Source organism: Mastigoproctus giganteus, chromosome 6 (genome assembly GCF_048544385.1).
Source record: "Mastigoproctus giganteus isolate SK-2022 chromosome 6, ASM4854438v1, whole genome shotgun sequence".
In the NCBI taxonomy this organism is placed as follows: Eukaryota; Metazoa; Arthropoda; class Arachnida; order Uropygi; family Thelyphonidae; genus Mastigoproctus; species Mastigoproctus giganteus.
The window spans coordinates 33,214,041-33,460,168 of NC_143580.1; the positions used below are offsets into that span (position 1 = coordinate 33,214,041).

The 246,128-nt window shown below is 36.1% G+C and overlaps 1 protein-coding gene across 1 annotated transcript; it reads left to right on the plus strand.

The window, feature by feature from the left end:
* The first annotated feature begins 4,469 nt into the window (after window positions 1–4,469).
* Window positions 4,470–233,589, plus strand: LOC150084144 (small subunit processome component 20 homolog). The gene is made up of 24 exons (XM_090376132.1): window positions 4,470–4,536; window positions 24,467–24,655; window positions 26,969–27,053; window positions 49,430–49,489; window positions 52,041–52,118; window positions 55,729–55,884; window positions 61,538–61,693; window positions 71,836–71,967; window positions 78,000–78,077; window positions 85,330–85,508; window positions 90,406–90,555; window positions 104,967–105,179; window positions 117,976–118,126; window positions 125,766–125,831; window positions 132,637–132,786; window positions 135,296–135,449; window positions 156,272–156,503; window positions 156,985–157,236; window positions 170,469–170,559; window positions 182,811–182,896; window positions 205,711–205,836; window positions 211,017–211,183; window positions 225,035–225,113; window positions 233,349–233,589. The coding sequence occupies exons 2-24, from the start codon at window positions 24,627–24,629 to the stop codon at window positions 233,587–233,589; spliced, it is 3,111 nt and encodes a 1,036-aa protein (XP_090232258.1). The 5' UTR covers window positions 4,470–4,536; window positions 24,467–24,626.
* Window positions 233,590–246,128: the final 12,539 nt, after the last annotated feature.

A 246,128-nucleotide genomic window follows, 5' to 3' on the forward strand; every position in this document is an offset into this window, starting at 1 on the left:
AAACTGAATTTATGTAATTTAGTAAGTGAATGCACAGATGGTGCAACTTCCACGAGAGGAAAACATGAAGGATTTGTTGCGTTACCGCAGAAAAAATTGCCAGATCCAGATACTTTGATTTCCTTTCACTGTATTCTTTATCAGCAGAATCTGTATGCCAAATCTACTGTTTTAAGTGACACATTAAATAAAGTTATAGGTATTGTAAACTACATTCGAGGAAATACATCACATCATCAATTTCGCAACATGCTTCAGCTTTGATGATGAACATTCAGCATGGATCTGCCATATCATTCTAAAGTGTGCTGGTTCTAAAGTTTGACAAATATTTGTCCTTGTCCCAAGGACAAATATTTGTCAAACTTTTATCTTTGCGAAAACAAATCGCAAGCTTTTTTGAAGAACTGAATTAATAGTGTGAATTGTCAAGAGTGGAATTCTGCAGAGATATTGCATTTTTGTGTGATATAATGTCAAAGCAAAATGATCTGAATATTTTTTTGCAAGGTAAAACCAAATCTATATATGATATTTGGCCTAAAATTCAGGCATTTCGGAAAAAGCTGACCTTTTTCAAAACCTTGCTTACCCGAACGGGACTTTCGGCTGAACACTTTCCTGAACTAGTAAAAGTAATTAATGAACAGAATACAAACAAATCATTAAGGAAATCTGACATAAAAGAATACACAGCTGTTCTAGACTCCCTGATTTAAAAATACAATGAAAGGTTTGCTGATTTTGAGAAACATGATCTCACACTGAAACTAGCTTTTCAACCACACCTGATTGATGTCCCCAGAACACCTGATGACTTACAAATGGAATTAATTGAGCTCTCAGAAGATAATATTCTGAAGTTGCTGTTTGTTGTGAGAAGGATCCTCTTCAAATATGGAAAAATGCTGTTGAATACCCATGTCTACGTCAACATGCTTGTCGAATGCTATCTTGTTTTGGCACAACCTACTGTTGTGAATCAACATTTTCATATATGACACAAATTAAAACAAGCTTGAGATCTCAGATGATGGATATTCACTTGGAGGACCAATTAAAACTACGCTCACCGATGTTGGAACCAAATATCAGATTACTATCGGGCATTAAGTAGTTGTAAAAAAGTCATTAAATGGTTTGTTGTCTAAGTCTGTCCTTTTTCAGGTTTGTTATCATCTTTGCTAAACAAATAAATGTCTTCGCTAATTTATTTTGTTTAAATTCCTCATACAATAACAGGCTGTAATTAAAATTGTAAATATGCCTACAAAAATATAATTTTTTTGTATATATTTAATTCTCAGCATGCGGCCTAATAGTATTTTGGTTAAATAAAATATGGCCTTCCAGTGTAAAAAGGTTCTCCACCCCTGATCCAGGACTATTAAATAAATGTTTTTTTTTTTTGATTATGAGTTTCAAACTTTTATTCTACAACCACTATTTTTTTTATTTTTTTAGCATTAGTATTAGTAGTGGGAAATTACGCAAGAAAGCAAGCTTTATACACCTTCAGCAAAAAAAAAAAAAAAAATGCACACACAGTGATATCTTCCATTTCACCTATTCATTTCCTCCAATAGTTTGTTTAATGTTCCTTCAATTGATTTAACCTATCAGCTTCCACAACAACAGATGGAAATTTGTTCCATCAATAAATCACCTGTTGGCTAAAGGCAAACTTCCACATATCTATTCTGCAATTGTCCTTCCTCAGTTTAAATTTGTGTCCACCCCTTGTGTGTGTAGTCTGAGCAAGAAGAATCCCCTCAGGTATATAAGGCTCTAAATGGATTGAGCTTGCTCAATCCATTCATGACCTTGCCTTATACAATGGGATAATCATCTCCTTATCTCTGCTAGAAAATTCCTGTATATCATTGACAAAACCCCATGAGCTGTCCTGGCAGCCTGTCTGCATTGCCTGGTTAAGTAACTTCATATCAAACTATATAATTACCCCCAGGTCTTTTTCATTTTCAACTACCCTGAGTTGTTACTTACACAGCTGGTATTTTACTTTGGGGTTACTGCTACCCAGTGGTGTGCTGGTAAATTTTTAACAACTGGCCCACCCTCTTTGGAAACTACGCAGCTGTTTCTCTCTTTGAGAATTACAACCTCCTGAAAGTATAAGTGAAATTCCATTACAGCAGACATCTGCTTAATTTTGCCTGGCCACTTTTTCTTAGGGCAATGACCTTATCAGGTTTACAACAATTCTAGAAATGTGAAATCATTGACAGGTGTCGAGCACGGGAATGTTATTACCTTAAGAAGAAGTGGCTCAGGGAAAATTAAGTGGATATTTGTTGGAAATAATATTCCTGTAAAATTGCTAGTGGAGATAATCCTTACACAGGCTATTATATAAAGAAGGGGGCAGGGGAAAGGAAGCACAAAGAGTGCTGAAATAAATGCACCCTGGCTGAATTTTCAACTATCTCCTGTAGGACCAGCACATTCTGCCTTAGGGGTTGCTGCTGTGTTGCCTGACAATCAAGTGCAAAATATGGTGTTAATGTGGGCAGTTGAGAGTGAGAGCCAGATATTTAGGCAGATAGTAAAGGAATTTCTCCTCAACATTCCAAAAATTATGGAATATTAAATTATATGCCACTCAAATATATGCCACAGCAAACATCTTAATAACCCCCTGCTGTGTTTCTTATATAATTCCATATCTATCCACATGATCCTGCATTATATCCTTAATCATCGATTCCATAATTTTTGCTGCCAGAGATTAAACATACAGGGCTGTAATTTCCCATTTCACCCTTGGAACCACCTTTGTAAATTGAAGTGATATTTATACATATCCAGTGTACCAGGACTTCACCTGAGTTCACAGACATGTTTTAATAGAATAATAAATATGCATCTGAAAATCTGTCTTGCTGCTTCCTTTAATATAACTGGGTAAGTCCTGTCAGTTCATTTGCAGTTTTTGCATTCAAACATTATGCAGTTTCTATTCCAGTCTATTTTTAGTGATCATTATAATTAAACTGAATTTTCTTAGACAAGAATAATTTATTTCTCCTGTATAATGGTAGCAAAAAAAAAATAAATAAATAAAATAAATCCCGTACTAGGTACATAATGTGTCCTGACACTAGCATATTTAATTTGTTTTACATTTAAGTGTCATCAGCAGACATTAAAAACTTTTTAATTTTCAGATATTAATAAAATTCATGGATAATAATATAACAGTGTGTTTTTATTTTATTAATAATAATTACATATCGGTTACTGATAGTATTGTTCTGACTAAATGATGACTAAAGTAGGATATATAATTTTTACATTGAAGAGATTTATTTTAGTTCATGACTAAATACATCATCTATAGTTGTTCCGTTACGTGTAGTATTTATTGAAAGATCTGATGACATGTCCAAGTTGAAGAATGTTTTCATAAATGTGCAGAACTCTTTTCCAGCCTCAGAGTTTAATTGTAAAGAAAAAAATTACATTCAATCTGAAAACACCAGGTGACTTGAAACCAGATGCGTTTTCGAATTAATGCATTTCCCAGTTTTCTGAAAGTTTTTGTATCTTAAAATCTTAATATTTCTGTTTCTAAATTCTTTAGCTTTCCTACGATATGCTGTACATCCACATTGTCCCGTTTATTACGTGAGAAAATTTCCTTGGTTACATGTTCATATAGGTGCCTCTGTAGCCAGGTTGGCAGGAGCAGCAGTGCGTAGCACACGCTTCTTGATTAGACCGGGTTCGAGCCCGTGACTACCAAATACGGAGGATGCAGAAAGGTCAGGGAATAACCACCACATATATCTGGAGCAATATGGCCTTAGTTGCTAATGTTCTTAAAAACTAAATAACAAACAAACATATTTTCAAACATGTGTTCATATTTTACACTGTCCTGGAAAAAAAAAAAACTACTGCAATTTTCAGAGGTTTGAAAGTTTTTACCCTAGTAAAATTTACTCTGTTTTTAACTTCAAAAAAATTGGATTTTAAGCTCTAAATTCACTTTAACTTGTGACAGATAAGTGACATGTGCTCAATAAAGGAGACATGTCTGTTGCTTTCTGAAGTTTCTCACTTCTGAAATTTCTTTGTCATTTTGCGTACTTCACTTGTGATAATCTTATGCATGAAAGGGGACCTGTGGTCTCACTGGCAATTTGGAGTTGAATCTTTTTTTTAAATTACTCTAATCTCTATATGGGTATACTTTATTTATTTATTTCTTAATATTTAGTATGGTTGGTGTTAAAATTTAAGTAAACATTAGTGACATTCTTTCTTGGTTGACTTTTTTTTTTTAGCTTTATTTTCCATTTGGTCAGCAATAGAAAGAATGTCACGTTTAGCATTTTATTTATTTGATTTTTGAAAAAAAATGTTTATTTGTTTTGAGAAAAAATGGATATGAATTATGTTGTCTTGTAATTCTTAATATGTCTCCCCCACCACTTTATAGGAAGAAATTGTTGAGATTCTTCAAAATCAGTTACAGAAACCTAACAATTTGGCCTTAGATGCAACCCTTGAGTGAGTATAATTTTTTTAAAAATTACCCTAAATAAAAATAACAAAACAAACAAGATTTATTTAGTAAATTTTATTGGTATCATGAAGAAATTAAAAAAAAAATAATAATAATTTTATTATAGTTAGGGAAGAATGTTAAATTACATGGTTGCTTACCATTTAAGATTATTACTATATGTAATACCACTGTTATACCATGTGAAATTAATAATATAGTTTATTATGCTAATCGCCTAAACCACTATATATAAGGTGACATTCAGGCATCTTGCCAATACCCATCATAAGACCATGCTGTTGGGGGATAGAACAATAGAAAGGGTTACAAATTTGACTTATGTTACAATAACAATTACAAATATCACAGGCGCCTACGTAGCCAGGTGGGCAGGAGCAGCAGTGCGTAGCTTACGCTTCTTGATTAGACCGGGGTTCGAGCCCATGACCGCCAAATATGGAGGATGTGGAAAGGTCAGCAAATGACCACCGCATATCCCTGGAGCAATATGACCCTAGTTGCTAATGCTCCTAAAAAAAAATCAAATCAATAACAAATATTACAATTCCAAAAATTATTGATTAATTGTGAATTTTAAGTCTAAAGTATTAAGTTTGAATTACCATTACAGTAGAAAACAGATATTTAAGTAAATTCAAATATATAAAAATTAAGTTCTTATATGCTGACAGAAACCTGATGTGCATCCAGCGAAGAGGTGCTGCCAGCACTTAATTTATAGGTGAGGGATTAAGACCATTAACCAATAGAATGGTGCCAAGCAGTGATGTATTCGGGCCGTAACGCTCCAGTACTTTTTCTGAATGTCATAATAGAAAATCATTAAATTTATACACCTAATATTATGAAACTATGGCATAATCAAAGGGGAGGGAGAAATATCTATTTTACCCATTGCTACTAAAAATATATATTAATAGTAATCTTTAAAATTAATATATTTCTTTAAAATTTATTTAAAAACAAATATAAATTTCGCAATGAAACTTGAACATTTCTTACTAAAGTACAATATGTTAGATAAAGAGATCCAACGAATGAGATATACTGTGATGTGTGCAAACGCTGCATTTTGATTCGCCATGAGCTGAACTCTAGAACTGGTTGTTCTATGAACCGTGAGTCTGAAGTCTGATTCGGTTACTGTACAGTCTATGTGACATTATCATATAGTCTTTTGGAGAACGAGCATTCTGGTACTATTTTTTTTAGCAATACACCTCTGGTGCCAAGTTTTGTATTCTGGATCTGGTGGTTCTTGTGTAGTGGAAACCTGGGGTGACCTTTTCTCTCCTATCAGTGTGCAGGCTGGTTCTGAAGGTCTAGAGGGGGGGGGTTGTATGTGAGCCGCTCTTCTGGATGTCTGGATTATTATGTTAATTTCCTGGTTTTTCATTTCCTCTTATTGAAAAGGTGTAAATATTGTGGGTTGAATTCGACCCTCTGTTTTCTGTTGATTGCTGAGACTCCGAACATTTTATGAAGACGGCTTCGTTAAATTTCCTTCTGTTGTGTTGGCTGTCTGTAGAGAGGATGCTAGTGTTGTTGAACTCCCATTTGTCACCATATTGGAATGCATGCAGGGCCTTTGTTGGACTTTAGTACTTTTCCACGTTGTACATCTTTTTTATGTTCTCTGATTCTGAAGTTGAATCTTTTCTATGATTCTCCCATATAAGTACCCCCACACCTACAGTCAATTTTGTAGATAGAACCTCTAGGGTTGTAGGGGTTATTGGGTTGTTGTTTTAAGGTCTGCTTAATGGAGGCTGAACTCGAACTGGGTGGAGATACTAAAGTTCCTAGCTTCTTTTGCTATTTTGTTGGTATGTAAAGTATGCATATGGAGGTGTTTTTCTGTCCCTGCTAGGTTGGGGTTGTGTGACAGTCTTGAAGATGTGTTTTTTGACTCTGTTAATAACATGGTTTTTTTTTTTTTTTTTTTTTTTTTTTTTTATGAAAACCCCAAACACGAGAGGTATTAGAACCTGTAGTACTTAGTACCGTGCTTGGGTTGGAAGTTGAGAAGTTGAAAAAAGATATTTGTTGACATTAGACTTGAACTTCGGTAGGCTACAATTATCAGGAAATACATGTAAAGGAAGGCTGTTCCAGAAAACAGCAGTTGAATGAATAAACGAGGAAGATGAAAAGTTGATTCTGTGAGTTTTGAAGTTGGACAGTAAATGGATGTTGGCTGGTGGTGTGCTTGGACTGTTTTGAAAGAGTGAGTAGGAATTAAAGAAGCCAATTCAGAAGAACAGTGCCCATGGAAGTATCTGTAGAAAAGGCATGCAGCAGAAACAGTACGTCTGTGAGACAGCGAGTGGAGAGACTCTGTTAAACATGAGTCATTAATTAACCTAACTACCTAGAAGCCTGAGAGAGGTTTTGGGGGTACCACTCCAGATGTGGGAACAATATTCCATGGCAGGGCAGATTTGCGATTTATACAGAGTGAGCAGCTGTTTGGAAGAAAAGTAACGCCGAGAGCGAAAGAGAAAACCAAGTTTTTTAGATGCAGAGGAAGCAATATTTGTAATCTCCTTGTGCCAAGAGAGATTGACAGTCAGGGTAATCCCCAAAAGAGATATATCATTTTGCATAGAAATTGGAGTGTCACCAAAGATAAGCATAGGAGCAGAAGAATCCTTTTTGCGAGATATAAGACAAGACTGAGTTTTAGAAGGATTGAAATCAACTAAGTTGTCTTTGCCCCACTGGAGAATTACCTGGAGATCGGCATTTAAGGAATTGTTAGTGGATATTCGAGAAGTTGAAGCTGATTGAGCAGGGCAAGGTGCTATCATCGGCAAAACTATGGATCGGAGGGAAAGAACCGGACCTTGGGGGACACCAGCATTAGTGGAGAAGTTAGAAGACAGAGAGCCATCTACCATCACACTAAGTGAGAGAAAACTGGATAACCAATTACAAAAACAGTTGGCAAACCATAAGATGGAATCTTGTTTTGAAGACTTTTATGCCAAACACGATCTAAAGCCTTTGAGATGTCGAGCAACTGCTTGTGTTTCACGGAACTTTTCCATTGAACTTGTCCATAAATGGGTAACATAAGCCAGAATATCACCAGTGAATCAACACTGATGGAATCCATACTGGCGATCATTGATCAGATGGAAGGTTTCTAGGTAGTTTAAGAGTTGGAGGTTAATTGATTTCTCCACTACTTTAGTTAGAGTAGAAGTAATTGCAATGGCACATTAATTAGATGGGAGGGATTTGTCACCCTTTTTTAGGAACTGGTTGGATATGAGCAAATTTCCAAGGAGAAGGAAAAACTCGTTTGGAATAAGAAAGTGAAAAAAGCCAGCAAAGAACAGGAGTAAGTTCAGGAGCACAGGTTTTGAGAACAAGTAGAGAAATACCATCAGAACCTGGAGCTTTCTTAGCATTAAGATTCGTCAAAATCCTTCTGACATTCTTTTGACGGAAGACCACAGGAGGCATTGAATGGAGCAAGTTGGAAATGATGGAAGGTGTTGTACCAAGATCATTAATGTTGTTGTTGTTTGGTTTTTAGGAGCATTAGCAACTAAGGCCATATTGCTCCGGGAATATGCAGTGGTCATTCCCTGACCTTTCCTCATCATCCGTATTTGGTGGTCACGGGCTCGAACTCCGGTCTAATCAAGAAATGTGTGCTACGCACTGCTGCTCCTCTACCTGGCTATGGAGGTTCCGAAGATCATTAATACACGAGTTGGACCTGCCTCCGTAGCCAGGTGGGAAGGAGCAGCAGTGCATAGCATACACTTCTTGATTAGACCGGGGTTCGAGCCCGTCACCACCAAATACGGAGGATGCGGAAAGGTCAGGGAATGACCACCGCATATTCCCGGAGCAATATGGCCTTAGTTGCTAATGCTCCTAAAACCAAATAACAAAAATAACATGAGTTGGAAGGAAAATGGGATTCTAGCAGGTCAGCTTTATCTTTGGCTGAAGTGACAACAGAACCATCTGGTTTTGACAGAGGTGGGAGCAGAGATGGGCAAAAGTTGCAGCTAATAGCTTTGGCAAGAGACCAGAATGCTCGGCTACCATTAGGGCAAGAAGCAAGCCTGTTCAAAATCTAGTTTGGACTGATTAATAACTGCTTTACAATTGTTGCGAGCTTTGGTGTAGGCAGAAAATGAAACTGAAGAATTGGAAACAAGCCAATTATGATATGCAACATTCTTGTCTTGAACAGCCTTAGCACATTTATTGGAAAACCAAGGTTTAGATAAAGGACAAGATTTTAAAGTGGAGTGTGGAATAAAGGATTCCATTCCTACAAGAATAATTTCACTGATACGATCTGAGCAAACGTTGACATTAGACGTTTTGAAATAGTAATCCGACCAAGGAAATGAAGAAAAAAATCTTGCAGGTCATTACATTTTGCATTCTTGTAATGCCAAACAATACAAGGTTGGGAATAGCCATGAGATAAAGGCTCCATTGGAGCAGAGACAATCACCAAATTGTGGTCTGATGTGCCTACAGGACCACTCACTTCGACTGTGTACTTAGAAGGGTTGTTTGTGAGAAAAAGATCAAGTGTGTTGGCTCTATGGTTAGGATAGTCCTGGATTCGTGTAGGTAAATGAACAATCTGTGCAAGGTCATTAGTAATTGCAAAAGCCTCAGCATCTCGACCAGCTTAGTCGGTGTGCATAGAAAACGGAAGCCAGCTGGAGTTGTGAATATTAAAATCACCAAGGAAAATTATCTCACTGTTAGGAAAGTTGGACTGGAGAAAGTCGAGTTGCAAAGAGAGGAAGTCAAAGAGCGCCAAGTGATTAGTGGAGTTGGGAGAACAGTAGAGACAACAGATGAATTTGACACAATGAGTTAGAGAGATTTTAAGCCAGAGAAGATCAAAAAGAGGAGATTCCAAATTTCCAAGTCTCTGACAGGGAATATCGGATTGAACATATGCACAAGTACCACCTTTTAGGCGAAAGGAATCATACAGCGAATAATTTGGGCAACTGAGATGAGCAGTAGTTGAATCAACTGATAACTGAGATTCTGTCAGAAAAAGTACATGGGGTTTGGCAGACTGCAAGTGGAAATGGACATCGTTGAAATTAGAATTGAGACCACTTATATTTGTGAAATGAACTAGGAAGTGTTTGGGAGGTTTAGATATTTTCGTAGATAAGCTTACTCTATTGGTTTGACAATTCATGGTTTATTCAATAGTAAGAAAAAGTGGGAGGGACACGCTGTATGAAGTAATGAAATTTTTGGATATTGCGTACACATGGTAAGAATATACCCAGATCCTTGATCCGTGGCCTCGACAATGCCTCCCGCATACACACTACTCGGACTCCCTCCAGTCACTATCTGGCAGAGTAGAGGTAGCAAGATCCAAAACACTAGCTGATCCAAAAGCCTCCTAAAGAGTTACCAATAGGTTCGGTTCAGTATAATAACTAGCGGCCTGCCTGTGAACACCGTTTTAAAGCTGTGCCCTCAAAATGTATGGAATATTGGATCGTGCCATGATGTTCATCATAACCTCAAAAGTCATCAGTCATACTGCATGAAGGAAGAGATGTGGAAGGGTTGACCGGAACTTGGCTCTGGGGACTAAACGTGGGTTCCACCACTTCAAGCTTCCAGTAAGCAAAGTAGTGGTATTGCACTGGTTGATGAGAGTCATCTTCCACCTAGTATTGCCTGGTAACACAGAGGGGCGGTATTCCTCCATGTTGTTTTTTTTTTTTTTTTTTTTTGATTTGGTAGTTGTTGGCGCATCGGCTTCTGTGGCCATATTGCACCTCTCAAGGTTTTTGCAGTACTTTGATCCAAGCCCGAGGTGGGAATCGAACCCGCGACCTTTGGGTTGCCGGGCAGGTACTTTACCCACTCGGCTAGCCCGGTCGGCCTCCATGTTGTGTGGGCAGCTCATCTCGACCCCTGCTTACGTTGGTTCACACCAACAGTGTGCTTGTGCATGGAGGTTATACCCATGATTACTAACAGTCCCACCATCGTGAAGGTGCAAGCAGAGGATTTGGCTCTCACAGACCGTCCGGACTTCGCCGAAATTGGGTCCACTGGACTTGAATGTCACCTAAATATCAGTTCCATCGGTGTTTTAGACTCCCAGGTAGCAAGTACAGCTTGTCTGGCCTATCTGAGAGAATGTCTATGACAACCTCAAGGATTTCCTATGTTGAGGAAATTCGGTCTTCGTGGCAAGCCTGGTTATTGTTTGTAATTTCTGTTGGAGATTTTCTTCTGTACAGATTCTGTGAACTCTGATAATGAAGGACTTGAGAACACCGATTTTTGTTGAGAAAGGATGGCATGATTTGTAGTGTAGGATGATCCCAGTGTCAGTAGGTTTTTGGTAAACTTCCATAAGTAGCCTTGGGGGTTTTCTTGTGAACAGGATGTCTAGGAAAGGAAGGCTGCTATTGTAGTCTATCTCCATTTTGAATTTGATTTTTTGGTTGTGGCTGGTGAGAACTTCAAAGAATTGTTGTAGGTTTTCTGTTCTATGGTTCCAGATAACTATTATATCATTGATGTACCTGCTCCAGAATTTTAGTTTTTTTTTCTGTTGGTTTTCCAGGAATTCTAATTTTGTCATAAATATTTCTGCCACAAGTGGAAAGAGGAGAGGGTGTTTCCCATGCTGAGACTACAAATCTGTGTGTGGAATCCTCTGTTGAATGTGAAGTATGACTTTCCTGTGTAAAGATCAACGAGATCTAATATTTCTGAGGTTGGTAGAGGCTTTGGCTATCCTAGAAGGATGTGGCTGTCTATTTCTTCAAGGAGACATGTTTTGGCTTCTTCTAGGGGTATGGTAGTGAACATGGAATCTAAGTTGAACAATACCAAGATATTGTCATTGTTCCACATTTTTAAGCCTGGAAATTAAATCTTGGCTGTTTTTCAACGATCTCTGGTTCTTTGGTCCTATTCGGGAGGGGAGTTGTGTTAACCATTTTGATATCTTTTGATAAATAAACATTGAATGATTTGTTACCATTTTGGGAAGGTATATATCTGCTTTCTGATAGTTAAATCTCTGAATTATTAAAGTTAAATCTATTTCTATACCCCTTCTTTATGAAAAGTTATAATTAATATGCTTGTTGATTGGATTTTTATAAATTATAAATTTTAATCCCATTTGTGAGTGTTGGGAAAGTTTTGCTTCCCTTGGATTTCCATGTTTAGATTATTGTATATCAAACCATGTCCTAAATGCCATTATATCATTTATATGTTATCAGAATTCTGCATTTCTGATAATAACAAAACTATGTATTTTGTTGTGCAGCAGGTAGAATTTTATAAGTACAGGAATACCTCGCATAGCGTGGTTTCGAACAGCATGGGTTTCACTATAGCGCAGTTTACAAATTGAAAAAAAAAAAAACTGTATTACGCACCAATATATTTGATATGTATGTATATATATAATGCCAGCACGTAGGCCAATGCATTATGGATTCAAGGCCATTCTGATTGTTGTCGAAACTCCCATTATATACGGACTCTGCTAACATTCATACATTAGTAAACACTCTAGATTCCTCGCGGTGAAGTCGTTGATTGTGCATAAGCTGTACAAATGGTTTTCGCTGTGTAATTTTATTAAAGATTATTTTTTAAAAATGTTACGCCATTATATATGCAAATATGAGTGGAAAGAAGAAATGTAATGGCGCTGAGTGTTCTTCTAGATCCAAACATTGAATGAGGTATGAAAGTAAGGCAGGCGTTGCAAAATGACATTCGATGTTATAAAGAGATGTATGCAGATAAAAAGAAAAAACTGTGCAAACTAAGCTTATCAGTTATTTTTCAAAATAAAAATACAGTACATACTTCACTTATATTTTTTTGGTATGTACATACTGCAATAAAAATCATTTCTACTGTACTTACTAGTATTTTTCATTTTTATCATTTTAGTTTCTTTTTTTGCAAGAACTTTGTGTGCATCAATTTATAGTAAACAAACACCCATATATTTTTGCAACTCGACCGATATAATCAAATTATCGGAACGCATTGCATTAAAATACATACTAATAATACCTTGATCAGCACGGTTTTGCATAGCGTGGTATATTTTTGGCACGAATTAACTGCGCTATGCGAGGTATTCCTGCAATATGGTTTTTAGAAGTTATTCTCTATATATGTATACAATTTTATATATAAATTTTTTTATTGCCTAGAATCGAAAAAAGAAAAAAGAGGCAGTGACACAGAACAGGTCTTATATGGAAAGGTTTATAAATGTCCTAAAATTATATTATACATCAAGCACACCACTTCATAAAAAAGGACATGCATCACAAAATTCAAACCAAATAGTCGTCGTCTTGTAACCAGTGGAGAGGATCTAAGGTTAAGTTTACAAGTTGCTCTTGATGATCACAGCATTAACCTAAAATTTATCTGTAGTCAAGACCCTTCATAAAAGTGGTGTAAGAGCAGGAACAGTTCTTGAGTTGGGACAAAGAAATCTCTGTGCCACAAATTTCTTCCATACAGGGATAGCAATAAGATCACTGACAAGGTGTCATTTAAACCAATGAATATATTTCAAGCACAGTTTTCTCTATTTACTGTACATTTAGACTGGCAAAGCTGATGTCAGGCAATATATTCCTATGAAGCTACTTAAAAATGAAAAAATTTAAAGGCAGAAGAGGTTGAAGAGTTGAATATGATACTGACAATTGGATAAGTGAGGTATACAACATAATAAGTAAATATAAAGAAAAATACTTGAGTGTAATGGGTGAGAATCATAGGCAAATCAACCTTGAGAGACACCCTAAGTAGAAAAAGTCACATTTTCACTGTGATAATTAAAAGGCAGACAATTTGGAACAAGGTAGATCCCCAAAAGCTGAATTGTATAAACTGATAGCCTGTGCCATGCTGTCAATAAAAAACTTAATATACTTGGTTTTGATAGGATTTATTACCAAATCAAAAAATGAATATATTGTAAAAATTCAACCGAAGCTTGATTGTATTGAAGTGGCAGTTGTGAAATATTCAAACCATGAGATTTTGAAGTAAAGGAAAACAGATTGTTAGCATGGGTAAAAAACAATCTAAACTTAACTGAAGATCTTCAAAAAAATATATATCAGTTTTAAGATAGATTTTGTTACTTCATTCTCAGAATCTGAGATAACAACAAATATTATTCGACTTTGCAGATTGTTTTAGAACATCTTTGTATTTACTGAGATATAACTACCAAAGAACAGTCATGATTGTGTACAATACCTAACAGTTCCCTAGCTGATTTTTTCCTCTGCTAATTGTAACCACCTCCCTCCATAACAATATGTAGAATTTGTTTGCCAGGGTTTAGATTCAGCTACCACAGAGATGATAGGAATTCTTAAACCTCTTCAGTGCGATATAGTTAATTGGTCTTAAATGCAGGGAGTGGGGCTTTTCAGCCTACAAAACATGCAAATTGGCCCATGAACACACACTCGTACAGACATAATATGCACTGTTGCAGTATTGCCTAAGGTGCTGATGTGCCATAAAACTGATAGGGACAGTTGCAACAAAGTAACCACCTGCTGCCAAGGCAACTGTTCTTTCTAGTCTTACTGTAAATAAAACTGATGCAATCAAACAGTGTTTTGCACTGTTTTATATATATGTGCTTCAGTTGTGTGTGTTTGCAGATAAGACCCAGATCATTGGCTCCAATTCCAAAGAAAGATAATCATAATGGATCAGTATTCCTGCAACTTTACTTAGATATTGTTCATCCAGTCTTATATTTATTTGGCATAATATAAGTGCTTTTCTAAGCTGGCTGTTATAATCTTCTGTAGTTCTCTACTCAGTGAAGGGAATTTCTGAGAAGCATCAATCACTGTTTGGAAATGGAAAGATCCATCATTAAGATTTTTGCTGATACTATTATGATATTAAGCTGGCTGGGTTCTTGACAGTTTGGTAAGCTTTGGACCTGCTTTAATCTTAATGCTCCTCTCCATTCAGATGTTATTTTATTTATTTTTTTTTTTTAGGAGCATTAGCAACTAAGGCCATATTTCTCCAGGGATATGCGGTGGTCATTCTCTGACCTTTCCGCATCCTCCGTATTTAGTGGTCACGGGCTCGAACCCCAGTCTAATCAAGAAGCATGTGCTACGCACTGCTGCTCCTACCCACCTGGCTACAGAGGCGCCTCCATTCAGATGTGCATGAAAAGCAATGAACATCTGCATCAACAGCTTAGCAACAAAATAGGCACAGTTAAATTGTGGTCATGTGGAAAATAGAAACTGATATGTTCATTCTGAACCCATTCTCTGTAGTTGCCCAAGTGAGCCCTACATCCTTGATCTCTGGAGAATATATTGCCCCCCTCTGCCCCAAAGCAGGCCTTCTGCTTAGGGGCTTCAAAGTGCTAAATAAGTGCAGAATACTTTTTGGGATCCATTTGGTGTAAAACTGCATTTTATATTTGTTTTCTCCAGGAAAGTTAAGTTCATAAGTTTTTCTTTAAGATTTTAATGATTTTTCTGAGTTACATTTTAAAATCTATTTCATGACATGTTTTATGCACCTCAACACACACGACAATCTCATAAGCCAAATAGTTTTTGCAAAGTTAAAAATTTGACAGTTTTTGGAACATTGTCTTGAAAAAACGTTAATTATTAAGTGGTTATTGTGAAAAATTGAATTAGCATTAGATCAGCTCTATTCAACTTTTTAGCTTATGTTTCCTAGCTCAATTTCATGGGAGTGTTTTGTAATAAATTATTTAAATATAAAATATTTTCTGGATTATAAGATGCACTTTTTACCTGGAAAATGTTGCCTAAAATTCCCCTGCATCTTATTGTCTGAAGGTATACTAGGTGCATGCAGTGGTGTCTAGACACAGTATGGATGGTCAGAATGTGAAGGTGGCCTTCCAAAAAAAAAGCTAGCTCATTTATTGTGTGACCATTTCAGATCATGCATAACAGGTTGTTGCTGAATTAAATAGAGAGCAGTAATTCTAGGAGGCCTTTGCTGACTGCAGTCATTTGACATTTCAATTAATAAACCCATCAATTAATAAAAGTATTTATGTGAGCAATGGACGAAATGGGAGGAGACACGAAATCATGATTTGACATTAACAGAATGAATGAAGCAACAAACCATTTCCCAGATGTACAGTTGGGTGAAAAATTAATATGAGTTAGTGAAACACGAGACAGTTGTCATCACTTTCAAGAATTGTGGAATCAGTAATGGCCTTGATATGGTATACTCTTTGAAGAAAGTGAAAGTTCAGACCATAACATCAGTAATGATGCATGATTGACATTATATAATACGCAAAATCTTCATTTTACACTGATATTTTGTTCCTTAAGCAGTTTTAAATTTGTTTCAAAAATATGCAATAAAATATTTTTTCTCAAAAATTTTTCTTAAAAAATATGAGTTGCTTCTCATAATGTGATGCATATTATCATCCAGAAAATATGATACATTGCAAGTAAATGGATCAGTGCCAAGAATATCAGCCCTTGGCATTCATCGAAATGCTGATTTAGGGATTATATTTATTGTACAAATATACTGGTATTTGAGTTGATGTATTTGTACTGGAGAGGATTAGAAACAGGTATTGGGTTCTGACAGAAATTGATTTACACTATCGATTTACAGTGATTTACAGTTTGCACACAATGCACTAGGTGGCAAGACTAGTGCATTGTGTGTTTATGTACTTGTCACCCTTTCTGCTCGAGCTGGAAGAGGTAGACCAATTGTTTGAAATTTAGTAAGGATGGTTTGAAAAAATAATGCTACTATGCATTATGTTTTGTCTTTCTTGTCTGAGGACACTTTTGTCCCTCTAGTGAAGGTGACCTCAGGCTTGTGCTGTTTAGAAGTGACTACATTTATCCATGAGACAACCTAATGTTACTACTATTACTAATATCATTTTTAATCAAATAACATCACATATGTGGTAATGGCTGCTTTCAAGATAACAATATGGCTGTCAAAAACACTAAATCTGTTTATGGGTGGTTTAAGGAAAGTGATGGTAAATTCAGCTTTTCTGCAACATTCCCCACCCACCTTTCATCTCCGGTTAAGAACTCCATTGAAAATCTATGAACATATTAAGATGCAGTATACAGGGCGACTTAAAGGATGCATCAAACATATAGATGAAAAACCCATCATAATGAGGAATAGCTGATTGAGGCTGAGCAGTATGAAATTAGCTCTATGAAACATATTAAGATGCAGTATACAGGGTGACTTAAAGGGTGCATCAAACATATAGATGAAAAACCCATTATAATGAGGAATAGCTGAGTGAGGCTGAGCAGTATGAAATTAGTTCTATATTCTGTGTTATTTCGTTTTTAGGAGCATTAGCAACTAAGGCCATATTGCTCCTGGGATATGCCGTGGTCATTTCCTGACCTTTCCGCATCCTCCGTATTTGGTGGTCACGGGCTCGAACCCCGGTCTAATCAAGAAGTGATTAGACCGGGGTGTGCTACGCACTGCTGCTCCTGCCCACCTGGCTACGGAGGTGCCAATGAAATTAGAAATATTGAAATTTCAGAAGATTGTTTATTAGAAAAACTTTTCAGCCTGATGGGAAGTAAGACTCTTGGAGGGCCCAGTAATTATGAAGAAGGTGGCAAAAGAGTGCATTGAATCATTGAAGTTAATTATGAGAGCATCATTGGACAAACAGAGAGAGAGAGAGAGAGAGAGAGAGAGAGATAGAGATAGAGATTCTCTGGATTGGAAAAGTGCTAATGTGTCACCCGTACATAAAGCTGGTTTTAATAGGAAAGTGGGCAACTACAGACAGTCAGTCTGATTTCAGTGGTAGGGAAAATTGTGATGTCATTGAAAAAGAATGCAATACAGGAACATTTAGATAGAAATGGAATTCTAAAGAATACAGAATAAAGAATACACTGTGGTCTTGTTAAGGGAAAATCATGTTTAACTGACCTGTTAAACAAGACCTAGTTAGCTATTTTGATACAGTTACTCATAAGTTGGATATAGAAAATAATTTTAACATTGTTTATTTTGGTTTTTGCAAAGCATTTGACTCAGTTCCTCATGGAAGGTTGTTGTGCAAGCTGGAACATGTTAGGATTAATGGTAAGATTCTAAGATGGATCACAGGGTAGTTGCAGGTCAGGAGGCAGAGGGTTGTGATTAATGGATATTCCTCATGGTGTAACGTCAGAAGTCACCCCAGTGATCAGCTCTTGGACCACTTTCTGATTTTCATAAATGACATTGATGAGGGGATAAATGCATGATGTCAAAAATTGCAGATGATGTAATGATAGGGAGAGTCATTAATGATCAGTGCCAAACAGCACTCCTTCTGACCATCCTTGGATAGGCTCCAAGGATGGTCAGAAAAATAGCAGCTACGCTTTTATGCTGCAAAAACTAAGGCCTTACGCATGGTGAATAGCAACCCAAACATTTGGAGGGGTTTGAATTAAAAACAGTGCAGGAAGGAAGGGATTTGGGAGTTACAATACAGTAAGACATGAAGTTTTCCAAGCAGTTAGACAGATGACAAGGAATGCCCATGTTGTCATACCAGTGATTTATTGTATGTTTCCGTAGAGAGAGAGAGAGAGGAATTTTTTTTATTTTTATATTTTGACTGTTTCAGCAAACTCCTAGGGCTTCCTTATGTTATGTGACTAATGCTAATTTTGGGAATGCGTTCTGCTGGGTTTGATAAAAGTTGATTATAATAGCCTTATACAGTGCCCTGTGAAGCACTGTATAAGGCAATTGTAAGTTCACACCAAGTATGGAGATTGAACCTAAAAAAAAAAGACATTGAGCTTCTTGAATGGGTCCAAAGGTAGGCAACCTGCTTGGTGAGATCTGCAAAAGGGTACCCTCATGAGGATAGACCTTGAATATGTGAAAGGTAGGCAACCTGCTTGGTGAGATCTGCAAAAGGGTACCCTCATGAGGATAGACCTTGAATATGTGAAAGGTAGGCAACCTGCTTGGTGAGATCTGCAAAAGGGTACCCTCATGAGGATAGACCTTGAATATGTGGGCTACAGAGCTCAGGAACCTGTCATCTTAGAGGGGACTTGATTGAGGTCTATAAGGCTCTAAAAGAAGATAGTAAGATGAATGAAGGTGAAATTTTTGCTATTATAAATGATTCCAGAACTGTAGTCCATAAATGCAAATTACAGGAAATAAGATTTAGACTGGATTGTAGGATGTTTTCTTTTAGCCAGCAAGTTGTTAATTGCTATAATAAGTTATCTCTGTGGGTGGTTTAGCTTGTGGAAATTCAAAGGTCAGCTGGATAGTTAAAAATTAAAATTTCCTATATGAGGAGGGAAACAAGTTGGAAGTTTGTTTTTATTTTAATTATTTATTATTAATTTATTAATTTTATTATATATTTATTTTATTATTTATTTTTATATTTTGGCTATTAAAGCAAAAACCTAGGGCTTCCTTACATTATATGACTAATCCTAACTTTGGGACTGTGTTCTACTGGACATAAGGATAAAAAAAAAAAAAATTGATATGGACATTGATCCAGAAATGCTTTCCTTCAGAGTTATCACCTGTTTTCTTTTTTTGCATACAGTGAAGGTAGGTACACCTGTCTATAACTAAGATGATAGTTATTTGAATCATTTGCATATCTGATGTCACTACATTTTTGGAACAAATCCATCTACTTCTGGATGGAACAACTGTTCTTATAGGTCCAATCTAGCTGAGTGGTCATGCGAGGGTGTAGAAGGACATGTACTTTGAGTGGACTGTGGTTCAAGTCCAAGATATTAAATATGGTTAATTATTGTATTAATTGTCAAAAAAGTTAATGTAAACCCCTCTGACCTAGTGGTCATGCTGGAGTATAAATAAGAAATTTTTTTTAAAAGCAAATTGTCATTTATCAGTTACCTTACAGTCACCTACTATAAGTGATTCAGTATTTGTGCTGTTATTTTCAATTCATATGTTATTTTTTACCTTGATCATGAATAATCAGCATTCTAATGGCAGATATTCATTCCGTTTATGAATGAGTGAATGAGGACAGCAGTAAAGCTCAGTGTTCTCTATGGGAAACTTTTTCACAGTGATGATGTCTAGCCAAAGATATTTTTGCAGGCATCCATCAGTGTCTTCGAGTCACTGATGGATGGCTGTCTGGTTGTTCCCCAGTCACTGACTGGGGAACAACCAGAAGTGTCTAAACACCTCCTTTAGAGGAACAGGGGGAGGACATGATTGAGAAGGAGCCTGGAACTAGCATAACAAACATAGCAGTAGTGTTAGATGTTTCCACAGAGTTGCACATTCAACTCTGTGGAAAGTTCATAAGCAGCACCTTTACCCATATCACATGCAGTTAATGCAGTCCCTCTCACAAGATGATTTTTATCCACAAGGCGTGTTTTATCAATTGCTTTTGCAGCAGTATAGTGAAGCTTCTTTTCTCCATCATCTATTTATCACAGATGAATCATAATCACAAGGGATGTCATGAACTTTTTGCAATAGACACCAGTGGGCATGGGAAAATCTTTATGTTACCCATCTTGGCATCATTGTTAGCAGTTTTGTTGGAACATTTGGACTGGTATCATTGCTGGTTATGATTTGTCCATTTTTCCTGCTATGTATATCAGTGGTTAAAATTATAAATACTTGGAGGAACTATCTGCATTATACATACAACGTTATCAAATGTGGCTTTCACTTTGATGGGGCTGCAGCACATTTTTGCCTTGCTGCTTGAGAATTTCTTGATATTAAGTATCCTGGCCATTGGATGGTGGAAATGTACCATTTTTATGGCCTGCACGCCCTCTAAATTTAAATACACTGGTTTTTCTTTTTCTTATAGAGATACTTTAAGGCCCTTGTTTATGCTATCCCTTTTTTGTAATGCACAAATTCTCTAAGACTGGATCATGGATAGTTGTCATACAATTGAAAACGCTCTGGGAAATTTCAAGAATGTTTGTCAATCAACACGGAGACATTTTGAGATGTGTATTGCTGCTCAAAGAGGTCATTTTAAAAATGCGTGCTCTGATGTCTACATAAAGGAAAGTACTTATCGGTCACCTATGGTGTGCATTAATTACTTTAATAAAAATATAATGATAGACTTCACTCTATGAAAAGAGAAAATGTTCTATAACTTGGAAGAGAAGCATTTCCCCATATGGAGTTTTTTGTATCTGTATGCTCATGTAGAACCAATCCCCAAAGTTTGACAAGACCTTTCAAAAACACGTGTATAGCATACACTCTGCTGCCCTTATCACTGAATTAGGATTATTGCTACAGCAATAATTCTAATTGCTTAAAATTACACTAGATACCTTTCAACAACTGTTTGAAACCATGCCACATTGATTTCAAGCAGTAATTTTGGCATATGGCAATCTTGCAAGATACAAAAAATCTAATACAGCAGGCCCCCCGTTATAACACGGTTCGCTTTACGCCGATTCGCTATAACGCTGTTCTTACATTATAACCCATATCTGACTATAATGCTGTCAAAACTCGCCGTAACGCTATTTTACTAGCATACAGATTGAATTTTTGGCAAATCCGTCTTCAGTCCAGTCTGTTTTGAGCCCTTTTTTTTTTTTTTTTTTTTTTTTGGCAAAAGGAGAAAATAGCCACCATGAAATTAACTACAGTAATTATTTTTATAATTTCTACTCTATGTACAAAATTGAAACTTTCAATATGCTCTTATTTTCTTGGTTTGGATAGTTTCAAGGGAGAAATTCTTTTTTAGTACACAAGTTGAAAAAATTTACCATCCAGTGTCATATGTTGTTACGAAGTCTGCATTTTCTGTTCTGACCTGTAATAGAAAGATACTAAAAATAGATTTACTCCCTATCTCTTCTTTTGTTTTACTGTGGGAACTATAACTTGCGAAATGTTTTTCACACAATCAATTCCATGAGTGCTAAATGCGGTGCTGTTTCTTGTACAGTATTCTCTTGTCTTCTGAACTCCTCTGACCTTGTGGTCACCCGAAGTACATAAAATTTGTTTGTTTTACTGTTTTGGAAATTCCATAAACATTCTCCATGAGTCACACCATAATTGATTTACAGTACTTTTCCTGCTATAAACAACCATTTGATTTTACTGCACGGTAAAATCGAACTTTTCAGATAAATAAAACATTTGTCACCGTCTTCAGCTCACTTGCCAGAGGAATTCTAGATATCATTCAGTGCATACAGTGTTAGACATACAGACAGTTTACTGTACTCGAACATCGTATCATAATCAGTGCAACGCAGTTACATTTGCAGAGAGTTATGGCAGATAAGAATGAAAAAGCAACAATGTCTGGACACTGTGCAAAGATTGGAAAGGTAAGAAAAACATTTGAGTTTGAAAATTAAATTAGACGGTTTTGAAGAGAATTGATTCTGGTCAAAGACAAGTGGATGTGTGCAATAATTTAGGACTGGCAGGTTCAACTGTAAGAACAATGATAAAAAATAAAGAATCAATTTTAGCAGCTGGAAAAACAGCTGTTCCCCTGCAGGCAACTAAATTGACCAGGGCTAGGCCGGCTATTATGATTGAAATGGAGAAACTTCTACATAATTTTATTGAAGACAACATTCAACATAGAATTCCGTTAAGTTCAATTATTATTAAAGAAAAAGCGAAGAGCCTATATGAAGATTTAAAGGAAGCTCACCCCGAAAAAAATGTGGAACCATTTAACGCTAGTAAGGGCTGGTTTGATAGATTTAGAAAGCGCTATAACCTGCACAACATAGCAATACAGGGAGAAGCTGCAAGTGCAGATCAACAAGGAGCCGAAACTTTCAAAAAAGAATTAGTTAAAATTATTGAAGAGGGATGTTATACTGCTCAACAAGTTTTTAACATAGATGAAACAGGTCTTTTTTGGAAACGAATGCCTAAAAGAAGTTTCATATCGAAAGAAGAAAAAAACATGCCAGGCTTCAAAGCGGCGAAGGATCGGTTAACTTTGTTGTTGGGTGGTAACGCTGTGGGGGATTTTAAATTAAAACCCCCTTTTAGTTTACCATTCCGAAAATCCAAGAGCTCTTAAAGGTTTAGCTAAATCAAACCTACCTGTAATCTGGAAGGCTAATAAAAAAGCTTGGGTAATCAGGCCGCTTTTCATTGATTGGTATGCTGAGTTCTTCTGTCCTGCAGTGGAAAAATATTGTGCAAAAAATAACATTGGTTATAAAGCTATTCTAATCATGGACAATGCTCCAGGACATCCAAGCAAAGAGAGCTTAGAAGACTTGAACAATCACATAAAAGTTTTTTACATGCCTCCAAACACTACGTCTCTGATCCAACCAATGGACCAAGGAGTAATTGCAACCTTTAAAGCGTACTACATAAGGAACGCCTTTTCCCAAGCTATTAAAGCCATCAGCACTGGAAATGTACCGAGCTTAAAGGAGTTTTGGAAATCCTATAACATTAAAACCGCCATCTACAACATTTCAAGTGCCTGGGATGAAGTGACTCAGAAAACCATGAATGGAGTGTGGAGGAAAGTTTGGAAAAATTGCATAAAGCATTCCCAGGAACCTGATGATTCCGTTGAAAATGTTAAAACACAAATTGTTGAGCTCGGAAAAGAAGCAGGATTACACGAAATTAACGAAGACATCGTACAAGGGATGATCGACAATGACAGGGATGGCCTCTCTAATGAAGAACTAATGGAAATTATAAAAGAACAAGAGCTTTCTATTGAGGGAGATGATGATCAAGATACTATAGATGAAGAACCGATGAAGTCGCTGACTGCAAAAGGACTTAGTGAAGCTTTTGAACACTTCGAAAAAATGTGTGATTATTTCCGGGAGAACGACCCTGACATGGAACGAAGTGCCAAGGTAATAAGAAATTTGAAGAAAGAAATGAATCCCTACATGATGTTGTACAATGAGAGGAAGAGGGCCAAAGCACAACCCAAAATTGACACATTTTTCAGTCCAAAGATACGAAAACTTGAGAGCACAGGACCATCGAATTAATAAATTCATGATTTTCCTTAGTTAATTACCTCATAATTATATATGTATATAATGTAGAATATTTTATATGTACAAAATTTTGAATATTAAATATTTTTAGTCGACATTGGTGCATATTTTCACTACCATTTATTATTGATTAGAAAATATCCTATGGAATAGACCGCAGCTCACAAAAGCATATGTTACCTTATGGGAATATGGCGCTTGCTTAGCGCGGATTCACTTAGCGGCGCCTCCGTAGCCAGGTGGGTAGGAGCAGCAGTGCGTAGCACATGCTTCTTGATTAGACCGGGGTTCGAGCCCGTGACCACCAAATACAGAGGATGAGGAAAGGTTAGGGAATGACCACCGCATATCTCCGGAGCAATTTGGCCTTAGTTGCTAATGCTCCTAAAAACAAAACAAAGCAAAGCAAAGCATTCACTTAGCGCTCTGTTTTCCCGGAACAAACTATCAGCGTTAAGTGGGGGTCACCTGTATTGTGTTTTGTACATCCATCATTTGTTGGCTAAATTTTATCAATAGATGATGGATGTAAAAATTGTCTGTCATCTGTTTTATGTTATGTATATTATCTGTTTGGTCACACTGCTTGTTACCTATTGACAGGCAGTGTGCCAAAGCAATCTTTTAAAACAAGGATTGCACTTGAAAAAGAAACATATTAGCTATTATCTCTATATTATATTTAAGTTTCATTTCCCAATTATTGCTTATCATTTATAATTATGAACATAAGTAATAAATTTGGTGCATAGATGGTACTCGTTTTTACAAATTTTTTATTTTGTTTCAGATTAGTCATAGCCCTTGCTCGTGACCTCCAGTATGAATTTTATCCTCACTTCTCAGATTTTTTTTCCTCCATATGTGGACTTTTGGATACCAAGGAGACAGAGTTACTGGAATGGTTATTTAGTTGTTTAGCATATTTATTCAAATTTTTATGGCGTTACATGATAAAAGATATATATAATGTTTACAGGTAAGTTTTTTAATATGTAATTTTCTTAGTTACATTTAAAAATAAAAAAGTAATTAATACATAACACAGATTGTCTGTATGACTACAATCACAGAGGGCTAACTAAATAAAAACTTTGAGGTCAGAAACTGGATACATGAATAATTCTTGTCTGTGCCAACCAGACTTTAAAATACACTTATTGTACAAATATACCATTGAAACCAATATATTTGGTTTCAATGGTATTTCTGATAATATAGATAACTAAAAAAGTAAAAACATAGTTTTTACTTTTTTAGTTATCTATATTATCAGAAATTGATTATCTTGTCAGGATTCTAGTGTCCTTCACTTTTGTAACAAACAGAAGTTGCATTGTGATCCAGTGCTACATTTAAAAAATCACCTTATCTCAATTGTGAACAGCATTCATCTCCTTGGTCTGAATTTTAGTAGTAAATTGAACTTCTTAGAATACGTTAAACATCTACAGACGACTTGACAAAAAAAAAAAAAAAAAAAAATGTGCATATTCAGGGTTATTTCTTCTACATCGTGAGGGTGCAGATCGTTACACCTTACTTCACTTGTATAGAGCCCTAATCAGATCTCGCCTTGATTATGGTGCCACGATGAATGAGTCTGCTAGGCAGAGCACGATGAATGAGTCTGCTAGGCATGTTAGCACAGCTTACTACCCCTATTCAACATTCTATCTTCGGAATTGCTATAGGTGCTTATAAAATGCTGCCAGTACAAAGCCTTTATATTGAAGCCCATGAACTTCCCTTCAGCCTCAGGAGAAATTTTTTGACAGATGCTAAACTTCCTTTCAGCATCAGTCAAAAAAAAAAAAAAAAAAAAAAACCCCATCCGCACCCTCCAAGAATTTGTCTAGTTCTTCCGTGAATTTATTCAACCCATCCACTTCTACCACAACAGATCCAACAATCAACCACCTCTTGGCTGAAGCCAACCTTCCGCACATCTGTCCTGCAACCTTCCTTTCTCAACTTGAATTTATGCCCCCTCATGTGTGTAGTCTCAGCATGTATAAGAATGCCATTAACATTCAGTTTACTCAATCCATTCGAGGCTTTACTCAGATCTCCCCACAGGTGCTAGTCTCAAGATGCTGCAATTTGCAGAACTGAAGCCTGTCTAGGTAAGAGCACCCTTTTGTTTCCTTCCCCAGTTTGGTTTGGCCTTCTCTGCACCCATTTCAGGAGATCCACATCCTTCCTAAAGTGAGGCCTCCAGACCTGTATATATAGTATTCAAGATGCAGCCTATGGCCAGGGATAATCACCTCCTCATCCCCGCTAGCAAAGTTTCTGATATCATTGACAAAATTATCTGCATTTTACAAAAATATATACTGTTGAGTCAAAATCAAGGTTACCATCTCTGTATCACTTCCCACCGAATGTAGCAGATGTATGGTTGAATTATGCACTATCAGGCTTGTTCTAGAAAAAATTCTCCATTTGCCCATCCAAAAAAAAAAGCATAATATACATGGACTTGCAGAGTGCTCTTATTTCCTTGCAGAATACCTCCTTTCTTACACATCCTTTCATAAAGCACATAAAATCCAAACTGATGCATATCTAGGAACACCAGCAAGTGGTCATCTTTTGCTGGATCCCACACCATGCTGGGATATCAGGAAATGAAAGTGCAGACTATGCTGTTAATCATCCATCCAACATAGACTTGTCACATTATTATGTTCCATATCTTCACTACAAATCTAATATACAAAGAATACGCATGGAACAATGGACATCCCAATGGCAAGCTTAAATGCATAATAAACTCTGTCAAATAAAACTTGAAATGAAAGGAAGTAATCCTAGTCAGAGCGGATTGGTTATAGTCAGCTTACTCACCTTTATATCCTCACAGGTAATGATCCTTCGCAATATGTGCAATGCAACTCTCCTCTTACAATGAAGCATATTTTTGTTGAATGTGCCTTGTACACTGATGCCCAGCAAGTCTATTCAGTTTTCTGCCAAACCTTAAAGAACCCCTGATGCTCCACCATATCATAGGTAGTGATACTAATCTGTTGGAGTTTTTCTACTTTCTTAAACAGATAAAATTATATGATCATTTTTGATTTCATAACAGTCAACTATGTCACACTTCATACCATTGATAGGTGCAGTGTGGCCTAAGTAGCCCTTGTGTCAAAAATAACAATACCTACCATTATACAGTAATCTTTTTCTTTTTTTTTTTCCATAGAACTTAATTTTCTGTGTTTATGTATTCTTAAGCAAGAAAATTGCTAACCAGTTCATTATTTGAATTTTTTATTTTTAGTCTTTTTGTACCATTACTAAGCAGTGAAAATAAAGAATATATAAGGAATTTTGCTGCTGAGAGTTTTGCATTCCTGATGAGAAAGGTAAAATTTTTCTGTTCTTTGTTATAATTTTTATTTATTTTAGTTTTGTTGTGAAATCAAAAAAGTGTTTCATCTTTAAATTTTATCTTTTGAATTGGTTATCAGTGGCCAACAAAAATAAATTCCTGTAAAATGCTTGAATCTCTGTTTTTCCAAAATTATGCTTGAAATTCAGTAGCATTAAGTGGTAACAACAGTTGTGCACAAAATAAGACTCTTACTTGACACTCACGTAGAAAAGCAAAGTGAGGAGATGTGCATTAACATTCACAATAATTTTTAAAAAGTGTATGCCAACCACTGACCCTACTGTGTGAAATGTGTAGAGAAGAAACAGGAGCAACATCACGTGACACAAGTAATTGTGGGCTTATTCAGTGATTGCTGCATTGCACCAAAGAATGTCAATCAGATAGAAAAACATCAATGAAGTGACTAGCCATAATAAATTCAGAGCTGAGTATTATATTTTTTTTTTTTTTTTTATGTAAACCCCAAACACGAGAGGTATTAGAACCTATAGTACTTAGTACCGTGCTTGGGTTGGAGGTTGAGAGGATGAAAGAAGATATTTGTTGACATTGGATTTGGACTTCTGTAGACTGTAATTTTCAGGAAATACGTATGAAGGAAGGTTGTTCCAGAAAACGGCAGTTGAATGAATAAATGAGGAAGATGAAAAGTTGGTTCTGTGAGTTTGAAGTTGGACAGTAAATGGATGTTGGCTGGTGGCGGCACGTGTTCGGACTGTTTTGAAAGAGAGAGCGGGAATTATAGAAGCCAATTCAGAAGAACAGTGCCCATGGAAGTATCTGTAGAAGAGGCATGCAGCAGAAACAGTACGTCTATGAGACAGCGAGTGAAGAGACTTTGTTAAAGATGAATCATTAATTAACCTAATTGCCCTCTTCTGAATGGAATCGAGAAGCCTGAGAGAGGTTTCGGGCGCACCACCCCAGATGTGGGAACAATATTCCATGGCAGGGCAGATTTGCGATTTATACAGAGTGAGCAGCTGTTTGGAAGAAAAGTAACGCCGAGAGTGAAAGAGAAAACCCAAGTTTTTTAGATGCAGAGGAAGCAATATTTGTAATGTGCTTGTGCCAAGAGAGATTAGAAGTCAGGGTAATCCCCAAAAGAGATATATCATTTTGCCTAGAAATCGGAGTGTCACTTAAGATAAGCATAGGAGCAGAAGAATCCTTTTTGCGAGATATAAGACAAGACTGAGTTTTAGAAGGGTTGAAATCAACTAAGTTGTCTTTGCCCCACTGCAGAATTACCTGAAGATCAGCATTTAAGGAATTGGTAGCAGATTTTCGAGAAGTTGAAGCTGATTGAGCAGGACAAGGTTTCTCAAAATGGAAAGTGGAATGCAATGTGCTATCATCGGCAAAACTATGGATAGGATTTCCAGTCAATGGAAGAAGGTCATTAATATACAAGAGGAAAAGAGCTGAACCTTGGGGGACACCGGCATTAGTGGAGAAGTTAGAAGACAGCCATCTACCATCACCCTCAGTGAGTGATCAGAGAGAAAACTGGATAACCAATTACTAAAAACAGTTGGCAAACCATAAGATGGAAGCTTGTTTAGAAGACCTTTATGCCAACACGATCGAAAGCCTTTGAGATGTCAAGCGCAATTGCTTGTTTAACCAAACTTTTCCATTGAATTTATCCATAAATGAGTAACATAAGCCAGAATATCATCAGTGGATCGACACTGACAGAATCCATACTGGCGATCGTTGATCAGACCGAAGGTTTCTCGGTAGTTTAAGAGTTGGCGGTTAATTGATTTCTCCATTACTTTAGAAAGAGTAGAAGTAATTGCAGTGGGACGATAATTGGATGGGAAGGATTTGTCACCCTTTTTTAGGAACTGGCTGGATATGAGCAAATTTCCAATCAGAAGGAAAACCACCTTTGGAATAAGAAAGTGAAAAAAGGCGGCAAAGAATAGGAGTAAGTTCAGGAGCACAGGTTTTGAGAACAAGTGGAGAAATACCATCGGGACCTGGAGCTTTCTTAGCATCAAGATTCGTCAAAATCCTTCTGACATCCTTTTGACGGAAGACCACAGGGGGTCATTGAATGGAGCATGTTGGGAATGGTGGGAATTGTTTTACCAAGATCATTAATACATGAGTTGGAAGAAAAATGGGATGCTAGCAGGTCAGCTTTATCCTTGGCTGAAGTGACAACAGAACCATCTGGTTTGGACAGAGGTGGGAGTAGAGATGGGCAAAAGTTGCGGCCAATAGCTTTGGCAAGAGACAAGAATGCTCGGCTACCATTAGGGCAAGAAGCAAGTTTTCTACTCTTAGCCTATTCAAACTCTAGTTTTGATTGATTAATAACTGTTTTACAATTGTTGCGAGCTTTGGTGTATGCAGAAAATGAAACTGGAGAATTAGAAACAAGCCAGTTATGATATGCAATATTCTTCTCTTGAACAGCCTTAGCATATTTATTGGAAAACCAAGGTTTAGATAAAGGACGAGATTTTAAAGTGGTGTGTGGGATATCCATTCCTGCAAGAATAATTTCACTGACACGATCTGAGCAAGTGTTGACATCAGAAGTTTTGAAACAGTAATCCGACCAAGGAAAAGAAGAAAAGAAATCTCGCAGGCCATCTCATTTTGCATTCTTGTAATGCCAAACAACACGAGGTTGGGAATAGCCAAGAAATAAAGGTTCCATTGGAGAAGAGACAATCACCAAGTTGTGATCTGAAGTGCCTAAAGGACCTCTCACTTCGACCGCGTATTTAGAAGGGTTGTTTGTGAGAAAAAGATCAAGGGTATTGGCTTTAAGATTAGGATTGTCCGGTATTCTTGTAGGTAAATGAACAATCTGTGCAAGGTCATTAGTAATTGGAAAAGCCTCAGCATCACGACCAGCTGGATCGGTGTGACTAGAAAACGGAAGCCAGCTGGAGTTGTGAACATTAAAATCACCAAGGAAAATTACCTCACTGTTAGGAAAGTTGGACTGGAGAAAGTCAAGTTGCAAAGAGAGGAAGTCAAGTTGCAAAGAGCTCCAAGTGATTAGTGGAGTTGGGAGAACGGTAGAGACAACAGATGAATTTGACACAATGAGGTAGAGAGATTTTAAGCCAGAGAAGATCAAAGAGAGGAGATTCCATATTGCCAAGTCTCTGACAGGGAATATTAGAACGGACATATGCACAAGTACATATGTCCATTCTGATATTCCCTGAACGGACATATGCACAAGTACAAGCTTTGATAATTTGATAATTTGATAATTTATTTATCCCTATTTTGTGTTACAATTGTTGGGAGATAACAGCAAGAAGGGAGGGAGAACACATAAGCCAGAGGCTTTTTAGGGGGTGTTCCCTTTGAAAAAGATAACAATAAAAACAGATACATCATGAATCGGACATGTTTCTACATTCCATTACCGAGACTACGTAAACCAACCACACATGTCGCGTGGTTAACAACAGTACTTATAATTACATTGTGAGTACTTTTACAATAGCAAGTATGAAAGAAAAATTATGAAATAATTGCATAGAATGTTACAATTTATGACAGCTATTCCTTCAACTTGTTTACACAATTTCTAAACTGGTATGCATTGTGGAAAGTTCAGGACTTGAGTGGAAGGTGATTTAGATCAGACCCCCCTGGTGATGTGTTCAGTCAGGAGCTTCTTGAACTTGTTTAGTGAAATGGCATTTTTGATGTTTTCAGGAAGATTATTCCAGGTTTTTGCGCCTCTGTATTTTATATTTTTCTGGCCTATGGCTTTTCTGAAAAGCGGAACCTTCAGGTTCGCTTCATTTCTTAAATTATATCTTATTCCTTCTTCTTCTATTGTTATAAAAAAGGATCTGAAGAGAGGAGGAAAGTTTGGTGTTTTCAAAGCATTGTAGACAAAGACCGCTTCAGCTTTTTGTATCAGTTGGTAGATGCTTAAGAGTCTCGCTTCCTTATATGTCGAAGTCACCGATGCATTCCAGGGAAGGCCCAAAATTGAACGAACACATCGATTGACAATTGAATTGATTCTCATAAGGTTATATTGACTGGTCGTGCCCCATGAGATGATTCCATATGTGAAGTGAGGCTGTATTAAGGAAAGGAATACTAGTCTGAGAAGGGAAGGAGGTACCCAGGCAGAGGCTCGGGCGAGTATTCCTGCTAGTGACGAAGTTTTCTTTCGTAAGGTGATCATTTGTTTATCCCAACTCAGTTTGTCATCTAGCCAGATTCCTAGAAACTTGGTATCATTCACCCTTTCCAGTTGTTTTCCTTTGTATGTTATTTCGAAATCAATATTCAATGGTTTATTTTTCGTCCTAAACACCATATATTTGGATTTTTCTGGGTTTAGTATCAGCTGATTCTTTTGAAGCCAACTATGCATTTCAGAGAGCAGGGCAGAGATCTTGCATTGAAGTTGGGTAGGGTCTTTATCAGTGATTAGAATGGAAATGTCATCGGCATACGCTACTAGGTGGGAAGATGGAAGATGAGAGAGAAATTCATTAATGTAAAGAACAAATAGGATCGGTCCGAGAAGTGAGCCTTGAGGTACTCCCCTAGAGAAATAAGAAATGTCTGAAAAAGACTGGTTTGTTTTAACGACAAATGGCCTATCACTAAGGTAGTCTTCAAGAAGAAGGTTAATTTTTCCTCTCAAGCCAAGATTGTTGAGCTTGTTGAGTAGGATATTATGATTTATGCAGTCAAAAGTTTTTGATAGGTCTAGAAACAGTGCTATTGCATAGTGACCCTTTTCAAGACAATCCGTGATCCTGGAGCAGAAGTCAACAATTGCCAGGTCAGTGGATCTTTTTGAACGATAAGCGTACTGTTGTTGATGGATAAGCTGATTGACTGCCAGGAAGCTCATGAGTCTGCCGTGAAGAATTTTTTCGAATAATTTTGCAAAAACTGAGAGTAGAGCTATTGGACGAAAATTGTTGATAGAGTTATAATTTTTCCCCTTAGGAACAGGAACAATGACTGCTTTTTTGAATTGAGACGGGAATTTACCAGATTGAACGGAAAGATTGTAAATATACTTCAGTGGTGTTAGAATTGAGTTAAGGACCTTTTTCAGCAGAGCAGGAGATATTTCATCAAAGCCAAGGGCTCCCTTTTCTTTTAATTGATGTCCGGCTTCTAAAATCTGTTGATCTGAGAGCGGAGCGAGGAAAAAAGAGCTCCTCATTGAGTGCTTGACAGATTCTTTCGTTGCATTATCTCTAGAGTCAACTTCGTCTTTAAAAAGGTTATTCACGCTTGAGATAAAGTGATTACGGAATGCTGCGGCTTTTTACTGGTCATCCGAAATGAGTACCTCGTTCTCAACTACATCTCCAACGTAGCTCTGTGGTTTCGTTTTTCTTCCAGGTAGTAGCTTGTCCAAGACTGCCCACTTTTCCTTGCTTGTAATGACGCCTTTAAGTTGGGAACTATAATATTTCCTTTTCTCCGACCTAATACTGTCGGTGACTTTGTTTCTGTACGTTGTGTATTTGTTTTTATCCTCCTCCTTTCCTGTTTCTCTAGCAATTCTTGCAAGTTTGTCCCTTTTCTTTAGCATGTTACAAATTTTGTTTGACATAAATGGGCATAATTTCCATCTTGGCCTAGTGGTCTTTTTATTCCCTGGGATCCTGATGTATGACGCGCATTTTTCGTAACTATTTAGGATATGCTCAAAGAAGAAGTTCGTCGCAATTTCAGGATCATCTGTAGCAGCCACTCCATCCCACGAAGACTGCTGGAGATCATAACAGAGCTGATTGAGAGAGCCTGGAGTCACAGATCTATGAGTGTGCATGATCTCTTCCACAATTTCTTCATTTTCAATTACCATTAAGATGGGACGATGATCAGAAATGGTTGCATCCAGTACTGCATAGGTTAGTGAGCATTCCCCAATTGCGAAGTCAAGAAGGGAATTGTGGGACTCTCCCATTCTAGTCGGGATAATTCCGTCAGTCAGAAGAGAAAAACCATTGGAAGAAATGACATCTAGGAGGTCTTGCACTTGAGAGGAAGAGCTTTGAAGTATGTTAATATTAAAGTCTCCCATCAGCAGAAGACTAAGGGATTTGCTTGTGAAGTGAGATAGAATATTGTCAAGAGTTACAAGGAAACTGTTGACTGAAGCTGAGGGAGGTCGGTATAGACACCCAATCACCAGAGAAGCAATGCGGATAAAAGTGATTTCACGAGCTTGATCAGGCAGATTTGTGATAGGAAAGGCAGAGCATCGCAGATGATTGTGAACGTAAATAGCAACTCCACCCCCTTTAGAATCACATCTGCAACTGTGAAAGAGAGCATAGTCTTGAAATCGGACTGAAACTTCAGGGGAGAACCAGGTCTCAGTAAAAACCATCAGGTCTGGATGGAGATTCCATGATGTCAGTTGCGCGAGGATTTCATCATTATGTTTTACAAGACTGCGTGCGTTCATATAGAATACAGTAATTGCATCTTTTGATGCTGTAGTAAGGCATAAGTTATTTGGTTTAATTGTTGGCAAGTGACATGGCAGAAAGGTATTTTCACAAGAGTTAGAGTCATTGAAATTCTGGTAAGATGAAGAGATAGATGAATCGTTTATAGAAGTTCTTCCCAGTTGAGATTCCAGAATATCTGAAAAATGCTCGATTTTCATTCCCATTGACTAGTTTCAATTGCCGAATAATGGCTCCCTCAGTAATCCTTTAGTAATAGATCAAAATCCGTTTGTTGACACTGAATATAGAAAGAGCTGTACGAATCGTGTTTGGAATTCATTTTTATTACGTTTACTTCTATCTGCAGTTGAGTTCTGATATGCTGCTCTACTTCTGTACCGCACAGTTGGGGTTCGAGTCGCGAGACGAAAATACTCTTGGTTGAACTTTTAGTTCTTGGGACTGCTCTGATTGAAGAGTTGGTAGCTGTCCCCACAACAGCAGGGGTGTGTCGATGTCTTCCTGCCTGATTATAGGCAGATTGATTCCGTTGTCCTCTGATGTTATCTGCCTGCCTCCTGGAGAAAATGACATCTTCTAGGAGTGGATTGACAGATCTATTGCCATATTTACACGCTTTCTGAGATTGACTAGTAACTGGGCCATATACTGGAGTATGTGGAGGTTCCTTTACAATAGATGCATAAGTGGCTTCTGCTATAGGAGTCGGTTGAAATGTGGGATTTGCCATAGATTTCGCCAAGTTTCTTGTAGGACTGGAGTTTTGAATAAGTTTACTGGAGTTTTGGATAAGATTTGTTAAATCCAAAATTTTTTGTAGTAAGATATAATTTATTTCGCGAAGTTGGGCGTTTTCTGACCTGATTTTTTTAGTTTCGTCAAGAAGAGAAGCCATCATGGATTTTTGAGTGTCCAGGATTTGAAAAATCATTTTCGTGGTCATCTCATTTGGCTTTTCAACTTGTGAGACTTCGTGGTTAAGAAGGTGAGAGAAGGAGCAATTTGTCTGCTCTGATATAACGTCATGAGGTATGTCCTCGGATGGCCCACTCTGTTGAGTGCCATTTGACGATGAGGTGAAACACTGAGATTCGCCATCGGAAAGACTTAAAAGATCCGTTGGGGTTGATCCTGAGTTATTTTCATTTTTCGTCTGTTTTTTCTTCGTCTGCCTGTAATTTATGCAACAGGGACCTTTCCACGAGTCGATAGCTGCCTGTGACATCTTTTTCCAGTTTACGGTTGACAAATCTATGCATTTTATACAGTACACAAGACCGCATTCCGCATTGCACTGGAGGAAGTCTTTGCATTTCTTTTTACACATATGGCAAATAATTTGCACTTGCGGAGCCATTGTAATTAACAGTAAAACAATAAATTTCTTTTTTATATTAAAATGAAAATTAAATATGCAAGGTAAGATGAAACATTAAATGCAAAATATAAAATATGCAATATTCGAAACAATATTATTGCTATTTGAACTAATTTTACAGTAAACTAATCAGAGAATTAGTTGAAATACTTTAGAATTCTTTAAAATACATTCAAAGATTTGAGTGCGATTTCTGAGATAAGCTTAGAACAGTCCTAATTTGAACTACACGTAGTACTTAAGGTCACACCACTGCAGATTAGTCAGTAGTCTTTTGAAAGGCACGGTCCTCTTTGTAGGAACAATGACAGGTGACCTTGCGGGCTATAACCAGACAAAAACAGTAAAGTGACTGACCTTGGTTAACCTGTGAGACAGTAATCCTTACGCTGAAAACTTCCCAGCTTCGTGACTGCCTATAGAAACTATATGAGATACCTTGTTGAAGAGGAACATAAATTTCGTTTACTATCGCTTGAAAACTATCTTTCGAGTACTTCTTTCTTCAGAGTTGTGAAGAGCAACGCTCGCTGACCCGTAGTGTATCAAAATGTTGGAACAGATTCATCTTGAATCATCAATTCTAGCATACATTTGCAGGAGAACAAACACAACACCACAGTAACCATTCGCGCACGCGTACTAAGCCTTTGAGGCGAAAGGAATCATACAGCGAATAATTTGGGCATCTGAGATGAGCAGTAGTTGAATCAACCGATAACTGAGATTCTGTCAGAAAAAGTACACGGGGTTTGGCAGACTGCAAGTGGAAATGGACATCGTTGAGATTAGAATTAAGACCACGTATATTTGTGTTAGCATCGTAAATGGCTTAAGAGTTATCTTCAAAAACTCGTCTTCATTGGGACACATCTGAGGTGGAATTTTTATCACATGTTCACATCACTTTGTATATCAGAGATGCAGTCCCAACATTTGGTTTTGGTTTGACTGTGTTGCTCTATCATTCATATAGTACATACTTGGCACCCTCTGTTTATCCTCTTTTTGTTGCTTTGAATATTGTATTATAGGTGAAAAAATTTTAAAGATGAAAATGTAGTGATAAAAGCTGTGACAGTAGTTTCTTTATAAAGATGTACACTATATGGAAAAATTTATCTTCCTTCAGCAGTGAATTTTAAATAATACACTGTGTTGCTTAATTAGCCCATTGTTAATTAGAATTAATTTTCTAAAGACGAAAACAAAAATTCTAGCAAATGCATTAAAATTTCATCTTATATTGCACTTAAATTTTTGTATTTTGTTATGCGATCAAAGCTGCAATTGAGTAAGAATGTTTTTTGACAATTCCACTTTTGGAAAAAAACTGTTTATATGCTGACATTTATAATAATGAGTCAAACAAGGTAGAGGGAAAACCACATACCTGTCCCCATCAGGGCCGTTTTAAGAACTCTCGGGCCCCCAATGAATTTCCAAATGTGGCTCCTATTCAGTTTAAATTTTGTTTTAATTTTTTTCTGGATCTCTCTTAGTCGCATTCCTAACACCCTATGTATTAAAAGATCTACTGGAAACTATGCTACATAATTATGTTATATAATTATAATTACATAATATATATATATATATACAGTCGATTCCGGTTATTTGGGACACATCGGGACTAGTGCATTTCGGCCCGATTAAGCAGCTGCCCCAATTATCTGATGTTTCACATAAATAGTTAAAAATACAATGTATCCCCCTTTACAATTAGTTCACTGTACAATCAAATCACGTTACGATGAACTCATCATAGTAAAGTACCGTCCACTATACGATGTGTAGTAAGCGCCGGTCATTTTGATCACGTTTGAGAATTGAATTTTAATTCTGTTAAACAGCAATTCTAATTAGCGAAAATAGGAGGAATATTATAAGTAAAGTAAAGATATATTAAGCAGAAATTTACCCTTTATTTACCAATTAAAAAATTAAATGATACGTGAAATTCGGAAGAATATACGTGATAATTGGAATAATTAATAAGTACTGTAATATGTACATACTAACTAAACTAGTTGACATTCCTGTTCACTGACATTTGTGGGTTGAGTTAAAATTTAAAACAGTAAAAAGATAAGCAATCAATAACAAAAAACACAGCACACACAAATTGCAGGTAACATGATACACGCAAGTGAGAACGGAGTAACAAATTGCGAAGCTTTAAAAATAGGAATGAAGAGAAGATTCTGAAAATTATTTTTTCTATATGATTGAAGATTCCATGGAAATTAAACACATTTTGCCATAATAATCCACAGAATTCCAGCTGTCGGTATTATCGAAAATTCAGTAAGTTCGAGTTTACTATCTGTTTATGATAGATTGCACTAACAGAAAAGCCCAATAAACAGGTGGCTCTAATTGTTTTTATTGTTTTATGGTTGTGACCTCTAGAAATCCGACCGAACTGCGTGGTACGGTCGGAGACAATCGTAGGGTAATCTCCAGTGCTGCGGTCTCCTGCCCCGATTAAACAGCATTTTGTCCCAATTAAACGAAGTAAACCCTGGCTATTTTCTCGATTGGGTTCTGTTTTTTAAGATTTGTCCCAGATAAACAGCTGCCCCGATTAACCGGCAGCCCAAATAACCGGAATCCACTGTATATATATATATATATATATATATATATATATAATTTGTATTAATATTAAATTAAATTGAGTAAGTATAAATGGATGTGAAAGTTACACAAGGTGCCAGTATCTATAAGGGAAAGTAGAAAAAGAAGAGCAGTAGATTAGTGAAAGATGAAAGAATGTTAATGTCCCAGAGGTTATGATGAATTAAGTAAATTATGGGTTGAATTGCCAAGCCAATATAAAGTGGGGGAACTGTAAAGTAAAATTAGTATAACAAAATATTAATAAAATAAAATGAAAATGGTGTAAAAATGAAAATGGCAATAAAAATGAAAATAAAATGAAAATGATAATAAAAAGAAAATAAAAACAAAATGAAAATGGTATAGCTGTCATCAGATATGGGGGAAGCAGTTTTAGTAAAAGGTCTAACATAGGTGATGTAAAAATTGCTTGATCTGATGTCGGTAGAAATAAATATTGATACATGATCAGGTATTTCATCAGGGTATTTCATTAATATATATATATTAATAATATATATAATACATAATTATATATATTATTAATTTATAATCATAAGCAAGAATTAAATTTGTTAATTATTTTACTAAATATTAATATTTTCGGCACTTTAAACTATTTAAAGAAAGCCAAAAACATTATTCATATATCATGATTTTCCGTGTTTGTGGTGCTTTCGACTGCAACGTAACATATGGGACAGAGGGGCTTTTAAAAAAATTATTTAAGATCAACAACTGAGGCCCCCAGTAGTCCAAGGTCCCTGGCATCTCCTGGGTGCACCCATGCATTAAAACGGCCCAGGTCCCCATTTGAACAGTATGAATGCTTGCATGATTATACACTGGTGTGCAAAACTTAAGTACCAGCACTATTTCTAAAGGTTACAACCACAAAATCTTTGCTTAAGGTACTCTTTACTGATGAGAGTAGATTCAGTCTCAGCAGCAATTCTGGACGTCAGCTAATCTGGCAAGAGGTTGGCACACAGTATCACCCTGCAAACATCACTGAAAGGGATCTATATGGTGGTCGAGGTTTTCTCGTCTTGGGAGGCGTTATCTTGGATGGATGTACACAACTCCAGATACTGGAAGGTGGTACTGTAACCATTGCATGCTATTGTACTAAAGTAATCCTTTCTCGTGTGTCTGTTTCGAGGTACCATTGGCCTCGAGTTTGTGTTTAGGGATGATAACACCACACCCCATCGCACTGCAGCTGTTGATATGCTTTTGGAAAGTGAGGACATTGTTTGTATGGATTGGCCTGCCCATTCAGTCGATCTAAATCCCATCGAACACATATGGGATGCTCTGGGGAAACGTCTAGCAGCACATCCACACCCACCAGAAAATGTTCACCAGCTGAAGATGGCACTTACAGAGAAATGGAAAATGCCTTAATTACTTATCAACAATATTGTTCTAACTATGGACAGGTGGTGCAAAGCCTGCATCGACATTAGGGGTCGCCATATCTCCTACTGAGGACCACCTCTTCCCTTTGTTCCATCTTCGGCAGTGATGCATCTGTATCATGGCAGCCAGTGCTATGTTGCCATTTTTGAATAAAGTCCCTCTGTATCGTTTTGTTTCTGTTGTTGTGTCAGTGTTGTTTCTTTCATCATTTCTATACCTCATGAGGTTCATTTGGTATGCTTTTCCCATATCCAGGTCACTCCTGTAAGAAGCTACAGGTCCTGACTGGTCCTTAAATTTTGCACATCAGTGTACCAATTTTTCAGGCTTTCTGCTTTGTTGAAGGAATAATTCCTTCAACATTGAAATAATTCAATTCCTTGATTAGAAAATTATAAAATCCCTCGTGGTATGAAGCAGAGACCTAATCTATAAGTGATAGATTAGAAATTGCTAAAAAATCAATTTTAGCTCACCTTCATGTGATAGTTGGAACTAAGGTGCTAAGGTTCTAAGCTTGGAACTAAGGGACTGATTTTGCATTAGCACTGCTTCAGAATATTTTTAGTAATCCACAGAGGTTTCAAGAACCAGTCCTAGTGACCTTACCTGTTGAAATGACCAACAGAAATTTCTTTGATTAAGTGGATATTGACAAGGAATTAGAAGTGAGTATAACTTGAAATGACCAAGTTGTTGAATAATTTCAGAACAGTTATTTGTAAATTGATGAAAGGAAAGAAGAGTCTAAGAACCTGTGCATTGGATCAAGAATTCATTTTTAAATTGAGGATGATATTAGACAGAAGATGCACCACAGAGAGAAATTAAGTTTGTTAATACTCATTAACAAAACTGTGAGAATACTGATTAACAACTCAAAACAAATGAAAATACCTATATATTTTAATAAAGTATAGACTCTTTTAAAATATGTATACATAATAGAATGCACAGGAATATTTGATATGATGTTTCATATGAAGATATTTGTGAACTGGTTTTTGTCAATTTTATGTTATATATAATCATTTCATTACAAAAATGTATATAAAATTGATATGATATAAATTTTATTAAGTTATTGCATTCATTGCATGCTTTGTTTTGAATAATATATATGTATGTATGTATGTATTTTTCACTTATTTCTCCTCCAAAACACCATCCTCACAATGTAATTTTTACAATTGCTGGTTAATAGAATTTATGAAAGGAATTCAATTATGTCATTGAGTAAAATTTAAAATCTATTTGGTTGAGTAAAAAAAAAAAAAAAAAAAAAAAAAGTATTACTTGTGAATCAATTACTATCTTATATTAAATACTGTTCACTCATTCCTTCACTGTTTTCATTATCTTCTTTTTCTTTTCTTTTTTTCTTTAATTTGGTTAATGCATATCAGAATCTGTAATTACCAGCATCTATAATTACTGTCATTCCTTATGAGAATTACTAATGTATAAGTAGGGTTCATTAAATAATATGGAAAATTTTTAAAGTGCTCAGAGACTTTTATTGGCTCCTGTTTTAAAAATACTGATAAGTTCCTTGCCAAAAATAAATAAATAGGCTGACTTTTATAGTTACCTGTCTTCCTACAAAACCAAAAAAATAAAATATCTTTATTACTGAAATTATTTTTCCTCCAAAACACACTATCCTCACAGTGTAATTTATACAATTGCTGGTTAATAGAATTTATGAAAGGAATTCAATAATGTGGTGGCTGATCTGTTTGGTTGAGTAAAAAAAAAAAAGGCATTACTTGTGAAGTTCCTTGCCAAAAATAAATACAGTAGAGCATCACTTATCCAAAATAATTGATGTCAGTCCTCTTCCAGATAGCCAAATTTTCTGGTAAGATTAAATAAATTTAATCTTACACGAAAATTAAATTAAATTAAATAAGATTAAATTAAACAAAAAAAACTGATACTAAATTAATTTGGAGGAAAATCCAACAACTAAATGGCAAATATCCATTATCATCCTCTCCTATATTGATCTGTAATGGACAGGAACTGTCTTCCCCTCAAAGATATAGCAAACGCTTTTGCTGAAGCTTTTGCTAAAACTTCAGCAGCACATTCATGTGATGTCCATTCCAGAAAATTAAAGAGGCAGCAGAAAAATGCAAGGTAAATTTCAACACTGGTCTCTTTCTTCCATATAATCAACCTTTTACAATATCCGAGTTAAAAGGAAGCTCTTAACAGAGCACCCAATAGTGTGACTGGCCTGGATGGTATATTTTATATTATGCTGAAACACTTGAATGACATAGCTTTACAAACTACTAATATTTTTTAACAGAATTTTTCAGGAAAACATTCATTTGTATTAGCCATACCTAAACCAGAAAAAGATCTCTCTAATCCGATTAGCTATCATCCAGTTTCCTTAACTAGTTGTTTAGGGAAAACACTGGAAAAATTGGTTCTCAAACGTCTCACCTGGTTTTTAGAGTCATGCAACATCCTGCATAAAAATCAGTGTGGTTTTTGGCAAAACAGATCTGCTTTTGATATGATGACTAAAGCAGAATCAAACATCAGAAATGACCACCTAGTTATGATAAGTTTGGACTTAGAAAAGGATACAACATGGCGTTTTGGTATTCTACAGGATCTTCACACCTTTGGACTACGAGGCAGGCTTCCCTTGTTTATTCAAAGCTTTCTCCAGGGCAGAACCTTTCAGGTTCGTTATCAAAATGTTCTTTCTAAAATCGATATACAGGAGGAAGGCGTTCCTCAGGGATCTGTTTTGAGTCCTACTCTATTTTTAATTAAAATAAACATCATCATCCATGATATTCCAAGCACAGTTGAATTATATCACTATGCAGACGACCTCATGATCTCGTGCCAAGGGAAAAATATGAATTCTATCGAGAGACAGCTTCAGATCTCAATTAACAAAATAGAGCTGTGGATGTCTCGCAATGGCTACTGCTTATCAGCACAAAAATCAAGCTGTTCATTTCTGTAAAAAGCATAAGATTCCACCCCGAGCCTGAATTACAACTTAAAAATTTTACCATATCTGTTTCCAATAGTATCAGAATTCTTGGTCTAATCCTGGACAATAAATTAAACTTCATACAGCACATCTCATATCTGAGAACCATTTGCTTAAAAAAATTGAATATCCTCAATTGAACAACTTCATCCCCGTGGGGTGCTGACCGCATTCTGTGCATTCTGCTTCAATTATACCGGGTTTTTATTAGATTTCGCTTGGATTACGGAGCTCCAATCTATGACTCGGCCAGGGGAAAGTGCACTACTATCCATCACAGTGCTCTAAGGATTGCTTTAGGAGCATTCAGAACATCCCAGAGCATTCAGAACTTACATATAGATAATATCTTTCAGGACAAAAACACTTACGAACCTCCATGGTCTAGTTATATACTGGTCTGTGATCTCTCGCTTTCCAACAGTGGGGGAAAAAACAGGCTGCAGATCCCACCATCAGGAAACTCCATGCTGCTCATATAGCTAAATATTTTCAGTATTTTCATATATATATATATACACCGATGGCTCAAAAACAAGTACAACAGTAGGTGCAGCGGCAGTTTCTACTCTGTCGTTTCTAGTTCTGTGTCCCTTCCTAAGGAATGCAGTGTCTATACTGCCGAACCTTTTGCTATAAAGATTGCTCTAGATCATGTAACTGATCTGTCCTATAAGCAAACAATGATCTATTCTGACTCTTTGAGTGCAATAACAGCATTAAAAAATTCATCCAACCCAGTCCACCCTGTCTTGAAGCAAATCAGATCACAGATAATTGTGTTACATTCTGCCAACCAATCAGTTACTTTCTGTTGGATACCAGGTCATGTAGGCATCAAAGGAAATGAACATGCAGATCAAGCTGCTAAACATCTGACCACTGCGTGCTCTCCTAACTACCAAGTGCCGTATACAGACTACAAATCAGTCATAAAAAACGTCTGTGAAGAACTGTGGTTGCAGATCTGGCAGGCTCAGGGCAGTAATAAGCTGCTGCAATTCAGATGGGAACCTCAGTTGTGGGCATCAAGCATGAGATCAAATAGGCAAGAGGAGTTAATCCTGGCTAGGATGCGTATTGGGCACACGCATCCAACCCATATTTATCTGCTCGTGGGGGAAGATCCACCTATTTGTACGTATTGTTAGACTGCACTTATAGTGAAGCATATCGTACTAAATTGTAACCATTACATTAATGCTCGAAACACAATTTTCATGTCACTTTCACATCTGCAAGGACCTTTAACATTATCTCATCTGATTGGAGACAATGCAAATCCAACTGAGTTTTTTTGCATTCTTGAAGCAGACACGATTATTAAACAGATTTTTAACATTTAAACTGCAGTATTAAATAGAATCAGGCACAATATGGCCTTAGCAACTCTTGTGCCATTAAGCAACAAACCAACAACAACAACTTTAAACTCTTTGGAGAGATTTCTGAAATTATCATCCTTTCTAATTCTGTTAATAATTTCTGTTTTTTGTTGCAATATTGAACCTATGCGTTTTCTTTTCATTCACATTTTACCTTAAAAAATTGAGAAAAATAATGAAATGCACAGTTTCGGGCCGATATTATTCTTACCGAATTTGGAGCTAAACTAATCTGAAATTCACTCATGGTGTCCAAGAAAATCAAGTAGTCTCTGTGATATTTTTCTACAGCACATTTCTGAAGGTCCCATTGAATTCTAGCAGTCACAACCATAAAACAATAAACAGTAAACTGAAAACAGTTTTCAGTTTATTGGGCTTTTTGTTTGAACAATCTGTTATAAAGAGGTAGTAAACTCGATCTTTTGCTTATTATAATCAAAATTCAGTTAGCAATCATGATCACTATAACTGGAACTTACTGTACTACTGTTATTAAAAAAAAAAAAAAAAAAAGAAGAAAGATAGGCCAACTTTTATAGTTACCTGTCTTCCTACAAAACCAAAAGAGTAAAATATCTTTATTGATGACGCAGCTTTTTCCATCACTATTTTATATAATTAGAATAAATTGATACATTCAGACTTTATTCATGCTTAAGAGAAAATCTAAAATATTCACTTAAAAAAAGGTGTGAGTAATTAGAAACGGTCTTTATGGATAACTCCCACAAGCAAAACAACTCATTTAAGATTTTGATTAAATTTAAATTGTATTTTGAAACTTTATTCATGACTTTAAATAAGTTATCCTCACGGGTTATTTTCATCTACAGACTGAAAAATTTCTGAATACTTACACAATAATAATTTATTTGACAAGCATTACATTACAATATAAAATCTGTGCCAGTTTCTTGGTCAAATTTCACTTACTATCTTTAAAAAATGCATTCACTATCTTCCATCTGACCAAGAAATTGGCATATGTTTTGAGATATAATACAGTAAAATGTCAGTTATCTAGGGCTCAATTATCCGTAGGGTCAGATTAACCGTGGTCCTCTGTATAGTCTATATGTTTGTAGTTTTATTTTTAACAAACATTTAAAGAATACTAGTTGCACCCGAATCACTTATAAGTTTATCAAGTGGAAATCTGCTGTACACTAATGGAAACAGTGAAAGGAGTGAAGGTGGAGTTGGGTTTCTGGTCCATAAAGATTTTAAAAACAACATTTTGGAATTCAAAAGTACATCACCAAGAGTGTCAAGACTAATACTCGAGATTTCTAAGAGATACAAGCTAAAGATTATAATGATTTATGCACCAACATCGAGCCATGATGATGAAGAGGTTGAAGAAATGTACACCCAAATTGAGAGTCTTCTAGATGAGCAAAAAACCCACTACACTATTATTATGGGAGACTTCAATGCTAAGGTTGGAAAAAGACAAAACAGCGCAGAAAGGGGAACTATAGGAAATTTTGGAATTGGTGAAAGAAATGAAAGAGGTGAAAGACTTGTGGAATTTGCAGAATCTCAGACTGTCAGTAATGAACACTTTTTTCAAGAAAAGGGTGAACAGAAAGTGGACATGGAAGAGTCCAAATGGATTAACTACTAATGAAATCGACTTCATCCTCACTAACAGAAGATATATTGTGAATGATGTTACCGTCCTGAATAAGGTAAATGTTGGAAGTGATCACAGAATGGTAAGATGTACACTTGATATAGATGTAGGAAAGGAAAGGAAAAAACTGACTCGAGTAAATAATACAAAGGTCTTTGAGATAATAGAGGAGGAGGAGAAAAAGCAGTATGTACTAGAACTTGAGACCCAAGTTTGATCTTCTGCAGACTGCTCAGGACCAAGATATCGACAAGGAATATTACAACTTTCTGAAAGTGATAAAGCCCAAGAAACCTATAGGGAAAAAGAAATCCAAATAAGAAAAAATTAATCAAGAAACACTTATGATGAACCGAAGACGAAAAATGAAGAGCAAGATAAACACTGACAAGGAGAAAATTTGAGTATACTGAGTTATGCAAAGCCATTAGAAAGAGACTCAGAGAGGACATAAGAAGATTTAACACAAGAAAAGTAGAACAAGCATTAAGGGAAAACAAAGGATTTAAATCAGCAGCCATGAGCAGTAACACAGAAAGACAAATGATACTGAAACTGAAGAATAGCGATGGTGTACTTATAAACAGCAGAGAAGCCATAATTCAAATAGCCAAAGACTACTATAGAGAATTATACAAGGAGCGAGGTAATGATGCCAGCAGTGGGGAAGATGGATCGCAAATTATCAACACATACGACATAACCGATATTATTCCTGATGAGGTAGAACATGCATTGAAGAAAATGAATCAGAAAGCCCCGAGGGAAGATGAAGTTACTGTAGAGTTGTTAAAATTGGGAGGAAGAGACATAACACAAAAACTGGCAAGGCTCTTCACAAAGTGCATTAGAAAAGGTGTGATGCCTAAGCAGTGGAATAATGCAATCATAGTTTTGCTGCATAAGAAAGGAGATGAATTGGAAATTATAGACCAATTAGCTTGTTATCCCACATCTACAAGTTGTTCACAAGGGTCATTACTAACAGATTAGAAAGAATACTTGATGAGAATCAACCGAAAGAGCAAGCTGGCTTTAGGAGAGGATTTTAAACTATGGATCACCTTCACGTAATATCACAGCTAATGGAGAAAGCAAATGAATATAAAACACCATTATGCCTGGCATTTGTGGATTATGAAAAGGCATTTGACTCCATACAGCATAAGGCAATGTTTCGGGCACTGGAAAGACAAGGCATTGATACTCCATATATTATGATTTTGAAGAAAATATATGAGAGTGCTACCTCCTTTATTAGACTAGACAAAGACAGTAGGAAATTTAAAATTGAGAAAGGAGTTCGACAAGGAGACACAATATCTCCGAAGCTGTTTACTGCTGCCTTTAGGAAGCTTTCAGAAGATTAGACTGGTCGCAGAAAGGTGTCAAGGTGAATGGAGAGTACCTAAACCATTTACGATTTGCAGATGACATTGTGGTCATAAGCCATGATCCCAAAGAATTAGAGGAAAATCTTAATCAGTTATGCACAGCTAGTAAGGATTTTGGACTAAAGATGAATATGGCTAAAACAAAAGTAATGATGAATGCCACAGAAAGCGAAATAATGATTGAAGGAGCAGTAATTGAAAAGGTGGAGTCATATACTTATCTGGGACAAGTTATTAGCTGTAATAATGATAAATGGCTGGAAGTCAAGAGAAGAATAAATTTTGGATGGATAGCATTCAGGAAATATAGTCACATACTGAAGAGCAATATCCCAGTTTGTCTGAAACGTAAAATAATGAACCAATGTATACTCCCCACCATGACTTACCGAAGTGAAACTTGGGCACTCACCAAAAGAATGGAAGAGAAGCTGAGAACTACACAGCGAAGAATGGAACGAATCATATTGGGAATCAGACTGTTAGATAAGAAGAGAAACACATGGATTAGGCAGCAAACTCAAGTAAAGGACATTCTTATCAAAACTAAAGAACTAAAATGGTCTTGGGCAGGACACATAGCTCGAAGACATGATGACAGATGGACTAAGAAAATAACAGAATGGTATCCAAGAGGAGCTAGAAGAAAACCTGGAAGACAAAGGCGGAGATGGATAGATGAAATTCATGAGTTTGTGGGTAGTAAATGGATGGCCAGTGCTCAAAGCAGAAGGAACTGGAAAGTTGCTGGAGAGGCCTTCATCCTGCAGTGGATTGAAAATGGCTGATGATGATGATGAAGTTGCACCCGGCGTAACATATAGCATATTTCTGATTATTTCGTAAATAGTTTAATCTAGCTCCTTCAGTCTTCACCATTCTTGTTTAGTGGCGATATAATTCTACAGCAGCCACCTGTGGGGTATATGCATATGTCTCTATTTGCAGGTGTTTCCCGTCTTCTCCAGCAAATATTGCAGCAACCTCCATTTTGGATATAGGTACATTATGTTGTCTCTTATATAAGTACGGGTCTTCTTTAAATGCCATGCGCACATTCATTGTTGGATTCCTTATTTGATGCATTTGTTTATTTGACTCAGCAAATGGGTTAACTTGTTGCAAATATCGTCCAATTGTTGCATTACTTTGGCCATACACCCTTGGTTTGATCATTTTTCAAGCTGTTTTGTTGTTGCTTCAGCAGAATCAAAAATATAGAATTGTCCATATCCTGGCTTATTTACCTCGTTTGGATATAGCGGTGAGACCAAATGGTAAATCTGGCCACGTATTCTAAAACAGTATGGACTATTTCCAGGCAGTGAATTAATATCTGCGTCCATTGATGTGAATGGCATTGCTGAGTTGTACTCTCGTATATGTTCTTCTGTAGTTATATGCTTCACATGTATCTCCCGTAATCAGCTCTCATAATAGAGTCGGTGTCTCAGACAGTGGGTCAAGTAAAACCTTTCCATGATGACAGCATTTAGTGTATTTATTCGATGTGGTTAACTCATGTCCCCAATATCTTGCATTGCAATACCTCACAGTTGTAATACATATTTCCTATGCTCTTCCACATTAATTTCAGCTTGTTGATTATTCGCGTCTGGTACTTCTATTTGATTAGTCCTACGGCGTTTCGCTCGTCTTCTCGTTTGCAATCTTGCTTCTCTTTCTTTAATGTTTTCTGTCCGTGTTCATAGTCGTAGAGTCTCGTTTTGGTCTCTTAGTCTATTAGATCTCTCCTCTAATGTTTCATTAGCATTTCTTCTACATTTTCTCAAAGTTCTTACACACTGTTCAGCCATTTTTACACTTCTTAAAACTTAGAAGTGGTTTATTAAAATTGAAGACAGATAAAATAAACATATATCATTGATGTTATGTTGCTGAGTTGATGTTTTTGTGTGTTTTCTGCAAGTTTTGCAGAATTGATGTTATTGTTTGTCATGCATATGCTCAATCATATACATATTTGCTTAAATATGAGCAAATCTTTATATGATTGATATCTACAAATATAAGCCAAGACCATATAATCTTGGGGAATACTCTAAAAATTAAATTGCCTTGAATTGGGGTGGGAATTAAGCACTTACCTGGTTGTGGTGTGATAACATGGCACTGGTAAGAAATGAACTTTTTTGAGAAATTTGCTGCAACCTTTGTACTAATGTTTTTTATCGAAGTGAAAGGCTGCTTCATTGCAGAAATCTTTTGAAACAGCTGATATTTGCTTTGAACTCACTGTGAGTTAAACCCAATGCATTATAAACTGCCAACTTTACAGAAAGTTGGCAATTTATAATGCCTTTAACTGAATAATTTCCTGACTGATAGGCATATGATAGACCTTTTTGTTTGCACAAAAGAAAGTGCATGTTTATCAACCCCTAAGGAATGTAATAGGTTTCATAACGTGAATTGCATATGTTATCAGAATGCGAATCCCAGAATGCAAATCCTTGTGACACACTATTGCCAAATTTGTTGTGTTAGAACACTGCATTGTCACATTGTCAGTCAGAATCATAGATGCAATAATCAGAACAACTCAAAGTAAGTTTCATGTGCTCTGTATAGTTGTGTATATTATTAAAACATATTAATTTAAATTTTTGGATTGATGAGAGCTATAATAACATCAAAAAAGCTAGATATGATACATTACCACCAGGATCCCACTATATGATAATATTTATTCAATTTGAGCTTTCAACGATGTAACGTTTAATTGAAGAAGCTAAAAAATCATCAATGGATTGTCATTTAGACATTCCAATGGTGATTTTTTCCTCCTTTAAAAGAATTGCTTATAAGCCACATCCTGACTTTAAAAGCATTAATTTGTGAAAGAAGTGCAGTTTATGCTGTATGTATTGACAAGTTTCTTGTTTATTTTATGTTTAGGCTTGTAGATCACTGTAGGAAATGTATATTTTAATTTTTTTTCCCCTTTCATTATTTATTATATATCTTGTATAAGGACAAATTTTCATTACTTTAAATGAAATATTTCAGACCCCAGACAAAGTCAAATTATTTGAATTTATGTTTCTGAAGCTTGAAGAGCACCCAGAAGTAAGTGCATTTTTTGTTTTCAGGTTATTTTTCAGAATTTTACTTAAACAAATAGAAAAAGTGATTAGCATTGCATTGGACCAGTGCAGCGCTATATATGGAACACATGCACGTGCAACACAACATCCTCCATCAGTTTTATTGATTTTTTTTGAACAAGCAGGCATGTTGAGAATCTTTATTTCTATAAATAATTCTTACAAAAATAATAGTCATGGCAAGGACACACAAATGCAGAGTAAAATACTTTGAGCAGGTTTCCATGAGAAATGAACACACCTTCAGAATTTTAACTATCTATTAGTGGAGTTAACTGGACTGTCGTCAAGGGTCTTCCCATCTGAGGAGGACGGTATTTAATTTAATGTATATTTTTTATACCAGAAAAAATATTTTAAGTGCGTAATTTTCTTTAATGTATCATCTCTGCAATAAATCCTATTAGATTATGTTGATAATTAGTACTTCCTATTACTTGAAAGTAATATAAAGTAGTAATTTATTTTTCACTAGCAATGAGAAATCAAGGCAGTACATCTTGCAGAACTTAATTGTTTGAATAGTTTTTATATTGTATTGTATTGTATCTTCTCTTGTTTGTTTGTTTGTTGTTATTCTTATCAATTAATTATTTGAAATAGACATTTTTTTACTTCTTAAATTTGGGTGGTTATTGTTATTAAGTGCGAAGGCCAAGAGTTGTCAGTATACTGTTTATGTATATTGATATATATTCTTTGATGCTTGCTACAAAACAATATGTTTCTGGGAGTTAAACTATGCAGCCCTTGACCAACTAACTGAGCCATAATGTGAAAAAAGCATGTAAAATATCTTACTGTCTGGATGGGATTTGAACCCTCATTATTTTCCACTTAGTGTGGAAGAACAGTGATCATAATTATTGTATTAGCCAGCAGGAGTATAGTCAAGATTTTATATATAAAATCATTTATTGCCATTCAACAAAGTAAGGGCAGTACTCCATTACAGCCAAGCGTCTTCTTCCAGTCTCATAGTTTCCTGAGGAGCTGTTGTGGCCACCAACAAATTCTTCCAACTGCATCAATCATGTGCTATACTAGCAGCATTGCAAAATGTTACCCCCAAAATTTCACTGATCCCATCCTTCCACCTAGTTGCAGGTCTTTCTTTAACAGCAGTTTTTAGAGTTGGTTTTGTTATGGTCTCTGTGGCATCAGATAATGTGATGGTATGCAATTGCCTACCACATGGCTGATTTTGGAATGGGCCGGCTTTAATCATAGGAAGAGTCATCATGCATCCCACGAGATGCTCTACAGCAGAGCCCCACTTAGTGCAGAAGGCTGATTACAACTGGTTTATGCCTAGTTTCCAGAGGTTGTCTATGTATACACCCAAGCTAGTGGGGTTTAAATAATTTGAATGATAATAATAAAATATAAAATAAGTGAGTGTGGCTTTAACAAAGGAATAAGATAAAATAAAAATGTAAGAAGCTCACTGAAAGTGGAGATAACAAGTCTATAAAAGTTAAAAGTTTGATATCAGTGAATCTAAATATTTTTTCGGTACATCTTGTCATAAATCCAGATATTAGGGTGAAGTTTGAAGGAGGTAGCTGGCTTGATAGAGTTGTTGAAGAATGAAGAATTATATGAACATCATATATCATTGTAAATTGGTTTTTGGCTATTTCCTATGAAATCTTTTGTAAATATATACTTTTAATAGTTGTTTTGTCTTCGAAGAAGGAGATGTATTCTCCAAACATTGGGTTTATTACAAATTCAGAATTCCCTTGGAATAAATAGTTTTCTGAAACCTAGATTCCCACCATTTAATCCTAGATTCCCACCATTTCCCTTTTTTTTTTTTTTTTTTTTTTTTGAAGAATGATTTTAAACCAACATATTTGAGGTATTTAAGGAAATTATTGTGATTTGTGGTAAGTGCTAGAAGAAATCTTGAACTACTGCACACAACAAAGTACTTCAGGGCTCTTGTGAAAGGTTGCACAGAATACCACCACCACCATCACTAGATGCTGGAAATAAGGAATAGATAGACATGCCTGAACTCATCATATGTCCTCCCACCTTTTGTGAGAATCCTGCAGTAAGTTGCAATATATGCATATATGCATTACATATATGAACTTCATATTCAGTGAGTTAGAGGGATGTATGTCCCTGAAAGTTTCAAGTAATAACACATTGAAATAACATCCAATGATAAGAAAGCAATAATTCCTAGATGCCAGAAGCTTTTTTTTTTTTTTTTTTTTTTGCAGAAACTGTTTGTAGCAATTTGGAAATAATGTTTGTTATTTTATATTTGTGGCTCTCGATAATATATATTTTTTTTTCACAGAAAAACTATTCTAGTTTTGCATTTATACTAAGAAAAAAAATTTCTTTGTTACTGTTTTAAAGTTGTAGAAAAGTTGATGGAAACCATTTATGGTACAAGAACTTAGTGTTCTAGTTAAGAAGTTAATTATGAAATTCAGTTCTAAGATGTAGACATAAATTTATGTGAAATTAAAATAATCTCCCTTCCTCTTTAGTATATAGAAGGAACTGGCCAGCTGTTGTTTGAAATGATGAAAGGTGTTAGAAAGCAATTTCACAGTTGCACAGAAAATGTAAGTTATATACTTCTTAACTTGTAAAATATGTATAAATTTGCAATCTGATTGTGTAAATATGCTTCTGTGTAAGAATGTGATTCATTGATAATTATAATTTTTCAGTATATGTTTTAATTAATACATATTCTGGTTAATAACATAGGCCTATGGTGGTTTTGTGGGATTTTGTGGTTAATGATATATGTATATATATCCTTTACTCAAAAATGACATCCATTTTTTGCCATCACATACAGATCTTTTGCAAAAATGTCATACCCTTTTTTTATGTTCTTGAATAAAATATATAAAAATAATATTGCATTTTGTCATTACACTGTTAATGGCCACCGGTTATTGAGTTTTTTAGTATGATCATAAATAGAGAAGTTTTCCAAGGTGTCAAAGGGGAAATAAACATATTTCCTCTGGACACCTTAATAAAATATACAAAAATAATATTGAATTTTGTCATTACAATGTTAATGGCAACTGGTTACCGATTTTTTTTGTATGATCACAAATAGAGAACTTTTCCACTATCCAGGGAATAAAATATAAAATCATAGTGGGTAGCAGAAGCCTGGATCTCATGAAGATTTTCCTTGCATACCATACTGTAGATCATTGGAATAAATTTTATGCCAAAGGGGCTGAGACAGAGTATGGCAAAAAGAGGGATGGGATACACTTAAATAGAAAGGGTGCAAGAATATATGCTGGTGCTATCAAGGCAGTGTTAGGTGGGTCGGAAAACTGCTACCTTGGGGGATACACAGACTAATAGATTAACAGTAGCCGCTGGCAGAGGTAGAAGTGATTCTTGCACTGCTTCTATTGGAATGAGCAGCAGCTTGGAAAACAAGATGAAGGGGATTTCAGAGACTGCTGGGAGTCATTGCGGTACATGGGCTGTGCTAGGGTAGCTAAGAATAGGAACAGGTACATGTATACTTGTGTGTACACCAATGCTAGAAGTTTGGCAAATAAATTTGATGAATTTGAAGTGTTGGTCAAAACATCAAAGGCAAATATTGTTGGGATATCAGAGACGTGGTGTCACACAGATATAAGGAATGCAGAAATGGAATTTGGGGAGTACAATGTGTACAGAAAGGATAGACAGGATAGGAAGGGAGGAGTGGTTATGCTATTAGTTAAGGAACACATAAAATCCAAAGAAGTACAGCCAGTCGACATGGCTGGACAGTGCAGTGTCGCGTCAGTTTGGTGTGACATAAGCACGGGGAAATCAAAATTGAGAGTAGGAGTGTGTTATATGCCTAATGACTCTGATGAGTATAATATAATAAACAATAAACAAATAAATAATAAACAAATAAATTGTATAGGGAAATAAGAGTGGGCCAGTAAATCAGAGAGTCTTATAATGGGGGATTTTAATTTCCCAGATGTTGACTGGAATTTGTGGGTTGGTCACTCACACACTAGCAAGGCTTTTGTGCATTTATTGGATTGTTTTCAGCAAATTCAAAATGGGAAGCATTCAAAGGATTAATCTTGTATCTACTAGGCTTTTCATACCAACTAAGAAGTATTGTTTAAGGTTTAGGCCTAAATGGATGTCAGATGAACTAATGAGACATATGGCAGAGAAGAAAAATGCATGGGATACATATAAATTAATGGGTGACACAAAGCCTATGATAGATATAAGCTGGTCTATAACCAAGTCACAAAAGAGGTTAGGCAGGCAAAGGCAGATTATGAGAAATCTTTGGCAAAAGATGCAAAGAAAAACAGCAAAGGGGTCTTTTCTTACTTGTCCACTGGATATCGATGGTTCAACTGTTGATGATCCTGCTCAGGTAGCTAACAAACTAAATGAGTATTTTGCATCTACATTCACATATGAGGAGTTATTCAGGGAGGGGAATGCCAGAGGTGAATTAAACTCTGGCAGTGAGCTAGATCATTTTGTAATAACTGAGAGCAAAGCTGAGGAGAAATTGTTTAAGATAAACATAAGAAAGGCACCTGGGGTGGATGAGATCTATACAGTTATATTAAAGGAGGCAGCAAAGGAAGTAAGCAAATCCTTAGCCATAATTATGAGAGCTTCCTTGGACTCAGGGGAGGTACCCATGGACTGCAGATGTGAAAATTGTGACCCCAATTCACAAAGGGTGACACAGATAATTACAGACCTGTTAGTTTAACTTTTGTTCCAGGGAAATTAATGGAGACACTTTAAAGAAGCACTGCAGGATCATCTAGACAGGACTTCAGTTATAGCTTGGACAGCATGGTTTTGTTAAGGGGAAGTTTTGTCTGACTGATTTGATTGGATACTATGATGTGGTCACAAAGGAACTGGATGCAGGGAATAACTTTGATATTATATATTTGGATCTTAGAAAGGCTTTTGATACTGTTGCACATGGAAGACTGCTGCACAAATTGGAGCAGTGTGGCATTGGAGGCAAATTGCTGCTATGGATGAAGTGATGGTTGGGTGGGAGAAGACAGAGAGTGGTAATCAATGGACACTGCTCTTCGTGGACTAATGTTATTGGTGGAGTACCCCAGGGTTCAGTGTTGGGTCCATTGTTGTTTTCTATATTTATTAATGATATTGATGCTTAATGTCCAAGTTTGCAGACGATACGAAGGTCGGCAGGATTGTTAATGACACTAATGACAGTACGCTGCTGCAACAGGATCTAGAAAAGATCCTGTTGAGCAGATGGGCTGAGAGGTGGAAACTGAAGTTTAACATTGACAAATGTAAAGTACTGCATATGGGAAGCAGTAACCCCAGAGTAACGTATCAACTGTGTGGTACTACACTGACAGTGGTAGAAAATGAAAAGGACCTGGGGGTTAATTGTTCAGGCAGATATGAAGTTTTCTTAGCAGTGCAGATGGTCTGCATGAGTAGCTCACGGTGTCTTGTCAGTAATATACAGGAATTTTTCTAGCAGGGATAATCCCCTGATAGAAAAATTCCCCAGTGATTATCCCCTTGTATAATAAGGCAATGAGTACCTTGAGTACTGTATACAAGTCTGGAGGCCTATTTTAGGAAGGATGTAGAGTTCCTGGATTGAGTGGATAGTCATACATCAACCCCACTTCTTACATCAACCCAATCTGAGGAATAGCCATTTATCACAACCCTCTGCCTCCTGCCCTGAAGCCTGCTATCCATCTAAGGATTTAGATGGATAGCTCCCCCCCAAGAAATCTACTAAATCAGTGTAAACATTCACTTTTGTGTTAATATTCTTTAATTTTCTTCACTTTAATTCGGCTTTGTCCATTTTATTATAAGTAAAAATATTCTTACTTTTCCCAATTTACGAAAAATTTGGAAAAAGAAAATCTGTTTATGTTGTTCAGAAATAAATGGATAAAGCCAGTTCTGAAGCCAGCATAGCAAGCGTAGGGAAGGTATAGTGTTACAATAGGTAGCCCATTCTACATGTTTCAATTTGGAGGCTTTTGTAAGTGGGAGACTGTTCTCTTAGAAACATTTTTTTTTTTTAATTTGTTCATTGTGGTTATTATATTTAAAAAAATTTGTTTTAAAAATAAAACTGTTTATTTGTTTTAAATATGATCAATGATGTCAACATTATTTGAAATTTTTTTTCCCTTTTAGGTCTTTCCTCTTATACTTAGTTGTCTTGGAACTGGGTTACAAATGAAAATAACATTACCTTGGAATCCAGTGAAACAAGCAGTTCAACACACTGTTTCTTCAATGGCAATGTATACTTCCAGGGAATTTGCACAAATAGTGTGGAATTCATTTTGTGTTAGTATTACTTTCAATTTATTTTTGTTATTGTGAAACAAATATTGCTACAAGGAATCTCCATTCCAGTGGAGATTCCTTGTAACAGTGGATTAATTGGTTATCTTGCATTGTGATCAAGGAACTGATATAGGTTTTCTGAAACATTATGCTTTTAGAATGAATTAGTTTATCATGGAGTACTTGTGTAATTAATTATTTAAAGCCAATTCTTAATGGGAATAATCCACAAGGAAAATATATCTTTTAAAGACCTTATTATTACTAGTATGTACAGGTAACCCTTGTATAACATGGTAGTTAGGTTCCTATAAAATGTCGTGTTGTGCGAAACCGTGTTATAGGGGACTAAGGAAAAGTACAAAAAGGGGGGTTACGTTCCAAAAGCTAAAAATGCACTGTTTCATTAACAAAGTGTTAACAAACCTAACAAAAATGCATCATTCTAGATTTCGTGCATCTTCTACTCTTCTTAAAAAAAATCAGTAATCTGGGTTTGTTTGCTTTTGCTTGATAAATCTTTGTGAATTTCATCATAAGGAACTAAGCATTTTTGAAGCTCCCTTTTGAACTTTGGGCTCCTTTCATTCAAGAATCTGCATTCAAAAAATATGATTCTAATTGCTCGGCTAACTTTATGCCTTCCTGTATGCTTTTTAGCGTAAAATTTGGAAGTTAAGAATTTTCATCTGCTCTATCATCCTCTGAATTGATTTGATTTTGCCTCCGATGTCATTTCCACCAAATCCGCTTTGCTAGCCTCTTTTTTTACCAGTAATTCTTGAACGTCTTCAGTAATCATATCTTTGTTTATATTTTTTAGGAGCATAAGTGACTAAGGTCGTGTTACTCTGTGTATATTGTCTATAAATTGTGTGTGTCCTGAGGTCGATTTTCTGTTTTGCTGGACGAAAAACCAGAGATTCCAGGAGAGAAAACCATGCTACCCTCGCTTGAGCCTTATGGCCTTAGTTGCTAATGCTCCTAAAAAAAAACCAAAAAACCAAAAAAACCAAAATCACTTGAGCCCAACTAACTAAGCCGCATTGTGAAAAGGACCCATAAAAATTCCTTCTGTCATCGAAGGGATTCGAACTCAGGTCTTTTCCACCTGGTGTGGGGGAGGAGGGCGATTCTATCAACTGTGCTACCCACGAGGGCTTCAGTAGTCATATCATCAAAATCTTTCCCTCCTACCAGCATAGCAAGTTCTATTATCGCACCGATTCCATTTTCTGCTGCTTCAATCACATTTCCTGAATGAACTACTCTGGCCATACAATTTTCCACATGCATTTAAAGTTGATGGTTTACTTCGTTGAACAATAAAGTTATGATTCTGATACAGTCCACAATTGAGAAATGTTTCCGTGCCTCCATTACTTTAATAGATTCGGAATCAATTTTTTCCAAAATCCATTGTAACCATTTTCTGAAGTAATGAGTTTTAAAGGTGGATATAATGCCTTGATCTAATGGCTGAATGAAAGAAGTTGTATTAACCTAATACAACTGTGGTGGTAGGAACATAACTTCAGCATTTGGATGGCATCGTGTGCTATCCAATAGTAATAAAACTTTGAAATCTAGATTTTTCCACAAGTTTAATAGCACAGAATGTAACATGGAGATTTCCCAACAAAATAAAATACAGGGATTTCTCAATATTTTTTTTTGACAACAGCAGGGATTCAAAAAGAGTAGGAAATGTTGAAAAATCACACACAACATAATAGCAGGGTTTCCCCCTGCACAAAAGCCCAAAAATACCCTGTTATGTGAGGTTTACTGAAATTCTCTAATCATGTTAGAGCAAAACTGTGTTATATGAGTACCGTGTTGTGCAAGGATTGCCGCAATTTATCAATCATGTTAGAGCGAAACCATGTTGTAGAAGTACCATGTTATACGGGTTGCCTGTATTACTAATAAGCATCATGCATTGCATTTTAAGTGTAAAATTTAAAAAAAATATGCAGTTTAATTTTTATCGCCAGTATGGTAAAGTACCTTCACCTCCTATTACCATACCCAATTATATCAAACAGTTACTAGGTCTATAACTCTGTAATGTTATATGATGATAGATTATAGGCATTTTAAGAAGTTGTCTTGGTATTATGCCACTCAGAATAAAGAAAAGGGAGAGAGAGTGTTATGGTAAGGGGAATAGTTACATAATAATGTGGAGAGTAAGTTAAAGCTGTTATTAATTGTTAAAGGATGTCGGAAAAGTTACAAAATTACATTGTCATTTGCAGACCTGATTTCAGCAGAGTTTTTTGCTTAAAAAAAAAAAAAAATATATATATATATATATATATATATATATATATACATATATATTTTTTTATATATGGTGGTCCTAAATACAGAGGATTATAATAAGAAGGCATTAGATCTTCTGCAAGATAATAATACTTATAAGGTGACCCAGAGGAACCCGTTGGTTGGCCTGGAACGGCGAGTCAACAAATTAGTGCAAGCCTGGTTAAATACGGAGAAGATTTCCAAGGAGACTTTCTAGGCATTACACGCTACAGGTAGTCAACTCCCTAGGTTTTACAGACTGCCAAAAATTCATAAGGCTGAAGTACCCCTGAGACCCATAGTATCATTTATAGGGAGTCCTTCTTATGTTCTGTCGGAGTACTTGGCTAAATTAATTGCGCCCATAGTGGGGCAGTCCAAATATGTTATTAAAGAGAGTAGATAGTTTGTAAATTTTGTGGGGAATTTGACTATAAATGATAATGAGAGTATGATATCTTTTGATGTCGTATCTTTATTCACATGTATTCCTATTAAACATGGAATATATTGTGTAAAAATGGCATTGACCAAGGATGTCTCTCTTGGTAACAGATCACTGCTTGGTGTAGAAGATATTTGTGCCGGGGTGGAATTATGTCTGGCTAGTACCACCATGTTATTTCAAGGAACTATGTACAAACAGGTTCACGGTACGGCCATGGGTTTCCCCATTAGTGCCACCGTGGCCAGTTTGGCCATGGAGGAGTTAGAAAGTAGGGTTTTTAGTGGGTGTTCGTTTCCTATTAGAAATTGGAAGAGATATGTTGACGATACTTTTGCCCTGGTCCAGAAGGGGAGCGAGGATGATGCAGTTTGCTGGCTTAATAGCTTCTCCCAATTTATACAATTTACCTCAGAGGTGGAAATAGGCAGTACCTTGTCATTTTTGGATGTATTGGTCTCTAGGATGGGTTCCAGACCTAGGACGTCAGTCTTTAAGAAACCCATGTGTAGAGGCCAATACACCCATTACAACTCAGCACAAGCTGGACAATACAAAAACAGTGTAGTAAAAGCTCTATTTGATAGAGCAGGATCACACCACCTCTGAGGATAAAGAAAAGGAAATTAATTGTGTCACGGCAGACCTTAGAAAATGCGGATACCCCCAGAGGATCCTGGACAGATATAGCAGAGGAGTGTCTGAACGTAGGGAGCCGTTCGTTCTGGTAGTCACCGCATACATCCCCTACTATCCGGGCCTTACTGAGCATTTAGCGAGAATTTTTTGGGGTTATAAGACACGCTGTGTACAGCTTCCCGGGCGGAGGCTGTGCACAGCTGTGTCCCAGGTGAAAGACCGTATACCAAAAGACCTCAGTAGTGGAGTTGTATATAGAATAGAGTGTCCGGATTGTGGGGAGTGTTATGTGGGGGAAACAAAACGACGGCTCAGGGATCGTCTGGGGGAGCATTTAAATGCTATAAGAACCGGTGATTATAATAAGTCTGCTGTGGCCGAACATTTTAGGAGAAGCAGCATCAAATCTCCCCTGAGGACGCGACTATCGTGGACCACGCGCATGGATACTGGGAGCATAAGTGGCTAGAGGGTTTATGGATTGGTTCATCCAGTATAAATACAATGAATAGAGACAGAGGTATGCGCATACATCCTATTTTCGAAGCAATTGTCCTGAGTACGGATGAACGATTTTGTTTGCCACGTACCCGAGCCACTTCCGCTTCCGGGTCTGCCCATGCGCTGAGGGAACCACGTGGAGGAATACCACGTGTGGAGGTACCGTGAGCCTGTTATATAAGGAGATGTTGCAGGAAGTTTTATCACTGTTGAGGAAGGGAGCTGACGCTCTCGAAAGCTTCAGGTTTTTAGCGCTTTTAATCTTTATATTTTAGCATGTTTTATAGTAAATGATTTTATTATAGTTTTAGCATTCTGTATATACAGCCACCAGTTTATTGTAAATTATAGTAAATTATATAATTTGTTTTTTGATATTTATTTTGTAAAAACTTTAGTTACAGTAAAATTCATTTAATGGTTGGTGTATGAGTTCACTTATTTCTTAGACTTAGATTTGTTTAGCATTCGAAATGCAGCGGTTCCCTGGCTATTATTGCCTCATGGTCCTTGAATAAGATGGGGCATAATGGTCAGTCTATCCTGTTCAATTCGATATTATTTTTACTTATTTGTCTTGTATTGTTGTCAGAATACATTTACGTATAGTGATATTTCACGTAATTCATCTTGTTTACTTATTTGTCTTGTATTGTTTTCAGAATACATTTACATATAGTGATATTTCACGTAATTCGGAAACTGGTGCCACTTCAAGTGGGTGGCATTAAATTTATTTTAATTTTGGCTTCATTTTCTAAATTATTTAGGAGTGTTTCTCCAACAGTACCCTATTCTTCATTATATTTCTTCCCCTCTTATTCTTGTGTTTAGTGCTGTTTTATATGCTGAATTCATCTTCACTCTACTGGTTTGCCACGCTACTGGCATACATTTTATTTTCGCACTACATTTTATTTAAGTTATATCTATATATATATATAAATTAAAATTAGTAGACTGTGAAGAAGAACAAAAGAGCTACTAATAAAGCAATAAAGAAATATCGGCAAACATATATATAATTATGCATATTGGCGAGACTTATACACTTATATATTAATTTCATGAGAGGCTTAAATATGTAGATAATTACTATAAAGCTTACACAAATATGTAGTTAATAGAAAAGCAATATGAATTATTAGTAATTGGATCCATTATTTTCTAAAATAGTTAAGTCTCATGATTTTTGGTAAGGAATAGTCAGAGCTATCATATGCATGAAATTTGAAAAAAGAATGAAATAAAATAAATGATAATTCAGGATCAACATTATTTTTTAAGTGTGGTTTACATTTATTTTACTGAGGTAAATTGTGCCAGTGTTTCTCTTATTGCATGAATTGCCTAATCAGTTCCTCAGCATGTTTGTGAGACCCTGTTTGTAACCATATATCTTGTAATATATGGTTCCTCATTTTTTTTTATTCTCCTCATTTCTCTTCCTCATTTTTTTTTATTCTAGCAGAGTAGCACTTTTATGGCAATGTGGGATTACTGCCATAAAAGTGTTAATATTGTTCCACTCCTTTGGGCAAAATTCATTAAGTTAATAACACCCCCCCCCCACCTCATTAGCTTTGGGTTAACATTTTATAAATTTATAATAATGCTTTAAATCCAAAATGCCTCTAGACTTTTTTTTTTTTTTGTATTTTAATATCGAATAGCTTCCATTGTTCCTTTCCATCATTCTTTATAATTTTATATAATATTTTAAAATAATATTATTATTATTTTATTTTTTTTTTGTAGGTCACATTACAAGATTTACAGAAATCTTATTTATCAGCTACTGGCAGTGATAACACAAATTCTGAAGAACATCTGGAAAGAATTTTATCCCTAGTCCTACAATGGCTATCTTACCAAAGTGGCAGTCTTGTAGCATCACCTGTGGCTTTAATTGAGGTAAAATTTGCATTATTTTCATTTAAAAAGAAATTTTATTGTAAGAAAAAAATTGTGTAATTTTCAGAAATAAATACCTTTGCTGGTTGCTTATAGCTGTACAAGTAGAGAAAATAATGGAAGTGGAAGAAAAATTATTTTGGTGAGTTTATGTGAGAGCTTGCTGGCATTCACTGTGTTGGAATGCCTGGTGGATTCCAGAAACTGTCCTGGAAAATAGCACATGTGGAGACATTCACATGGATGTTCTCCAAGCATACAGTTCCCCTTCTGAGGGAAAGTTAAGTAGAAAGCATAGTATAAATAAATCTGTATGGCACTATTATAACATCAGACAACTAGATATAGTCTGATCTACATATAACAAAATCGATTGTTCGCTTGAAAAAGTTCATTATACAGAAATTTCATTATAAAGAAATATGACATTTTCAACAATGAAAAATACTGTAATTCAGTTCAGAAATACAGTAAAATATGGGAAATAAATCAGAAATAAGTGGGAATGAATAAATTTTCTAACATTTTAAAATAATTAATTTATTAATAAACACATATTACGAAATGACTACTTACATGATGTGCACAATATACTGGTGTGCAAAACTTAAGGATCAGTCAGGTTTTCACCTGTAGCTTCTGATAGGAGTGACCTGGATATGGGAAAAGCATACCAAAGGAACCTTGTGAGGTACAGAAATGATGGAGGAAACAACACCAACACAACAACAACAATGGAAACAAAACGAATGAAGTTTTCTGAGCAGTGCAGATGGTCTGCAAGAGTAGCTCATGGTGTCTTGTCAATGATATATAGGAATTTTTCTAGCAGGGATAAGGAGGTGATTATCCCCTTGTATAAGGCAATGGTCAGGCCACACCTTGAGTACTGTATACAGGTCGGGAGGCCTCATTTTAAGAAGGATGTAAAGCTGTTGCAACGAGTACAGAGAAGGGCAACAAGATTAGTGAATGGAAATTACAGTGTCTGGAGACTAGGCACCTGCGAGGTGATCTAATTGAGGTGTACAAAGCCTTGAATGGTTTGAGCATGCTCAATGCTGATGGGATTCTTCCTCTTGCTCAAAATAATCATCTGAGAGGGCATAAATTCAAATTGAGGAAAGTCGGTTGTAGGATAGATGTGCTGAAATTTTTCTTTAGCCAGCGGGTAGTTGATTGGTGGAACAGACTTCCATCTTTTGTTGTGGAAGTTGATAGCCCAAATAAATTTAAGGCTGAGCTGGACAGGTTTTGGAACAAACGGAAGGGTGAAATGGGAGCCTGCTTTCTTGCGTCGTATGCCTCTACTAATGCTAATGCTAAAACGGTACAGAGGGACTTTATTCAAAAATGGCAACATAGAACTGGCTGCCATGATACAAATGCATCACTGCCAAAGATGGAACAAAGGGAAGAGGTGGTCCTCAGTAGGAGATATGGCCACCCCAAATGTCGATGCAGGCTTTGCACTGCCTGCAAGAACATAAGTTCTTGCAGTAACATCGTCCATTCCTCTGTCAGTGCCATCTTCAGCTCGTGAACATTTTCTCGTGGGTGTGGATGTGCCGCTAGACATCTCCCCAGAGCGTCCCATATCTGTTCGATAGGATTTAGATTGGTGGAACGGGCAGGCCAATCCATACAAACAATGTCCTCACTTTCCAAAAGCATATCAACAACTACAGTTCGATGGGGTGTGGTGTTATCATCCATAAACAAGGACTCTGGGCTTATGCCACCTCAGAACAGACACACATGGGGAAGGATTACCTTAGTATAGTAGCGTGCACCGGTTATAGTACCACCTTCCAGTATCTGGAGTTGTTGTTGTTTGGTTTTTAGGAGCATTATCAACTAAGGCCATATTGCTCCGATCTGGAGTTGTGTACGTCCATCCAAGATAATGCCTCCCAAGACAAGAGCACCTCGACCGTCATATCGATCCCTTTCAGCGGGGTGATACCATGTGCCAACCTCTCGCCAGATAAGCTGATGTCCAGAATCGCTGCTGAAACTGAAAGTACTGTCATCAGTAAAGAGTACCTTACCACATTGCGCTCTTGCCCAGTCCTTGTGTTCGATGCGCCACCGAAACAGTGTCTCCAATGGGCAGGTGTTAAAGCAACACAGCATATTGGCTGTCAGGCAAACAGTCCATCTTTGTGGAGTCATCTGGCCACAGTAAACCACGATATCCTGCGTTCTGTGCATCTTGTTTGCAATGGATCCCACTGTCTGGTGTCGGTCCCTCTTGGCCTGTAGGAGTATATAGTGTTGGGCATTGTTTTTTGTGGAGGACCACCACTGGTCCTTCAGACAGCTGTACCTGTCATTCTGAAAGCCAACCATGCACTTGAGATGATGCTATGGGCGATACCGAACTCTGCAGCCATGCTCCTCACTTCAAACTTCCTCGAGCTTCCCGATTTGATCCCGGCTAAAGTCGTCCAGTTTTGTCTACTGGCCATTTCGTGTCCGTAGGTTTTTAGGAGCATTAGCAACTAAGGTCATATTGCTCCTGGGATATGCGGTGGTCATTCCCTGACCTTTCCGCATCCTCCGTATTTGTTGGGCACGGGCTCGAACCCTGGTCTAATCAAGAAGCGTGTGCTACGCACTGCTGCTCCTGCCCACCTAGCTACGGAGGCACCATTGTCCATAGCACTGTATGAAACCAATCGAACGTCTGTAACAATCTTGCTCATCATTCGGTAATTTGCACATAACTGCTGAACTGCTGCTTTTATCTGTTTGTGTGAACCCTCTCATCACGATTCAAATTTTTTCTTGTGCACCAGCTTTCTACTGAACGGCCACAGTTATGCAAATTGCCACAGGCTGTTTCGTTTGATTTTGTGGTTGTAACCTTTAGAAATAGTGTTGTTCCTTAAGTTTTGCACACCATTGTATTAGTACACTTTTAAGAATTATGTTGTAAAATATTTAGTTACTTTTTGTTGTACATTGGATTTTACTGTACATCGTTCATGAAAATGTTTGCATTTGTTTAAGCACTCATATATATTTTCTGCCACATTTTCTTCACACTGAAGGCCTTGACATAACATTTCAAATGCTGCCAACATTTCATGTTTGGAAGGTTTAATATTACCCTCATTTTCATCCATCTCATCGTCGATATTGTCACTAGTTCTTTGAATACTCTCCAAAATGTTGGAGTCACTCCAACATTTTGGAGAGTATTCAGTGAACTAGTGACATAGTAGCTGAATATCATAACTAGTGACATAGTAGCTGAATATCATAATTAGTGACATAGTAGCTGAATATCAGCTACTATGACATTGTTATCAACTCCTAAAAATTCTTCAAGAACAATTTCTCCACTGATCAAACCTCTTGCTTGGAGTTCGTCCCAAGATTGCTCAATGTCTTGTAGCAGTTCATCTCTGTCATTGCTGTTAATTGGCGTTTTAGAAATCTTTTGCGAAACAATTTTTAATCATTATTTCCATCACGTCTTGACTCCACACTTTTGCCAACTCTGATATGCACATCTGCAAATCTGTAACAGAATCTATAGGTTGATTGGTTTCTATTACCAGTATAATTTTTTTCAGATGCACCTTTGGTAGTGCATTTTCAAATTCTTGATAATGCCTTGGTCCATTGGCTGCAGTTTAGACGAGGTATTTGGAGGGAAGAAAACAAGCTTCAGACTTGTAAGTTTCGAAATTAGTGAGTGAAGGTGGACAGGGCAGTTGTTGACAATTAAAACGATTTTTCTGTTTTCTTTCGTCATCTTTCTATCAAAATTTAAAATCCCCTGTTAAAAAATTTCACTTTTCATTGAAGGTTTTTTGTTGTAGTCCAACTCTAGCGACTTTACTCCTCTGAGACATCAGGGTTGTTTACTTTTACCTCTACCGAAAGCTTCAGTTTTTCATTACCAGTGATATTTGCACCAAAACTGTAATTCTTCCCTTACTATTTTTACTACCTACACATTTTTCACCTTTAAAAGTCGGTGTCCTGTTCAGCAAACATTTAAAAAATAGACCTGTTTCATCATTGTTGAATATGTCTTTGGGCTCGTAGTCCTCCATAATATTTTTCAAAACTGTTTCTTTCCAATAGGTATAGTCTTCTTCAAGTACAGCCCCACTTTCACCAGAAATAACTTTTTCGTGTTTAAATTTGTCCAGCCAACCAGAACTGGCTTGGAAAGTTTTATGCTCCACAAAAGATGCATACTCCATAACCTTTTCTTTTATTAATGGACCTGATATCGGCATGTTTTGGTCTCGAATCAACTTCACCCACTTAAAAACTGCTTCATCTACCTCTTCATACAGGCATAATTTTGCACGCTTCCAACTGGGTCCTGCTTCCTCAAACAATTTGAAAATTGAAACACGGTTTTTCAAAATGGTTGACACACTACTAGCAGGATACTGAATTTTAAAGTGATTTCTTTTTTTTTTTTAACGCCTCGATCTACACTATTAAGCACTTCCACTTTTGTTTTAAGCACTAAAACGTTTGTTTAGCTTGCACAGCAGCTAAAACAAAACTGATTTACAGACAACTTGCACCTACCATACAGAGACAGGTGAAATTTAGTGAAAGTATGGATGACTCATTTCTGTGAAACAACAGATGAATTTCCAGGATAAAGGAAAATCACTCTCTCCTAATTCTCTAATAGGGTGCTTGCAATAGAAAATAGGTTGACCAGAACCAATGTCCATGTTGGGAATATTCCTTAATCTTTGCCAATGGCTGTGGACACATAGATAGCAGTTGCTCAGCGCAACTTCCCAGTACAGTAAATGCTTTACGGACAACGCTGAATTTTGGAATTAATCACTTTAGGTATTAAAAACTAAAGTGATTAATTCCTAATCCTTTTAGCTCTTAATTCCTGCTTTCTACAGCATCAGCTCTATTGCCTAAAGGCTAGAGGTGCGAACAATGTGTACCCAGGTCTCTCGAAATCAGTTTGTTATATGGAAACTATTTTCAATGTTATCACTAAGGGGAAATCAAAAACGTTTGCTACATAGAAAAATTCGCTATATAGAAGTTTGTTAAAGAGAGGTCCGACTGTATATATAGAATTGAAAATATACAGAGATATGTAGAATTTAAGGACATTTCCATTATTTTACTGTAGTATACAAAAAAATCATCTTTTTAACACAGTTCTTATGCTTTCTCCTTACTTTCCTAGCCTTTTCTCTTTTCTTCTTCTTTCTATCACTTCTCTCATGTCTATCTTCTCTTTTTACTCACAAGCCCCCCCCCCCCAGATATGAATTCATCCTCACCTGTCTCTAAGAAGATTCAAAAGGATTGTAATCTCACCTGCTCCAGATCCTAGTCCCTTGACCTTTGTTTCACAGTGATGATTTTCAGCAGCTGTCTAGTAAAGTGTATTTTTTCAATTTCCTATTGAAACCATATAAATAAATTCATATAGCACTTACATGAGTGGGCCAGACCCACTTACTGTTGTTTATAACTACCTTGCTTTTCGTGAAATAAAATAGTTTCACCACACGTAGTGTAGTGATGTATCCTTTCCCATAGGATAACTTCAGGATTCAGTCCTTAGACCTCAACTTTCTCACATCTTGAAACTATTACTGTAAAAATATGTATTTTTCTCTTTGCTTATTCAGTATTTCTTTTGCAAACAACAAAGGGTGTTGGCAGTTTCTTGGTGCAGCAATTATTTTGGTCATCCTGATTTTGCATGCTTCCACATGGTAAATCAAGATGGCATTGAAGTTAAAAAATATATAAATAATAAGATGAATAAGAGTATAACATCCTGACTGCAATTATGGATAATTTTAAAGAAATGAACTGTACACTATATGTTATTATGCCCTCACTTGAGAGAGCTAGAGAGAGGGGCCAGTAAAAAGAACACCCAACAAATATCAAGAAAGACAGTTACTGTTAAATTCTGCTTTTCTGGTTGGTAAATGATAATTTAATGTGTTTGTTTTTCTTTCATCAGAAAAAGTAGAATTGCTTTTTTTTTTTTTTCATTATTTACTTTGTTAGAAGAATATTACCTCTTTTGAAGAATGTACATTGCTCAGTTAATTTTTAATCTGTAAAAGATAACTTTAATATAGGTCCAAGCTTTAATAGTTTTAATGTCATAGCATTAATACATTTTCAAGTTAAATTAATTCTCTGACTTGAATAATTAATATAAAAGTTAAGTATCTTAAAAATGGACAAATTTTCAAAAGCTCTGGGATGCACACTTTCTGCATTTCAGAGCTTTTTAAAATTTGGATTCCCATAAATAAATTTGTTGATTAGTTGTTTTTCTGTATTATATATTCACTGCATTAAAAAAAATTTCATGCAGTTTACAAGATGCAGATCTTTATCTTCTATATCTCTGTCATATAAATTACAAGATATACTGTATATAGCCACAACATTGATGAAAGTGTAGCATTTTTCAGTGTAGCCCCCTCTATTTTTCAGAATAGTTTTCTTCCAACAAACAAAAGCATGCATTCTACTCTGTAAAAGTCTCTCTACTTGCTCTTATTATTAGTAGTAGTACTTTTCAGTGTTGTCATTGTCACAATAGTGTCCCTCAAAACCCTGATGAGGTAGGACAAAATGTCTTACGGACATTTTGCCTTCATGGATTGTGATGACATCAGATAGGTATCTGGACACTTTATGAAAATTAAATTCTCAAGAGAAGGTTCTGAGATATTGCTCTTTCTCAATGTGCACCCCACTGAAACCATAACAAAATTTTGATGGAATGTGGTTCCCCATCAGTCTCTCATACATGTCTTTGGTCCTTTGAAAGGAAATGATTGCAGGCAACACAGATAAAGGAACCACTAGGTGGCAGTGATCACAGTGTACTGATGTGGGATTTACTTAAAGATGTAACTACCATCAGGAGTAAAGGGAGGGGTTTTTGCTTTCATAAAGGTGGCTATAGTGGTCTCAGACAGTTTTAAATTCTGTACAGTGGGACCACCTGATGATGTTACCAACAGCAAATTCTAAATGAGAAGCATTCAAGGAAGTAATTTTGGAAGCTACTAGGCATTTTGTTCCAAACAAGAAATACTGCTCTAGGTTTAGGCCCAAATGGATATCAGATGAACTAATGAGACTCGTGGCAGAGAAGAAAAATGTGTGGGATGCACATAAATTACCAGGCAACACAGAAGCCTATAGTAGATACAAGCTAGTCTGTAATCAAGTCACAAAGGAGGTTAGGCAAGCAAAAGGCAGATTATGAAAAATCTTTGGCAAAGGATGCAAAGAAAAACAGAAAAGACTTCTTTACTTATATAAACTCTAAAAGGAAGGGGATGAATCAGATTGGTCCACTTGATATCAATGGTTTGACTGTAGATGATCATTCTCGGATAGCTGCCGAACTAAATTAGTATTTTGCATCTACATTCACACATGAGGAGTTATTCAGGGAGAAGAGGGCCAGTTGTTTATCAAACTCTAACAGGGAGTTAAATGATTTTGTAATAACCGAGAGCAAAGTGGAGGAGAAATTTTTGAAGTTAAACATAAGAAAGGCACCTGGGGTAGATGAGATCTATCCAGTTATATTAAAGGAGGTGGCAAAGGAAGTAAGCAAACCCTTAGCCACAATTATGAGAGAATCCTTGGACTTGGGGGGAAGTCCCCAAGGACTGGAGATGTGCAAATGTATCTCCAATTCACAAAGGGGGATCAAAGGGTGACACCAATATTTACAGACCTGTTAGTTTGACTTCTTTTCTAGGGAAAATAATGGAGTCACTGGTTAAAAAAGTATTGCAGGATCATCTAGACAAGACAGCAGTAATAATTCAGACACAGCATGGGTTTGTCAAGGGGAAGTCTTGTCTGACCAATTTGATTGGATACTATGATGTGGTCACAAAGGAACTGGATGCAAAAAATAATTTTGATATCATATACTTGGATTTCAGGAAACGGTTGCTTTATAAGCTGGAACAGGTTGGAATCACTGGGAAAATCGTTAGATGGATAGCAGGATGGCTTCAGGGCATTAGGCAGAGGGTTGTAATAAATGACTATTCCTCAGATTGGGTTGATGTAAGAAGTGGGGTTCCCCAAGGATCAGTATTAGGACCACTGTTGTTTTTAATTTTCATAAAAGACATCGATGAAGGGATAGAGGGCATGATGTCTAAATTTGCAGATGATGTTAAAATTGGTAGAGTAGTTAATGATCACTGTCATGCTGAGCTTCTTCATAGAGACCTAGATAAACTTCAGGAATGGTCAGAAAAATGGCAGCTATGCTTTAATCCAACAAAATGTAAGGAATTACAACTGGGAAACAGTAATCCCAAAATAACTTATTCACTTGGTGGAGTTCAACTAAACCCAGTACTGGAGGAAAGGGACTTGGACATTACGATACGGTCAGACATGAAATTCTCTGAGCATTGTAAACAGGTTGCAAGGAAGGCCCATGGTGTCCTATCGATGATATATCGAACTTTTGCAAGCAGAGATAGGGATGTGATAATCCCATTATACAAGGCTTTTGTTAGACCACACTTGGAATACTGTGTTCAAGTATGGAGATCACACCTAAAGAAAGACATCGAGCTTCTTGAAAGGGCGAAAGACGGGTAACTCGCCTGGTGAAATCAGCAAAGGGGCGTCCTTAAGAAGAAAGACTTCGAATATGTGGGTTGCAGTGTTTGGAAACTAGATACCTTAGAGGAGATTTGATCGAGGTGTTTAAGGCTCTGAGAGGCATCAGTAAAATGAATGAGGACGAAATTTTCAAGATTATAAATGATGCTAGAACTAGGGGACATAATTTCAAGTTACGGGGGGGGGGGGGAGAAATGTTTAGATTGGACTGCAGGAAGTTTTATTTTAGCCAGCGAGTTATAAATTACTGGAATAAGTTGCCTACATGGGTGGTAGAGGCCGACAGTTTGGGGAAATTCAAAGGTCATCTGGATAGTACCTTCAGGTGAGGGAAGCGCATAGGAAGATAGGTTTAATTTCCTTTTTTTCATTAATTATTATTATTTATTTTTTTTTTATCATTGTTTTATTCGTTTTTTTTTTGGCTGGTGCAGCATAAGCCATAGGCTTTCTGGCACCATGCGGCCAATACTAATACTAATCACCATACAGACGTCCAAAACTGCATTTTTGAACAGGACTCAGCACCTTGCCACACAGCAAAATTGGTAAGTTTTATGCTATTTAGATTTAATGATGAGTTTGTCTTCTTGTCTCACAAGGCTTAAAACATACTTACACCAATGTTTTTCTCCCTTAAGGTGCAGTTATACCTCAGAAATGCTGGCATTATAGTGTTGAACTGGCCCGGCAATATGCAGATTTCAAGTTAGTGAAAATTGCTGGTACATATTGTCATCTAAAATTGTTCAGAAGAAGCCAACAAGTAAGGTTCCACTGCAGGAGAGCATTGTACGGGTGTGGTACCATGAAATTGGGCAACTGCATATCTAGAAGTTGATTAACTCTGTGCCAGATCGTTGCAAGGCTGTAATTGCAGCTCGAGGAGGAACAACAAAATATTGAGGACTTATTTTGCCGATTTACAGTACTATTACGTTAACTTGTCATTTCAGTTTGTTTGGTTGTCATGATTGCCATTTGCATGATTTCTATTAATTACGCATTTTACCCTTTGGGAAGATATTTATGGTAATTAGGTGTATCAGGCGAATTCTTTTTATTGGATTTCATTCAGAGATATATATCCCATCCAACAAATGCATTTCGAACATTTCTGCAACCCACAATGCAGCGCAAAACACATTATTTTTAAAATTCACAAGTGATGCAGTGTTTTTGTCCGCCACCATATATCAAATTGTCTGTTCAGAAATATCATTTCACAGAACTTATGAATGCTGTGGTGGAAGTTAATTGCTTTATGCTTTGAAATTTAGTTCTCTAACTATTCTAAACCAGTCTAAACTGCTCTAAACTAATTTTGTTTACTTTTATTGCATTGTGATAGAGTAATTTTTTTGTAATATTTCTTCAAATGTTTTCTTTATCATTATAATTCATTTTGAAATTATTTTTTTAAACTAAGTACTATACCATTTTTTATTTATGCAAATATTAATTTACAGAAACTTATTTCATTTTAGATTCTTGCGGAAATATGCAAACAGGAAAAATTTTGTGACTCTGGAGAACTGGTTTTACAGATTATTTCTGCTGTGATACTACATCATTCTTCCAGGATTTCTGTTGCTAATATACACCTCCTTATAACATCTGTATGTAAATGATTTTTTATAATACTGTATTTATTATTTATGTATATATTTTTTGTAATACTGTGTTTTTTTTTACTGCTTGCTATATTAATTTATTCTTTCAGTAGTCTCCTCTGAACTGAGATTAATGCAGTTGTTGAGAAGCCTAACTGTTTCAGATTTTCTGAAGTAATTTTGATTTTTGTTATGAATTTTTTAAATGATTTTTTTTTAGTTACAGTGTACAGAGCTATCTGATGGGGGTAAGCTATAGAGGTGGTCGCTCAAGTAGCACTTTTGTATGGAGCGGAATTTAACTGTTTTCAAATTTGTTGGGGGGGGGGGTCAAATGGTAATTGAATGCTAGCAAATATTATATATTTGCTGGATTAAAATAGTAGATATTTAAAAAGTTTAAGAATATTATTGACTGGGGTTGATTGTAAGATTCATTAACAGCTTCTCTGTTGAGTTTTAGAACATTTGTACAATGGTGTTCACTTATGAATTAATCTTTTATAAAATTTTATTGAGACTAATATCAATAATGTGAATGTTGTTACTTTCAAGGACTTCTCATTATGTTTTGAAACATTTTGTTGCATAAGAACCTTTTTAATGGTTTTAAACCAATGAAATTGAGAGGGAGAGAAAGCACCTGCTTATGATACATTATCTTGTATATTTTAACATGAGCTGTGTCTGCTGGCTACAGTCTATGTTCAAATGAAGTCATAAATTTCTTAACATGTCAACTCACATACCAATTCTTTAAGCATATTGAACATGACATGACATGGCATTTTGATTTTTCCTGGGAACTTTTTTGAATATAATTTGTACTCTCCTTATTTTTCCTCATCTGAGGTTTCCTGTTGGTGGTAGAATATGTGACAGTAACTTTTATTTTTGTTAGGAAAATACTTGTAAATAAAACGTGATGGTACGGAACATACAATTACTTATATGGATAAAATAGAACTTTTGAGATTAAATACTAGGTTCTTCTTTAAGTGGGAATGCATAATATATCAGTGAAGAGTTAATGCTAGTTATTTCAGGTAAGCTAAAAATAATAGGAAACTGAGCCAGGAATAGCGGTGCATGAAGTTTGTAGGCTTGGGGAAATCCATAGGATTTAGGTAGTCAACAACCGCACTGAAGTTAGGAGGCAAATTTTCTAGCGAGATACACCACTTTTCCTACTGTTACAATTTTGTTTGCTTTTCCCTCCATTCTCCATAGGAAAGTGATTTACTCTGCTATATGTGTTGTGTCACATATAGTTTCGTTATTTTTTCTCGATAGTCATATAAAATTCGTTATAACTGCCCTTTCAAATAAAGAAATGTTCTCTTCTTTACAGTTTTGCTATTTTAAATTAATAAGGCCCACTAAGTGGCACTATATATGTATTATTAATTTTATATAATAGTTGTGATTCATGAGTACACTGCAGGTGATCACTTTGCTTAAATGCTCTTGCCTTGTGCCAAATCTAGATTTTCAGGAAAGTTTTACTTGAAAAAGTAAACTATAAAAGACAGTCAATTATTTTTACGTAACTAACTAACTGCTCTTAATATCAAGTTGTGTCGCTATCACTGCATCTTCCTACTGGTAGCCTTGATGATCTCATCATGCAGCTGCCTACTCCTGTCTTACTCCTTGGCAATTTCAATGGACATAACACCCTGTGGGGTAGTGCCGACGTTAATGGAAGGGAATGTGTCACAGAGCATATGCTCACTGATAATGACCTTTCCCTTCTAAATGTGGGAACTAACACCTTTTTCCACATGCCTACCCTTATGTTCTCTGCTATTGACCTCTATATGCTCCCCCTCTCTTTTTCCTTCACTCACCTGGGAGGTAGAGGAGAACCTTTATGGAAGCGATCACTTCCCCATGATAACTAACTTACTTAAAGGGAGGCCGTGCTCACCTTTTAGGTTACCATGATGGAAGATTGATCAGGCTGACTGCCTTTCAACACCTGGTAGACCTTAACCTTTCAACATCTGGTAGACCTTAACATCAGTGCAGTCAGTCAGGAGCCTATCAATGATGCAGTGGCATACATCACAGAAAGCATTGTCCATGCAGCTGCAGCTACAGTTACAATTCCAAAAACATCTAGCCAGTTCCCACCATTTCCAAAACCTTGGTGGAATCCTGAATGCACAGCAGCAAAAAAGGCACGAAATAAAGCTTGGGGGATATTCCGACGATATCCTACAGCAGCCAATCTCTTAGCCTTCAAATGTGCATGCGCGAAAGCACGATATATTCGTCGTCAGAGCCAAAAGGAATCCTGGATCTGCTTTACATCTACTATTACCCAGTCCACCAGCAGTAAAGCTATCTGGGACAAAATCCAGAAAATGAAGGGTAAATATACATCGCACCATTCATAGGTCCTGGAATGTAATGGATGCTTTATTGCGGACCCAACTGCAATAGCCAACGCACTTGGGAACACCTTTTCTGCCATTTCGTCAACATCTTCTTACTCCACAGAATTTCTGGTCTGGAAAGACAAACTCGAAAAGCAGCCAATTGACTTTAAATCAAAAAAGTCTTATCCCTATAACGGGCCGTTCATCCTGGTAGAGTTAAATACAGCTCTAACTCTTTCCAAGGCAAGTGCTGCTGGAGCAGATCTTATACATTATGATATGATCAAGCATCTGTCTGCAAAATCCATGGGTGCCTCCGTAGCCAGGTGGGAAGGAGCAGCAGTGCGTAGCACATGCTTCTTGATTAGACCGGGGTTCAAGCCCATCACCACCAAATACGGAGGATACGGAAAGGGAAAGGTCAGGGAATGACCACCGCATATCCCTGAGCAATATAGCCTTAGTTGCTAATGCTCCTAAAAACCAAATAACAACAACAACAGTAAAATCCATGGACCAACTGCTCTTTCTATATAACAGAATATTTCAAGAAGAGCAGTTTCTGGATTCCTGGCATAAGGCACTCGTGCTTGCCTTTCCTAAGCCAGGAAAAGATCCTAAAATCCCAATGAACTAACATCCTATTGCTCTGACCAGCTGTCCGTGCAAAATTCTGGAGAGAATGGTCAATGCCCGCCTTATATGGTATTTGGAGGCAAATGGGCTCATCTCCAGATGCGGCTTCCGTAGGAATAGATCAACTTTGGACCATTTAATCAAGCTCGAAACTTCCATTCGAGATGCCTTTTTAAAACGAGAAAACCTGGTGTCCGTGTTCTTCGATATGGAAAAAGCATATGACACAACTTGGAGATTTGGAATTTTAAAATATCTCTACAGCATCGGCCTTAGAGGTCATCTCCCAAACTTTATAAAAAACTTTTATCTCATTATTCTTTCCAAGTCCATGTAGGATCTACTCTCTCTCGCTCTTTTAGCCAAGAGGAGGGAGTACCTCAAGGATCCGTTTTAAGTGTTACGCTTTTTGCCATCAAAGTGAATGCCATCACAGAACAACTTCCTCCAATTGTAAATTGTGCCCTCTATGATGACGATTTTAGCATTTTCTGTCATTCCTGCAACACGAGGGTAATTGAGAGGCAACTGCAACATTGCCATTGACCATCTGAACTCATGGGCAGTGAATAACGAATTCAGATTCTCTCCACAGAAGACTGTTTGCATGCTTTTTTGCAGAAAGCGCAATCTTCACCCCGAACCTGAATTGAGGCTTGGACTTAATGCTGTTCCAGTAGTACCTGAGACTAGATTTTTATGGCTCGTATTTGATAGAAAGTTGACCTTTCTACAACACATTCATCAACTACGTAAGAAATGCACGAGAGGCTTGAATATCCTATGTGCAATCTCTTCAAATTCTTGGGGCGCCGACTGGTGCACCCTTTTGCGCCTCTCATGCATTCGTACGATCAAAATTAGATTACGGGTGCCAGGTATATGTATCTTCTAGACTCAGCGTACTCCGATGGCTGGATCCCATCCACCATCAGGCAATCCCTATTGCCACTGGAGCATTCTGAACATCTCCTGTCCAGAGCCTATATATCAAAGTGAATGAGCCCTCGTTATCGTTTCGTAGGAAACAGTTCTCTACAGTATGCTTTGAAACTGAAATCCCTGCCAGACCATCCGACGTGGACACCTGTTTTTGAGCCACGTTGGGAAAATCTGTACGACACTCACCAGACTGCCAATCAACCATTCGGTATTCGTATCTAAAGGCTACTTAGCGATTTAGACATCACATTAGACAATGTTGTTTCGACCCCAGGGCAACCCACTCCACCCTGGCATGCTCGTGTCCCAAACTGCAACCTCTTCCTTAACAATTGGAGAAAGGACAGCACACTATCCGCTGTCTACCTGCAGCTCCTTTTAGCACACCGCTCTGAACATTCTGACTTCTTGCCCATCTACACAGATGACTCGAGGTCAGAAGTGTTTGTTGGATCTGCAGCTGTTTTCCCAGACACCACGGTATCTGAGCAGATCTCCCACGAATGCAGTGTGTTCACTGCAGAGCTGCATGCAGTTGGGCTAGCCTTGGATCGTATACAAATCACCCACCACAAAAAATATATTATATATACCGATTCTCTGAGTTCATTGCAGGCTTTATCATTGATGAGGTTCAGCCCTCATCCTGTCCTGACCTGGATACAGCAGAAGCTGCATTTGCTTTCACAATCTGAATTTGATATTCATTTCTGCTGGATCCCAGGCCACATTGGGATCTCAGGAAATGACTTGGCAGATACTGCAGGCAAATCAGCGAACCTCTTTAACTCTTGCCTGTTAATCCACTATACAGACTACAGGCAAGTAATTCGAAAGAAACTGGTATCCCAATGGCAACACTCATGGCATGGACAGGCTGCAGACAAATTATATGAGATTAAGCCTGTAATTGAACATTGGCAGTCTAGCCTGCGCAGGAACCGAAAAGAGGAAGTTGTTCTATCTCGGCTCCGCATAGGACATTGTCACTTGACACGTTGCTATCTGCTGAGGGCAGACGATCGTCCTGTGTGTAGAAATTGTGACACCATTTTAACAGTCCATCATATTTTAATTGAATGTCTTGTCTTTTTATAATGATCGTCGTTTATGTTTTAGCCATCTGTCTGAGCCTTGTACACTCAGACAGATTTTATCGGACAACGACAACATGTCAGCTATTTTTAAGTTTTTACAACTTATTAATCTAAATATCGCTATCTAGATTGTTTTTATCATTTTATGCTTTATTAACTTTTTATATCGGATACTCCTTTACAAAAATATATAAACAATTATAATATTATACTTTTATATTCTACACCTTTTTGACTTGGCGCATTATAGCCTTAGATGCTAATGCACATAAAATCCTAAAACAACATCCTACTGGTAGTTTTGAAGAATATCATTTTATTAAATTTTTCTATGCCATTGGACTTTTGTAAATAGGATTATTTGTAAATTTTTATATGGCAATTGACTTTTGTAATGCCCCTGTAACCGTGCTTTTCATCTCCCTCTTAAAAGCTGGCTGCTTTTGATTCTTCATTCTCCATCATTATATTAAGACTAGCTGTGTAGATGTGTAGAGCAGAGCAGACTATAAGATTTTAAGTGTTTCTCTTCACATGTACAGCATATGATGAAATATGTTGGGATGATCACAGAACCACGGCTGGTAAAATTTTCCTTTGTGGAGTGTACTTTGATAGTTGGAATGTTAAAAAAAAAAAAAAAAAAAAAAAACACAGGCTAAAGAAAACAGTACTTCTTAGTTGTGAGAGGGATAATGTATAATGACAATTATTCCTTTAAATTATTCTTCTTGCCCAAATTTTGATTTTGTTTTTATTTTGCAAGCTCCCTTTGTTTAATGCTTTCAAACTGTTTTGAATAAGTTTTTAGATGATCTAGAAATTTGATGTGAAATCAGTGCCAAATTAAATTAATTATATATTTAATTAATGGATAATTTAATTAAATAATTAAATAAATTATTTATTATAATTAATTTAAAACATTAAAAGTCTTATTTATTATAAATCATAACTCATTTAAAATTTGTTTTTTCAGGTATTTAAAAGTAACTGTTCAACAAAGTTGATCTTAAATTTTATTAGAAGGCTTCACCCATACGGAATGTTTGAAAAGGTTAGTTATAAAATGCTTCTATTTTTTGTATTTTTAATAGTTTCTTCCTAAAGGTTTTCATTCTTAATTGAGTGGAAAGGAAGGGAAAATGTGAAAAAATTAGGAGTAGCAGTAACCCTCTCTTATGAAAGATCTAATGATTAGTATTGCCTACTTTATGAAAATATGAATTTAAGTTTAAGATTTTACATGTAATGAAACAACAAAAAATTAAAGAATATTGATAAACAATTCTGATTTCATAGTCACTTCCCCCCTTTCCCTCTCAAATTTTGCTCTATATATTTGGAATGGAGCTCTGAAATAAATTTCAGAGCCATCATTCCATATGTCTCAATTTCAAGACTTGTTTAGAATATTCTTGGACCTTTTTTATCATATTTCATATTGGAATAGGTTAATCTGTTTTTCTCTATGTATTTGTCTTAAGAAGTACTGATATACCAATTCTACCTCACAGTTACATATCACTTGAATGTTGCATTCTGATGTTTTGGTAAACACTTCTTGAGTACAGTATAGGAGTTTTTACCTTCTGAGGTATTTTATTTGATAATCCCATTGCTGAATTACCTGTAAATGATGCTGTTAAATCTGTTAAGCACATCTAAATATTTGCATATGCATATGTGCAGTACATGCACATTAACCACATTAACTGTGGCCAGTAGTTTAATCAACAAAAAAATACTAATAATATGAAAACTATTTCTGTGTGACTTTTTTATATTTATATTATCAGTATTCTCCATAATATTCTTTATTCAATATATTAGAAAAAAAAATCTTACGTTTGTAGTTCAGCAGTGTTCTAGATTACAGCCATTGCTAGTATCTCATATAGGCTTACAGGGCTGTTTATGAGTAGTAGTGTTGTGTATGCATTTTTGAGTGGAGTAACTGGCTGCCTTTGTTAGGCACAGTCTTAGTTGCTTATGAGACATAATCTGTGTGAGCTGTTCTCAGTAATGTAATTACAGCAAGACTTGGTTAATTTAAAGTTCAAGAGACCAAAATTCATCTATTTTAATTTCAGTAGGTTTGAATTATCCATGTAAGTTCAGAACCTGTCAGTATTAATTAATCAAGAGAAATTTTTTTTTAGGGAGATACTCTTATTATGCAGAATATTCATAATTCTCATTTATAATTCTCATGAATATTCTTACTATGCAGAATATTAAATTCTCATTTAAATATTAATAATCTTTTATTTTATTTTTTCTGGTAGTCATTTGTGAATGGATATTTCATGCATTAATTTTGTCAGTATAAGAAAAATAACAATTGTGCTGTTCAGAAATTCAGTAAATTTCTTGTGTGTGATAACAAGATTGCTAATTTTTTGCTACCGTGACAGTCATGCAGCCTGTACTAATATGAGCTGCACATGCACTGCATAATTCTATATAACTGAGAGAGAGAGAGAGAGAGAGAGAGAGAGAGAGAGAGAGAGAGAGAGAGAGTATTCATATTTTGGGATATTATTTACTGTTTAATATTTGTAATCCAAGAAAAAAAAAAAAAGAGTTAAATATCTCTCTCTCTTTTTTTTTTTTTTTTCCATTATTGCTTTTGGTGAACTTTATAACTAAGTGTACTGCTCTTTCTGATTGCTCTGTGTGAGCTGGTAGCCAGCTCGGCATATGTTTTAACAGCTGGGATTAGCAGACAAAAAATGCTGAGTGTCTCAATATGTTTGATTACAGGGGAGAAATTTACTTTGGTTGTTTGGAATTAAATTTTTTTTTGGGGGGGGGGGATGTATTTACATTGCTATTTACGGAAAAATTACCCATGGAAGCTGTGCAAATGGAAAATATTTACACATAACTAAATACTCAAATAAATAATGCATAACAAAAAACCCACAAATTTCAGGACATTAGAAGTGTTCATTCAAACGTGAAGGTATATGATAAAATTTTTATATCTCTTTTAATTTGGCTCAGCAAAATAGTACAGAAAACAAGGTTAAAGCACCTGCAGCAACTTCATGATTAATCTCTTTCTTAAATAATGACTTAATTTATTACACACAAAAAATAGATTTAATTCCACATAGTCAAATTTCACAACTGTAATCAAACATACACCTTTAACACTATTTATTTCATATGCATATGAGAGAGAGAGAGGGGGGTGCTACTACTCATATACTGGGCACTTTTTCCTTCTCCTCCTCTTCACCTTCAGTTTCTCTAAAGTAATAACAAACTGGTCACCAGTTCATGCAAGTGCTCTGTGACTAGCTTACATAGTTGTAATTAGACTTAAAATTTAGTAGCAGACATGTTTCAAATAATTCACACTAAAATGTATATAAAACCCCCTATTGTTAGTTGGAAAGCAGTAGTGACTTCAAAATACATCACATTTTGAAATAATCTGATAATGCATTAACTGAGATATATTGTTTTTCTGAAATGGATATCAATAGGTATTAAAAACCAAACAGTTTTTAATACCTATCAGTTTGTTGATAGGTATTATACGCAAGAATATGCTTAATTCAAGATAATTATATGCAAGAATAGGCTTAACAAAGACTGAAAAACTGTTTTATTTTTTTATGACCAAACTTCTTCAATAAAAAAGTAATGATGCAGATCAAAAATCAAACTAATAATGAAGGAAAACTAAAATTCACATTGATGTCACCTCTGTAGCAATTTCAGTTTTTAAATTTAAGTCATTTTGGTGTACATATGCCATCAGCATGCCTAATAGACAGTTAAAGGCTAGTACAGATTTTACTCATGGACAATTGTATGTCCATGAGAAAAATGTGGACATCCATGTTTTACTCGTTAAGTATTTTTAGGATTGTATTGCATTCGTTTATGCATTGAACAAGAAAATAGTTCATGTTGTTTATAAGGTAGTTTTGTAAATGACACATACAAAAAATATTTTTGTATATGATGTATGTGGTGTGCGATTTTATATCCATTCAAGTTCTTCCCACACTCAAAAAGCAAATGAAAGTTTGGTAATATCACTCACTAAAATGCAGTGACAATTCTTTTCATTTCTTAACATAAATCTTCAAATTATTAAAAGATATTTACAAACAATGGTATTTCATTAATGTCATTAAGTTCAGATATTGTATTCAACTTTTTCTGATTGTGAGATGAATCAGCTGTAAAAAAAAACATTCTCCAGATCAGCTGAGACAAGAACAGATATCCATGGGCACTACTAGCTAATCGAACTTAAGGTTGCATGTTGTGGGAAAAGGAAATAATTTATTAATTTTTTTTTCATAATTCAAAACAAAATATTGAGACCTTCATTTATAAAATTTATCTTCCGTTTATTTTTTTGATACCTAAAGTTTATGACCTTAAATAAATGAGAAGATAGTAGTAGTAGTAGTAGAGGCATATGATGCAAGAAAGCAAGCATATGAGCTTATTTTGCATCAGCCAAAAAAAAAAAAAAAAAAACAATTTCACACATCCATTCCCTCTAAAGGTTTGTTCAGTTGCTCCTTGAATTTATTTAAGCTATCAACTTCACAATGATAGATGGAAGTTTGTTCCAGCACTGGCTAAAGGCAAATTTTCGCACATCTATTCTACAGCTGTCTTTACTCAATTTGAATTTGTGCCCCCTCAGGTTCGTAATCTGAACAAGTGGAAGGATTGAATTTGACACATTCAAGGCCTTATACACCTCAATCAGATCACCTTGCAGGTGCCTAGTCTCCAGCCACTTCAATTTGCAGAACTTAAGACTTTCTTGGTAAGAGGATCCCTTCATTCCTCCTCACAAATCTTTTTGCTCTTATCTGTACTCACTCAAGCAACTCTACATCCTTCCTAAAATCAGACCTCCAGACCTGTATGCAGTACTCAAGGCATGGCCTGACCATTGCCTTATACCAGGAGTGGCCAACTTAATTTGTGATGCGATCTACTTTTTTCCTTCAAAATGTGCCGTGATCTACCATCTCAAAAATTTCATTGCATAAGGTGCACAAATCAAGGGATGACTGTATATTTAAAATTCATTGTGATTGACCAAAATTAAATCCACGATTGACTCGTTGGCCACCCCTGCCTTATACAAAGGGATAATCACCTCCATTTCCATACTAGCAAAATACCCCATGACCTGCTGTGGTAACCTGTCTGCATTCCTCAGAAAACTTCATATCTGACTGCACAATTACTTCCAGGTCTTTTTCATTTTCTACCACCCTAAGTTTAGTACGACACAGTTGGTACGTTTCTCTGGGGTTACATCTACCCATATGCAGTACTTTGCATTCGTCAATGTTCAACTTCAGTTGCCACATGTCCAACTTTGCTAGATCCTGTTACAGTAGCACACTGTCATTAACAACCCTGCCAACATTTGTATCATTTGCATACTTGGACATTAAGTCTAATATACCTTCATCAATATCATTGATAAATACACAAAATAACAATGGGTCCAGCATCAAACCCTGGGGGACTCCACTAATAACATTAGTCCACGAAGAGCAGTGTCCATTGATTACCACTCTGTCGTCTCCCACTCAACCATCCTTTTATTCATTGTAGCACTTGCCCTTAATACCATGCTACTCCAGTTTGTATAGTAATCTTCCATGCGCAACAGTATCAAAAGCTTTCTTGAAATCCAAGGATCTCAAAATTATTTTTTACATCCAATTCCTTTCTAGCCACATCATAGTATCCAATCAGATTTGTCAGACAAGACTTTCCCTTAACAAACCCATGCTGTGTCTGATATATTATTGCAGTCTTTTCTAGATAATCCTGTAATGCTTCTTTAACCAGTGACTCCATTATTTCCCCTAGAACAGAAGTTAAACTAACAGGTCTGTAATTGGGCACCTCCGAGCCAGGTGGGAAGGAGTAGCAGTGCGTAGCACACGCTTCTTGATTAGACTGGGGTTCGAGTCCGTCACCACCAAATACGGAGAATGCGGAAAGGTCAGGGAATGACCACCGCATATTCCCGGAGCAATATTGCCTTAGTTGCTAATGCTCCTAAAAACCAAATAACAAATCTCCACTAATGCTGGTTCCCCCCAAGGTTCAGTTCTTTCCCCCACTCTTTTCCTCTTGTATATTAATGACCGTCCAAACACTTCCTAGTTCATTTCAAAAATATACGTGGTCTCAAATCTAATCTCAACAATGTCCATTTCCACTTGCAGTCTGCCAAACCCATTGACTGGAAATCCTATCCATAGTTTTGCCGATGATAGCACATTTCATTCCACCTTCCAGTTTGAGAAACCTTGCCCTGCTCAATCAGCTTCAACTTCTCAAATATCCGCTACCAATTCCTTAAATGCCGATCTCCAGGTAATTCTCTAGTGGGGCAATCCTTCTAAAACTCAGTCTTGTCTTATTATCTCGCAAAAAGGATTCTTCTGCTCCTATGCTTATCTTTGGTGATACTCCGATTTCTAGGCAATTTGATATATCTCTTTTGGGGATTACCTTGACTTCTAATCTCTCTTGGCACAAGCATGTTACAAATATTGCTTCCTCTGCATCCAAAAAACTTGGTTTTCTCTTTTGCTCTTGGCGTTACTTTTCTTCCAAACAGCTGTTCACTCTGTACAAATCGCAGATTTGCTCTACCATGGAATATTCTTCCCACATCTGGGGCAGTGCCCTGAAAACCTCTCTCAGACTTCTAGATTCCATTCAGAAGAGGGCAGTTAGGTTAATTAATGACTCATCTCTAACAGAGTCTCTCCACTCGCTGTCTCATAGTCATACTGTTTCTGCTGCATGCCTTTTCTACAGATACTTCCATGGGCACTGTTCTTCTGAATTGGCTTCTATAATTCCCGATCTCTCTTCCAAAACAGTCCGAACACATGCTGCCACCAGCCAACATCCATTTACTGTCCAACTTTTCATCTTCCTCATTTATTCATTCAACTGCCGTTTTCTGGAACAACCTTCCTTCATATGTCTTTCCTGAAAATTACAGTCTACAGAAGTTCAAGTCTAATGTCATCAAATATCTTCTCTTGTCTTCTCAACCTCCAACCCAAGCATGGTACTAAGTACTATAGGTTCTAATACCTCTTGTGTTTGGGGTTTTCATAAAAAAAAAAAAAAAACCTAGTAATCAGATTGGACCCAAAGCTTCTTTTCAGCCAACATGTAGACATGCTTCTCACAGAAGCCACCAGACAGATATTCAAGCAGCATCTACAACATGTAACAGACAAATCGACCATGTTGCAGATATTTGCAGCAATAGTTTATTCCCCACTTCTCAATGTGGCAGAGATTGGGGCATCTGCATCTCCCTCTACCACCAAACCAGTGTTTTCCTTTGAGTATTGGCTCCTCAAGTGGGCTTGCCACATGCTTAGCCTACCTCCCCAGCTCTGGACCACCTCTATGGCCAACACACTTAACATCCCAAGGCTCACATGGCTCATTGATGAAAGGTGACTCATCACAATGGTCATGCTCATGACTGGTCTTATCTCCTCTACCTCCTGTGCATGGAGGATCCCAGTGGTTCATCTGCAAACAACCCCGCAGCTATGCCCTCTTCCAACATGCCTTCACCTGTTGGGCAGATTTCTTTCACAGAAGATGTTATCATGCATCTAGGATCTAGATGTTGACTTCAACAAGTTTAGTCAGGATTGACAATATAGAAAAAGAATACTCCGTGGTGGGTGGCCAGGGCTACCACTATTATAACGTGAGTCCCGAGCAATGTATAATCTAACGCAGTTCAACCCAATGTATATAATTATGCAATTCAATGTATATTCTTATGTTATGTATTTTGTAACTTATGGTCTGTACACCTGCTCAATATTTTCTATATACAGCATACTCAATTTATTTCTTCATTTTCTAGTACTTATTTTATTTATTTATTACTTTTTATTTTATTTTTTGGTTTATTGAGGCAACCTTGTCTCTATAGTACATTCTGACCTCTGCCACTGTGCCGTCAAGGGCAATCGCAACTAAACTATTATGTAAATCATTATCTACGTGTTGTTGCTGTAAAGATTTGTCTTCTTCAAATGGGACCAAAAGTATTTGATGTGTCAAGGAATTTCCAACTAAATAATCATCTTCTTCCCAGGTCCAATATTTAAAAAAAAAGTATTACAAATGTATTATTATATTGCCTAGTTTCTTAGGGAAAGCTTCTCTCATTAGCCATTTCATAGTTTACTATATATACATTAAACGGAATTGAATTGATATGAACAGATAAAAACGCTTCATTTTTTTAGGATGTTCTGCCATCTCTGTTATCTTACTGCCAGCATATTACAACTTCACTTACTGATGCAGATGAAGATATTCTTATAATATTAGTAGAATTCATTACATATAAACAACCACCTCTAGCTGTTGGAGAAGATTTGGATGCTTGCACAAAACTGTATTTAGATCAACCACCAGAAACTAGGTAAATACTATTTTGTTGTTATTTTATTTTGCCTTTATCATTTATTAACTGTAAAACCATTTTTAATTAGTGTAATTAATAGAGTTATTTTATAAAAGTAAGCTCCAACCTTATGTTTCAAAAATACGGGACGAACCACTTATTTTAAGATGTCTTATCTCGTGTTTTGAAAAATGGTAACAAAACTGCTTAGTCTGTGAATTGAAAATGTGTGTGGGGTATAGACAAAACCACTTTTTTAAAAACTTCTTTGTATGCCTAGATCATAGTGTAATATAAAACTTGAAGGGCAGTCTTCCACATGAAAATTATGTAATGTAGGAAGCATGAAAGGTAGAACTATTCTTTTGAATTTTTGAAGTAAAAAAATGGTTGAACGGCAATTGCCACTGTCTGAAGCACAGACTGAATAATAATACAAACTATATACTCACTACTAAAAGACTGAAGTAGAAAAATTAAAAAGGGTAAAGTAAGCAAGAAAGTCTCAATGATGTCTATTTTCACTTAATAGTCTACCAAACCCGATGTACTTTTCCTGACAGAATCCCAGTTATCAGTTGATTCAACCACTGCTCATTTTGGTTGTCCAAATTATTCGCTGTATGATTTCTTTCACTTCAAAGGTGGTACTTGTGCATATGTCCATTCTGTTATTCCTTGTCAGAGACTTGGTAATTTGGAACCACCTCTTTTCGATCTTCTCTGGCTTAAAATCTCTCAACCACATTCTGTCAAATTCATCTGTTGCCTCTGTTGTTCTCCCGACCACTAATTACTTGAAATTCTTTGACTTCTTTTCTTTGAAAATTGACTTTCTCCACTCCAATGTTCCTAACAGTGAGGTAATTTTCCATGGTGATTTTAATGTTTGCAACCCCAGCTGGCTTCTGCTTTCTAGTCACACGGACTCAGCTGGTTGAGATGCTAAGGCTTTTGCAATTACTAATGACCTTGCACAGATTGTTTTCATTTACCTGCCAGCATACCTGACAATCGTAACCACCCAGCCAACATGCTCGATCCTTTTCTCACAAATAACCCTTCTAAGTACACAGTTCAGATGAGTGGTTCTCTAGGTATCTCAGATCACAATTTGGTAATGGTCTCTTCTCCAATGGAGCCTTTCTCAACCTCATGTTGTTTGGCATGAGAATGCAAAATGGAATGAACTGCAAGATTTCTTTTTTTTTTTGTATTACTGAGTTATGGATTACTGTTTCAAACCTTCTGATGTCAATGTGTGTTCAGATCGTGTTGGTGAAATTTGTAGGAATTAAATTCTTTATTCCACACTCCACCTTAAAATCTCACCCTTTAGCTAAATCTTGGTTTTCCAAAAAATGTGCCAAGGCTGTTCAAAATAAGAAAGTTTCATATCCAAATCTCCAGCTTCATTTTCTGTCTATAACAAAGCTCACAACAATTGTAAAGCAGCTATTAATCAGTCCAAACTAAATTTAGAACAGGCTAAGAGCAGAAAATTTTCTTCTTGTCCAAATGGTAGTTGAACATTCTGATCTCCTGCCAAAGCTATTTGCCGCAACTTTTGTCCATCTCTATTCCCACTTTTGTCAAAACAGGTGGTGGTTCTATTGCCACTTCAGCCAAAGATAAAGCTGACCTGTTAACATCCTGTTTTTCTTCCAACTCATGTATTGATGATCTCGGTTAGTTAGTTAATTATTTTGGTTTTTAGGAACATTAGCAACTAAGGCCATATTGCTCTGGGGATATGCGGTGATCATTCCCTGACCTCTGCATCCTCCGTATTTGGTGGTCACGGGTTCAAACCCCGGTCTAATCAAGAAGCATGTGCTACGCACTGCTGCTCTTGCCCACCTGGCTACGGAGGCACCTCGGTAAACCACCTCCTACCATCCCAGTACACTTCATTCAATGCCTCCTGTGGTCTTCATCAAAAGGATGTCATTTGAATAATCTTGATGCTAAGAAAGCTCCAGCTCCTGATGGTATTATTTTTCTGCTTGTTCTCAAAACCTGTGCTCCTGATCTTACTGCCTTTTTTCACTTTCTTATTCCACAAGTGTTTTCCCTTCTACTTGGAAATTTACTCATATCCAGCCAGTTCCTAAAAAGGATACTAAATCCCTGACAAAAAGGGTAACAAATGCTGATTGGCTCTGGTCTATCTGGTTTGAATAAGAAGTTTTTCTCTCTCTCTCTCTCTCTCTCTCTCTCTCTCTCTCTCTCTCTCTCTCTCTCTCTCTCTCTCTCTCTCTCCTGGAAAGAGGGAAAAGTGGGGGGGGAGGGCAATGATTCTGCCTGTGTTTCTGGCAGAATCATTGCCCTTCCCATTTGGGCTGTGTTGGATAGTTCAAGTATCTGGGAAACTATTCCATTTATGAGACCAAGAGGTTTTAGTACTGTTAAGGTTAAGATATAGCTCTTACAGATACTGTAACACACCATTCCCTTCCCTTCCCAACATTCCCTTGCAGATTACCTCATTTACTGCACTAGCAGTCCAGTTGGTAGACTGTCTTACGTCTTTAAAAAAGAATGGGGCGGGTCTGTTTCTCTGAGCATTTGGTGACGATTGTAGTTTCCTGTAACATATACCTTTTGATATGAGGGGAGGGAGATGCCTAAACTGTTGCCCATATTTCTTTGATGATTCAGTTATTGAATTCTAATGGGATAATTGTTGAGGAGAAGAATTTTTCTGACCCAGTCAAGTTCAGTGGCTAAGTTTCTGGGGGACTACAAAGGTTCAGGGCTTTCAGTAAATTGCCCTTAACTGATCCAGCTGTGACTTTGGGATGTGGTTTGAATAGGAATCCAGAATGGTGTGAGTGTCAGTGGGTTTTCTGTAACTGTTGTGTGGAAAGTGTTGCCATCTTTCTCTTGTGATGACTATGTCAAGATAGGATAAGGTGTTGTGTTGTTCCAGTTATAAACTGAAAGAAATTTCAGAATGGATGTTGTTAATATGGGATAAGATTTGTTCAAATTATTCATCCTATGGTTCTAGAGCACATGATTTATGAACTGGTCTGTAGGTTAGGCATATAAGTGAAGGTGAAAATGGTGGTTTGAGAGATCTGCCATGAAAACCTTAAGCTGAGGCCTTTGATTTGATAGGAAAGCTTGCTATGAAACTGGAGGTAAGTCTGGCCAGCTCCGAGATTAATCAAGAATAATCTTTGGAAAGGGTTTTAGGAAGGCCTGTGTGTATCAAGTTGGGAGCAAAGTCTGTTTTTAGCATTATCAAGTGGAATGTTAATAAATATGGGCAATACATCAACACTCACTAAAATGCCATCTAGGTGTAAGAGCACGTGTGTTAACTCTGAAAGGTTATGGGAATTCTTAAGAGAGAGAGAGAGAGGATTGGAGGGAATGGCAGCAGAGAGGATGAGGGATGAGCTGTTTAGGAATAGTCTGCCCTAGTGGTGCATTTCTCTAACAATAGACAGATTGAGAGGTCAAATTTGAGGTGCATAAAGGTGTGATTGTCCAAATTACCTACACCAAGGAGCTCTTTTAAGACAGACTTCTCTAGGAATGTTATAGGGTCAGACTTGATCTTATAAGTAATTGTGTCCTGTTGGAGGCTGGAGATCTTCTGTAGATATACTTATCTGCTGAGAATGCTGACTTCTCCTTCCCTTGTTGGCCTTGCTGATGTGGATGGAGTGATTTCCTCTAAAGGACCATAGAGCTTTAGATTCATCACTATTGAGGTTTATGTATTATTATTCAGCCTGTCCTTCAAAGATTGGCAGCTGCCATTCAGTAAATTTTTTAATTCAAATATTACAGAGTAATATATGTAGCTTTCATGCTTCCTACATAATTAAAAAAGTATAAGCTCCATTAATTTTTATTGAACATTTACCTATGCTTAATGAATCAATTATTTGTTCTCTGATTTTTGTAGTAGTAGTGTGCAAAATGTAACATGAAGTTGGTTGTGACTAAATACTTAAAATATTCCACAATGTAAGGTGATTATGAATTAAGATCATATATAGCACAATGATTACATTGTACAATTTAAAATTTTAATGTTTAGTAATCAAATTACAGATCTCCCCCCCCCCCGGCATTTCCTGAATTTAATGTGTCACTTTAATATCATCAGGGAACTGAGCTAGACTGACGTACATCATTCATGCATTGGTAAGGAGTGCGTGAATGATGTATATTCATGCATTTCTTACCTTTTATATGCAAAGGTGATGCACAACCACATTTTGTCCTCTCATCATTCATGAATTTTTAAATAAAACAGTCCCAGACAGTTCATTTGGCTGGTAAATGGCCTATCAATTAGCCTAGAAACATGCAAAAATTGAAGAACAAAATAAGATTTGAGTGAGCCAAGATTAGCAGCATTGTTGCGAAATGTTCTAATGATTTGTATATATTAAAGTTAAAAGTGTTTCCAAGTTGATAATCAACAATTTGAACCCTAACTTAATTTTCCCTAGGTGCATAACTCTTTGCACCATCTTTTGCATAAAAGCTTACAATTATGCAAAGTGTCATGTGGTTAAATATATTTTTTATTCTCTCTCTCTCTCTCTATTTCTTTCTATTTGGCATCTGGGAATACAAGCATGGGTACCATATGGGTCATGTAAAAATAATCACTGTACTTTGACTGGCTTTCAAACATTTTGTTCCAATATCTTTGTTAATCCTCTGTTTTTTTTGTGTCTGTTATATATTTTTAAATTGAAAAATACAATATCATAAATTACAAAATGTATTATGCTAAATTGATGACCTCAGTGCTATAGAAGAATTTCAAATATCACATTTATTAATCTATCAAAATACTGCTATTCTAGACTATAGGATAAAAGTGAAAAAGGATAATTTCCTGTTTAATAAGTAACTAATTTCCTACTTTAATTTTTCTTCTTAGTGAGACTCCTCGAAGGACTAGAGCATCTTTAAAAAAACCAAAAAGAACACTAGAAACTTTCCTGTTAAAATTTTTAGATGCCTCAGAAAATACTCTTGTGGAGAAATTACCTAAAATATGGGCAAGTTTAGTGTGCCTACCTCATTTAAGGTAAATTTTAAGTTTGTAGATATGTAATTGTTAGATTTTTGAAATGAATATTGTCATATCAATGCAAAAAATTTATATGTTATTAATATAATAATAATTTGAATGCCATTGTTCATTTATATTCTTTTGCTATGCATTTCAACAGCATGTGAGTGTACATGGGTTTGCATTATTCTTAAATATTATATCTACCTAGCTATTAAGAGATAGCTAGCTAGGTAGTGTATTAACTGATACACTAGATAGCTAGTGTATCAGTTAATACACTGTTACACCACAATTATCTACTTAGCTAATTGAGACATTTCTCTAGTTTTCATTTAAGCTTTTTAATTCCTTTATAAGATGCATCATTGCTGACCAAGCTAGCCGGGTGGGTAAAGTGCCTGCCTGCCTGGCAACCCAAAGGTCGCAGGTTCGAATCCCACTTCGGGCTTGGATAACAGTAGAAAATGTAAAAAACTTGGGAGGGCAATATGGCCACAGAAGCCGATGCGCCAACAACTAACAAAAAAATAAAATAAAATAAAAATAAGATGCATCAGGGATTTATATAATTTCAGAATTTTAAATTTCTGAAACTTAAATACATTTTGTACAAATTTTTCAGGTTGGTCATTCCTGATATGCCATCTGTAAATTAACATTATTTATATTTAATCTACCTAACCGGTTCAATTAAGTTCATTTTTACTTTTTCTGATTTAATAACTTAATATTTATTTTTGTTATCAAGTTCACATTTTTTATGCAATATAAAAATAATCTGAAAGAAATTCTGTTACAAATAGTTATCCTTACAAAATACATTGCCTGTGCTTTTCCTATTGTCAAATAAAATCACATAATTTCTCTTTTTATGAGTATCATTACACATCTAAGGATGCACAGAATATTGAAAATTCAATGAGAGTGTTATAGTCATTTTTGTTCTTACACATTTTTTCTCCATCTAACTATTTGTAAGAGAAGAAATAGAAGGACAAATTTTCTAAATAATATTCTATTATCTATAATATTATTCTACAGATAATAGTAGAACAAACTTTTGGGAGATGAGTATGGATTTTTGCCAAAAAAATTTTGAGGTTTATTCATCTGATAGTATTTATGTGAGTTCAAAAACTTCAGTGCTCAACAACTTTTAAAAGAATTTCCTCATTACTCATTCCTGCTTGATAAGCAAACCATTATGCACACAGTAACAATCAGACTCTTTATCAGTTTACTGTGTTCACTAGATAATACAGTGAGCTGAAAAAAACTGACTGTTAAAATAAGCCTTCACTGCAATGAATTCATAATCGTAAGTAGAGAAGTCACACAGAACTCATGAAAGTTGTCTGCTAGCCATATTCAGTATTCTTAAAAATAATGTAGTGATCCAAATGAAATTGCACCTTGACTGTGCAAAGCCACTCATCCAGTTCCTCACATATCAACAGTTTCAGGTTCCACAAACCAATGCTGCAGGTGGCTGATGTGGTTGTATAGCATCAACTCGTATACTAGCTTCACTGTATAGGGATACATGGGCAACATATGTTAGAGAAGCTCACTTTCAACCAAAATTGAAAGTTATCTTTTAACCTGTTTTGGGACAAAAGCCTCTTTAAAAAAAATTTTTTTTTTCCCTTTATCTCTTGATCAGTGCAGCATGAATTTTTACAAGTTAACACTTCTTAAATACTTTTGATCTGCTTTTGTATGCATCTGAAATACTCCCAGTATTCTTAAATTAGTTGTAAGGTATTTAAAAGTAGACTTGTTTGAAAGAGTATATTCATTGTCATATTTCCCTGCAATTTTTTTCATTATCATAATTATATAATCCAAATTAAATAGAGGGGTAAAAAGTAAAAGTAATAAAAAATAAATAAGAAAAAATAGTAGAAAAGCTACTTTTCTACTATTTTTTTCTTATTTATTTTTTATTACTTTTACTTTTTATCCCTCTTTAATTTTTGGATTATATTTACATGGTAGTAGCATGACGATCTGCTAACACTGCGTCCATACTGCCATCTATAGTCTAATTTGTTTCTATATATTTTCAGGTCAACTATTGTTTTGTCAGTGGTATGGTTTAGCCATGCGAGTACTAGGCTTTTGTCTTATTATTTTTTGCTGCTTAAGGACCACCACTATGCAAATCTATTGCATCGGCGGTTTGATTTTAGTATCATTCCGTCGTTGCGTGGATTTGTTTAGCATTCAAAAAGCAGTGCGTAGCACACGCTTCTTGATTAGACTGAGGTTCGAGCCCGTTGCCACCAAATACGGAAGATGCGGAAAGGTCATTCCCTGACCACCGCATATCCTGGAGCAATATGACCTTAGTTGCTAATGCTCCTAAAAACCAAATAACAAAACAAACAAATTAGCTTCATGGTCCTCCGTTGAGATGGGGCATAATGGTCAGTCTATTTTATTTTATTAATTATTATCTTTAGTTCATTTGGTCATGTATTGTTGGTAGTCCACGCTTCCACTTTAGTGAGATTTCACATAATTTGGAAATGGGTGCCTTGTGGGGGGGGGGAGGGGAACCACTAAATTTCTTTTGAATTGGCTTGTATTTTCTAAAATTATATTAGGAACATTGCTTCAACAGTACCCTCTTCTTTATCTCCACCACCACGGCTGTTTTACTTTTATTTTTTGTTATTTTATTGGTTAAGTTCATTTTTACTCTACTGGTTTGCCATGCTATTGGCATATATTTTATTTAAGTTTATGCAGTAAACTCTCAATTTAACACCGCCTGCTCCTATCTGTATATAGGGGAGAAGGGGTGTCTGTTAATGGTGAAAGTCTTTTAAATCGAATGTAACCTGGGGGGCATTTTTTATTGTTCTTAATGTAAAAAAAAAAAGCTTTAATATGACATACAGTACTGTACAGTATAAAATTATTAAATTATAATAAAGAATATGTAATATTCTGTTGTAAATATAAAATGTTGCAATTTGGCCTTTGATTTACAGATATCAGAAACAGTTTGTTTTTTTACGCTGTAAATTTCACAAACATGTGCTACTGAGACACCTTATTCTAATTTCTCAGTTAGCTCTAATTTCTGTGCCACATTTAAGTTCACATGCTTTCTTTTAACTCCTCTGTCACTTGATGCCATTTTAAATTGTATGGATTGCAAAATTATTTAATAAATAAAGTCACAATAAGTTTACACTTATAAGTTTATCAAGTTTTTCACCTTACACTTATAAGTTTATCAAGTGGAAATCTGCTGTACACCAATGGAAACAGTGAAAGGAGTTGAAGGTGGAGTTGGGTTTCTGGTCCATAAAGATTTTAAAAACAACATTTTGGAATTCAAAAGTACATCACCAAGGGTGTCAAGACTAATACTCAAGATTTCTAAGAGGTACAAGCTAAAGATTATAATGATTTATGCACCAACATCGAGCCATGATGATGAAGAGGTTGAAGAAATGTACACTGAAATTGAGAGTCTTCTAGATGAGCAGAAAACCCACTACACTATTATTATGGGGGACTTCAATGCTAAGGTTGGAAAAAGGCAAAACAGCGCAGAAAGAGGAACTATAGGAAATTTTGGAATTGGTGAAAGAAATAAAAGAGGTGAAAGACTTGTGGAATTTGCAGAATCTCAAGGACTGTCAGTAATGAATACTTTTTTCAAGAAAAGGGTGAACAGAAAGTGGACATGGAAGAGTCCAAATGGATTAACAACTAATGAAATCGACTTCATCCTCACTAACAGAAGATATATTGTGAATGATGTTACCGTCCTGAATAAGGTAAATGTTGGAAGTGATCACAGAATGGTAAGATGTACACTTGATATAGATGTAGGAAAGGAAAGGAAAAAACTGACTCGAGTAAATAATACAAAGGTCTTTGAGATAATAGAGGAGGAGGAGAAAAAGCAGTATGTACTGGAACTTAAGAAAACGTTTGAGCTTCTGCAGACTGCTCAGGACCAAGTTATCGACGAGGAATATTACAACTTTCTGAAAGTGATAAAGCCCAAGAAACCTATAGGGAAACAGAAATCCAAAGAAGAAAAAATTAGTCAAGAAACACTTGTCATGATGAACCAAAGACGACAAATGAAGAGCAAGAAAAACACTGACAAGGAGAAAATTGAGTATACTGAGTTATGCAAAGCCATTAGAAAGAGACTCAGAGAGGACATAAGAAGATTTAACACAAGAAAAGTAGAACAAGCATTAAGGGAAAACAAAGGATTTAAATCAGCAGCCATGAGCAGTAATACAGAAAGACAAATGATACTGAAACTGAAGAATAGCGATGGTGTACTTATAAACAGCAGAGAAGGCATAATTCAAATAGCAGAAGACTACTATAGAGAATTATACAAGGAGCGAGGGAATGATACCAGCAGTGGGGAAGAAGGATTGCAAAGTAGCAACACATACGACATACCCGATATTCTTCCTGATGAGGTAGAACATCCATTGAAGAAAATGAAGAATCGGAAAGCCCCGGGGGAAGATGAAGTTACTGTAGAGTTGTTAAAATTGGGAGGAAGAGACATAACACAAAAACTGGCAAGGCTCTTCACAAAGTGCATTAGAAAAGGTGTGATGCCTAAGCAGTGGAATAATGCAATCATAGTTTTGCTGCATAAGAAAGGAGATAAATCAGAAATTGGAAATTATAGACCAATTAGCTTGTTATCCCATATCTACAAGTTGTTCACAAGGGTCATTACTAACAGATTAGAAAGAATACTTGATGAGAATCAACCGAAAGAGCAAGCTGGCTTTAGGACAGGATTCTCAACTATGGATCACCTTCACGTAATATCACAGCTAATGGAGAAAGCAAATGAATATAAAACACCATTATGCCTGGCATTTGTGGATTATGAAAAGGCATTTGATTCCATACAGCATAAGGCAATGTTTCAGGGCACTGGAAAGACAAGGCATAGATACTCCATATATTATGATTTTGAAGAAAATATATGAGAGTGCTACATCCTTTATTAGACTAGACAAAGACAGTAGCAAATTTAAAATCGAGAAAGGAGTTCGACAAGGAGACACAATATCTCCGAAGCTGTTTACTGCTGCCCTTGAGGAAGCTTTCAGAAGATTAGACTGGTCGCAGAAAGGAGTCAATGTGAACGGAGAGTACCTAAACCATTTACGATTTGCAGATGACATTGTGGTCATAAGCCACGGTCCCAAAGAATTAGAGGAAAATCTTAATCAGTTATGCACAGTTAGTAAGGATTTTGGACTAAAGATGAATATGGCTAAAACAAAAGTAATGATGAACAAGTATGCCACGGAAAGGGAAATAATGGTTGAAGGAGCAGTAATTGAAAAGGTGGAGTCATATACTTATCTGGGACAAGTTATTAGCTGTAATAATGATAAATGGCTGGAAGTCAAGAGAAGAATAAATTTTGGATGGATAGCATTCAGGAAATATAGTCACATACTGAAGAGCAATATCCCAGTTTGTCTGAAACGTAAAATAATGAATCAATGTATACTCCCCACCATGACTTATGGAAGTGAAACTTGGGCACTCACCAAAAGAATGGAAAAGAAGCTAAGAACTACACAGCGAAGAATGGAATGAATTATATTGGGAATCAGACTGTTAGATAAGAAGAGAAACACATGGATTAGGCAGCAAACTCAAGTAAAGGATATTCTTATCAAAACTAAAGAACTGAAATGGTCTTGGGCAGGACACATAGCTTGAAGACATGATGACAGATGGACTAAGAAAATAACAGAATGGTACCCAAGAGGAGCTAGAAGAAAACCTGGAAGACAAAGGCAGAGATGGATAGATGAAATTCATGAATTTTTGAGTAGTAAATGGATGGCCAGTGCTCAAAACAGAAGGAACTGGAAAGTTGCTGGAGAGGCCTTGCAGTGGATTGAAAATGGCTGATGATGATGATGAAAGTCACAATTCAGAAATCACAGAAACACTCTGTATACAACCTGACCATGTGATAGCTTGAGGCAGACTGAGAACAAAACAAAGTGAGTTGGTAGACCTGCAGTTTAGTGTCCCGAGTCACGTTCAGCTCGCAAGTCACCACCTGCTCCTCTCTGTTATCTGGGTAAACAGCTATTTGAACACATTTTCAGAAAGAATAAAAAACAATTTCCTGAATTTGATTATAAAAATAAAAGTAGGTAATCATCAAAACAATAATGGAAATAGGTAATTATTATTAATTTTTAATTAATAATAAAACTGAAGTTTTGTATAACCTAAAAAAAAATAATATGGTCGAGATTAATATGTACATCGCTGTATTATTATTTGTCCGGTCCGTTAAATCCGAAATCCGTTATATCTGGGTCTGTTAAATCGAGGGTTTACTGTATATATATATATATAAAGTTTTATATGTGAAACAACTCAACTTTATTCTTATTTTTATACAGATATATAATAATAACTTTATTTATCATCAATTTGATATACATAGAATGAATAATTTGAAATATGTATACAATTATATATACTAAATCGTTTTGAAAATAAGTAATGTTCTATAATGAAATTTGTTGTGATTCTATCAGTATATTTTTTAAGAAAATAAACTTGTATTACTTGATACCTTCTGAATGTTTCGCAGACTCGCTGGAACTGGTTTACGGACCCCAGTTTGGGAAACACTGCTTATAGGCATAAACTTGGTGTGAAAATTTTGCATAAATTGGTTGCATAATTCATTTGTTTAAAAAAAATTATATTTGGGCATTTAGAAGCTAATTTACATAATCCTGAACTCCACTCCTGGTAGTAAGTTTTATCATTTATAATCCATGTCTGTATTTAACTAATTTTTTCCAAAAAGTATTTTTAAAAAAAGCAATTCACAGTGGAGTTTAATCCTATCTGTTAAAAATAATATGTAGATGCCGAACTCTTTAACACACACACACAGTACATCATAGAAAATATTATTATACAAATGTATAATTGTGGTTCATATTTAATTTAATATGTGGTCCATATCATTTAATTGTGGTTCACTTTTGTTAAAAACATTTTAAATTGACACTAAGGAAATGAAGGACAGAGAAGCGGGGTGAACTTTAAGTACCTGAAATGTTTTGCTGAACACGTGGTATTTTAATGCACGTGAGATTCCAAACTGGGGAAAGGGAAGCCGGAAGTTTGGTGTTAAGCTGGCACCATTCTGTTATGAGAGTTTTGTATTGAAGGAGCTTGTAGCTTGAATTTAATTTAATAATGGCAATTGCAGATGTGTTGAGAGAACTTGACATGTTCAGAAACTATTGCCTTGGTAGTATGTGCATGTATTGCGGTAGTAGATGATCCAAATTTGTTGGTAGTACTCCCTATGTAACACGTTTTGCAATCTGACTGGCAGCTAACTAGATAAACTATATTATTAATGTCTCCCGTGTCGTATATGTGGGTTTCTTTGTATTTGTTAAAGGAAGTTCCTAATTTGTTATAAATGGAAAAAATTAAGGAAATATTTGTGTTAGCTAAGACTTGACGTAAATATCTGGCGATTTGACAATGGTAAGGGAGGACAACACGGGTGTTTGAAATGGTAGACATTTTTATAACAGGATTGTTAGGGTTATGAATTTTATCTTTGACTGCTAGAATAGTTTGTTGAATTAATTGATTGGATATTTCCTAGCTGTATTCTTTTCCGTGAGGTATTTTAACTGAAAAGCCAAATCATCTTGTGAATGGCAATATTTTAAGACATTAAAGACTTGATTATAAAGAACGGATTTTTTTTTTTTTTTTATATACAAAGGGGGTGATGCCAATGAAAGTGTAGGTATTTGCCTGTGTTTGTTTTTTTCCTGTAGATTTTTGTACCTAGTCTATTGTCCATTTTATATATGGTTAAGTTGAGGAAATTAATTGTGTTATTCGTTTCTAATTCCAGGGTATATTTTAATCTGAGATGGATTGAATTAAACTTAATAAAAAGATTGTTGATGGTAATTTTGTCTCCAGTTAATAGAACGTCATCGGCATAACAGATGTAGAGTTTAATACCTGCTGGAAATTGTTGGAGAGTTTGATGTTCTACAGTGGCTTGTTATTGTTATTGTTTGTTATTTGGTTTTTAGGAGCATTAGCAACTAAGGCCATATTGCTCCAGGATATGCGGTGGTCATTCCCTGACCTTTCCGCATTCTCCATATTTGGTGGTGACGGGCTCGAACCCCGGTCTAATCAAGAAGCGTGTGCTATGCACTGCTGCTCCTTCCCACGTGGCTATGGAGGCGCCTTCTACAGTGGCGAGATATATTTCAGATAGGGTGGCTGATATTCCGAGACCCACAGGGAGTCTGAATATTTGTTCATACACCTGATCTTGGAAATGAAAATGTCTAGCTTTGATTAACACATTAACAAGATCTAAAATGCTGTCGATATTAAGTGAGGTGCAGCTGGTTAAAGTATTATCTGATATTAAAAGATCATGTAAAGCTTGTAAGGTGTAATTTAGGTCAACATTAGTATATAAGGACGCTACATCAAAGGAGGCTAACAAATCATTATCAGAGATCGTAATGGGGTTTATGCGTTCAAAAGCTTGACGTGTATTATAAACTCGAAATTTAGAAAACTTCATGAGAGGGGAAATAATCTTTACCAGGAAGGAAGATAAATTTGCAAAGGTGGATTTGCTGTAAGAAATAATCGGCCGTAAGGGATGGTCAGGTTTATGCAATTTGATGATGCCAAACATATGGGGCAATTTGTTGTAAGTTGTGTAAATTTATTTCATGGTTAGCTCTTAGCTTCCTGAGTAAGGTGTCTAATTTATTTTTTAACTTTGAACTAGTGTAATTATTGTCAATTTTATAGGTTTGGGTGTCAAGAGGATTTGTTGTATTTTATTTACATAAACCTGTTTATCTAGAATAGCAATTGTGTTGCCTTTATCATCTTTTTGAATAATGATGTTAGGGTTAACTCCATAAACCTGACCATCCCTTATGCCCGATTATGTCTTACAGCAAATCCGCCTTTGCAAATTTACCTTCCTTCTTGGTAAAGATTATCTCCCCTCTTGTGAAGTTTTCTAAATTTTATACTGTAGAACATCAAACCACTGTAGAACATTAGCATTAGCATTAGTAGAGGCATTTGATGCAAGAAAGCAAGCTTATGCAGCATCAGCCAAAAAAAAAAAAAAAACCCACTTCCACTTCACCCCTCTGTTCGTTCAAAATACCTGTCCAGCTGAGCCTTAAACTTATTTAGGCTATCAACCTCCACCACAAGGGATGGAAGTCTGTTCCACCAACCAACCACCCGCTGGCTAAAGGCAAATTTCCGCACATCTATCCTACATCTGTCTTTCCTCAATTTGAATTTATGCCCTCTCAGGTGATTCTTCTGAGCTAGAGGAAGAATCCCATCAGCATTGAGCATGCTCAAACCATTCAAGGCTTTGTACACCTCTATCAGATCACCTCGCTGGTGCCTAGTCTCCAGACACTGTAATTTGCAAAACTTAAGCGTTTCTTCGTAAGAGCACCCCTTTGTTCCATTCACTAATCTTGTTGCCCTTCTCTGTACTCGTTCCAGCAGCTCTACATCCTTCTTGAAATGAGGCCTCCAGACCTGTATACAGTACTCTAGGTGTGGCCTCACCACTGCCTTATACAATGGAATAATCACCTCCTTATCCCTGCTGGAAAAGTTCCTGTATATCATTGACAATACTCCATGAGCTACTCTTGCAGCCCATCTGCACTGCTCAGAGAACTTCATATCTGCCTGCACAACCACCCCCAAGTCCCTTTCATTCTCTACCACTGTCAGTGTACTACCACAGAGTTGATACGTTGCTCTAGGGTTGCTGTTTCCCATGTGTAGTACTTTACATTTGTCAATGTTAAACTTCATTTGCCACCTCTCAGCCCATCTGCTCAACCTTTCCAGATCCTGTTGCAGCAGCATAGTGTCAGTAGTGTCCTTGACAACCCTGCCAACTTTGTATCGTCTGCAAACTTGGACATTAAGCTTGATATACCATCATCAATATCATTTATAAATACAGAAAACAATAATGGACCCAACACTGAGCCCTGAGGGACTCCACTAATAACATTAGTCCACGATGAGCAGTGTCCATTGATTACCACTCTCTGTCTTCTCCCCCTCAACCACCCCTTTATCCATAGCAGCAATTTGCCTCCAATGTCACACTGCTCCAATTTTTGCAGCAGTCTTCCATGTGCAACAGTATCAAAAGCCTTTCTAAGATCCAAGTATATAATATCAAAGTTATTCCCTGCATCCAGTTCTTTTGTGACTGCATCTTAGTATCCAATCAAGTTGGTCAGGCAAGATTTCCCCTTAACAAAACCATGCTGTGTCTGAGCTATAACTGAAGTCTTGTCTAAATGATCCTGCAGTGCTTCTTTCACCAGTGCCTCCATTAATTTTCCTGGCACAGAAGTTAAGCTCACAGGTCTATAATTACTTGTGTCAGCCTTTGATCCTCCTTTGTGAATTGGGGTCACATTTGCACATTTCCAGTCTATGGGTACCTCCCCTGAGTCCAAGGAAGCTCTCATAATTATGGCTAAGGGTTTGTTTACTTCCTTTGCTGCCTCCTTTAATATAACTGGATAGATCCCATCCACCCCGGGTGCCTTTCTTGTGTTTATCTTCAACAGTTTCTCCTCCACTTTACTCCCAGTTATTTCAAGATTCTGTAGCTTACTGCTAGAGTTGAATACACCTCTGGCATTCCCCTTGCTGAATAACTCCTCATGTGTGAATGTCGATGCAAAATATTCATTTAGTTTGTTAGCTACCTGAGCAGGATCATCAACAGTCGACCCATCAATATCAAGTGGACCAATCTGATTCATCCCCTTCCTTCTAGAGTTTACATAAGTAAAGAACTCTTTGCTGTTTTTCTTTGCATCCCTTGCCAAGGATTTCTCGTAATCTGCCTTCGCCTGCCTAACCTCCTTTGTAACTTGGTTGCATATCAACTTGTATCTATCATAGGCTTCTGTGTCATGTGTTAATTTGTAAGTATCCCATGCATTTTTCTTCTCTGCCATATGCCTCATTAGTTCATCTGACATCCATTTTGGCCTAAACCTTGAACAATATTTCTTAGTTGGTATGTAAAGCCTAGTAGCTTCCAAGATAAGTTCTTTGAATGCTTCCCATTTTGAATTTGCTGTTGGTAACATCATCAGTTGGTCCCACTGTATAGAATTTAAATACTGTCTCAGTCCATCGTAGTCGCCTTTACGGAAGCAATAACCCTTCCCTTTACCCCTAATGGTAGTTACCTCTTTGAGTAAATCCCACTTCAGCACACTGTGATCACTGCCACCTAGTGGTTCATTTATCTGCAGGTCAAACTCTCCAACCATTTCCAGCAGGTATTAAACTCTACATCTATTATGCTGATGACATTCTATTAATTGGAGACAAAATTACTGTCGACAATCTCTTTATTGAGTTTATTTCAATACATCCCAGATTAAAATATACCTTGGAATTAGAAACTAACTAGTCATATATAAAATGGGCAATAGACTAGGTACAAAAATCTACAGGAAAAAAACAAACACAGGCAAATACCTACACTTTCATTCATATCGCCCCCTTTGTATAAAAAAATCCATTCTTTATAATCATCTTTAATGCCTTAAAATATTGCCATTCACAAGATGATTTGGCTTTTGAGTTAAAATACCTCATGGAAAAGTTTAAAGCTAGGAAATATCCAGTCAAATTAATTCAACAAACTATTCTAGCAGTCCGGGATAAAATTCATAATCCTAACAATCCTGTTATAAAAATGCCTAACATTTTAAATACTTGTGTTGTTCTCTCTTATCATTGTCAAATTGCCAGACATTTATGTCAAGTCTTCGCTAGCACAGATATTTCCTTAATTTTCTCCACTTATAGCAAATTAGGAACTCCCTTTAACAAATACAAAGAAACCCACATATACGACACGGGAGACATTAATAATATAGTTTATCTAGTCAATTGCCAGTCAGATTGCAACGTGTGTTACATTGGGAGTACTACCAACAAATTTGGATCATCCTCAAATACATGCGCATACTGCCACATCAATAGTTTCTGAACAGGTCAAGGAAACACCGAGCTCTCTCAACACATGCATATTCACAACCGTAACCCCTCAGTTGCAGAGGTGTATTGCTAAAAAAAATTGTACTGGAGCGCTTGTTGATTAACTACAAATAGTTACCTACACTTTTTTCATTTGCAAAAAAAAATAAGTCAAAGATTAGAATATTTGTTTAGTATTTATTTATGACTATTAAATAAAAATTTCAAAAGTAAAAAACAAAGACAAAAAATTTAAAAAAGCAGAAAAGAAAAAAAATGCAAACAAAAACTCCAAAATAATATAAAAAATACTGTTCAGAAGAATCATAGAAATTCTCATACAGGATCGATTATGTATTCTTATGTGACTGCCCTTTTTGTTTGTCAACAGCAGAACGATGAGACCACAACCAAGTTCGGACATAAAAATTTGGATTCTATAATTCTAATGGTGGGTGATCATGCCATATCGACTGTACAGTAACTGAATCAGACTTCAGACTCACGGTTCATAGAACAACCATTTCTAGCATTCAGCTCATGGTGAATCAAAATGCAGTGTTCGCACGCATCACAGTATATCTTATTCATTGGATCTCTTTATCTATCACATTGTACTTTAGTAAGAAATGTTCAAGTTTCATTGTGAAATTTATATTTTTGTTTTTAAATAAATTTTTAAAGAAAGATTATTATTAATATATATTTTTAGTAGCAATGGGTAAAATAGATATTATTTCTCCCTCCCCTTTGACTATGACATTTAGAAAAAAGTACCAGAACGTTGTTCTGGTGCATTCCGACCCGATTACACCACTGCTAAATTGATGCTGCAATTACCATTATTAAATTAAATTCAAGCTACAAGCTCCTTCAGTACGAAACTCTCATAATAGAATGGTGCTGGCTTAACACCAAACTTCCTGCTTCCCTTTCCCCAATTTGGAATCTCGCGCACATTAAAACACCACGTGTTCAGCAAAACATTTTGGGTACTTAAAGTTCATGCTGATTCTCTATCCTTCATTTCCTTAGTGCCAACTGAAGATGTTTTTAACAAAAGTCCATTGTTCACGACTATTGGCTTTATTCTCATTCAGTCATAACTTTACAGTTATATGTTTTAAAACTGACAACTGGAGGATAATGCAGTGCACCTCTTCCTCCTCTGAGCTTAATTTTAATTTTCAATTTTTAATTTTGACTCAAGATTTTTAACTTATGATTTTAGTTTTTAATCTGAGGCCTTCCCATACCCCAACTAAATGGATCATGAGGTGAGTGCTGGTTTTATTTAAGCCTTGACTAAAGTGCATATTTTCCGTCTTAACTTTTGGCATTTTAAGCTCTTGCTATTTTTAATTTTAGTAAATTTAATTAATTAATTATCAATGCTACACTATCTAATAAGATTCCTAAATCCAGTGATACTTATTATGCTATCTAGTTTTACATTAAAGCTACCTATTTACCACAATTAAAAATTTTAATTCTCAGCCACTCACTCTGTTCTATAACTATGGCTGCAAGATTGAAACGAAACAATGGTTTTACGTATATTAAGTAGTAACCTACAAAAACTCTATCTAAAATAAAAATAATAATCGTAACTAGAGCTATAAAGCTACTTATAAAGTACAATGCAATATGACAATTAAGTAAATAAAATGGCAAAACACATGCTTTTTTACAGCTTGTAATTCACAGCTGGAACTTGTAAAGACAGTCAGTGCCCTCTTTATCATCTTCAGAGATGATAGAATAGGGTAATACTGTTACAAAACGTATATTATATATTGCCAAAATTCACAGAAATTTTGGTGAATCTGTCAATGAGGATTCAGTTTTTTCATTCATTTGATTCAGTTTTTTGAGCACTACTATTGTACCATTGCTGCAATTACTGAAGAGGCATTAACTCTATACTGGTAAAAAATTGAAAACTCATATTTAAAGTATCTAGTGAAAGTAATAGATAAATATTAAATAAAATGCCAGAATTTATATTATTTTAATAGGGAAGGGAAAAGGGAAAAATTTAGATGCGTCATACATTTAATTTTGTTTCAGACCGATTAATTTTTCACACTTAAATCGTACAATTTCCTCCAAGCACATTCTCATAAAAAAGATGGTTGCCAGTTTGTGGGTCCCCCCCCCCCCCCGACATTACTGAAGGCATTGTATTGAACAGCTCTAGAATACTTCTGCAGGCTCCAGTTTGAGAAGCACGACTGTTCAAAATTAATTAATTGTATTTTTATTTGAAATTCAATCTACAATTAATTTTTTTGTAGACCTTTGGACAAGGAAATCACTGCAAACAAGATAACCAGTATTGTCAAGTTGCTACAACAGATTTTAAAAAGAAGTCACAGCAAAGGAGAGCAGCAAGAAATTAAGTTGATGCTGTTTGTTTTATGTGAAGTTGTGCTTGCATTCATCCATTTAGAACAGCCCAAAATCTTCTTTGAGTTGTTGTTGCCTAATTTTTTTATTGAATTATTGTCGTAAGTATTTTTTTTGTAATGATTTCTACTTATCTTAATATTTTGATATGAATTGCAGGATATATTTATGACATTTTAATGCCCCACTTCACAAAGACCATAACAGGAAAATACTGCTCTGTATATAATAAAAGACAATTGTAATAAATATAAATGCACCTGAAATAACAACTAAATCACAGGATGCCATAATTAACCCCTTCATGGATTATCTTGAGATATTTCGTTTTTAGTTTTAAAAGTTATTTGCAACTACATGAAATATCTCAGGATACAATAATACTAGAAGCAAACAATAATACCTCCAAATTTAGGACTGAAACATATTTTCTCTGGCATTTATCTGGCTAATTTTGCATTAGCCAGGTAAATCTCGAGTTTTCTCAGGATTTTCTTACGCCTGGCAGCAGACGACTGGCTTTCGTTTTACTTATATTGTACAACAATGTCAGAACAGTAGCGCGCATTCCTGTGCCGCCAGTAAGCAAAATATAATTTTCCATCCTAAATGCAGAATACTGAACCCACAAAAATAATTCACAAAAACAGTATAGAAAAATATTTCGGCACCCTGTTGAACTGCCACCCGCAAGCGACGCTTACCTTGCCTGTTCATTTGTGGCGGCCGTGTGTCAGAATGTAGTTAGTTCGTGATTACTGCTTGTGCATTCCACTTGATTTTTTAAATTTATTTATATAATGAGTAATGAAGACTTTTTCTGTGCCTTTCTTTTAGCTCCAGCGCTAATTTATTTAAAAAATCTGTATAATTTGCACACTTTTTGGTATACACGAGATAAATGGGTTAATTATTCCCATGTATTTTCTATGAAAAAATTAATAAAAAACACAAAAAACTACACAGAGTATTCGCATGATACACACTTTTAATCTGTAAAATAAAAAAAGTCTATCTGTTATGTCACATTTTCCGGAAAAAAATGTTCCAGGAAGGGGTTAAATGAAAGCATACTTTTGAGGGAGTAAATTTGGAAAGTTGGGATACCTTGACATTTAGCCTATTGATAATTATATAGTGGTTGAAGTTTCAAACATAACTTTCCATTTTCAAACTGAATATTTTATAAAGGCAAATGCATGTTTAACAACTTTTATGAATTAGAAATTTTATGAAAAAAAATGAAAAAAAAACTTTTCATAAAAAACTTTTATGAAAAAAAAAAAACTTTCCATTTTCAAACTGAATATTTTATAAAGGCAAATGCATGTTTAACAACTTTTATGAATTAGTCATAAAATTTTTGAAAAATGTATCTTAAAAAAAAAAAAAAAAGCAGGTGTGTATCCTCTATGCACAAAAGATGTTTTATGTGAAAACATCTTTGATGAAAATCTGTAACAGAAATTACATCACTTCCTAAATCAGGCTAATGCAGTTGCTAACATTGATTCAGTGGAGTAAGTAGCGTGCTTACACCGGCTACTTACTGGTGGAAGGTCAAATGTCAGTAACCCTACTCTTTATCCTGAAGGTGATGGCCAATTTATGGATGACAGTGCTACAGTGGCAATGAAGTTCTTTGACTTCTTACTCCAACTTTAGAGTAAGAAGTCCAATGTTGGAAGAGTTGTTAGTAGTAATAACAGTTAATGACTACTATTACTATTAACTTTTCCAGCAACAATAGTTAAAATATTAACTATTATTATTACTAACTACTGTTAACGATCCAGCGAATAATCCTCCTATTTGCTGTTAGTTAATATTAGTAGTTATTACTGCTAAAATTAACCAGTAATAGTTAGCGGTTAACTATTAATCAGTTAATGCTAGTAGTTATTACTATTAACATTATATTCATAGTTAACTGTAAACTTAATGTTAGTAGTAAAAACTATACATTACTAGTTTTAGGAGTATAACTACTAATCATATACTATATTAGTACTTATACTATACAGTATAACTACTAACCATATACTATATTAGTACTTATACTATACAGTATAACTACTAACCATATACTATATACTTGAGGTCTGCATGAACCCAGGCATGGCCTTTGGGCTTTGGCCCAACCTGGTTGTTAGGTCAGGGACAAATAATCAAAATGAATTGTTATTTCAAACATTTTGGGCTACTTACTCTACCTAAACCAATGTTAGTGACGTCGTTTCCATAAGAAATTTTCATTACCAATTGGTTTTGCTTCAACCAATTGGTGCTGCCAAAGATGTTTTCGCATTAAAAAAAAAAAACAGTCAAGTTTAAATACTGTTTTTGAAATACAAATTTTATGAATACAGCCCTATTGAATATTACCAAATACGGAGGATGTGGAAAGGTCAGGGAATGACCACCGCATATCCCTGGAGCAATATGGCCTTAGTTGCTAATGTGCCTAAAAACCAAATAACAAACAAACCTATTGAATAATGGTCATGATTGTTATAATTATTTTTATTATTGAAAGGAATAATTATTACATAAACTTGCTAGACATTTGTACATCAATTGTGCAGTTCAGACAATATGAAAAAGAAAAGTGTTTATAAATTCTCTCCTATTTAAGTTTTTATCAGCTATCGAAATGTGTGGAGTGGGATTGTAAGTTGAGATAGTGGCTCTCTCTCTGATAGCATAGAAAGAGACCCTGATGTTAGGAGACCTAACATCAGGGTCTCCTTTAATTTGAATTTCTTCTTGAAACATAGATGATATGGTAGATGACCCACGTTGTTAGTATGTGAAGAAACACCCATATTTTTCATATTTTGATACTGTGTGTAATTTATATTGAAGAAATTTAATAGTTGTTTATATTGAAGAAATTTAATAGTTTTGTTATTTTCAGTATCTTCAATTTCACTGGGTGGTTTTGTAAATTAATTAACCATTTTGACTTTTTCACATGTGCTAACGCTATGTATTTTTTATTTATTTATTATTTTTTAAAAAATTTTTTTGTGTGTATTTGTGTTTTCTAACAAAAAAAATTTGGTATACAGTTTATTGCATTTCATGATGGCATGTTTAATTTTTCTATGAGTTCTACAACATACACACATTAATTATTATTTATTATTATTAATTTGAAAGAAACATTCTCGCTGAAAGATAAATCTGTATTAAAAGTTTTATGAATTCTGCTTTTTTAAAAATCAGCAAGTATGCAAGTAAATTTAACATTATGGAGTAAAAAAATGTTGGAACTGCTCCAGTTTCAATATATATAGTATCTGTTTGAAAATTGGTCATTTAAAATTGCTTTAATTATCATTAAACTTTCACAGTTAATGATAATTACAGATTTTAAACTGTAAACCAGCCATATCTGCTAACTTTTACAACTTACAATTTATGGAAAATAATTTTATTGAAAGCTTACTCTTTCTTTCTTTCTTTTTTTTTTTTTTTAATAACAAATATTTGAATTTGTGTTATGCATTTTCAAATATGCACTGAATTTTGTTTTTCATATACAGACTTATGAAATGATGAAGTTAACACTGCAATATGTTTATCATTATGAGTCAGGTAGCTCTGAATTTTCCTACTACTGCAGTCAGGCTGATTGGTCTGTGGTTAACATTTCATTCTTATAATTACCTTTATGGAATGTGATCTATTGGAACTTCTTGAATCCGAGAAAGCCCTCAAAATAACCCTAATGCATTCTTCACTCAAAATAACTAGATACATGCCACCTATATCAAAGACCTTATTTCGCTTCATTCTCATAGATTTTTCCAGTAAACAGTCCTCTGTAATTTCAGTATTGCTGATTTAAAAAAGTATCCAAGTTTAAAAATTATGTATCCATTCATTTCATCAGCTGAGTTATTAGTGAATTTCCCATATATCCATTATGCAAGGGTTCAGTCTGATTTGCTATTGTCTTCTTTGTTTTTATGTGTAAAACTCCTTATTCCCTTTCTTTGTTCTCTTAGTGAGTAATTTCTCATGTTCAGCCTTTATCAACTTAACCATTTCTCTGATACTAATAGAAATCAACATATATGACCAGTTAATTACAGATCAAAATGTGCACTACTGCAACTTATGTGCTACTAAACTCCCTCTGATCTGTACACACAGATAAGAGGGAGTTTAGTAGCACATAAGTTGCATAAGTATCTTTTAGTAGCACCTAAAAGATATTATTAAATGTAATCATAGCCCCTTTCTTCTAGTGCAGTTGATTCCGGTTATTTGGGACACATCGGGACTAGTGCATTTTGGCCCGATTAAGCGGCTGCCCCAATAAACCGAAGTTTCACGTAAATAGTTAAAAATACAATGGACCCCTGCTTTACAATTGGTTCACTGTACAATCAAATCACATAATGATGGACTCACCATAGCAAAGTACTGTTCACTATACGATGTGTAGTAAGCGCCAGTCATTGTGATTACATTTGTGAATTCGAATTTTAATTCTATTGAAGAGCAATTCTAATTAGCGAAAATAGGAGAAATATTTTCCACAAGCTATAAAAAAAGCAAAGATATATTAAGCACAAATTTACCCTTTACCATACCAATTAGAAAATTAAATGATACTTGAAAATCAGAAGAATATACATGATAATCGGAATAATTAATACATACTGTAATATGTACATACTAACTAGTTGACATTTCTGTTCACTGACATTTGTGGGTGTGGGTTAAAATTTAAAACAGTAAAAAGATAAGCAATCAATAACAAAGAACATGGCACACACAAATTGCAAGTAACACGACACGCACAACAAGTGAGAATGGAGTAACAAGTTACGAAGCTTTAAAAATAGGAATGAAGAGAAGATTCTGAAAATTAATTTTTTTTTATATGATAGAAGATTCCATGGAAATTAAACACATTTCACCATAATAACCCACAGAATTTCAGCTGTTGGTATTATCACAAATTCAATAGGATCGAGTTTACTATCCGATAGATTGCACTAACAGAAAAGCCCAATTAAACAGGTGACTGCTAATTGCTCACAACCATAAAACAATAAAAACTAATTGTTTTTATTGTTTTATGGTTGTGACCTCCAGAAATCCAACCGAACCACGTAGTACGGTCAGAGACAATCGTAGGGTAATCTCCAATTCTGCGGTCTCCTGCCCCGATTAAACGGTATGTTGTCCCAATTAAGCGAAGTAAATCCTGGCTATTTTCTAGATTGGATTCTGTTTTTTAAGGTTTGTCCCAAATAAAGGTCTGCCCCAATTAACCGGTGGCCCAACCGGAATCCACTGTATTAGAAAACATTCTTCACAGAAATAACTATAGAGCTTATTATCAGGATTCTGAGTATTATCATTCTTATGCCGATCCCATCAAGAGTATCACAGTTCAGGTTTGTATCTGAAACTCCAGCAAAATTTCCAATTTCAGATAAATCCTACAGTTCAGTAATGTATCCAGATTTAGAGGAACAGGAAGTAATCTGGTTTAAGTTACCAGTATGTTACTGATTTCAATGATGGACATTGAATTTCCTTGATCTTGTAGTTTCTACAAGACTATACCATTCACTTCCTTCTGGTAACAGATGGCATTCAGAATTGCCTAGAAAGGAATATTTTTTATTTATAGTTTAATGCTGAACTACAACATTAAACTATTAGTTCAAAATTAAAAACTAGAAATAAAACTTTGTACAGATTAAGCCCAGTCTGCATATATCTGCTTATCTTTACTCTTGTCTCTTTTACTACTGCAAAGCATCCAACGAGTGATTGGTAATTACAATGGATAAAAGGATGGTTCAGCGTGAGAAGACAAGAGAGTGGTTATCAATGGACACTGCTCTTCATAGACTAATGTTATTAGTGAAGTCCCCCTGAGTTCGGTATTGACCACATTGTTGTTTTCGGTATTTATCAATGATATTGATGAAGGTATATCAGAGTTAATATCTAAGTTTGCAGACGATACGAAGGTTGACAGGGTTGTTAATGGCTAATGATAGTATGCTACTGCAATAGGATCGGGAAAAGTTGAGCAGGTGGGCTGAGAGGTGGCAACTGAAGTTTAACAGTGACAAATGTAAAGTACTGCATATGGGTAGCAGTAACCCCAGAGTAACGTATCAACTGGGTGATACTACACTCAGGGTAGTGGAGAATGAAAAGTACCTGAGGGGTAAGTGTGCAATCAGATAAGAAGTTTTCTGAGCAGTGCAAAAAGGCTGCAAGAGTAGCTCATGGTGTCTTGTCAATGATATACAGGAATTTTGCTAGCAGGGATAAGGGGGGGATGATTGTCCCCTGTATAAGGCAATGTTTGGGCCACACTTTGAGTACAGTATATAGGTGTGGAGGCCTCATTTTAGACAAGATGTAGAGCTGCTGGAATGAGTACAGAGAAGGGCAATGAGATTGGTGAGGGAACAAAGGAATGGGGTTACCCAGGAAGGCTTAAGGTCTGCAAATTGCAGCTTCTGGTGACTAGGCACCTGTGAGGTGATCTAATTGAGGTGTATAAGGCCTTGAATGGATTGAACAAGCTCAATACTAATGGGATTCTTCTTCTTGCTCAGATTACTCACCTGAGAGGGCATAAATTCAAATTGAGGAAAGACAATTGAAGAATAGATGTGCAGAAATTCGCCTTTAGCCAGCGGGTGGTTGAAAGTTGGAACAAACTTCCATCTGTTGTAGTGGAGATCAGCAACTTAAATAAGTTCAAGGCAGAACTAGACAAATATTTGGAGTGAATGTATGGGTGAAATGTGTTTTTTTTTTTTTTTTTTGGCTGATGCTATATAAGCTTGCTTTCTTGCGTCATATGCCCTACTAATGCTAATTGTTGAAACACCTACACTAATTAAAAGGTAGTGGTGGCCTCGAGAACCTCATTTGAAGCTGTCATGTCAATTTAGTTATGTCTGGATAATCATAATGAAGGAATAACAGATGCAAAAGCTGTCAGCTCAAAAACACTTATTTCTTGTGAATTAATGTAAATAATTCAGTATAAGTGTTTTGAATTGATATCTAATGTAACTAGGAATATAATTTTGAGGATTTTAAAGGTAAATGAATAAATTAATTGTTTTCTGCTTATAATGTTAACAATTTGAATTCATAACTAAAACTCCTTCTTTTATAAGTACAGTAAATGAAATACTTAAATTTCATTAACCATTACTATTCATATTCAGCAAGTGTGTTAGCTCCATTTGTGCATGGAGTCTAATATTTGATGTACAGGCACTCCTCGACTTACATACTTAATTTTATTATTATTTTTTTTCATGTGTGTAAGTCTGTTTTGTACATAAGTCCAACTTCAGTCTTGTAGATAATAAATAAATTTACGGTACAGTACAACTCTCTGAGATTATAACTCCAACAAACTTCACAAGGCTGTATATACAGTATTGCTTACAGCATTTTATGATTTGTAACCGAGTTAAATGAGGCAGAAAAAACACACAGTGAATAATAATGTAGAGTACAGTATTTATTCAAAAGTAATTTATTCTAATACCTGTAAACAGTACTGTATAACATATAAACAAGATACAGTATACAAGAACAAAAATAAACAAGAGTTTAATTTGCTCACATTATTGTCGGTGTTGTGGAGATGGAGTATCGTAAACTTTTGATGACTCCGATTCTGGTGAACTGGGAGCAGATTGATTGGTCATGGTACCACCTGGGGATGTGGATGCCATATGTTTATGTCCACTTTCTTGAAAAACTGATGGATTTTAATCTGCACTATTTTCTTCTCTTTGTAGCAGGCAGTGGCATTGTTTACACTTGCTGCCAGTTTGGTGAGCCTCTTGGTGTTAGGATCTTGAACCTCGAAAGATGATAGTGCTTTATCTATTAAAGAAAAAAGCTTCAGTTAGCTGCTTGCAGGTGAGTTTATTTCAGCAACTTCTTCCTCTTCAGGGCCTCCTGCTGTGACTTTTTCAAGTTCGAAGAGATCTTCGTTAGTCAGCTCCTGAGGCTTTCCAACAGTTGGTAAACACACTCTTCCTCCACTATGAGATCCAATTGTTTTCCGAACTCCACATTGGCAGCAGTGTGTAGCACACGCTTCTTGATTAGACCGGGGTTTGAGCCCATCACCACCAAATACGGATTATGCAGAAAGGTCAGGGAATGACTACTGCATATTCCCGGAGCAATATGGCCTTAGTTGCTAATGCTCCTAAAAACCAAATAACAAGCAAACAATCCGAACTCCACCACATTTTTTGAGACTGACTCTACCTGTTTAAATGTATGGAAGTCATGAGCAAATTGTGAGTTGAGTTTCTTCCAGGTCCCATTCATATTTGATAATGTTATCTCATGCCAGGTAGCATATATATTCTTGATTACATTGTAGATGTTATATTTCTTCCAAAACTGCTTTAAGGTCATTCCTTCTGTTGCTGTTAATGCTTCCTTAAAAGTTCTTTGTGTGGAATAAGCTTGAATGTTGCAATAACCCCCTGATCCATTGGCTTTAAGAGGGAAGTGGTGCTGGCAGGTACATCATTTTAACATTAGAATGAAAATAATCCCGGTGAGGTGGATGGCCAGGAGTATTATCCAGTACTAACAGGATCTTGAATGGAAGGTTGTTTTCAGCACAGTACTTGTTATATGAAATGTTTGTGGAACTACTCCCTGAAGATTTTGAGAGTAACCTAGGCCTAAAGTTATACATCCAGATGACTGGAAGTGAAGCCTTGATAATGCCTTTTAATGCAAAAACCCTTCGATTTTCTGTGTGGAATGCTAACAGTGGTTTGAGTTTGCAGTTGCTGGTAGCACATTCCCCTAGCAGTAGTGTTAGTTGGTCATTTGCTGCCTTGTACCTGGGCATTTTCTTTTCCTCCTTCATAACGTATTTGCAATCAGGCATTTTTTTCCAAAACAAGCCAGTTCATCTACATTAAAGATCTGTTCTGGCTTGTAATCCTCGTTAACAGTAATGTCCTACAAGAACTCTGGATATTGTTTGGCAGCTTTCTCATCAGCACTAGCTGCCTCACTGCTCACTTTATTGTGTATCAGATTTATTTGTGTTTTGAAGCATTGGAACTATTCATGACTTGCATTAAAGGTCTCTTCATCAGCACTTCCACCATGCTTACTCTTTGTCTTCAAATAAACTTTTTTCTTTTTCTTGAATGAGCTGTAGGCTACAAGGCATTCATTCTTGTTGCTAATCTTCCAGCCACACACTTAAAAGTTTCTCCATTTCCTCAATTGCTGGACTTCTTTTCTTACTTATTATTGTCGATTTCATTGGAAAGGGTATGGAAATAATTACCACAAATTAAGGGGCTTAATTACTTCTGTTACAAAAACTTGTAATAAGAGGAATTTTTCAGTTTCAGTTCCAAACTGTTAACATCCAAAAAAGGAATGTCTGGACCAAAAAGGATGAACATAAGAATCAAAATATCATCCTGATTTCTTACTGCTATTGACAGTGTTTTCAACCCACACTATAAAATCACGATCTCCAAATATTTCTCTGTTCCTTGATGTTAGTCTGATGAGGTCTCATTCCAAATACCCTCCAGACGAAAACGTGTTCGTGAATTTGATTGAAGACTGCATCTTGACTCATAAAGTGCTTAATACCTTGTTACTCCTGGGTCCATTTGACACTATTTGCTGTAAGGTCTCTGTGATGCCTCAGGTGGAGCCATTACCAGGCCCTAATTGTAAGGCATCATCTTTTGTGGAAGTGATGCAAGATGGCCTTTAATAGATCTTCAGGAGAAAGTTTGCATGTTTTGAAACTGGTTCCATAGTTTTACAATACAGAAAATCATAATAAGCTGCTTAGTCACTTCAAGCGGGCTTTGACCTGCCTTCATTCCACCTATTGCTTTTCACCTCAAAGGCTCATCCAAATGATGTCTTTCAGATAGTAAAGTTGATACAGCTGCAGTTCTACCAAACATTACAATATCCCAGCAGCTCCCTTTGGAGTACAGTATTTACACCGCAGAACTGTATGCTATCCTGATGGCTCTAGACAATGTAAAACAGTCATTATATCCTCAAACTATTATCTACACTGATTCCTTAAGCGCTGTTTCTGCTCTTCAGTGTAAATTTCCTTCCAGTCATCCGTTACTACAACAAATTCAAATCAAGTTAGTGCAGCTTCTTGCAAACAGGCAAAAATTAATTTTCTGTTGGATACCTGGGCACTCTGGAATCATAGGAAACGAACAAGCGGATCTTGCTGCCAAGAATGCCAGTCACATAACATCAGACATGCAGATACCTTACACAGATTTAAAACGCATCATACGTAGCACTGTTAGAAAAAAATGGCTATCCATTTGGCAGGGAGGAAAAAGCAATAAGCTCTTTCAGATGAAAAACGATCACAAGCAGTGGCTATCAAGCCTAAGAGGCAATAGAAAGGAAGAAGTAGTACTTGCCAGAATGCGAATAGGACATACCCACCTAACTCACAGTTATTTACTCCACTATGCAGCAACTGTCAAACTCAACTCACAGTAAACTACTTGATCATTGAATGCCCATTATATCTGAGAGAACGACAAACAGCTTTCTCTTCACATCTATATTCCTCTAATAAACTTACCTTACAGCAGATTCTCGGAGACCGACACGATATTAATGATGTTTTTATCTTCCTCAAAATGATAAACAAATATCATCTGATCTGAATCCTTTTATTTAATATAACAATCATGTACCAAATAAGATTGTGATAGGTGCATTATGGCCTTATTAGCCCTTGCACCAATAAATCCAACAAACAACAACAACGACAAATGATGTCTTTGTACATTTTCATAATGATGACTGTCTTTATAAAAATGTTTATCATTTTGATCTGGAATAAAAATGCAAGTGATAACAAGAAATGCAGAGATTCCAAGAACAGTCTCTAATTACCTGATTATATGATCTGTGTTGTAATAGGTTGTATGTTTTCTTAAAATTTTGTTCCTGTTTTTTGTGCTTGTTTCATAGTTTTTGAGTACCAGTGTATTTGCACATCATATTTGCTAATCATGTTATTTGTCGATTTTGATTTATGGAATGCCAAGAACCATAAATGGGGTTTTTTTTTGTTAATATACTCAAACTCAAAATAACAAGTACAGGCAACCCCCGCATGACATGATACTTCTACAACACGGTTTCGCTCTAACACGATTGATAAATTGCGGCAATCCTCGCACGACACAGTTAGAGAATTTCGGTAAACCTCACATAACGGTATTTTTGTGCGGGGGAAAGGAAACCCTGCTATTACGTTGGATGTAATTTTTCAACGTTTCCACTTTTTGAATCCCTGCTGTTGACTCAATAGTCAAAAAAAAAAAAAAAATATATATATATATATATATCTTGAGCAATCCCTGTATTTTATTTTGTTAGGAAAATTCCTGTGTTACGTTCTGTGCTATTGAACTTGTACTTGTTGAACTTGTGGAAAAATCTAGATTTCAAAGTTTTATTACTATTGAATAGCACACCAGGCCATCCAAAAGATTTTTAAATCATCCAAACGTTGAAGTTATGTTCCTACCGTCACAGTTGTACTGGTTTAATACAACTTCTTTCATTCAGCTATTAGATCAAGGCATTATATCCACCTTTAAAATTCATTACATCAGAAAATCGTTACAATGGATTTCGGAAAAAATTGATTCCGAATCTATTGAGATAATGGAGGCATGGAAACATTTCTCAATTGTGGACTGTATCAGAATCATAGCTTTATCGCTCAAAGAAGTAAAACCATCAACGTTAAATGCGTGTGGAAAAATGTATGGCCAGAGTCAGTTCATTCAGGAAATATGATCGAACGGGCAGTAAATGGAATCGGTGCGATAGTAGAACTTGCTACGTCGGTAGGAGGGAAAGATTTTGATTGACTACTGAAGCCCTCGTGGGTAGCAAATAGAATCACCGTCCTCACCACACTGGGTGGAAAAGACCTGAGTTTGAAACCTGTCGATGACGGGAGGAATTTTTATGGGTCTTTTTCACAGCGTTAGTCGTGCTCAGGCAAAGGTAGTATAGTTTTTTCTCCCGGAAACTCAGGTTTTTCGTCCAGGAAAACAAAATCGACCTCAGGACACACGCAATTTATAGACAATATACACAGAGTAACATGGCCTTAGTTGCTGATGCTCCTAAAAAAATAAAAAAAAGATATGATTACTGAAGACGTTCAAGAATTACTGGGTAGAAAAAGAAGCCGGCATAGCGGATTTGGTGCAAATGGCATCGGAGGTAAAATCAAATCAATTCAGATGATGATATCACAGATGAAAATTCTAAACTTCCAAATTTTACACTAAAAAGCATACTGGAAGGCATAAAGTTAGCCTAGCAATTAGAATCTTATTTTTTGAATGCATATTCTTGAATGAAATGAACCCAAAGTTCAAAAGGGAGCTCCAGAAGTACTTTGTTCCATACGATGAAATTCACAAAGATTTATCAAGCAAAAGTAAACAAACCCAGATTACTGAATTTTTGAAGAGAGCAGAAGATAAATGAAATCTAGAATGGTGTATTTTTGTTAGCTTTTGGAAAGTAACCCCCTTTTTTGTACTTTTCTTAGTCCCGTATAACATGATTTCAACAATATGACATTTTACAGGAACCTAATAACTGTGTTATACGAGGGTTACCTGTACTCAAACCATAAATGGTTTGAGTACAGGTAACACTCGTATTGTTATTTTTCAACAGGTAACCCTCGTATTGTTATTTTTCAACAGGTAACCCTTGTGTTGTTATTTTTCAACAGCTACAAAGCAAAAATTGAATTTTTATTTTCACAAATTTTAAATTTATTTTATTTTTATTTTCTAGATTATACCCATCTTCTGTTTCCTTACTTCGCTGTGTCGATTTTTACCTGTCATATGCACTGTCTTCAAGTTACGATGCTCTCCTTTCTGAATACCTGTGCAAAGAATTCTTCTCTATTATTTTTCATAATCTTGCTTCTCCATTTCATCTGGTAAGTGGTAAAATGAATATAATTGTAATATCTTGTATTACAGAATATCTTTGATTGTAAGATGGCACATTAATGTGATACTCAATCAAAAAAAATTTGAAAATCCCTCATTTTCACATAATTGTGCTTCCGTATGCTCACAAAAATGTATGGCCCTATGGTTAAGTGGATTCAGTAGTCTACATGTGTCAGAATATATGAATTCAGATTCTGCTGATGAAATTGCAAGCTTATTGAGTTAAATGCATGCAAAGTGATGGTCATTCAGAAATCAATCAACTATTGTAAAAGTGCACGTATAGCAGTATGGAAACTGTTAATATTAATGAGCCATACAATCTGAATGCATAGTGATGGTTAGGAATAAGGGAGATCATGTGATGATATACTATTACATAAAAATAAAATAATTAAAGATATTACACATGCGGTTTACTTAGAAGTTGATGACATTTATTAAAAAAGTAACAGTTTTAAAAACTGGCATTATTTTTATAAAAAAATCATAAAATTATGTTTATGAAATTGATGAATAAGGAACTGGGTGGTTTAATTGAGCAAAAAAAAAGATATCATGGGATAGGGCAGCAGTTCCCAACCTTTTTTGACTTGTGAACTGCTTTCAATGTAATATTTTTTATCGTACACCCCTTTCAACATAATATTTTTAATGTGAACCACTAAGCCTATAATCTCTGAAATTGTATAATATTTCTGAATTTTTATTATAAAATATTTCCAGTACTACGTTTTTATAAGCGACATTGCATAATAATAAAAATTATTATTAATTATTATTTATACTTTGTAAAGCAGTTATTAATCAGTCCAAACTATTTTACAACAGGCTAAGAGTAGAAATCTTGCTTTTTGTCCAAATGGTAGCTGAGCATTCTGGTCTCTTGCCAAAGATATTGGCTGCAATTTTTGCCCATCTCTGTTCCCATCTCTGGCAAAACCAGATGGTTCTGTTCCACATCTGCCAAAGATAAAGCTGACCAACTAGCATACTATTTTTCTTCCAACTCACGTATTGATGATCTTGGTAAATCACCTCAAATCATTCCCAATACACTCCATTCAGTGCCTCCTTTAGTCTTCCGTCAAAAGGATGTCAGAAGGATTTTGATGAATCCGATGCTAAGAAAGCTCTAGGGCCTGATGGTATTTCTCCACTTGTTCTCAAAACCTGTGCCGTTGAACTTATTCCTGTTTTGTGTCGTCTTTTTTCACTTTCTTAGTCAAAAGGTGCTCGTATTCAGCGAGTATCTAAAATTATTATATTGGAAGGCTCATATTGGAAATTTGCTCATATCTAGCCGGTTCCTAAAAAGGATGACAAATCCCTTCCATCCAATTATCGTCCCATTGCAATTACTTCTACTCTTTCCAAAGTAATGGAAAACCAATTAACCACCAACTCTTAAATTATCTGGAAATCTTTCATTTGATCAAGGATCGCCAGTATGGATTCCGTCAGTGTCTTTCTACTGATGATATTCTAGCTTATGTTACCCATCTGTCGACAAATTCAATGGAAAAGTTTGGTGAAACTCAAGCCATTGCTCTTGACATTTCACAGGCTTTTGATCATGTTTAGCATAAAGGCCTTCTAAATAAGCTTCCATCCTATGGTTTGCCAACTGTTCTTTGTAACTGGGAATTCAGTTTTCTCTCTGACTGCTCAATGTGGGTAATGGTAGATGGCTCTCTCTCTCTTCTAACTTCTCCACTAATGCTGGGGTTCAGTTTTTTTCTCCCACTCTTTTCCTCTTGTATATTAATGACCTTCCATTGACCGGAAATCCTATTGTTTGTTTGTTCGGGAATTTATTAGGCACATCGGCATCTGTGGCCATAGTGCGCCACCGGAAATCCTATCCATAGTTTTGCTGATGATAGCACATTGCATTCCACCTTCCAGTTTGAGAAACTTTGCACTTCTCAAACAGCTTCAACTACTCGAGTATCCACTGCCAATTTCTTAAATGCTGATCTCCAAGTAATTCTCCAGTGTGACACAGATAACTTAATTTCAATCCTTCTAAAAGTCCTGTCTTATATCTCACAAAAAGAATTCTTCTGCTCCTGTGCTTATCTTCGATGATGCTCCAATTTCTAGGCAAGATCTTGGGGATTACCCTGACTTCTAATCTCTCTTAGCATAAAGCACATTACAAATATTGCTTCCTTGCATCTAATAAACTGGGTTTTCTCTTTTGCTCTTGGCATTACTTTTCTTCCAAACAGTTGTTGACTCTATAGAAATCGCAAATGCGCCCTCCCATGGAATATTGTTCCCACATCTGGGGCTGTGCCCCCAAAACCTCTCTCAGGCTTCTAAATTCCATTCAAAAGAGGGCAGTTAGGTTAATTAAAATCTCATCTCTAACAGAGTCTCTCCACTCTCTGTCTCAGAGACTTTGTTTCTATTGCATGCCTTTTTCTATAGATGCTTGCATGGGCACTGTTCTTCTGAATTGGCTTCTATAATTCCCACTCTCTCTTTCAAAGCAGTCCGAACACGTGCTGCAACCAGTCAACATCCTTTTACTGTCCAAGTTCAAGCTCACAGAACCAACTTTTCTTCTTCCTTGTTTATTCATTCAACTTCTGTTTTCTGGAACAGCCTTCTTTCATAAATATTTCCTGAAAATTACGATCTAAAGAAGTTTGAGTCTAATGTCAACAAGCATCTTCTTTCACCTTTTGAACTTTCAACCCACGCATGGTACTAAGTACTATAGGTTCTAAAAAAAAAAAAGAAAAAAGTACCTATACATAATTATTCTTGAGAATGAAAAAAAATTTAGTATGGAAAACGTATTTATTTAACATGATATACGGCAAGATAGTAAATTAATTATAAGGAATTGTGTAAGATGTGGTTAAAAAATTTAATTTTATTTTACTTTATTGTTTATTATTAGTTATATTTTGTTGTTTACAATAATATACCTATGTAAATCTAAGCGGACACCATTGTAGAATTTTTAGTGGTTTGCAAACCCCTGGGGGTTTGGAACCAACAGTTGGGAACTGCTGTTATAGAGGAACAAAAAACACCGACATATATAATAGTTATTTTTTAGTACCACAAATGGATACGATGGCAAGGGCTAAGTGTGAATAATCACTGTCTAAAAGAACAAAGAAAAAAAGTTTTACAAATATATAAATACAAGGTAAAAAAGCAAATAAGATTGGTCCTTTGTACAATAGTTGTGGGAAAACCAGTGATAACCTGGCTGATGAATATGTACTTCTCATTGATCTTTACAGATGAAAGTTCCTTCGATGAGAAAAAATTGTCCTGAAAAATTATAGAAATTACAGAAAGGCGCCTTTCTTTTGCTAGAAAAACTTGGAGCCTTAAGCTAGTAAGGCCTCTTGGAGTAGATTGCATATACTTTAATGGAAGTGACAAGAGAATGCATTAAACCATTAAGGTAAATTATGAAGGTTTCATTAGATTTGGGTGATTCCCTTAAATTGAAGTGCCAATGTATTTGTTAATCTACAAAGGTTGTTCTAAGAATGAATTGTATAAATATAGACCAATAATTCTAATTTAGGAGTGAAAATCATGGCAGTAGTGATTAAGTATATAGTGCCGTGTCATCTAGATAGAAATGGTTTTCTTAACACAGTTGTGTAAAGGGAAAATCTTGTTTAATTAACGTGATAAATTATTATGTCAGTGTCACACATGAGTTGAATGCAGGAAGTAACTTTGGTGCTTATTTGGATATTAGCAACGCATTTGACAAGATCTTTATATTGATTATGGAATGGCTCAAGGGTTTTAATTAATGGTTACTGCAGAATGGACTAGGTTTAGAAGTGGAGTCGCTCAGCAATTTTTGCTTTGACTGCTCTTGGTTTTCTTAAATTTCCTGGACGAAGGTATGCAGAACATGGTGTTAAAATTTGCATATGTGAAAATTGAGAAAATGGTAATGAGAATGGTAGTGAGTGTGGGTAGCTGGGATTGTGGGTGATTAATGAGAGTGGTTGTGAGACTGCACTTGAAGTGCTGTATCGAAGTATGGAGACCACACCTAAAAAATAAAATTAAGGGTTTTGAAAAGGTTCAGAGACAACCAGTGCACCTGGTGAGTCTAGGGGGTGTCTATATGAGGAGAAACATTGAATCTTGGATCTTGGTAAAAAAAAAACATTTCATAGTAATAATTTCCCCTCGTGCCACATTGCTCCAGTTTATACAGTAATCATTCACATGGAGCAGAATTAATACAAATAACGCTATACGTCACATTTATTAACAATATTTTCAGTTCTGTGTGGAATAGAGTATTAATCTTTACTACAACTAAGCAACAAATTAAAAAAGTATAAACTCTCCTTAGATTAATCAAGAAGAATTTCCATAAATATGTATATTTGAATGCCTTTGTATTTTGTGATTATTGTGATCATCCCAAACTAAGAACCAGATATAGTCACTCATCATAACTTTATCCCACCTTTCTTGCTACCCCTTCTCCATTGACTGTGTCTTACTTGTACATTCACATCACCCAGATTTGGTCTGAAAAACTCTAGATGAGAGTACGAGTAATGGAGCTTAATTGTCATTCTGCAATTTTCAATCAACTTGTGTACTAGTTCTTTGTAATTTTCACTTTTATTGTGATTGGTTGACGAATATAATACGCTTTAAATGTTGAAATTATCCCTTGATCAAGGGGTTGAATAAGTGACATATTAGGCGGCAAATAAATTATTTTAATATTCAGATAGGTTACATTTTTTGAGTGCCCTGTCGTCTTATCTAAAATTAGTAAAATTTTAAGGGCGATATTCTTTTTCTTTGTGTATTTTTCTATATCAGGCACAAAACAGTTAAAAAACCAATTTTCAAATATTCTAGCTGTAAGCCATGCCATTTTTTGTTGGCTCTCCAATAAATAGGGAGGGTGGACTTGTCAATCGCTTTCATAGCACGAGGATTTAAAGATCGGTTAATTAACATTGATTTTGTCATGTAATTTTGGCATTTTTTTCCAGTTTAACCCAAATTCGTCAGCATTGAATACCTGGTCTGCACTATATCCACCTTCTTTAATGATTTTTAAAAGTTCTTCTCGGAATTTTCGGGCAGCATCTACATCTGCTGATGATGATTCTCCTGGGAGCTCGTCTGCTCTATCATCCTCTGAATTGATTTGATTTTATCTTCAATGCCATTTCCACCAAATCCGCTTTGCCAGCCTCTTTTTTTACCAGTAATTCTTGAACATCTTCAGTAATCATCTTTTTTATATTTTTTTAGGAGCATAGATGACTAAGGCCATGTTACTCTGTGTATATTGTCTATAAATTGCGTGTGTCCTGAGGTCGATTTTCTGTTTTGCTGGACGAACAACCAGAGATCCCAGGAGAGAAAACCATGCTATGCTATCCTCACCTGAGCCCGACTAACTAAGCCACATTGTGAAAAAGACCTATAAAAATTCCTCCCTTCATCGACGGGATTTGAACGCTGGTCTTTTCCAACCAGTGTGGGGAGGAGGGCGATTCTATCAACTGTGCTACCCACAGATTCAGTAGTCATATCCTCAAAACCTTCCCCTCCTACCGACGTAGCAAATTCTGCTATCGCACCGGTTCCGTTTTCTGCCCTTTCTATCATATTTCCTGAATGAACTGACTCTGGCCATACATTTTTCCACACACATTTAACGTTGATGGTTTTACTTTTTTGAGCGATAAAGCTATGATTCTGATACAGTCCACAATTGAGAAATGTTTCCATGCCTCCATTACCTCAATAGATTCGGAATTAATTTTTTACAAAATCCATTGTAACGATTTTCTGAAGTAATCAGTTCTAATGGCTGAATGAAAGAAGTTGTATTAACCTAGTACAACTGTGATGGTAGAAACATAACTTCAGCGCCTCCGTAGCCAGGTGGGCAGGAGCAGCAGTGCGTAGCACAGGCTTCTTGATTAGACCGGGGTTCGAGCCCGTCACCACCAAATACGGAGAATGCGGAAAGGTCAAGGGAATGACCACCGCATATTATAACTTATGGCCTTAGTTGCTAATGCTCCTAAAAACCAAAAACAAACAAACAAACAAACAAACAAACATAACTTCAACATTTGACTTAAATCTTTTGGATGGCCTGGTGTGCTATTCAATAGTAATAGAACTTTGAAATCTAGATTTTTCCACAAATTCACCAAGTACAAGTTTCATAGCACAGAACGTAACACGATAATTTCCCAACAAAATAAAATACAGGGATTTCTCAATAATTTTTTTTTAACTAGCGAGTCAGCAGCGGGGATCCAAAAAGAGTGGAAATGTTAAAAAATTACATCCAACGTAATAGCAGAGTTTTACCCTGTTATGCGAGGTTTACAGTTATATAAGTACCGTGTTGTGTGAAGATTGCCGCAATTTATCAATCGTGTTATAGCAAAACTGTGTTGTAGAAGTTCCGTGTTATATGGGGGTTGCCTGTATATATTACAGGCAACCCCCATATAACATTATACAAATACTACAGGCTTTTATATATCATAGTATTGGTATTCACTTATGTAATACATATGATATGTCAAAGAAACAAAACCTTCAATTACTGCTAAAATATTCACATCAGAGAAAAAGAGATAAGACTGTTGGATTTATCATATAAAATAAATATAAGCAAACAGTTAAATATAAATGTAAACTTTTGTTTGTTTGTTATTTGGTTTTTCGGAGCATTAGCAACTAAGGCCATATTGCTCCGGGATATGCGGTGGTCATTCCCTGACCTTTCCGCATCCTCCGTATTTGGTGGTGACGGGCTCGAACCCCGGTCTAATCAAGAAGCATGTGCTATGCACTGCTGCTCCTTCCCACCTGGCTACGGAGGCGCCGTGTAAACTTTTAAACTGATCTTCACAAACTTCATTTCTTTATCAATTTCCAGTACCATTTTATATTCTTATGCAATGTTTCACTAAATTCTGGTCCATTTTGATTTGCTGTAACAGTATTTATATGCATGATATTTATAAGAGTGGGCAGGATATTTGTCCGATATGTATATTCATTTAATTCTTGTGGGGTGGAGTGTAAATTAATTATATTATACAACACAGTTTTGTGCATGTTATATCATCCTTTTAATGCTTCAGTCTAGTTTACTTGTGATGTTGTTGTTTCACTTATGAAATTTATAGAACTTAAACCAAACCTAATGTCAAAGATATTTAATCATTATAAACTAGGAATTACCTTTCCAATAATTGAAAACTGCAACTGTTGAAATGCAACTAATTTATGCCACTTGTAACTGCATTTTTTTTTGTTGAAATTTAACTCATTCATATCTCTTATAACTGGATTGTATTTTTAACTTATGATAATATTATAAGTGGTGTCAGCCTATAATTATGTATTCCTCTCCCATCATCTTGTTCTTTAAAGATTTTTTTATTTATATTACCAAGGAAAATATTCCCTTGGTATAGTTACTAAAGATATTTGAACTTATCTCAGGTTTATTGATCAAAACATTTTCTTTTTTACTATTAAAATGAATACTCACAGTTTGTTTTCACTTATTGCCATTAATCTGAATTTCAAGGATTTGTATAATTATTTTTCCCAATTCAGGTTCGATTGCTAACACTGAGAATTTTAAATTCCTTTCCTTTACCTCTACCACCAATTGAAGATGAAGTAAGTGTTCTTAAATTTCAAATTTATAACTCCAAATAAGCTATCAGTGTGTATAATTTATAATATATAACATACAAAACCCGGATAAGTTTTCCAAGGGAGTGGAGGTTTAGAATTTCTTTTGGGGGAAAACTTCTTAGAAGGGAAAATGACCTAATGGTATGAAATATTATTAACTACACAAATAAAAATGAAAATATGTACATACATAAGTTAAAGATCATTTTTAAGTACTATTTCAGAATTTATAAATATTTTATAAATTCTGAAATAGTACTATGAATGCCCGTGGGAAACATTTTTAAACTGATTATTTGTAATTACTTAACAATCTGTTCATCAAACTCATTACCAAGATGGAAGAACAGGCTCCTTTGGAGTTTCAGCATACCTCAAAAGGTCACAATAAGACAGAGCAACAATCCACTAAGTAATTCAGAACTGTTCACAACCATCAGAACTTAACATTTAATGTGGTTGATGTATCCAATTATGGATATTGGTGAAAATAATTGCAATATGTCACTTCCATTATATCAAAATGTTTATATTAAAAAGGTTTGAGTACTGAAAGCCTGTGACTACGGAAATTCACTAATCAAACAAGTTAGTGCATTCGTAGTAAATCTCCAAAGTTGGTAAAATGGCATCATTTTTGTTATATCTCATATTGTGAATGCCTTCACAACGAGTTTCCCTGATACTGAACTACCTTTGACAGTGGATTATTGAATAGACAATACTTCACAAGTGGATTCCTGGCAGCAGATACCACCACCCCTGGGTGGTGGTATCTGCCGAGAATAAGTAATATTAGTCTTCTTTATTGGAAGTAGTGCACTATCAGGGCAACTCGTTATGAAGGCATTTACATATGAGATGTAAAAAATGATGCATTGCACCTACTTTGGTGATTTACTAGGAACTAAAATGATGCTGTGCACTAACTTGTTCGATTACCAAAATTTTTATATTGCTTTATATTTTTTTAATATAAAAATAAAGAATTTCTATATTTAAAAAACATATTAAGTCGGAAAATGTCATTATAATAAATAATACACCTTGTATTCTTTATCATGTACTTTTTATGCGGGAAAGCTTTTTACCTACCCGGGAAACTTCTTTTGCTGGAAAACAATACATTACAATATATAGAATTGAAATTGGGAACTAAGAAACCAAACTTATGTGGGAATTTCTTATCTGGGTTCTACTGTAATTAAATAATTTTCATTTGTCTTAATTATTATATGTAGTGCTTTTGTAATCTGCAGAGTTTGCATGTCGGTTTCCATCTACCAATTCATTTGGAAATAATTTCTTTATATATAGATTATTATAAGATTCTCTAACGGGTAAGAGACTCCCGTGTCTCCTAAACTAGGCTTCTGGAGAAAGTTAGTTAGGTCCAGACCCCCCTGTGTCCACTCACTAGCTTCTGGTGATGTAACCTGTTACTAGGGAACCTATATGGCTACTGAAAAAAAAAAAAAATATATATATATATTAAAAATGGGTTGCCAGTATGGGGCTGAGACACCCAAATTGGATAAATTATAGGTTAAAATTCTATCAACATGGGAGGACAAGTGTTTCTAGAAAAGGACCTATTGGCTTGATTGTAATTAGAGAGCTGTGGTATATTAAACCAGAGTTAGCAAGAGAAGAGAAATAGCTGGAGTGGACTCATGCCCAACTTCTGAGATAAAATATGGCATTTCTATGATCAGGGATGAGAAACTATGTTTGCAGTTCTCAACAGAGTTTATTTGGTAAGATAGATGGGAGAGAACAGAAAAACAAAGAAGCCTATTGTAGTGTTTCCATGAATAGAGTATATAAAACCTAGAACTAGGCCTTGGATTAGCCTTAGTTTTGCAGGAATGTTTGGTCCTTTTAAGAGCAGTTAAATAAATTGGGCCTTAAGCAAACATTTATATGCTTGTACAGAGAAAAAGAGGATTATATACATGTGTTAGTGAGGACATTATATGCGAGGACATTATGTGAGAGTTGGATTCTTATAAATCTGAACTAAGTGTAATACTTCTTGATTCAGAGAATTTTTATGAGTTCTGTCACAACTTTTATAAGTTTTTTCTTAGAGCATAGAGTTAGAAGTATTGTTGATTGCGACCTTATGAAACAATGGTGAGACCACACTTGAAATATTGTGTCTTGGTCTGCAGGCTGCATCTAAAGGAAGTTCCCATAGATTTTTAGAGAAGGTGCAAAGAAGAAGAAGAAGAGCTGTGCTTTCATTGGACTGTTCGTTTCATCTGGGACACAATGGCACAGTGAGATCAGATAATAAATACTCTGCTTTCCAAGGAGTCCATTCCTAACTCAGTTTTTGTAAATATGTTAACTAACTGGTTTTAGTTTTACTTGTGTTGTGAATATATTCTGTAAATATTTTCCTTAATATGGTGTTCTGTAATGTTTTCTTTTTTATGTTTATTTTTTGTTTGTTTGTATACTCTTGTTTACTGTTAAAGAAAAGAGAAGAGATTATCTTGGAAGCAAATGCCTCTCAAAGCATTTCTGAAGTCGATGACTCCTTGTGCAACAAACCAATAATGAGTGTCAACACAACAATGGGTGATCAACAAGTGTGCATTTAGTCGATGATGAAGAATAAACATTCTTTAACATTTTTAAGTCATAAATAATTTCTTTAAATTATAATTTGCTTGATTTTCCAGCCAATGTTTTAATTTCTTTGGATAAATCAATCATTGTTTAAACATAAACTAATTAGCTAACTAATTTCATTGTTGAGAACGTAACCCCTGTTTTTAACATTATGTCTATGAGAAATTAAATTCCCGCTTTATGAGCACGCGCTAGGACCGAATTAACTCGTAAAGTCGGGAACTACCTGTATACATATACAAAATATGTGCAAAAACAAAAGGTAAGTGAATGATGAAAGGTTTGTTCCATTTCATTTACCTTTTTTCTGGACGACCTTGCCAAACACTATATGGTAGAGTATAGGGGTTTTTTTCAAATTTTGGTCAAATGTGTGTGTTGCTACTATATTTCATTTTATTTTATTTTATTTTTTTACCAATCTATCAAAAAATACACATTTCTTGATATTTATTATATGGACACTGTCAGTACAACCAGGTCATTTCAGTACAAATTCTCAAATCCAGCAAATATTCAGCTCAGTTTATAGATTTCTCAAATGTGTTAACAATTTGATATCTATGGATTTGGCATAGCATCAAGACATTCTTGTTTCTATTATTTGGGAAGACTGATGATATCTGCATCTAAATTTATAACTGATTGAGAGAGCCACATCAGTGTGTGTAATTATCCTATGGTGGATTTGATCTATAAGCAGACTTCAAAAATGTGATAAACTAATTTATTAACTCAGCTATGAAGATAATTAACCTTTTTAATCTTTATATGTGAAAATTTTATTATGCACCTGATATCCATGTTTTTATGTGTAGAGCAAAATGTTGTTTAACTGATAGATCAGTTAAAAATTTACTTTGAAAAGTTTATATCATCAATCTTCATTAATTGTTATTTTGTTTGTTTATTTGCTATATAAGCTTGCTTTCTTGCATCATGTGCCCTTGCTAATGCTAAATAATAAAAAATATTAGTTTGTTGGTCGTAGTATACATAAGTTTACTTTAACAGTTAAAGTAAAATGATGTGTTTAGATCACATTAAATTTGAAAGTGTCTGCAATTCTGCCCAGACACGATAGGATGGGGAGAGAGCCTTGTCAATCAATTTGGCCCTGGAGGGAATGTGCAAGGCTCAAAGGGTAGAATTTTTTTCGGCCTGGTCTGTGCTTGTTAACAGGATAGACTGCTTCTACAGGGATGGGATATGCTTAAATAGAAACGGTGCAAGAATATTTGCTGATGCTATAGAGGCAATGTTAGGTGGGTTGGAAAACTGCTAGCTTGGGGGGGGGGATCCACGGACGGAAAGGTTAAAAGTAGTCGCAGGCAGAGGTGAAGGTGATTCTTGCACTACTTCTATTAGAATAAGCAGCGGCCTGGAGCGAGGGGTGTTGGGGTTTCAGGAACTGATGGCAGTCGTCGTGAAACAGGGGCGTATATGAGATGTGTTAGGGTAACTAATAATAGGTGCATGTATATCAATGCTAGAAGTATAGTAAATAAATTTGATGAATTTGAAGTGTTGATCAAGACATTAGAGGCTGATATTGTTGGGATATCAGAAACGTGCTGCCACACAGATATTAGGAATGCAGAATTGGAATTTGGGGAGTACATTGTGTACAGAAAGGATAGACAAGATAGAAAGGGAGGAGGTGTTATGCTGTTAATTAAGAAAAACATAAAATCAAAAGAAGTGCATCCAGTTGATATAGATGAACAGTGCACTCTTGAGTCAATTTGGTGTGACATAAGAACTGCGAAAGCAAAAATAAGAGTAGGAGTGTGTTATAGGCCTAAATGACTCAAATGAGTACAGTGAACAATTGTACAGAGAAATAGTGGGCTAGTAAATCAAATGTCTTATAATGGTGGATTTTAACTTCCCAAATATTGACTGGAACTTGTGGGTTGATCACTCGCACACTAGTAAGACTTTTGTGGATTTATTGGATGATTGTTTTCTGCAGCAGCATGTTTGAAAGGCAACCAGAGAGGGTAATACTTTTGATCAGAGGTGTTCAGAGGTGATTATTCATGTATTAAGAATTTGCAGATAAAGGAATCACGGTGGCAGTGATCACAGGGTACTGATGTGGGATTTACTTGAAGATATAATTACCATCAGGGGTAAAGGAAAGGGGTTTTGCTTCCGTAAAGGTGACTACAGTGGTCTTAGACAGTTTAGACAGTTTTTAAATTCTGTACAGTGGGATGAACTGATGATGTTACCAACAGCAAATTCTATGTGGGAAGCATTCAAGGAATTAATCATTGAAGCTACTAAAAGTTTCATACCTATTATGAAATATTGTTCACGGTTTAGGCCTAAATGCATTTGTATATTTATCAATGATATTGATGAAGGTATATCAGACTTAGTGTCAAAGTTTGTAGATGATACAAAGGTTGGCAGCGCGTTATTGCAACAGGATCTAGAAAATTTGGGGAGATGGGCTGAGAAGTGGCAACTGAAGTTTAACATGACATATGCAAAGTACTGCATATGGGTAGAAGTAACCCCAGAGAAACATACCAACTGTGTGGTACTACACTTAAGGTGGTAGAAAATGAAAAAGACCCGGGAATAATTGTGCAGACAGGCTGCCAGGGCAGGTCATGGGTTGTTGTCAATGATATACAGGAATTTTGCTAGCATGGAAGAGGAGGTGATTGTACCTCCGTATAAGGCAATGGTCAGGCCACGCCTTGAGTACCGCATGCAGGTCTGGAGGCCTCATTTAAGGAAGGATGTAGATTTGCTTGAGTGTGTACAGAGAAGGGCAACAAGATTGGTGAGGGGAATGAAGGGATCCTCTTACCAGGAGAACTTAAGTGCTGCAAATTGCAGCAGCTGGAAACTAGGCACCTGCGAGGTGATCTGATTGAGGTAAATAAGGCCTTGAATGGGTTGAGCACACTGAATTCTGATGGGATTCTTCCACTTCTTCAGATTACGAACCTAAGGGGGCATAAATTGAAATTGTAAATCAAATTTTTGATGTTTCAGAAAATGACTGCATATTCAGCAACTTTTAAATCAGTAATCATTATCTTTGAGAGATCTGAATGAGCTACTATGAAAATGATTGCCAAAGTTGATGTGAACTTTGTTAACAGAAGTATTGTGACACTCAGAAAAATGCAATAGTGATTTATGAATCATTTAATACATTGCCTGGCCTTCTTTGTCTTGTAATACAATACATTCTCTCTCTAGAATCTTTCCGTTAATTAAGAATGTGTGAAAGGAAATGTTTCTTCATTCTTCCAATGAACAGTTTTTTAAGGGTAAGTGATATTGGCCTTTAGAATAAGCATTGGAAAGTGTGAAATTGAATGAATGAAATGTCTTTCCATTTCATTCAGTAATGGCTCTGTTGAGTCCAGATAGGGACTCTGAGTGGGCTTCAATGTCACATTATTTTCCCTATGGTTTGTCACACCACGCACACATTAAGCTTTCTGACAGGGAACATTGTTGTGTTGAAAATGTTAGTGCTTTTACTCTCTTCTCACCATGGTTGTTTTTAATAGAATATTTAATTATTATTCTAGGTCAGTCATGGAGATATATATTTGTATTAATCCTTTTACCTTCAAAATTAATTGTTAAATATTTCTTGTTAATTTTTTTTATTGTCAATGAAACCAAGTGTAAAATATCATTTTCATATTCTTAGCAGTTATTAAAAAAATAACTTCAGTATATTTTTAGTTTTTATTTTTTGCCCGCATACAGGTAACAGTAGTTTCTTGCAAATAAAATGCTTGCTATAGTTTCAGCAATATGTTCACTTGGTAAAATAAGGGTGTTTAATCTTAATTTAACTCATTTTGAGAATTAAATGAGTTATCATTTAATTCTCAAATTTTAATTTAAGAATTAAGTGAGTTTCATTTAATTCTCAAATTTTAACTTAAAATATGGAAAATATGCTATTTGTTCATAGCTAATGTCAGAATTCTATTCATTTTCAAAATTCTTCAACTAAAAATTAATGCCTAGCCATTCTATAGTTCTCTCACAGACACTCAGAAATGTTCTGTTTTCACTTGCCCTAAATAGTATGGTTTTTTGTGTGGCATAATGCTGTTATTAATTCTGAATTTAATTTTATTTGCTTTATTTTTACTTCCAGTCAGTTCCTCAGATGTCTGTATCCTTGATCTGTATGCTGGCTGAAAAGGTTCCTGTTACTCTCCATGATTATAGAGAAAAACTAAAATTTCTGCAGAAGCTAGAATGGAAAGCAGTGCAAAAAAATCTTCCTTTAGATTTATATCAAAAGGTATAAATTTTTAATACACTACTTATTATTGACTGTTGCATTTTTACTGTAGATTTGAACTGTATTACCTATAAGGGCTGAACAAAAAGAATTGAGACTGGGTTCATGAAAACTAAGAGCTTAATCTGCTTTAAAGCAGGCTCCTTCAGCACTGTGCACACTTATACCTGCTTTTTTTGTACTGGCTGGAAAGTTAGCATATTTCAGAATATCCAAAAGCTACTCTATTTTTTTTTTTTTTAATGTGACAAACAGATAAAAGTCACTGGGAGTTTGTTATATGGCATTTTTTAAGATGTTTCATCAGTTTTTGCATGTTCAAGTAAATGAGAATTGTTTTTGTTACTTGGTCAACAGACAGCCATGGTACGTGCAATCTTGGCTACAACACATCTTATTCACAAATCATATTAAAGTAGCTTAATGTGCTATAAGAAATAAATACCTACCTCTTTTCTCTTTTGCTTTTTAGTCTTCTGTATTTATATATGTATTTAAATTACCAATTCATTGGTTCTGCTGGTTGAAGGTTGCCTAGAAGAGCTGTTGTTTTCAATGGTTATTCATCCCACTTTAAAATAATGGAACCACTCAAACTCTGCACAGCTCAACTCATTATTGCCTCAATTGATAAATTTTGGTCTTTCCAATTTTAAAAAAAAATTTAATTCATGTGTGTTATCATGTACCCTTGGATGTGGTTAAATGTGACATGCCACAAAAACACTCTGACTTCAAATGCTAAGCACAAGTGAAACAATGGAATGAGTTGTAAGCATGCTCAGATGTGCAATAACTTGTTAGATGCTTATTCACCAAAGTGTAATTTATCAGAGGAATGCATCAGTTTCAGTGTTCTATGGTCAGCCCTTATACATATAATTGTATTGCACTTATGAAATGCACTAACTGTTTTCTGATTTAGTCACTCCTTCCAGTGGATTTTAATCTCGCTTATTCACATTATTCTATCCATTGTTAATATTATTTATTTGAAATATTTTAATTACAGTTGTATGAAGTTATAATATGGATTTAATGTCAACATATTCATTCTTCAAAATAGCTCATCTATAGTAGTTAATGTCAGGTGATCTGGGTCTGTCATAGGAATTTCTGATAAACATTAACAAAATGGTTAATGCTTATCAGAAGCTTATTTAATAGTCTATATTATTAAATTATTTAATAAATTTATTTATTTATAAGAAAATAAATAAATCTTTATTTCATTAGCAATGAGATTACATGTGATTCCATGAACAATTGTGTCACCATGTCACAGGTAGTATAAAGAGGTGAAATGCTGTGTACATTAAGCTCCAGTGCAGCTTATGTATAAGTGTGTGTGGGGGAATGCTAAGCACATTTAACATATTTGCTAGTAAATTAGTATACATTAAATATAAGATATAAGTTAAATTTAAAATTAATCACCTACAGAATTCTGTAGGTAAGGAGAGCCAACAGAAAGTTCAGTTCATATGACAAATGTTCTGCTGAAAAATTGAATCCCAGATTTTGTGGTAGGTATAGCAGAATTGTAATCTGATGTGAATCACTGCCATTCATTACAATATGTTAGTAATATAACAAATAAATGTATGCAGAAAATAGGATTCAGAGATAATTTGTCAAACAAGGTAAACAGTTATAATTAACTCTTTACCTTGCTTGACATTGTATAAAGCATTGGTTAGACTACATCTAGAACACTGACAAATTTTTCAGGTTTAGAAGAAATCTTATTTCAGGAGAGACATGGATCTGTTGGAAAGGGCGCAGGGAAGAGCAACATGATTAGTTGGATTGGAGAGATACGGAAGGCTATTCTTACTAAGAAAGATTAGGTTTCTGTAAATAGCAGCATTTGGAAACTAGGTACCACATTGTGATCTATTGGTAGTGTATATTAAATACCTTGTGATCTAATGAGAGAGTGTATATTAAAAATGTTAATAGCATTTTTACTCTTTCTCAGATTGCAGAAACAAGGGAACAAATTTAAATCCCTAGAGGTTGCATTAGGTGTTCAGAAATTTGCTTTCAGCCACAGAGTAATTGAGTTTTGGAATACATTTTGCCTAGTGTTGTGAAAGTGGGTAGTTTAAATAAATTTAAAGGTATTTTATTTTTTTTTTAAAGTATTTAAAGAGTATTTCATTTTTTGGTTGCTGCTAATGTTAAAAGTCAAGTAACATTTTACACTTTTCTTAATATAGCTGGATGTAAAATGTAAGTTGACTACATTTATATCTGTGACTAAATGTTGCTTTTGTTAAAGTTATTATTTTATGAATTTGAGGTTATTTTTAGTAGAATATATCAAAAAAATTCCAGAAAATAATTAGTCCTTTCCTTCTTTTGCACATTAAACACTAAAAATTGTGTTAATATAATTTTTAAACCTCTAACAAATGGTTTAAGTTATAAATTTTATATTTTTAACAACTTATTTATTATTTCAGTAGAGTATTAAATTTTGCTTTATTTTAACTCGTCCTTGCAGGTTCCACTTCTTTATTTATTAGGAATTCTCTATGTCAACTTGAGCTTGTTATGGAAGCCAGTTATGAAATTGATCAAGTCTCATGCTCACGGAATGGGGAAAGAGTTTTGGGAAATCTATTTGTCTGCTCTAAGACATGCTGCTGAAAATTCTGGTTTGTTTACGTATATATATATATATATATATATATATATATATATTTTATTATTATTATTTTTTTAATGTATACCATGATTTATTTTATTCCTTTTTTCTCAATATATTTCTTACACCTTTTCTATATCTCTTCACTCTATTACTTATATTTCTAATCTTATATATATATATATATATATATATATATATCGACATATTATTATTATCTTGTTATATTTATTATCAAATCAGATAACATAAGAAAATATTCTACTGATGAATGTTAATGTTCTAAAAAAATCATATATGAACTTGGTGACGAAAATAAACATATCCCTCACCAAAGAAATATATATATTCCTCTCTCTGGTTGTGTTTCTTTTTTACCCCCTGGCTTTTTCAAATGTAAATGGGATTATTTTCAGTGAATTGTTGTCCAGTAACTTATTTGGCAAGTTTAGATTTAAAAAAAATAAATAAATTAAATATATATATATATATATATATATATATATATATATACACAGGGTGATTCACTACCAGTGTGACAAACTTGCAGGAGGTGTAGGGGGCACAAAGACGAATCGGAATCACACAGCATTGCAGGGTCCGAAATGCCTTCGTCATGTGGTAGAGGACGTTGAACGGGAGGTCGCATGAACAGCGATCCCGCTGAAAGTCAGCATTTGCGAACCGTTTCTGTTGAAGAAACCAAGTAGCAAAAGTCCTCCGGAGTGGATAATCCGCAGGCTCCAATGATTGGACGCGTTGCAGATGGTATGAACTCATTTGGTTCGTTGGCAGTATCCTCCATACAGTGGATTGGGAAATACCCAATCGTTGGCCTATCGCTCAAGTACTCGTACTCGGATTGCCTTCTGCAAGATGTAGGACATTCTCCTCATTGTCTGGCATCCTTGTTGTTTGCTCTCGATTCATGGTACCTCTCGTGAAACAACCAGTCTCACATAACCTTCTGTGCACACGTGCAAATATCTTATGATGAGGAGCACGCCTGTGCGGGAAATGTTCCTGGTACAAGCGCAGAGCGGCACGCCTGTTACAGTCCGTAGCTCCATATGCGAGGTGCATGTCGGCCAGTTCAATGTTTGAATACTCGTCCATCCTACTGCCTCGGAAACCGGTTCGCAAATGCTGGCTTCCAGCGGGATCGCTGTTCACGTAACCTCCTGTTCAACGTCCTCTACCGCATGACGAAGGCATTTCGGACCCTGCAATGCTATGTGATTCCGATTTGTCTTTGTGTCCCCTACACCCCCTGCAAGTTTGTCGCACTAATAGTGAATCACCTTGTATATATACAGTTATGCCTCGATTAATGAATAGGATGTGTTCCACAAAATTACTTCGTTAAGCGAAACTTCGTTTTCAGAGGTAAAAATACTATGGCCAGAATAGGGATACATTCCTATGTAAAGAAAATGAAAAGCTTTTTTTCGAACAAAGAAAATTTTTATTAAATAAACAGTCAACTTACATACAAAGTGAAATCACATTTTAAAATATGAGTCTAAAGTTGATTGTTTATGCTTTTTTCCCTTTTCATTTAACAATTGCCTATACGGAGTTATTGCATTTAACACTGATTGCTTAACAATAACACTTCTTCCTACATCAGGATCATTTTCACTAAAAAAATTTTAAATGTTTTGAATATCATTTAAGCACCTTTTTAAATCTTTGGTTGTTAACACTTTTTCAGCAGGAACTTCTTTAACTTTGTCTTCGTTGCTAACAAGGTTTTCTAAATCTTCCACTGAAAAACCATTACCTTCTGCATTCAATAAATTTCTAACATCCTCTTCGTCGACATTTTCGAAACCTATTGATTGAGCCATCTGGATAACTTCATTTCTAATTTCTTGGATGTTATTTTCTTCTTCTATTACAACTTCTGGCCATATTTTGCACCAAACTCCATTTAAGTATTTCTTAGTGACTTCTTTCCAAGAACTATCAATGTTTTCAATGGCATTTTTAATGGTGTAGCTTTTCCAAAAAGTTTTAACTGTCTTTTCCTCTTTATCCTCTAGTTCAATTGAATTGCTTAATGTTCGCTTGTTTGTTTGTTTGTTTGTTATTTGGTTTTTAGGAGCATTAGCAACTAAGGCCATATTGTTCCGGGATATGCGGTAGTCATTCCCTGACCTTTCCGCATCCTCCGTATTTGGTGGTGACGGGCTCGAACCCCGGTCTAATCAAGAAGCGTGTGCTACGCACTGCTGCTCCTTCCCACCTGGCTACGGAGGCGCCCAAACCTTAATGTTCGCCGCAGATAATAAGCTTTAAATGATGCCATTACTCCCTGATCCAATGGTTGAATCAGGGAAGTTGTGTTTGCTGAAGAAACAACTTAGACAGGAATGCATGTGTCCAACGTGTTAAGATCAGTAGGATGTCCTGGAGCATTGTCTAACAACAAAAGAGCTTTTTCTTCAAAGTTGTTTTTTTGACAATACTGTTTTACTTTGGGACAAAAGTGGTTAACAAACCAATCAGTAAATAACTCCTTGGTAACCCACGCTTTTCTATTTGCTTTCCATATTACAGGTAAATTCATTTTTATGTTACCTTTTAACGCCCTCAGATTTTCTGAATGGTAAAGTAATAACAATTTTAATTTATAATTGCCAGAGGCATTTGATCAAAAGAGTAACGTTAAACGGTCTTTGGCTGCTTTGAACCCAGCAGCTGATTTTTCTTCAATAGAAGTGAAGCTTTTTGATGGTAGCCGTTTCCAGAACAAACTGCTTTGGTCAACGTTGAACACCAAATTTGGTGGAAAAATTTTCATGTTAAATTATTTCCTTTAGTTTTTTGGAAACTTATTTGCTGCTTCAACATCTGCACATAGGTGCCTCCGTAGCCAGGTGGGAAGGAGCAGCAGTGCATAGCACACGCTTCTTGATTAGACCGGAGTTCGAGCCTGTCACCACCAAATACGGAGGATGCGGAAAGGTCAGGGAATGACCACCGCATATTCCCGGAGCAATATGGCCTTAGTTGCTAATGCTCCTAAAAATCAAATAACAAACAAACAACAACAACAATATCTGCACTTGCAGCTTCTCCTGTTAATTTTACCCTATGAATCCTTGCCCGTTTTTTAAATTTCTTGAACCAACCACAAGAAGCCTCAAAAGTTTCTGTAATTTCTTCAGTTTGTTTAGGTTGTTTAGATTTCAGGTGATTAAACAAAAATAATGCTTTTTCTTCAATCACCATTTGACTTAAAGGCATATGACATTGTGACATATCATCTATCCACAAACTTAACATTTTCTCCATTTTTTCTAAAATTGGACTCCTTAAGCGAGTTAATTTTGTGGTTGTAACATCTGTACAATTCTGAGCAGACTATTTTATTTTTTCTGATTAACTTAGTATGGTTGTTAAAGTTGATTACACTAATCCTAAAGAATGTGCTACATCGGATTTTCTTTCGCTGCTTTCAACACGTACGGTATTTAGTGTAGTTTCCAAAGAAATTGCTTTTCTTTTCTTTGATTCTGACATTTTAACTAAAAAAAAAATATATTTCTATTAAAATTTACAAAATCTACATTATGTAATGCTATCAAAGAACCTACATCAATTATTGCAATGCGCCACACTGAAACAACGTCAATCATGTATTGCGATACACCACACTAAAACACCCTATGAAAACAATGACTAAATTAGGCGAATGATGCGCAAAACTGTTATAACAGACACACCCACAGCTCGGGAGTATGTAACGAGTCGCCGTCAGTCATCAATCGGATGATTGTCAGGCGTTGGCCTTAAATTGGAATATTTTTTATGTTAAATGGGGCTTGAAATTGCAGACTTCATTATATCGAAGCTTTGTTATCAGAGGAAACGTTAACCGAGGTATGACTGTATGTATATATATTTGATAGTATGAACCAGAGCTGTAATGCTCAATACATTCTACATTGATATCAATATTTGTAAAATAATAAGAGAAGTTTACCTCAATATAATACATAGAACACTTCCATATGATACTCTCCAGCAATTAAAATAAAAAAATCGAAAATCTTACATTACAGTAAAAAATAATTAAAAATCAATTGAACACAATTAAAAATTAAATAAATCAATTAAAAGAAACTTAACAAAAAAATTTCTTTTTATTATTTAAAATATTTTTATTATAATAAATTATATTTTTATTATAATAAATTAAATTAATTTATTTAATTTTTAATTGCATTAGATTGATTTTTAATTGTGTTCATTTGATTTTTAATTGTGTTTAATTGATTTTTAATTATTTTTAATTGTATTCAATTGATTTTTAATTATTTTTTTACTGTAATGTAAGATTTTCGATTTTTTCATTTTAATTGCTGTAGATATCATACGGATTGGTTCTACATATTATATTGAGATAAACTTCTCTTATTATTTTACAAATATATATATATATACAAAGGGTACTAGGAAAGTTTTGCAATATGACGCAACAATGAATCACAGGAAGCTGCTTGTTGCTGCATGTTGAGACATGTTCATACGTGCATAGTAGCCGCCGCGCCAAGTCGATGGGCTCAGTTATTCATTAGTAGTGAGAGTGTAAAGTGCTTGCGATGGCATCGTGGTCACAAAATGAGATAAGGACAGTTTTGCGGTATAATTTCGTGCGTGGTTTAACCATAGACCAGTGCTTAGAAGAAATGACTCTTGCATTAGATGATGATTGTCCACATCGTACAACGATAGTTAGCCGACCGGGCTAGCCGAGTGGGTAAAGTACCTGCCCGGCAACCCAAAGGTCGCGGGTTCGATTCCCGCCTCGGGCTTGGATCAAAGTACTGCAAAAACCTTGGGAGGCGCAATATGGCCACAGAAGCCGATGCGCCAATAACTACCAAATCAAAAAAAAAAAAAAAAAAAAAAAACAACGATAGTTAGGTGGTATAGAGAATTCCAAAGGGGAAATTTCACTCTGGAGGATTCTGAGAGGCCGGGAAGGCCACGAACGTCAGTTACGGAGGAAAACGTTACTGCTGTGAGGAAAATGCTTGACGAAAACAGGCGAGTGACCTACCAACAGATAGAGGATACTTTGGGCCTAAATGCACCAGCAATTCGTTCGATTCTGCAAGATCATTTGCACGTGAAGAAACTTTGTTCTCTCTGGGTGCCGCATCAACTGACTGAAGAGCAGATGACACAACGTGTGACTTGGTACCGGGAGATGTTAAAAAAGTTTGATAAGGGACAATCTCGGTATGTGAACAACATCGTGACAGGTGACGAGACTTGGCTGTACTATTACGATCTGCCGACCAAGGCTCAAAACAAAGTTTGGGTCTTTGATGACGACGACACACCCGTAATTGTCAGAAAATCCCGATCTGTAAAGAAGAAAATGATAGCTGTATTTTTCAAATCGAGTGGAATTGTGGAACGTGTCGTTTTGGACACGCAGAAGACAGTCACAGCTAAGTGGTATACTGAACAATGCCTGCCTAAAGTCATTGGATCTATGAAGAACCTGCGGCCAAAGTCAAGAATGGACACCTGGTACCTGCATCACGATAATGCTCCAGCTAACCGCGCCAAAGCCTGCACCGAATATTTGACCACGACAGGACTGAAACTTCTCGAATAGCCTCCCTACAGTCCAGACCTTGCTCCCTGCGACTTTGCACTGTTCCCGCATGTGAAAATGAAGCTAAAAGGGAGGCAGTTTTCCAGTGATGAGGACCTTCTACGGGCTTGGGACAACGAGTGTGCTTTACTCCCTAGTGAAACTTGGCAGAACTGGTTTAAAGATTGGTTTCGGAGGATGGAGAGGTGTATTGAATGTAGAGGAAATTACTTTGAAAAAATTAAATAAACAAAGCTGTATTGCAAAACTTTCCTAGTACCCTTTGTATATACACTGGTGTTCAGAGAAAGTGCGCACCTAGGAATTTCACATTTCTAACCCTTTTTCGTGATGGTACGTTACATTAATGACTAGCATCACAAATAGAAATATAAACAAAAGATATTTATTACTAGTTAAGGTAAAGTTAAGCAATATTTGACAGGTGTTCTCAAAATATTCCAAAATGAGCATTTGCAACCTTTATACAACAGTTTTGGTAAACACGACAGTTATGGCTGAAATGTTATCAGAAGTCCTCAGTTTGCTTCAGTTTATCATTTTAAATGGAAAACAAAATGAAAAGTTCACCAGGTGCAAACTAATATTTAGTTGAACCACCTCTGGCCCTGACGACAGCAGCAGCACACCGTCGAGGCATGGACAAAATCAATTTCTGAAGATAATCAATTGATAGTTCGTGGTTCCAAACACGAATTATGGCTTCCTGAAGTTTACGAAGGGTCTTTGGTTTCTTTCTGGCAACTGCAGAGCCAACAGTTTTCTATAAGATTCAGATCCTGTTTCCTGGCCAGCTAAGAGTTGTACTGGACCATTCTTCCAACCATTTTTTCACCTGTAACAAATGAAGCTAAAGTAACTACAGAAGTGCCTGCTTACACTTTACGACCGATGACAAGGAGCAGAGTCTTCCTGAAAGATGCAGTTCTTGGCCGGTTGAAATGGTCTCTAATGGTTGGCAGCAATTTGCCTTCCAATATAACCAGGTATTATCCATTTTTTCATTTACGGAACCTTTTATAAACTGCAGGTGACCTACTCTGCGATACGAAATGCACCCCCATATCATTAGGCTGGTAGGGAATTTCATTGTAGACACCATACAGCCTGGATGGTATTCTTCACCATATCTACAGTGAATCATTTGTGTTCTATCAGAGCCATGCAGGTTGAATTTCTTCTCATCTGAGAAAATAACTGACTTCCACTGCTCAGGGGGTCCATTTGACATGCTCCTTACACCAAATTAATTGGGCCTTTTTCATTTTTTGTGTGAGAAGGGGCTTCTTCTTAGGACAATGGGCTACAAGTCCATTTTTGAAGAGGTGTCTTCTGACTGTTACTGCATTTGCTACCACTCATGTAGTTCTTCCCATTCTCTTTTCAGCTCAGACGAAGAAGCTTTATGGTTTTCAAGGCATAATCGCGTCAAAATGCAGTCCTGTTTTGGCGTAAAGACTCGTTTGCATCCAGTTCCTTTTTTCCTATCAGCAGAACCACTTTTCTTGAGTTTGAAAAGAAACCTACTCGCTGTCGCCTGATTACAAGACACTCTATAAGCAATATGATGGGAAGAACATCCTTCCTCACGTAAGCAACGATAGCACCATTTCTTCGTGTTGTCAACTGCACATAACTCGCCATCCTGATACAAACAAGGAATTGCTGCAACTCTTGCAAAGCATGGTTATATAGCTGAAAGTAACAGCTGATGCAATATTACATCATCACCTATGCGTGTCAATCTTATCTGATGCAATCTGTAAGAAATATTGCCATATACTTATGTTATTTGGACAACAATTATAATTGTAAGGGGTGATGCACTTTCTTTGACACCAGTGTATATATATAAAAAAAAACAGGTCAAATATGCGTACAATCTTTTTTTATTATTATTCTAGTTTCATTAAATACATAAGTTAAATGCTGTAATTAAATAAATAAGATCTTTATTGTACAGTTCACCGGTACACGCAGGTACCACGACCATACAATACCCTTCACGGCACCATTACTTGTGATATTCTGTATATGTATGTATATTGTAGCTTTGTTGTGTGATAGTTGTCTTTTTCTGATATCCTAAGTTTAGTTTATGTTTTTTATTTTTTTTATTTTTTATTATTATTATTATTATGGTTGCTCTTACATTATTTCTCCTTGATTGGGGGATTCCACTCCATTATGGGTACTGCTACCAAGTACACAGGGTGGTTGTAATGTCTGGTGTTACTGTTGGTCGAGGAACTCTCTGACTATCCTACAGGTGTTCAGGATTGTGACTTTCTGGAGTTCCTTGTAGGTGTTCTCTGGGAGACCTATTGCTGCTAGGCTGCTATGTAGGGTCTTTGGCACCATACTGTTGGTCGACACGATGATCGGATGGTCATTACTTCTTGCATATGCCACATCTCCTTGACCTCATGTCTCAGGTTCGTGTACTTCCTAATTTTTTCCTTATGGTGTTTTCTGGACAGTGCTAGTGTTGGGCACCACTATATCAATCAAGTAGGTAGTCTTTTCCATCTTGTCCACAAGGGTTATGTCCGGTCTGTTGTGTGGGATGGTCTTATCCATTATTATGGCATGTCCCAGTACAGCTTGTGGGTTGGGGTTTCTAGTACTGCCTAGGGTTCATACTTGTAGTATGTTATACTTTCTTTGGTCAACTGGTATTTCCTCGCTAGCTTCTGATGTATTATCCTGGCTACCTGGTCTTGTCTATGAGCGTACTCGGTCTGGGTTATCATCTTGTACCCCGCGGTGATTTGTTGGATCGTTTCTGAGACCAAGTGGCATTGTCGACATGTGTATCTGACATTCAGGGCTCCTTTGCGATGTATTTGCTGCAGTTTCTGGTGTTGATTACCTGGTCTTGGATGGCCAGCATGAATCCTTCAGTCTCAGGTTATTATTATTACCATATTACTCAACTTTTTCTGTGTATTCTACAAGTGAATAAAGGATTATTATTATATGCTGTATGCACATATATTAAAAATGACTCTAATGAAATGATTATGGATGAAACTGTGGCCTTCTGATAGAATGTGTCAATGAATTTCAAGGATTTTTCCGTGGAAGGGAGGTACAGAGGATTGTTGATCTGACTTGGAATGTTAGACTGTTTTAAGATTCAAAGATCTGCTGGAAGAGGAGGCGCAGGATGGACCTGCTGGCAGCACAAGTAGAGAAATCATCCTGTGAAGATCTAATTAAACTTTGTTAACAGAAAAAGAAAGTAAGAAAAAAGCAGAGAATGTAGAAGAATAATTAATGGCTAAGAAAACAACAGAAATTTTTGAATTGATCAGGGAAATTAATGCCAGACATGTTGAGGTTAATGAAAAAGAAAAATTAAAGCTGCTGATTTACCTTATAAAGAATTCTGTAAATTGAAAAGAAAGATGAGCTCTTTTCAATCATACAATTCTTGAAGCCAGTTTCTGTATAGTTCCATAGTTCACTGCAACTTCCATTTTATTTACCTCCTCTGCCTGTATCTTATCTCCATATGTAAGCCTCCTTATGTAATATTTTCTTACTTGTGATATTCTGTTTGGCAACTGAAATCAACTGATTTCAGTTGCCAAATTTATATCACATGTAGTAACCAATTTAAATTTAGGGAATGATACTAATGCTTCTATTGAACAACAGGACATGTTGGATGACCCTCATGCTTAGAAGTGATGTACCGCAGGGACAGTATAGTGGTCACAGTGATGAGTGCAGGCTTGTGCAGCTTAGTATTATTCAGTTTCTTACAGTGGAAGGCATTTCTCTATCAGAAAATCACTGGTCTATGGAAAAAGGCTTATATCATGTCCACAAATGAATGGGCAAATCATTACCATGAAGTAAGAAATGTTGTGGGGGCTGATTCTTGCAAAGAACAAGATTGCATGATTGTCACGGAAAAAATTTTTTGTCTTCTCAGGCTAGTCACCATGTAGTTGGATATTAGTCACGGATCTGCCTAACACAGTCATCCATGAGAGATTTAAGTACAGGAAAGTTTGTAAAATGTGAGTTCCTAAGTGCTCAGTGATGAATGGAAATGTGCCTACAGTACCTAAAGCAATACAAAACAATAGGATGTAAATAATTTCTTGATATGAGGGAGGTTTTCAGAATTTTGTGGTGATTTGAAAGTTGAGGGTAGTACTAATTATTATTGGGATATTTGCTTCTAAGTGATGTGGACTGTTTACAAATAGTCTGAAAAGTGGCTACTGAGGTTTAACGTTGCTAAATGTATAGGTCTTGCATTAGGCAACAGAAATCCAGGAGTAACAGGTTACAATATGATTTATGAGACCTTTGCAAGTACTGAGCAGGATTAATTATTCCTGTATGTAAGACAATGTAGAGATTGCACTTGGAATACATATTCAGGTCTGGAGGCTCCATCTAAAAAGACAGAACTTCTAGAGAGGATTCAAAGTGGAGCAGCCAGATTGGTATGGAGTATTAATTGTTTTCCTTATGAGGTACCAAGTTGAGGTGAATGAGGCCTTGAAAGAAATAAGGGAATGAGTAAAATGAATGAGGCAAATGTATTTTCACTGCTAAGAGAGACAAAATCCATAGATCACAAATATAAAATCTTAGGGTTGCTCCCTAAAGGAAAAAGAAAGCTGAATTTCATTTGTGACCTCTGGATTTTTTCTCTCTTACCAGTGAAAATACATATAAGCTAGTCTGTAATCAGGTCACAAAGGAGGTTAGGCAGGCGAAGACAGATTACGAGAAATCCATGGCAAAAGATGCTAAGAAAAACAGCAAGGATTTCTTTACTTATATAAACTCTAAAAGGAAGGGGATGAATCTGATTGCTCCACTTGACATCAATGGTTCGACTGTTGATGATCCTGCTCAGATAGCAAACAAACTGAATGAGTATTTTGCATCTACATTCACACATGAGGAATTATTAAGGTTTGAAAATGGCAGAAGGTTATCAAATTGTAGCAGGATACTTAATGATTTTGTAATAACTGAAAGCAAAGTGGAGGAGAAATTGTTGAAGTTAAACATAAGAAAAGCACCTGGGGTGGATGGGATCTATCCAGTTATATTAAAGGAGGAGGCAAAGCAACTAAGCAAACCCTTAGCCATAATTATGAGAGCATCCTTGGACTCAGGCTCAGGGGAGGTTCCCACGGACTGGAGATGTGCAAATGTATCCCCAATTCACAAAGGGGGATCGAAGGGTGACATGAGTAATTACAGACCAGTTAGTTTAACTTCTGTTCCAGGTAAAATAATGGAGTCACTGGTTAAAGATGCATTGCAGGATCATCTAGACAAGACTGCAGCAATAATTCAGACACAGCATGGGTTTGTTAAGGGAAGGTCTTGTCTGACAAATTTGATAGAATATTATGATGTGGTTACAAAGGAACTGGATGAAAAACATAACTTTGATATCATATATTTGGATTTCAGGAAAGCTTTTGACACTGTTGCACATGGAAGACTATTGTACAAATTGGAGATGAATGGTATTAAGGGTAAGTTGCTACAATGGATAAAAGGATGGTTGAGTGGGAGAAGACAGAGGGTGGTAATCAATTGGTGCTGCTCTTCGTGGACTAATGTTATTAGTGGAGTCCCACAGGGTTCGGTGTTAGGTCCACTGTTGTTTTGTATATTTATCAATGATATTGATGAAGGTATGTCAGGCTTAATGTCGAAGTTTGCAGATGATACAAAGGTTGGCAGGGTTGTTAATGACAGTAATGGCAGTGTGCTACTGCAACAGGATCTAGATAATTTGTGCAGATGGGCTAAGAAGTGGCAACTGAAGTTTAACCTTGACAAATGCAAAGTACTGCATGTGGGTAGAAGTAACCCCAGAGAAACGTACCAGCTGTGTGGTACTTCACTTAAGGTGGTAGAAAATGAAAAAGATCTGAGAGTAATTGTGCAGTCAGATATGAAGTTTTCTGAGCAATGCAGACAGGCTGCCAAGGCAGGTCATGGGGTTTTGTCAATGATATATAGGAATTTTGCTAGCAGGGAGAAGAAGGTGATTGTCCCTCTGTATAAGGCAATGGTCAGGCCACACCCTGAATACTGTATACAGGTCTGGAGGCCTCATTTTAGGAAGGATGTAGATTTACTTGAGCGTGTACAGAGAAGGGCAACAAGATTGGTGAGGGGAATGAAGGGATCCTCTTACCAAGAGAGGCTTAAGTTCTGCAAATTGCAGTGGCTGGAGACTAGGCAACTGCGCGGTGATCTGATTGAGGTGTATAAGGCCTTGAATGGGTTGAGCACGCTGAATTCTGATGGGATCCTTCCACTTGTTCAGATTACGAACCTAAGGGGACATAAATTCAAATTAAGAAAAGACAGATGTAGAAGAGATTTGCGGAAATTTGCCTTTAGCCAGCGGGTGGTTAATTGCTGGAACAAACTGCCATCTGTCGTGGAAGTTGATAGGTTGAATGAATTTAAGGAGGAACTGGACAGGCATTTGGAGGGAATGGTGTGATTTTTTTTTTTTTTTTTGGCTGATGCTGCATAAGCTCATACACTTGCTTTCTTGCATCACATGCCACTACTACTACTACTACATTGGCTGCCTCATTCATTTTACTCATTCCCTTATTTATTTCAAGGCCTCATACACCTCAACCTGGTTCATCATAAGGACAACAATTAGCCACATTTTGTTTATGGGAAAATTATGAGTGATTGAATCTCTCTCTTGCTCTCATGTAGATACGGAAGTTCTACTTTCTTCCATTGTTTGGCCATTCTAATACTGATATCTTCAGATGTACTGTGTGCAGATCATATCCCCAATATGGCTATAAAAAAATTCTACGTGAAGAACTACTTATTTCACACTGCAAACTGACAGTAGCAAATTGCTGTACTTCTGAGGTGTAACCAGCCACTGAGGTATATTCAGTTAGAAAGTAAATTTTTATAAACAACAAGAATTAATGAAGACTAATTGTTGTAAATTCACAGTTTCTCCCCTATCTCACCTTGACAGAGAGATGCAATAAAAAATTATATGAATATCAAATTTCATATGAGACACTTGCAAAAGTAAACAGTTGAGAAGAACCGGCTACTGTATTTATCAGTTAGAGAGTAAATTTACTGAATGAGAGCTTCCGACAGGCGCCTCCGTAGCCAGGTGGGAAGGAGCACCAGTGCGTAGCACATGCTCCTTGATTAGACCGGGGTTCGAGCCCGTCACCACCAAATACGGAGGATGCGGAAAGGTCAGAGAATGACCACCGCATATCCCGGAGCAATATGGCCTTAGTTGCTAATGCTCCTAAAAAACCAAAAAATAACAAATATAATATAGCTTCCGACATCCTTTTCTAGACTATGAAATTGCAGTTAGCATTGCAAAAATTACAAACGGTTTAACCTAGATAAAATGTACATTAACTGATATATACTTTGATTTGTAAGAGTTTGTTACTGGCTGCAGTTAGTATTCTCTGCAATTGATGTACTGTGAAATTTGAGTCTCCTATACAAAAATCTGAAAAAGTACATCCATGGAGAAAAAAAAATCCAGAATGCAACACAGCATCATTACATTAATTTCTATAGGAAAATGATTTTTTTGTGCTCGCTTGGAAGCCCTCATGGGTAGCACAGTTGGTAGGATCACCGTTCTCTCCATACCATATATAAAAAAAAAAAAACCCGAGTTCGAATCCTATTGTTGACAGGAGGAATTTTTATACGTCTTTTTCACAACATGGCTGAGTTAGTCGGTCTCAGGCAAGTGTAGCATGGTTTTTCTTCCAGAAACTCAGGTTTTTTCATCCAGCAAACAGAAAATCAACCTCAAAACACATGCAATTTACAGACAATATACATGGAGCAATATGGCTTTTGTCGTCAGTGCTTGTAAAAACCCAACAACAGCTTGCTTGGAGAAGTGTGCTTCTGTCCTCTCTTTTATAATTAAAACTTTATATTGAAACTATTTGTTATTTTGTATTCTGCATTTTTCAGTTTTGAAGAGGTTCTCAGAAAGCAACACTGTAACACTATACAACTGTTCTTGGCATTAATATACCATACAGTTTATATGTTGAAAGATGTAATAACAATTTCATGTTTTTGAAAAGAACTGCATTAGTGAATGTTAATGCATTTTATTCTCATTAGGCTTTATTAGTTTGTGGTGCAAAATGATGATTAGGAAGTAGGAAATAAGATTTGTTTGTATTCAGTTTTACTAAACCTGAACAATTCACACTGCATTCTATGAGAATATTACCCTTAGGCCCTAGATTTACATTGTGACATTTTTAACAGTACTGTTCAGTAATCTAAAGAAAGCAATAAGTATGGTGAAATTACTGTGTTCCTTATTAGGAGGCGCCTCCGTAGCCAGGTGGGCAGGAGCAGCAGTGCGTAGCACACGCTTCTTGATTAGACCGGGGTTCGAGCCCATGACCACCAAAATATGGAGGATGTGGAAAGGTCAGGGAATAACCACCGCATATCCCCAGAGCAATATGGCTTTAGTTGCTAATGCTCCTAAAAACCAAATAACAAACAAACATCCTTATTATGAACAAATATTTTTTGCTACCAACAAACTTTAAATTAATTAAAACTTTAATGAAATAGAATTGTACAAATAAATTATATAATTAAAATACAAAATTAAAAGTTTAAAAGTGATAAGACATGAGCATAAAGTAAAAGAGTAAAGAAAGTAAAAGTGATAAAATAATATAATACACATTTCAGGCAATATGCCTCTTCATCAACTATAGGAGTGATGGTACAACCAACAATAATTGTATAATAGGAAAGTATGATCAGACAGCACGTGACAACAACAAAAAAGTTGTACTAACACATACTAAATACATATTAATTAGGCTGTGGGGGGCAGAAAAGCTTGCAATTTTTCTTTAAATAAGTAGATTGCCAATGCTCATTGTGCTGCAGAATAATTTCTCCCATAATTGGGTGCATTCTTGTCCCCTGTTGTGATTCATACTCAGAATTCTGCAACCTGCAAATAGAGCACTTCAGGCTGGGTTCTCAATAGGGAAACATGGGTTAAGATCTACATGCTACTCCATCCAGTATGATCATATAATCTGCAAACAGTTTAGTTTATATAACTCACTCCACAATCTAGGCAGGTTACATGATCTGCCCCATAGTAATAGAAGAATAACCAGTTTTATCCTAGAAATAATGTTGTAATCTGCCAGGTAGCTGGATGCAATCAGTATTATAGCATCGCAGCACCCTATCAATATGACCAGAAATATCTGAATAATTGAGAATGTAGGCAGTAGAAATAGTTTTGTTTGTGTCTCCATTTTCATTCCCAAAATTCGACTGGGATAGCTCAATCTCCATTTGAACTTTGTAAAGAACATTAGGAGGATATGTGCATTTATGAAAATCCATTGTAATTTAGGAAATTTCATTATTTCTGTCCACCACAGAACTGGAGTGTGACCACACTCTATTAAATAGTACAGAGCCTCAGGTATTGTCAGATTCAGAAATATATCCTCTTCCAATGTCTCCATAGCACTAATCCTCTTCCAATGTCTCCATAGCACTAATCCTCTTACAATGTCTCCATAGTAATATTGACTATGGGGGGCACTAATAGGGATGCCCATAGCCATACCCTGAATCTTTTGGTACAAGGAATCCTCAAAAACAATCACACAGCTGTTCAAGCAAATACTCAGAGCTTTGCAGATATCATACAAGAAGAGCGAGGTTCTGCTCCTGAGTGCAGAATCCCTGTCCCACATACATCTGGCAAAAGCAATTGTTGGTTGTACAGGTGCAGAACTGAAGAGGGAGGCAACATCAACTGAAACCATAAACTCACTCTGCAGAATGTTAAAATCCTTAATAATATGAAGAATGTTAAAATCCTTAATAATCTGAAGAATGTTAAAATCCTTAATAATCTGAAGAATGTTAAAATCCTTAATAATCTGAAGAAAATGCTTGCTGCTATTTCCTACGTAATTCTTCTTGCCAATAAATGGTGACAATAATCCAGAACTATAACCTGGGGAATTCATTTATGTGGTGGACAGAAATATTAAAATTTCCAGAATTACAGTGGATTTGAAAAAAAAAATGGGGATACCCTCCTCGTGTTCTTTACTAAGTTCAAGTGGAGAGTGAGCTATCCTGGTTGGATTTTGGGAATGAATTTTAAATAGAGACACAGATGAAACTATTTCTACTGCCTACATTCCCCACTCTCTGGGCATTTATGATCATATTGCTAGGGTGCCGCAAAGCTATCATATTGGTTGCATCCAGCTGCTGAGCAAGAGATTACAATCTATAGGATAAAATTTTAATTACAAATTTTTAATATTTTAATTTATAGGATAGAAGTGGTTGTTTTCCTAGTACAATGAGGTAGATCCACCTATCAAATTACTTACCTCAGTTGTGAGGCGTACCATATAGGTGAAACTTGATTGTAGATTGTGTCAGATGAGGCGGCTATCCACCTGTTAAGAGGTGTTAGCCTCTTAATATAATTAATAGGCTGTCCACCTATTAATTTTGAGCATTCTGCTGTTATGGAGTAGTATGTAAATATTAACCCATGTTCCGTGTTGAGATCCTAAACCGCATGCACAATTATCACCTTCGCTCGTGGTTAGATGCACTTCATATGGGGCGCCTCTGTAGCCAGGTGGGCAGGAGCAGCAGTGCGTAGCACACGCTTCTTGATCAGACAGGGGTTCGAGCCCGTGACCATCACCAAATACGGAGGATGGGGAAAGGTCAAGAAATGACCACCGCATATCCCCGGAGCAATATGGCCTTAGTTGCTAATGCTCCTAAAAACCAAACAACAACAACAACAACTTCATATGGAGGTGATAGGTCTGAATACATGTTATGGAGGAAGTTATTCTTCAGCAGGATGAGCATTGGTGATCTGCATATTTAACAACTAAAGCACACTCCTTTTTCTCCAGAGATTGACTGTGTTTAGTATATGTTTTACAATAGTATGGAAAAGTTACAGAGCAATAAAAAGTACCGAAGCCTATAACAGCTACAGATTGATCTGTAATAGTGCCACAGAAAAAGTTAGGCTGTAAAAGGAAGATTATTAGAAATCGCTGGCAAAGAGTGGGGATAAGGAATTCTTCACATATATAAATGCAAAGAAGAGAAGGAAAAACCAGATCGTACCCTTATGTAATGGACATGGGATAGTATTAGATACCCCAGCTGACGTTGCAGATGAACTCAACAGTTACTTCACGTTGATATTTACAGAAGAAAAACCCTTTATGTCAATAAGAAATTATGGTACTGAAGTCAAAAAATACGTGATTAATGATATTGAAATTTCACATGATTATTTAATGAAAAAACTTTCGAGCCTACAGGCAAGTAAGGCTCTTTGGGTTGATGGCATTGAACCATTGAGGCTAATTATGACTGGATTCAGGAGAGAATCTGTTGGATTGGAAAAGTGCCAGTGTGTCCCCAATACTTAAAGGTGGTTCTAAGAGTGTAATGGAAAATTACTGACTGGTCAATTTAACTTCAGTAGTAGGGAAAATCATGGAGGCAGTGATAAAGGGTGGTATTCAAGATCATTTGGATAGAAATGGAATTCTGAAGGATATGCAGCATGGTTTTGTAAAGGGAAAATCATGTTTAACAAATCTGGTAGCTATTTTGATAAGGTCACTCATGAGTTGGATTTAGGGAATAATTTCAACATTGTTTATTTGGATTTCAGCAAAGCATTTGACTCAGTCCTACGTGAGCAGTTACTTTATATGCTGGAACAGGTTGGAATCACAGGGAAAATCGTTAGATGGATAGCAGGATGGCTTCAGGGCAGGGGGCAGAGAGTTGTGATAAATGGTTATTTCTCATTCCTCAGATTGGGTTAATGTAAGAAGTGGGGTTCTCCAAAGAACAGTCAGTATTGGGACCACTGCTGTTTTTCATTTTCTTAAATGACATCGATGAAGGGATAAAGGGCATGGTATCTAAATTTTCAGATGGCATAAAGATTGGTAGCGTAGTTAATGATCACTACCAAGCAGAGCTTCATCAGAATGACTTAGATAGACTAGGGATGCTCAGAAAAGTGGCAGCTTTGCTTTAATCCAGCAAAGTGCAACGTCTTACACCTGGGGAACAGTAACCCCAAAATAACTTATACACTTGGTAGAGTTGAACTAAAGTCAGCAGTGGAAGAAAGGGACTTGGGAGTTATGATATGGTCAGTCATGAAGTCCTCCGAGCATTGGGAACAGATTGCAAGGAAGGCCCATGGTGTCCTATCGCTGATTTATCGATCATTTGCTAATAGAGATAAGAATGCCATAATCCCTATATATTGTTAGACCACACTTTGAATACTGTTCAAAGATAAAGCCAACTTATTAGCAACATACCGTTCTTATAACTTTTGTATTGCTGACTTTGGTAAACCACCTCTTACCATATGCACTCCACTCAGTGTCTTCTGACAGAAGGTTGTTAGAAGAATTATACACAAGGAAGCTTCAGGTCCTGATGGCATTTTTCCACTTGTTCTCAAAGTTTTTGCTCCTGAGCTTGCTTCTTTTTCTCTGCCATCTTCTTATGCTTTCTTATTCCACTAGTGTTTTTCCTTCTGCTTGGAAATTTGCTCTTATTCAACCAGTTCCTAATAAGGGTTACAAATCCCTCCCATTCAGTTATCACCTTATTACACTTACTGGCCTCTTCTCTATTCAAAGTGATGGAGAAATCCATCAACTGCTATCTCTTAAACTATCTTAAAAACTTCCATCTGATCAAAGATTGCCACTATCCATTCCATGTGTCAATCCAATTGTGATAAATTGGCTAATGTAACTTATCATTGGAGAAATTCATTTGAAAAGCGTGAACTCAAGTAGTTGCACTTGACATTTCTAAGGCTTTTGATTGTGGTTGGAATAAAGGCCTTCTAAACAGGTTCCCATCCTATAGATTGCTGACTATATTTTTGCAATCAGGTATCCAGTTTTCTCTCTGACTGCTCACTGCTGGTGATGGTGGGTGGTTCTACTTTATAACTTCTAAACTAATGCTAGTGTTCCCCAATGTTCAGTTCTTTTTTTCCCGCTCTTTTTCTCTTCTATGTTAATGAGTTTTGCTAGTTTGGTGCTGGCAGCACAGTAAATTCCACCTTTCAGTTTGAGAAACCTTGCCCTACACAAGCACCTTCAACTTCTTGGATATCTACCACCAGTTCCAGAAATGCCAATTTCTAGGTAATTCTGCAGTGGGACAAAGAAAACGTATTAATATCAAACCTAAAATTCAGTCTTGTGTTTTTTTCATGCTAAAAAGAGTCTGCTGTGGCTCATCTTCAACAACACTTGAGATTTTTAGACAAGATCACATTCTATTAATGGTTATCCTGACTTCTGATCTCTCTCTCTCTCTCTCTTGGCATAAGTGCATCACAAATATTGCTACTTCTGCATCAAGAAATTGAGTTTTTCTTTTTTTGTTCTTGGTATTTTTCTTCTAAATAATTTCTCACTTTGTACAAAACGGTGCTATCATGAAATATTGTTCCCACATCTGGGGTGGTGTCCGAAAACCTCTCTCAAGCTTTTAGGCTTAATTCAAAAGAGAGCAGTTAATTAATGACCTGTCTTGTACAACGTCTCTGCAATCTCTGTCTTATAGATGCTTAATTTCTGCTGCATGCCTTTTCTGTAGATACCTCCATAGGCTCTTGTTCTTCTGAATTGGCATATGTAATTTTACCCCCTCTCTTCCAAACCAATCATGTACCAAAAGTAGTTATCATTCACTGTCTAACTCCAAACTTACAGAACCAACTTTTCCTCCTCATTTATTCATTCTACTTATGTTTTTTTTGGAACAACCGACCTTCACATATATTTCCAAAAAATTACAACCTACAGAAATTAAAGTCTAGTATCAACAACTATCTTATGTCTTTCAACATTCAACCCATTCTCAGGTCTAAGTATTATAGGTTCTAATACCTTTCATGTTTGAGATTTCCATAAAATAAAAATATTGTTCCCACATCTGGGGTGGTGTCCGAAAACCTCTCTCAAGCTTTTAGGCTTAATTCAAAAGAGAGCAGTTAATTAATGACCTGTCTTGTACAACGTCTCTGCAATCTCTGTCTTATAGATGCTTAATTTCTGCTGCATGCCTTTTCTGTAGATACCTCCATAGGCTCTTGTTCTTCTGAATTGGCATATGTAATTTTACCCCCTCTCTTCCAAACCAATCATGTACCAAAAGTAGTTATCATTCACTGTCTAACTCCAAACTTACAGAACCAACTTTTCCTCCTCATTTATTCATTCTACTTATGTTTTTTTTGGAACAACCGACCTTCACATATATTTCCAAAAAATTACAACCTACAGAAATTAAAGTCTAGTATCAACAACTATCTTATGTCTTTCAACATTCAACCCATTCTCAGGTCTAAGTATTATAGGTTCTAATACCTTTCATGTTTGAGATTTCCATAAAATAAAAATAAAAAGAAAGGCTGCATTTATTACTCCCATCAAATATTGAGAAGCCAGAATAAAACTTATCTTCTGTTATCTCGACATTCAGTGACGTCCATAGAAATGGACAACATTTCTATTGATATGTCTCAACATTCACTGATATCCATAGAAATAGACATCGTGCACACCTCCCATTAAATGTTGAGAAGATAGAGGACACAACTAACATTCAACCTATGCTCAGGTCTAAATACTATAGGTTATAATAACTTTTGTGTTTGGGATTTTCATAAAATAAAAGGAAAGGTTGCATAGAAGCAGCTAATATGGTCTGCTAACATGTAATAAGGATTGCATGTTAGCAAAGATTTTATAATATAATACACATTTGTATTATATTATATTATTACTTCCTTTTGACACTGTTATGTAAGAGAAAATCATGCAGCAATCAGAAAGATGTAAAATTTTGGTACAAATGATGAATATCAGAGAGATCTAAAATTTTGGTACAAGTGATAAATACTGTGTTGTAATAGTAATTTCAATATTTGCTATAATTTTGTCCAGCTGTAACGTTTTTTGTAGTTCGTAATAACATTTTATCATTCTTCATTTTTAAGAGAAAGAAAAGAAAATTGAATTTATCTAAAATGTTGATTTTTCTCTGTACAGAAAAATCTATGGTTGAGAATCGACCTTTCAAAAGCAATAATGCAAATGTAATCCAGAGTGCTAATAACATTTATGAAATAATTTTGAATAAAATGAAAATGACATGTGAACCTAAAGATGTGCCAGACTATATGAATTATCGTACTTTGCTGTGGAGATCCATGGAATTGTTTGTCGATGTGGCTGAGCCTAGAAATAGGGATATTGTTCCATTACTGATGAAATTTGTAAGGTATGCTTTAATTTTAGAATTTTTTTTCTTAATGACAAAAATCTTAAAATGTATTTAAACTGTCCCCTCCCAGGTCTTTTCTGCTCTCTCTCTCTCTCTCTCTCTCTCTCTCTCTCTCTCTCTCTCTCTCTCTCTCTCTCTCTCTTTTAATATAAAATGCTTTGCCAAGTTAAAAAACTGATTTTTTTGTTTTATTAGGGTGAACATTGGCAAAACATGATATTACTTAGCTAAGTATAAAAAATGCTAATTATTATTAATAAGTATAGCCAATCAATAACTAACCATTGCAGAACACTTTAATCCAAAGGATTAGAATTTTGCAATGCATTATTCAAATGATTTTTTTTTTTTTTTTTTAATTTTCACTTAAAAAATGGATACCATAAAATGCACTTTACTCTGTAAGGAGAAATATTTCATATACCATTATAAATATAGTGCCATTGTATTTTGCATTAATAAATTTATTCTGAAATAGAAATGAATTTAGAAGAGTGGATGTCATGTTGGCTGCTACAGAAGATTTAAGCAATTATACCAAAGGTGAAAATCCCGGTACTATGGAACATAATTATTTGCTTGGTAGAAATGTGGAAGCACATGAGATAAGTGAAATAAAAGAAAATAGTACAGATGAAAAAGTTCTTGAGGATGATTCTCTTTCAGTTCATATAATTAAAGATAATAAACAGAAGGATATTCAGAAATTTAAAAGAAAGGCAGTAACCAAGTAAGTTAAGTAACATAAAAAAGAATGTGATTGTTTTTACAGACATATTTGATATCACTTTGAAAACTGTTCTAATTCTTTTGTAGATTTGCTGTTTATTAAACAGTGTTATTTCTCATAAAGAATTTACCCTATGATTTTTATATGTGTAGTTTGTCAGATTTGAAAGGACATCAGCGTTCTCCCCAGAAAATTTTGCCAGACGAGTGATATTATGAAGTAGCCTGGTGGGGAAGTGTAATATTTCACAATATTATTAAATTTTCTGTTGGCTTGTTGGTAGGTGCTGCGGAACTGCAGCACCTCTAGCTTTTTAAATCTAAATATACAATCACGGAGTCATATGAAATTTTGTGAAGAACAATGCAATGAATATTTTTATTAACAGGTCCCGCATATAGTATACTCATCCTCTATTTCCAATAATAACAAAAAAAATAAAAAATAAATAATAAATAAATAAAATAATTGCTTTATCATATAGTGGTTCCCAAACTACTGAGATCTACGGATCCTTCCAAAAAACAAAGAAGTTTAAGACCCCTTTAAACCTGTGTGTGTGTGTGTGTGTGTGTGTGTGTGTGTGTGTGTGTGTGTGTGTGTGTGTGTGTGTGTGTGTGTGTGTGTGTGTGTGTGTGTGTGTGTGTGAACATGGTTTTCTGAAAAGAAAATTCAAAGTTTAAAACAACTCAACTTTATTCTTATTTTTACATTAATATATAATAATAACTCCCATCATCAATTTGCTATACATAGAACGAATAATTTGAACAGTTCCAGGGGGGTCCATTTTGTGGACCCAAGAGTGGGAAACGTAGTTTTCAACTTTGAAATTTAACCGTAGGCAGAACTGTGTGCTAGACAGTTCCACATTTTGCTCCCAGTGGTTGAGTCAATGCCTGGTTGGTGGGTTGCCAATAAAAATTTTTTGATCTACACCAGTGGTTCCCAAACTACTGAGATCTATGGACCCCTTCAAAGATGGGGGGGGAGTTCGCGGCTCCCCCTATACCTGTGTGTGTGTGTGAACACTAGGTTTATTAATCATCAATTTGCTATACATACGACAAATAATTTGACCAGTTCTAGAGGGTTGTTTTGTGGACCCCCTGGAACTGGTCTGCAGACTCCAGTTTGGGAACCGCTGATCTACACAATTATTGCAAATTAACTGATTTGCTAAAATTTATCTTAAAAAATAATTTAGCCAAAATTCTTGGTGAACTTACAAAACTCATAAAAATTCTTTTGACCATTCTGATGACCACTTCAGCCGGAACGCTGCCATTCGGCATTAAAAAGAATAAAAACATTTTTAAGAATCACTATGAATCAGGAAAAGCTAATTGCTCAAGCAATGCTTTCAATAGAGAAAAGCTTGGTCAACAGTGCACCAAACTTGAATGAAAAAAGTTAGTAATCTATTTTCAACAATTAAAAACCAAAGAATGGATTTTGTTTTTAAATAAAATTTCAAAATTACCCAAGTGTGTTAATGGTAAGTGTCCAGTTAATGTTTTGTAGTATTTTTAACTTGCTTATTATTATTACTATCTTTGCTACATGTCATATAACCAAGGCAATTTAATGTAACTTTAAGAAGCAGCACCCCATATATCAGAGTCACGTCACAAGCCACCACTGTTTATAAATGTGACTTAAGCAATCCAGGGCAAAAATTAATTGCATAATTTAACATTATATGCTCCTGTTGCATTGACCTCGATCGCTTAGTATGCTCAAATTAATATTGATCGAGATCAATGAGCAGTACCATGTGGTACCGCGAGAATTGCTTAAATTTTAGCTGAGTGGGCAGTTAAATTCACTGGGCGGTGCGCCCATTCAGTGGGTCCTATGGAGAACACTGAACATGAAATGAAAGTCAGTAGCTTTTACGAAAATTTCTTACCCCCCCCCAGATAGTACAGTACTACTATCTAGTTTGGAAAGCCGATATATCTTATTAATAATTGCTCTAGTTATTTTTTAAAAAAATCTTTATTCTATTCTGTTCTTTTCTTTTTCAATTTCTGTCTTTTGGAAGTTTATAACTCAACTTCAATACAAAATTTTCCTTGAAATTTTGTTGCATCAAATACAAATCAAAGTAAGATTTTGTAACCACACAGTTATCAAAAAAATAAAATAAAATAATAAATAAATTAAAAAAATCTGTTATGAGTAGCATGTGCTTTTTTTTCTTCTTCACATCCATTGGTACTGGTATTTCTGGCACATGGGCTGCTTATTCCATATTCACCTTTACCTTGAGTGCAAGGTAACACGGAAGTGAAAGTTTCAGGTTAGCTGTTATTTGACATAATGACTGCTTTTTGGAATTTTATAACATGGCTGCCAATAGAGATTTTTTCTTGGAATTTTTTTACATGATCAAATGCACATCCAAGAAAAACAAATATATTTTTTATCTAGAGGAAAATGTGATGTTTTCTGGTTGACACCAATTTTATGCAGTTCACACTTAAGAAAGTATAATATTTTTTTTTAACACAATTTGTTTGTGATGAGCATACACTTTTATTTCTTTGCACTTGCAGTTATGGTCTAGTTTTTTTCTTAAAGTAAATCCATTGAAGCATGATTCATCACTGTTCCCATTGTTATGATTACTAACAGAGATTTGCAGAATTTTCAATGTAGAAATCAAAGAAAACATTTTTCTTGAAAGGTGTTAGGAGTTTCAGCTGTGTGAATGGAGTAGCTGAATAGTATGAAATCACTTAATTCCTTTTGGGTATAATCAACCCATCTCTGGGATACTTATGGATCAATAAAACAATAATAAGTACACTTTTATGTATTTATTATTGTTTAATAAATGTTGGTAAAGTTATCATTTGCTAGCTCTTATAAATGTCGAAACATAAAAGAACACCTAAAAGGTGGTAATTATTCAAAGAACATGAGGTCTTAAAATGTGTTTTTCAAAATAATTTTCTGTGATTTGAAAGAAGTTTCTATGAGTTTCAGGTTTTATATATTATTTATTCAGATTCCCTTACACCCTAACAATATAGAAGAATATTAAACTAAATTAAGTTAAGAAGAATATTAAATCTAAGGTAGTGCATCCAGTTGACTTGGGTGACAAGTGCAATGTTGAGTCAGTTTGGTGTGATATAAGTACTGGAAAAACAAAATAGAGAGTAAAAGGGTGTGGTATAGGCCTAATAACTGTGATAAGTATACCAAACAGCTATGCAGGGAAATAGAGTGGACCAACAAATTGGATTGGCTCACAGGCATTTTAACTTTCTAGATGTTGGTCACTCACAACTTGAGTGACCAACATCATGAGCTTTATGCAGCATCAGCCAAAAAAAAAAAAAATTACACAACAGTTCCCTCTAAATGTTTGCTCAGTTCCTCCTTAAATTTATTTAACCTATCAACTTCCACAATGACAGATGGAAGTTTGTTCCAGCAATTAACCACCAACTGACTCAACATTGCACTTGTCACCCAAGTCAACTGGATGACTTTTTACACAATTTAATATTCTTCTTAACTTAATTTAATTTAATATTCTTCTGTATTGTTCGAGTATAAGAGAATCGGAATAAATAATATATAAAACCTGAAACTCATAGAACCTTCTTTCAAATCACAGAAAATTATTCTGAAAAAGACATTTTAAGACTTCAAGTTCTTTGAATAATTACCAACTTTTAGGTGTTCTTTTATGTTTTGACATTTATAAGAGCTGGCAAATTATAACTTTACCAACATTTATTAAACAATAATAAATACACTTTTTGACCCATAAGTATCCCAGAGATGGGTCAATTATATGATATCATATCATATCATATCAGGAAAGCTTTTGACACTGTTGTGCATAGAAGACTACTGTACAAATTGGAGATGAATGGTATTAAGGGTAAGTTGCTACAATGGATAAAAGGGTGGTTGAATGGGAGAAGAAAGAGGGTGGTAATCAATGGATGCTGCTCTTCATGGCCTAATGTTATTAGTGGAGTTCCACAGGGTTGGGTGTTGGGCCCACTGTTGTTTTGTATATTTATCAATGATATTGATGAAGGTATATCAGACTTAGTATTGAAGTTTGCAGATAATTCAAAGCTTGGCAGGTTTGTTAATGATAGTAATGGCAGTGTACTAATGCAATAGGATCTAGAAAATTTGGGAAGATGGGCTGAGAAGTGGCAAATGAAGTTTAACATTGACAAATGCAAAGTACTGCATATAGGTAGAAGTAATCCCAGAGGAACATACCAACTGTGTGGTACTACACTTCAGGTGGTAGAAAATGAAAAAGACCTGTGAGTAATTGTGCAGTCAGATATGAAGTTTTCTGAGCAAGGCAGACAGGCTGCCAGGGCAGGTCATGGGGTTTTGTCAATGATATACAGGAATTTTGCTAGCAGGGAAAAGGAGGTGATTGTCCCTCTGTATAAGGCAATGGTCAGGCCACGCCTTGAGTACTGCGTACAGGTCTCGAGGCCTCATTTTAGGAAGGATGTAGATTTGCTTCAGCATGTACAGAGAAGGGCAACAAGATTGGTGAGGGGAATGAAGGGATCCTCTTACCAAGAGAGGCTTAAGTTCTACAAATTGCAGCTGTTGGAGACATGGCACCTGCTAGGTGATCTGATTGAGGTGTGTAAGGCCTTGAATGGGTTGAGCACACTGAATTCTGATGGGATTCTTCCACTTGTTCAGATGTCGAACCTAAGGGGGCATAAATTCAAATTGAGTTCCTCCTTAAATTTATTTAACCTAGATGTAGAATAGCTGTGCAGAAATTTGCCTTTAGCCAGCGGGTGGTTAATTGCTGGAACAAACTTCCATCTGTCACTGTGGAAGTTGATAGGTTAAATAAATTTAAGGAGGAACTGGACAAACATTTAGAGGGAATTGTTGTGTTTTTTTTTTTTTTTTTTTTCGCTGATGCGGCATAAGCTCATACACTTGCTTTCTTGCATCACATGCTACTATTACTACTACTACTACTACAACTAGCAAGGCTTTTGTGGATTTCTTGACTGACTGTTGTTTTCTACAGCAGCATGTTAGAGAGGCGAGAGGAAACAATACCCTTGATCTGGTTATTGGCAGTGATTCTTCATGCATTAAGAATCTGCAGATAAAAGACCCACTGATTTGCAGCGATCACAGTGTATTTATTTAGGCTTAATTTAAAGTTGTAATGTGTAGGTTAGTGCGGTATCATTAGTTTAATTTGTAGCCGTCTACCAAAGTAGTTAAATTGGCATTGTTTTAATTATATCTCATATTGTGAATACCTTCACAACAAGTTGGCGTGGTATATTGTACTACTTCGATTAAGTAACATCTCACTAGTGGAGAAGACTGTTACTTATTCTCATCGGATACCACCACCACCACACAGGTTTGATTTGATTTGATTTTGGGTTTATTGGCACAAAAACAACTAAGGTTATACTGCGCCAAGAAACCCACCACACAGGTGGCACTGTTTCGAAGCTTATTGGCTTCTCATTGACGGGTGGGCAGGTACCCTGGTGTTGCAATAGTGACAACCTAATGATGAAGTATAACTCCACAATATGAGAGATGTCTGATGCAGTAGTATAGGCCAGACTTTCCCAACCAGCGTATCACAGAAAGATTACTGGTGGGCCACGAGAGATTTAATTTTTATTGGTTTGTAATTTTATTATACGAAAAGATATAATTTGAATGAATTGTGGTATCGCTAACCAGGTATAGCTGAATGCAATTTCCACCAGCCACTGATTTTAGTTTATAAGCACTTCAGTTTGACCTTTGTTGGACGTATGAAAATCATGTTTTCTTTCTTTTTTTATATTTCCTTTTTTTTTTTTTAACTTAAATTTGAAAAATATCTTTTTAATACAAGGCAAAACCAATTAAATCATTTCTTATGCAAGAAAAATTTCTATAATTTAAAAATAATCAGAAAATCAGCAGAACACTTTAAATAATATGATAATGTTTTTTCTCTTATCTGTGATAAAAATCCATTTTTTATATGAAAATCAAGTTCTGTATCGCCACTTAAATGCAAAAAAAAAAAATGAGATATTACTTACTTTAGCTGCGATTTGTTTTTTGTTTTGCCTATTGGTTTTTTTAAAAATTATTTTGGACCAGCTTTCACATTTTTCTACTGAAAAGATATACGTATAATAAGTTATTGCTTACTTCTAGAAATAAAAATCAATGTTTATATCTAAAAACAAATAATTATTCAAAATATATTTATTAAATTGCTTCATTAAGTACTTTATATTTAACCAAGTTTAATTTTTGTAGATATTTATTTTCCACCCATAATGGAAAACTTTTTGAAGAGAGCTAGAAAGTCATCAGATTCATAGGACAAACAAAGCAGTCCAAAAAAAAGATAAAGCCTGTATTTAGGCTATATAATGAGGAATTTATCAAATATGAATTTGTATGCACCAGTAATTCTCTTCCACAACCCATATGTCTTATTTGCCTAGAAGAGTTATCAAATAAAGCAATGGTACCAAGTAAACGATGCCGCACCTTACCACGAAACAGCCAACATGTACAGAAAAAGATTTGAGCTTTTTTAAGCGTCTTCAAACACAAAATAGGAAGCAAAGTTCTTTTATGAATTCGATTACAACAGTATCAAATTGAGCTCAAGAGGCTAGTTATAAGGTTGCCCAATTGGGAGGCAAATCCAAAATGCCTCATACAATTGCAGAATTGCTTATTTTACCAGCTTGCATTGAAATTGTTAACACTATGCTTCAGGCAAAAGAAGCAAAGGAAATTGAAAAAAGTGCCACTTTCAAATAACACTATTAGTAGACGCACTGAAGACATATCAGATAGAAACAAAATTAATTCAGAGAATTATTGAATGTAAAAAAATATTTGTTCTACAAAAAACTGCCAAATCACACTACTGGGGATGAAATATTTGAAGTGGTATTTGAGACAAATAAGATATAATGGAAAAATTGCTTAAGCTTGTGTACTGATGGTGCAGCTGCAGTGCCCGGAAGAGTTAAAGGTTTTACGTCAAGAGTTCATTCTGAAAATCCAGAAGTTCAGTTAATATATTTTTTTATTCTCAGCAAAGCTCTTGTATCTAAAAGTTTTCCTGTGGATCTGAATTCCATATTGCATAATGTTACCAAGATGGTGAATTTAATAAAATCCAAGTCATTAAAGTCACATCTGTGTTCAGTTTTTGTGTGAAGAAATGGGATGGAATATCACTCTCTGCCATTTCACACTGTAGTACGTTGGCTGTCCAAAGGAAGAGTTTTATCAAGAGTTTATGAGCTAAGAGAAGAGTTAAATTTTTTTGTGAATAATTCTTACTTTGCAGATTTAATTAAGGATAAGTATTGGCCCCAAAAACTATCTTACTTAACTGATATTTTGAGCACCTGAATGAGCTAAATCGAAAATTGCAAGGATCACATGAAAACATACTAACATGTCCAGACAAGGTTTATGGATTCAAAGAAAAAAATTAAACTTTGGAAAAATGAGGTTAAAAACAGATCACTAATGATGTTTAATTGGTGTTATAATTTAAATCCTAAAGAAGAATTATTGGGATTAGTAGAGCAACATTTGTGTTTGCTTGAAGAAAAACTTCATCACTATTTTGAAATACTTGAGGTAAAAAAATTTGATTGGATTCAAGATCCAATTATCCCTAGACATTGCAGCATTACATTTATCAATGAAAGAAAAAGAAGAGCTGTTGGATTTAAGAAATAATTGCACCCTTCAAGTACAATTTAAAGAAATTGAATTATCTGAATTTTGGTTAAAGGAGTTTTCTTCAATTGGAGAAAAAGCAATTGATACTCTTCTTCCATTTGTTACTACCCATTTCTGCGAACAAAGTTTCTTGTCAATGGTGACTATCAAGAATTCAAAGAGATTATCATGAAAAAGTCTAGATAGGAGTAAGTGTAGCCATTTCAAGAATAAAACGTGATATAAAAATATTATGTTCACAAAATCAAGCTCAAGTTTCTTATTAACAAGATTTGAAAATATTTTATTATGAAGTTTTGTATGAATTTGGTATTAAATATTTAATATCTTCTCTAGTATTTATATTTTACTTTTCTTGTCGTAATTATAAATATAATATAATGCAAATGTAGTAAATTTTTTTCACAAAGTTCTTATAGGCACCCCAAAATGTGCCCCAGTTTATCTGTGTGCCATACAAAAATTATAATTTTCTAAGTGTGCCCTGGTGCGAAAAAGGTTGGGAAGCACTGGTGTATAGCCTATGGAATTTTTTGGGCAAGAGCTTCATGGTACATGGTAGAATAAGTAACATATAGGTTAGTGCAGTAGCATCAGTTTAATTCGTAGCCATCTACCAAAGTAGTTAAATTGTCATTGTTTTAATTATATCTGTTATTGTGAATACCTTCACAATGAGCTGCCATGGTATTGTTATACCTCGAATGTAACACTTCACCACTGGAGAAGACTGCTGTTACTTATTCTAAGCAGATACCACCACCCATACGACACTGTTTCGAAGCTTATTGGCTTCTTATCGGTGGGTAGGCCAGGGTACACTGGTGTTGCAATAGTGACAACCTAATTATGAGGTATAACTCCACAATATGAGAGATGCCTGATGGTGTGCAGTAGTATAGACCATAGAGTATTTTAGGGAAATAGCCTCATTCTATGTGATAGAATAACTGACGTATAGGTTAGTGCAAATAGCATCAGTTTAATTCGTAGCCATCTACCAAAGTAATTAAATTGGCATCATTTTAGTTATATCTCATATTGTGAATACCTTTACAATGAGTTGCCATGGTATTGTATTACCTCAAATAAGTAACACTTCACTACCGGAGAAGACTGCTGTTACTTATTCTTGGCAGATATCACCACCCAGATTGCACCGTTTTGAAGCTTATTGTCTCATTGGTGGGTGGGCCAGGGTACCCAAGCCCACTGAACCTGCACATACACTAATGCTATGAGCATTGTAAATAAATTAGATGAATTTGAAGTATTGACTAAGTCATCAAATGCAGATGTTATAGGAATAGCGGAAACATGGTGTCACAGACATAAGTGATACAGACAGGATAGGTGAGATGGAGGGATTATGCTCTTACCTTAAGAAGCATATTAAATCTAAGGCAGTGCCTCCAGTTGCCTTGGGTAAAGTACAAAGTTTAAAAAGGGTGCAAAAGACAGCCGTGCCTCCTTTTGACCCATAGACAAAGCTAACCCCCTAAGCAAGGTCATTGAGAACATCTTATACTCTCAGCTTTGTTGCTTTGTGAAAAACAAATTCATCCACATTCATCATGGCTTCCTTATGGGCAGGTCAACAGGGACCAACCTATTCTCCATAGAACGTGACATCAAACATAGCCTTGATAATAACAGTCAGATAGACATTTTATATCTGGACCTACAAAAAGCCTTTGATTCGGTATCACAATTTACTTTGCCTCAGATTAAAGCACATAGGTATATCAAGTAATGCCTTATCACTTATGTTAAACTTCTTCTACAACAGAAAAAGCAGAGTTCTTTTTGAAGGAAGTTACTTCTCCACTTTTCCTATATAAAGGTTATAAACAATGATTACAAACGATTACAAACAATGGCCTAACACTCTCAACTTAGACAAATGCTGCACCATCTCTGTTGCAGACTATCATAAAAAACACAAGATTAATTATCCCTATAAAACCAATAATCACAAGATAATGAGAGTACCAGAGGTTTCAGATTTGGGCGTATGGTTTTCTACCAAGGGAAACTTTAACATGCTTGTAAATAAGACTACAGCAAAGGCCTCCAAATCCCTTGGACTGCTTAAAAGAATCTGCTTTGGCTTTACCAACATACAGCTCATAAAAACAGCATGTATAATGTTCGTTAACCCAATACTAGAATTTGCCTCACAGATCTGGAATCCTCACACCAAAATTCTTATAAAACAACTGGAACATATTCAGAAATCCATAGTCGGATTCCTAGTGTATAAGTCTAGGTTGGAAATGAACACAAAATCTTATTATGAATGGTGCACTTACTTCGGGATGGTACCACTCTCTCAAAGAAGGGCTGTAGCAGACTGCAAATTCTTGATGCATCTTGTGGCTGGAAAGCTGGAGGCCCCCGAGCTGCTTTACCTCATCAGGTAGGCACCCTTACAAAAGCCTTTGCTTTTGTAAGGGTGCCTACCCTCCACTCCATCTTTTGAGAGGAATTAATCATGAATACTAGAGAATGTGCATTAGAATAAAAGAGTAATTGGGCTTTTTGCTTTCTTATCGGTATATTCACTAGCATATATTTGAAACAGCATTCCTTGCCCCCTCCACCAACATCAAATGCTGCTAGTGATGCATAACAAAGTAGATTAAGACTGTGATCTTGGGTACTGTCTATGAAGTTAGTTGAAACGTTGCAACAGGAATTTCCTGTTGCAAGGTTTGAATAAGTCTTTTTCAAATAATACAGGACTTATTTATTGAAATAAGTCCTGTATTATTTTATGTGTATTGTACATGTGTCCCATATATTTTTCCCATCTTATGTTTTAGGGTAAAAAATATTGAAAAAAGGAGGAAAAGCTGTTCAGATAAACAGTACTTTTTATATATACTTATATACAGTGCTTTTTTTTGTAAGAAAATAGGTGCTGGTACTCATTCTTTGCCATCAGGAAAAATTTAAAATTAAAAGGATATGAAAAGTACTCTAAAATTTTTTTTTTCCTGATGCTGTTACTTTAGTAGTAATGTTTTTAGAATAAGAGCAACAGATTAAGTATATTAACACAGTTTATTAAGCATAAATTTATTATTCAAGTATATAAAAAAATAAGTAAAATGTGAGTAAAATAAGTAAAAAATAATAACATAACTAAAATTAATTTCATAATAAAGTTTTTGTAGAATATTCTAAATTTTTATTAAGTTCTCATTCGACACCCTAAGCCAGGGGTCCGCAACATTTTTTGAGTGAAGAGCCATTTTTGATCTAATTAAAAAAAAGAGAGAGAGAGAATCCGAAGAGCCGCACCTCAGCTCAAGTTGGGAGGGAGGTGGGGGGAAGGTGAGAGTTTTTTAAAGAAATGGAATAGAGTGGGAAGGTGTTTATTAAAAAAAATATATTTTGAAATATTGTTTATTAATACTGAAAAAACGTAACAAACATCCAATTAGGTACAAATTAATGTGACTTTTGCTGATGAACTTCTTGAGCAAGTGTCTCTCAATGTCATGCGAGTATGTTGTAATTAAACATGCTTGCATTGTTCACATGACGGTTTCTTGATTTATTTTTAATATTCATGTTCAAAAATATTTGCTCGCAGAAATACGTCGAACCAAAAACCGAGAGAAGACCAAATGCAAATATTTTTAAATTTATATATGGGTCCGGTAAGCTACACCACGCATCGAACACAATTCAGTCTGCATTTTAAACTCATCTTTCGCCGTCCATTTGTGTAGAATTGCAAGGGTGGCCTTTTGCCTCCCCAAATCCTCAATTTCAGTTTTAAGGCATTTTAGTCTTGCCTCCACAAGTCCTTTAACTCCATTTCAAATTGTGCTTCATGTGAGCTGTAAAGTTTATTATTATTATTATTATTATTATTATTATTAGCCATATGGTGCAAGGAAGCCTCAGGCTTATGCTGCACCAGCCAAAAAAAAATTTCTGAACTACCCCGAGAGAGAGAGAGAGAGAGAGAGAGAGAGAGAGAGAAAAAGGAATCACCAAGGAAGAGAAGAATGATGATATCCAGCTCATGACCCTGGGTGTACCAAGCCCATACTCACCAGATGTTAGCCCTGGGGTTTAAAGAATCACAGTTGTGTTAAAAGAGCTGCATGCGGCTCGCGAGCCGCAGGTTGCCGACCCCTGTCCTATGCCGACATTTTTTCTTCCTCTTTGTGTGTCGGTTGCTGAATGATGTTTCCGAAGCAGCCGTGAATCGACATATTTTGCTGGATTGAAGCGGGTCAGCAGTGGGCATACAATTTTAAGAAACAGTAGTGAAGAAACTGTATTTGTCATCAACGAAACGCTGGTTGGGCCGGTGATCAGATTCATTTGTGAAAATCGTGGTTCACATTCACTCGATGAAATTGGTATCGTACTCAGAGCGTTCATTAAATTCTTCAGTTCTTTTGAAACCTTCTTATCAATTAGGTATCTCCGAAATCCACGAATTGCATCTCTTTCATTTAACTGTAACCTAATTGGCAATTTTCTAATTTCACTTTCACCAAATGCCAACAATTCATGTTTAGAAAGATTAATATCTTCGTTGTACTCATTTTCTGTCTCTCGTCATCAGTATTGTCACTAGTTCTTAAATTTGAATTTTTTCTTTTCGTTTTTTTTTTGAAACTGTCCAAAATGTCGGTGTCATTCGGATATTCAGGTACTGTGCCATGTAAACAGAGATAGGGAAAATTTACAGAAAAATGTGGATAGTGCACTTCCGCCAAACAACAGGTGATTATTTGTCGGGGTAAAAGAAAATCACTTTTCTAATTCTCGAACGGAGAGCTTACAGTTGATTCACAAAGCTATCCAAGCTACAGCCCGTGAGGAAAGTGAACTAAAACAGCATTTTAAATTTTGTTAATTATCAAAAAAATTCTCATTAAATGTTTTGTTCAGTAAATGTAATTGTGTATTGCACTTAATAAAAGTTTCGAATATTTTCAATTTTACTTTTACATACAAGATATGGAAAATGTAACACACTAAAGAAATCTAACTTTGAATTTTTTGAATATGACTCCTGTACGGTAAAAGGTTGGATCAAGGTGTATTCCCAATGGGCCAGAGCCCATTGGGAATACACCTTGATCTGCTCACTCTTGACTAGCACGACTCCTCCGTATGTGGGACAGGTGCTCAGATTGGTTTTACCAGGTACCACTAAGTTGTAGATGCTTTAGTTCTCTTAATTCGTGCAGCAGGACTAATTGCCTGAAGGCCAGAAATCTGTTTGCTATAGAAAATTTTCTTCACTCAACGGAAACTATTTTAAAAAGCACTGCTTATATGTACATAAAGCAATTTTTTTAAAAAAGTGTTTTGAAATGCATGGAGTATAAGTTAGCAAAATATGTGGCTTGTTAAACTAAAAACAATCTATGCAGTTTCTGTTTACTGACATTTATATTTTAACGAAGATTTCTTTTTTTTTTTTATCTTTTTAGAACACTTATTGCTCATCTCTCCGTGTTTGCCAAATTTCAGAACCCAAAAGCTGTTTATAAAGAAGAGGATTTAAATGGGCTTTATTATGAGGTAACCTATTACTTTTCTGCTCATCTGGGAATGGGGAGTATTTGTACAATGACATAAAACCAGAAAATTCAAAGTACTTTCTCATTGTCCACTCTATTATTAGCCTAAATGTGAAAAATTCTTATACAGGTTCAAAGTTTTAAATGCATATAAATTTCTGACTAGCACATTTATAATGACAATTATGACAGAACTACATGCAGAAATTACAGGAATTAAATCTTGGGAACATATGTTTCTTGTTAAGACATTTTATGAAACAGTCAGTGCTATTTTGATAATTGACAATACGTGGTTTTGTCAAGAGATTTCAATTAACAATGTTGAAAAAAAGTTGAGTTAGGGTTAAATTTTAAAGTGTCTGCAATTCTGCCCAGACACGATAGGAAGGAGTATATGATGAGAGCCTTGTCAATCAATTCGGCCCTGGAGAGACTGCGCAAGGCTCATGGGGTAGAATTTTTCTCATCATGGTCTGTGCTTGTTAACAGGAGAGATTGTTTCTACAGGAATGGGATACACTTAAATAGAAAGGGTGCAAGAATATTTGCTGATGCTATCGAGACATTGTTAGGTGATTCGGAAAACTGCTAACTTAGGGGGATTCACAGACTAATAGATAAACGGTAGCCAGGCAGATGTGAAAGCGATTCTTGCACTGCTTTTGTTGGAATGGGCAGCAGCCTGGAAAGTGAGGTACTGGGGATTTCAAGGGCTGCTGGGAGTCATCATGGAAAGAGTAAATACATGGGTTGTGTTTGTGTAACTAAGGGCTATACTAGACAAGCGCTTAGCAGCCCTCGTGGCATTAAACCACATATCAACCAAACAGACGAGTGCTTGAAGTGCAAGCATAACCTGGCGTTGCGAATGCCTCCAAAACAGCAAACTGTGTAGCGCTCCTAATGTCAGATTATTTGAAACTAGGCGGTGTGCTTCTAACATTTCATTGAATACCACCAGCGACTCACTTTTTGTATTCTCAGTTGCAAGACAGATGTTGTTCAAGTTGGATGTATTGCACATTTATGTATGATAATAGCTTCATCCAGAAAATATAAATAGGTTAAAATCAGGACAGTTTTATATCATGTTTGAAACACACAGGAAGTCTCCTGAGAAGTTTTTTTTTTTTAATTTTACAGAATTTTGATGAACTTTTAATGTTAATTAGTGGAAAAAATGCAAAATTTGATACCATGATGCGGAAATCAATACTGATGTTTATATCTATGCTTTATGTGCTATACTGACAGGCCAACTCTCACTAATTGAAATATTTCTGAAATGTTGTTTGTAAAATTATTTTATTTCTACCTGGTATTCTTATTTGGAGATTAAGGTATTTGTAAGAGTTGGTGTCTTACAGAATTACTTTGGGTAACAGAAAGGGTAACTTACTGTTTGATTTTACCACACGGGACTTCTCAGAATAAAACACCTTTTGTTACTGTCTTCCCACCACTTTACATTATTTCCAGATGGAATATTGACGTTACTTCAAATGGATGTTACTTTTGAAGTAACATCCATTTGAAGCAGAAAATATTCTCCAGTACCCACACTGTAACGGATTACTTTCCATGCAATAAAGGATTAGTGTTGTTTGATTTTACGAATGCTCATTCAAAGACACCAGTTTTCGAAGTTACTAATGCAGCTATCAATAGAAATCTTTTCTTGAAATTTTGCTATAAGATCAAATATACAAACGGAAAAATGTGCTGCACTGATATTATTCCATAAAAGCAATTAGAATAAAGCAAACTTTTTTTTTTATATCAAATGCATATTGCAGTGTTATCAGTTTTACACAACTTTTTCCTGTTTCCAGTGTGACTTCCAATAGATGAATTTTTTTGTTTCTCATGGTGAGGTTCCTTAGCATTAACAAAGGCACATGATGCAAGAAAGCAAGCTTATACAGCATCAGCCAAAAAAAAAAAAAAAAAAAACCCCTTATTTCACTCATCCACTCGCTCCAAATGTTTGTCAAGTTTTGCCTTGAATCTATTTAAGCTATCAACAGCTATCAACTTCTACAATGACAGATCGAAGTTTGTTCCAGCAATCAACTACCCGCTAGCTAAAGGCAAACTTCCGCACATCTATCCTACAACCGTCTTTCCTCAATTTAAATTTATGCCCTCTCAGGCGATTATTCTGAGGAAGAATCCCATCCGCATTGAGCATGCTCAATCCATTCAATGCTTTATACACTTCAATCAGATCACCTCGCAGGTGCCCAGTCTCCAGACACTGTAATTTGAAAAATTTAAGCATTTCTTCGTAAGAGCAACCCTTTGTTCCATTCACTAATCTTGTTGCCCTTCTCTGTATTTGTTCCAACAGCTCTACATCCTTCTTAAAATGAGGCCTCCAGACCTGTATACAGTATTCAAGGTGTGGCCTGACCATTGCCTTATACAAGGGAATAATCACCTCCTTATCCTTGCAAGAAAAATTCCTGCATATATTCCTGACAAGACACCATGAGCTACTCTTGCAGACCGTCTGCACTGCTCAGATAACTTCATATCTGCCTGCACAATTACCCCCAGGTCCTTTTCATTCTCTACCACTGTCAGTGTGGTACCACAGAGTTCATACGTTACTCTGGGATTACTGCTTCCCATATGTAGCACTTTACATTTGTCAATGTTAAACTTCATTTGCCACCTCTCAGCCCATCTGCTCAACTTTTCTAGATCCTGTTGCAGCAGTGTACTGTCATTAGTGTAATTAACAACCCCACCAACCTTCGTATTGTCTGCAAACTTGGACTTTAAGCCTGAAATACAATCATCAATATCATTTATAATACAGAAAACAACAATGGACCCAACACTGAACCCTGAGAGACTCCACTAATAACATTAGTCCACGAAGAGCAGTGTCCATTGATTACCACTGTCTCTGTCTTCTCCCACTCAACCATCCCTTTATCCATAGCAGCAATTTGCCTCCAATGCCATACTGCTCCAATTTGTGCAGTAGTCTTCCATGTGCAACAGTATCAAAGGCTTTTCTAAGATCCAAATATATGATATCAAAGTTATTCTTTGCATCCAGTTCCTTTGTGACTACATCATAGTATCCAATCAAATTAGTCAAACAAGACTTCCCCTTAACAAACCCATGCTGTTTCCGAGCTATAACTGAAGTCTTGTCTAGATGATCCTGCAGTGCTTCTTTAACCAGTATCTCCATTAATTTCCCTGGAACAGAAGTTAAACTAACAGGTCTGTAATTACCTGTCTCCCCCTTTGATCCTCCTTTGTGGATTGGGGTCACATTTGCACATCTCCAGTCCATGGGTACCTCCCCTGAGTCCAGGGAAGCTCTCATAATTATGGCTAAGGGTTTGCTTGCTTCCTTTGCCGCCTCCTTTAATATAACCGAATAGATTCCATCCACCCCAGGTGCCTTTCTTGTGTTTATCTTCAACAATTTCTCCTCCACTTTACTCTCAGTTATTACAAGATTATCTAGCTTACTGCCAGAGTTGAATACACCTCTGGCATTACCCTCCCTGAATAACTCCTCATGTGTGAATGTCGATACAAAATATTCATTTAGTTTGTTAGCTACCTGAGCAGGATCATCGACAGTTGAACCATCGATATCAAGTGGACCAATCTGATTCATCTCCTTCCTTCTAGAGTTTACATAATTAAAGAACTCTTTGCTGTATTTCTTTGCATCCTTTGCCAAAGATTTCTCGTAATCTGCCTTCACCTGCCTAACCTCCTTTGTAACTTGATTACAGACCAGCTTATATCTATCATAGGCTTCTGTGTCACATGTTAATTTATATGTATCCCTTGCATTTTTCTTCTCTGTCACATGTCTAATTAGTTCATCTGACATCCATTTAGGCCTAAATCTTGAACAAAATATCTTTGTTGGTATGAAAAGCCTAGTAGCTTCCAAGATTAATTCTTTGAATGCTTCCCATTTTGAATTTGTTGTTAACATCTTCAGTTGATCACACCGTATTGAATTTAAATACTGGGTCAGACCACTGTAGTCATCTTTACGAAAGCAAAAACCCTTCCCTTTACCCTTGATGGTAGTTACCTCTTTGAGTAAATCCCACTTCAGCACACTGTGATCACTGCCACCTAGTGGTTCCTTTATCTTCAGATTCTTGATGCATGAAGAATCACTACTGGTAATCAGATCAAGAGTATTACTCCCTCTAGTTGCCTCCCGAACATGCTGCTGTAGAAAACAATCATCCAATAAATCCACAAAAGCCTTGCTAGTGTGTGAGTGACCAACCCACAAATTCAAGTCAATATCTGGGAAATTAAAATCCCCCATTATAAGACTCTCTGATTTACTGGCCCACTCTATTTCTCTGCACAATTGCTCATTATACTCATTAGATTCATTAGGCCTATAATACACACTTACATCACATTTTCTCGATTTTGTGTTAGTAGATGCAATGCACATTGAAGAAAGGAAGTATGATCTTTTCGTTTTTCAAAAACATCTGTTGCAATTCTTTCGGTCGTGTTTTTAATGCCAAAAACAGTTGCGTGCATTATTTTTTTCTCCCTGTATCACATTGGCAATGACTCTGTACTTTGTGGATTACTGCATGCTTTCATTGCTTTTACAATACAGTACTTTTCATAAAAGAAAGACACCAAGGTTATGTTTGAAACGAAAGGTTTAAAATTCGTTTTGGAAGAAGACAGAGACTGCACGTGATTCTTTTATGTTAATGCCGACATTAGTTGTACTGTTGCAGTGGATATTCTTCAGCAGTTTTCCATTTACTCTTTTGATCTTATTTAATTATAATATGGTTCTTTATTAACTTAAATTATATACATTCGTGATTCCATACACAGATAACCAGAGGAATCTACCAATAAATTGTCTCTGCAAGTGAAGAAACTTGTATTTTGTTAACTAATGAAACAATACTAAAATAGAAGTGATATTTACAATAAATATAAGGTTCAGAAATGAGATTTCTTATTCTTCTCATCATTACATATTCATCCCATTTCGGAAACATTTATTTTCCAATTTCAATACAACACTTTGCCTTTATTTTTTTGCTGGAGTAGTCTTTTAATGACATGTTGTACAAGGGAGGCCTCCTTTCTACCTCACAAGTAAACTCCTCTGCGTCAAACATCATCTTCCCCAAAGTATAATAAACAAACCAATTAAGGCCAACCACCCCATGCACGGGGAGAATGTCTCCTCAGGCTATGAAAACGCCAAGGAGTACATGCTTGTAATGCATCTGAAGGCGTTGGCAGGCGTTTTACGCCAGCTTGCATTGTCCTACACGAAGTTTGAAATGCCCATCTAGTTTGCATGCCTTTACCCTCTGCTTCCTAAAAAATTGGTGTTGGAAGGCTTCTCTGACGCAGTGCTTCAAGCGCATGTCTAGTATAGCCCTAAGAGTAAGAATAGGTGCACGTATACTTGCATGTACCTCAATGCTAGTAGTATAGTAAATAAATTTGGTGATGATGAATTTGAGATGCTTGTGAAGATAGTAAAGGCTGATGTTGTTGGGATATCAGAGACACGGTGTCACACAGAGATAAGGAATACAGAATTGGAATTTGGGGAGTACAATGTGTACAGAAAGGATAGACAGGATAGGAAGGGAGGAGGGGTTATGCTATTAGTTAAGGAACACATAAAATCTAAGGAAGTGCATCCAGTTGACATGGGTGGACATTGCAGTATTGAATCAGGTTGGTGTGACATAAACACTGGAAATACCAAGTTGAGAGTAGGAGTGTGTTATAGGCCTAATGACTCTAATGAATACAATGAACAACTGTACAGGGAAATAGGCGCCTCCGTAGCCAGGTGGGAAGGAGCAGCAGTGCGTAGCACACGCTTCTTGATTAGACCGGGGTTCGAGCCCGTCACCACCAAATACAGAGGATGCGGAAAGGTCAGGGAATGACCACCGCATATCCCGGAGCAATATGGCCTTAGTTGCTAATGCTCCTAAAAACCAAATAACAATAACAAATAACAGGGAAATAGAGTGGGCCAGTAAATCAGATTGTCTTATAATGGGGAATTTTAACTTCCCAGATATAGACTGGAACTTGTGGGTTGGTCACTCACAAGCTAGCAAGAATTTTATATCTTCAAACAGGCCTATGGGGCTGGGAAATTCCATACTGCAATAATTACACTCAAACACCAGCCAAGCAATTAAAAATTTTACTAAAAAATAAAATAAAATACTATGATACAATATCGGGAGACTAAACTATTACAATAAAATAAATTACGATAAAACAATTAAAAACAATACTAAAATCGTTAAAATTTTTGATAAAATACCGAAGCTTTTAGAAACTGCTGTCTCCTTCTTCAACACTGTTGAAGTAGGAGACAGCAGAAGGCTTCTTCAACACTGTTGAAGAAGGAGACAGCAGTCTCCGAAAGCTTCGGTATTTTATCAAAAATTTTAACGATTTTAGTATTGTTTTTAATTGTTTTATCGTAATTTATTTTATTGTAATAGTTTAGTCTCCCGATATTGTATCATAGTATTTTATTATATTTTATTTTATTTTATAGTAAAATTTTTAATTCCTTGGCTGGTGTTTGAGTGTAATTATTGCAGTAAAGAATTTTATAGATTTATTGGATGATTGTTTTCTACAGCAGCTTGTTCAAGACGCAACCAGAGAGAGAGTAATACTCTTGATCTGATTATCAGCAGTCGTTCTTCATGCGTCTTAGCTGCCAATGCGCCATAAAAAATCAAATCAAATCAAAATCGTTCTTCATGCATTAAGAATCTGCAGATAAAGGAACCGCTAGGTGGCAGTGATCACAGTAGAATTTAATGATGTAGAATTTACTTAAAGATATGATTACCATCAGGAGTAAAGGGAAGGGTTTTTACTTTCGTAAAGGTGACTGCAGTAGTCTCAGAGATTTTTAAAATTTTATACAGTGGGACCAACTGATGATGTTAGAAACAGCAAATTCTTTAGTTCATTTCAAATTAGTTCATCTGACATCCATTTAGGTGTCAGATGACTCCTAAATGGATGTCAGATGAACTAATGAGACTCATGGCAGAGAAGAAAATTGCATGGGATGCACATAAATTATACCAGGAGACACATACGCCTATGGTTGATACAAGATAGTCTGTAATCAAGTCACAAAGGACATTAAGGAAGCAAAGGCAGATTACAAGAATTCTATTGCAAACAATGCAAAAAAAAAAACTAGTAAAGACTTATGTAAACTCTAGAAGGAAGGGAATGAATCAGATTGGACAACTTGACATCAATGGTCCGATTGTTGATCAACCTGCTGAGGGAGCTGGCAAACTGAATGAGTATTTTGTATCTACATTTACACATGAGGAGGTCTGTAGGGAAGTGGAGGCCAGAAGCTTATCAAACTCTGGCAGGGAGCTAAATGATTTTGTAATAACTGAGAGTAAATTGGAGGAGAAATTGTTGAAATTGAATATAAGAAAGGCACCTGGGGTGGATGGGATCTATCCAGTTGTATTAAAGGAAGTAAGCAAAACCCTTAGCCATAATTATGAAAGCTTACTTGGACTCGGGGGAAGTCCCATGGACTGGAGATGTTCAAATGTGTGTCCCCAATTCACAAAGGGAGATCAGAGGGTAACACGAGTAATTACAGACCTGTTAGTCTAACTTCTGTTTCAGGGAAAATAATGAGTCACTGGTTAAGGAAGCGATGCAGGATCATCTAGACAAGACTGTAGTCATAGTTCAGACACAGCATTGGTTCGTTAAGGGGAAGTCTTGTCTGACAAATTGGATTGGATACTATGATGTGGTCACTTAGGAACTGGATGGAAAAAATAATTTTGATATCATATACTTGGAAAGCTTTTGATACTGTGGCACACGGAAGACTACTGCACAATTTGGAACAGTGTGGCATTAAGGGCAAGTTGCAACAATGGATAAAAGGATGGTCTAGTGGGAGAAGACAGAGTGGTTATCGATGGACACTGCTCTTCGTGGATTAACATTATTACTGGAGTCCGCCAGGGTTTGGTGTTGAGCCCATTGTTGTTTTGTGTATTTATCAATGATATCGATGAACGTATATCCGGATTAATGTCTAAGTTTGCAGACAATACGAAGGTTGGCAGGGTTTTAATGACAGTAATGCTACTGCAACAGGATCTGGAAAAGTTTAGCAGATGGGCTGAGATTTGGAAAGTGCAGAATGAAAAGGACCGTAGGGTAATTGTGCAGTCAGATATGAAGTTTTCTGAGCAGTGCAGACAGGCTGCAAGAGTAGCTCATAATGTCTTATCAATAATATACAGGAATTTTGCTAGCAGGGATAAGGGGGTGATTGTCCCCATGTATAAGGCAATGGTCAGGCCACATCTTGAGTACTGTATACAGGTCTGGAGGCCTTATTTTAGAAAAAAATATAGAGCTGCTGGAACGAGTACAGAGAAGGGCAATGAGATTGGTGAGTGGAACAAAAAGTTAGCATCACCAAGAAAGGCTTAACTTCTGCAAATTGCAGCTTCTGGAGACTGGGCACCTGCAATGTGATCTAATTGAGATGTATAAGGCCTTGAATGGTTTGAGTCAAGCTCAGTGTTAATGGGATTCTACCTCTTGCTCAGATTACTCACTTGAGCGGCATAAATTCAAATTGAGGAAAGACAGTTGTAGAATGGATGTGCGGAAATTTGCCTTTAGCCAGCGGGTTGTTGATAGTTGGAACTTCCATCTGTTGTAGTGGAGGTCAACAACTTAAATAAGTTCAAGGCAGAACTAGACAAACATTTGGAGTGAATGGATGGGTGAAATGGGAGTTTTTTTTTTGCTGCTTCTATAATGGCTTGCTTTCTTGCATCATATGCCTCTACTGATGATAATTCTAAAAGAAAGAACAAGGAGGAGAAGGCTAACATAGTAAAAAGTGCATAAGATGTATGTGCATGTGCAACAAGTTGTTTGTTTAGTGAGAAAATCTTGTGAATAACTTACATAATTAGTAATTTAAAACCAAAATTGACTTAAAACATAATCTGAACTGGAGTGTATCCATATTCCTAGAAATAGGGGCATGGATGCTCCTATTTCTTCCTTTAAATTAAAAAAAAAAAAAAAGTTCAAATTCAAAATTCAAATAGTTAACTTTGTATTCTGTTTATTTAGCAGTTAACATTAATTGAAATTAAATGAATGAGGCCCTGGTTTGTAGTTATGAGATGAGGGAAAAGTCATGAGTTCGGACCTAATATGAAAGTGGAATTTTTCTCAAATGTGCCGAAAGGGAGTTTATTAAATGACTTTTTAATAAATTGCAGCCTGGAAAGATTGTGCAAGGCTCATGGGATAGAATATTTCTTAGCATGGTCTGCACTTGCTAAGAAAATGCTAATGAACCAGTGTTAACAGTTTCAGGAAACTACTAGCTTGGGAGGAACATGCATAGACCAGTAATTTTATTGTGCTAAAAAAAAAAAAAAAAAAAATTCAATTCTTTGATGTTTCAAACTTATTGGAATTACAGAACCTGCAAAGTGAGGGTGGGGGAGTTGCAGAATATAACAATGTGTGAGTGACAGCTAGAACTGACTGTAATGCCATGTGAAAATAATAGGAAATTACATTGTATTAGACTTCATCAAAAATCCAATTGGAAAATTCCTTGGGAAAGTATTGCCATATGAAACTATGTGGGGTATGTTACTTTACAAAGAGAATTTTGCACGTTTGTATGCTAATGTCAGGCATATGCCTAGCATTTGGGAGAAGGAGGGGAGTCTTGCATAAGTTTTACTTCCCCCAATACCCCATTTCTACAGAACATGAAGAAATGGGGTATCTCTGAATGGCACCATGTTTCCATTAGTTATTATGTTGCTTATCACATTATTATTATAATGTGATAAGGTATTATGAAGTAGTTACAAAGGAACTGGATGTAAAGAATAACTTTGATTTGAATTATTTTTCAGAAGGACTTTTTACACAGTCCCACACAAATGTCATAAGTCAGAGGCCTGTGGCATTGGGGTTGGATTTCTACATTTGACAAAGGGATAATTAAGTGGTAGCAGACTGTGGTTATCAATGTACTGTTGAATGTACCAGTGTTATGAGTGAGATCACTCTGGGTTCTTCTGGGATTCATTATTATGTGCAATTTTTTATTAATGATACTGATTGGTATAACAAGTTTCATGCCAAAACTTGCTAATTACAGCATTGTTGATGGGGGCTATAACCCTGCACTTGGATCACGGAAATTCTCCCTAGTTGACTTATCAACAGGAGGAGAGGTAGAAAAGTACACACTTAACACTATTGAAGCTAAAAGTTATCTAGGATTTTTGATACAGTCCTGCAGAAGCTCTCTCATCATTGTAGTAAGGCTGCTAGGACAATGATATATAGAAGAATTTTGCCAGTAGTACACTGTTCAGAAAAAATAATACTGACATAGATTTTATTTTTTCATAATGGTGGTAATGTTGTTATAGTGGAAATTTGTAACTCTTACAAATAATGTGTTATAAAATACTGATGTGTAGGTAAATACCATAAATAGGGGACTACTGGAGCTTAGTGTTAGATACAAATATTTATAAAAGTATAATTTAATGAAAAATAAGCAGTTATCAAATGCACTTTAACCGACAATCCTACGATGAAAAATATTCACAATATATGAATGACATCATCCGTTATGTGAAATTCTTCTCAATATATGCTACAGTTTACTCAGTTTGAGATTGATACACTTGGTAGTGAGCTTGGTTGTGTACAGATTGAGGTTGTGCCCTACTTGTGCAATAAAATTGTACTACAGTTATTAAAACATTTAATATTTATTTCAGAGTATAGCATTTTTTCCTAATATTCTAGCAAACATTGGTGTAAGCCTCATTTGCGGAAGGATGTGGATCTGTTGGATCGGGTGTAGAGAAGAGCAGTGAGATTAGTGAAGGTAACAAAAGGGTGCTCTTACCAGGAAAGACTTCAGTTCTGCAAATCTGCAAATTGCAGTGTCTGGAAACTAGGCACCTGTGAGGCGATCTGATTGGGGTGTTTATGGCTTTGAATGAATCGGGTGAGCTAAATGTTGATAACATCCTTACTCTAAGTTGATAATTGGAATAAGTTTAAATAAGAATTTGACCAATTATTAGAGGAGATGGACAGGTGATGTGCAAAGTAACTGCTTCCCCCTCTCTTGGCTGATGTATTATAAGCTTGCTTCTTTGCATCATTTTTCACTACTAACTCATATGCACATACTGGCCAAAAAATTTGTATCTTTGTATATAATGTGTTGGCTTGTATAGAACAGGGAGCTGACCCGGCTAGCCGAGTGGGTAAAGTACCTGCCCGGCAACCCAAAGGTCGCGGGTTCGATTCCCGCCTCGGGCTTGGATCAAAGTACTGCAAAAACCTTGGGAGGTGCAATATGGCCACAGAAGCCGATGCGCCAACAACTACCAAATCAAAAAAAAAAAAAAATAGAACAGGGCAAGGGAATGCAGTGTGTAGTGCAATGAAGTGGATTAGATGCAATTCGTGTAGATAATTTCATATATGGTGTACCATAGCAGACCATTTCAAATCTAAGAGTGCCCACATTTTTTGATAGGAGTAAATTTATATTGCATCTGTATATCTTATTTTAAATACATAATTACCAGTAAATTACATTAATTAATTCTCTTGTATCTCTGATATTAAAAGTACACTTCCATAATATCTTATTCCTTTGTTTTATTAGATAGTGATCCACACTGAATGGATATAAGTGGTTTTAAATTGACAAGTTGATGTTGCTTGTGTGTAATAGGTCTTTTTTTTTTTTTTACCTATGTTAGCTACAGTTTGACCTATAATTTACTTCAAGTTGTAGTTCACAAAATACAATATAAAAAAAAAAAACACAGTGAGAACAGTTACACACAATACTGCAATCTCTTAATATGAGTTTCTTCACCAATCATATTTATTTATTTTCTTTCAAAACATATTTTATTGCAACTAACTTTAGTTGATTTTTGATACAATGATAGTCATTATGCAATTTTTATATTGTTAATTACACAAGAACGCAACCACCAATCATGCATTGGTCGTATTCTTATATAATTGACACTATATATATATTATGGTGTGATGGTAGTAGTGATGGTATTTATGCTTTTAATACTTCACTGAATTATTAATTAATGAGATTGTTTGCACCTATATTTTCAGCTTCTAATGCATAAAAATTCAGAAATACAGAAATTGAGTTTTGATTGTTTGATGACGTATCATTTTAACTATTTAGTTCCTTATTGGTAAGTATGTGTGTACTAATATTTGTAGAATATATTTTGATTTTCGTTATATGATGATTTATTGTCACTATAGGATATATGATTTATATTTAAGCTACAAGTTAAAAACTTAGCAATGCTCGTAATGTACGGGGTTTATGGATTTTTTTTACAATCGCATCAGAAAGTCCCATAGAATAGGAATATTTTCAAAGGAAATAATTTAAGTGTGTTAAATTTTTCCCCCCAATTTTTATGTTTGTATATATTAATAAAATGAGTATGAAGATATTGCTTTGTGAGTGTGTGTGCATGCACACACGTGCATAAAAAGTGAATTTGTCTTTCTGAATATAGGATGTATACGGTTCAAGCCTTCCAAAGGAAATTATGATGACAGTGGCTTCTATGCATTTTTCCCCTTCTGGATGCATGACCATCACAGGTCATGCATCCAGGAAATAGGGATATTTACTTGGAAGTATTTTTCATCTGTAGTCCTTATACCTAGAATTCAATTGAATTGAATGGAAATAGCTTGAATATTATAAGCCAATTGAAATTTCAACAGTTGACTTACTATATAGTAAATTCAGTTTTAGTATTTTAAACTACTGTTGTCAGTATTTTTTCATTCTTATACTTTTTATACTTATGTGAAATTAAATCTCAATTCTCATAATCTGTATTTGGTTCTAGAGTTGGTAAATTGAAGGTAGAAAGTGGAATTGTACTTAATTATTTTATTTTTGGGATCATGGTTAGCCTCTTTATTGACTTACTTCATCAAAATATTATTGATAACCTGACACAGTGTATAGAATATCTCCTACAAGCAATGGTGCATGTTGTTTTCTTTAGCACATGAGTAAGAGCAAATGTCAGCCATAGTTGAACTAGTTTTTGTAATTGAAATTCCAAAACTAAAATAACTTCCTTAAAATACCTAGATTACCTTCTAGGTGCCAGTTATCACTTAAAAGCATTTTAGAAAAATGCTGCTTCTTTAAACATTAAATAAATCATTCATTTCACTGTACAGTTATCTTCTAAAAATTTTCATACCTTGATTATATAATAACTGTAGGAAGTGTTATTCATTATATTATTCAATACTATTATTATTATTATTATTATTATTCTTGCTTCTTATTATTACTCTTGATATATAATGGAGGATCTGTCTTTTTAACTTGATTTGACCTCTTCTCTTCTAGAGTTAATAAGTTAATACCATAGAGCAGGGTTTCCCAAACTTTTTCAAGTACAGACTGGTGTTTCAATTTTTTTTTGCACACCACCTATAGCTATAAATTAATGTATTTTCTATAATTATACAAGTAGGTTCAGGAAATAATGACACTACCATTAGGACATTTAACATACCAGCAATAATGCAATTAGGTATTCATTAAAATCAGTAAATATAAATAAAATATAGGTAATTCATTTCTTTGTTTATTATCAAAAGTTTACATAAAATTGACATATTTTAGGAAAGGAAATAAGGAAATTTTCTTAGAATTTTATGTAGGTATATTTCAAACAAGGTGTTTGCGGACTGGTATTTTCTTTTTGCAGACCAATACTGGGCCGTGGACCACACTTTGGAAAACTCTGCCATAGAGTTCCTTTGTCTTTTTAGCAAAACTGTTTTTCTCTGTCTTTTTAGCAAAATCGTTTTTCTCTGTCTTTTTCTTTTCACCAAAAAAGTAGCAAAACTACAGTCAGTCCTCGTATAACACGTGTTTACATTACACGAATTCGATCATACACGATTTATAAATAGGGGAACGATATCTTATATAACACGAACCAAATTCGCTTATGCACGATTCGCCTTTGTGTTTACAAGGAATGGCAGTCGAACGCAGAATCACCCCAACCGAACGCAACAAGATAGGAATGAAGAGCAGATTCTGAAAATGTATTTATGTTTTTTATATCAGTGAAGGGGAAACACATTTCACCATAATTACATAAAAACGAACACAATTCCAGCTATCGGTATAATCACAAATGCAATTAGATCGAGTTTACTACCAGTTTATAACAGATTCCACTAGCAGAAACGCAACTGGAAATTGCTTTTATTGTTTTATGGTAATAACCCCTAGAAATGTGCTTTAGTAAAATGTGAGGTGTTAATAGTGTATCTCAGCCTTTACGGTGTTGTTTATTCAGTTGCTACACACGCGCAGCTTTGTTTATGTGTATCAAAACATGCCTCCTCGTTTTGTAATTGTGCTTTATTCCCTAAAAATGAGTAAAATACTTAAAAGGTGTGAAAAGGAAGCGTCCTGGTGAAGATACTACAGATTCAGAGAGAAAAAGAAAAGCAATATCGATAAACAGAGGCGGACTGGGTCAAAAATTCTTACCCGGGAAAATTTATAGTGGCCTCATACTCTGGTTTATGGCTAAAATCACACCGGCCTCCGGCCCACCGGGGTTTCCCCGGTAAGGCTTATGGCCTCTGTCAAGAGAAAAAATATGAAATTGTGAAACGCTTTGAGCGAAATGAAAGACCATGTGATATTGCACATGCTACAGACCTAAATGAGGCAACGCCGAGAATTAGAAAGAATGCAGAGAAAATAAAAACAACTTTCATAGTAGGAACAACTCAAAGTGTAATTAAAATCCATTAGATTAAGACACAAAGAATTGGAAGAGATGGAACGCCTGTGATCTGTTTGGATAGAAAATGAAACAAAAAACAAGTTTGCTTACGATAGAAGTAAAAGTATTAGCAATATTTTATTACGTAATAGTCGTAATAAAATGCGTAAGTATTTTATTACGATTATTTATTGTATTTGGTAATGTTTTGGTTACAAATGTGTGTTCAATCTTGGGTGGTCGGCACTTAACCCCATTTTTCCCATAGGGCCTGTTGTTTATATTGCACGATTTTGCATTGCACGAGGGTTTCTAGGAACGTAACTATCGTGCTATACGAGGACTGACTGTACATTAAAATCTGAATTTTCTGAATTAGGAAAAAAATCCTCTGAAATTTTTCTCCATTTTGTTAATGAAACAGCTATGATAAATACCTAAGAATAATTTCCCATAATTGTTCAGTTAACCATAAAAAAAAAAAAAAAGAAGCCCAGGAGTGATACCCTCTCTGTTTTAGAAAGTAATCAAGTTTTATTTTCAAAGAAAATAAATAGGTTTACACAGTAAAATAGGTTTATACAGTAAAACTTAACAATAAGTTATTGTTTTATTCATGTGATAAAAAAAGTGTTAGTGCAAGTTTACATGTCCTATAGAAATGATTTTATGCTAATTAAATTAAATCTTTAAATATTTAATACACTGATAGCAGAAGCTGAATGACTTCATGAATAAATATGGTAAATTGCAGACTTAGTTTGGTGGACAGCAGCTCTCTACTGTGGATTGCTAAAACCAAAATGTGTTATCTAATAGCCATCGAAAATCTTTTAGCTCCAAATGGAATACATAGAAAGTTGCTGAAGTGGATTATTGGAAGCATTAAGTTATATACTATTTAACTTTAATTTGAATGTAACTATATTTGGAGACCCACTTTGTCTTCTAATAATAATTCCTGTTCCGAGAAAAAAAAAATTTTTGAACCAAATTGAAATTAATCTATTTTGCAAAAATAAAGCAGGTGTAAAGTCTGATACTCCATCATCTGTCTACTTGCTGCTCTATTCAGCACACCAAGCTAATCATTCTGACTCCTTTCCAGTTTACATGTATGGCTCAAAGTTGGAATCATATAGAATCTGCTGCTATGTCTTTCCAGACACCACCATATCCGAGCAGATTCTCCCTGAATGCAGTTTATACTTTGTGCTATAGAGTTAGCCTTGGATCACATCAGAACTTGTTAATACTAAAGCTTTGTGATATATTCTGATTCTTTGAGCATATCATAGGCTTATTAACTTTGAGTTATAATTCTGATCTCTTCCTGTCTCGGGTTCAGCAGAAGATACACTGCATCTATGAACATAAATTTGATATCTGCTTCTGCTGGATTGCTATCCACATTGAGATTAGCAGAAGTGATTTGGCTGAAACTTCTGCCAAATCAGCAGTTCCAGCCCTGGGTGCCAAGCGTTTCTAGTGACCAGGCGATTTCTCTGTGATTATAAGGCGATTTCTATAGTGATAGAGTGATACATATTTCTAGAGTTTAAAGCAACTATATATATACAATAAAGCTATTGTATATATAGTTACTGAAAAGTATCAGCACAAAGGTTCCTAAGAAAGGAAAGCTACCTTTCTTTTATTTATATCCTAGTTCTACTAACCACTAATCTATTTCCACTTGGTCACTAGGTGGCACCGCTACTGCCTCCCTGTGGTGGGGTCGGAAACCTGGGAGGAAAAGCTCTCACTCCCAGGGCTAAAAGGAGAAAACATGAATAATCCAAATATCACAACCACAGATCCTAAAGATCCGACTCCTTTATGTCGGAAAACTGAGGATAATGAGATGATTGTAACCAAAAGACAAAAAAAGGACATGACATCGCTACGTGCACCTACTTTTCTAGTCCTTCATTCAACATCAGAACAGCTATTAGGAAAATTATCACCATTTGCCATCCAGAAATGTCTAGAAAGTATGGCTGGAACACCTAAAAAATGTCAAGCGACTGAAATCGGGCGACATTCTAGTTGAGACGGCTAATGCGAAACATGCAAAAAGACTGCTTCAGATGAGAACTTTTGGTGGGATCTCAGTAACGGTCTTTCCCCATAATAGCCTAAACACACGAAAAGGAGTAATTTCTGAATGGGACCTTATTAGTGTCTCAGAAGAAGAAATTAAAAATGAGTTGGAAGATCAAGGTGTCATAGCTGTGAGAAGGATTAAAGTTACTAGAGATGGAATACTTACTCCAACCAGAAATCTCATACTGACCTTTAAAAACACTCCCAAACCACCTACATCGGTGAAAGCCAGATATCTAAATTGTAACATCAGACCATGCTTTCTGAATCCTCTTCACTGCTTTTAATACCAAAAGTATGGTCATTCACAAATGGCATGCCGTGGAGAGTTGCTATCTGTTCCAGCTGAGCAACCGAAGTGTCCACACTGTAAGGGGCGTCACCACCAAATACGGAGGATGCGGAAAGGTCAGGGAATGACCACCGCACCGGAGCAATATGGCCTTAGTTGCTAATGCTCCTAAAAACCAAATAACAACAACAACAACAACTGTAAGGGGGACCATTCTGCCTATTCCAATAACTCTGAATATTGGAAAAGAGAAAAACAGATGCAAAAATATAAAGTTGTTGTTGTTGTTATTTGGTTTTTAGGAGCATTAGCAACTAAGGCCATATTGCTCCGGGATATGCGGTGGTCATTCCCTGGCCTTTCCGCATCCTCTGTATTTGGTGGTGACGGACTCGAACCCTGGTCTAATCAAGAAGCATGTGCTACGCACTGCTGCTCCTTCCCACTTGGCCACAGAGGCGCCAAAATATAAAGTAGAACATTGTGTGACATACCAAGAAGCCAAGAGAACCGTATTCCTGACTACCATAAATAGACCTTCCTATGCACATGTCATAAAAAATCGGCGTAAAATAGACTCAAACAGATTTCACAATTCCTCCAAAGAAGTCCATTTGAGACTAGGCACGAGTACTACTTCTAACATCCCGGCCAAAACAAAAAGATAAACACACCACTATCTGTACCTCCCAATGCAAAATGCTCAGAAACAAAAGCCTCTCAAGAAAAACATAATGTTATAAACCAAAAGTCAACTGAACAAATGGACATAGAAGTGACCAATCAAGCAGACGAATTGGTACTAGAGATGTTTGCGGAAGAAGGTATGGATACTGGTAAACCATATTTTTCAAAGGAAAAACCTAAGTTAGAAAAGCTTAAAGAAATGTCTAGAAAACAGTGTGACATTCTCCAGAACCAAATAATGTGAACTATAATCCAATGGAACTGCGGAGAAATCCTCACTAATAAACATGATATATATGATCTGATTGCACAGCATGTCCCACTGTGTCTTTGCCTACAAGAAACATATCTCAGACCTCAAGACTCTCCTACAGTAAAGAACTATATCACATACTGTAAAGACAGAGTAACAGGTTGGCACATGGTGGTGTGGCAATTCTGGTAAATTTACACAGTCCTTTCCAGATTCTTCCGCTAAACACAACCCTTGAAACAGTTGCAGTATGCATAAAACTGTTACAATTTACATTATCTCATAATAAGAATTACTACAACAAGATTTAGAAGATATAGGATCAGTAGGTGGTAGATGACTTTCATCAACCGGTGAAATACCACCACTTTGCTTATTGGAGGCTTGAAGTGGTGAAATCCATGTTTAGTCTCTAGAGCAAAGTTTCCGGCATCTCCCTCCCCCCATACTTCTCCTTCAACCCATGCACGGTACTAAGTACTATAGGTTTTGATACCTTTCGTGTTTGGGGTTTTCATAAAAAAAAAAAAAAAAAAAGTTACCTCGCCCATTTTGTATATTGGGAGACCTCAACAGACACAACCCTTTATCTAGTAACATAAACATAGACCAGAGAGGAAGACAAATTGAAAAATGGAAAGAACAGAATGACATGTTAGACGACGGAACACATACATACAAGCATCTGCCAATGGGAAACAGCACAGCTATTGACCCATCTATATGCTCCCCCAACATTATTTCCAATACTTTATTGGTCAATAAAGAGAGATGCTCTCATCAGCAATCACTATCCAATAATCATTACCATGTCATCAGGAACCACACGTAAATCACGTCGAAATCCAATATGGAAAATAAATGAAGTGGATTGGAAAATGTATAAAACTATTACAAAACTGGAATGGACAAGTCACTGCAAAGCCTTCAGAAATAGTCAATGCAATGGGCGAAACCTTTGCAAAAACATTGGCACCACCTAATATACTCCCAGCTTTAAAACATACAAGGCAAGAATTTTTTTTTTTTATATGAAAATCCCAAAGCACGGGAGGTATTAGAACCTATAGTACTTAGTACCGCACATGAGTTGGATGTTGAGAAGATGAAAGAAGATATTTGTTGACATTAGACTTGAACTTCTGTAGACTGTAATTTTCAGGAAATACATATGAAGGAAGGTTGTTCCAGAAAACGGCAGTTGAATGAATAAATGAGGAAGATGAAAAGTTGGTTCCGTGAGTTTGAAGTTGGACAGTAAATGGATGTTGGCTGGTGGCGGCACATGTTCGGACTGTTTTGAAAGAGAGAGCAGGGAATTATAGAACCAAATTCAGAAGAACAGTGCCCATGGAATTATCGGTAGAAAAGATATGCAGCAGACACAGTATGCCTATGGCACAGAGAGTGGAGAGACTCTTTTAGAGATGAGTCATTAATTAATCTAACTGCATTCTTCTGAAAGGAATCTAGAAGCCTGAGAGAGGTTTTGAGGGCACCGCCCTAGATGTGGGTACAATATTCCATGGTAGGGCAGATTTGCAATTTGTACAGAGTGAACAGGTGTTTGAAAGAAAAGTAATGCCAAGAGCGAAAGAGAAAACTAAGTTATTTAGATGTAGAGGATGCAATATTCACTTGTTCCAAGAGAGATTAGACGGGTAATCCCCAAAACAGATATATCATCTTGGCTAGAAATTGGAGTGTCACCAAAGATAAGCATAGGAGCAGAAGAATCCTTTTGCAAAATATAAGAGAGAGCGCTGACTCTCTTTAGAAAATACAGCTGCGAATTACAGGCTCCGAAAAAAACGATACGTTTTTGCTTATTATTTACATAATTGTTATTTATATTGTACTTAATACGTTGTCTTATAGTTCTAATTACGCTGGTTATTTTTATTTTTATTTGTATAAACAGTTTTTGTAGATATACATAATACTTTATAAAACCGTTATTTCATTCAAATATTGGAGGCATTGTTTTGTATATAGTGATCGGGAATTAAATTTTTTAATTGAGCTAGTTAGGTAGCTCTAACGTATAATTATAGAAACAGTAATACGCTTCACTGTTTCTATTAGATAGCGTAGTATTGACATTTAATTTAATTTAATTTATTGATCTTATTAATTTAAAATATCATGCCCCAAACTAGAGCAGCAAAGCAACGGGCACAAAGTGGCAGGGGTGCTGTGATTTGGGGGAGAACTGAGGGGGGGCGATTCTCCAACGCATCACAGCCTTAAAAAATGTGCAACTTGTGAAATGTTTGCCGAACTATCTGGAACGGAACATGATATTGCCATGGGGGATGTCTTTGTGTGTGCGCGCGCGATGTAAGGACTGTAAGGAAATCAGGCGACAACTCAGCGTTGTTATGGGCCTATATGAGAGTTTGAAGGACAGGGTGGATGCCCTCGAAAGATCTAAATTGAGGGGCCCATCAGGCTCTCAGCTGCCCACATCAACGCCAGAGCTTGCACTTGGTCATCACGCAGCACAGCGGCAACCCCCAAGGCAGATTGCGCTGGTCCCAAAGGAACTAGTAATTGTTGGTGACTCTATTGTCAGGGAAACGGGAAACATCCTTTGTAGAAAGGATAGATGGAACAGGCGTATGTCTGCCAGGGACAAAGGTTGATGACATTGTAGAGCAGATATCATCTTTTAAGGGCACAAAGGGTGATATAGTTGTACACGTTGGCACTAATGATATTAAGAGTAGGAGACCGACAGAATTACTTAACAAGTACAGGTCACTGATGAAAAAAAGCCGTGAAATAGGGTTGAATTTGAAAGTGTCTGCAATTCTGCCCAGACACGATAGGAGGGAGTATATGATGAGAGCCTTGTCGATCAATTCGGCCCTGGAAAGATTGTGCAAGGCTCAAGGGGTAGAATTTTTTTCAGCCTGGACTGTACTTGTTAACAGGACAGACTGCTTCTACAGGGATGGGATACACTTAAATAGAAAGGGTGCAAGAATATTTGCTGATGCTATCGAGGCAGTGTTAGGTGGGTCGGCAAACTGATAGCTTGTGGGGATACAAGGACTAATAGTTTAACAGTAGCCGTAGGCAGAGGTGAAGGTGATTCTTGCACAACTTCTATTAGAATAAGTAGCGACCTGGATCGAGGGGTGTTGGGGGTTTCAGGGATGGATGTCAGTCATCGTGAAACAGGTGGGTATATGGGATGTGTTAGAGTGGCTGGGAATAGGAATAGGTGCATGTATACTTGCATGTATACCAATGCTAGAAGTATAGTAAATAAATTTGATGAATTTGAAGTGTTGGTCAAGACATCAATGGCGGATACTGTTGGGATATCAGAGACGTGGTGTCACACAGATATAAGGAATGCCGAACTGGAATTTGGGGAGTACAATGTGTACAGAAAGGATAGATAGGAAGGGAGGAGGTGTTATGCTGTTAATAAAGAAAAACATAAAATCAAAAGAAGTGCATCCAGTTGATATAGATGAACAGTGCAGTGTTGAGTCAGTTTGGTGTGACATAAGCACGGCGAAAGCAAAAATTAGAGTAGGAGTGTGTTATAGGCCTAATGACTTGAATGAGTACAATGAACAATTGTACAGAGAAATAGAGTGGGCTAGTAAATCGGAATGTCTTATAATGGGGGATTTTAACTTCCCAGATATTGACTAGAACTTGTGGGTTGGGCACTCACACACTAGTCAGACTTTTGTGGATTTATTGGATGATTGTTTTCTGCAGCAGCATGTTCGAGAGGCAACCAGAGAAAGTAATACTCTTGATCTGGTTATCAGCAGTGATCATTCATGTATTAGGAATTTGCAGATAAAAGAACCACTAGGTGGCAGTGATCACAGTGTACTGACGTGGGATTTACTTAAAGATTTAATTACCATCAGGGGTAAAGGAAAGGGTTTTTGCTTCCGTAAAGGCGAGTACAGTGGTCTCCGACAGTTTTTAAATTCTGTACAGTGGGATCAACTGACGATGTTACCAACAGTAAATTCTAAGTGGGAAGCATTCAAGGAATTAATCGTGGAAGCTACTAAAAGTTTCATACCTATTAAGAAATATTGTTCAAGGTTTAGGCCTAAATGGTTGTCAAATGAACTAATGAGACTCATAACAGAGAAGAAAAATGCATGGGATGCATATAAATTATCAAGTGACTCAGAAGCCTGTGGCAGATATAAGTTAATCTGTAATCAGGTCACAAAGGAGGTTCGGCAGGCGAAGGCAGATTACGAGAAATCCTTGGCAAAAGATGCTAAGAAAAACAGCAAGGATTTCTTTACTTATATAAACTCTAAAAGGAAGGGGATGAATCTGATTGGTCCACTTGACATCGATGGTTCAACTGTTGATGATCCTGCTCAGATAGCAAACAAACTGAATGAGTATTTTGCATCTACATTCACACATGAGGAGTTATTAAGGTTTGAAAATGGCAGAAGGTTATCAAATTGTAGCAGGGTGCTTAATGATCTTGTAATAACTGAGAGCAAAGTGGAAGAGAAATTGTTGAAGTTCAACATAAGAAAAGCACCTGGGGTGGATGGGATCTATCCAGTTATATTAAAGGAGGCGGTGAAGCAACTAAGCAAACCCTTAGCCATAATTATGAGAGCATCCTTGGACTCAGGGGAGGTTCCCACGGACTGGAGATGTGCAAATGTATCCCCAATTCACAAAGGGGGATCGAAGGATGACACGAGTAATTACAGACCATTTAGTTTAACTTCTGTTCCGGGTAAAATAATGGAGTCACTGGTTAAAGATGCATTGCAGGATCATCTAGACAAGACTGCAGCAATAATTCAGACACAGCATGGGTTTGTTAAGGGAAAGTCTTGTCTGACAAGACTTTCCCTTAACAGAATGGTATTAAGGGTAAGTTGCTACAATGGGTAAAAGGATGGTTAAGTGGGAGAAGACAGAGGGTGGTAATCAATGGGTGCTGCTCTTCTTGGACTAATGTTATTAGTGGAGTCCCACAGGGTTCGGTGTTAGGTCCACTGTTGTTTTGTATATTTATCAATGATATTTGATGAAGGTATATTAGGCTTAATGTCGAAGTTTGCAGATGATACAAAGGTTGGCAGGGTTGTTACTGACAGTAATGGCAGTGTGCTACTGCAAGAGGATCTAGATAATTTGGGCAGATGGGCTAAGAAGTGGCAACTGAAGTTTAACCTTGACAAATGCAAAGTACTGCATATGGGTTGAAGTAACCCCAGAGAAACGTACCAACTGTGTGGTACTACACTTAAGGTGGTATAAAATGAAAAAGACCTGGGAGTAATTGTGCAGTCAGATATGAAGTTCTCTGAGCAATGTAGACAGGCTGCCAGGACAGGTCATGGGGTTTTGTCAATGATATATAGGAATTTTGCTAGCAGGGAAAAGGAGGTGATTATCCCTCTGTATAAGGCAATGGTCAGGCCACGCCTTGAGTACTGCGTACAGGTCTGGAGGCCTCATTTTAGGAAGGATGTAGATTTACTTGAGCGTGTACAGAGAAGGGCAACAAGATTGGTGAGGGGAATAAAGGGATCCTCTTACGAAGAGAGGCTTAAGTTCTGCAAATTGCAGTGGCTGGAGACTAGACACCTGTGCGGTGATCTGATTGAGGTATATAAGGGCTTGAATGGGTTGAGCACGCTGAATTCTGATGGGATCCTTCCACTTGTTCAGATTACGAACCTAAGGGGGCATAAATTCAAATTAAGAAAAGACAGATGTAGAATAGATGTGCGGAAATTTGCCTTTAGCCAGCGGGTGGTTAATTGCTGGAACAAACTTCCATCTGTCGTTGTGGAAGTTGATAGGTTGAATAAATTTAAGGAGCAACTGGACAGGCATTTGGAGGGAATGGTGTGATTTTTTTTTTTTTTTTTGGCTGATGCTGCATAAGCTCATACATTTGCTTTCTTGCATCACATGCCACTACTACTACTATAAGACAGGACTGAATTTTAGAAGGATTTAAATCAACTAAGTGGTCTTTGACCCACTGGACAATTACCTGGAGATTGGCATTTAAGGAATTGGTAGCGGATATTTGAGAAGTTGAAGCTCATTGAGCAGGGCGAGGTTTCTCAAACAGGAAAGTAGAATGCAATGCACTATCATCAGAAAAACAATGGATAGGATTTCCAGTCAATGGAAGAAGATCATTAATATACAAGAGGAAAAGAGTGGGGGAAAGAACTGAACCTTGGGGGACACCAGCATTAGTGGAGAAGTTAGAAGACAGAGAGCCATCTACCATCACCCTCCCTCAGTGAGCAGTCAAAGAAAAAACTAGATAACCAGTTACAAAAAACAGTTGGCAAACCATAAGATGGAAGCTTGTTTAGAAGACCTTTATGCCAAACACGATCGAAAGCCTTTGAGATGTCAAGAGCAACTGCTTCTGTTTCACCGAACTTTTCCATTGAATTTGTCCATAAATGGGTAACATAAACAGAATATCACCAGTGGATCGACACTGACGGAATCCATTCTGGTGATCGCTGATTAGACGTAAGGTTTCTAGATAGTTTAAGAGTTGGCGGTTAATTGATTTCTCGATTACTTTAGAAAGAGTAGAAGTAATTGTAGTGGGATGATAATTGGATGGGAGGGATTTTTTCATCTTTTTTAGGAACTGGCTGGATATGTGCAAATTTCCAAGCTGAAAGGAAAACACCTTTGGAATAAAAAGTGAAAAAAAGCAGCAAAGAACAGGAGTATGTTCAGGACCAAAGATTTTGAGAAAAAATGGAGAAATGCCATCAGACCTGGAGCTTTATTTGCATCAAGATTCGTGAAAATTCTTCTGACATCCTTTTGACGGATGATCAAAGGAGACATTGAATGGAGTGTGCTGGGAATGGTGGGAGGTGTTTTACCAAGATCATTAATATATGAATTGGATGCTAGCAGGTCAGCTGTATTCTTGGCTGAAGGGTCAATTTGGTTTTGACAGAGGTGGGAGCAGAGATTGTTAAAAGTTGCGGCCAATAGCTTTGGCAAGAGACCAGAATGCTCGGCTACCATTAGGGCAAGAAGCAAGTTTTCTACTCTTAGCCTGTTCAAAATCGAGTTTTGACTGATTAATAACTACTTTACAATTGTTGCAAGCTCCTGTGTAGGCAGAGGCGCCTCCGTAGCCAGGTGGGAAGGAGCAGCAGTGCATAGCACACGTTTCTTGATTAGACCGAGGTTCAAGCCCGTCACCACCAAATACGGAAGATGCGGAAAGGTCAGGGAATGACCACCGCATATCCCGGAGCAATATGGCCTTAGTTGCTAATGCTCCAAATAAACAAACAAAACAGTGTAGGCAGAAAATGAAACTGAAGAATTGGAAACAAGCCAATTACAATATGTAACATACTTCTCTTGAACAGCCTTAGCACACATATTAGAAAACCAAGGTTTAGATAAAGGTCAAGATTTTAAAGTGGGAGTGTGGAATAAAGGATTCCATTCCTACAAGAATAATTTCACTGACACGATCTGAGCAAATGTTGACATCAGAAATTTTGAAACAGTAATCCAACCAAGGAAGAGAAGAAAAAAAATCTTGCAGGTCATCCCATTTTGCATTTTTATAATGCCAAACAACATGGGGTTGGGAATAGCCATGAAATAAAGGCTCCATTGGAGAAAAGACAATCACCAAGTTGTGATCTGAGGTGCCTAAAGAACCACTCACCTCAACCATTTGATCTTTTTCCGATCATTTTGAGGATAGCACCCTCATCCAACAACTCCCAAAGGGTTGTTTGTGAGAAAAAGATCAAGCGGGTTGGCTGTATGGTTAGGATCATCCGGTATTCTGGTAGGTAAATGAACAATCTGAGCGAGGTCATTGGCAATTGCAAAAGCATCAGCATCTCGACCATCTGGGTCTGTGTGACTAGAAAACGGAAGCCAGTAGGAGTTGTGAATATTAAAATCACCAAGAAAAATTACCTCACTGTTAGAAAAGTTGGACTGGAGAAAGTCAAGTTGCAAAGAGAGGAAGTCAAAGAGTTTCAAGTGATTAGTGGAGTTGGGAGAACAGTAGAGACAACAGATGAATTTGACAGAATGAAGTTGAGAGATCTTAAGTGAGAGAAGATTGAAAAGAGGAGATTCCAAGTTACGAAGTCTCTCACAGGGAATATTTGAACGGCACAATCCACCTTTGAGATGAAAGGAATCTTACAGCAAATAATTTGGGCAACTGAGATGAGCAGTGGTTGAATCAACCGATAACTGAGATTCTGTCAGAAAAAGTACATCTGGTTTGGCAAACTGTAAGTGGAAATGGACATCATTGAGATTAGAACTGAGACCATGTATATTTGTGAAATGAACTAGGAAGTGTTTGGGAGGTTTAGATCTTTTTGAAGTTAAGTTTGCTCTATTAGTTTTACAATTCATGGTGTATTCAATAGTAAGAAAAAGTGATGGAGGGGGGGACCTGATGTATGAAGTAATGAAATTTTTGGATATGGCGCACGTGGTCAAGAATACAGTGAAACTTCCCTTTAACGGACAGCCATGGGGAACGAAAATTTGTCCGTTAGAGAGAAGTGTCCGCTAACAAGAAGTCTGAGGGAGAAAAAAAAAAGAGAAAGAAAAATCGTTAAACGTTTAATGTAAAATTAAATTAAAATATATACAGATTTTGAACAATAATTTTGTAAATAATATACAATTACATACACAAGAGATAAAGAAAAATCGTTAAACGTTTAATGTAAAATTAAATTAAATTATATACAGATTTTGCACAATATTTTTGTAAATAATATACATACAATTGTGCTATGCATATTATGACTTTATCTTAAGAAAAATACATACAGTAATCATTTATTTTCTTCTGCACCTTCTTCCGGCTGATAATTTTGTTTTCAACATTTGTTTGGAGTGAAGAAACCATCGAAAGTCCTTCAGTATCTTCTTCAGCGGCGAAAAACATTTTTAAACGATTGATTTGTATGAGCGCTTCTATTTTCATCGGTGGTTAGTCGTTAATATGTTCTTCGACAGAATGACCTCCTTCCATTTCTTCATCCTCATGAGGAACTTCTTCAAAAATATCGATGATAATGTCGTTGATATCTAGAGCACCACTTCTGTAGTGAGGTTCGACTCTATATCTTTGTAGCCAGGGTCACGTGTAGCTGAAGTATCGTACATTATCAATAGATGTTGAAGTTATTGTTCTGCTTGGTGCTCCACATTGCTGTTCACAACTTCAATTTTTGCATTTGAGAACCCAGACTTTACAAAACAGTTCACGACAGTTTGTTTTCTAATTGTGTTTACTGAAGAGGAAATCCATTGAATCGCATCTAGAATGCTGATTTTCTTTGAAAGGTCACTTGCACATGTTACATCGTTCATGTTTGCAATGAGATGTCTTAAAACACGTTTTCTGTAGTGAAGTTTAAAATTTTTTATTATCCCTTGATCCAAGGGCTGACACTCTGCAGATTTGTTTGGTGGCAGAAAAACGATTCGAATGTTGGACAATTCAATGTGCGGGTGAGATGTAGCATTATCCATGAAAAGAATAATTTTTCTGTTTTGACGCATCATGTTTTGGTTAAAGTGACTTATCCATTCGCTCATGATGTCTCGTGTCATCCACGCTTTTTTATTAGACTTCCAGTCAACATTCAAAAGATTCAACTTTATGCCCTTGAAACAACGAGGATTTTGTGGTTTTCCTATAACAAGAGGTTGTTCAAAGTCTCCCAGCATATTTGTATACAATAGTACAGTCAAGTGTTCCTTAGAAATTTTTCCGCCCTGGCAAGTTTCGTTTTTTAGACTCATTGTTTTTTCAGGAAGAGCTTTAAAAAAAGCAATCCTGTTTCGTTACAGTTGTAAATATCCTTGGCTTCAAAATCACGACATACAACTCTGTTACAACCCCAGTATCAACAGATCCACCTTCACCACTTACGGTTTTCCAAGAAATTTTATGCCGAGTTTTGAACTTGTCTAGCCATCCCACAGAAGCTTTGAACTCATTTACTCCCATAGATTTCGCAACCTCCAAAGCCTTTTCCCTAATAATAGGCCCATTAATGGGAATTTTTTAGCACATGCGCGACAAATTTGAAGTCCAACAGTTTTCGGGAATGATTTTTGAACCCGATCATTTCCGTGTTGCCAAAATTGTTTGAGCAGTTCATTTTTTTCCTTTAGGATGTCGCTTACCTGCGTCTTCCCGATTTTGCATTTTGCAGCGAGATTGCGAACACTATTTTTTTGCCGATCATACGCATTAATGAGTTCGACTTTATCTTTTAAAGTTAAATGTTTACGAGAAGACATTGTGCACTTCACACGACACTGAACAAAACTGAAAACTGAAACTCAAAAGACGAAAGGCCGACGAAATCCCCCCCCCCCTGCACACACCGAATTCATCAGAAGTTTTACACGTGCCTTAAAATTCAAAAAGGGTTTAGAACCGCGACGTAAACATTGCTAAAATTCAGAGAATCGGAAATAGAAAGTAAACACACGATTGAGGCAATACGTGGAAGAAACGTTCCTAGAAAAAGGGCTGTGAGTTCGCTCGCTGTCCGTTATGGGGAGATCAAGTTAAGTGCTAATCTAAATGAAACAGTGCAGATTGCCTGTCTGCATCCGTTACAGAGAATGTCCACTAGACAGAAGCTGCAAACACGTTAAAACCAATGGAGGTGAGTTGGGGAATTTGAAAATGTCCGTTGTAGAGAGGTGTCCGTTAGGAGAACTTTCACTGTATACCCAGATCCTTAACATAACGTGGCCCCGACAATGCCCTCCGCATACACACTACTCGGACTCACTCTAGTCACTATCTGGCAAAGAAGAGGTTGCAAGATTATACACCAGCTGATCCGGAAGCCTCCTAGAGAATTACCCGTTGGTTCGGTCCAGTGTACTAACTAGTGACCAGCCTGCGAACACCGTTTTAGAGTTCTTCCCTCAAAATGTAAGGAAGTTTGGATCTTGCCATGGTGTTCATCATAACTTCAAAAGACATCAGTCATACTGCATGATGGAAGAGATGGGAAGGGTTGACTGGAACTAAGCTCTGGAGGCTAAACATGGGTTTCACCACTTCAAGCCTGCAATAAGCAAAGTGGTGGTATTGCACCGTTTGATGAGAGTCATCTACCACCTAGTATTGCTTGGTAACAATGAGGGGCGGCATTCCTCTGTGTGGTGTGGCCCCCACACCTTGATCCTTGCTTACATTAGTTCACACCTGGGTAGTCACCCACAGAGTGCTTGCGCATGTGGGTTATACCTAGGATTACTACAGTCTCACCATCATGAAGGTGCAAGCAGAGGATTTGTCTGTCTCACCATCGTGAAGGTGCAAGCAGAGGATTTGGCTGTCACAGACCGTCCGGACTTTGAGAGACTGTCTGTGACAACCTCAAGGACCAATGCAGCAGTGCTTTATCTTTGGCTGAAGTGACAATGGAATCATCTGGTTTTGATGGAGGTGGGAGCAGAGATGGGCAAAAGTTGCGGCCAATAGCTTTGGTAAGGAACCAGAATGCTTGGCTACCATTAGGGCAAGAAGCAAGTTTTCTACTCTTAGCCTGTTCAAAATCTAGTTTGGATTGATTAATAACTACTTTACAATTGTTACAGCAATAGAAAGACAACTGAATTTTTCCACAAGAAATGATGAACAGTACAACCTTCCATTATCTTTCTATGAATTGAAAACTGCTCTGTCCCAGACAAAGCAAAGCGCTGTAGGACCAGACCAAATTCACTACATGATGTTAAAGGAACTTGACAACCAATCCCAAATGGCATTACTTGATTTGTATAACAAAATCTTCCTAGAAATCCAGTTTCCAGATAGTTGGCATCATGCAATAATTCTAGCTTTCCCAAAACTGGGAAAGGATCCCTCTAATCCATGCAACTACCGTCCAATTGCTTTAACAAGTTGCCTTGAAAAGTTATGGGAAGAATCATGAATGCTCGTTTAATGTGGTATTTGAACAGTAATAATCTTCTCGACCCAGCACAGCATGGTTTCAGGAAAAATTGCTCAACACTAGACCTACTTATAAAATTAGAAAACTCATCTATCAGTGTACAGAATGCCCTCATCCAAAAGGAACATCATGCCATAATCTGTTTTGATATAGAAAAAGCTTACAATATGACATCGCGTTATGGAATCCTTCAAAACCTCTACTTCCTTGGATTACATGGGCATCTTGCTAAATACATTCACAATTTCTTGCAACACAGGACATTTAAAGTTAGGCTACAGACTACCCTTTCAATGGTTTTCACCCAAGAAGAAGGTGTGCCTCAAGGGTTAGCACTACTATTTTCACTATTAAAATAAATACCATAATGGAGCATATTCCAAGAACCGTTGATTTATATGTTGATAATTTCGGTATTTCCTATCACTCTCAAAATATGCAAAGTATAGAACAGCAGCTACAAGGAACAATAAATAAAATATGCAAATGGGCCCAAAAAATGGCTTCCGGATTTCCACGCAAAAAACAGTATGTATACACTTCTGTAGAAAACGAAACCTACACCCTGAACTGATACTTGACAGACATTTGATCTCTGTGGTACCAAGTATAAAATTCTTAGGACTTCTCTTAGATAAGAAACTAACATTCCTTGAACACATTAAACAATTTAGCTTTCGTGCTTCGAGAAATTAAACATACTAAAAAAAGTTCTTTACACAACATTGTGGGGAGTAGCTGTTTACAACTCAGCAAAACTAAGTGCACTGAGATAGTTAAACCCTATACACCACAGTGTTCTCTGTATAGAATTTTGAGCTTTCTGAACTTCACCATACCAAAGCCTTTATTCAGAAGCTCATGAAGCTTCACTACAGCTTAGAAGGCAGAATTTGCTATTACACTACGTCATCAAGATAAAATCCATCATCAATCATCCAAATAGAGAGGTTCTGTTTTTGTATAACTGAGAAAACATATAGCAAGCCCATCTACGAATGAGCCGACCGGGCTAGCCGAGTGGGTAAAGCACCTGCCCGGCAACCCAAAGGTCGCGGGTTCGATTCCCGCCTCGGGCTTGGATCAAAGTACTGCAAAAACCTTGGGAGGTGCAATATGGCCACAGAAGCCGATGCACCAACAACTACCAAATCAAAAAAAAAAAAAAAAAAAAATCCACGAATGAATCGACCTGCAAACATCCGTCTGAAAGATTTACTACTAAGCCGAGAGCTTAATTATGACACTGTAGCTACTATGATTGCACGGACCATCCCACTATGGTGTATAAAAAAATTTATTCCACCCTGGTGTATTTTCAAACCTGGGGGAAAACTACTTTATCAAGAATAAACTACCAGCAGTTACATGCAACATACAAAGAACAATATCCACGTCAAACTTTCATATATACAGATGGGTCTAAAACAGAAACTTGTGTGGGAGCTGCAATTCAATTTGAGGATAGCACCCTCATCCAACAACTCCAAAAAGAATTCACTACTTTTACTCCCAAATTACAAACCATTTCGATGGCCATAAACCAAATCAAACCTAAACAGATAGCAAACAGCATAATTTTCACAGACTCGCTTAGCTTTGTTATTGCTTTGCAGAATGCAAATACCACAAGAAACCCAATCCTGCAACATGTCCAATATCAGTAACAAAGCTATTACAAAAAAATTGCAATATCAGATTCTGCTGGATCCCAGGCCACACAGGAATAACTGGAAATGAAAGAGCAGACAAAACAGTGAAAGAAGCTTCCACCTGTGATTATGCCCTTCACACAATACCATATAGAGATTACAAGTCCTTAATCCACCAAAATACAAAACAATGGAAACAACACTGGCTTGATCAGAATAACAACAAACTTCATCTAATTAAAGAAACACTTTGACCATGGCCAACTAGCTTCCGATCGAATAGACAGGAAGAAGTGACCCTCACTCAATTGGGAATCAGGCATACACATGACTCACTTTTACCTATTCAGAGGTCAAGACCCCCCTCAATGTCAAAACTGTCAAGTTCCATTAACTATACATCATTTCATGGTGAATTGTCCAAAATTTCATAGAGAACGACAAAGAACCTTTCAAACAATAACGAATGTACAAAACAACTTAATGCTTAAAACAATTTTTAAGCATTAAGTTGTTTATATTTTGGCCGGTCATTAAGATGACCGGCCAAATATTACCAAAGTTTTCTTCTTCCTTAAGTTAACTGGATATGTTCAAAACATATAAAATTAAGAGTATACCATTTATCGAGAAGCTGCATGAATATAAAGCAGAATCTTGGCTTTATTCTAAACTGCAGTAAGAAAAGTGAAAAAATGCTGATATATAAAACTCTCCTACCTAGGCTAGGTGCATTATTGCCTAAGCTGCTCTTGCACCAATAGCTTTTAAACAACAAAAACATCAGCAGTTCCTACTAATAATCATTGCCTGTTAGTCTGCTATACAAACTACTGGCAAATATTACACAACAAGATATACTCCTAATAGCAGGATTCATAGAATAGACAAACTTCAAATAAATTACATCAGATAAAGCCTGTAATCTCTTCATGGGAGTCTAGTCTGCACAGGAATCATAAAGAGGAAGTTGTTCTTGCTCGGTTCTGCATGATTCAACATTTGGTTCATTGCTTTTTTCTGAGGGCTGATGACATTTCTGTGTGGGTGTCCTGCAGTACCATTTATCTATCAGTCATATTTTAATTGACTGTATAGATTTTAATGATATTCGTTTTACTACTTTTAACCATCTGCTGAACTTTATATACTCAGTCAGATTTTATCCGACAATGACATGTCAGCTGTTTTTAAATTTTTCAACATATTAATTTATATGAATTACTGAATATATATTTTTTTAATAATATACCACTTTTTACTCTTATGTGAACTTGTGATGATGTAACCATTTTCAAAAGTTACCAGAATTTATTTATTTGTTTATTTTTTAGCCTTGGTGCATAAGCTGCTAATGCACCAATAAAATTGTAATATCATCTCATCTAAACCAAATATTTCAATTGGAAAAATCTTTTTTTTTTTTTCCTTTGGTTTGAAGAACATTAACTGCCATTTCTAAGGCCACATGTTAAGCACCCATGCATTAAAAAAATATATTTACATTCCTTAAATTTATACTTATATATGAAACACGACCTCATTTAGGAGGACCCAGTCTTGAAAATTAAATGGATTTCTCTCCGTAACTTGTGATAGTTGCAATGTGACCTTAGTAGCTTTTGCACCACTGACTCTGACTCAGTAACTTTCCAACTTTTTATTCATCCCTAGTACTAAAATACTCTGGGTTTAATATCCTTCTGTATTTGAGATTACCAATTAAAAATAAAACCTGTTGAAAAAGTAAATTCATTAATTCTAAGTAGAGCAGTTTTAATAATAAATGCTTTGAATCATTTCTTGTATATACCTGAATTTCTTACATATACTGAAAATACACTCCTATAATATATGAAATTCTGGTATAATGTGAAATTAATAAATTCCCATTTTTTTTAAAATATATACCAAAAATTTGAATTGTTTATATGAGGTGAATCAAAAGTTTTTGAGAATGTTCATGTAACTCCTATCAATAATAGTACAATTTTTTTCAGCTGTGGTTGGTGATCGAGTACACTTTCATAGTAGTTTGTCTTTTATGCCATTTATTGTTGCTTTGTGATTTTATTTCAAATGAGCAATTCAAAAAAAGAGAGAAAGAGAGAGAGAGAGAGTTTGCATTAAACCAAGCTTTGTAAAACAGCTTCAAAAATAGAAGACATGTTACAAAGGTGGTTTTCAAGAAAGTGGGACTGGTCCTGTCACCCTGTCTTTCTGATAGTTTCTGGCCAAGAACTAAATGGGTGGTGTTCCTCCTCTGAACTTTTCTCTTGTTTCCAAAGGTGGAACTAAATCTCAAGGGAAAGAGATTTAATAATATCTTGGTGATTCAACATAATCACAGGACATATATGATAGTTCTATAAAAAAAAGATTTTAAGATATGCTTTCAGTAGTGACAGATTTGATGTTCCAGCATAATTAATAAGTCCCAAGGGATGTCTTTTGAACAGGACATGATGTAAAATTAGTTAAGTTAAATGAATCTTTGTTTTTTGAATACATTCTCATAAAGTTTGGACAGCACTTTATATTTTTTCCTCACTCCACTTCACGAATGATATAATTCTAGTGAATCTTTTAATGGAGGTTTTTGTCTTATTTGAAGTATAAGATCTTTATTCTGATAACCTTGTCTCTGAAGGAGTTTATTTATGCATGGGTAATGCACTCACCTCCATACCTCATTTCTACTACCAAGGTAGTTTTAATGCATCGATATGGAGAAGCGTTACTTATTCGAGATAGTGAAATACCATGACAACTCGTTGTGAAGGTATTCACAATGTGAGATATAATTAAAACTACCTTGGTAATAGAAAGCAGGTGTATGCATTACCCATGCATAAATAAACCCCCTCATACTCTTAGGTATTTAGCCAAGAAATATCTTTTAGATTAAATAAACCGTGTCTTTAATTTCATGGACATCCTTGGTAATTCAGCATTTATTTGTGCGTGTGTGCATGCATCATGAATATGTAGTAACATAATGTTTCTTGTTTATACTCTATCATGAACACAATCAGTAATTATATTAGCAGTTGTGAGCTTGAACCGTGGTTTCAAGTGTGCACTGTTGCACTCTCACTTCTGACCACTTGGATATGTCAGGCCTCATGAATAGTTTATATTACTGAAAACTTTTTTATTACAAAATTATAGATATTAAATATTCCACTATTCATCTAAAATTTTCAATTTAATTTTAGCAATAATTTATATAACCTACTGGATGACAAAACATTCAAAACAGAAGTAGTCCTGTTCAAACTTGATGCAGAAAGTGGAGTAGTTCAGGAAGAACACAGAAAACATCTTTTGCCAGTTCTGATGAGGTAAATTTAGTATCTTATAATTGTGTAAGATGTAACAGGTGTAAAAGTTAATAAATGGAAAGAAAACATGTAACTCTATGGGTTTATAAAAAAACACATTCTTAGAAACAAGTTAAAATTATTCCTCTCTTTTTTTCACTCATTTTCTAAGATTTCACCTCCATTATGATTAGCAGATGATTAAATTGTTCTTTGTTAACCATGTGGAATACGTTTTTCTATCCCATAAATTAGGCAATTGGTGAGTTATTGATAAATTATATTGTATTTGAATACAATCTAATAATATCAAGTGTTGTCAACAACTTTTTCAGCACGAAAACTGCAAATAAATCAGTATGCTGATATATTTGCAGTTTTCATGGTGATATATTTCAGAGTGATATAATGAAAATCTTCTGGCTTACCATATATTTCATTTAAAATAACATAAGCACAATAATATTAAATTACAAACATTTATATAACTCAATTTTTAGAAGTCCTGTGCCACATGTCAGGCACATGATATCCAGAACTCAATTGCACTCCATCTCTTCCTCTCCCTAGCTCTCCTTCAGTCCACAGTATCTAACAGCCTCTATAAAAATGTCCAATATTCCATTTCTCCTTCTTCCTATACTTATTTGTTCCTATTCTCTTGCTCATCGTGTTCTCTTCAGTTATATCTCTTAAGCTCACTTCTCTCAGTACATGTTCAGTCCAATTCTTTATCATTTTTCCAATTTTCTCCTACTCATCTCTACTTTCTTTCTAACCCTATCTTTCCATTTTGACCTTTCAACCTCTTCCATAACCACATCTCAAAAGCTTAAATTTTTCTAATGTCCTCCTGTAGTACCCATGCCTCAGCTCCATAAAGTATAACACTCCATACAGTACACATAACTAACCATTTCTTTAAGTTGATAGGCACCTCCGTAGCCAGGTGGGAAGGAGCAGCAGTGCGTAGCACACGCTTCTTGATTAGACCGGAGTTCGAGCCCGTCACCACCAAATACGGAGGATGCGGAAAGGTCAAGGGAATGACCACCGCATATTCCCGGAGCAATATGGCCTTAGTTGCTAATTCTCCTAAAAAAAAAAAAAAAAAAACCAAAAAACCTTAAGTTGATATCCATTCTCCTTGTAAGTATTTGCTTCCTGTTCTCATAATTTTATAATATCTTAAATATTATAATTTTTTTTTTTAGGCTTCAAAAATTCACATCCACCAACAAAACAAATAAGGAGACAGCCATAATGAAACAGTCCTTTATTTGAAAGTACTGTATGGGAAGTAAATTCCATGAAGATGTAATAGAAATACAAAGTTAAATTAGAAAGTTTTTTTGAGTGATCTTATAATACCTGAGCACATATAACTCATTTGTCATGTGTACTGAAAATAAAAAAAAAATTTGCCAACTTGACTGGCAAACAATTTTTGACCAGCAAAAACATTTTCAAGAATTATGGAAAAAAGAAGAAACATAAGAGAACACTAAACTATGATACAAAAACAGCAAATCCCAGCTGCCTTTTCAGATTACACTTGGCAAGATGTGATACTGCTCCTGTGTACCAAGCCACCTAAAAATGAAATGAACAAAGGAAGACAAAGCAGAGCAAACTCACTGTCAATGTGCGCACACAACTCCCAGCCCAAGGAGACACATGCCCACACACAGAAGAATGAGCACCACTTTTTCTTTCTTTTTTTTTTTTTTTTGAATAATAAATAAAAAGAATTGGAAGCTTTCTATCTCTGCAAACAGACATCAGCATTGCAAACTCCAAAAGGACTATATTTCAGTCATTGACCACCATCCAGGAGAGTTCCACTGGATGTCCCTATACAATTCGATAAAACAGGATTCAAGCTTAAGAAATATAAAGTATGTCAGGGATGTTTCTATATGATCCAATCAAACAGGATTCAAGCTTAAGAAATATAAATTATGTTACGGCATCATTCCCACCTTCTATAAGTTAAAGAGGCAAATTTAAATGATTCTAGAACAAGGGACCATAATTTCAAGTTACAGGGGGAGATGTTTAGGCTGGATTGCAGGAAGTTTTATTTTAGCCAGTGAGTTATAAATTACTGGAATAAGTTACCTACATGGGTGGTAGAGGCTGTTTGGGGAAATTCAAAGCTGCTGGATGGAAGGAGGGAAACACATAGCATCTCCATCATATATGAAGTGTGCAATTTCCTCCCCGGAAATTGCACACTTAAATTTTTCTAATGTGTTCTTAACTTAAATTTTTCTAAAGGAGGAACAGGTGTTTTCACCTTAGAAATAATAGATTTCTAAGGTGAAAACACCTGTTCCTCCTTTCCTATGGAGTGGTTCCATACACCGCATTACGTATCCGAATTGTGTGTGTGTGTGGGGGGGGGGGGTGTTATGTAGGTGAGTCTGGTAGAAGATTGAAAGACCGGATTTCTGAGCATGAGGTGGCTCTGTGAACTGCTAATTTTGAATGCTCCACAGTTGCCGAGCATTATTGGGTTGAGCAGCACAATCTTGATCCCCCAACGGGATATTGAAATCGTTGACTATTCACATGATTACCGCCGGCAATCATGGCCTGAAGCACTGCACGTACTAATAATAGTATTATGAATCACGCAATGGGAGTGCACTTACACCCTGTTATAGAATGTACTGTATTGCAGTGTGATGAGTGCTGGCGGTCATCACACTGCATATGTACGTAATTTTGTTCTACCAACACCAAACTCGTGATACATGATCATGCCCAGCTGACTTTTGCTATTGTAACCATCAATATATACTGAAGTACACCATTCACTGATTAGCTGATGAAGAGGCACTTCGTCTCGAAAGCTTCAATGTATTTTAACACTTATCTTATTGTATTTTAACGCTTTTATGTTGTTTTATCTTATGTATATATCATTTATTTATTTTAATAAATTTATTTTAACCAGTTAGTCGGTTGTTGCAAGAAACTTGGATGACATGGGTTATTTATTTCCTTTTCTCTTATTATTACTTTTTTTTATTATTATTATTATTTTATTTTTTATTTTTATTTTTGTTATTTTATTTTATTTTATTATTATTATATATATATATTTTTTTGGCTGATGCAGCATAGGCTTCCTTGCACTATGTGGCCATCACTAATACTAATAACAAATGTAATGCTCCACACTGATCATTAACCACTCTCCTAACGTTAACATCGTCTGTTTTACTTCATTTAAGAAAATCAGAAACACCACTGGTTTCAGTGCTGATCCATCCTCCTTGCCTTCCATCCCCCCACCCTCCCTTTTAACATTAGCCCAATCTGTACGGTAACTATTAATCAGAACCTCCTGCCCTGCAGCGACACTGCATCTAGCTCACTAGTGGTGATTCTGTCAAAATAGCTAACCAGGTTAGTTAAATGTGATTTTCCATTAACAGAATTGTGCTGTGTATCCTTTAGAATTTCATTTTTTTCTCAATATCCCTATTGTGCTCTTGTCCATTGCCTTCATGATTTTCCTTGCACTTCTTCTAGAAGACTTCTGGTAGACTACTTGTCTGTTGTTTTACTTTGCTCTTAGAACTGCCTTTATGTATTTTCAATATATTACCACTTCTCCAGTCCAATAGAATCTTTCTCTCTCTCTCTCTGTCATCCAATGATGACCTAATAATTAACCTTAATGATTCAATATCTCCTTCAAAATTGTTTAGAATATATCACCTGCTATGCTTCTATTAGCCCTATTGTGTTTGTATTAATTGTTCTAACCAGGAGTTAGAACAATTAACACTAACTTAATGGAGTTCATTTTAGTGTCGATATTATAGTAGACAGTTAAGACTAAATGAAATTTAGTTTAATAACATGAACTGTCTACCCAATTTGGAACATTACTTTGTGCATTTCTGTAGCTATTTTTTCCAGCTCCTATTTGTTCATGGAATAAAGGTTGCTGTGACAATTCTGAGTTGCATCTTAAATTTAAAAAATCAAGTAAATATACATTACCAGTGAAATGATTTAATTTAAAATAGTAGATCCACACAAGTAAACTGTAAATCAGTTTAACTTCCACCACCCAGGAAGTTATTTTTTTGTTGTTGTTATTTTTTTTTTTTATTTTTTTTTTTTAAGGAGCATTAGCAACTAAGGCCATATTGCTCCGGGAATATGCGGTGGTCATTCCCTGACCTTTCCGCGTCCTCCGTATTTAGTGGTCACCGGCTCGAACCCCGGTCTAATCAAGAAGTGTGTGCTGTGCACTGCTGTTCCTGCCCACCTGGCTACGAAGGCACCACCCAGGAAGTAAACTGATTTACAGTTTATTTATTTATTATTAAATAACTATTGTTTATTGCCTTCAGACAAATAATCACTGAAAAGTAGGAGCAATTTTTTGAGCCCATTAGTTTTATGTGATAACTGCCTTGCAAACTGATGAATTTTTGTCATCAGGATATTGCTCGTAAAGAGGACAAATGTACTTAGGAAAATATTCTAAATAAAAATAAAATATTCCCTCCCACGTTTTTTTTTTTTTCAAGAGAAACAATTTTGTAGAATGCTCTAGATTTTTGTTTCATCGGTTCTCTGATTCATTTTTATGCATTGATTTTATTGCTTGCCACTTTTCATCAGTTTTTATTTTTTTATTTTTATGTTTAAACCTTTCAGATGAGTTTGCCACATGCATAGATAACCCAATGTGAATTTTTGATATTGGTGGGCTCTGTGGAATGAGTTTTTTCAGAGCATTTTGAAATTTTGTATAAATTAAAACTTTGTACAGGCGTTTGGGTAATAATTTTATTTCATTTATTTAACACCTGCCCTTGATTATTATTATTATAATAATAATAATCAAAGGCAGGTGTTAAATAAATGATATACAGAATGTTCCAAATTCTTTATACTGAAGCCATTTTGCTCCTGGATTTGAAGGGGAAAAACTGCAACCAAAGTTATTAACAAATTTTAAAGAGAAAATAACAAACAAAAGTTATAATAATTAATCATTACAATCATTATAATCATTACAAATGAAAAAGTTATGGGAAATTTAGAATAAACTGTATAGGATATATGTTTGAAAATTAGGATAAACTTTTCACTGTATATCATACCTTCTCTTTTTTTTTTATTCTTGAATTTTAAAATACTGTATATACTTTTGTATTTTTATTACTTAGGATCATGTATGGAAAAATGCTTCGGAAGACTGGGGTTAATACAAGTGGTAAAGGTATGGCTCATATCCGTCGATCATTGGTTTTGCGATTTCTGGCTGGTTGTAAAGAAGAGGAGTTGCAAATATTTCTGGAATTGGCATTTGCTTCTTTAAGAAAACTGCTTTGCAGTAAGTTCTATATAAAAAGATTTTATAAATTTTTTTGTATTTTTAATTTTTTTTTGTTTGTTTGTTTAAATTTAATTCCTTCAATTTCTTTCAGCATTCTCTAATTCTAGATGAATGACATCCTCATTATTTACTCTGAGTTTATTATTAGTTTCTCTTGTTCCTAATAGATATTAAAGAACTCTTCTACCTTCATCTGTGCTGCATGCATTCACACACAAACAAATTTCATCATCCAAATTTCCACCTTCAAATTTTTCCACATAACTCTATTGAATAATGTTTTTCAGCTAATTAAATTCCTTACAAACCAGTTCTAAATGCTATTGCTACACATTCCCTGCATTATTTTTCTTTTGGAATAAATGATTTTTTAGCTGGCCCTGTTAATTAATTTTTAGCTTTATCTTCTATTTATCTTATCTTAGTTTCTTTATGATATCTGCTATTCTGATATTGCATTCTCTAATTTCACTTTTTTTTGCTGTTTAAACATTTAACATTGAAGGTACCTATCTTGATTGTTGTTCCATTAGACACTGTGTGTCTTGGTTTCTTAATAAGCAGAGCAGGGATCTTGTTGATCCCAGCATTGTCCTAGCCTGGATAACTCATTTTGTAAGTTATCAGTATGGTAGGACATGCCCAAACAGTCCAAAGTCATATTGTTCCTCATCTTGTGGTGTGACCTGTCAGTAGGAAACCAGTAACAGTATAGCTGCTTAATGAACCAGAATGGGTTGCCAGTGTGGGACTAAGTCAGCCAGAGGAATAGTCAGGATTCCAGTTATTTCCCCAGAGGCCTAGCATAGGAGATGTGTGGATCTCCTAGTTAGATGGCTCAGACCCCTTAGTAACCTGTTCAAATGTTCATGAATCGAGATTACTTTATTGGATAAACAGTGAATACAGAACTAACCATCCATCGTTTACCAATAACCAATGGATTTGGTACTGCAAAAACATTCCATTGCACGATGGGTATAGTAACTGGAATTATAATTAAAAATTAAATTTTTAAGCTGATTTTAATTTTAGAGAATTTTTTTAAATAAAAATTTATTTTCACATTTAACAAAGATATAAACATTAAGAAAAGGAATGACAGGTCTCTGTTAAACCTGCTAACAGCATAACTCCGAATTGGAAAATGTCTAAAAATAATAACCAATTAAAAACTTGTATTTTTTTTTTTTTTTTTTTTTGCTGATTTTTTAAAATATCTTTTGTATATTTTTTAATATGAACAAACTATGGCAGTGTCCTAAGCAGCTAAAAAAAATAAATTCAGCAAAAAAAGAGAAAGAAATAATTATTGAAAGACATTTATGCAGTAAAAACTGCAATTTAGCTGTATTGGAATACTCTGTCTGCAGTAGTTGAATAATCATTTGCAATTATTACAAACTTAGATAGTATAGGATTGTGGATGAAACTTTTATGTATGAAAATAAAATCTGCAACAAAAGTAATAGTTGTTGTTGTTGTTGTTATTTGGTTTTTAGGAGCATTAGCAACTAAGGCCATATTGCTCCAGGGATATGTGTTGGTTATTCCCCGACCTTTCCGCATCCTCCGTATTTGGTAGTCACGGGGCTCAAACCCCGGTCTAATCAAGAAGCATGTGTTATGCACTGCTGCTCCTGTCCACTTGGCTACGGAGGCAAAAGTAATAGTGTATATGCAGATATTTTGATTGGTTGAATCATCTAAACATTCTGTCTACTTATTAAAAATAAAAGTTGCATATTTAATATTTTAACAAGCTTTAAAAAATGCTGTTCTTGTATATTTTAACAAGTTTCAAAAAACATCAAACACTAAAATTCCTTGTGGGACTAAATTGTACCATACCAGTGGTAATTATTGTCTCTACATGCAACTCAAACTTAACTGATTATGCTATGTGTTTTATTAGGTATTGAGAGAGAGAGAGAGAGAGAGACTTCACTGAAAACCATAGATTCTGTTCATGATCTTGGAGGATTGACTAGCTCTGATGCCAAAAAATAGGGTGGAGAAAATATCTATAACGCTTTTTTGATTATATAGAATTATATTATATGTGGAAGTACACAATGAAATTAATATTTTGTAACAATGAGATTAATATAGAGATTAGTTAGTATTAGTAGCGGAAATGATGCAAGACGCAAGCTTATGCAGCATCAGCCAAATGAAAGGAGGAAAAAAAAACTACCAGTGTTCTTTGTCCATCTCCTCTAATATTAAATTGTCTAATTTATTCAGACTACACACTCCTGCAACACAGGATGGAAATTTGCTCCAGTAGTCATTTACTCACTGGCTGAAAGCATATTTTCACACAACTATTGTGTAACCATTCTTTTTAAATTTAAATTTATATCCCCTTATGAATGTCATCCAAAAAATGAGTAAGGATGCCATTGGCATGTAGTTTACTCAATTCATTTAAAGTCTTAAACACTTCAATCAGATCTCCTTGCAGGTGCCCAGTTTTGAGATGCAGCAATTTATGGAACTCAAGTTCTTTCTTGGTGAGAGAGTACCCTTTTGTGCCCCTGAATAATCTTCTTGCTCTTCTTTGCACTCATTCTGACAGATCCCTATTGTTCCTAAAATGAGGCTTCCAGAGCTGTATGCTCTACTCAAGCTGTGACCTTAATCTGTTATCTTATGCAGCAGAATAATTACCTCCTTGTTCCTGCTGGAAAAATTTCTACATGACATTTTTAGAAGTCTATTTGCTGCAAAAAAAATTGTGCAGATGGTAGCAGTTTTAAAAAATACTATTCTCAAACACAGCACAGTCTATCTGTGGTGCTATTTGTGCTGCAAAAAAGACCTAGAAGTATCAACTGGGTGGCACCTCCAGGTATTTTTTGTTCTCCAACACCTTGTGTTACCACTCAGTTGGTATGCTATTCTGGAATTACTGCTTAACCAGTGTACTCCTTGCATTTATCAGTGTTATGCCTCAAATGCCACTTTTTAGCATCTGCCCAATTTCTCTAAGTCTTGTTGCAATAGTAAACCCTGATTCCTGTCATTCACTACTTAGCAGTCCTTTCTATCATTAGCAAATTCAGACATTAAACTTGATATGCCTTCATCAATATCATTAATAAATATTGAAAACTGTTAGGGGACCATCATTCGAACCTCGAAGGACTCTGCTAATAAAAATAGTCTGAGCAGCAGCCATTAATAACCACTGTCTCTCTCTCTGTCAATCTCCTGCCACTCAACCTCTTTATCCATAGCAGTAACCTCCCCCTAATACCACACTGCTCCAATTTTTACAACAGCCTTTCATATAGAACAGTATCAAAAGCTTAACTGAAATCTTAGTATAGTCAAACTTAGTCACATGCACAGATATAATGAGGTCATGGCTATAGTGAGCTAATGCTATCTCCAAGCTAAGTTTAAGAGTACAAAAATTTTACATATATAATGAGGATACCTCACAGATATATCAGTAAAACTTGGTCTGCTTGTTTCCGAAGCATGGACCACTGAATTAATATATTCTCTTTCTGTAGTATGCCCCTCAATTCAAACCATTGAATTTTTATTAACAATGGGATTTATCTAAAAGTAAATACTGTAGATGTTCAGTTTCTCCCTATTTCCCTCATTTAGAGATACAATAAACAGTACATCAATGAAACTTTAATTGCACACAGAAATCTCACAAAAGTAAACATTTAGCTCTGAGAGGAGAACCATTTACCATATTTATCAGCAGCTATTCAATATTTGTAAACAATAGCACATGACAGCCTTTTCAACAGTATCGGGAACAGCGAAAGCCACTAGGTCCAGTGAGAGTTTAGCAGGAATCAAACTTGTCATAGCATTTAGTGGCATCACATACAGTACTGTATTCATATTTTATCTAAAAAATCAAAAAGAAGGTCACACATTCCTGTTTAACGGAAGCCAACATTTTAAATATCCAACATAATTACACAACACTTTTAATTGCTGAAACCCTGGAAATGTGGTTACACAGTAATTCTATTAATGTTCAATGTCCATATCCTATTTCTCATTCGTGGTCATTTGCATGCATGTGCAATAACAATTAATCTCCTATTAGTATCGTAGTACACACATACCTCGCATCAGTTTTTTCCACCGTGTGATCAAGACAAGAGTCAAAAAGCTTAGTCCACTTAAAGGAGGAAATTTACGTAAATTGGTTGTATTTCGTCATTGCGTTTTTGTCAAAATTTTATCTTTTAAAATTTACTTGTATGGCATAGTATATTTGACATAATGTTTTCAGTGACTGTTTTGTGGGGAGTTTGATATGTCTGGGGTTGGGTTTGGGCCCTCGGCTGTGGTCCCAGGGATGTCGGTCCATCTATGAGCAAAGAGTGAGGAACACATTTAAATTTTAAGTTGTTTTTTAACCATTTTTAATCAATATTATTTGAGAGTATGGTGTAGAAGAAATCCTATGAAGCTATGAGGTAATTGTTATATTTTAAATCATATTTTATCAAAAATTTGTGGCATTGATGGCAAAAATCAGTAACATACTCTGTGACAAAAATAGAAGAGATTTTGCCCCAAACATTTTAAACTATTTGCAAAAAAGTTGAGATCATTTGAGAGTCAGAATGTGATAAAAAATGTTGATAAGAGTGTGACAAAAAATGTTGAAGTGTGTAAAAAAATTTAATTTATCATCATCTACACTTTTATCTTTGTGGAAAATCAAAGAAACAATTTTATCTATAATATAAAACAACCTCACTACAGAAAAAAATGTGACCTGGGTGTTGATCATATGGTTTGGAAAACTGCTAGATTGTGGGGGAATACACAGACTAATAGATTAACAATAGCTGCAGTCAGAGGTCAAAGTGATTCTTGCACTGCTTCTACTAGAATAAGCAGCAGCTTTGAAAGCAAGGCACTGGGGATTTCAAGGACTGCTGAGAATCATCATGAAACAAGTAAACACATGGTCTGTGTTACGGTCACTAAGGGTAAGAACAGATGCATGTATACTTGTATGCACATCAGTTCTAGGAGCATAGCAAATAAATTTGATGTATCTGAAGTGCTGGTCATAACATCAAATGCAGATATTGTTGGGATGCAGACATGTAGTGTCACTCAGATATAGGAGATATGGAATTTGAATATGTTGAGTATAGAGTGTGTACAGAAAGGACAGACAGGATAGCAAGGAGGTGGTTATGATCTTAGTTAAGAAGTACATAAAATCTAAAACAGTGCATCCAATCGACATGGGCGGCCAGTGCAATATTGAGTTAGTTTGGTGTGATATAAGCACAGGGAAAGCAAAATTGGAAGTATGAATGGGTTATAGGCCTATTAAGTATGATGAGTATAATGAACAGCTGTACAGAGAAATAGAGTGAGCCAGTAAATCAGGATTTAAACTTTCCCAATATTGACTGAAACTTGTGGGTTGATGAAGAACACACCAGCAAGACTTTTGGGGATTTATTGGATGACGGCTTTCCACAGCAGCATGTTAGAGAGGCAACAAGTCAGAGTTATTATGATCTCATTATCAGCGGTGATTATTCATGCATTAAGAATTTTCAGATAAAAGAACCACTATGTGGCAGTGAACATGGTGTATTGATGTGGGATTTCCTTAAAAATGTAACTCCCATTAAGGGTAAAGGGAAGGGTTTATGCTTTCCTAAAGGTAACTACATTGGTCTCATACGGTTTTTAAATTCTATACAGTGAGAACAACTGATGATGCTGCCATCAGCAAATTCTAAATGAGAAACATTAAAGGAATTAATTATAGAAGCTACTAGGTTTTTCATACCAACTAAGAAGTACTGTTCAAGGTTTAGGCGTAAATGGATGTCAGATCGGCTAATGAGATTCTTGGCAGAGAATAAAAATGCATGATATGCGTATAAATTATCAGGCGACACAGAAGTCTATGGTAGTCTGTAATCAAGTCACAAAGGAGGTTAAGCAAGCTAAAGCAGATTATGAGAAATCTTTGGAAAAGGATGCAAAGAAAAACAGCAAAGACTTTATTTCAGTGAACAATAGAAGGAAGAGAATGAATCAAATTGGTTCAACCGATGACTGCTCACGTTGCTGACAAACTGAATGAGTATTTTCATCTTCATTCACATGCAAGGAATTATTTAGGAAAGTGGATGCCAAAAGTTTATCAAACTCTAACAGGGAGCCAAACGATTTTGTAATAACTGAGAGTAAAGTGGAAGAGAAATTGTTGAAGTTAAGCATATAAGAGGTATCTGGGGTGGACAGGACTATCCAATTATATTAAGGGAGGCAGCAAAGGAAGTAGGCAGCCCCCTTAGCCAAATTATGAGAGCATCTTTGGATTCAGGGGAAGTCCACATGGATTGGAGATGTGCAAATGTATCCCGAATTCACAAGGGGGGGGGACACAAGTAATTACAGACCTGTTAGTTTAACTTCAGTTCCTGAAAATAATGGAGTCACTGGTTAAAGAAATAATGCAGAACCATCTAGACAAGGCTCAATTATAGTTCAAGTCTAATGTCAACAAGATACTTGTTGACATTAGACTTGAACTTCTGTTGATTGTAATTTTCAGAAAATACACATGAATGAAGATTGTTCCAGAAAACAGAAATTGAATGAATAAATGAGGAAGAAGAAAAGGTTGGCCCTGTGAGTTAGAAGTTGTATAGTAAAAGGTACTGTTTACTATACAACTGATTGCAGCATGTGTTCGGACTGTTTGGGAAGAGAGAATGGGAATTATAGAAGCCAATTCAGAAGAAGAGTGCTCATTAAAGTATCTGTAGAAATGACATGTAGCAGAAACAGAACATCTATGAGACAGCAAATGGAGGGACTCTGTTAGAGATGAATCATTAATTAATCGAACTGCCCTCTTTTGAATGAAATCTAGAAGCCTTAGAGAGGTTATTTAGGGCACCACCCCAGATATGGGAACAGCATTCCATGGTAGGGCAGATTTGTAATTTGTACAGAGTGAACAGCTATTTTGGAAGAAAAGTAATGCCAAGAACAAAGGAGAAAATCCAGTTTTTTAGATGCAAAGGAAGGGATATTTGCAATGTGCTTATGCTAAGAAGGATTAGAAGTCAGGATAATCCCCAATAGATTATATATATGATCTTGACTAGAAATCAGAATGTCATCGAAGATAAGCAAAGGATCAGAAGGATCCTTTTTGCAAGGTATAAGACAAGACTGAATTTTAGAAGGATTGAAATAAACTAAGTTATCTTTGCCGAACTGGAGAATTATCTGGTGATTAGGAATTAAGGAATTGTTAGTGGGTATTTGAGAAATTGAAGCTATTTGTGCAAGACAGGGTTTCTCAGAATGGAAGGTGGAATGCTATCATCATCTATGCTATTATCAGTAAAACTAAGTATCTAAACTATCATCAGTATACAATTTCTGGTCAGTGGAAGAAGGTCATTCATATACAAGAAGAAAAGAGTGGTAGAAAGAACTGAATGCATTAGTATTAGTATTAGTAACGGCCGTATGGTGCAAGAAAGCCTATGGCTTATGCTGCACCAGCCAAAAAAAAAAAAAAAAAAAAAAAAAAAAAAAATCCGAACAAAACAATGATAAAAACAAAAATTAAATAAATAAATAAATAATAATAATTAATAAATAAATAAAAATAATAAAAGGAAATTAAAAATTAAATAAAAAGGAAATTAATCCTATCATCCTATGCGCTTCCCTTACCCGAAAGTACTATCCAGATGACCTTTGAATTTCCCCAAACTGTTGGCCTCTACCACCCATGAAGGCAACTTATTCCAGTAATTTATAACTCGCTGGCTAAAATAAAACTTCCTGCAGTCCAATCTAAACATTTCCCCGCGTAACTTGAATTTATGTCCCCTAGTTCTAGCATCATTTATAATCTTGAAAATTTTGTCCTCATTCATTTTACTGATGCCTCTCAGAGCCTTAAACACCTCAATCAAATCTCCCCTAAGGTGTCTAGTTTCCAAACTCTGCAACCCACATATTCGAAGTCTTTCTTCATACGGACGCCCTTTTGCCGATCTCACCAGGCGAGTTACCCTTCTTTGCACCCTTTCAAGAAGCTCGATGTCTTTCTTTAGGTGCGGTCTCCATACTTGAACACAGTATTCCAAGTGTGGTCTAACATAGGCCTTATATAATGGGATTATCACATCCCTATCTCTACTTGCAAAAGTTCGATAGATCATCGATAGGACACCATGGGCCTTCCTTGCAACCTGTTTACAATGCTCAGAGAATTTCATGTCTGACCGTATCGTAACACCCAAGTCCCTTTCCTCCAGTACTGGGTTTAGTTGAACTCCACCAAGTGAATAAGTTATTTTGGGATTACTGTTTCCCAGGTGTAATACCTTACACCTGGGAAACAGTAATCCCAAAACCTGGGAAATGTTGGGGAACACCAGCATTAGTGGAGAAGTTAGAAGACGGAGAGCCATCTACCATCACCTGCAGTGAGCGGTCAGAGAGAAAACTGGATAACCAATTACAATAAACAGTTGGCAGACCATAAGATGGAAGCTTGTTTAGAAGACCTTTATGCCAAACACAATCAAAAGCCTTTGAGATGTCTAGAGCAACTGCTTGTGTTTCACCAAAATTTTCCTTTGAATTTGTCGATAAATGGGTAACATAAACCAGAATATCACCAGTGAATCGACACTGATGGAATCCATACTGGCGATTGTTGATCAAATGGAAGTTTTCTAGTTAGTTTAAGCATTGGTGGTTAATTTATTTCTCTATTACTTTAAGAAGAGTAGAAGTAAGTACAGTGGGATGATAATTGGAAGTGATATTTGTTCCTAACATTTTAGGAACTGGCTGGATATGAGCAAATTTCCAAGCAGAAGGAAAAACACCTTTGAAATAAGAAAGTGAAAAAAAGGAGATACAGAGTTCAGGAGAGGTTTTGAGAATAAGTGGAGAAATGCCATCAGGACCTGGAACTTCATGATTGTTCATATTCCTTTTTACATCCTTTCGATGGAAGACCACATAAGGCATTGAATGGAGTGTACTGGGAATGATGGTGGAAGATGGTTTACAAAGATCATCAATAGACAAGTTGGAAGGAAAATAGGATGCTAGCAGTTCAGCTTTATCTTTGGCTGAAGTGACAATAGAACCATCTGATTTTGACAGAGACAGGGAAATGTTGTGACCAGTATCTTTGGCAAGACACTAGGATGCTCGACTACCATTTGGACAAGAAGCAAGTTTTTCACTCTTAGCCTGTTCAAATTCTAGCTTGGAATGATTAATAACTGCTTTACAATTGTTTCAAGCTTTGATGTAGGCAGAATATGAACCTGGAGATTTTGTTACAAGCCAATTATGATATCCAGTATTCTTCTTGAACAGCCTTAGCACATTTATTGGAAAACCACGGTTTAGATAAAGGATGAAATTTAAGATGGAGTGCAGAAGAAAAGATTTCATCCCTACAAAAATAATTTCACTGACACAATTTGAGCAAATGTTTACATCAGAAGATTTGAAACAATAATCCAACCAAGGAAAAGAAATCCTGCAGATCATCCCATTTTGCATTCTTGTAATGCGAAACAACACAAGGTTCAGAAAGGCCATGAGAGAAAGCCTCTATTGGAGAAGAGACTATCTTCAAGTTGTGATCTAAGTTGCCTAGAGGATAACTCACCTCGACCGTGTACTTAGAAGGGTTGTTTGTCAAAAAAAAAAAAAAAAAATCAAGTGCTGCGTGGTTATGATTGTCAGGTATTCTGGTAGTTAAATGAGCAATCTGTGTGAGGTCATTAGTAATTGCAAAAGCCTCATAATTTCGACCAGCTGTGTGTGTGTGTGTGTGTGTGAGAGAGAGAGAGAGAGAGAGAGAGAGTTGGGAGAACGTTAGAGGCAACAGATGAAATTGACAGAATGTGATTGAGAGGTTTTAAGCCAGAGAAGAATGAAAAGAGGAGATTCCAAATTACTAAATCTCTGACAGGGAATATCAGAATGGATATATGCACAAGTACCACCTTTGAAGTGAAAGAAATCATGCAGCGAATAAGTTGAACAACTGAAATGAACAGTGGTTGAATCAACCGATAACTGGGATTCTGTCAGGAAACATACATGGGGTTTGGTAGACTGTAAATGGAAATGGATATCATTGAGATTGGAACTGAGATCACATGTATTTGTTAAATGAACAAGGAAGTGTTTGGAAGATTTAAATCTTTTCACAGATTAGTTTGTTCTGTTAGTTTGACATTTCGTGATGTATTCAGTAGTGAGAAAAGGTGTGGAGGACATGCAGTGTGAAGTAATGATTTGGATAATCATTTTGGGATATGTCATGCACATGGCAAGAATATGCACTTATTATACCCAGCTCCTTGGCACAGCATGGCTCAACACAAGAATGCCCCCTATGTACACACTACTCGGACTCCCTGCAGTCACTATTTGGCAGAGTAGAGGCAGCAAAATTATACACTAGCTGATCCAGAAACCTCCTAAAGAGTTACCAATAGGTTCAGTTCAATGGATTATCTAGGTTCTGGCCTGCGAACACCGTTTTAGAGCTATACCCTTGATATATAAGGATTATTTGGTTTGGGTTTTTTTTTTTTTTTTTTTTAGGAGCATTAGCAACTAAGGCCATATTGCTCCGGGGATATGCGGTGGTCATTCCCTGACCTTTCCGCATCCTCCGTATTTGGTGGCCACTGGCTCGAACCCCAGTCTAATCAAGAAGTGTGGGCTACGCAGTGCTGCTCCTGCTCACCTGGCTACGGAGGCGCCAATATATATATATATATATATATATATATAAGGAAGATTGAATCTTGCCGTGATGTCCATCATAAGCTGCAAAGACATCAGTCATACTGCATGAAGAAAGAAAAGGGGGAGAGGTGCCGGAGCTTTGCTCTGGGACTAAACATGGGTTCCACCACTTTAAGTCTCCAATAAGCAAAGCAAAGTATTACACCAGTTGATAAGAGTCATCTACTACCTAGCATTGCCTGATAACACAGAGCTGTGGCATTTTCCCGTGTGGTGTGAATGCCACACCTCGACCTCAGCTTACGTTGGTTTACATTTGGGTCATAGCTAGGGTTGCTAACAGTCCCACTATAGTGAAGGTGCAGGCAGAGGATTTGGCCATCACAGACTGCCCAGACTTTGCCAAAATTGGGTCCACTTGACTTGAGTATCACCTGAATATCCGTTCCATCAGCATTTTGGACTCCCAGGTAGCAAGCCCAGCTTAGCATACCTGGGACAATGTTTGTGACCGCCTCAAAGACTTGAAAGAAGTCCTTGAGGCTGTCACAGACTTCATTATCTTCCCCATTATCATTGACTCCATTATCTTAGCAAGCTTGCATCTCTGTAATTACTCATTTCATCCTTTCATTCTTCTTTGTGAACTGGGACGACGTTGGCACATCTGCAATCTGTATTGACCTCCTCTGAACCTAAGGATGTTCTCATAGCTATCGCTAAAGTCTTTTGCTTCTTTTAATATAATTGGATAGATTCTGCTAGTTGCTGGTGTCTTATTTACTTTTGGCTTCAATACTTTCACTTTCTCCTCAGTCATTAGAAAATAATTTAGCTTTCATTTGTAATTAGATATATATTTGGTACCCCCATCCCTAAACGCTTCTTCATATGTAAATATAGTTGCAAAATATTTATTCAGTTTGTCAGCAATGTGAAACCTGAATGGGAATAGTTCAGTTATCTTCAATAGTTATACCATCCATGTCTAGTGGACCAATGAGGTTCTTCCCTTCGTGTTAACATAGGCAAAAAAATTCCTCTTTTCTTTGCATTCTTTGCTAAAGGATTCTCATAATTTGCCTTACCTTGCCCAGCCCTGTTAGTGACTTTATTGCTTACTAATTTATACTTCTGTAGGCTTCTGTGTTCCCTGAAAATTTATAATCATCCCATGCTTTTTATTCTTTGCTACTAGTCTCATCAGTTCATCTGGCATCCCTTTAGATTGATTTTGATTTTACTGGAACAAAAACGACTGTGGTTATATTGTGCCAGGCGTCCATTTAGGTCTGCATGTTCAACAGTATTGTTTAGTTGGTATAAAATTCTCTTTCTAGCCTAGTAATTTCTAAGATTACTTCCCCAAACATTTCCACAAACATTTTAATGGAACAAACAACATCAGTTTGTTCCATTAAAAGAATTTAAAAACTGGCTCCATTGTTTCCACAGATTTTGCTTTTACAAATGCAAAATCACCTCCCTTTTACTTTACAGTATTTATATATTTAGGTAAATCCCACATCAGTACAGTATGATCACTGCCACCTAGTGATCCTTTATCTGGGGATTCTTAATGCATGTAGAGTCACTGTTGATAATCAAATCAAGAGTATTGTATTACATTCTCCTGTTTCTCTCTAACATGCTAGTGCAGAAAAACAGTCTTCCAGTAATTCCAGAATTGCTCTGCTACTATGCAACCAGTCCATAGCAGGAATATATCTCTGCCCCAATAGCAAATATTAATCCACAAATTCCAGTCAATGTCTGGAAAGTCAAAACCCTCCATTATAAGACATTCTGATTTACTGGCCCACTCTATATAGTTGTTCATCACAGTCATTATAATTAATTAAATTATTTAAAATTTAAAAAATTCAGATAAAGGAAATGTATGTATGAAAATAGATACAGATAACATCGAAAAATATGTAGTGTGAGCTACACGAATGCAATACAGTGCTAACTGGAAGTACCAGGCAAAAACAAACTTTGTGAAAATTAAAATGCTAAAAGAGATTTAATTTTGTTATCATCATCATCAAACTCTAAAGGCTTCTCCTTGTCGCTGCAACCATACATCTCTGTCTGCTGCTGAACATTTCATTTCCTCATATCCTCTAATTTTGTTATATGATATTATAAATTAATACTCATAAGGATCCTAGCAAGATGCTGAGTAAATAGGTGGAGAGCATGCTTTCTCTTTCAGAGAGTCATTGAATGAAGGAAGAGTGTTTTCTCTTCATCATTCAATTCCTTTGGCACCTATCTGCCAGCAAATTTGTCATTTCTAGATAATCATAAAAACAATAAATAAATAATAAGCACATAGAACCAACAGGAATAAAAGGAACCAACTGAAATATGGGATGCAATCTTCTTCACTAAGACTGCATAAAACAAGACTTTAGTAACAAGAGCTGCCATGCAGTCATGCTTAGCCTTACAAAAATCAGTTTATCTTTGAAACCTTCTCTTTCATAACAAAATTACTTGGTCTATCTATCAACTGTGTTTATATGAAATATGTACCCCTAAAACTGACATGTTTACTCATAACTTCAGCTGTTTTTATTTTTTTTTTGTGAACAAAGAATTTTATGATCACATACAGTTCTGCTATGCTTTTACCATTTCCCATTACCCCTACATCTTTATCGATCATCGCCTGAAGCAATCAGTTTTTTGTAATAAGAAAAAGCATATTATACATAGACACTGCTTTTAGCAAACTTTATGCAATATTTCAAAATTATTAATTTTTTTGCTGTAATTCTGTGCCATAAGAATTAATGATTACTACTTTACAGAACATGCCTATATATATACTATATAATTTTAAATTCTATAAATATAAAATAGGTTCCAGTTTATCAGGTTGTGAAAATCTTTCCTTTTATATATTCGGCTGAATATGACATGTTTCTTGATGATGAAATATTAATTATTAAAATGTTAAAGTTTTGTGTTATTATTTATACATTAATATGAGTTAATGCTTGTAAGGCAGGATTGCTAGTGAAATTAAAATATAACATTAAATTTTTACCATTTTAGCTGATTCTTTAACAATGGTAAGAAAAATTAAAGAGGAATTGGATTTGAAGGCCATTATTCCACTCAGAAGACAGCACAGGTAAATCCAAAATTGTACTGTTTTTTTTTTTTTTTTTTTTTTTTTTTGAGAATTCATTTACACAGTAAACTTTTCTGTTTGTATTGTATTCTTTTTTGATTTTAAGAAAAACTTATCAAACATCTTTTTCCTTAGGCTTGGTTTGTTTTTAGACACAGAAACCAGAATTGAATCTCCTCCCCCTTTAATTCTTTATATCTTTTATATATCCTTTCCAACTGAGCTGTTGGAAATAATATTTATTATCATTCATTAATTTGAGGGGCAAAAAAAGAAAGAAAGATTTATAAAATTTTTATGCCTATATGAAATTATTTAAGAAATAGGCCATAGTAAACTTTTCACAGGGGCACTGGACTCTCATTCGGAAAATAATTATCAAAAGCTCTTCCAAAAAAAAAAAAAAAAAAGCTTTCATAAGTTATTTTGGAATTGCTTGGTGTAGTGAGTCAATATAAATTTTATACATAGTAATGAGGAATCTCTTGTACATTATCAAAGATATCAAAGATATTCTTTGATAATATAATTCTTTTGACTCACTACACAAGCAATTCCAAAATAACTTATGGACAAAGAAGAAAATGAAAAAAAGCAAGGAAGGTTAGCAGACAAGGACCATTTGGCCAACAAAAGTACCCAACAATCATAATTAATATGAGTGATATAAGTAATAGAACAAAGGAATATAGTAATACAGTAAAGACTAAAGAAACAAAAGAAATTACACTATTTATACTGTAACTGTATTATAATTATGGTACAGACTCATAATACTTGATGCTCGTTATAACCAAGTTTGACTGTATTTTGATGGACTTTTTTTTGTAAACTCTTGTTTCATGGCAAATGGTTAATAACTATCCTGCAATTATTGCATCTCTTACAAAGGGTCATCACTTCAGTAAAAATTAAAGTAAACCAAAATAAAACATGAAACAGTGCTAATAGTTTACCTGTAGATATTAATATAAGCCAAAAGGATGCACAAATCTAAAACTGACATTGGAAAGAGAACTAAAAACTTTTAACATCTCTCTCCAGAGAAAAACAAATAGAACTCACATGGGTTTGCATTTTCATACAAGTTGTATTTCCATTTCCTAAATGTTATTTTTTGGCTAACATTTCAAGAAAATTCCTCTTCATACTACATATCTATATGCTCTCACAATTTATGTTCATATCTATAGATTAGCTATTAGCATTCATATGCAATATATTCATTTTGTTAAATTTTTATTTTTTGATGCAGTGGTTCTTTTTATTACAACTCTAACCATAGCAAAAGACTTAGTTAGCATTAGCATTAGTAGAGGTATATGATGCAAGAAAGCAAGCTTATGCAGCATCAGCCAAAAAAAAAAAAACCCCTCACTCCCATTTCACCCCTCCGTTCATTCCAAATATCTGTCCAGCTCAGCCTTAAATTTATTTAGGCTATCAACTCCCACAACAAGGGATGGAAGTCATTCTACTAAGTCATTCAACAGGTATTCTACTAAACAGTAGAACCATGCATCGAAGACATTCGAAGAAATTCGAAAAGTTATTAAGCGCTTAAAGAACTTGAAAGCACAAGGAGCTGATGGAATAACTGCAGAGTTGCTCAAGAATGGTGGAGTGACACTATGGAGAAGAATACATAATCTGATACTATTAATATGGTCTGAGGAAAAAATCCTGGATGAATGGACACTTGGAATCATACAGCCAATTCACAAGAAGGATAATAAACTGCTTTGCTCTAACTATAGAGGTATTACATTGTTGAACGTTACTTAGAATGTTTTGTTAGGAGTTATTTATAACAGACTGGCAGCATATTCAGAGAAAATCACTGGAAAATATCAGTGTGATTTCAGACCCAATCACTCAACAACTAACCAGATTTTCATTTTGAGGCAGATACAGGAAAAAGCATTTGAGTATAATATACACTTACACCTATATGTAGATTTCAAACAAGCTTTTGATTCACTCAACAGAGAGGAAATGATAAATGATCTCCTTCTCCTGGGCATACCTGCAAAGATTGTTAGGCTCATAAAAGCAACCCTGGCTGGCTTTAAAGCAGTGGTGAGAATTGACAATGAGTTGACAACTTCCTTTGACATTAACGCTGGTGTTAGAGTTAAATAACACAATAGAGTGCAGGTCAATGCACTCTATTGTGTTATTTAACTTGGGTTTAGAGACAACTTTCAGAAAATTAGAAGTGACTGGACACATAGGCACAAAGACATGCAGGTCTGTGCATATGCTGATGGTGTCGCTATTATCAGTAGGACTAAAGGGGCACTGGAGAAAACAGTGGCCAGGCTGTAAAGCACAAAGAAGAGGACTTTGGATAAATGAAGCTAAGACAAAATATATGGAAGTCTGGAGAGTGGCAGATAACACGGAAAGTTTAAGAACCAACACCTTCTCGTTTGAGCATGTTCAAAATTTCGCCTATCTAGTTTTGCAGATAAACCTGTCCAACTCTTTACTAAGGAAATTAAGTCCCATATCCTGAGTGGAAACAGATGCTTCTATGCACATGAAAACTAATGAAGTCCAGAGTATTGAACAGACATTTAAAATTAAGGATATAAAAAAGTCTCATTAGACCAGTTGTAACATACAGTTGTGAAGCTTGGACATTAAAGAGTAAAGATGAGCAGTTGTTGAGAGTGTTTGAGCATAGAATTTTGTGAAAAGTCTTTGGGCCCGTACAAGATGTTGATGGATCCTGGAGGATCAGAATGAACCATGAACTTGACAATCTTATTCAGGGTGCGGACATCATCAGATTTGTGAAGAGCCAGAGACTTGCCTCGTTGGGACATGTTATGAGAATGATGAGAGCACAACAACTAAGAGGATAATGGAATGGAAAGCTATCGGTAGGAGAGCAAGAGGAAGACTGCGGAAAAACATGGATGGATGACATAGAAGAGGACTTAAAGACCACGAGAATAAGAAGTTGGAGAAGTTTGACTTCTAGGAGGACTTACTAGTGGAACATCGTTGAGAAGGCTAAGACCCACTCTGGGTTATAACACCAGAAGAAGAAGATGTGGATGATGTGTTTGTGGTCATTCCTCGTGGGTCGCACAACCGACTTTTGCACCACCTTAACTCTGTCGCCATTCATTCAATTCACCATCGAACTGGAGCCAGAGAATACTCTTCCTTTCTTGGATACCCTTATCTGGCATGAGGGCACGCATTTGAAGACTTCAGTCTATTGCAAGCCGATGTGTGCTGGCCAGTTCATCAACTATCAGTCAGCACACGCACGCAGCCATCTTCTCGGCATGGCACAAGCCCTACTAACCCGCGGCTGGTAGTTCTGTGGATGAGAGGCACACTGAGATTACTAGGGATTACAGATCTGGCAAGGTGCAGCTACCCCACCAGTGCCCTAGATAGATGTGACCTATGGGCCCGTGACCACATAGCGGCCCACAGGACCACACGCAGTAATGACTCTGCCTCAACCACCTTTATTCCATTCTACCCAATCCTATCGCAAAAAATATCTAGTCTTAAAGGCTCCTGGGATAAAGTGCTTACAACTCCCAGGCAGGGAGTTGCAATCCCTCGCCTCGAGGGTTAAGAAATCAGTCTCCCCCCCCTCTGCAGAGTGGATTAGTAGTAGTAGTAGTAGTAATAATAGTGGCATGTGATGCAAGAAAGCAAGCATATGAGCTTATGCAGCATGAGCCAAAAAAAAAAAAAAATTACACAACAATTCCCTCTAAATGTTTGTCCAGCTCCTCCTCAAATTTATTTAAGCTATCAACTTCCACAACAACAGATGGAAGTTTGTTCCAGCAATTAACCACCTGCTGGCTAAAGGCAAATTTCCGCACATCTGTTCAACATCTGTCTTTCCTCAATTTGAATTTATGCACCCTTAGGTTCATAATCTGAACCTAATACCAATGCTAGAAGTGTAGGAAATAAATTTGATGAATTTGAAGTGTTGGTCAAGACATCAAAGGTGGATATTGTTGGGATATCAGAGACATGGTGTCACACAGATATTAGGAATGCAGAATTGGAATTTGGAGAGTACAATGCATACAGAAAGGATAGACAGGAGGTGTTCTGCTGTTAATTAAGAAAAATATAAAATCAAAAGAAGTGCATCCAGTTGATATAGATGAAAAGTGCACAGTTGAGTCAGTTTGGTGTGACATAAACACTGTGAAAGCAAAAATAAGAGTAGGAGTTTGTTATAGGCCTAATGAGTCATTAGTCTACCGTATTCCCTGCACTGGCTGCTATGTTGGGGGAAAGCAACAGACTCAGTAGTCGTGTCTCTGAACACAAGAAAGCTATCTGTTAAGCAGACATAGAGCACTCAGCCATTGCTGAGCACTTCTGGTCAACCCAGCATGACATTGATCCACGCTGCGATGTCATGATTTTCATGATTATTCATTGGCCTCACCATTAGCCATTACTGTCGACCATTGTCTTGGCTGACAAATGTTGGCATTTACAATGTTCCAGGCATTACAGCTACAATTTCGAGCATTCCCTTCAGTGTTTTTTTTTTTGTAAAAAAATAGGTGCCCGTACTCATTCTTTACTATCAGGAAAAATTGAAAATTAAAAGAAAAGTACAGTACTCTAAAAAATTATTTCCTGATATTGATACTTCGGTAGTAATGTTTTTGGAATAAGAACAACAAATTAAGTATATTAACACACAGTTTATTAAGCATAAATTTATTATTCAAGTATATAAAAAATAAGTAAATGTTTAAAAAATAAGTAAAAATTAGTAAAAAAAAATAAGCAAAAATTAGTAAAAAAAATAAGTAAAAATAATTTCATAATAAAGTTTTTATAGAATATTCCAAATTTTTATTAAGTTCTCATCCAACACATTATGCCAACTTCTTTTCTTCCTCTTTGCGTGTCTGTTGCTGAATGACATTTCCAAAGCAGCTTTTCTTTTTTAAACTGTCCAAAATGTCGGTGTTGTTTGGATATTCAGGTACTGTGACCATGTAAAGAGAAATAGGGAAATTTTACGAATAAATGTGGATAACGCACTTCCGTGAAACAACGGGTGATTTTTTGTCAAGGTAAAAGAAAATCACTCCCTCCCAATTCTTGAACGGGGCGCATTACAGTTGATTCCCAGCGGTGTCCAGCCTGCTGCCCGTGCGGAAAGGGAATTAAAAGAGCATTTTAAATTTTGCTAATTATCAAAAAATTCTCATTAAGTGAGCATTTAAAGGCAAAAGTAAGGTATTTTTTGAAAAACAAAAGAAAGCCATATTTTTATAATTTTAATAAAATCTAAAAATAAAATAGTGACATAGATTTGTTACACATAAAAGTATTGAGAATTTGCATTTTTTATATGTAGCCTGAAAATAAAAAAAACGGTAACATGAAAACAGAAACTTCCTTTTACGTGTAACAAGAGGTGCCTCCGTAGCCAGGTGGGAAGGAGCAGCAGTGCATAGCACATGCTTCTTGATTAGACCAGGATTCGAGCCCGTTACCACCAAATACGGAGGATTCGGAAAGGTCAGGGAATGACCATCGCATATCCCGGAGCAATATGGTCTTAGTTGCTAATGCTCCTAAAAACCAAATAACAAACAAACAAACATGTAACAAGATATGAAAAAAAAAAATTTAACACTAATTGTTCTCGAATTACTCAGTGCGGTCCCCGAAAGAATTCTAACTTTAAATATGTCCCTTGTACGAGAAAAAGTTGGACACCACTGCAGTATAAAGTGAACCAGAGCCCATTGGGAATACCCCTTGATCTCCTCACTGCTGACCAGTGCAACATCTCCGTGTGTGGGACAGGTGGTCAGATAGGTTTTACCAGGTACCACTAAATTGTAGAATGGTAATCCCTTTAGCTCTCTTAATTCTTGCTTAGCAGCAGCACTAATTTCCTAAATTGGCTGAAGGCCAGAAGTGTGAACACTTTGTACACAGTTAAGTCTCTCCTAAGCCGTTCATTATATGAAAATTTTCTTCGCTCAACTGAAACTATTTTAAATGTAATTTCCAAGGAGATTCAAAAAACAATTCGCTCTAAAAGGTAAGAGGGAACCGACTGAGTAATTTAGAATTCTAAAAATGGTTATAAAGTTTTATATAGAAGATATCTTAACAATAGACAGTGAGATGCAAATTTAGTTAAATAACTTTAAGCTTATTTGAAAAGTAGGTAAACATGCAAAAAAATTTATGGAATATTACAAATTTCAAAGTGTACAGCATCCAAATGTCACATGTCACTCTTAAAAAAGGTGCTGGTATGCCGTACCATTGCATACCATCTCAAAAAAAGCACTGCCTACACCTGTAGCATGCAGTTCACCATATGTGACTGCCACGGCACGCACACGATGCTCTGTATTTTTACATTAACGGTCACAAGTGATGAAGGACACGTCTCTCCTGAGCAAATTTAGGCACAAATAACAACACTTCAATTGTTTAATACCTTTTCAATTTGGATATTAGGGTTCTCAGCCACCCATTAAACAACTGTTTCAACATAGTTTATAAAAACTATAGCTCATGGGGGGTCTTGTCAATGACATATAGGAATTTTGCTAACAGGGATAAGGAGGTGATTATCTCATTATATAAGGGAGTGGTTTCTAAACTGTGGCGGGGCACATTGGGATATTTTAAATTTTCGAGGGAAACACAGTGAGACTCGACATCTGTAGGATACCGATCGAACTACTAGCTTGAGGTAGTTCATAGTTTCAACGTTACTTATTAAGTTGTTTGGACCTAATTACTTAATAAACAGAACTGTTAAGTATTTCTTTTGACCTGGGGGTGCCACGAACCAAGAAAGTTTGGGAACTTCTGGTATAAGGCAATAGTCAGGCCACACCTGGAGTACTGCATACAGGTCTGGAGGCCTCATTTTAGGAAATATGTAGAGCTGCTAGAATGAGTACAGGGAAGGGCATTGAGATTAATAAGTGGAACAAAGGGTTACTGTTACCAAGAAAGGCTTAAGTTCTGCAATTTGCAGAACTTAAGATTAGGCACTTGCGAGGTGATCTAATTGAGGTGTATAAGACTTTGAATGGTTTTAGCAGGCTCAATGCTCATGGAATTCTTCTTCTTGCTGAGATTCTGCATCTGAAGTGGCATAAATTCAAATTGAGGAAAAACAGTTGTAGAATAAATGTGTGGAAATTTGCCTTTAGCCAGAGGGTGGTTGATTGCTGGAACAAACTTTCATCTGTCATTGTGGAAGTTGACAGCTTAAATAAATTGAAGACTGGCCAAACGTTTTTTTGGCTGATGCTATATAAGCTTGCTTTCTTGCATCATATGCCTCTGCTAATGCTGAATTTACTGATATATAACAACATTACCGGTAAGAACAGTGTTAACATTGTTTTTACAACTCTGACTGATTAGCATATAGGTAGTGAAGAATAGTCTAGAAACTGGTCACTGCATCAAGGTCTAGTTCCTGTCTCTTCAGAACTTCTCAATCAGCAGTCCAAACAGATTGACCAAAATCTAAGTCCATGAAATTTAAAATACACAGTACCTTGATAAACCGAGGTACTGTCTAAAAGTGGATTGCACATTTGAAATCAACATTAAAAAATACAGAATAATAAATAAAAAATACAGTAAGCTCACCATATTTTTATTGAAAAAGTTTTTTGTTGTTTGATATAATTTAAGAATAGTAGAATTCAGAGGAAGGTAAATGGCACTTCAGTCAATAAATACTTAACAAACGTGACAAAACAGGAAATATTTATCAGTGAAGTATCAATCATTTCTTAAAAAGAATTAGATAAAAAAATTTGTCTAATATAGTTTGGAAAGTCAAATTTGATATTCTGTGTTCTTGTTAGTGTATTGTATCACTGATTACCTTTGCAGTAAACAAAATTTTCACAAAACTTGCAAATGGACATACTTTCCCATTATGAACAGTATTAAAAGATTAGTCTATATTATTAGTGAATAGCATGGAAGTGTTCTGTTATTACAAAAAAAAATATATGAAAAGTGATTTATTGTGAATTAATGTAATAATTATTTGAATTTGTTATTCTGTTAATCAGTGACTTTCATTGCATTTTAAGTAAAACCTGCTAAAATTCATTGGAAATTGGTGCACGGTACTTCTACTTTTTTGTAATATTTGAGAACAGCTAATAAAAAAAGATGTAATATTAGCCTATTTTAATGTTAAATATGTTTTCATTTTAGTTCTTTAAACACCTTGGGAACAGTATTCACTTGCTTGGGATCTCTAATACCAAATCTGTTGTCTTGGCTTCTGAAGGTTGTTTTGGCCATTACAGCTAATGCAACTGCACTCTTGGAGAAGAGAGATGAAATTAATCTAATGTCTCTTAATATTTTAAAGTTATTACGTACACAGGCAATATCAAAATTAATACAGGTGTGTATATTTGTATATGTTTATATTTATAAATTAATACAGTAAAATATTTATGTTTATAAATTAACACAGGTGTGTGAATGTATATATTTATTAAATATATTTCTAATATTACATCAAGAATGCAAAATTTTCTGCAGTGTAACTTGCATAAACTCAGTTATCACTGAATTATGATATTATGGGTGAACCATTATGGGTGGAGCAGTGATAACTGTGTTATCACTGCTCCACCCATAATGGACTATACTGCTTAGCTTGCAGTATAAAAAGCTGAACAGCTTTGTATGCTAGAGCAGTGGTAATTTTCATCTAGTTGAAGTTAAAGTGATTAAGTAACAGTTATGGGGTGTAGTAAAGATCACAGAGTTTTTTAAAAGGGCGTGATTGTGGATGCTTTCATTTCAGAAACAGCATGTCTTGTCGGGTTCTCACAGCCCCTGGTTAAAGTGTACAAAGAATGGTATTGAACCACCTCCTGCAATGGTCAAACCACCTCCTGCCAACAGAATTGTAAAGGATTATGCAAGGTGGATGTTTACAGTGAGCAAAGGATGTTGCACATTGTACGCGACAGGTCATAGTGAGGTAGTTGACATCGCAATACAATATGGGGAATGCAAGAACAATATCACAAATGACAATGTGCCACACTCTCAGACATATGGGGTTCCACAGTAGACATCCCAAGAGACACCCCTCTACTCACTTCTGATGATCGTCGATGGGGAGTGTTGTTATGTCAACAACACACTGGTTGGACACTGGAGTAGTCGACTAGAAACAAGTGTGCCGGTTGTACGAGTCCAAATAGCTGGTATAACATGCCAATGGATGCCTTTGTGTGTGGTGCATGCAACATGAGTCCATGGACCCTTCATGCTTGGTGCCCACTATTCAAGCAGGTGGCAGTAGTTGCTTAATGTGGGGCATGATTTGTTGGTAAGAACTAGAACCCCCTGGTGCATATGGACCAACGTTTCACTGGTGAGATCTACCAGCAGCTCTTAGGAGATTAGGTGCACTTTGCCATGTTCCATTTTTTTCTCAGACAGAAATAGAATCTTCCAAGACAATATATTGGGATCTCTAATACCGTGCCGTGTCATCAGGCCCACACATTGCATGAGTGGTTCAGGTGAAGAACATAGTGAAAATATCGCCCATCTTGATTGACCCCCAAATTTGCCTGACCTCCATCCAATTGAACACCTGTGTGATGTTTTGGAACAGGAAGTGAGGCTTATGAACATGCAGCCACCATCTGTTCCATCATTGTGGAAAGCATGTAGGCAGCATGGCTATAGATCCCTATGGAGATCTCCAGACATCTAGTTGATTCAGAGCCTAGGTGAATAGCAGCTGTTATCCATGCAAATGGTGACCCAATACAGTATTAGGTAAGTGGTCATAATCCAGTGATCACTGAGTCTATATTCCCAGTATTACTATTTGTATTAGTAATGGAGATGGTATTCAACATTTCTCCCTTTTCAATGTTTGTGAGATATCCTTTATTTCTTGTTTAATTTAGTCTTATCATTTTTCATTACTTTAGCTCTAGCTTTTTTTCCTTTTTAAAAATTTTTACAAAATGCAAAGGAAACTTATACAGCATTAACCAAATTAAAAAAAAAAAAAAAAAAAAAAACATTTGCTCAGTTTATTCCAATGTTCGTTTTAATCTGAACTTTTTGTCATTGGGTCATCTCCCCACATACCTCTTAATTTTTGCCAGTCTGTCCAAAATCAAAGAAATCATTTAACTGTTAATGGTTGTTGGCAAATTTGATAGCTTTTATTAAATTTATGTCTGTTTTAAGACTTTTTTTTTTTTTAACCTCATGTTTTTGTCGCTGTTCTATAATGATTTTTATGTTCAAATACTGTATTTGTAATTAAGATTGCATGGGTTGCACAAAATTCTAGCCTTTTACCATTATTATTAGGTTTACCTTTGTGTCCATATTTTCATAAATATCTTTTTAGATGTTTTGTCATTTCCTGCCCTGCTTTTCCAACCAATACTATTTTACCCCCTTTTCATTACTTTCTACTGCTCTTTTAAATATATTAAAGAGCTATTCTATTTCATCTTTTTGTGCTTTCACCTTGGCCATATGCATAAACATATTTCATCCAACTTTCCATCTGAAATTTTGCCCACATATCTGTACTGGATAATGCTTTCCAGACAAACTCTTTTTTTCAATCTAGTTCTAAAAACTGTTGCTACATAATTCCACTTCTTTGCTTTTTCTTGCTAATTCCACTTCCTTGCAGGCGCCTCCGTAGCCAGGTGGGAAGGAGCAGCGTTGCATAGCACACGCTTCTCGATTAGACCGGGGTTCGAGCCCATCACCACCATATACGGAGAATGCGGAAAGGTCAGGGAATGACCACCGCATATCCCAGAGCAATATGGCCTTAGTTGCTAATGCTCCTAAAAACCAAATAACAAACAAACAAACGTCCACTTCCTTGCTACTACGTTTCTAATGTTGATGATCCCTTAATTGTTGCTCTGGTTCTCTCACAAGCAAGGGATACTTTCTGGTGGTATAAGTCATGATTACTCTGTTAGTGATTAGGGTTTGCATAGACATATTTAATCCAACTTTCCATCTTTGTTTTTTATTTTTTTTTATGAAAACCCCAAACACAAGAGGTATTAGAACCTATAGTACTTAGTACCGTGCTTCGGTTGGAGGTTGTGAGGATGACAGAAGATATTTGTTGAATTTAGATTTGAACTTGGGTAGACTGTAATTTTCAGGAAATATGTATGAAGGAAGGTTGTTCCAGAAAACGGCAGTTGAATGAATAAACAGGGAAGATGAAAAGTTGGTTCTGTGAGTTTGAAGTTGAACAGTAAATGAATGTTGGCTGGTGGAGGCACGTGTTCGGACCATTTTGAAAGAGAGAGCTGGAATTATAGAAGCCAATTCAGAAGAACAGTGCCCATGGAAGTATCTGTAGAAAAGGCATGCAGCAGAAACAGTACATCTATGAGACATTGAGTGGAGAGACTCTGTTAGAGAGGAGTCAATAATTAACCTAACTGCCCTCTTCTGAATGGAATCTAGAAGCCTGAGAGAGGTTTTGGGGGCACCGCCCCAGATGTGGGAACAATATTCTATGGTAGGGCGGATTTGCAATTTGTGCAGAGTAAACAGCTTTTTGGAAGAAGAAAAGTAATGCCAAGAACGAAAGAGAAAACCAAGTTTTTTAGATGTAGAAGAAGCAATATTTGTAATGTGCTTGTGCCAAGAGAGATTAGAAGTCAGGGTAATCCCCAAAAGAGATATTAGCATTTTTTAGCATTAGTAGAGGCATTTGATGCAAGAAAGCAAGCTTATGCAGCATCAGCCAAAAAAAAAAAAAAAAAAACCCCACTTCCACTTCACCCCTCTGTTCGTTCCAAATACCTGTCCAGCTGAGCCTTAAACTTATTTAGGCTATCAACCTCCACCACAAGGGATGGAAGTCTGTTCCACCAACCAACCACCCGCTGTCTAAAGGCAAATTTCCTCACGTCTATCCTACATCTGTCTTTCCTCAATTTGAATTTATGCCCTCTCAGGTGATTTTTCTGAGCTAGAGGAAGAATCCCATCAGCATTGAGCATACTTAAACCATTCAAGGCTTTATACACCTCTATCAGATCACCTCGCTGGTGCCTAGTCTCCAGACACTGTAACTTGCAAAACTTAAGCCTTTCTTCGTAAGAGCACCCCTTTGTTCCATTCACTAATCTTGTTGCCCTTCTCTGTACTTGTTCCAGCAGCTCTACATCCTTCTTGAAATGAGGCCTCCAGATCTGTATACAGTACTCTAGGTGTGGCCTGACCATTGCCTTATGCAATGGAATAATCACCTCCTTATCCCTGCTGGAAAAATTCCTGTATATCATTGACAATACTCCATGAGCTACTCTTGCAGCCCGTCTGCACTGCTCAGAGAACTTCATATCTGCCTGCACAACCACCCCCAAATCCCTTTCATTCTCTACCACCGTCAGTGTAGTACCACAGAGTTGATACGTTGCTCTGGGGTTGCTGTTTCCCATGTGTAGTACTTTACATTTGTCAATGATAAACTTCATTTGCCACCTCTCAGCCCATCTGCTCAACCTTTCCAGATCCTGTTGCAGCAGCATAGTGTCAGTAGTGTCCTTGACAACCCTGCCAACCTTTGTATCATCTGCAGACTTGGACATTAAGCTTGATATACCATCATCAATATCATTTATAAATACAGAAAACAATAATGGACCCACCACTGAGCCCTGAGGGACTCCACTAATAACATTAGTCCACGATGAGCAGTGTCCATTGATTACCACTCTCTGTCTTCTCCCCCTCAACCACCCCTTTATTCATAGCAGCAATTTGCCTCCAATGCCACACTGCTCCAATTTGTGTAGCAGTCTTCCATGTGCAACAGTATCAGAAGCCTTTCTAAGATCCAAGTATATAATATCAAAGTTATTCCCTGCATCCAGTTCTTTTGTGACTGCATCATAATATCCAATCAAGTTGGTCAGGCAAGACTTCCCCTTAACAAAACCATGCTGTGTCTGAGCTATAACTGAAGTCTTGTCTAAATGATCCTGCAGTGCTTCTTTAACCAGTGCCTCCATTAATTTTCCTGGAACAGAAGTTAAGCTCACAGGTCTATAATTACTTGTGTCAGCCTTTGATCCTCCTTTGTGAATTGGGGTCACATTTGCACATTTCCAGTCTATGGGTACCTCCCCTGAGTCCAAGGAAGCTCTCATAATTATGGTTAAGGGTTTGCTTACTTCCTTTGCTGCCTCCTTTAATATAACTGGATAGATCCCATCCACCCCGGGTGCCTTTCTTGTGTTTATCTTCAACAGTTTCTCCTCCACTTTACTCCCAGTTATTTCAAGATTCTGTAGCTTACTGCTAGAGTTGAATACACCTCTGGCATTCCCCTTGCTGAATAACTCCTCATGTGTGAATGTCAATGCAAAATATTCATTTAGTTTGTTAGCTACCTGAGCAGGATCATCAACAGTTGACCCATCAATATCAAGTGGACCAATCTGATTCATCCCCTTCCTTCTAGAGTTAACATAAGTAAAGAACTCTTTGCTGTTTTTCTTTGCATCCCTTGCCAAGGATTTCTCGTAATCTGCCTTCGCCTGCCTAACCTCCTTTGTAACTTGGTTGCATATCAACTTGTATCTATCATAGGCTTTTGTGTCATGTGTTAATTTGTAAGTATCCCATGCATTTTTCTTCTCTGCCATATGCCTGATTAGTTCATCTGACATCCATTTTGGCCTAAACCTTGAACAATATTTCTTAGTTGGTATGTAAAGCCTAGTAGCTTCCAAGATAAGTTCTTTGAATGCTTCCCATTTTGAATTTGCTGTTGGTAACATCATCAGTTGGTCCCACTGTATAGAATTTAAATACTGTCTCAGTCCATCGTAGTCGCCTTTACGGAAGCAATAATCCTTCCCTTTACCCCTAATGGTAGTTACCTCTTTGAGTAAATCCCACTTCAGCACACTGTGATCACTGCCACCTAGTGGTTCGTTTACTGCAGATTCTTAATGCATGAAGAATCACTGCTGATAATCAAATCAAGAGTATTACTCCCTCTAGTTGCCTCCCGAACATGCTGATGTAGAAAACAATCATCCAATAAATCCACAAAAGCCCTGCTAGTGTGTGAGTAACCAGCCCCCAAATTCCAGTCAATATCTGGGAAATTAAAATCTCCCATTATAAGACCCTCTGATTTACTGGCCCACTCTATTTCCCTGTACAGTTCCTTATTATACTCATCAGAGTCATTAGGCCTATAGCACACTCCTACTCTCAATTTTGATCTCCCAATGCTTATGTCACACCAAACTGACTCAACACTGCACTGTCCGGTGATGTCGACTGGCTTCACTTCCTTGGTTTTTATGTGTTTCTTAACTAATAGCATAACCCCTCCCCCCTTCCTATCCTGTCTATCCTTTCTGTAGACGTTGTACTCCCCAAATTGCAGTTCTGCATCCCTTATATCTGTGTGACACCACGTCTCTGATATCCCAACAATATCTGCCTTTGATGTTTTGAGCAATACCTCAAATTCATCAAATTTATTTACTAAACTCCTAGCATTGGTGTACACGCAAGTATACCTGCACCTGTTTCTATTCTTAGCTACCCTAACACAACCCATGTGTTTACTTGAACCACAATGGCTCCCAGCAGTCTCTGAAATACCATGCATCTTGTTTTCCAGGCTTCTGCTCATTCTAATAGAAGCAGTGCAAGAATCTCTTTCACCTCTGCCAGTGGCTACTGTCAATCTATTGGTCTTTGTCTCCCCCCAAGCTAGCAGTTTTCCGACCCACCTAACACTGCCTCGATAGCATCAGCAAATATTCTTGCACCCTTTGTATTAAGTGTATCCCATCCCTGTAGAAGCAATCTCTCCTGTTAACAAGTTCAGTCCAGGCTGAAAAAAATTCTACCCCTTGAGCCTTGCACAATCTTTCCAGGGCCGAATTGATCGACAAGGCTCTCATCATATACTCCCTCCTATCGTGTCTGGGCAGAATTGCAGACACTTTCAAATTCAACCCTAATTCTCGGCTTTTGTTCAACAGTGACCTGTACTTGTTAAGTAATTCTGCCGGTCTCCTACTCTTAATATTATTAGTGCCAACGTGTACAACTATATCACCTTTTGTGCCCTTAAAAGATGATATTCGCTCTACAACGTCATCAACCTTTGCCCCTGGCAGACATACCCTGGTCCTGTTTCACCTATCAATCAATTTCATTCTGATATATCATTTTGTCTAGAAATCGGAGTGTTGCCAAAGATAAGCATAGGAGCAGAAGAATCCTTTTTGCGAGATATAAGACAAGACTGAGTTTTAGAAGGATTGAAATCAGCTAAGTTGTCCTTGCCCCACTGAAGAATTACCTGAAGATCAGCATTTAATGAATTGGTAGCAGATTTTCAAGAAGTTGAAGCTGATTGAGCAGGGCAAGGTTTCTCAAAATGGAAAGTGGAATGCAATGTGCTATCATCCGCAAAACTATAGATAGGATTTCCAGTCAATGGAAGAAGGTGATTAATATACAAGAGGAAAAGAGTGCGGGAAAGAACTGAACCTTGGGAGACACCAGCATTAGTGGAGAAGTTAGAAAACAGAGAGAAAACTGGATAACCAATTACAAAAAACAGTTGGAAAACCATAAAATCGAAGCTTGTTTAGAAGACCTTTATGCCAAACACGATCGAAAGCCTTTGAGATGTCAAGAGCAACTGCTTGTGTTTCACTGAACTTTTCCATTGAATTTGTCCAAAGATGGGTAACATAAGCCAGAATATCACCAGTGGATCGACACTGACGGAATCCATACTGGCAATCGTTGATCAGACGGAAGGTTTCTACGTAGTTTTAAGAGTTGGCGGTTAATTGATTTCTCCATTACTTTAGAAAGAGTAGAAGTAATTGCAATAGGACGATAATTGGAAGGGAGAGATTTGTCACCCTTTTTAGGAACTGGCTGGATATGAGCAAATTTCCAAGCAGAAGGAAAAACACCTTTGGAATAAGAAAGTTAAAAAAAGGTGGCAAAGAACAGGAGTAAGTTCAGGAGCAAAAGGTTTTGAGAACAAGTGGAGAAATACGATAAGGACCTGGAGCTTTCTTGCATCAAGATTCGTCAAAATCCTTCTGACATCTTTTTGACTTAAGACCACAGGAGGCATTGAATGGAGCATGTTGGGAATGCTGGGGGATGTTTTACCAAGATCTTTAATACGTGAGTTGAAAGAAAAATGGGATGCTAGCAGGTCAGCTTTATCCTTGGCTGAAGTGACAACAGAACCATCTGGTTTGACAGAGGTGGGAGCAGAGATTGGCAAAAGTTGCAGCCAATAGCTTTGGCAAGAGACCAGAATGCTCAGCTGCTATTAGGACAAGAAGCAAGTTTTCTACTCTTAGTCTGTTCAAAATCTAGTTTGGACTGATTAATAACTGCTTTACAATTGTTGCGAGCTTTGGTGTAGGCAGAAAATGAAACTGAAGAATTGGACATAAGCCAATTACGATATGCAACATTCTTCTCTTGATGAACAGCCTTAGCACATTTATTGGAAAACCAAAGTTTAGATAAAAGATGAGATTTTAAATTGGAGTGTGGAATAAAGAATTCCATTCCTACAAGAATAATTTCACTGACACAATCTGAGCAAACGTTGACATCAGAAGTTTTGAAACAGTAACCCAACCAAAGAAAAGAAATCATGAAGGTCTTCCCATTTTCCATTCTTGTGATCCCAAACAATACGAGGTTGGAAATAGCCATGAGATAATGACTCCATTGGAAAAGAGACACCTCAGATTTAGGCACCTCAGATCACCAAGTTGTGATCTGAGGTGCCTAAAGGACCACTCACTTCTATTGTATACTTAGAAGGGTTGTTTGTGAGAAAAAGATCATGCTTGTTGGCTGTATGGTTAAGATTGTCCAGTATCCTTGTAGGTAAATGAACAATCTGTGCAAGGTCATTAGTAATTGCAAAAGCCTCAGCATCTCGACCAGCTGGGTCTGTGTGACTAGAAAACGAAAGCCAGCTGGAGTTGTGAACATTAAAATCGCCAAGGAAAATTACCTCACATTTAGACAAGTTGGACTGGAGAAAGTCGAGTTGCAAAGAGAGGAAGTCAAAGAGCTCCAAGCGATTAGTGGAGTTGGGGAGAACGGTAGAGACAACAGTTGAATTTGACACAGTTAGGTAGAGAGATTTTAAGCCAGAGAAGATCGAAAAGAGGAGATTCCAAATTACCAAGTCTCTGACAGAGAATATCAGAACAGTCATATGCACAAGTACCGCCTTTGAGGCAAAAGGAATCATGCAGCGAATAATTTGGGCAACTGAGATGAGCAGTGGTTGAAACTGTAAGTGTAAATGGACATCATTGAGATTAGAACTGAGACTACATATATTTGTGAAATGAACTAGGAAGTGTTTGGGAGGTTTAGATCTTTTTGCAGATAAGTTTGCTCTATTAGTTTGACAATTCATGGTGTATTCAATAGTAAGAAAAAGTGGTGGGAGGGACCTGCTGTATGAAGTAATGAAATTTTTGGATATGGTGTACACATGATAAGAATATACCCAGATCCTTGACATAACATGGCCTCGACAATGCCCTCCACATGCAAACTACTCGGACTCCCTCCAGTCACTATCTGGCAGAGAAGAGGTGGCAAGATTATACACTAGCTGATCCAGAAGCCTCCTAGAGAATTACCAATAGGTTCAGTCCAGTGTTCTAACTAGCGACCAGCCTACGAACACTGTTTTAGAGTGGTACCCTCAAAATGTAAGGAACATTGGATTTCGCCATGATGTTCATCATAACCTCAAAAATCATCAGTCATACTGCATGATGGAAGAGGGGGAGAAATGTTGTCCAGAACTTATCTCGGGAGACTAAACATGGGTTCCACCACTTCAATCCTCCAATAAGCAAAGTGGTGGTATTGCACCAGTTGATGAGAGTCATCTACCACTTAGTATTGCATGGTAACACAGAGGCGCAGCATTCCTCCATGTGGTGTGGGCACCACACCTCGACCCCTGCTTACGTTTGTTTCCACCTGGGTGGTCACCCACAGTGTGCTTGTGCACAGAGTTTATTCCCAGGATTACTAACAGTCCCACCATCTTGAAAGTGCAAGCAGAGGATTTGGCTGTCACAGACCGTCTGGACTTCACCGAAATTGGGTCCACTTGACTTGAATGTCACCCGAATATCAGTTCCATCAGCGTTTTAGACTCCCAGATAGCAAGTACAGCTTGTCTGGCATTTCTGAGAGAATGTCTGTGACAACCTCATGGATCAAAAATCTGAAATTTTGCCCACATATCTCTACTGGATAATGCTTTCCAGACAAACTCTTGTTTTCAATCTAGTTCTAAAAACTGTTGCTATGTAATTCCACTTCTTTGCTTTTTCTTGCTAATTCCACTTCCTTTCTACTAAGTTTCTAATATTGATGATCCCTTGATTGTTGTTCTGGTAGTATATTTAGTACTGTGTTCTGGTTCTCTCACAAGCACAATGGGATACTTGCTGGCGTAGGTGATGTCACTGGTGGTAAAAGTCATGATTACTCTGTTAGTGATTAGGGTTTAGCCTAATCACTAACAGTGATTAGGGTTTAGCCTAATCACTAACAGATACGGTGTGATACAGTGAAACTTCCCTTTAACGGACAGCCATGGGGAACGAGAATGTGTCCGTTAGAGAGAAGTGTCCGCTAACAAGAAGTCTGAGGAAGAAAAAAAAAAAAAAAGAAAGAAAAATCGTTAAACGTTTAATGTAAAATTAAATTAAAATATATACAAATTTTGAACAATATTTTTGTAAATAATATACAATTACATACACAAGAGATAAAGAAAAATTGTTAAACATTTAATGTAAAATTAAATTAAATTATATACAGATTTTGCACAATATTTTTGTAAATAATATACATACAATTGTGCTATGCATATTATGACTTTATCTTAAGAAAAATACATACAGTAATCACTTATTTTCTTCTGCACCTTCTTCCGGCTGATAATTTTCTTTGGAGTGAAGAAACCATCGAAAGTCCTTCAGTATCTTCTTCAGTGGCGAAAAACATTTTTAAACGATTGATTTGTATGAGCACTTCTTCTATTTTCATTGGTGGTTCGTTGTTAATATGTTCTTCGACAGAATGACCTCCTTCCATTTCTTTATCCTCATGAGGAACTTCTTGAAAAATATCGATGATAATGTCATTGATATCTAGAGCACCATCTTCTGTAGTGAGGTTCGAGTCTATATCTTTGTAGCCAGTGTCACTTGTAGTGGAAGTATCGTACATTATCAATAGATGTTGAAGTTTTTGTTCTTATTGGTGTTCCAAATTGCTGTTCACAACTTCAATTTTTGCGTTTGAGAAGCCAGACTTAACAAAACAGTTCACGACAGTTTGTTTTCTAATTGTGTTTACTGAAGAGGAAATCCATTGAATCGCATCTAGGATGCTGAGTTTCTTTGCAAGGTCACTTGCACATGTTACATCGTTCGTGTTTGCAATGAGATGTCTTAAAACACGTTTTCTGCAGTGAAGTTTAAAATTTTTTATTATCCCTTGATCCAAGGGCTGACACTCTGCAGATGTGTTTGGTGGCAGAAAAACGATTTGAATGTTGGACAATTCAATGTGCGGATGAGATGCAGCATTATCCATGAAAAGAATAATTTTTCTGTTTTGACGAATCATGTTTTGGTTAAAGTGACTTATCCATTCGCTCATGATATCTCGTGTCATCCACGCTTTTTTATTAGACTTCCAGTCAACATTCAAAAGATTCAACTTTATGCCCTTGAAACAACGAGGATTTTGTGGTTTTCCTATAACAAGAGGTTGTTCAAAGTCTCCCAGCATGTTTGTATACAATAGTACAGTCAAGTGTTCCTTAGAAATTTTTCCGCCCTGGCAAGTTTCGTTTTTTAGACTCATTGTTTTTTCAGGAAGAGCTTTAAAAAACAACTCTGTTTCATCACAGTTGTAAATATCCTTAGCTTCAAAATCACGACATAAATCTTCCAATTTGACGGTCCACTCTGTTACAATCCCAGTTACAACAGATCCACTTTCACCACTTACGGTTTTCCAAGAAATTTTATGCCGAGTTTTGAACTTGTCTAGCCATCCCATAGAAGCTTTGAACTCATTTACTCCCATAGATTTCGCAACCTCCAAAGCCAATAGGCCCATTAATGGGAATTTTTTTAGCACGTGCGTGACAAAACCACTCATACATAACATTGTCAGTTTGAAGTCCAACAGTTTTCGGGAATGATTTTTGAACCTGATCGTTTACGTGTTGCCAAATTTGTTTGAGCAGTTCATTTTTTTCCTTTAGGATGTCGCTTACCTGCGTCTTCCCAATTTTGAATTTTGCAGCGAGATTGCGAAGACTATTTTTTTGCCGATCATACGCATTAATGAGTTCGACTTTATCTTTTAAAGTTAAATGTTTATGAGAAGAGATTGTGCACTTCACACGACACTGAACAAAACTGAAAACTGAAACTCAAAAGACGAAAGGCCAACAAAATCCCCCCCCCCCTGCATACACCGAATTCATCAGAAGTTTTTACGTGCCTTAAAATTCTTGAAAAAGGGTTTAGAACTGCGACGTAAACCTTGATAAAATTCAGAGAATCGGAAATAGAAAGTAAACACACGATTGAGGCAATATGTGGAAGAAACATTCCTAGAAAAAGGGTCGTGAGTTCGCTCGCTGTCCGTTATGGGGAGATCAAATTAAGTGCTGATCTAAACGAAACAATGCAGATTGTCTGTCCGCGTCTGTTACAGAGAATGTCCGCTAGAGAGAAGCTGAAAACACGTTAAAACCAATAGAGGAGAGTTGGGGAATTTGAAATTGTCCGTTGTAGAAAGATGTCCGTTAGGAGAAGTTTCACTGTATAAACAATTTGGCTGGATATGTTGCTGGCTAGTTCAATACTGGTAGTC

What these genes read in the sequence shown, in the direction of transcription:
- LOC150084144 (XM_090376132.1), top strand. Translation starts at nt 24,627, where the DNA reads ATGATAAAAGATATATATAATGTTTACAG. An exon ending in AACTATTTAGTTCCTTATTG is followed by an intron (nt 182,897 to 205,710) that starts GTAAGTATGTGT and finishes ATTTAATTTTAG; the next exon opens with CAATAATTTATATAACCTAC. An exon ending in CCACTCAGAAGACAGCACAG is followed by an intron (nt 225,114 to 233,348) that starts GTAAATCCAAAA and finishes TTTTCATTTTAG; the next exon opens with TTCTTTAAACACCTTGGGAA.